The 275,502-nt window shown below is 47.1% G+C and overlaps 7 protein-coding genes across 15 annotated transcripts; 4 read left to right on the top strand and 3 right to left on the bottom strand.

Annotated features, from left to right (window-relative positions):
* The first annotated feature begins 40,389 nt into the window (after positions 1–40,389).
* On the top strand, positions 40,390–66,510 carry LOC133218808 (galactosylgalactosylxylosylprotein 3-beta-glucuronosyltransferase 1-like). 4 transcript variants are annotated; one of them, XM_061365610.1, is made up of 6 exons: positions 40,390–40,721; positions 59,382–59,526; positions 59,886–60,424; positions 61,833–62,129; positions 62,605–62,712; positions 65,798–66,510. In XM_061365610.1, the coding sequence occupies exons 2-5, from the start codon at positions 59,415–59,417 to the stop codon at positions 62,689–62,691; spliced, it is 1,035 nt and encodes a 344-aa protein (XP_061221594.1). In that variant the 5' UTR covers positions 40,390–40,721; positions 59,382–59,414; the 3' UTR covers positions 62,692–62,712; positions 65,798–66,510. The 4 variants fall into 4 exon arrangements, with proteins under 4 accessions (XP_061221594.1, XP_061221593.1, XP_061221595.1 ...); XM_061365609.1 differs by having other exon boundaries at positions 40,391–40,721; positions 59,378–59,526; XM_061365611.1 differs by lacking the exon at positions 40,390–40,721 and adding an exon at positions 44,525–44,645 and having other exon boundaries at positions 59,378–59,526.
* A 6,453-nt stretch (positions 66,511–72,963) lies between these two features.
* LOC133218807 (beta-1,4-galactosyltransferase 3-like) lies at positions 72,964–86,769 on the top strand. Its single transcript, XM_061365608.1, has 6 exons — positions 72,964–73,593; positions 80,363–80,598; positions 81,233–81,423; positions 81,985–82,107; positions 85,158–85,262; positions 86,197–86,769. Exons 1-6 carry the CDS (start codon positions 73,356–73,358, stop codon positions 86,336–86,338), a joined length of 1,035 nt encoding a protein of 344 aa, XP_061221592.1. The 5' UTR covers positions 72,964–73,355; the 3' UTR covers positions 86,339–86,769.
* Positions 86,770–87,723: 954 nt separating this feature from the next.
* B4GALT4 (beta-1,4-galactosyltransferase 4) lies at positions 87,724–112,107 on the bottom strand. 3 transcript variants are annotated; one of them, XM_061365607.1, is made up of 7 exons: positions 112,088–112,107; positions 100,053–100,533; positions 98,603–98,835; positions 95,067–95,254; positions 92,143–92,265; positions 88,551–88,655; positions 87,724–88,295 (listed from the first exon to the last, which is right to left on the bottom strand). In XM_061365607.1, the coding sequence occupies exons 2-7, from the start codon at positions 100,318–100,320 to the stop codon at positions 88,154–88,156; spliced, it is 1,059 nt and encodes a 352-aa protein (XP_061221591.1). In that variant the 5' UTR covers positions 100,321–100,533; positions 112,088–112,107; the 3' UTR covers positions 87,724–88,153. The 3 variants fall into 3 exon arrangements, with proteins under 3 accessions (XP_061221591.1, XP_061221589.1, XP_061221590.1); XM_061365605.1 differs by lacking the exon at positions 112,088–112,107 and adding an exon at positions 111,779–111,910; XM_061365606.1 differs by lacking the exon at positions 112,088–112,107 and adding an exon at positions 104,846–104,932.
* Positions 92,648–140,138, top strand: TMEM39A (transmembrane protein 39A). Of its 4 annotated transcripts, XM_061365601.1 has the most exons (9): positions 119,530–119,736; positions 131,248–131,428; positions 133,338–133,560; positions 134,922–135,005; positions 136,342–136,484; positions 136,883–137,231; positions 138,025–138,212; positions 138,657–138,777; positions 139,603–140,138. In XM_061365601.1, the coding sequence occupies exons 1-9, from the start codon at positions 119,733–119,735 to the stop codon at positions 139,834–139,836; spliced, it is 1,527 nt and encodes a 508-aa protein (XP_061221585.1). In that variant the 5' UTR covers positions 119,530–119,732; the 3' UTR covers positions 139,837–140,138. The 4 variants fall into 4 exon arrangements, with proteins under 4 accessions (XP_061221584.1, XP_061221585.1, XP_061221582.1 ...); XM_061365600.1 differs by lacking the exons at positions 119,530–119,736; positions 139,603–140,138 and adding an exon at positions 92,648–92,732 and having other exon boundaries at positions 138,657–138,906; XM_061365598.1 differs by lacking the exons at positions 119,530–119,736; positions 139,603–140,138 and adding an exon at positions 119,761–119,906 and having other exon boundaries at positions 138,657–138,906.
* A 463-nt stretch (positions 140,139–140,601) lies between these two features.
* On the bottom strand, positions 140,602–158,300 carry LOC133218794 (uncharacterized). The gene is made up of 20 exons (XM_061365575.1): positions 158,115–158,300; positions 157,976–158,032; positions 156,088–156,125; positions 153,970–154,110; positions 152,358–152,420; positions 151,127–151,247; positions 150,591–150,683; positions 149,403–149,563; positions 148,282–148,367; positions 147,981–148,064; positions 146,859–146,921; positions 146,665–146,742; positions 146,483–146,571; positions 145,961–145,997; positions 144,589–144,737; positions 144,352–144,414; positions 144,006–144,081; positions 143,305–143,389; positions 143,043–143,130; positions 140,602–142,536 (listed from the first exon to the last, which is right to left on the bottom strand). Exons 1-20 carry the CDS (start codon positions 158,268–158,270, stop codon positions 142,426–142,428), a joined length of 1,839 nt encoding a protein of 612 aa, XP_061221559.1. The 5' UTR covers positions 158,271–158,300; the 3' UTR covers positions 140,602–142,425.
* A 14,960-nt stretch (positions 158,301–173,260) lies between these two features.
* Positions 173,261–212,768, top strand: VANGL1 (VANGL planar cell polarity protein 1). The gene is made up of 8 exons (XM_061365597.1): positions 173,261–173,365; positions 181,849–182,137; positions 183,486–183,612; positions 186,277–186,884; positions 204,200–204,333; positions 207,655–207,787; positions 209,738–209,972; positions 210,831–212,768. Exons 2-8 carry the CDS (start codon positions 182,055–182,057, stop codon positions 211,089–211,091), a joined length of 1,581 nt encoding a protein of 526 aa, XP_061221581.1. The 5' UTR covers positions 173,261–173,365; positions 181,849–182,054; the 3' UTR covers positions 211,092–212,768.
* An 11,518-nt stretch (positions 212,769–224,286) lies between these two features.
* CASQ2 (calsequestrin 2) lies at positions 224,287–256,206 on the bottom strand. The gene is made up of 11 exons (XM_061365602.1): positions 255,551–256,206; positions 241,989–242,073; positions 240,780–240,880; positions 238,676–238,787; positions 237,495–237,568; positions 236,920–237,050; positions 232,998–233,043; positions 230,161–230,215; positions 229,400–229,500; positions 229,006–229,080; positions 224,287–225,937 (listed from the first exon to the last, which is right to left on the bottom strand). The coding sequence occupies exons 1-11, from the start codon at positions 255,821–255,823 to the stop codon at positions 225,728–225,730; spliced, it is 1,263 nt and encodes a 420-aa protein (XP_061221586.1). The 5' UTR covers positions 255,824–256,206; the 3' UTR covers positions 224,287–225,727.
* Between the last annotated feature and the right edge of the window lie 19,296 nt (positions 256,207–275,502).

Raw genomic sequence — 275,502 nt, 5'->3', positions numbered from 1 at the left:
CACAGGCACTATAGGACAGCAGCCTTAGGCAGAAACTGTAGATGAGTGGAGAGTACAGGGAGTGCCTCAAGTGTTATAGCAGGTAAATCAGGTAAAAGGGAGGAATTAATGCAGCAAGAGAAGGCTGCATTTCAGACTGACCCCTAGCAGGCAGGGTCTATAAGATACAGTAAGCAGGATCCTGCACTGTTGCACTTTAATGTATAACCTGAGTAACTCAAAGGTCACTAATAAAACTGAAGGAGTCAACTTGGGATGGCCCTTGTCATAGGAAATAAGACAGTTTCATGATCGTTGGGCTTTCTGGTTTGTAATACTATTGCAATACATAGCAACTGTCTGAAAGTCCCAGGTCCTGGATCAGGGGATGTTCTTGTAAGACTCTCAGCTTTCACTATAAACTAGCACCCAAAAAAGCTACAGCCTTCATTAGTGTAGAGGGAACTTTTAAAGATGCAGCCCCTAAAAGCCTGGAAAAACTGAGATGGCAGGCTGAAAAACAAAGGCCTGTCTCTACAACAGCTCCTGATTTGGTGCACGCAGGCTGGCTGAGAAATCTGGGATCCTTTTGCTTCATGCTGCGATAATATAGGGGGTTATTTCATGCTTGCTGTTTATTGCAGAACACAGATCCACTGTGCTCAGTGACTAAAGATCATTTGTAGAGCTTTAATAGTCAACAGGAAATTATATTCTCGTTTTGCCAAATCACTTTATCATGATGCCATTATGAAAAGACTGTTCATCTATTTTAGCGGTTGCTTAGGAGATGCGAGAGGGATTGGCCTGCAGCCACTTCCCTCTTCTGACTCTCCCCGAGATAGCGCTGCAGCCCCTTATCTATAAAGACACCCACTGGGAGACTGCTTGAACGGCCAAGGAGATTTCACACGTAGGTTTCTTTTGTGGCCAGGTGGAGGAAGTCCTGAGCTCCAGCTGAACAGGAAACAGGAGAGCTTACCAGCAGGGAGGAGCAGGGGAAGAAGGTGGGTGAATGACACACTGAGAAGCTCAGGGATGGCAAGGAAACGGCTGCTGAGGTGATGCTGATTCTCTGAGGAAACCTGCCTTTGATGGTCGCATGGTTGGACCCTGCTCTGGAGGAGCCAGAACCATTTAAAAAATCACGGGTTTGGCCTTTAAATGGAATGGATCTTCCTTTTAGAAAGAGAAGCTGACCAAAAACACATGAATTTTTGACACAGTGTATTAAACTCCCGATCTCACACCAGCGAATTGAGGCACGTCACCAGTGCAAAGGCTAGGAGAAGTTTGCTGAAGCCCAAAAGCTCCATTCCTTACAATTTGCAGCCTTTTCTGGCTATTCTAGGAGGTTTTGTTCCATTTATTCATTATTAGTATTTTTTGATTCGATACCTAATGTTCTGATCCGCGCTACACACTTCATAGCAAGCTGGAAAACCGAGGAAGACTTGATTTTTCTTCTTTGGTCTCACTCTAAATGAGGCTTGAAAGGCTGAGATCTATTAGCTCTAAAACCTCGTAAGACATATTGACCAAAAAGAAACAATTCAATTCACTACCTACAGATAATACGTCCTTTCCTTGCCTAATCAGTTTTGATCAACTTGCCTTGTATATCCTGCACAGCTACTGTGTGGCTTCATTATCTAATAAAAAGCAGAATTAAAACGCTGGCTTTCTGCATCTTAATTGAATTCCAATTCTCATCCCAAAATAGCTTGACACAAATCAAAGGGGAGCAAAAAATAATTATCATGTAAATAAGCAAAGCCATTCACTATTTTCTAACATAACTAAATGCAAATTATGGATCTGAATAATTGCGAGCGATTAGATTGTTCTATTTACATGTGCAGAGAACCCAGGCTAGCAAAAACTTACCAAATTTAGCGGAAGGGCTATATTTAGTTTCAAATCAGGATGCTTTAATTCCCAGCTAACAGGAAGCAACCTTTTTAGTTTTGTTTAGTTTTGTTTTCTGGTAATTTTGAGGGGGTTTTGGAAATAACTACAAATATGAAGCATAATTAAAATAGATTGCTCCAATCATCTTTTTTTTTTTTCCTTGCTATTTGTTATTTTTAAATCACTCCGTCTTGAGCAGACATTTATCACACATCAGTCTTGTGGAAACTTCAGAAATGCTTTTCTAAGATACCTCAAGTCTTGCCAACTCACATTTGTCTCCCTTTGTAAACTATCTAGGCTACCCACAAAGGCGTTTGAGCTGGATCGTCTCTTTAGGTTAACCTTTGCAGTAAGTAACACAGTTTATAATGTGTTGCTGGTTTCTTTATGGCCAGAGAAGAAGCAGGTAGTGGAGCTCCTCAACTCATAGTATGCGTATAGCAGCCTGCAAACGAAAGGGAAACAAACAATGAAACAACATTGTTTTTGTTCACCATAGCCTAACACTACCTACTGCTTATTACAGGCATGTGAAATCACAGTGACTCAATACCTGAGGGTTATAAACACGTTTTGAACTCATTGCTTTGAAGTGCCACTGCGTCTGAGCACAGCTCTTGCGTCAGGGTTACTCAGGCGCCGCATTTCCAGAGGACCTTGGAGCCTCTGTCACCCCTATCAGACCTCCTGCTCTGCCCTTTCCTGGTACACCGCTTCCCCTCTGGATTCTCCCACCATCCTTGGGCTCCCAGAACCCATTTGTAGGCTGCAGAACAACAGCAGTTGCTGCAAACATTAAATGGGAGAAAAGAAAGCATCTTGGTAAAGCACTCACACCCTGGGAGTAGGGTATAAAATATCAGAAGTGACAGCTCAGCTCGGGGGCCCCAGGATCTATGGATTGTGGATAAAATCCGCTTCATTTTCTCTTCTGGAGTCTTACCTCTTGTTCTGTTCCTGAAAAATGCCAATAAGGAGACAGATCCTCTTTGTCACCCCTCTAGGAAATACATTCCTCCTGTGCCAATACCATCATACCTTCTATTACTTGTGACATATTCTGGATCCTTCTCCCTCCTTTTATTTGGCTCCTTGAGCTCAGAGAATAATTGTTTATTCAGCAAATCTTGCTTCTTTTTCCATTTTTGGAGCATCCCGGAGCAGATTGACATTTCCTCGGGTTCTTTATAGTTATCTGGCAAGTTCTGTGCAGTTTCTTCCTCTCCTCCATGGATTTACTGTGAACTCTGAGGGAGGTACTTGGCTCGTTATGGTTGCAGGCATACAGTCCAGTTGTGATGAGTGAGACTGTACAGCTTGAGAAAAATCAAGAGCATCGCCACATGCCAATGTCTGACTGCAAGAAGATCATCATTATTAAGTTGCTATTGTTATCTTTACAGCTGTATCTTCCACTTAAGAGAATTGAACCTGAAAGAAGGACCAGAAGGGAGAATCATTTAAATATAGGACTACAAGCCATCAAATGGAAACAACTTTCTCATTACATTCAGAACAGGGTATAGCCTCCAGTCTAAAACTCAGAGAGAGAAATGATGACTGAGAAATGATATTGTCAAGCTGCCCACAGCTGCTTCATTTCATCGCTATCCTGGGGCACCCTGGTGTTTGCCATGTCCCCATCCCAGCCCCTACCAGCTCGTAGAAGGTGACTGTGAAGGCAAGCAGAGCAGGTAGTCACACAGGAAAGAAACAAAAGGGCCCTACCTTTAAACACCCTCTAAGTGTGGGTTGCCATAGCAAGGAAATCCCATGAAAGTCTGTCCTGACGTTGGTATGGTATGAAGGAGGGCCCTAAAAGGCAAGTGCTTGTCTTGGCTGACCTCCGGCGTTGTGTGCTGGCCGCACCTTGCTCTAATGAGAGGGTTGGTGGAAAGCACAGATTTGCTGCAGGTTCCCATAATCCCTGAGCTCCTTCATTTACCTTTCCAGGGAACTGAGAGGAATAGCAACAATTCCTTTGAACAGGCACTGAGAGCCAGAGTACTATGGGGAAAAAGAGGAAAACAAGGGAACTAGGGAACTCCACCCTTTTACCACAGAAACATCACAACCACATCCCAAACCCCAGCTCGCTACAGCGTCCTTCCTCGCATGGAGAAGCAAGCCAGAAAGGAAGCCAGGAGAAGTGGGATGTACAGAGACTTGGAGATATTTTTAAACATGCTGGAGGTCTGGTTGCATAGCTCTGGCCTGGTTTTGTTGGCACAAGGCCCTTTCTCCCCTGGTTTTGATAGATCACGCTTGCTGAGGAGGCCCTCCTTGTGTGTCAAGATGAAATGTTCTGGCTGATGAAGGGACGAGTAACCAGACCCAGCAGCTTTTCTAACCACGCTCATCCTGCAGCCTGCTTGGTTAAGGAAACCCTTCTCTCCGACCTGCTGCTCTGTGCACAGAAGCAGGACTGCCAGAGAGGACCTGCTGTGATCCTTCAGACAGTGTCTGAATGGGTTTGACTGAAGGACGTCAAGGCAAACATCCTTTCCTTCCCACACAACAGCCAGAGCCTCCATTCCCTGTGCAGGATACAGAAGGACACCATCCAGTATTCAACAGACCCTCTGTCCTTACAGAGCTGTGCCTCAAGGCCTCTTACCAGCTTGGAAGAGCACCACAGGAGGAGGGAACTGAGGAGGACCCATAGGATACATAAGCCATGACTAAACACTGTTTGCACACTGAGCATATGTGGAGGATGGAGATGGAAAGGATTGTGGCTGTATGCAGGGAGGAATCTTGGGTGCCTTATGCCTTTCAGAGGTGTAAAGCACCATTGCTAAATAAGAAGGTCAAAACAAGGTGATGAAATCCTCCTGATTAAGCTGTGGAGGGAGCACAGGCCTGTGCTGGCTCTGCACCCAGAGTACCTGGTCACCCTCATCAATTCATCACTGGAGATGATGATGAAGAACTACAGGGAGGAGAAGCCCAACCACTTCCCCAGCACAAGAGAGGGCTGAGATCAGCCCAGCCCATGTCATGCCGTGGTGATGTGGTATGTTGTGGTGATGTGGGACATCCTGTGACACAGCCTGTGACAAAGCCAAGATTAAAAATGCTAGTGAAGAAGAGTATTGGTGTGTTTGGTTTTGGTAGAAACAGGAAGGACGCGGGTGAGGCTAAAAAGAGCCCAAGCAGTGTCCTTTCAAAAGCCTAAAGTAACAAACTATGTATTCTCCCACATATGGTAAAGGGAAGATCCCATCCTTTACCTGATAGCTTTCATGGAAGAGGCATTTAGTTAGATGGGAATTTCTTCATTTCTGAGAGGCAGCCCTATCTGGGTGGTGACAGAGCTAGGGGGGTGGAACTGGATGATCTGAAGGTTCTTTCCAACCCAAACCATGCTGTGATTCTATGATTTAACCACAAAGGTGATGAAGAGAAGCACGCATCTGAGAAATCAAACACGTGGAAGGTAGTGAGTTCAAACCTGGCCAGAATAACAGTGACACAGACCTTTCCTGAGGAAGGAAACACAGGCCTTCCAATAAACACCCTTTGTTAGGGGCTTCAGTGTTCAGCTTACCCAAAAGTGAGCACCTTCACCACTTCCAAACTAAGCCATCCAAATGAATCAGCTGCTCTTGTGGGTTTTGTTGCATGCAGAGGGATCCTTGATCCGAATGTTGCTCATGACTTCTGTGTTTCACATCCCAAGTGCTGTTACAGCTGCAGTCCTAAAGGCTCCTCACCTTTTTGCCTTCCTGATTTTGGCTTTAAGGCAACTCAAACTGTCCAAGAGGGAACAGAGAAATTATATTGCCTCTGTTGCTCATAAGTGAACTGCTTCTCTATGGGCCTGTATTAATTGCTTCTTTCATTAATGGTGTGAGCAGGTAGATTTGGGTTTTGAACAAAATCACAGTTAGTAGCTGTTAATAACTCTCTATGGACAAAGCACCCCTTTAGAGATCCCGGCGTCAGCCATAGCTAAAGCCCTTTAAACCCAGGCCAATCGTTTTCCTGCGAGAAAAAGGTTAAGGTCTGCCCTGACGCTGTTTCTGAGATGGCTGCAGCAGCATCAGCACGTCGGGGCCTCCGCACCGGAGGCATCTGTGGGCTTTGGGACAGTTTGACATCTAGTGGTAACGTGTGGTATAATCCCAGAGCTCACATAGCGAGCGCAAGGGTCTCAGCCCCGCATCTGGCAAGCTGAGGGAGGAGGATAAGATACCTCCATCCGCAAAGGACAGACCTGTAAGCTGCACCTACAGCCGCACAGCTTGGTATGGTGCATCTCACCCTGCAGTGGCATTTGGCTAAGGGAGACAAAGAGTTAAGAGGTAAGACCAGGTCATATTTCATCCAGAGAAGTGATATATTTTAAGATTAGAGTTTTTATCTCTCTGCTTAGGGTCTCTTAGATCATTATATATGCTTTTGCCATGCTAATGAAGCAATAGCAAAAGGGTCTTAACCCAATCAAAGCAACGGAAGATGCCCAAAGGGTTAATTCTGAAGTCTGCTAGGAGCCTGAGTTCAAAGAAATTGGGGATATTTCAGCTTCAGGTTTGATTGGTGCCATTTCTGATTGCAACCAGGAGAGTCTTGTGGAGCTGATCTACTGCTAGGAACTGAATAATGAATGCACAGAGAGAGCTTTCTTTATTAAAAGAATATGTAGGGAAGAGCGAAATGATTGAGGTGACGTGAGCCCAATCTAACACAGCCCAACCTAACACTGCTGGAGGGTGACAGACTGGAATCTTTTTTCCTTTTCCACATATCTTACAATCGGAATGGGAAAGAATCATTATCCTTTCAGAAACATGATTTTAGGCCAAACTGCACTCAAAATCTCACAGGGAAATGGAATAGTCTCAAAAAGTTTGGCCAGCTTCACTTGGGCTGCAAGGGTGAGCAGCAGCTCTGAACTTGCAAGATCTGCTTCTTACCTGTGCAGATAGATAGTGGTCAGGCAATTGCCCTATCTGCCTGGAAAGATTAGATTAAGTATGTCTACAGGGATTAGTAACGATTTACCAGGGGTGAATTTGGCCAAATGTGTACATATGCCTAAACAAAAAGAATAAGTGTGAATTAGAACTTATATTAAGAGTTCTGGAGCCTTTAGGGCCATTGTTTTCTTCCTATTTAGTTTTAGAGACAGAAAATAAAAATGATGCTTAAATCAGAATAGTAGTTATGGGTCAGAGCTCACGGAATCACACCCCCTGTTCTCCAGATGTTGCAGAGTAGAGAGACTCCATTCACCCTTCCTCTCTGAGAAGCAACCCCTTTTTCGATGTGCATTAAGGCAGGGGGTAGTGCCCAGGCTCTGTAGTATCATTCTGTGAGCTTCATAGTGCAGACCACATTTGAAGTCCACTCTGTTGTGCAATAAAACGATGTTTGCTCTCTGGGGAGCAATTTCTTAGTCTCCAGAGTGTGTTGAAGTGTGCAGTTTGAACCCCCTCTTAGGATGCAGCTCAGCTGGTCAGCTCAAAATTGCCTTTTCAGGCTTTTCCTAGTGGAAAAAAGCCCATGATTTGTGAGTGTCCAATGGATACATATGGGAATGCTCAATTGAAAAGGCCAGAAGCTTTGGCCTGCTTTATCAGCCTGCCTGCTTGGAAGCATTCCTGTGTTTAGCAAATAACCCAGGCAAAGGGCTTGGCTGGCTGAAGAGGAAGGATGACTTGGTCTCCCCTGGCAGGTGGATGCGAACCAGAATTCTCCTCTAAGTCTCCAGGTTGTGGAAGTCTCCAGGCACAAAATATGGAAAGGAGCAAAAAGCATCAGTGAGCACTGCTTTGTGGGAAGGGAAATCTCCTACTTGCTCTATTCTCATTCTGTCCCTTGACCCATTCACACAGCATAAACAGCCACAGGTAAGTCTAAGTCAAAGCTTCAGACCCTGTTCACAGTCCTGTTACACACTTCACAGCTGCTTGCTTCCTCAGCCAGATGAGCTGGTGTGGTTTCCATGATGAGACCCTTCATTCTAATGAGAGATACAGAGCGTACCCTCCCAGCATGGAGCAGAGAAAACCTGCACAAGCTATTCCCTAAAAGCATTTCACTTTCTTCTCTTTATCACCAGATTTCTATCTTCTTTTTCCTCATTCTGTTTTAACCCAGCTGCAGTCAAGAACTCCTGAGGGCAGGAGCTGTGCTATATCTATCTGCCACAAACATTGGTGGCACAAGACAAAACATAATAGTGTAGCCTGTAGAAACCAGGCACTACTGCAGAAAGAGGAGGAAATCTAGCAGGAACAGGGGATCCAGGGCAAAAGGATCAGCATTTTGGCCAGTGGCAGCTCTAGTGCGTTCTAGCTGGTAGCAATCGAAAGGAAATGTTGGTAGTAGATATGCATATACAATGTGATAAGAAGAATATCAGACAAGAACAGTGAAAGGTTTTTCATAATCAAGCTATTACTATCAAGGTAAAATTATCCAGGGTTTTTTTGGGGTGGAATAGAGTGAACAAGAGGAAAAAAAAAGCCCATTAGTTCATAAAAGACATTGTAGCCTTCTCCTCCATGTCCCATCTTTGCAATTGGCCTGTGTTGCTGCATGCCCATCTCTGAGCCTGGGGACGGCCAGTAAAATCCCCACTTAGGACTACTGGACCCAAACACAAATGCAGGACTCTAGAACGTTTAAGCATTGGTTAGAAAGTGTATAGATCTATGGGAACTCATTATATATATGTTAGTATTATCTTGACATTGATAACTAGGGTTGTTCTTGCTTTATAAAATATGGTTCCCTTAAACACCCGTTGCATTGTGCTGTGACAATACACCGTGGAAAGACTCTAGGCAGATGTATAAAATACTGGTGAATGGATGCTGCAGTGCCCAGTGTGAGACCTGTGCTGGTGGTCTTGGCTTTCAGAACAGGAGGAAGAAATGGGTCTTTTAATCCTGCTTGTAGAAGTTCTCCCTTCCCCTTTCTCTGCCCATCATGTCCCCTCTAACAGCCAGACCCCCCAGTCCTTTCTAGCTGGGAAGGCATTAAATACTGAATAATCAAGTGAATGCTTCTGATATCCAGAGAGTAAGTCCTGGTCCTGCTGTTTGACGCTGCAAGTCTCTCAGCCTTAAAAGCACGCTGTATTGTCTGCACAATACCAGCTCTCTATGCTCTTGCTCCTCAGCTGACCTCTTGCATCCTAAAAAGCAGAGTAAAACAAACACAAGTGTATTTGCCGTGTATCAGCAGCTCTGCAGCTCATTGCAGGCCAACAGAGCAGGGGCTTTTGCAACCCGTTTCTGGGTGTTGTTCCTATTTATCAGTAATGCCCCTTCAGCTTATAACCATGCTGGCTTCCTTTTACTGCCTTCAGACCCCTGAGCCCATACAGACAGTGCAAAGCACAAAGCCGGGATGGGAGGGTCCACAGCAACCACTCCCTATTGCGCATCCCCTGCAGTGATGCCAGCAAGACCCCCAGCATCACCACGATTTAAACACGAACCAAACAGCCAGGTTAAACCTGCCTGCATGCTTCTGTGACACAGTTTCCTTCACAACCCAGACTTCAGACACTTAACTCTCTGCAGCAGCACAGCTCCCAGGCAGAATCCACGCTGTGGTACTGGAGGAGCAAAGCTCCCCATGCCCTTTGGCAGGTACTTCTGTTAGACAAAGCCTTCACAAGGAAGCACCATCATTGCGCTAGCTGGGACCTGTGCCCATCGTGTGCCCGCAGGTCCTTCCCCTGAATTCCCATCTTGCCTCATGTTTAAAGACCTAAACTGCAGCAGCTCCAGGGCTGGAGCCTGAAATGCTTTTCCCAACAGATCTCCAAAGGAGCTGTCAGGGGAGGATTCTTCTCCCCCAGCTGTGCGATGCCTACGTCAGAGCTTGTCATCTACAATATCTCCTTTTATGATCTACCAAAAGGAACAGGCACTTGAAGGGCATGGTTCAGTTCTTTTTGCTGACTATAAAGGGAGTCCATGGTGATGAGCCTCGCTGCAAACGTCTGCATTCAATCAAGCTGAGGGAGATTAATTCCATGCCAGTGCCCAAAATTTTGGGAGGCTCGAAACATTTAACCCCATTGCTGAACATTCCGAAATTATCCCACATTTTTTAGGTTGGAAGCATTTCTCTTTTTTGCTGGCAAACTCAGCCTCTCCCTTCTTGCATGCTGTATAAAAAAACAACACATCATCTTGGCATCATCTCAGACTAAAACAGTGGATGTTAATTGTCTAACACGATTGATGGATTCATTTCTTTATCTATCTATTCATAAAACTCTTTTAAGACTATGAAGTGCTATAGAAACACCGTGTTGTTGTCAATAATTAATGAAGTAACATCTGGTGGGCACAAAGATGGATTAGCATCCCACAAATTAAGGTACACTGTGCTAACTTGAACACTATTTTTAGGTGAGTGCAGCTCATTACAAGCCTTCACGGAACAGCTTTGCTGAAAGAACAGTCCTTGCCTCTGACAGCTTTTATTGTTGTTCTTGCTAAAATAAAATAGTAGCCCAACACTTTGTTTTCATCAGGATTATTAGAGATATTCTTTCCTCTTGCTCTATTCTACTCAATTGCTGGAGCCACCCCAGCAACTGGGATACCTGGTCTCCTGCCAGTGCTTCACTGAGCATCTGTCCTGTGTGCCTCTCCAGTACCCTCCCCAAAGGGGCAACTTCTGTGTGTGTGTGAGAGATGGTAATGAGAGGCATGTGGCTCCGTTTGGTAAGTCCAGAGAAATGGGTTGTGCATTTGGGTTCCAACTGATCCCCCCTTTTCAAGGCTGCAGGAAGTAAATCAGCCGTGTTTTAAATGATCCCACGCTCCAGCTGCTGCAGATTTGGCAATTGTTAATGAATGCTGTTCACAGCGTTATCTGCTTGTGGCCATATGGCTCTGTAGGGAGAAACTTCCATCCTGAAGTGTTCTGTGCACACTTCTGCTGTACTCGCAGCACCACTGGAAGGCAACCATCACCAGGGTGGAGGGTGACAAGCAACTCATCTTCAGAAGCCAGTGCATTGCAGCTGGGCAGGAGGGAAGATCTTCTCTTTACTTGTTTTATACAGTCTACTGGGGCAAGTTTTGCTTTCTGTACTAGTGTAGAGCAGACTTCCAAGGCCTCACCTCCTGATGATGTGCGGACAGCATTCTGCTTGGCACTTTAATGCATGAAACAAATCCTTTCTGAGCACATCCTCTGACTTGGAAATTCTCTGATGCCCTTCTCAAGGCTCAGCAACCTTTGGAATGAATACCCGTTCCTTCTCCCCATATTCCAGTGCCAAAATCCTATCCCCTGAATGTGGCTTTATCATGTTGATTGTAGACTAAGAAAAAGAAAAAAATGGGCTAAAAGGGATGTCAAACATTCATTTTACCAATCTTCTGCCCAAAAGAGAATTACCTGTATCTGGGCAGATATTCATCTAAGTTTACCATAATGGAAACTCACCCATCCCAGACAATCTACTTCAGTACATCTGTAGCCTTACCCATGAAACTTCAATGTCCAGCTTGAATTCCTCTTGTTGCAGTTCACTGCATGTCCTTTCCTCAGCATAGATATTGAAAAAGGATTATTCCCATGCTTTTTGCAGTGGCCTTCTATGTGTTGAAAGCTGTGCATCACATCGTCCTCCTCAACCAATGTCATCTTCTGTCGATGGAGCTAGCCTAGCACTTTATCTCACAGATCTTGTTTTCTCAGCCACTGACCTCTGTTGGCACGCTCCTCCTGGACTCTGCCCAGTTGATCCACAAACGCTTTGAAGTGTGATGCCAGTTGTCAAGCTGAGCTCATACCAGTACTAGTGCTGAAGAATTACTTCCCAAGCCTTAACAGGAGTCTAGCTGTGCTCCTCAGTGTGGTCTTACACGTCTTCACAACAGTGTGACATTGATAAGTCACAGTCTTATTTTGTTCTGATGGAAACCCTTCCCACTCACCCTTTTCTCAAGTCCTTCTATACAGGTCTGTTACATAGCAACAAACAGTTGCTTTTCAGTATCTAAGGGACGTCCTTCTCTTGGAATGTTACTGACTTTCCCTCGGGAGAGGTGAGAATCCCCTCTGGCTCCCAGATACACCTTAGAAGAGCAATCTCCAGTATCCTTAAAATGATTAATGCAATTTGTATAGCTGTCCAGAAATAGGTTTCTCTATGTGAGGTCCTTTAAACACATGTGAGAAGCTTTCTTGGCTGGCACAAGCTGGGTCTCGGCAGCAGAATGGAGCTCCCTGCATCAACGGGCAGGTCAGGAAGGGCTTGGCTTAAGCTGTGGCATCCCATGAGTGTGAAAGAGAGTTTTGTTGCTGGGAAGGGAGGACTCAGCATAGTTTAGAGTGAGAACACTTATGAGAGCCCTTTGTTAGAAAACCAGCGGCACAATTAGTGTATTATCTTCTCTTGTTGCTTTACCGTGCAGTGGAGAGATGCAACAGTCCCTTTAACATTTCCCCGCAGCTTCATGGAAAGGCCCCTTGGAGCATTGTTCCAAGGGCTTCAGAGCAGATCAACATAACCAGGCAGGGACGATTAAACTACAGACCAGCTGAGGTGAGCTGGACACCTGTCAACCAGTGCTTGTCTTCTGTCCCGAGGATTTTCCCTTTGGTGGAGGAGGGTCCTGCCTTTGGTTACACAGCTCAATAGGCTAAGACACAGCTCAGAGAGGAGCTCCTCAGTGTCCCAGGGGAGGGGAATAACTTCCAAAGGGGCTGCTCCACCATTCCCATGGCTGTTGGTGTCTGTATGTGGCTGGAGGTGAACACTCAGGGGAAGGTCTATCGCAAATGATGGCTGTGTGAGGAGGACACGGCAATGCTCTCCACAAGGCCCGCAAGGACAACAGGGGATTGTCACCCTCTACACTCGGTGTCAGGATCTGGCAGACAAGGAATCATTTGAGCTCAACTCTTTGGCAAGCTAAATGCTGGGATCAATCACACACGCCTGTAGATACTCATCATGCACTAGATGCATTGTTCCTAGTGGACGGTGCTTCACACAATGCGCATCCCTGTTTCAGCATCTGTAATTAAAGAGCTGAAGCTGGGGAGAAAACCAGAACTGCATGGAGAGAATTCCAGGAAAGTTAATGTCCTACTATACTTTAAAAAAAAACAACACCTTTTTTTCTCAACAGAAAATCTCCAACTCTTTTAAAACGAAGCTAGCTGCTGATCTAATTCCAAATGCTCTCTGCTTGACTTGAAAGAGACTGCAGCAACGCTTTGATCTACACCCAAAAGCCACTGGGAATAGCACAAACTGCTCAAACAGGCTAAAGCCAAGTAAGGAGAGGACCCCTACACTAAGAAAGTAAAGAAGTATCCTGGTTCCTAGACTTCCACCAGATCCACCCTGCACCCAGGCAAATCTAGAGGCTCTTGGGAATGCTTCTGTTCAAAAACCATAGCCTCTGGAAGGTCGTGTGCTGTTGGGAATGTTTCCCTTCCCTTTCTAGATCACTCTATCCAGCCTTCTAATTACAGCTGGGTAGATTATTTTTACAAATCAGTTATCTGACTAATTCAAGCCTTTATCCAGCTCATGAATCATTAACAAACAGACTTGCTTTTTGTTGCTCTTGGTAATTACTTCATGAATGGTTCATGCAAATAAACCTCAGTCTGTGGGAGGTGCTGGCTGCTCGCTCCCCTCTCCCGTTCAGGCCGTGTAAGCGGCTCTCTTGCTGATGCGCTGTGCTTTCCTGCTCTCCAACTGCATGTCAGGATGCTTTTAATGCCGAGATTTTTCCTTCCTCATGCAGGAAATACCCCTGCCGCAGCTGCATCCCAAACGGTGCACGCCAAGCAGGGCCCCATTCACACCAGTCCTCATGAATAAGAAACGAGAGGGATTGGGGAGGAGTGGAGATGAGCAGCTGTGCAGAATCTGAATGAATATTCACTGATTCCCTCTTCTGCAGCACCTGCTGTCTGTCTCCTTCTTATGAGCAAATAACACATGAAGTGTGTGCAGGAAGCACTAGGAGACAGTGGGATGCCACCTTTTTCTAAGGGCTGGCCCACAGACATTAACAAGTCCTAATAGTGTTTCCAGAGAGAAATAAGCATCCTCGTGATTATTATAATCCCTGTTGCTGCCTCATCTTCACACCTTATGTTTGAGTCTCCACCAGCCCTGTCTCCCTGGGGCATACAGCTTGGTGTATCCAAAGGAGCCAGAGGAATAGTGGAAGTTTTCAAGCTAGAGAAGCTCTATTCATCATCTATCATAGTATCCTCTTTCAAAAAACGATCAGATAGATGTGTTCTAAGATGTAGTAAAACAGCTGCTGACACATCCCATGTTTTCATGTATACTTTGGAAATAAGGGCCTTCCTGACAGCGATCCACTTAGACGTTAACACATGACAGCTGGTTTTCACCTACTGGGTAGCCCTGAAAATCCTGCCCCTCTGCATGGGTTAATCTCTTCCTGCTCTTGATTTCTGCCTCACACACTGGTGCTGTTCTGTGTTGAATCCACAGCTGTTCTGCTGAGTGATGCGTATCCTTTGCGCCCGTGCGTTGCTGTCTGTAACCCAAAGCAAAAGAAAACGCTTTCTGCCCTTTCCAAAACAAAACCAAAACTAACAAAAACAAGCCACAAAAACTTGGAATAATCACTTCACTCTTAGCCCCAAGGCAATTATTCACAACACGCTATGAGCCAGCTCCCTGTGATGCTGTGTCCTCTGCTTAAGGGTGCTCCTCTGTATTTAATTTTCATCTCCCATGTGTTGAAGGCATTAACAGACCTTAACTGCCCTGGTAGGCTTATCTGAGCCCTCCATCCATGCACCTTCTGCCCATTAGCCCAGATCTAAGCTTATTTAAGTTCCTGGCCTATGCAGCCCATGTTGCTTGTCTCTGTCCTGGCTTAATTAATTGTTGCTCCAGAGAGATGCTGGATCTACCTTATAGAAAGCTTTGGTTTGTTCCCTGGAGGGACCCTGGACTTCAGTCATCACCTCACCTTGTCTGGGGCTGTCAGCAAACCCTGTCTGTATTAGCACCCTGCCTAGTGCTGTGGGACTGCTGGCTGAGGGTACCACCAATGCTGCAATCACCCTTGCCTACCTTCTTGTCCTCCTTCATGTTATCCTTCTGGTTGCTTTATGCCATGAACAACATCCTCGAAGGGCTTTTCATTGAAACTCAGTGTTCCACCAGGAGTTCACAGAACTGAACAAATACAGAAACCTGCATACACACCAAAAAGTATGATTCCACTTCAAAGTAATACAATTACCTCAAATCTCTTCCACCCAAAAGTAACCATAAGTACCTACCAATGGTTGTCTCTCGTGGATGACCCTGTCCTGCTGCTCTTGAGGAACTGTCCAGCTCACAGAACTGTCACCACAGCTGTCCCCCTTATACCCAGTCTCACCAGCAGGGATGAAAAGCTGATGGAGCCTGTCCTACATCTGGCGTATTCAACTCTCCTGTGGAAGATGGGGGATTTCAGTGTCAGTAGCTGTCAGGCTGACATGTTTCAGCAGCAATAAACTCGACAAAGAGAGTGAAGGGCACTGTTACAGACAATTAACCTGATTTCAGACTATATATAACCCCTATATGCACTGCAGGCATTCACAGAGAGATTCCTGCCATGGTATGGGGATTTCTATTGCACAGGAGCCCTAAGCTGGAGGTGGCAGAGTGTCTTGAGAAAGCAGTGGAGGAGCTTGCTGTGCCAAGTTCATCAGTCCATAAAAAGCCATCACAAGAAGCTGTCTGTTTTAAGAGGCTATTTGGATCTTTTTGCTTCCAAAGGGGTTTCATTTATTATTGTGGTTAGAGTGAGCTGCTAATATGTGCATCAAAGGCTTTGCTTTTCCTTCTTTTTCCTGGACAAAACTGGGTTTTCAAAGGAACGGATGCTCATGAGAAATGTTTGTTCCCTCAGATATTTTTTTTCCTTCAGAATAAAAAAAAAAAAGTAAATGATTCTTTTCCAATTTTTTGTTTGTTTAGGCTGAGGAAGGGGTATTAAAAGAAACAGAATTCTATTAGGGCTGCAATAGGATGAAGCTGCTTGATGTGACTGAAGAAAGATGGTCCACACGACACAGAAATTATGATTTAGTGTTCATTCCAAAGTGAAAAAAGTTGGGGGAGGAGAAACTTTGGACCAAAATGAAAGCTGTATATTTGGGAGGGGGGCATCATGCGTGGAAAACAGCCACCATATTTTTCTAGTCCTAATGAAAGGTTTGGGTAAAGCGATGGAGTTTATCGTCATTTTTAGTGATGTTCATCAATTTTAGTCTTGGCTCTAACTGTGCATTTCACAGCTACAGACTCCCCGTTGATACCCTTTTTCTAGACCTTGGCTTCACTGAACACAGAGTGCTTCCAAAGTGTATACTGCAAGGAGTGTAACTAATAGCAAGACTGCAGTCAGCTAAGACAGCATGCCAGACTGATCTGGTCCAAGCCCCTGCTCAAAGCAGGTCAACTATTGAAATCAGATCAAGTTGCTCAGGGCTTTGTCTTGAAACTGTCCAAGAACAGAGACTGCTCATGACCCATCAAACTAATGGTTAACAACCCAAGGAATAGCATCCTGAACCATATAATCCGTTTTATGCATCTGTTTATCTACTCATCTTCCCACCACAGCAATATATCTGATCATAGCAGGAGAATGTGATGCTCAAAGAGCTGTTCAGAGAGGAACTGCCTCTAGCAGATAACTACCCTGCTGACTGACCACTAGTTCCCTGCTGTCTCACTGCAGGATTTGCATTCATTCGCTGCTAAACGTTCAGATCCTTCGGTGATAAGCATGAGCAAGGTCAAACAACAGACTGAGCAGCTCTCCATGTCACTTTAAAACACATCATGTCTAGCAAACTCTTTGAGATGCTGTGTAATCCACAGGTATTTTTGTGGAGTCCTAACCTCCTTGTACATTACTTTGTGTCTGTTAATCACCTGTGCTGCTTGTTGGTGGGTAGGCTAACATCACTTACATGCTGTCTAAAATTCAGAGGCACAAGTGTTCTTAATGCCAAAGATACACTCAATGCTAAAGATTCACATTTCATACTCGTGGGTTCATTATTGTAGCTGAGTGCCTGTTATAAGCACCCAGGGAAGATTTCTGTGTGGAGCAGACATGTCTAAAACATGTGGTGTCACAAGTGAATGGTAAAGTTCTGCAAATTCCTACTGTAGTCATGGCTATAATGGATGTTGCAGTTATTCTCTAGGACTGGATTGGTTCTACCCCAATATCAGTAACCTCAGGTGGCTTTCAACAGCAAAATAGAGTAAATCAGGTGTGTTATTCACACAGATGCCTAACTCCTCAACCAATTAGTGAGCCATGCAGTATAGCTGTACACTGAGAAACTAGTATTGAACATCGGAGAGTACAACAGATGGGAAGGTGGATGCAAACTCATGTTACTGCCTGTTTCATTACACACTCATGAGCCTGGGCCCCTGTGTGGCGAGGGTGATGCTCACTGCATTTGTGACAAGAATCACAGTTATGTTTTTCATTCAATTGGTGCTAGCAGACAGCCTCAGCACATAGCCATACACTCTTTTATCTACACTGGCACATGCCAAGATAGATAGAGCCTAAGTGCCTGTACATCTAGAAGCTTCATCCTTGAGTCCTTACAGGAGCAGAGAAATCTCAGAGTCAGCAGGAAGGCTGCCAGCACTCAGGCCAAAGCTGCCCGTGAGTGTGTCTGCACTGCTGCTTTAGGGACACAAGAACCCTGCTCCCCCTACTCTTAACATCCAACTGCGCTGTTTAGGGATCCAGGAGATGGTGCAGAAAAGCATGCCAAGAGGCGGGCATAAGGACTCAGTGACTCCTGACTTCCTAAAAGTTCTTGGGTTTTATTTTCCTCAGGATTATGTTATGGATGACCCACATATTTTATATGAAATAAGAATCCTTTGTTAAAACAGTTACAGATGCATAGTGCTAAAATCCACTTTCAGAAATGGTTACTGGCAAAGTAAAGTCCTTTAGCATCCCTTTCTTTAACATACCCTCAGCCCAATAAAAGATGCTCACATGTTCAGCTAACTGAATCCCACCTCTATAAATGAGAGACAGGTACTTGGAAAATGTGCAGTAACACAATAAATGCCAACTTTCTTGAAAGTCAGAAGTTCACCTCTCTGAAAAGCCAAGATGGATGTGCACTTTCTGCAGCACAGAGGATGTCAGGTGTGTTACTTTTCCAGGCAGAAGGAAAGAGATTGTACTTGAGATTTTCCATTTTAGTGCATTTGAGAGAAATTTTTTATCCATTTACTCTTCTAGCATCAGTAGCAAGAAAGTGTGCATGAAAGAGATTACTGGAAATATAAAGCCATTCAATAAATCAATAGTGTGCTTTCACTTGGAATATTGTGTTCAGTCCTAGTCACCAGCCATCAAGCAGTTACAGTAGTAATGGAAGAAGTTCAGAGATGGGTGACATGAATGATTATCTGCTTGGGAGGCTGCTGTTAAAGAAAGAATGAGAAGGGTGCGATCCTTTAAAGAAAAGACAAGTAAGAGTAGTTAGGTTAGGGGAATATAAAACAGCAAATGGAACAGAAAAGGTACAGCTAGCATTTCCTGGGACTCTTTCCACTGTGAAAATTCACAGCCTGGATCATTTTGCAAGCGATTTGTTATCTATTATTATCATAAATACTGTTCAATACAGAGTCATTTAAAACTGTTTGCTTTATAGACAGACTTAAAGGCAAGAAGCACCCCACAGTATTCAGACTCACTGTCTTGCAGAGTTGTAACCGCTCTGGGTCAGCACAAGCCACCACTGAATGAATGTTTCTGCAATCACAAACATAAGTTTCAATATGTATTTCTACCAACATGTATAGAAGTTCTGTATCCTTCTTCCTGCATTTGTCTGTCTTCAACTAGCACTGCAACAAAGCACAAGTAACCTGATCACTAGGGACAGCTAATATAGGTCTTGTAACATCTGGGGCTCCATGAGATGATTCCTTTGAATGCAGTGTTCAGCAGCTGAACTTTCTCTGCCTTTATGGCAGTTTTTGCCTCTCTTTGTTTAGATGCTTCAAAGTCTTTAATAGTCTTTTGTCTTACATTATGCAGGGTCCAAGGGAGGAAGCGGTCAAGTCACATAGCTACGTGGGACTTGATCTATAACAAGTATTGTGTTACACTTGCTTTTGTTAGCAGGGGCTACATTAAGTCCCTTTGGAGAGCTCTTAAGATAACTGCACATCTAGATGTAGATTTTTCCAGTTGTCTAGTTAGTAAAGTGTGTCCAACATGAAAGCCTGTAGCATTTTGCCCATTGCAGGCTAAACTTCTGTTCATCCTCCTGGATCTTCCTGCTTTAGGCTAAACACCTGACCCATAGGACAGTTTACTCCTCTTAGTTTCCGTAAGAGTTATCTGCGTTTTCTTTTATTCACAATGAATATCTTATTCCCTCTGGTGTCTTCCTGAAACAGAGCCACTAGTGATGGAGTAAAGCAGAGCTACATGCTGGGGGAAGTGAAGTGGTGGAATTTGTGTCGTATTATCTCAGGGTCTGGTAGAATAAATCCTGACACTTCAGTCCTGAAGGCATGGAGCACATTTGCACAGGGAGGCTTGCGGTGTAAATCGTGCTCTGCTCCGAGCTGAGGCAGTATGAACTGTCATGTCCTGAGGTGGCTCCCTCCAAGAGCGCTCTTTAAGCACCACCAAGGCACGTTGCAAAGCAATGCTGTGATTTCTTTTGCCTGTAGGATTCTCTGGGACATCACAACCCCACAACTCTAAGGGCCAGGAAAGAGGTAACAGCCAGCTGACACCATATCCCCATCAGCCCAGGGTTTCAATCCAGAACCCTCTGCCACCACGGGGGAACTTTTGTGACAAGTAGGTTTCTCTTCAGCCACACTACTGTTAAACCATTTTGCCTGTAGCACTGCTGACAATCCAGCCGTGATTAATACTGTTCAGATGGAGCCGAGCTCCTCTTCCATTTTATCATGCAGGCAGCAGCACGAAAGGCTGACAAAACAGCTGATGTGCCCCTTCCTCTTATGCATTCTCTTTTAAATGCTTGGCTCAGCTGAGAGGTGACCAAGCATCTCCTGAATGATTTGCATTGGAGCAGGCACCTGAGCTTTTCCTCAGCCAGAGTGACACAAGTGCTGGTACTTGGTGACTTGATGCTCACAATGCTTTGGATGTGACAGGGGAAGACATGAATCATAGGCAGGCAGAGAAAGTAGTTGCAATCTGAGGCAAAAGAGTAAGGTACCTATCCAGACCCACAAGCAATGGCAGCAGAAACTATGGCTTGCAGCAAATTGGACAACAATATCCCACATCTTTTTGCATAGAGACCATGTCGTGAACATACACTGGAACCAGATTTCAGACTAATTGCCATTTTACTCACTGCATTTCCCAGATAAACGTTCATTGCCCTCTTGGGTGTTTATTGTTTGTTTATCACATATGAGCAAATAACATCTCTGTCTGGTGTTGTGCTGAGTGGTAAAAGTGTCAGATTGTGGCTGAGAATCTAAGCTAATGATTAGCACGGACTAAAAGCAAGTTTCTGATAAAGGTATGTGTTGTGCTAGGAAGATTTGGCTTCCTTGCTTTGGTCTGTTCCCTATTAGCCACTGCTGAAGGAACACCAATGGGTCTCACCTTTACAGAGACGGTGAGGACACTGGCTGTGTAGAATCTTATACTGCTCCAGGAAGAGCCAATGCTGGTTCTTTGGCCTCAGCTGGCTCCTGGAGAACCCAACAAACCTCCTACGGGTTGGGAAACCAACTTGTCAAATTGAGTCAGCTTCGCTTTCCTGTTTATCTCTGGGATGTGAAACTGATGAGTGAGAGCACAGCATCTGTGGGATTGGCTCTTTATGGAAACAGGAACATTTTCAAGGGATTATAGTGTAATTTTAACCTATATTATGTCTCTATCTGTATGTGTATAGCTACCAACACTGCAAGATCTCCTGTCTCATATTTATTATTTGGTATCTTATGTCCTCTACTGCAAAGATTTTACTCCCATCTTTCTGTCCCCAGCAGGCTGCAGAGGAGACATCCTGTTATGATGGACAATTGCTCATCTGACTTGCCTTATGGCTACTAGCTGAAGGACTCCGTGCCCTCCAGAGCAGTTGCACAGATGCAGCTGTGTCCTGGACTCTATCTCATAATCTTTGAACCAAAGTACAAGAGGTATCTTTCCCACTAACTCCCCACAAAATCCCCTACAGCTGTATATATGAGAAGCAAAGACATTTTTGCCTTTCTTGATGTAGCATGTCTTGGCATTAAATATTGTATCATGAGCTTACTGAAGGCAGACAGACTTGAGAGATGCCAAGCTCCAATGCAGTGGGTTTTTATTTCTTGCAGGCAAAAAAGCAAGCCATCTTCAAAGCCAGCCTCTAACACTGCTATAAAACAAGGATGCTGATACAGTCCTGATACCAGATCTGTGATCCACACCCTGAGAGTCAAGCCACAGAGTGCAGGAGTGAAAAACTGACACCGAGCTCGGCTCATCACAGATAAACTGCGCTATTGTGGCAGCCTACATGGGAAGAAATGTTCCAGCTGCTGCTGTTGCAGTGCAAAGAGACGCTGTAGCAAGCAAAAGAAATCAGAAATTCTCACTGATATAACTGGCATTGCTGAAACCTGGTGGGACAATTTACATGCCTAGAATGTTAACATCCATGGGCTTAATCAGTTTAGGAATAAGTGAGTAGATAAAAGAGAAGTGGAGGTGGCAGCGTGCATTAAAGACATCATGACTTGATTTTGAGTTATTGATAATCCAGAACCAAAGGATGTTGAATGCATACGGATTAATGTATAAACCCTAATAAAACCCAGGAGGAATGCTGGTACAGGAATGTTCCAGACAGCTAAATCAAACCAGAAAATAAACTGAGCTATTCTTTAAGCACATGTCTCTTCTTCTTACCTACTGCAAGAAGGAAAAATGAAAGCACTGTCTTAAGGAGCTTTGATTGTAAGGATGGATGCTGGAGCTGATAGAGTTTGAAGGCTTCTAAAATTACAGCTAGTAATGACTGTGTGATGATTACGTGAAATGTGGGCAAACAGAGGGCAGTTAAAAAGAGCTAATTTCTCAACAGTAGAAGAAAAATACAAGTGAAATAGATGGGGGAAAATTAGGCATGAAAGATGAATCAAAATTGGCATGGTCTGAGAGAGGAGTTTGTTAGAATAAAAGTATGGCTTTGCAATCAACAAAAGGCATGCTTTGGCTGAGAGCTCATCATCCTTATTCAGCTGCAAAGTCAAAGCAGCAATCAGAAACTGGAAAGACATGAATGATAACTGGGTTATACGGTCTCAAGCCAGCAGTCAATATAAATTAGGAGTCATGAATAGAGAAAATTGATAAAGGAAAATAAAGAGAAGTTGAAAACAAGTGACTGGTAGAGCTAAGGACAATAAGAAGTTTAAGTGTGTTAGGAACTAAATAAACTCAGTTACATGGGTTCATGACTAATGGAAATAATACATTGTTATGTATTGGAAAAAGGGAGATTGACTTAAGTACTACTTCTCATCTGTATTAAAAACAATAGTCGTAAAAGGATGAAGTACTTTCTGGTCCATTAGTGTCTGAAGATATTAAACATCACCTAGGATAGATACTTAATTCTTCCAGATCTGAAGGACTTGTACCCAAGAGTCCTAAAGAGTTTGCTGTGTCAGCTATTGATTAGAAAGAGTAATCTGAAGTAAACAAGTCTTGGCATGGAGGGAAAATCTCAGAAGACCAGGAAAACACTAACACTACGTTAATGGAGCAGAATATGCAAGCAGCTTGTTCCAAGTAATGGTAGGTCAGATAGCCAGATGGCAGCTGCTGACAAAGTAATGAACAGAACTATGATTAGTGCAAACCAGCACCTTCTTCCTGAAGAGAACATGTCAAACCTGTTGTGAATTTTATGGATTCACAAGTTTAGCTGATGAAGACACACCTGCAGATTTCTGTTCACTTAGGAGTGCATGATACTCTAACTAAAACATAGACCTACAGCATCCGTAAAGCACATCATAAATGGATTAAGAACAAATAGCTCTAAGACCTCTAAAAAGAGTTGTCAGGAAGAACAACTCTTCAAATAGGGATGGTGCCTCGCACATAGCTCCACAATCAGAACTGGGCTTGATGCCTAATGATCTGGAAGTAAATACAAAATCACAGCCAGTAAAGTTTATAAAGAAATAAAGCTTGACAGAGTAGTAAATATAAGAAAAAAGGCTCCGAATTGCATTCAGTAGCAAGTGGGGGCTTACAGACAAAATGCCTTTTGACGTGGTTCAGTGCAAAGCTAAGAAGATAAAATGCAAGCCGCTCCTACCAAAACTGCTTCAGTACACATCGACTCTGAAGAGGAGGCAGTGGCTATGCCAGACAAGCAATTATCATCTTGTACCATCGTGTGATAAAGGGGGCTAATAAGAGCCTTCAATGCAGAAGAAGAAGAACTGTTTCTTACTTCTCTGGTGTAGAGAGGTTGTTTTATGCTTGTATAAGGGTATTACTGAGAGTAAATCTAGAATAGTCCATTCTGGTATGGCCTCAATGCCTTAAAGGATGCTGAAAAAAGCCACGGAGAAAAGCAAATAGCCAGGGAAATGTATTTAGAGGGCCTTACTTAAATGTATTTAGGAGAAAGTGCCTTACAGTGGGAATCTCAGTGTTTAGTGTGTTTAGCTTATCAAAAAGAAGACTGGGAAGTGACTTGATTGCAATGTACAAGTACCTTCATAGGGAGAAAATACCAGCTATTGAAAGGGTCTCTAATCTTGCAGGAAAAAAAACAGACTGGGAGTCACTGACTGGCAGCTGAAACAGGAGAAATCTGTGCTGCAGATGAAGCATGAATTTCAACAAGGAGGGTGTTAACCAGAAAACAGCCACTGGCATAAGATACGGACGTCTCATCTCCCACCATACTTAAATCAAGACTAAATACTCATCTGAAAGGAAGATGCTTTCATCAAACTCAAGTTCCTTCCTGTCATTACAGTGGCAATGGAGTTGGAATACGAAAGACCTGTGGTGCACAAAAGGTCAGGCTGCTTGATCAAACTGTGATTCCTTTTAGCCTGAAAATCGTCAGACCCAGGAATTGCATTTGTGTTCACTTGGTCAAATGAGCCATGCTGTAAAAAGCTGATCTCCAAGAAATAAAGAGGCAGTCTGTTCCTGCTGCCTGTGAACCTGTTATTCCCCTCTCCAGACCCTCTACCATGGAAGCACATGGGGAGCTCAGAGAATCAAAAATAGCACTGTGGTGCTCTTCCCTTTTGTTGCCTTTAGAAGCTTGGGTAGCAATCCCTAAAAATCAGCAAAACATAAGCACAAGGTCATCTGTGGCATAACGTTGTGGAGAGTTTTGAGCTCATTTCTGTCATCTAAAAGACTGTCTTTAACCAAAACCCTTCAGTATCACTTGGTAATATTGTGTTGTGCTGTAGTGTAGCAGGGAAAGGATTTGTCTAACTCTGGGCCAGCTAAAGGCAGCTGCAGAGCCATAAAAGATCCATAATTCCCAGGACAAACCAGCACTGCAGTCCAAAATAATTCTTCCAATGCAGTTTGGGGCTGGTTTAGTCATCAAGTCAGATTGCCTGCATAGCACAGACCATAGAAGGGTAAGAACTGCCTGGATTAAGGGGAGATCTCCAACACCGACAGACCATAGCATCATAGAATAGTTAGGGTCGGAAAGGACCTCAAGATCATCTAGCTCCACTACTAGGCAACACTGCACCACACAACCTGTTTGAGGTATGAATACATGTACACTGTGGCCCAGAGGCTGGCTCCTACAGGTCAAACTGGCCACCTTCTCCCTGCAACCTAAGCACAGGGAAAAGAATGGAAAAAGCCAAAGGGAAAAAAAACTCAGCTCCATTCTGCAGCTCATTATTAATCATATGCAGTTTCCCAGCACTTCCAGAGTAGTTCCTTGGCCCCCTCAGGACCATGCCTTAGCCTTATGAATCAGAAATAAGCTTTTCTCTTTCTCTCTCTTTTGCCACATCATTTTTCCATTGTTTTGCCTCTTTTCCTCTCTCCATCATCATACTCCTTCATTCCTGTCTCTGACCCCTCTTTCTCCATCTCCTCCTTTACAGGTTCTGTTCCCTGCATCTTCTCTTCCATCATCTCTCTTGCTCCATACAGTTTACTGTCATATTCGCTCCCTCACAGCTCCACAACAGCAGTGCCCTGACACAGAAACAGTGATCTGTTCCTATAAGAATAATACAGCTGCAGCCCCGGCCTATTTAATGAAAGCCTTGAGTATATGGCAAGAACAGCTTGTGAGTCCCTGAGGTAGAGGTAATATTTTGTATTAATATTTGATATCTTATTTAGGATGCTAAATCAGATGCATGAAATCTCCCAGGAAGAATTGAAGGCAGAGTTCTGTTTAAATGATATAGTGCTAAGCCAGGCTGCTGGACCACCCCCTCTTGTCTTCCAGCCAAACCTCTCTGAGCTGCCCTGGTTTTAGATGGAACACAACCTGCTCTCAATCTCAGAACCAGGGGAATAGTATTGATGAAGCCCCTATATTGCTTAGGTCAACATTCTCCGCAACTTTGTCATCCTCTGACCTTACTCATGAATTATGTCTTTGGTGGAGTGCCTAACCCCAAATGCTGAGTCAGATCCCTTCCCACATACCTTAGATCAAGCAACGATTGTGCATTTTCTTTCTTTCTCTCTCTCTCACAAGCACACGTTATGCAGAGGGACTTCACCTCTCACTGCATCCACATATAAGCGGCAGGGGGAATTAAAAATCCCTATCACTTACTGTCTCAAAATCCATATAGCCAAAGCAGTTTGGCCCCTGTTAAAGATGAAATGTTTGAGATAGTACTAGCAATAGCCTCTTTCCCTTCCCCAGCTTAAAAGGGAAGTAGGTCTGGGTATGCTTTGTTCCCATTTCTTTCTTTACTTGGAGGGGTCGGAGTGAAGGTTGCTGCATTCTCTATTTGTCCCTCTTCTACCCCTACCCTGAAAAACATCTCCTTCTTTCCTTACAGAAGCTGATGGGATAGGAGGGAGTAAAGAACAGAAGCAAAACTTGCATCTTGCTGGAGCTCTCATTGCCTTTTCTGCCCCAGGAGAGATTGGGGAAGATCAGTCCTTCATGCCACAGGCATGGCTTGTGTTCAGACAGGCATCAGTGCTGCAGGACTTGTAATCAGACAGAAATCACGAGGCTTTGGGTAAAAATGATTTCTCTGGCCTGGAGTTTTGGTCTTGAGAGGTCAGAGCTATCAGAAGATACGGTCTCTGTGTACTGCTTCTTGAAGCTAATGTTCCCATCTACTTTGCCCCAGTCACTCTTAGCACAACAGCTCCCCATTGTGTGTCAGCTTCCCTTCACCCTAGCAGTCTCTAAGACCTGACCGGGTTCCACTCTTGAGGATGCAGCATCTCAGCATGGACATCTCAGCAACTGGGGCAAGGGGAGGAGGGAATTACCTGCCTCACAAATACCCAGAAGGGAACTAACAGAAGTAGTGAGAAGAAAAAGCCCACTTTATTTTGCCTTTTGGGCTTGGGTAGACTGACAGGCACAATGAAACGTGTGGGTGCTGCTTGGCAGGCGTGAATCGTTCAGGCAAGCTACGGGACGCATATTTAGTTGTTTTAAATTGTCTCCACACATCAAACCTCACCACCCCTTACACAGTTTTATTGCCACAATCCTCAGATTGAAAGGATTAATGTCATCCAGACCTGGCTGTTTTGGACGTTCGCATCAAGGCTCCCAAGTCGACGTTTCCTCTATGGCCATTTCCTTTCTGATTCATCTAGAAGATCAATACAGGGAAGGGGAAATTCTGGCATCCTTCAGGTGAAGCAGTGTCCTGTCAGTGAAATGACTGGCGCTCTGCAGTCCCTCTGTGCTAATACACAGTGCGTTGACCTCTGATGAGCAGAGAAATCCCACCCATGGCCTGGAGGCAGATTTGGGGATGAGGTCTGGGCACAGGTCTGCAAAGTCAGAAGTTAAACTCTGAAGGTGACTCACTGCATGACCCTTGCAGGCAAAAGAGCCCATTGTCCTGGGTGGGAATTAAGGCTGATGGCAATGACATAGCTAGGAGAAATATGGTGGGGCTAAACTTACTCCTGTGAGCAAAACCTCATTACCGCTATTGAGTAGTTAAGCGTGTGTTTGTGTAGTGTTTGGCAGAGTCCTGTGTTAGATCTGGCTTCAGACAGAGGATTGTTTTTCTCTGAGGAATAGTGATGAGCTTTATCGCAAGAATTAAATCCCAGAGACTGGCCGGTTCTTCTAAGTTCCTCATGGAAAGAACACAAATATTTTCCCACCCCGGAGCTAACACTTTCATTCACTGCTGGGTACACAGGAGCTGGTGGACAATTAGCTTATATCAGCCTGCCTGCCAGCATGATTAACCTACCCGTTCCTCAGCAGAACCATTACCCTTTTGGGGAAGCAAAAACCCATGGACAGCCAGCTCTGCCTCCTTCACTCAGGTCCTTTTGTGCACAATTACATCCTCCCCATGATTAACTATTCTTTTCTATGTCTCCTTGTCTGTTTTTTCACCTCAGAGCTGTGAAACCGAGTGGTACCTTGTTATATGTGCATCCTTGTCTGTGTACTGAAGCAAGCCTGAGGATGCTGGCCTCTCACTACAAGCAGCACAGACCTGAAGGCTCTGCAGAACTCAGTTACTGCCAGACAGCCTCTCTCCAGTACTGTACCGTGGCTCCCAAGGGCACATTTTCTTCTTGATATAAAGTATGCTGTTCTTCATGTCCTTCTCTTGGCTACTGCTCCCAGTCCTATTTTCGTCATATACATTTGTGCTATAAATGGTCTCCTAAAATCAGAGCTAATCAACATTGGCTCTGGGCTCAGGGCTTCTTCCATTGCATCAAAGGTGCACTGACATTCTTCCATCTAATTTACTTCTCTTCTTTTTGGCTTATTTTCAGCAAACTGGTCAGAGGGACATGGTAATAAGCAAAACCTCAAAAATAGATCTTTGATATTAACCTTCTTATCCCTCAAATTTCCTTGCTTTTTAAAGCTAGGAGTTCAGCACTTCCCCTACAACAACTTTAGAAACTATTTGGGTTTGACCTTTCCATTGCCCATCAGATACTTTAAGCATTGGCTCTCTGAAGCAACCAGTTATGTTTAGCAGAAAAGGTAAAGGTGGTGAATGCTGATAGGCATCCCAGCTTTGACTATTTACTTTTCCAACTCATTTCACTGGGATTGAACATTGCTTCCATAAGAGGTTGTGTCCACTAACCAGGCTGCCATATCCTCCACTTGGAGCTATAGAAACCCAGGAGACGCTGGAATGCCACCTATGGCCCCAGAGTCCAGAAAGCAGTGTAGCATTTAAGAGGTGGCAAAGCAGATTTACTTATATCCTTCCTCCAGCCAATACATGCTGGCAAGGTCTAGTATGGTAATGTGTCTGGCTCTGGCTTGCAGACCCATCAGATCTGCTAGGTGAAGCAGAGGGTAACTGGTGCTCCTCTACTCCATCAGTGTCTCAGCCTACTCAGAAATGTTCCACCAAGCCTTGCAGAGCTCTTTCTGCTTTAGTGCTGTGTAGTGGAGCTCCCTCTGGCCATCAGGTCATATTATCACAGATAATCAGAGCGTATCAGTTTCACACAAAGCTTAGCCAGACAAGCAAGACAAGACAGTCTCCAATGCACCATGAATCTCTCGCTCACATCACACATCATTTTGCTTTTAGCAAGACCACCCTGTCACAGCATATAATGTATAGTACCCATCTTACAAGGCAGCAGTGAAAATCAGGTTGAAGCTGTAAAATGTTTTATTGCTAAGGCCTACGTATTCTTTTTATCCTTATTCGGAATCTGAACATCTTAATATGTACGTTTCTGTGTTTGGCTTATGGGGTTTTTCACTGTCATGCCTCAGAAAACACTTCCTTCTGCTCAGTAACACCAGACAGTAGAGTTTTCCAGTCTGCAGCAGGGGAGGAACCAGCATACCACAATACTGATGATCACAGGGTAAGGAAACATGACCAGAAACCAACACAAGAGGTTTATTGCCCAAAGGGAAATCATGCGGAAGAACAGAGTTAACCTGCATCCAGCTTCCTCTCTGTCTACCAGTCTGTAGTGAGCAAGGAAGGATCATGTGAGAGCAGAGACATGGTGGGATGTTGCTGGCAACTGGAGCTGTGGTCATGGATGGGTTAAAGGTTGTTTAGGAAGGACAGGCAGGGGAGAAGAGGAAAGGGAGCTCAGTCCTGTGTAAAGGAGCTCCTTTACTGCACAGAACTGCAATGAAATGGTCAGTCTCTGAATCAAGGTCAGCAGAGAAAGGTGGGAGGGCAACAGGAAACCCAGGAACTTCTTAGGAACCTCAAAATGTTACAGGGACAAAGCAGTGCTCACAAACAGAGATAAATAGTGGTGAATGTGGGCAGGAAGACTGGGTATTTCAGCATAAGGCCCTTTTGGATAAGGAAGGAACTTCTCAATGAATTAAAATGCAAACGGAGAGCATACAGGCAGTGGAGACTAGGATAGACATCAAAGGAGAACTATAGAACTATTTCGTGGATCCTTGGGGATGAAATAATGAAGACCAAAGCAAACAAGGAACAGAGAGAGAGAGATTGGAAACCTCAGCAAGAAATGTCCAGATGGGATTCATTTTAAAAAGTCAAGGCTAAACTATTGCTAGCACATACTCAGCAAATAAAAGATATGTGAAATGTTTCTGGTAACAGCATAGGTCTTAAGGAGAGCAAGCACCAACTAAACAGAAGGTTTTCATATCAAAATGTGCTGGGAATGATCCTTGTTGCTTTGGGCGCCTGACATAGATGGGGGGAAATCTGGCTCTGTCAAGAGTTTACATCAGCTGTTTACTTGTAGCACTTCTGGCAATTGCTGGAATTGGAGATCAGAGAAAAATGATGGGACCAGTCAGAGGGCTAGAAGGTCATATTTACAGCAACTATTACAGAAGTTAGATCTATATCTGAGGGATAATAGATGACCAAAAGCAAACACAGCTATTCATCAATAGCTGAAGGCCAAGGCAGGGAGACATGCCAGCATTAATAGGATCAAAAGAGAATAGTTCCAACTTGGTATCAGGAAAGTTACACAGCCAAAGTTCCACTGGATGATGGAAAAGTTTCCTGTAGGCAGGGATGGACATTCTCTCTACTGTGTTTCATTTGTATGGCAGCCTCTGTGCTGGGTAACAGACTGATCTCTGCAAGCAGTGGGTGGGAGCTTTTGCAGTCAGGACACAAGAGGGGCAAGGATAAATGATGTCAGGTCCTAAGAAGGGAACAGTGCCACTACATTTGATTGCCCTGGGTTTCTGCCTTCCATGTGGTCTTCCACCTTCTCCCAAACCAAAGCATCTACCAGGGCCTGCTGCAAGAGATTGGGGTTTGGCTCAGAAACCAAACCTGATTTCTCATAATCCTTTTTTTTTTCTGGTCTTATTGTACCAGAACTGGCTTATTTCTACTTAGAATGCCCAGCCCAGCTGGAACTACAAGCATCTCCCATTGGCCCGTTTCCTTTCTCCAGGTAAGAGTGTTAGTCAAGTCACCCAGTTCCTTTGCAATAAAGCCCCTTTCAGATGGATGAAAGGGACACAAACAGGATTTGGATTACAAAGGTATTGGAAAGGGTGCTGGATGTCTGCGAGAGGTGAATCCTTCCTCACTGGGGGCTGTTTGGAGAGAAAAAGAATCCAAGTGGGGCCATATAGACATAGACCTGTACATCAGGGGCGAACTGAGTGCTATGTAGGGTAGGGAGAGGCTGCATCATGGTTCCCCAGTCCTGCCCAATCTCATCACCACATACACCCCCTTCCCAAGAGGTTGCCTATTAACATTTTGCATCCTATCATCTGGCTCTTCCACACTGGGCCTGCAACTGCAGTTTTAACTCTTTAACACACACATCAGAGAGAAGTGGCTGCATTGGGTGACTGCAGTCTGGTCAACTGGATAGCTGCCTTGTCCATGTAGATGGCAAAAGGCAGGAGGTTCCCCCATCTCCCCCCAGGCAGCTCACACCTTGCAGTGCCCTGACTGAGCACCAAGCTGCCAAGAGAGGAATCCCTCACTCGCCCCTGACAGCTAGAGAGCCGTTAGTGAGAAGAGTACTTGGTAATGAGGTGTATGCTTCGCTCTGTCAACACGGAGATTTGTCCCCCTGCTACCCTCCCCATCCTCACCCTGCGGCTGGATCCCAGCCAGCAGAAGCCCTTTAGAAAATGGAAATGGATGCATCTTTCACAGTCATTAGTGTGGATTGTGCTAATGGGATGTCATGATAAATACTGACAGTTAGCTGAGGGCAGCAGCGTTCACTGTGAGACTCCAAATGAGAGGGCAGCAGATGCTACGACAAGCTCCAAGTGTGCCTGTGGAGGGGGAGGATGCAGTGGGAAGGCAAAGGCAAGCTGGCAGGCAGGCTGGTGATGAGATGACACAGCTTGCTGCTCCAAGGTCACCAGCCTGAGAGCAGTCCTGGGTGCTAGCAGTGCTGCAGACAGAGGGCAAAGGGGCAAGACCCTGCAATGAGAGTGGATTTTCCATATTAGAAGGCAAAGTGCTGCTGAAACCTCAGGAGGAACCCACGTTACAACAGATGTTAGCATATAATGACGTATAACGTGGGGAGCCCTGGAAGGGCAGGGCATGGGGCTGAAGGGCAGGATCACATAGGTGCTATAGAGCACCATGAGCAACGGTAGTTCCAGGGAACAGATAAGGTACTGATGTTCAGGGGAGAGGATTACTTAGTTTGCATTATCATTTGAGCTCGCACACACACAGGAAAATGAGCTTAGAGCTTTGGTACCTCAGGGAACTGACCAGCATAACTATAGTTAGATAATTATACCATTAAATCTATGCTAATACTACTAAGGCTGGTCATGAATTTTTTAACAAACCAGTGTTTCACTGGAAAATACCAACTGATTATATCAAAGAGGAAACTTTTCTCAAGGACAAGCACTTTTCAACTAAAAAAACTAAAAGAGAGAGGAAAGGAGTCAGAACATGCGCTTATAGAGGAGTGTTTTCAGGATATTTCCCTCTCTAAGCAAGACTTACAAGTAAATGTCCGTCCATGAATCAGACAGTCGAGGGACCCCATAGTGTGGATCCTCCACCCATAGCAGACACTGATCAGTGGGCTGCTAAGAAGCAATTCCTGCCCTTTCTGATTTATTTTTCCATGGAAAAATTCAGAAGAATCTGATTTTCATTCTGGTGCAGATGAGAAAATAATGTTTGCATCCTGAAATTTAGTAAGGAAAAACTGGTTCATTCTCTGTTCTTAGTATAATTCACCCTCAGGGAAATGCTATTCTAGAATAAAAGCATTTTCTTACTTTGGAGTAATTACTCTTATTCCAGAACAGATTATGCACATAAGGGAGTTAAAATAACATAGCTAGAGCAATAACTGTTACTCTATTGCCACACTACTCAACTTCCCAGTCTATTCAAGCCTTAGAGGATACAAAAGTACATGTGTAGTCTCTTTCTTATGGATAGTATTAGCTCTCCTTTGGTCAACGCTGCATGCAGATGCCCTATTGACAAAATTAGTCTTGCTTGGCAAAATTGGACCTGCAAACACAGGTGAAGGATGAAATATAACTTGTTTGAGGAGTCAACACTGACTTTACTTCTTGAGCAGCACTGGTGTGCAGTAATGGTGTGCTCACATGTCCATGTATGGACACACATGCATGGAGCCTTTGTTCATTCATACTTATTTCATGTCTCTGGCCTGGTCCATGGCTGATTCTGAGATAAGAAGCACAGAAAGAACAAGGAGGCCTTTCATCACAACTGAGACTGAAATAAGGAGGGGATATGAGGTGCATGTGATGCCAGCACATTACATCTACCCAATGTTTTCCTTCCAGCATTTCTGACCTGGATTCAGCTGGGATAGGGTTAATTTTCTTCCTAGTATCTGGTGCAATGCTGTGCTTTGGCTTCAGTCTGAGAACAACGCTGATAACACACCGATGTTTTAGTTGTTGCTAAGTAATGCCTATTTTAAATCAAGGACTTTTCAGTCTCATGCTCTGCCAGTGAGGAGGGGCACAAGAAGCCAGGAGGAAGCATGGTCAGGACAGCTGACGTGTACTAGCCAAAGGGATATTCCATACCACAGCACATCACGCCCAGTATGGAAACTGGGGGGAGTTGTGCCGGGAGCCAGTCACTGCTTGGGGATGGGCTGAGTATTGGTCAGTGGATGGAAAGCAATTGCATTGTGCGTCACTTGTCTTTCTTGGGGATTATTTCTCTCTTTCCTGTTATTATTGCTGCTATTATTATTATTAGTATTATTATTATCATTACAATCATTTATTTGATTCCACTTATTAAACTGTTCTTATCTCAACCCATCCCTTCCTGATCCTCCTCCCCATCCCACCAGGGACGGGGGCAGTGAGTGAGTGGCTGCGCGGTGCTTAGTTGCTGGCTGGGGTTAAGCCATGACAGTTTCTCACTGGAAGTAGCTCTGAAGATACCACAATAATGACTATGGACAGGATTTGTGTGGGTGAGGTGCTGAGAGCCAAACAAGCCCAAAGTCTGAATTGCCGTTCAAGCCTCCCACGCAGAGTGGCCTCTTCAGTGCTGAGATGAGGTCAACAGATTGGAGGAGGATGGAAAGGAAGGGAATTCCATATCAGTGCTCATGAGCTCATCCCATTTCTGTGCACAGAGAGTATTCCCACCTGTTTCAGGTTGGGTGGGACTGCCTCTTGTTCTTAAAGGCAGTCAGGTGCTTGCTGCTAGAGCACCACAGGTGGCCAAAGAGAAAGATGTATAAAGACCAATGTTGGTGCAGTGCCATAGTCATCTTGGCATGCTTTTTACAGCCCCAGTATCCCTGGACTTGTGGGCTTTGTGGATCTCTGAACCCTAAACCTAACACTAACCCTATGGCACTGTAATACTGAGGCTGTGAGCTCCAGCACAGTCAGTTTTCCAGATGAGAAAGGCATGCAAAGAACAATGTTAATGATGTGCTGTGCTCCCCCTGGCATGACTTTTCCAGGCCCAGTGTCCCTGGAACTTTGTGGCTCTCTGAACCCTAACCCTAACCATAACCCTAACCTCTATGATACCACAATACTGAGGCTGTGGCCTCCAATACAGTCGGTGTTCCAGATGAGAAAGATGTGTAAGGAGCGATGCTGATGCAGTGCTGTACTCATCCTGGCATGCCTTTTGCAGCCCCAATGTCTCTGGACTTGTAGGCTTTGTGGCTCTCTGAACCCTAACCCTATCTTGAATGGAACATGGAACTGAGGCTCATGTCTCCATAACCCATGAGTATAACCCATGCAGAGGATTCTCCAGGGGTCTGAGGGCTTTCTGAGCCCTCTTATGCCATTGTCGCATCACACTGTCCAAGCACTACTTTGTGATGTTCTATTTCAAGCTGGAGAGTTTCATGATGTAAAAATTACTTAGCTGGCCATGCATTACAATCACTCAAAAGTGGCAGCTCAAAGGTTGGGATGGCTTTAAGAAAAAGCCCAGCACAGTGGCCCTTCCATTTGCTAGCGTAGCACAATACAGCAATTGCCAAGAGACCTTAGTTCTTCTATGGATCCTTGTATTTGAAGCCTGCTGTCCTGTTCAAGTCCTGGTTTTGCCCATGGGCACATACTTCCTCACTGCTGACATGGAAACAGCATGCCTTGGCATTCAGCTCTTCCCTTTATTGCCATGCTGCTCAGCACAGCTGTTAATCACCTTGGCCTGAACAGTGCTCAGGAGATTTCCAGAAAGCAAGTGAGGAATGTTAAATGCACTGAATCAGTAATGTCCAAGCTATATCCCAAGCAGAAACCAAAGCACTGGGGGTGGTGGGGACCATCCATGTTGAGGGAGAGATACCAGGCTTAGAGGAAACCAAATCATCTGCACACCATGTACTTCTCTGCCTTGACAAATTTTGCTCTCCCATCAAGAGATTTGGGGCTCCCATGGGGGAAGGTGCTGCCCAGACCCAGCTACCAGCCCCACACAGTCAGAGGGACCCACACCCACAAGGAGACTGGATGAATAAACATCTAAGTGCACACCAGCAAAGACCAACGTGCATCTTTCCATGTGTCCATAGCCCACAGCAGGAGGCAAGTTCTGTTCTATCTGTGATGGAAAGCTTCTGTGAGATCTCCTTTGCATGCTTGTGTTGGAGGAGGCATGCAAGTGCATGGAGAATCCATGGGAATTCATGGCTGCCTCTCAAAGACAAAGATCACAACCCAGATCAGAACACTGCCACATCACCTGACCTCCAAATGTAGGTCTTTCATACAGGACTTCAGATATGCGATTCCCCCAGCATGCTCAGATTCACACCCAAGCACTAACCCAGCGACTGGTGGGGACCAAGCATAGAAGAGCCCTGCTCAGCCACTAGATATTGCACAGATGCAGCACTGCCCTGGCATTTGCCTCCTTCCCTGCCTGGGTGTATGGACTCTGCCCCCATGCGTCCAGTGCCAGCAGGGGAGCCAGCCTTGTGGGCATACACAACTGACAGCGATTGTGTGTCTGCAGGACAAGCCCATACTGTGTGAGGCAGGTTCCAGCCTATGCAGGCAGTGCTATTTGACCCTTACACGAACCATTCATTCCCCTCATACAAAAGAAAGTCTTGTTTAATTTGATGTCGATGAAAGATGTGGCGCGGAGAGAAGCTCGGAAACAGAAGCCACTTTCTCATAGAGCCGAGGAGCTGGGTGACAACTGCCCTCTGTTCTCCACCCCCAGCCTCTCCTCTGCCTCCCAAAGGGAACACACAAAGGATGTGTCATGATCCGATTCTGGAAGAAGGAGGATTTGACATCACGTTAGAGTGGTTGTGGAAAGCAGGGCCCTTTGCATCTTTCTGGACACTGAATTAAAACTGGCTGTTGGGAATGGCAGTGCAGAGATCTGCTGTGATCAGTGTGCTTTGAGTGGCACAGTATCTTCAGCAAGGTCATGGTCTGTACGACAGCGCTTTCAAAAGCTACTCCTGCATCACTTTGATGCAGTGGCACAGAGGATCCGGCCCGTGCTTTCCAATGATAGCTCATTTAAGATGTAGTTTCTTATAAAAGCAGATACTTAAGCTTTATGGAAAAGTCTTATCGAATTTAACAGCGCTGAGACTGACAGAATGGCACAGAAATTATTCTTAAGGCTGACATTTTAATAGAGAGCGACTTTCTTTTTTAAGCCACCCTATAGGAATCAACCACCAGGATATAACTCTCTGCTTGACATTAAAGAATGGCTCATAAATCGATGGAAGTCAAATACATATCTTCTGCCTGCAAAACTTCTCCAGAGGGGCAGGATGCTGAAGTGCCATCCCCTGGGTGCACATGGAGCCCCTGCCCAAACAGCTCAATAGTTCAAGGGGACCTTCAGATGCAGGCTCTGTATCTTCAAGCTTCTCACCTGCTACTAAGGAAAACTCAATCTGAATGCGTCACCTGAGCTTGGCTTTCCTTAAACTTCTCCATCAGCACGTCTCACCTCCCTGCTCCCATCCTGTTCTCCCACCATCACATGGGAATATCCCGTACTGCTGCAGTGAGACCAAAGCTTGAGACCTTTTCCTTCTGCCTTTAGTTGGTGGGCAGGAGCCATTTAGCTTTGTAGGATGTGGGCAAAGGGCATCAATGGAGAGACCCCCTCCCCAGGGTGCAAGACACAGTCAGAGGCAGGCAATTGCTTAACCCATGCAGAAGGTTCATGGAGGCTCTGGCACACAAGCAGCGACCTTCCTGTAAGCTGGAATCTGGGGTGGGAGGGGATGTGTGCAAGCTCAGTGTTGATGCTTCATGGCTGTCTAAGGAAGAGGCAGAGGGCCCCAGGACCACCGAACCAAAGTCCTCACAGCAGCTTCTTGCTGCACCTTTGGAGTGGTGATGCTGATAGGGCTGCTTCCCCATTGAAGAATAACAGATGTGTTTACCACACATCAATCTGTCTCTGTCTGGGGCCTTACCCGGCCTCCATCATCATCCTATTCAAAAGCCTGCAAAGTATTTAAAAATAGCATTAACACTAACAATCTCTCTTTCTTTCCTCCCCAGCTTGTAGCAGAAATAGCTTGATTAGTGTTTAGTTCTGGTGCTTCAAGGGGGAGAGAAGTGAAACTGCAGAGCTTGCAGAGCGGCTTTTCAGCTTTCTTCAGGCAGCAAACTGCTGGCTGCTTCGCTGAAGCACAGGTTCCTCAAAGGATGCCAGCTTTGAGATCAAGGACTGCTTGTTCTGCTGCACATCTTCTGAGGCAGGTTTACAATGAGGAGAGAGGCCCTGCTGCAGCTTTGGACCTTGTGAGAGATGCACCTGACCCCCCTTTCCCACTTCTAACATCATTCCTTCACCAGGTCCAGAAGGAGTGATGTTAGGAGGATGGGAGGAAAAGGAGGTGGGAAGGGGGTCAGTCCCTGGGTCTGGCTAGGCAGAAGATAGCTCACTGAGAATACAATCAGGCTGTATCGTGACCGGGGGCTCAGCAGGCAAGACCATCAGAGCATCTCTCAGATACAGATTTCAGGGGTGACACTTGTCTTCTCCAGGGCTCATCCTCACTCTCAGCAGCAAGAGGGTACAACATCCTCAGCTCATAGAGAAGGTTTCGCTCACTTGAGCGTGTGGTGTGCTTTGTATTTACATAGGTAGCATGGGCCTATTCACCCTAGCACTGCGGGCATGACTCCTGACTGACCTCTTCTGCAGGGTTCCCTCCCACATCCCCTCTCTGCCATCCTCCAGGGCTGCTGCAGGCTCTTCCTCACCTTCTGCTTGTGAAATGCACTATGCCAGCTGGGAACCAGCAACTTCTCTGCTTGCTTCTCCACTACCTTGAGTGCAACGAAGAGGCAAGTTCTCAGCACGGCATCACACACCTTGCCTACAGCAGAGGACACCGTCAAGATCCCTGCAGCCAAATCCCTTAGCAGAAGGGAGAGTGGGAAGCATGAACAACTCACTCCCTCAGTCCTGTAAGATGCCTCAGACACTCAGTGCCATGCATTGCTTGTAGGAGCAGCAGCAGGAGGGGTGAGTTGGGTGGATGGGGAGCAGCTGCATCCACTCAGTCCAGATGGAGCAAGACCTCAGGAGAATCACAGGGCTTATTAGTCTGCAGCAGGAGTCACTGGATGCTTTCCACAGCGTTTCCTCTCCTATGACTTAACTGCTGCAAGACTCAGGGATGTGCTCTGTGGGTCTGCCTCAAGACTGACACAGCATTGCAGGAATAAATCTGTGTACAGATTGTAACAGTCAACTACCCACTCCAGCAGCATCTCTTCTCTGATCTTGAAGCGTGTACCCCTTGGGAAGGAGCTTGGCTTTGTGGTGACCTCAGGATGGAGATGTCATGCAAGGAGCATATTCCTGCAGTGCTGACCCTCAGTTCCTCCAGTCCAGCCATGGGGTGTATTGAATAAAGTGTGGCTCTGTGTGTAGCAGTGAAACAGCCATGTAAAAGGTTGTGGACATAAAAAGGGGGAGCCTGGAGCATGAGTAAGCAAAGCCTGACTGGTTTGGGCTACCAGAGTTGATAACAACTTTGGATCTGACCTCTTCCTCCCACCTTTGCACTCCAGAGAGATCCCTAGGAGCCAAAGTCCTTAAGTCCTAAACCAGCCTCTCCTACAGAGGTACCAGGGTTATAGTGTCCAGCCAAGGATCATCTCCAACTCAGCCACAAAGGGGATGAAGTCTGTGTCCTGTCCCAGGGGATGCTGAGAGACTCAATGCCTTGCAAGGGTAGGCAGTCAATGTCTTTGGTGCAGCTTTGCCTATAATGAAGGCAGTGCAGAGCTGGAGCACCACAGCTCGCTAATTCTTGGAGCAGGGTAACGCTTCTGCTAGTAATGCAGGAGTAATTCAGGCTTCTGCCGAGCCATCTGCAGGGAAGCATCTTGCCATTTCCTGACACCCACATGTTGGCTTCCAGCCCTGAGCACACAGGGCTCTTCTGGGCCAACCATACAAGTGGGGACTTGATGCCTCCAGCACTCAGGATGGGTGGATGGATGGGTGGATGGATGGATGGATGGATGGGTGGATGGATGGGTGAATGGGTGGATGGATGGCTTCCACACAGTGAGAGCAGCCTGGGATGCCAGGGCTGTCACTACTCATGCTGAGAGGTGCATGAGGACACAGGTCTGTGCAGCCATGAACATGGCAGCAAGGAGAGTGGCACTGAACCTGTCCAGCTCAGAGCATCCCTTTGACAAGGGCTGGCACACACACACCTGCTGCTTTGCCTGTGTAGGGTTCACCTCTGTGTTGCACTTTGTAAATGTCATTTGGGCTGTAAAATGCCACTTGATGTCTTCCTTTCTGAGTGTTTTCAGCAATGTCTGCTCCAGAAACGTGGCCGAGACCTGCCAGCTAACCTGAGAGAACAGAATTCTCTTGTTCTCCACTTGTCAGCCAAGGACCTCAAAACATTTTGCCCTGCTTAGTGCATCCCACAGCAGGAGGTTCATTACCTGAAGCCAAACTTAAACATCAAGTCCCCACCTGAGCCTGGAATTGTGCTACCTTCAGCACCTTATGGCTTGCTGAAAGCTGTGGCAACCTCTTCAGGAGACACCATTAGAATGTCGCAGTCACAACCCTCGGGACAGTAAGTGGGGTACGGACATGTGCTGCCCAGTCCTACGGGAGGGGAAGGCTGGAAAGAAGTCTCTTGGAGCAGAGAGCCCTCGCTTCTCCTTTTGCCCTCTGCATTCAGCCACGGGTGAGAGGCTAAGGAATTGCTTCTCACTCCCCGCTTCAAGCAGCATGGTGTCTTTATGGCTGGCAGGCAGAGCTCATACGGGAGGGGAAAACCAAAGCAGGTCTGTCTTCTGTTCCCACATAACCTGCTCCTGGTTAGAGGCTGCCAGACAGTGTTGGGCTGTGGTTGCTCAAGTGGACAAGCAGCCGTTGCTGTGGGTTGCACTAACACACGCTCCTTGCCCATCTCAGAGCTAAAAGGGAAACTGAGGCACACGATGTGAGCCACCAAGCAACAAGTGGGGAGACCAAAGCCTGGCAGCATTATGGCCCCCGGCTTCGAGCTATGCCCTATAGATTGCCTTATCTCATTCAACCCTTACACCCTGTCGTGATGGCAAGTGGTTCCTCCTTGGAGCATCCCCGGCGGGGATTGAGAGATCACTCCAGCACTCGGTTAGCAGCAAAACGAGCCTCAGGGGACAGGCAACAAAAGTCCCACCCCACCGCCTTCAGCGGGCAGAGCACAGGGAAGGGAAAACCTGCCCCTTGGAGGGACAGAGCTCCACTCCCATCCCAGCTCACCTTCCCCCCCTCCACCACTCGCTTCGGATCTCCTTCTCGCCGCTCCTTCCCCTCCTCACCGGCTCCGCTCTTGCCCTTTCCCCATTTAAGGTGGCCCCGCGGGATGCGCGGCGCGCAGGAGCCTGCTGCGGGCGGCCTTTGGCGCTCTCCCACCCCCGGCACGGGGTGGCCTTAAATCGGCTCCGCGCCGCGCGTAGCCGCATCTCCGGCGCCGTCTGAAGGCGGTCGCCGCCATCCGCGCCGACGGGCCGGTCCCCGTCCCGGGAGTCCCCGTCCCCCGGCGGCAGGGAGGACCCACCTCCGCCCGGCGGCGGGCGATGCTCCCCTGGCAGCCCCCGGCCCGGTGCCGCCCCTCGCCCGGCGCTCCCGCATCTCCGCCGTGACCGGCGCGTCTCGCCAGGTAAGCGGGACCCTCCCCCGCCGTGGGGCACTGGGGTTTGGGGGTGTCGGGAGGAGCGCTGGGGATGCGGGGTTGACCTTGCGAACCCCCGGTGCTTGGCGACGGGAGCGATGCCCAGCCCCGCGACCGGCAGCCGGGTCCCCAAACTTCATCCGTGCTCGGCGCCCTAACCGGGTCCGTGCTTCACGGGGAGCCCCTATCCTTGCACACACATACACACATACACGGCCTGGGCACCTTCTAGAAGAGCAACATCCCGCTCCCAGACTGGAATGTTCCAGCTGTGGGGAGATGCCCCAGTCCTGGTGCCTGTCCACCCGTGGCTGCAGCACCCGCCGGGATCTCCGGCCGGGTTGTCCAAACGCTCCCCCCCCCGAGAGGCTTTATTGTGCCTTTTCAGTGACAAATACCGGGGAAGCCGAAGTCCAGAGCGGTGCTGGGGTTTGTGTGCAGGCATAAATCGGGAACCGACCCCGAGCGAGCATCCCGGTGAGGAGCTCTGGGGAAATGGAGTGAGAGTGGAAGAGAGCAAGAGCAGGAGGGTCTGGACTCCTTTCACCCCCACCCGGCACACGGGTGTCTGCAGAGGGATGCACTTGCTGGTTTTCTGGAGCTGAGTTTGGGGTGTCTGTACCTAGGTGAGTTGGAAAGTAGTTTCTGCTCACCCTCCTACCTCTGCCGTTTGCCCATCCAGCTTGGGGCCAGGGGAGGGAAGGGAGGATCAGCAACCAGTGCTTGAGAGAGAAACCCTGCAGGTGCTTGCAAATGCGGAGAGAAGCAGCTGGTTCCTCTGTAACCCTTTAGGGAAACCCGGCAATGGGCAGTTTCTGTGCGTGCTTGGGAGCAGGGGTGTTTGGATCTGCAGAGCAGCACCAAGCATCATTGTAGCAGGGCAATAATGACAAGCAATAAATACCCATCCAGCAGCTTGAAGTCTGCATAGCTCAGAGAGCGAGTGGATACTGAACTGTGAATGCAGGTGATAAAGGTGCTTTCAGCTCCTTTCCTGGACCTCAGAGGCTTCCTTCTGCAAAGCACATATGCAGTGAGTAGAGCAAGGTACAGCGGCTTTGCACACCGGTCTGGTCACCCACCTCTGCTCAGGTTTAAACCGTGTCTGGTGTGAAATGAGGACTAAAAATGAATGGTGAGTTGCATGCCTTGCATCTCTGGACTGCCAAACAGCCTCAGGGAGGGCTAGGAACAGGGGCCCTATAGCGAGTTGGGAGATGGGTGCATGCAGACAGCAGGACGGGATCCTCACATTGCAGAGGCCATCATTACTCCAAAATGAGATACTTTGGAAGGAGATTATGGGTACATCAGCCTCAGGTAATACAAAGAGCTACAGGGCAGGAGGGGGCCACTGGCAGAGCTGTGTGTGACAGCCTGTGTCACATCTGCTTGCAGCAGTGCATGCTGCCAATCCCCTTCTCTCCGTGCCTTGAAGCAGGATGCGAGGACCAGGGTGGTTTTCGGTCGGTGCCTGCTCCATGGTTTCCTGGAAGCTTTCTGTCAACAGGCATGCTTGGGACGCAGGCTGTACGTGAGCACCAGTGGCCGAGCACATGCTGTGCTGGCCCAGCATGAGACCAGGAGCCCCGTGGCTGTGATTCCTTCCTCCTTCCCTCCTGGGAGCAACCAGTATCACTTTCAGGGCACTTCAGTCTGCACTGAATTAAGGCTCTGCAGGGCAATTAATGTACAGAGGTAGATGTGCTGAGCAGCTAACACATAGTATCGGGTATTTCAGGAATCGATTGAAATAAAATTAAAGCTCTTGGCTTCTTTGACATCTTCTGTGTAGTAATAATAATAATAATAATAACAATAACCATAACAATAATTGATAAATCATTTAGGCAACATTGCAATCCCAAAGCAATTCAACCAGCTGACACAGAGCCCAGCTGAGATGCAGCCACGTTTACAGAGAAGGGCCTCAGCCTGATCTGCAAGACACTTGGCAGCTGTGGGGTAGGAAATAAAGCAGTTGGGATGGGGACACTTGCTCCCATGGCAAGGGTGTTTAATGAGTGAGGCTCCCACACCTTTGGGCTTTGTTATGGTGTCATTTGGGAAGTCTGTTGCCTAGGGAGCTGTACAGAGCTATGCAGCAGCTAAAATGTGTGCAGGAGAGAATATACTTCCACAATGTAAAACCCTTAAATTCATGTTCTTTCCATGGTTTGGGAATGCCTTTGCGCCTAGTGCTTGTGTCCTCTAATGGCATCTTCCCTGCAGAGCATCCGAAGTGGTACTGGACAGCTCAAGGCTGCATCTCCTGTGTATCCAGCATCCTTTCTTCTTGCCTGTGAAGCATCAGTAGAGGTGCTTTCTGGCAGGGAACTTGCCTCTGCTTCAGCAGCAGGCCAGGAGATGTCCTTAGTGCTGAGACCAAAGTCGTTCCTAGCAGGCAGGAGCCTGGAGTGGATCCGCTCCAGCCATACCCCTGCATGGCTTTCCTCCCCTCTTTGTAGTAATCACCTACCAGTGGCACTGCTCTGCGCACACCCCCTGTTTCTCAGTGCCTTCATAGCTCTAGCCCCTGCCACCCATCTCACTTGTGGTGCTGTGCAGGCACAGTCACCTTCATCTATGAGGAGCCACTCCACAACCCCATCTGCCTCCCAGAGCTTCTTCCTTCTTTTCAGCATTCTCAGTTGTCTTTCCTATTCCTGATATTTGGGAACAATAAAGAGATCTCTTGACGCATGCCGCAAGCCTTCCTGTGTATGCCTGCAAGGGATGGGATATTTGATAGGCTCCAAAGATGCCCTTTACTGAGCATGCAGAACTGCTTTGGGAAAGCTCTGCATTTATTCTGCAGGATGTACACAGGAAAGATGATATCTGTCCTCTTCCTCCTTGTACTTAATTGTTCCTAATACAAGCAGAAGCCTAAACAAGGTGGTAATACACCAGACTGGAAGTTGTGTCCCACACACCTGCAGGGCTCTGGAGAAGTCTAGCATTGCTCTGCCCTTCTTGCTTGTGGCCTTTTGGTCTAATGATAAGTATTATGTGCTGCTTCCCATCCCAGAATCTCAAAGTACTCTGCATATGTGATTAAGAGCGCTCCCTGCCCACATACAGAGCTGTTTGTCAGGATGACTACCCCCACTTTACAAGGGAGACACTGCAGCTCATCGCGTCAGAGCTGAGACAGCCCCATATCGTCTGTCTCCCAGGCAAGGCCCCTGCATCTCTGAGGCACACTTGCTGGGATGCAGCTCAGCCTAACAGGACTGTGGTTTAAATCCTACCCATACCATAAGAGACTAATACATGCAGCATGAGGATCAGATCCGTGGTTATCAGCACCCTTGTCTTGGGCATAGACTTGGCTGTGTTCAAGGCCAGGTTGGACAGAGCCTTGGGTGACATGGTCTAGTGTGAGGCATCCCTGCCCATAGCAGGGGGCTGGAACTGGATGATCTTAAGGTGCTTTCCAACCCAAACCATTCCATGGTTCTATGACTGCCTAAAGCCTCTCTTCAGAAGGGACACTGGTTAGATGCCGACAATTCCTCCATGTCTCCAAACTGCACCCCAACCCACAAAAACTTGATCCTTTACCCTTTCATGCTGTTTTAAGGCATGCAGGCTCATAATTAAGAGCTTGAAGTCTTCGCTCTCATGTGGCATCAGTACTCCCAAAGGTCTTTCCTTAAGAGCTCAAATTTATCTACTTTGCCAACGCTCCCAAGTGTTCAATCAGCTTCCGCCGCCACGCAGCGCAGGGAGCTGTCTGAGCTCCTTCTCCCCAGGATGAAAACATTGCACTCTGCTGATTCCTCACGTTTGTCAAATGTGAGCAAGGTTTCCTCAGGAGACGAGGCTTCCCAGAGCTCTGACACAGAGCTGGGATCTGCAGCTCCAGCCCAAGGGGCTCCTCACGTTCTGTTTGCCTTCTCCAAGAAGGTAATCCCACTAATGCCTGATAGACATAGAGAGATTAGTTAAGAAGGGGTTAGTTAGCTCAGGGAGACAGAGGAGGGACGCTGTGGAAAACAAAGCCATCAGCGATGTAGAAAGGGAATGAATGCTTCTCTTCATGGCTTTTCTTAGGAGAGGAACTGGATTGCATTCAGGAAAAAGTGAAAGGTAGCAATTTGATGGTAAAATTAAGTCATTTCCCATGCTGCGCATAGTGACATACGGAACTCGCTGCTACAAGGTGCTGCTGGTGCTGAGTGTCGGGTTTGGGAAAAGAGGAGACATTTTGATTGATAATAGATCATTCATCACTGGACAGAACAGTCCATTTGAAATAGATCTAAATCATTGAGCTTCAGCCTTTCACAATTGTGTGGCATAGGATTCCTTGTACCTTCTGAAACCCACAACATTGATCGATGTAAGAGACAGAGGACAAAAGGAGACAGATGTGTTCAAGAGATCACTGGGGTGTAGTTTCATTTCCACGCAGGAGCGAAAAAGAGGTGTTTGCCAGCCTGTGTGCTGACACTTAGCTCCCACAGGTTTGGGTTTTGTCAGCTGGAGCAGGTTCAGGTTAAGTTCTGATGAGATTTGAGCTGGTCCAGTGGTGCTTACGCTGCTGCTTCGCCTGCCTGCGCTGTTGATTTTAATAGACTGCCAGCATCCTGGCAACTTTGTGTGGTGCTGCTTGATGAATAATGCTGCATTACGAAGGAAAATGGTATTGTCCTGTTCTTTGGCTGTTACCCCTTGGCAATGACAGCAAGGGTATTTATTCCCAACACAGCCAGCCTCCAGCTAAGCGAAGTGCTGGGATTACTTGGAGCTGAACAGGGTAAGCACTCAGGCAATCTCAGCTCTGGATAAAAGATTTGAGAGCAGCAATGTTGTCTTGTTCTGTAAGTTCACGGTGGGTTTGTGTGTGGGAGTACAGGGCACACGGGAACCGCATTCTGCTAGCAAAGCAGGATCGCTCCTTGGCAGCCCTTGTGTGGGAGAGCTCGGAGGGAAAGCCAAGGACCAGGCAGGCAGCGGTAGCTTGCAGACCCTGCTTCCCCTGAGGTGCTGCAGGGCAGCCTGCCTCTGACGGATGCTGTGCAAGGGCAGGGGTAAAGGTGTGGTTTTATCGAGTGTGTCTGGCAGAGATCCCCCAGTACCCAGTGCTAGAAACAGCACAGCTGATCCTTGCCTGGCAGGGGGAGAGGTTGCTGGCTCCTCTCCCCCTTCATGCCCCAGTTGTTAAAGCAGGATAGTTAATATTCATCTCATCCTGGGCCTTCCCCATCCTGAAACCATGCTAGAAAGCAGCTGTAAGGGGATATTTCTCCTATGACTGGCAGATTTCATTTATTACTATGGTTATGTCCATAACTGCTGTGACCACAGCAGTTTTGCCCCACTGCCATTCATTGCCAAGCGCCACCTCGGAGAGCAGTGCTGGGTGAGCCTGGGTGGCAGGAAGGGATCTTGTCCCATCTGCAGCACCAGGAGACCTTCCTCACTGGAGCTGGTCCAGCTTAGTGCCTTCCTCAGGTCCTCCCCTTCTCTTTCTCCCGCACAGAACACCGTGGTGATCTTAGCTTTCTCCCTCCCGATACCCCATCCCCTGCATCCTTCCCTGCTGCATCCCTTCCCCCAAGCCCAGATCCACACAAAGGTGGAAAAGGAAGGAGGCCCAGATGACTTCCCTGTATCTGCCAGCTTCTCCCTCCACCTCTGATGTGAATGAGGCCCTTCATGTACTCCTCTTGAGCAAACACAGATGCTTTTGTTACATGGGCTGGTGGGACGGGATGGAATTAATAAATCAGAGCGCCAGTGCTGTGCTGCCACATTCCTGCAATTTTAAGGCAAGATCACACACCAAAAAAAAAAGGCAGGAATGAAATAGGCAATCTCTTCAGAGTGAGCTCGGATGCTTTGACGGTGCCTCCCAAGTGCTGTCTCACTTGGCCTCCTGCTCACTCACCCTTGTTCGTTCCTCCTCCTCCTTTCTCCCACTCTCTCATTCCCATTAACCTCATCTCTTCTCCTTTTCTCTTCTCCTTCCTTCAGGAACCACTTCCAGTCACACCTTACTATCTCACCTACACCCATTTTTTCTTCCCTCACACTTCCCTTACCCCCACTTCACATTAAGGTGCATTCAGGTATGAAGTTCAATGTCCTGCACACAAGACCCAAAGCCAGGAACGCCTCGGCTCATATACTGTGGACTGAAACATCTCCTTTTATACCCGCTTCAGTTTCTCCTCATATGGAGAATGGTGCTGCCTGTGAGACTGAATGAGTAACTCTGGGAATAAACCATACAAAGTATTATTGTTCTCCTATCTGACACAGTATTTAGCAGTGTTCCTGTGAGCAAAACTAGCTCCTGCCCCAGAACTGGTGGGTTCTCTCTCCTTGAAGGGTAACCAGAAATGCTTTGCCTAAAATGGATTCTTTTTGAGCCAAGATAACAAGTTTTTAACATCTCTTCTTGGCTACCATCGGGCAGTAAGGGGCTAGGAGAACATGGTTTTTCTCCCCTGTAATTAGCTGGGCATATGTCAGGCTTCAGAAAGGCACGATGCGAAGCGCGTGGTTAGTATAAGCTACTGTCAAGGGGCTGAGGCAATTTTTGTTCACTGCAAGGGTTGTTTTTTCTCTAATGAGCTTTAGGCACTTGAAAGTCATTTCCCCAGAGCGCTTCTATATTGTTGTGCTTATCTTACCTGTGGGGGAACTGAGGCACTGAAGCAGGTGAAATGATTTGCCCAGATCCACACACTTATGTGTAGTTGAAGCCAGAAAAAGAACTAAGAAATCTTGTTTCACACTTGAGTGCTTTATCCTCTGGCCTCGGAGGAGGCCAGCAAAGGCCTTTATCTTGTTTAGATGAGTGGATAGTCATTCCGAGAGGATGCTGGAGCAAGGGTATCTTTCTGTACTAACACATATCTTAATGAGTCCTGTTGCTAAGTGGCTTCAATGATAGATCGTGCAACTTCTTCACTAAGCATTGAAATAATTTTTTAATCATTAAAGCTAATACAGAAACCTCAGAACCATCCAAATCTCACAGCAGGGGCTCAAATTAGCAAGCAAACAGAAACTAAATCCTGCTTATCCCTGCGTACCTCTACAGAGCCCACAGCAGCATCTGCTGAAGTCAAACATGAGAGCTGTATCGCTGGGCAGTCAGAGGCAAGCTGTCAAAGCCTACTGCTCCAAGGTCCATGGCAAGTTGGTTTCCTCCTTCAGACATGCATGCCAGCTTGCCAGCACTGTGGAGTAACAGGAAGGGGCATTAACCACTGACTCCAGGTAGATGAGGTGTCCCCTGGCAGGTCTTTAGAAAGGATCCAGCCCTTTGCTCTGCCTTCACTCACACATCTCCCCTCCACTGTGGGATACCACTACCTGTTGCTCTGTAGCAGCCCATAGGCTTCTACATAGCTCCTCCAGTAATCCCAGTGTGTTTCCTGTTCTGGTTAGCAAATCTCGTGCTGTTTCCTGTTTTCCTCCAAGCTAGAATCATAGAATAGTTAGGGTTGGAAAGGACCTTAAGATCATCTAGTTCCAACCCTCCTGCATGCTCAGCACCATGATATCAAATGCTACGAGAAGCTTTTCTTGCAGCAGAAGTGATATTTCTAACTTCCATGTTAGAACAGGGTTCTTGGAGCATGAAGGAAAACACAGTTTTATTGTGTTACTTATCGCTTGTCTCTTATTACTCAACATGCATCAGCAGCTCCATTACAAGAGCATGCACAGGACACTGCTGAGCACTTTGCTAAGATCCAGTCATCACTGTTGACCTCGATGCTAAGAAGATGAGTGAATATGGTTTATCCCAAAGGATTCTTTGGGAATGGATAATTAAAAACTGCTCTTGCCACTTCCAAGAGGCTTCCTGCATGACTCTCCCTTTTATCACCCTCTTGAGAACATATCTAGTACTGTTTGTATATCATGAACACTTGTGCCCCTGCTCACATTAGCTTGCTAGACAAACCCTGCACATTTCATCCCACCTTGTGGAGGTGCTGCAGAAAACCGTTCTGCAGTAGATAAGCTGCCATCAGCAAGTTTTGCCCATAGTCAATCAAGCCAAGCCACGCTTGGGTTGTAGCTCCCGGGATGTCCAACCAAGTCATGTAGCTGCTAAACACTGGTGCAAAGCAGTCAAATAGTCACCAGACATGATTTCTGCTCTTTTGTATTCCCTTCTGCATCATACTTACCTAATACTAGGTATTTCCTAACCCCAAAGTGGGTCCTGGCCTCAGCAACAGGACAAGCACAAATGGCCTAGAAATCAGTTACAGAAGCAGAACCAGGAAGCCAGTTTCTTCCTTCTTCCTGCCCAAGAGGTTTTGGGATGTTTCCCCTGCTTAGGAACTGTTGCTGACCTTTCGGGGGTATGTTTTTGCAGAGCTGGTAAGGGGTGGAAGTGGTTTGCATGTGGGAAGCTGTGTCTGCCCCATTCCTAGCAGTGTTAAAGACCAGGCTGGATGGGGCTTGGAGCAACCTGCTCTAGTGGAAGGTGTCCCTGCCCGTGGCAGGGGGTTGGACCTGGATGAGCTTTAAGGTCTCTTCCAGCCCAGACCATTCTGTGATGATAATGATAATGCACACTTGCAGAGGTTTGGGGAGGAAGTATGGGAGCAACCTTAGTAACATAACCCTAAGTTCAGCCCAATTTGTGTAAAAACCAGCATCCATCTGCTGGAGAGGGTTAATAAGTCTAAGAAAGACTTCACTGCAGCAAGAGAGAAAAAGCTGTTGCCCAGTCATACAATGCACAGGGTCTGGTTAAGGACAAAGACTCTGAAAAGCAACCAGAAGTGAGCTCTGTGGGCAGCAAGGACAAAACATCCCCCTGTTTTAAAGCATTCCTGAGTTTCTAGAGATCCGGTTTCTGCCACTTTCACCAGCACTGTGGGGACACTATGCACTGACCATGATGTTCAGAAAGCTTTTTGGTAACCAGAGGGTGATTCCCTCCCCCCAGCACTAGGAGAAGCATCTGTTCCTCGATTATTCTGTCCAAGGCCAACTGGCAGCCCGTGTATGTGGAAGGATAGGAAGGACAGTGCTCCCATGATGAAGAGATGTAAGAGCTGGGGAGAGGCATCTCCCAGGGTTCTCCTGCTGGTATTTCTGCAAAGAGCACACTCAAAGCTCAAGGGACAGACAGAGCAACTCACTAGCTTGGACGGTAGCATCAACCCCTTATTGCATCCAGGTCTTGAGAAGCCTGAAGCACAACACGAGTACAATACAGCCTAGGCTGACCTTCCTCCCAAGAGAAGGCTTATAGAGACCACGTGCAAAGACCACTTTCAGCCCAGGTTACTCTTGTGTGCAGTTAAGGAGCACAGCAGAGAGCAATCCCTGTGCAAGCAAGCCCTATGCACTCTAAGAGAGCAGTTTCTTTCTCATAGTGTGAACTCGTTTGCCCTCGATTCCCTCACAGCCTACCTTGCCTTCCCAACACATAAGCCTCTTCCCTTTTAACAGTGCAAGGCATGGAAAAACAGAAACCAAAGCCTACACCTTTTCCTTAAGGTGGGACTGGATTGTTGTCAGAAAGGGGTACTTGGCTTTTGCTGCTCCTCAGTTCCATCTGTTTACCCAAATGCATCCACATTTCCCAAAGAGCAGCTTATTTCCATCATGATGTAGGTTATGTTCTGGCAGCTGCTGTGAGTGCCTAAGTTAGGTATTTCAACCGTGGCACTGACTGCTCCCCTGGTATTGCCAGAAGGTGGAAATTGCATTTGGGTCTCTTGATCTCAGATGGCATCTAATTCGGATGTGGCCTGCCTGTGGTTTGGAATCAACAGGTTCCCTGCTAAAATAGGGAAGAACAGCAGGACACTGGCCATCTCCTTCCTGCATTTCACGTGCAGAGGGCAGGAGAATAAACACTGTCATCTTCTGCCTCTTTACTTTTAATTCTGGTGTTTCATTAATGGAGCCCAAGCTCTACAGGGAGCTGTGGCAATGAAGGTACAAGTCAAGCAGAGGCCTCTCTATCTATTGCACAAGACAGTTCTCCAGGTGCCACTTTATTTCTCCATTCCATGTGTGTGTTTAAAAGTGCCTGCTTGACACCTGGATGCCACGCTGCAAGTGGCAAACCTAATGAGTGCTGATGGTTTATTTGGAGGAAGAACTCAGAATAAGCATTTTGGATCACCTCAGCGAGTGTATTTCACACAGCTCAAATGCAGCAGCAACAGCACAAATGTCCATCAAGGAGACCAAAGTGGTGTTTCTCCTCCTCACTTAACCAACACCTGCATGATGTGGTGGCAACCCATCAGTGCGGGCCACTGTGATAATCTATGGAGCAGCCACCCATAAAACACCTTGCCCAAGCCTGCTCTTTGCATGATGCTTTTATTGATCACCTAATTCAATCCCATGTGATTGGGATTGTTGTATGTGTGTTAATTGTGATCGTTCCATGTGTACGGGATTGTTGCCCATACACATCCTCTGCCCACAACCGTTTCTGTGCAATAAGGGGTCTGGAGTCTGACTCTTCAGGGTGCCAACACACGTGTCACCATTAAAATGCCACTATTTCCACAGGTTTTGGGAAGATGGGAGGCATCTTGAGCTATGTCTTTGTTTTAAATGGTGTAATTGCTGTTCTGTTCATTTGCAGTGTGATTTTTAGCCACAGCAGCTTCTCCTTCGGTTTCTTTTGCCCTCCCTAGGAGTAACTGGGGAGTCCAGCAGGGAAGAGCATTTCCACATTGCCTTTGAAAGCAGGAGGAAAACAAGCTGTCTAAATCAATCAACAGTGTGCATTAGTGATCGGATGTTCCTCTGGAGGTCTGCATTTGATGTCATATTGACACAGAGCTAAGATCAAAGCCCATCTTTGCATCCTGGCTACTACCAGAGAAACAGCATTGGCCTTTGGGCCCCGTATCTTTACAAGGAGCTTGTGATAAATGTGATTTCCCCCCCTCCGCACCCCAAACTAGCACCTGTGAAATGTAATTATCCATCAAATAATGCCTTTTTCTCTGAAGAAAGTAATTCCTCTCCCTCTTTGGAAATGTTCTGGAAGCAAACACTATAGGTTTTTCCTTTCTGCTTTTGTAAGAAACCTGCAAAACGACAGCTCCCACTCCTGCTGAACAGCATCAGCTGTTAACTCAGTAGGGAAAGCTCTGGATGAAATGTACGGATACTTTGGAACAATCCAGTGTTGGATTTGTTTCCTCAGAATTATTTTGCCTCCTTGGGAAAAAAAAAAAAAAGGAAATCTCTGTTGGTTTGGGTTTTTTTTGCTAATGCAGATACTGGGCTGATTCACACGGGTACGTTTGGAATGATTATTCTATAACAGTCATCAGCATCTAAAAAGGACCTCGGTTGTGCCAGAGCTCGGCAGCAGGGGAGGGAAGCCAACGTTTGAATAAGCTTCTGCCTTCCCTCTCGAGAGAGAATAACTCCAAGCAGAGAGGGCTCTCAGGAGAGAGCTGGCTTTCTCAGGAGACATCTGGTACCTCCTGTTTCTGCTCGGGCCCCGGCTGCCAATCTTTCTCTGGGTATTTCTGGCACCCCTGGATTGCGGCACTGCAGCACAGGGAAAGCGGGATGGTGCAGAGGGCTGCGTCCCTCTGACTCACAGCCCACCCTCGCCAAAGCCCAGGGGGACAGGGAGGTGGTGACAGGTCACACGAGTTGATCGTGAAGGACGTTGTGGGATGGTTAAAAATAGCCTGGTTTAGACCTCCTTTTGCAGGCTCTGGAAGGCTCCCTGCCTATAGCTGGGCTTTGCAGCCAAGTTCAAGGTCTAGTCTATATCCAAACTGGGTTATCTCCATTCCTGCTGATAGCCCAGATAGTGCCTGGATACCCTTGATCTACCTGGGGATGGCAGGCTGAGCCACGTGTTGTCTCAGAAGCATTGGCTCCCACAGGACCCAGACAATAGATTTAATGAGCTTCATCAACCTTTCTTTTTAGGGTTTTTCTGATGGGGTTTTTTACCCTTTTTTTTAACTTGGGAACAAAGCCCTGTATAAAGCATCACCCTCCCCCACCCTGTGCTGCTCAGACACAAGTCTGGGATAAGGATGCTGTTGGGAAAAGTGCTGTTGTGAGCTGTTTATGGACCAAGCACGGAGGAAGGTGGTTGATGTGGCAATGGAGGGATGGGGGGAGTGCACAGTGCTGTTCCCCAAGGATGTGCCTGGTTTCTGGGCTGAAGTAACTGCACTTCCATATGGCAAAGGGATCAGAGCTGGCAGGGAGAGGATGAAGCCTTTCTTTCCATCTGAGGAAGAAGCGTGGGGGCTTGGGAAGGGCGGCTGTTCCACTGGGAGTGACTCACTTCCCAGGGAAGTCATCCCTACAGGAGCCCATGCACTGAATGACAGAGCGTGGATGGGACTGAGCCTTGAAACCCCACAGCTGCTGGTAGCTCTGCTCTTCCTGCCCTGGGGAAGGACCTGCCCGTCCTTCCCCGTATTGTGTGATTATTTGCGGTTCTCTGCTGTTTGTCTCTCCAGGGGGCTCGGGGAGCTTTTGCCTTGCCCTGTGTCCCCACCAGCCATAGGGAAGTGCTCCCCTCACACAGACAGCAAGTGCTGCTTGCCCAGAGCCATTCATGAGGTCTGAGGCAGAGGGATGACTAAAACCCGCAGCAGAAGAGCACCAGGACCACAGTGGCCTGCATTGCTTGTGCTACTGAGAGGTCAAGATTCCCAGTTGTGGCTTCAGGAAAGAGCCTTTCCCTTCCTTAATTCCATCATTAAAATTTCCCTTCCTAGAAAAAAATATTCCTCCTTCTTTTCTTTTTTTAACTTTTCTTTTCAGCCACCCGTTTCCAGCAGAGTTTAGGGGAGAAATTGCTTCTTACTAAGCAGAAATCTCCCTTTTACCCTTCTGTTTCTCACCCTGATGAGCTGGATGTGAACTCCATTCTGTCCTGCATGGATGCCATTCCTGCAGACCTATCCCGGTGTCAGAGGGAGTCCCACTGCTGAAAACTGTCCTGTTGTGGCTGTGTTTGCACAGTAATTACTCCTGCTTATCCCAGAGCAATAACCCATCCACCCACCTCTCTGGTTGCTCGACTCCATCCTCCCACTTCACTGTGCACATCTCAAGCAGGCAGGAGCCTGCCCGGGGAGGGGAAGCACTGCAGCATCTTTGCTGTGTCTCAATTTTCACCAGTGTTGAAGTTTCATCTGAAGGCTCTGATGGGCCCAAGGGAATGAGGGGAGAGGGGACAGCAGCTTCCTGTGGATTTCAGCAAAGCAGAGACAGCGCCGTTGCTGATCACCGCAAATACCGGTGCTGCCATGAATTATGCATTGCTTGTTTAAAGAGAGGTCGCTCTCATCAATAATTGAAAGCTCCCTGCTCTGCCTTCAGCATCGCATCTCCCGCACCGGGAGTTAGGGGAACTCATGAAATCTGCATGGGCTTCCTCAAGGTGTCCAGGGGCTGCTGAAGAGAGGCAGCAAAATGCAGGCAGAACAAACCACAAACGCTGCTGATGGTTTCGGTGCGTGAAATTAAGTCTCATCTGCACCTTCCAACTGCTCTGCTCCGGCTCTGCCCCTCACATCCCTCTCTCCTCGCAGTGTATGCACAGAATAGGCGTACAAACATGGTACAAACCAAGATCAGGGGGTGTTCCTTGAATCCTTTGGCTCCATTCACTGAGACTATTTTTTCTTGGGGGGTGCTTGCCTAGAAAATCTCGACACTGGATACAGGGATGTTCCCAGGGGACAGGTTGAACTGTGAAATTGGTTCCTATGGGAAAATAATGATCTTTAGAGTCTGTGTCTCAGACTATAGACGTAGAGGGCTGCGTTGCTCCAGCATTCAGGGTCTCCTAAGTCTGGCTCAGGCAGGCTGATGCCCTGAACCAAACGTTGCAACATAGGAAAATCACAGGCACCTGAACTCCTATGTCATCCTTGTAAGCCCCACTCAGCTGTGCCTCTTCCTAACTTTCACCTTTCTCTGTCATTCACCCCATGTGTCCTTTCAAACTGCTTTGTGACTCAGAGAAAGTCACATATGTGACATCTTAAAGCTGTATCTGAACAGTGAGGCTGCCTGGGTTTGTCCTCCAGCTTATTCCTCTCCCAGTATCCGAGCTGCCCTGCCGGTAACAAACTGTTCCCTGTTGGTAATTAGTCAACAGCAGATGAAGGGATCTGTCACATGTGATGCTCTGAGCCTCAGCCAGATCTTGCTTCCCTTCAGCATCAGTCTTGGGCATTCAGGCTGGGTTCTTCCCCCCATGTGCTTCTCTCATTCTCTTCTCCCAGATCCTTTCAGATTAATGCTCTCTGCATCAGCACATGAGCTTAAATAGAGACTGGATGGTGTTGTGTCCCAGGAATTGAGGAGTCACACAAAGCAGAGTGAAGCAAGAGTAGTAAGAGAAACATTTTGTCCCTCTCATACTCAGCTTTGTGCTCTGTGTGTGTCTGTTTGTTTATTTTTTAATGAAGAAGAGAAGATTGATGGACGAAATTAAGAAGAGGGATGTGTAATTGGAAAACAGCTCAAGAAGGCTACGGGCAGCATATTGAAGGCATCCATCAAACATCCAGCTGATGTTATTAAGGGTGTGTAACACAAACACGGGCTGCAGAAGACACTAGGAAACAAAGGGAAGAGGAAGAGAAATAGGTAGGAGAGAGGGAATAGCAAGGGAGGAGAAAAACAAGAGAGTACAATCAATATTTGTATTGCAGTCACATCCAGCAGCTCCTGTCCGGATCAGGACTGTACGAGCACATTAAGCGACAGTCCCTGCCCTCTACAGCTTAAACCCAGGAATTACGGGATGGTCGCTGTGGATGGGTTTAGATAATCGCAGCGTTTTCTCCTGATCTTGAATCTCATTTAATAGGATCTCCCCTGAACAGGTTTAAAGGCAGAAGGCAGGTAGCTGGTTGTGCCAAGAATACACTCAGTAATGCCTGCAAGCAAGCATGCAATTAATCTGAGCCACTTAGGGGACTTTGGTTTTAATTATCAAAAGTAGGTAAAGATATGTGCAGTAAACCTCTGCAAGCCCCACTGGGGCCATCAGCAGGCTACCCAAAGGCATTGCCATGTGCCAAGGGTTTCAGAAGGGTGGGATAATGCTTTAATGGAGCACTTTGTGGGAAATACTCCATGCAGGGTGGACATAAAGAAAATGCAAAGGGTCTTCATGTGGGGAAGGAGAGAAGACAAAGGATAAAATTATTTGTAAGGCAGATGATTCCTTTAGTCCTGGAAACAGGAAAAATGGAGGCTGTCAAGGACTGGTGAGGTGAAAGATGTAAGGGAACAGAGAAGAGCACATGCATGATGGATGCAGAGGGCAGCAGTGGCGGGGAGAAGGTGATGCTTTAAAAGAGAAAATGAGGTATCCCAAGACAGACTTTCTGAAAGCAGTGTTCAAGTCAGCTCCTCTGTGAGGTTCACAAGTGGCCTGGTGCTTTACGCAGGGTTTAACTGCTTTAGCATCACATGCTTTGGGAAAGCAATAGAGAGGAGATACAGAAGAGCACCAGAGGAGCTGCACACACAGACAGCATCTCTGCTTGTTTGCAGTGTTCAAGAAGCATGAACAGGGCTGGCTGGGAGGAGGAGGAGGAAAAAGAACTAGAGAGAGAATTGGTTAAAGCTCTTCTAACTGATCCACTCTCCTCTGTGCTCTCCTGATAACAGCGCTGCCACCTCTCTGCCACCTCCTCATCTCCTTCCTTCCACAAACAACCTCTGCAGGCCTGCTGCATAGAAACTGTGCCTGTGTAATTAAGGCCTTTTATTAAAGGGAATGACTTTAATGCAGGGATATTTGTAATTGCAAGCATACTAGAGGAAGCAAGGAGCTGTGATGACTCCAAGCCAGAGCCTGGGTGGACCTAAGCTTCTGCAGCTCTTACAAAGCAGTGCAGAGCTCTCCTTGGATTTCTTTATCTGTTCTCATGGCCCTGAGTGATGAGAAGCTTTGCTCTGTGCTGGTAAAGGAAGGTGTTTCCTGGAGGGAAAGCTCTGTAGCTTACCAAAGACCTATGCCTTCAGCACTAACACTTGAAGGAAGCTCTTGTACCTGCCCTGGAGCCAGCCATCAGAAAGCAATGAGGTTATGCAGAGCCAGCATGTTTGCTGCACAAGGCTCCTGCAGCATCACCAAAGCATTCCTGTGTGCCTCTGACTACACAGGTTCCTTGGCCTACTTCTTCATCAGTTTTCCATAGCAGGAACGGCAGCATGGTGTTTCCTGAGGAGGTAGGAAGCAATAGAGATTATCACCATGAATGGTTGGTTTAAGGAGCAGTGGAGACAGGTTACAGTGAGGAATTGCTCCAGTGTGGTATTGCTGGTGTTTAACAAGGAATAAGCTCATGGTGCAGCAGTTTTCTTAATAGAGCCTATGAGTATCTACTTGCCTGCCAGAAGACATGCTGAGACATGCAAGATTGGGCTGAAATGGGTTTGTCAGTCATCGCTGGTAGGGCAGTGATGAGCCCTGTGATCACATAATCCTTGTTTCTGTCAGGACACTAAATGTCAAGTTAAAATTTAATAACAAGTACTACAAAGGTCCCAGAGGATGAATTTTGAACAGCATCCCCTGGTATCTTTCAGGAATACCGTGTGTCTCTGCAAAGCAGAGTCCTTTTGGACCGATCACCACGTTTCTTCTCACTTGTCTAAGGCTGAATCAAGGCAATCCTTCCTCTTTGGATCGATGAGGAGCTGCTGGGCTCAAATCCTGGGCAAGGAGTTTCGTTTGCACAAAATGTGCCTATGTCCCTTTGAGGACCTTGGTTTTAGGTGACTGGCCTTCAATACACCTAGGAATTCAGAGCCAACCAGTTTGAGCCTTCTTTCCATCATTTCATCAGTGTGATGCCACATGGCTCTCTTCCCTCAGACTGCCTTTAGCCTAGGAGAGCAAGAGGGCCTGGTGGGGCTGTTCATCAGCTCTTCAGTTCCCAGGGGGTGTGTTTCCCAACAGAAATCTCTCTGCAGGAGGCTAATGGAAGTTTTATGCTCCCTTTAGGCTCCTAATGAGCATAGCTGTGGTAGCAAGGAAGTCCTCTGGGAGAAGTACTTGTCGTCAGAAAGGTAATCCCAGAGGAGACAGAATACAGATGTTACTGGGAGGGAGAGTGGGATAAAATCCAGCTATCAAACACCAGGCATCCTGCTTGGAGTGGCAGCATAAAGTTCTAAGATGCTAAAGAGTAACTTTGCTCTGTACCCTTCAGTCTTTCCGTGGACAGCAGATGTGGATCCCTCTTTCTGGAGCACTGCTTTCGTTGCTGGTGTAATATTGTCATATCCAGAGAGGGACCAACGCAGAAGCTAGAAGTTGGAGGAAAATGTTCCTGACTGTGCCAGAGCCATACAAAAGGCAGCACATGCACTAGGCAAGCCCATTTGTGAAAACCAAAATTACTGCTATAGCCTGGACCATCTGTAAATAAGCCACCCCTTGTTGGTGATTATTCCTAATACTTTTGTCCTTTATCCATCTTTGTTTCCTTTTAGTTCCTCTTGCTTTATAGGAGTTTTGAAAACAAATGTTAAGTGTTGTGATTCCTCCGCTCTCATGATCATGTACATTACAGAAGTGCTAACAAAGCAATGAAAGTATTCTGAAGGCTGTGATTTATACTAAGTGCTGCAATGGCCAAACACAGCAAACCAGGATATGGAACAATTACACTTTCAGCACTGGGGAACGACAGAGGCAGGGATTTTGTGACAATCTCAGTAGGTGATAGTGTACATCCCTGATTGCCTCACTGCATGTGCATAAGGAGGATGAATTAAAGCAGCTGGAGTGAAAGAGATGATGGCTCTCTTTTGAGCCTGACATCTTCTGTTTTGTCCAGTTGCATATGCAGGAATACAACTCTTGCACAGAGTTTCCATAGAATCATAGAATAGTTAGGGTTGGAAAGGACCTTAAGATCATCAAGTTCCAACCCCCCTGCCATGGGCAGGGACACCTCGCTCTAAACCATATCACCCAAGGCCTCGTCCAACCTGGCCTTGAACACTGCCAGGGATGGAGCATTCACAACCTCCTTGGGTAACCTATTCCAGTGCCTCACCACCCTTACAGGAAAGAATTTCCTCCTTATATCCAATCTAAACTTCCCCTGTTTAAGTTTTAACCCGTTACCCCTTGTCCTATCACTACAGTCCCTAATGAAGAGTCCCTCCCCAGCATCCCTATAGGCCTCCTTCAGATACTGGAAGGCTGCTATGAGGTCTCCACGCAGCCTTCTCTTTTAAAATATTCTACAAAAGAAGCAAATTAAACAGTCACCACAGAGCTCAGGTATTAACACCAGTGCCAGAGAGGGGGCAAGTAACTCTGGTTTCCGAATCAGCAACATGAACAACCCAAAGTCAAGGAGCCAGTGGGTTCATCATGGAGCAGCGGGAGGTTCTTTGTAGCAACATAAATAGATAAAAGCTTCTATTGAATAGCACAGGAATTGGCCAGGGCAGCTGGATAACGATTTGGGCCACAACCTTAATGGGGCTCCTTGTAAACTTAGACAAATGCTTTGCTGGATTGGTGCCCAACATTTACCATGCCTCCCTCCAAGCAAGACAAGCTCAGCCTATTAGTCTGGCCTCTAGACTCACTGTCCTCATGTTTGCGGTGACTGATGTTTCAGAGGCCTTACTCTTTCTTTCTGCTCTGAAAGGTAGAGAGATGCCTGGGCATTGGAAGCTCTCTGCAGCATGCTGAGGAGACGTAACCTTCTGACCACGATCCTGATTGCCTTGCCATGGGCTCTTCTCCTAACCTTGTGGCACCAGTACCCAACCACCCACTACCTCAGCCTGCTGAGAAGTAAGTGCAAGAGTTCCACTGCCAGTGTGCTGGTGGCCGTGATGATTCCTGGTGTGAACCCTCGGTAGGAGATGCTCACTCATGGGATGGGTTCAACAAACACAAACTTGTCTGAAGGGCCCCTCGGGGTTTGCCTATAGCAGGCACTCAAACTGTTCTTAAGAGTTACACATAACCCTTAAGGTATGGGGAGAGGATGCTGATGCAGCGGGTTGGAACTAGATGATCTTTTCAACCCAAACCATTCTGTGTGCTGAGCACTGACTCCAGACAGATGTGTGCCCAGCACTCCCTGGAGAGGAGGCAGTGATTAGTTCTCTAATATCTTTCTTCTTCTTCCTTCCTTCCTTTTTCCCCAGAAGAGACAGATGAGAATGTGACCTCTAAAGCTCTCCTCAATGGTACCTCTGCACTGAGAGAAGGCAGCCTCCCATCATGCATTCGGCAGCAGCAAAGCACAGGGGCAACACCGAGAGTCATCCAGAGCTATGTGTACTCCAGGCCTCCCCCATGGTCAGACACCCTGCCAACCATCTTTGTTATCACCCCTACCTACACCCGTCCAGTGCAGAAAGCTGAGCTGACCCGTCTGGCCAACACCTTCCTACACGTGCAGAACCTGCACTGGGTGGTAGTGGAGGACTCGCCCCGCAGGACCAACCTGGTATCCAACCTGCTGGAGAAGGCAGGACTCAACTTCACCCACCTCAATGTGGAGACACCCAAGAGTCTGAAGCTGGGTCTGTCCTGGATCCCGTCCCACACCCCAAGGGGGACATTGCAGAGGAACCTGGGACTGCACTGGCTGAGGGACAGCTTCAGCAACACCGCACCGCCAGAAGGGGTAGTGTATTTCGCTGATGATGACAACACCTACAGCCTGGAGCTCTTTGAAGAGGTAAGAGCCGTAATATTACATGGGATAGAAAAGCAGGATACAGCTGCAAAGCCTCTTAAGGCCAGATGCGCTTGCAAAGACGTCTTAAGATAGGACTTACCATGTGGACTTATAGCATCAACTGGGAGACAAAGGCTCCTGCATGCTTCCTAGAGCCCTCCTCACACACGCTGCACTCAGTGGGAGCTGGGTATAGGACAGATGCAAAGCTATAGATATGCAAACTCAGTAGTCATGCTCTTAAGGGCTGAAAGAGCAAAGAGCAGATCTGCCATGGTATAGGCCTACACACATGGTATAGCCCTTTTTGCCAGGGACCAGAGGATATATAGCCCAGTAGTTATATCTCTCCCCAGGGAGAGCTGACCTGATTTAACTAAACCCAAAGATAAACTCCTGGCGAAGCATGAATGTGCCTTCTTGCAGGGGTGTGATGAGCAGGGGACATTAGAAAAGTCAATAGGCTTTCTATTTCTAGTCCATCTTTTTGCCTTGGCTACCCTTCTGTACTCTGAGATTCCTGTTAAGCTCATCCTTTCTTACTTCTTTCTAGGTCCTTTCTGATAGTTTAAATAAAACTTCACTCTTTTAGGCAATAGCCATGGATGGAAGAACAAGGATGGGGGGAATCTGTGATGAGTACAGAGATGCAACTCTCAGGGAGGGAGATTACTTGCATGCGGGTGAAGTTGGAGTGGGTGGACTTGATCATACAGAGCTAGAAGCTGTGCTTGGCATTCACAAAAATTATAACATTTTACCAAAAACTGGTAACAGTTTAGATGAGACCAGAAAACCAAAGGTTTTCCTTCAGAGGGACTGAAGATAGAATAATAGAATGGTTTGGGTTGGAAAAGAGCTTAAGATCATCCAGTTCCAACACTACCATGAGCAGGGACACCTTCCACTAGACCAGGTTGCTCCAAGCCCCGTCCAACCTGGCCTTGAACACTGCCAGGGATGGGGCAGCCACAGCTTCTCTGGGCACCCTGTGCCAGCACCTCAGCACCCTCACAGTAAAGAACTTCCTTACGTCTAACCTGAACTTCCCCTGTTTCAGTTTGAACCCATCACCCCTTGTCCTATCACTACAGCCCCTGATGAAGAGTCCCTCTCCAGCATCCTTGTAGCCCCCTTCACTGGAAGGCTGCTGATATGGGCATGGAGAAGCAGAGAGTTTGGTGTGCAGAGAAGAAAGTGCTAAAATAGCATTATGGCTTTGCAAGCTGTAGCTCTTCAAGCTGTAGCACGGGTGAACAAGAGCTTGTGCTGCCTAGAGCTGTGTGGTTGTGTGGGAAGCCAATGGAGGAGGATAGGTGCCAATGACAACAGAGGGTGGCACACTTATGGGCTGGGACAAAGGCAGCAGGGTTGAATTCTCATAGCACTGTTTCCTTCTGGCCCACAGATGCGCTACACAAGGAGGGTGTCAGTCTGGCCTGTGGCTTTCGTTGGGGGGCTGCGATATGAATCCCCCAAAGTGAGCCCAGCAGGGAAGGTAGTCGGCTGGAAAACCGTCTTTGACCCAAACAGGCCCTTTGCTATTGACATGGCTGGGTTTGCCATCAGCATCAAGCTGATCCTGGAGAAGCCTCAGGCCAGTTTCAAGCTGGAGGGAGTTAAAGGAGGCTATCAGGAAACCAGCCTGCTGAAGGATCTAGTGACTATGGATGGGCTGGAGCCCAAGGCAGCCAACTGCACAAAGGTGAGTAGGACATGAGACCTTGAAGATACATTCTCCTTGCTGGGTCCTGGCTGCTTTTACAGCCTCATGCCATGTGCCTCCACCTTCCACTGTGCTGCAGTGCTGAGTGGGGCTGAGGCAGACAGACAGGGCCTGCCTGATTATTCACAGATGCAGGGCTCTGAGGGCACTACGGAACAGTTAGTGCCGTGCACTCTGTGTTAATGAAGAGCCTTAGATGTTCAATTCATGCCCAGATTCCTTCTCCAAAATCCAGAAGGACTGGCAGAAGGTTGGTCTGGTTTTGGTCCAGAAGCATCCTTCCTCCTCGACACTGTTTCATGTGCCTGTGAAGTCTCTCCTAGGCTCAGCCCCTGTGAACGATGCTTCAAACAGCTGTGAGACCTGGGTTTCTGATGATCTCACACGATGGATGCACTGCTTTTGGCATTCCTTTGGCATCCAGAGCCCCTGAACTCTTCACGATTCCCTCTAGGTGTTGGTGTGGCACACAAGAACTGAGAGGCCCACTCTGGTTAATGAAGGCAAGCGTGGATTTACAGACCCCAGAGTAGAGGTGTAAGCAGAGAGCCAGCTCCAGGGTGTGAGTACTCTTGTCTTTACTGCTTTTGGCAAGGTAAATAATCTGTACCTGTTTCCTTATTTATGCTATTGTTTCCTCCAAGTCTATATATATGAATGTCCCAGTAACTCCTTTACCGTGCCACCCGTTGCACAAGAAGTAGATTCTCACCTTTACTCACTGAGTCAGGTTCAGCAGCAGGATGGGGGATTAAGGCAACCACAGGAATGTATCAGAGATCAGTGCTATGTTCTTAGAAGCAGAGATTGCTAAAGAACAGGTTTCAGAGAAGCTGTGACCTCCTCTGCCCTCTGATCCCAATGTCTGCCCTTGGCAGATTCCTAACCCAAAAGTCCCAAAAGAATAAAGGTATCCAGTTTGGGAGTACCCAGCTCTTTCTGGAATCACTTGTATCTGTGGCAGGATAGAGGATGCTGAATGATTTATTCATACTTTAGAAGATACTTCAGGGCTGCTTCCAGCCCTGACCCCAATATCCTGCTCCGGCAGGGGGATTGGACTAGATGATCTTTTGAGGTCCCTTCCAATCTCTAACATACTGTGATACTGTGATACATGTCAGCTGAGCTCTACCAGTGGAAGTAAAACTGACAGCTTTTATACAGGCAGTCATGAGTATTCCACTGCACTGATCTGCTGTGTGCATTACTAGTAGCTGCATACAGTATCTCCACATCACCTCATCATCTCTGAGTGACAGCCATACGAAGAGTGTAAAGCAATCCCAGGGCCCCCACATCCAGCAGTAGATGGGACAGACAGTTGCTAAACAGAGATACCTGGTGCCACTATGGGAACCCTGGGGCAGCCTACCTGTAGGGCACTAAGTCTGAACCATATCTGCCAGCTTTCCATTAGTATCTCAGATAACCCAGCAGCCCATATGTGATGCTAGGCACCCATGCATGGGCAGAAGCCCCTCTTTTAAGCTGTGCTTCTGTGAAATCCACTAGCAGTAACTGGCTCATTTTGCATCCCCACCATGCCGTAGGCTAAAGCTGTGATTGCCCAAACTCAACTCATAAGGAGTCAGATTCCAGTTAACTGGTCTGGAGGTACGCCTTTGTAAAGGATGAGCAGATTAGACCTGCCTTGCCTCCTTGTCAGAAGAGGGGTATACTGCTCCACTACAGATGCAAAGTGTGGATGTGATGCTTTCATAAACGTGCCATTTATGTATCAGCACTTTTGTCCTCATCCTCTCCCAGCCAAACTCATCCATCCTCCATGAGAAATGCCACTCACCTGCTATGGAATCTCATGGGAATAGTTTCCCATACGTCATTAGTTGTGGGAAGCAACCAGTCTGATAGATCAAGGCACTGCCACTCATTCACCAGCAGGACTTGCACCTTTATCTAGAGCCATCCAGTCAATCCAGAGTGTCAGCTGGGTCAGCTCTGTGTATTTATAAGGAGCCTTCCACTTGCATTAGCAGGGAATTTGACCACAGCCTCTTCTGCATCGCTGCCAAGTGGGAAGGTGGCATCCACTTCAGGAGATACCTGCAAGGTAATTTACTTGACTGCCCAGCCATGGAAAATCATTAGATTCCCCCCTTTAAAGTTTTAAATTGAGATCTCTGCTGATGGCTACAGTGCTTTAAAGGTCCTTACTATCAAGGCTGCTGAGCCTCAGAACCTTGACAGACAGGATGTAGATAAGCCAGCACTGAGAAAGAAAAAGAAGGTAAAATTGCTCCCCTGAGGATGTTCCGTTCTTAGACACAATAGGGAGAATATTTCTGTCTCTCCCTCCTGGCAATCAGTCCTTGCTGAGGATAAGATCAAACCAGTCAAGCCCAGACCTTCCAGAGGCCTCTTTCCCCTTTAACACTTGCAGATGCGAGCCAGGCAGACAGTGCCTGGTGTGGGATTTGGTGCTTTGTTTGATCTCTAGTTGGACCACTTGCATGGCTGCTTGGCACATATCTTGGTGGATTGTCGCCAAGGGACCTGCTCATCATGTGAAGATCAGGCTTCAACTGGCACTACATAAATAGTAGGTATTTTGTCCCAGCTGGATTGCACTGTATTCCTTGCCCCCATTCCCACCACCTGTAGTGGTGTCCAGCTAAGGCTGGGAGAGAAAACTATGCACCAAAGCAGAGGTGCAAAGGGGGAGCAATAACACACATCAGGGTTTTGCTTTTCATGAGAGACGACAAACTCATAAGTTTTAAACCCAGTGTTTTTCCTTTCTTCCCTAGAAAGTCTGAGATGTGCTGGGATTGGGTTGAGAGCCCCAGCTACTTGCCTAACCTCTTTGCTCAAAGTACAGGAGCAGGAAGGACAAAAAGGTGGTCTCTGAGCCCGAGCTGGACAAAGGCTTTCACTGTGGAGATGTGGGAAATGGCTGTAAGCCTGGTCTCTGAGAAACACTATGGGGACATGCAGAGTAGGAAGGGGAATGTGGACGATGGGAAAAATCCTTGGGATCTTCTGTATTGCAACCAAAAGCTCTCCCAGAATCCGTCCCTACCAACTGTAATGAAACCCCCTTAAAACACAGTGTTTGGCTTCTAAGAGGAAGGACAGAAAACAATTTTGCTTTATACTTTTCTTTTTAAAGCCCTGAAAACTGTCACTCAGGACTGGTGTTAAAAGAACTACCTGTTCCTATTGCTAACATCTATTTACAAGCGCCCAAAAGAGAAGAGTTTCCTTAGGTTAGCACAGAACTCCTGCTGCCTTGTGACATTTGGAAACAGGGGAAGTTGTTCATCTGCATTTCAGAGCTCGCAGACAGACTGAACAGGGATCCTCACATCTCATCCTCCTGCTCTTTCTTTTAAGATAGGCTAAAATAATTAGTTTATGGGGAGAAAAAAATACCCTTCAAAACCTGTTTCTGAGCCATAAATATCTTCCAGCTAGGACTGTAATGCGGATGTAACAAGCAGCTTTTAAGCCATATCCTAGCCCAAAGCATGGTGTGATTGAGGAACCTGGCTACTGATGCCTGCCTAGTGCCTGCCTGAGCTAGGAGACAGCTGTGTTGGAAAAGCATCTCCTGCCCTGCTGTCCTGGGTGTAGCATTGACACCTCTAGCTCCTTCTTGCCTCACCTTGTGTTTGTTTTGACAGAGGCAGCGGGCAGTGATCGCTCCCAAAGTCTGTCATCAACCCCAGTGGCCTGTTCTGCCCAGCTCTGCTTCACTGCTGGAGGATGCTAAACACCCCCAAACCTCGCCACGCCGATCAGCTCCCACTGCCTGAAAGGTGGTAACAAGCAGGGACAGAGCTGATGTGGTGCCCTGCGATCCTACAAGCTCTTCACCCTTGACGTCATGCACTGGCTCCCATTCCCCACTTCGGAGAGGAGTGTTTCCCTTCCCCTGTGGGCTCTGTGTTTTTAACTACTCATTAGGATTTATTACAAGTGATCTCCATTCTTGGCTGTGCCAGCATAGAGGCTGAAATCCAGGATGGGTGCAGGTGCCTCTGAAGGTCTCTCTGGGATATTGTAAAGCCTAAGCTTCAGTGCAGCAGCTCAGAGCTGCAGTGGTTCAAGAGTTAGCCCATAAGCACAAATGTGGACCTGCTGGCCTGAAGGTGGTACACTCTCAAAACAGCTTTAAAACAAAGCTAGCCCAAGAGAGGGTCTCCCTCCAAAGGATGGACATAGATACCGACACAGATCAGCCTTCAGTACTGGAGAAGGACCAGTGCTGAAGGGGTTTGGGAGCTCCAAAGGGACCTGGTGCCTATGCCACAGCTGAGATCTTGAACTGCCCTCACTTAAGGTTGGTTTGGAAAATGCTGCCCCACATCCCCAGGCCCAGAGCCCCCTGGATGAAGTTCCTCTCCTGCTCAGGGAGACTCAGCAGGTACCATGCCTCCTTGTCTCACTGCAGGGGCAAAGGCAGGTGGACTTGAGAGTGTTGTTCCTCGCCTTGAAGCCTCCAGTAGCCTCAGATCATGTATGCAGTCTTGCTTCCTAGGCCTCCAGAGAGGAAGACTCCTCTGCGAGATGGAGGTGGGTGAGAAATGCTCAGAGAAGAGGAACTCTCAGCCTGCACCCATCTCCTGTAAGAACACAGAGGAATGTGGAGCAGCATCAGTGGGAAACTTATCTTGAGCACACGGATGCCAACTGAAATAGCAAGTGTGACAATGTTTTCCAGTTGAACTCGGAAAGGCATGTGTGTTGCTGTGAAGAGAGAAGAGACAGTGTCATGCGGAAGGGTTTCCCTTTCCCTCAACAACACAGGAAGGCAGCCAGGTGGAAGGCAGCCCACAAAGGAGGAGGTGGCAAATGAGGACTGAAAGAAGGATGCACCGGATGAAAAGCACAAGTGTTGGTACCATGTGTGTGTGCGTGGGGAGTGGTGTCGCTGTGGCTTTTCCAGGAAGAATCCTTGAATGACCCAGAAACCCCTCTGAGCATATCCTGACATCCATCTTCACTCAGGCCATGAGAAACAAGGCTTTAGGTATCCAAAACACATCGAGGGGGAAAGCTATGAGCAATTGAGTTATCCCCCAGCCCAAGAGATTCTGGGCTGACAGGAAACTTATTTATTTGTTGATTTATTTATACCAGAATTCTTCTCTGCCTGTTCCTTGTTTAGGTTTGGGGTTTAGCTTAGATCACCTGAGGCATTCCTGAAGAAAGAACATTACCCCCCTCACCGCAGAGCAGCAGAGCTTGCTGTTCACCAGTGAATGTCCTATGTTCTGCGCTCCCTAGGGTTTCTTCACAGTGGTGTCTTAAACTGGCAAAATCATCAAAAACACAGCAAGGAAGGGAATTACAGTTCCTTTATGCAGGAGATGTGGGTGGCACTAAGCTTATTGCTCCCTAGCAATCAGAGCGAGGTAAAGAACATGTGCAAAGGAAGGCTTCGCTCAGCACACAGTCCCCATGAGATCTCAGGAAGCCTCCATGAAGGGGGCTCTTTGAAGGCTATCTGAATGAGGGGGTCAGTCCATGTTCCCTCAGATGGGGAATGAGCAGACCTGCATCCTGCTATAGGAGGCCAGCTAAAGCATAGGAAGGGGCAAAGGGATTGAGATGCCTCCTATCAGAGAAGGAGGCAGGAGAAATCAAGGTTAGAGCAGCAAATAGAGAAATGGAGACTGTGTTTAGTGAGGCTGAGGGTGGGCTCTTTCTGAATGAACACACCCAGCACTACAAGGCCCCCCTGCCAGCCACCACAGCATGAAGGAATACTGAATGGGCCATAAATAGTGTCTCTTTTGGGGCCTGGAAAGGTTCTTAGAGAGAAAGGATCTGGCATACTGCTTCTGGATAGCATGAGGGAAACCCAGCATCCACAAAACACTTCTCTTTTCCATGTGTCCGAGCTCTGTGTCCTGTCTTCTGCAGAAGGTAGCAGGCCTTGCACTCCAGTGCTTTGCCAACCCATCGTGCCAGCAGGCAGGTGGGCTCAATGCTTTCACTCAGCATTAAAGCAAGATTAAGTCCCCTTCTTTGTAATTTCAATGAATGAGCAAGAGCGAGGGAATAAAGGAGTTGGTTCATGACCTCCATTTTCTCCTCTGAGATGGGCAGGGTTTCTGCCCGTATGAACAGAGGAGGATATGGTGATTAATTCCCTGACCTCTGATCTCACACAGCTCCTACACAGGGGTTTGGCACTGACAGTGGGTGTTTGTAGCAAGGATCTATTCTCACTGCTAAGGATACCCCCACATACATGCTTTTAGAAAGTTCTTCTCTCTGCATCCCTATAAGAAAGTGAAATCATTATTCCTGGTTTTTCCAATGGGGACCTGGATTCCAGAGATAGGCACTACACCATCAGTTCAGTGCTGGTCGGAGGCTGCTCTCAAGACCAGCCCTGTTGTGCCATCTCCATCCTTGCCCCAGCCTGGCCCTGTGGAGGAGACTTTCCGTGAGTCAAGAATCAGTCACAGGACCAAGACCTCGTATGGACAGCATGGATGGACACAGCTGATACTGCAAGCTACAGACATTTGGACCTGCTCAATGGAAATACTCTTTTCCCAGTAGAGCAGCCTAAGGACTGCTGCTGGCCAGGGTGTATCAGCTAAGGGTAGGTAACAGACAGCACAGGTTAAGAGGGTTGTTCGTTAGCAGAGCTGTGTGGGAGAGCCAGAGTCAAGAGTTCCAGGCTGCAGGGGAAGTAAGGATGGAAGCTGCAGGTGAAGCCTGAAGCATTTAAAGAAGGTATCCCAGCGCCTGGTTTTTACTAGCATCTTAGTATCTGATATTCATGTTCTCTGAGATTCATCCAATTCACCAACCAGTGAATATTACTAACATTTCCTGTTGCAGAAAATACTGTTGATGAAGGAAAGAGAATGTCAAGAAAGTACTTTTTAATGGTTATTTATTTATATTGAATGGTACTAGAGCATTATTAAATATGATGTGAATAGTACGATATTGCACCGTTGTCTTGTCTTGCAGCGTAAACTCGTGGCTGTCATTTTGGTGGCATGGCGACTGTCCCCACTGAGATGGGAATGTCCACATCTTGGAAGTGAGAGGTGGTCAAAACACCCCGCAGACAGGCAGTTCTCCATCACAAGGGAGGGAGGAAAGGTGCCACAAGCTGCCTTAGTGAAATAGCAAGCTGCATTGCATGGTCACACATAAAAAAGGCTGCTGCCGGCAATCAGCAGGATGCTGATTTCTGTGGAGGTTTGCTGTGTGACAGTACTCATAGAATTAGGGAATGGCTTGTGTTGGAAGGGACCTGAACCAGTTCCAACCCCCTGCCATGGGCAGGGACACCTTCCACTACAGCAGGTTGCTCCAAGCCCCTGTGTCCAACCTGGCCTTGAACACTGCCAGGGATGGGGCAGCCACAGCTTCTCTGGGCACCCTGTGCCAGCGCCTCAGCACCCTCAGGCTTGTGGCCCTCTTCTGTACAGCCCAACGCATCTTCTGGATGAGGGGAAGACACCCAGGAGCAGCAACCACCAGGATAAGGCATTACAAGGTCTAACCTTCCTACCAACTGCATGCTGTTTCAGTCCCTACTTCTTTCAGTCCCTGCAGGCTACAACCCACAGGGGAAAACGTATGAGCTCTCACTGGAGAGATGTCAGTGCAATGGGATAAAGGTAGGGAAATGACTCTAGTCCTTCCTTCTCTCTCCAGACTGCAGGAGAATGGATGGACCTATTTGACAGCAGCCTGCTGTTGGCTAATCCACAAACCTGGGAGAAGCTAGTAGACCCAGGTTACTACTGTTTGTAATGCTCTCACTGATTTACTCTGTCATTCGGCCAAGGTATGTGACATCAGCTGTTTGGTGTTATTAATAACAAGAAGGGATCCACCTCCCAGAAACATAGAAGCACTTTTAAGGCTCTTTTGAGGAAGCATTCCTAAAAATTTAGCATACTAGAACACAAACCCCATCTGCTTCTGTGTAATAAAAGTCACAGTCATGAAGATGTTGCTTAAAGCGCTATGTGAAGTTCACAAGCAGTGATCCTGCAGAAGGCTTAGGAAGAACTTGCCATGGCAAAGGGACCTGAAACATCCACCCTACTAGAAAACACAGTCACTCCCCAAAAAGAGGGACAGCTCTGCTTGCCTGTAGTGGCTGAAAGCTCCTACAATGCCTGTACAAGGCTAAATGTTACCTTTCTCTTTCCTTGATAGAAACCCTGGGGTTTGGGAGGGTGTTGTATAAGACATGTTGACCGACACTGCATGAGCCGCTTTGCTTTGGTATCGCTGTTACACCAGCACATCCCCTCTTTGAGCACTGCATTTTCCCAGCCAAGCTTCCCAGGCACTCTGCTGTGTTTTCAATAGGGATCTAGTGCAGGCCCCAGGAGACGAGGCATGGAGAAGAAGGGGAAAGAGCAAGAGCAAGCAAGAATGAATGTTATTAAACAGAGCAAGGCACTTCTCTCAGTCTCACATCACGTTCAGGGCTGACAGGAGGGAGGGGAAGGCCCCTCCCCGAGGACAACCCAGAGGCTCTCGCACAAACTTAATTTCAAGCTCTGTTGAAGATGGTGTTTGTCTGGGTTTTTTTTTAATGCATTCAATTTAATTTCTCAGGCAGACATGTGAAAATGAGAAAGGCAGACCTTTGACTGAGGAGACAGCCCGGTGCCTGCTTCTTACACATCCGACTCTCACATTGTTCTCCTCCATCACTGCCCTCAGTAAATCTGTGTGCAGGGGTTGCTCGAATGCCTGCCATCTCCCTTCCACGCTTCACTGGAGACAGTTACATTGGTTTGTTTGCATTTAAGCACTCCAATGTATTTTTAATTCCAAACACACCACAGCTTTCCATGGCTGTGTTTGAAACAGGAGCACTCTGACCTTGAAAAGGACCTGCAGGCACCAAGAGGTTCTGATCCTTACGCTGCTGGCCAGTCCGTCTTTGCTTGCTGTGTTTCAGATCCCCCCCATTTCAGTGACAATGGTTGGAGAGGAACTGCATTTAGTTTTGGGAGGCAACTGAGGGAGACTTCCCTGGATACAGACACATGCAGTTCAGCTCCTCTGCAGGCAGTTGGTCTGGTTAGTTGTATGTTAGTTTTCCAGCCTTAAGAGCACATATACATGGTAAAAATAGAGATTGGGGAAGGATTTCCATCTGACCTGCTGCATCTGCCCTGGAACTGATAGAAGGTGACAATCTTTACAACTAGGCCCTGAATGAGAGGAAGTTAGCAGGGATGCTGGCACAGGACAGATACAGATCCTGCCTCTGAGACACATGGAGGCAGACGGACCCTGCCCAAGTCATTCCTACATTGTAATTTCCTACTGTGACCCAAGGGAGGACTGCAAGCAAAGCATAAAGCATAAAAACATAAAGCAGAACCAGGGTCTATAATAACTGCTGTCTGCAACCCTGGGTCACACCACAAAAATCTTGGTTCCTTTGTTCCATGGTTGACGCAGATATTAATTCTTTCCTGTCCACGGCATTGTACTCGCTGGAGCTTTCAGCAGAACATCAAGCACTGCTTTGTTTTGTCGAGGGGAAGCCAAGCTGGGTGGGTTTGCTGTGGTGGTGGAGGGAACGGCACAGGGAGAACGTAAATGGCAGAGCAGTGTGCAAGGAAACCAATGCAGCAGCATTGGGTGAGTGGGTTTCAGTAAAGCAAGACTTTGCCCAGGCAAAAGGAATATTAAATAGGCTTTTGATTGTTTCTTTTTTCTTTTTTAATTTTAAAAAACAAATTAAAATTAAATGTGAAATCACAATTTGCATTCATGCCTTAAGCAATCCACTTAAATTGGGTAATCAGTCGTTCTGCGCAGCAGAATGACTGAGGTCAAGTTTCCTGTGCATTGGAATCCAGCTGTGAAGCAGGAGCTCTCGCAGCTCCCCATATAAAAGCTGTCACTCCATCCACCCCTCCTTTGTGCCTTGTCACCCAGTTTGGAGGGCGAACAGCAGCACTGGCCTGGCTGGTTTGAGGCTGGGTGCACTGGCTGATGGGCACCTTGTGAGGCTGAGCTAAGGGACCTGCACTTCTCTCACAGGCACTTACTTCACTGCTCTCCTCAGTGCAAACCCAGCCAGCGACCGCTCTTTGAAGCCCTGCAGGGATTTAGTGTCTGTAAGACTTCTTTTTTCTGGGCCAAATTTAAGTGAAAACGGGCAACACGTGGAGAATCTGTCAGCAGAGCAGGTGGATGGACCATCGGTGCTATCTCCTAAGCCACATTGGCTCCAAATGAGCCAGTAAAGAGACTGGTGTAAAAGCCAAGGTTGTTTGCTACAGCCAGACCATGGCAGGAGGTCCCTTGCTGTGGAGGCTGTGCTGCTGCAGTCCCTTCAGGCACAGGTATTCGCTCCAGTTCATCTCCCTCTGCTCAGTTCATAGCACCATTCAATCCCAGACTGGTTTGGATTGGAAGGGACTTCAAAACCCATCCAGTTCGAATCGGATGCCTTCCAGTAGGCCAGGCTGCTCATGAACGCATAGCTACCAGCCCATAACTAATTAAAAGCCGGCACACTGGCCCTGTGTTAAGGGGAGAAGCGCCGCGATGCCGCTAAGCAGCCCCCCTTTTACCCCGCTCCCTTCTACCCCACAGCGCCATTACCCACTGCCGCGACCGCACTGGGCCTGACGGAGGGTTGGAACTACACCTCCCAGCATGCTCCGCGGCGGCGCAGCCCGGCCGGGGCTTACGTTTCCCCGCTTTGCATGCTGGGAGCTGTAGTCCCTCCGGAAGAGCGGGCGGGGCTGCGTTGGGTGTATATGACCGCGCCGCCGGCCGGCTGCTCCACAGCGGGGTAAGGTATGGCCTTAGAGAGGGGTGGACTGGGGTGATGTCGGGCGTCTACGGGAGGGTTCCAGGCGAGCCTGCTCTGTCACCTCCCATAGCCGCTCGGCCGTGCTTTCCGCCGCTGTTTCTGTCTCAAAGCGCTGTCCCGCCGGGGTAGGCGTAAGGCTGCGAGAGGAAGGGGGCCGCTGCGCCTGTGGCTCTTGTGCTCCGGGTGGGCTTGAGCAGCTTTTTGTCTCCTTCAGCCCGCCCCTCGGAGCCTGTGGTGGAAAGGGGAGGTGAAGCCGTGCTAGAGGAGCGGGCTGCCGCCTCCGAAAGTTGGAGGAGGAGGAAGAGGAGGAGGAGAAGATCTTCCGTGCACAGCGATGTAGCCCTGAACGTGGAACAGCACCTCAGCTCCTCACCGGTGTGACTGCAGAGCATGGGCTAAAAACGATGTCCCTCTCCCGTGCGGAAAACCCTTGTTTTCTGCTGTTTCTGTTTGTCTTCCAAGCGGTGTTTATCCTGATCCTGTACCGAGGTGGACCTTCGCATGTGTTCCGCGGGTTCTTAGACACACCGCAGGTCCTGGATTACTCCAGGACTCACGATGTGTACACAAACCTCAGCTTGTTTACCCGGGTTCCTAATGAAGAAGCTAAGCCCTACTGCTCGGCACGGTCACCGATATTTGGTAGGTATAAACCCACAGTGGTTGCAGTGACTTCTTTGCTACTGATAATGCTGAACGCTTTGTAAATACAAGTTGTGTGTTTCGCCAACTTTTTCACTTTAAAACTGTTATTCTGGGGTAATACACTGACAGTTTTTTCTTGTGGTAATTGACTCATATTGGTTATGTGAGGAAAAGTGCTTTATTGACCTAAAAACTTCCAATCTGAAGGATTTGGCTACGCAGAGATTGTGGAACAAGAGTGAAAACAGTGCATATGGGTTTAATGCCAAGTTAGTAACATTTTGGATTCTTTTCCTTTGGCAGTCCTGTATAAAATATGCCAGCGTTGTACTTTGGTAACTGCATGATTTTGACCTCTGACTCACTGTAACTACGGGGTTCTTTGCTCAGCCTTTACATCAAGCCTCTATCTCAATATAAATCCATTAAGTTGGCTTTAAGTATTGTTTGGATGAGAATGTAGATTGGCGTCTTGCTCTTCGTGGCCATCTTTTTTGGCCTATGATTGTTATGCATCCTTTAGACTTAGAAACTTCTCATTTAGACTTAAAAGTCTGGTCATAGGCTAATTTGTGTTTATACTAGGACCAAGTTACAGCTGACCCTAGAGGCAGCATTCATCCAGCTACTGCACTGCTAAAAACAGTTGAGGAACTGTAAGTAAGTACAAAGTGGAACACATAAAGCAAGATTGTTGGTGGTAAAAGTGGTGTGTCTCCAATAGTAATGAATCAGGTTAACTCAGGAATGGATGAGTTGGTGAGTATGAACTTACAGCTTGTTTGGGAGCACCTGTTTCTCTGTAGTATGTTACCCTTGTCTGATTTTCTGTACTGCACAGGTTTATGCTTAGCCAAGTCTTGAACACACTACTTGCAACTACTACTTAGTAGTTGCCCTGCTGTTCTAGGAGAGCTGGTCACCTCACATGGAGCACAGTAAGCAAATGGCTCTTACCACCTGGTTTAAGGTGGAAGTATTGTGGAAAGCCAGTGCTGTGGTTACTCTTCTGTCAAGTTGCTTACTTCAGTTAAGAGAACTCTGCTTTGGATGAGCCTTTTTAGACTGCAGTCTTTGTAATGGTGTTTGTTCTTTTGGGAAGATTTCTTCCTTCCTCTGGTGCTGAGGTTAAATGAAGTAAGTGCAGGATGTATGATGAAACTACATGATAACTTTTGGGAATATACCTCAGTATTTCCCTTGGAAACAGCTCTACTGAAATACTTATAGAACAGGGCCTTTTTGCACAGGTGCCAGCTGGAACGGGCTTTGTGCATCCTCTGTTCATCACTAGGTACAGCCCATCAGTTCTTTTGGGAAGCTACAATCCTGTGCTTCAGCCTGATCTGTTTTATTGGAAAAAGCACAGCAGAAACGTGCCTGCACTCTGCTTGTCCCTGCTGCTGAGAATCTGCTGCCCCACAGAGAGTCAGATGAGAAAGCTTTGGTCTCAGAAAAGCAACACAATTAGGTGCAGTTCTATGCAGCCTGCAAGCCATCAGAAAAGTAGTGACCTATATAAAGGAGGCAGTCACAGAGTAAAGTTACACTGATTGGTGCTCTCAGAGCTGTGAAATCTTTTGAAGACCTCTTCTTCTGCCCATCCCTGATTCAGATCAGCTGAATTAAGCTGCAGATTAACTTTTACTCAGTGATGTTTCCCTTTAAATGTGGTAAGTAAATTATTCCTTCTGCTATCACTATGTGCCAGCCTTTCTGGGTGGTTTGGTTGAGGTTTCTTTTAGCAGAGAAACGTGTGCTGCTCTGCAAGGTGGTTGCTCTTTGTTCTGTGTGTGATGGTCACGTATGAATAGATACATAAATACTGTATGAATGTCTTGATCAACTTCTCTTACGGGACTGAGAGAATGACTGAGACTTGTGGGCCTTTAATTTCATAACTCCATTAAATGAGACTTCAAAACCATTCTCTAGGACTCCAGTCTCCAGTTCAGAGCTGTGGCCACTCCAAAGTGTGTTAAAGGAATTGGAAGAATGCCAAATAGCTTAAATGGTTTCTGCATCAGGGCTTTCATGAAGTGCAGTGCTTCTCCCACTTATGTATATAGTAGATCATCTGGATAACTGAATGTAAGATCAGCTCATCTGGCTCCCACCTCGTAAATCTACAGCATCTTGGCTCTTCCAGGCCTGTGGAGTAAGAATTAAAGTATAATTGAGGAACATCTTTGCCTTGGAGGGACTGGACTTGCTGACTGATGTTACTTTTTTAATGCTTAGTAGTGTCCACTGAGCATTTTGCAACCAGCAGCTTGAAAAGCGTTGTACTAGATCCTCAGTGTCTTCATTAATGCTGTGAATAAATCACTCCAGTTCCTTTAAAGGTAAAGGTTTCTACACAAATAGCCAGTTGCCTGTTTTCCTTTGTTCTTGGCAAAAGCAAAGTGTCCTCTGACTTTCTGACATTGCATGCAGGATGTGTTGTTTCAGCTCATCTTTTCCTCTGAGCAAGAAGAACTTTGATGCTGGAAGACTTAAAGAGGTACCTTCATGTATGGTGTGTGCTGAATGAGTTGGTTTGGGCCTCAAAGGCTTAAACAGTTGAAAGTTCTGTTTGTAACTCTGCTGTTTATACTCTGCTCATGCTATAGAGGAATTTCTTTTCCTCAAAGCCCTTCTTAGACTAGTTACTCCCTGTCATAGCCTTTCCATGAGTGTAACCATTTATTATGGTAATGAGTGGTTCCTGCTGTTTTTTTAATGGAAGCTCTCCTATTAGAGTTTCTTCTCTTGGATTTAAAAAGCAGTGAAAAGGTGGGAATGCTGAGATTCATTTTCAAGCACAGTTGAAGCAGCCTTGTATTCTGGCATTAGAAACTGCTCCTTAAGTTAGGGCTGTTGTTCTGCTTTTTTTTCCTGCTTCTTTATTCAGACAGTGGTAGAAATATACAAGTATGACTCTGCTAATGTAGTGTGTGGTGCTGTACTTTTTCAGTGAGGTATTTGTTCATCTATACCGCTGTTCCCATTTGCTCAGCTTGTGTAAGTTCTACTTACTGTCTTTGAAATGTGTCATTATAGCTGCTAACTCCAAATGCGTAGCAAGGAGTTGAGAAGTCGTGTAGTTTCTTTCCAAAGATGGGATAGATAGGGTCACCATCAATAGATTCCCACTGATAGTCAAATGTGTTGCCTACAAAGTAAAGCAAGCAAGGAGTGTGCTGTCACTGGCACCAGTAACAATTCAGACAGAGATTTGTGGGGTTTAACTCTATACATAAAAGTTTCATATCAGTTAAACATTATGTGAAGATACAAGCTCAGGAAGAGCTTAGGAACCATCCTATGGAGAAGTGTCTTGGATGCTTCAGGGTGTTGATCCTGCACCTTGTCTGAATTGGGATCCTGTGCCAGCATTTCCAAGATGTCTTTTCCTTCTTTTCCAAAGCCGCACTCTAGCAGTTCTGTTTCTCTTTGGTCCAGCCTGCAACTGCTCTGTTCACAGCTGAGATTTAACTGGATTACAGTGCATTAGCCTCTTGGTAGTTGGACAGGAAAGAAACTGGAGAGCCACAAAGTAGCTTGTACCAAGCAGTGTAGGGCAGCAGATGTTTTGGGGTCTTAGGGACACAGACTAACTTCTTTTCTTCTGTGTTTCCATGGTATAGTGAGTTTCTGAGCTGAGGAGTGTGAGGTATGGAGTGAAACTATTGCATCTTACCTTACTCATTCCCTTATGTCCAAATTTAGACTGGATTGTTTGGAATTGAAGGATTATTGCTACAGAATCTTAACTCTGCAATACAAAGAGCCCTGATTGTATTATAGAACACGAAAGACTGCTGTTGTAGGAGAACAAAAGGGATTAATTCCCTCTCTTATATTTTCCTTGGAGCAATGATGTGTAGTTGAAATCCAATCTGAATATAACATTACGTTAGCAAGCTTCAGTTGTCATCAAATCAGTGGGTAATGGTGCTTCATTTAAAGATCTGATCATCAGGGAGTTCATAAATCTAAAAGCAATAAGAACTACAGGTAACAAAATGTTGGGCTCAAACGTGGTGGTCTTAAAGGCAGAAAAACAAACTGCACAGAATCAGAATCAACCAGGTTGGAAGAGACCTTTAAGCTCATCCAGTCCAACCGTTCCCCAGCACTGCCAAGGCCACCGCTAACCCATGGCACTGAGGACCTCTTCTACATGGTGTGTGAACACTTGCAGGGATGGTGACTCCAGCAGTGCCCTGGGCAGCCTGTTCCAGTGCCTGGGCATCCTCTGGGGAAGGAATTGTACCTCATCTCCATCTAAACCTCACCTGGCGCAGCTTGAGGCCATTTCCTATTGTCCCATTACTTGTTCCTTGGGAGCAGAGCCCAGCCGTCTCCTGGCTCCATCCTCCTTTCAGGCAGCTGTAGGGAGCAATAAGGTCCCCCCTGAGCCTTCTCTCCTCCAGACTAAACCCCCAGGTCCCTCAGCCGTTCCCCATCACACTTGTGCTCCAGACACTACACCAGCTCCATTGCCCTTCTCTGGCCCCGCTCCAGCACCTCAGTGTCTTATCTTGTGAGGGACCCAGAACTGAGCACCGGATTCAGGGTGCAGCCTCACCAGTGCCCAGTACAGAGGGAAGTAGTGTAGAAGTAGGTAATAACTTCATAAAACCTTAACCATAACTATGACCTAGATTCATGGGCCCACAGCATGATTCTCTGAAGTACTGCTCCTCTGTTTGAGGTATGGCAACATATTCACACTTCCTACTGAGGGCAACAGTCAGAATCATATTCCCCTGCATTTTAGATATTTAGGGAAGCACTGAAAAGTGAGTCAGCTATTGCAAGAGCTTGCTGACAAGCAAAATTCAGGTTTCCCTTTCAAAACCAAACCAAACCAATAAACCCCATGAAGTGGGATTCCCAGCAGCTATACCTTTCTGACAGCATGAGGAATGGCATTACTGGCTTTTCAGACTGACGCTCACAAAGTGCCCTTGCATGTTCCTTGAGGAGGGAAAGGGGACACTTCCCAATACAGGTTTGCCCATCAGAAATGGGAGTTACACCAACTAGTGAACTGTTTCCCAGTTCTGAATGGCCAGCTTGAAACTTACTCCTTAATGCTTGTTAGTGCTCAGAAAACCCCCAAACTTCCCCCCACAGCGGTGGAGGGGTGTTGTTGCTTCATGTCAGTTAAACAGGATGTGGGGGAACACAGGCTCTTTTTCTGTTGTGGTGAGAATTGTAACAGGAACTGGACTCTAGAATGGGCTGGAAAAAACCTTATGGACTCAACTGCTTCAGTGCTTAGACTTGACACATGCATGTACATTGCCCTGCTCAAAGGAAAGCTACTCAGCACCAGGCCTAAATAGTTGTTCTCTCAGGCTCCATTAGCAGAATGATTGATTTCAGTGGTTTAAGAGGGAGTCTTGACATACAACATCCCGAAAACTCACTTTGAGACATTAAGGATGAGCTTGGAAGGAAAAAAACCAAAACCAAACTAAACCAAACCACCAATAACTTCCCTGGCAGGCTTCTGGTGCAATCCCATACGTTGTCTTGGGGTAGCATGGCCTGCGGAGAACTGTTGGTGCTATTTCAACCTCATGTGAAATTGTCAGCTGTTACTTGTGATTTAGGTGAATCTTGCTTGTTCATTTAAGGAATAGATTTTCATTTTCTGCATTTGTGCTGTCTGTTTACCACAAGTTGACAGTGGCTGGAAGCCATGAAGAGATACGGGTTTAATATATAAACTAACAGACCTCTTCTGGTAGTTCCGGAACCTTCTCTTACTCCCCAGAACAGACACTGAAAGAATCGATTTGTTTCTCCATACTGCAGCAATAGCAGGCCTCTGACAAAATGTTAGTTCACACTTTCTATGGTTTCTTTCTTACCTGTGACTCGTCAAGCTCTTTCCATCTGATGAATGGAAGAATCCATCTAAAAATGCAGATTTTGCTCAGGTAAGAAATGAGGGACACATCCAATATGTTTTGTGTTTAATATCAGAGTGCTGAGCAGAGAAAGTACATCTCAGATGTAGTTTCTTTTGCTGCCCTGTGCTTCCTGAAGATATAACATATCTCTTCTTCCTGCTCAGTTGTTATCTGTTGCTCCCCAAATTCTAAAGCACTGCCTGCTTATCATAGTGCATATAGTTAAACGACACAGCAAGAACAGCCTTTGTGGCATGTACCTAGAATGTCAAATTGAGCTTGAACCTGTTTTAAGATAAAGCTGACACTTCCTGAAGTGTTTATATTCATCCAGGCTTTAAGCTGTTTCTTCCCCACCCTGCCAAATGTCCTTTTGGACATCCTCCATGCCCATATTAGCAGCTTTCCAGTATCTGAAGGGGGCTACAAGGATGCTGGAGAGGGACTCTTTGTCAGGGACTGTAGGAATAGGACAAGGGGTGATGGGTTCAAACTGATACAGAAGTAGTTCAGGTCAGATATAAGGCACTGGCACAGGCGGCCCAAGAAGTGGTAAATGCTCCATCCCTGGCAGTGTTCAAGGCCAGGTTGGATGGAGCCTTTGGTGACATGGTCTAATGTGAGGTGTCCCTGCCCATGGCAGGGGGGTTGGAACTGGATGATCTTAAGGTCCTTTCCAACCCAAACCATTCTATGATTCTATGTGAGTACCTCTGTTTGGTGGTGTTACCTGTTCTGCAGTAGGGCTGGTGTCTGAGGTAGTTAATATATGTAGCTGATATGATAGGTGTGAATGAAGGTTGAGAAACATCACTGGTCTTTACTTTGTTTCCCTTTTTTCTGTCTGCTCCTCACAGTTGGTCCATTAACCATCACCTTCAGAGTGCTCCCTAGTGAGAAAATGATCATCAGAAAAAACCCTTTCGTTGGGCCTGGTGGCAGCTACAGGCCACCTCACTGCCTGGCCCGCTACCGATCAGCCATTCTTGTAGCCTACAGGAACCAGAAGAAGTACCTTCACCACCTTCTCTACTATATCCATCCTTTCCTGCAGCGCCAGCAGCTGAGTTACACTATCTACTTGATTCAGCAGGTAAAGCTCAAGCAGATGTGCCCAGTGGGGTAGCTGGGCTTCCCAGTTCAGGATTAGGTTCTGAACGAGAAAGGTGACTTCTCCAATGTGGAAGTACCATTTCATGCATGGGCTGAGAGGAGGTCAGTTATATGCTGTCCCATCTCCATACCATCATTCTGCTATTGATTGGTTCTGCTTTTTCCCTTCTAGAGGGACAAAGTTGTCAGTAAGTGGTAACTTGTGTTTTCATCTCCTCAGGAGTTGCATGTGGCTTGTCTGTAGCTTGTCACTGTGGCTGTTGAGCAAAACCAGGGACACCAAATGCTAAAGTGAAATCGGGTGTTTTTTCAGCCTGTATCAGATAAAAACATCTGGTTTGACCCTCCTGAGGGGCAGCTTGGCTTATGGGTCTTTTAAAAGTGAGCCTTCTTCAGGTGCCCACGTTATATAGCCCCTGGAACAGCAAAGTGTACAACTGGGAACACTGGAGAGAATGGGTGATGTTTCTAGAGGCTGGGGCATGAAATCTGCAGCCAGGATTGATTCATCCCAACTTCATTCAGTCAAATCAGGCTACTTTTTGCTCACATAAATGTACGTGGAGTTCTCATCCTTGTTGTTTTGGTGAAGAAATGTAGGTTTGGTTTTACAGGCGGGGAATGGTACCTTTAACCGAGCAAAGCTGCTCAATGTCGGTGTCCGGGAGGCCCTGAAGGATGAAGACTGGGACTGTCTGCTCCTGCACGATGTCGACCTGGTACCCGAGAATGATTATAACCTCTATGTTTGTGATGAATACTATCCCAAGCACATGGCCAGTGCTATGGATAAGTTTCAGTACACGTAAGTACCTCCATTTCCTTTGGATGTATGCATTCTAATTGGTTCACTTTGGCATAGAAAGTAGGAATGGGAACAGTGGGAGATACACCTTTGAGAGGTTTTCTGTTTGTTAGTGTTGCAATAGTGACTTCCCCAGAAAAGGGTGTTCTTAACCTTAGGCATGCAGTGAGGAACAGGAACAGTTCCTTACCAGCACCTCCCTGTTCCACTCTCAGCTCAGCCTGGCAAGTGCCTGGCAGATTCCTGTTTGCCTTTCCTTCCAGGACAAAAGTAGAGGGTGGAAATTACTGGATCAAGTGGTAGGTGTGTGATAGAATGCAGGTATTTTGGACTGCCCAAGATGTGACTTTCAAAACCAGCTTTACGTCAGTCTGCTGGGGGAGAAGGTGGGAGGGATGGAACATGGTAGGAATTACACTGGGTTTGCTGTTTCGGGTTTTAGCACTGTTGTGACAGTGTCTGTAAGGTATGATTGATGTATGTATGATGGATGATGATGTTAGTTTATGGAGGGCTGGTATTATCCTTTAATACTGATATTTTTTCCCCTTTCTCTTTTAGTCTGCCATCTAAGTCGTTTTTTGGGGGTGTATCTGCTCTGACTCCAGAACATTACATGAAGATGAATGGGTTTCCAAACACATACTGGGGCAATGGTGGTGAAAATGATGACATTGCTACAAGGTACTAATGCTGAAACAGAACTAGGCTGGCTCATGACCATGTAGCATTACTCTGAGAAAGGAATTGAGATGATGGATGTTCCTTCATGTGGTTGCAGTTATTGTTATAATCCAAAATGCTGCTGGCATTGGGAATGGTTAATGTCAGCAGATGCTCAGAATCTCTGAATTCAGTCATTGTATGCTGGGAGGACAAAGCTTTCCTCAGACTCTGGAGGGCAGAATGTTACTTCATGTCCTTGTGCCTTCAGTGGCTCTGGAGTGTGTCCAAGGGGTTATAACCACCAGTAGCTGACAAGTGACTCCCTTGACATTAACAGTCCCAGGGGAGGGAAGGAATCTGCAGGCTTGATAAGAAAACCAAGAAGGTACTTAATAATGCTCAGCCAGTTGGGAATTTAAGTTATGTGAAGTGCACTTAGGTTGCTCCAAGTGTTATCAAATCACCAGTACTTGGAATTAAGGCAGATGAGTTCTGGCTGCAGGGCTGAGTGATGGAGAAGCCTGTGTACTCCTGTGAGCCAGTGGCAGCGAATCTGATGGGGTTTCTTGTACTTGAGTTGCCATGGCAGCAGCACACTGTACTAGTGAATACAATGAGTTTAGTTCCAACCTAATTCAGATCCTTCAAGTACAAAACCATGGCTGTAGCTGCTTTATTCAGCTTTGCTCTTGCACTGTGCACCTTTCTCTCGTGGCAAGCTCATGAGGAGTTTAGTGCACCAGCACTAAAGGCCTCGTGTGGTTTTTGTCTTGCACAGTGTGACAGGTTACACAGTGCAGTGTTCTGTTCCAGCACTGTAGGAGTTTTTAGAAAGCAATATTCTTCTCTGAATTGAAAGTCAGCTCTTCTAACATAGAATTCCTCCTTTTCCTTTCAGACAAAGCTTAACTAAAAGGGTGTAGGATTGTGTAGAGATTCAGCATTTCCTAAGGGAATCGAATGCTGGGGAAATAGATCCTTCCATCAAACATGGGTCTGTTCAGCTGTTCTTGGTACAGCTGAGGCACTTAACATGGCTTTTGGTACCGTGACGGTCATGGCTGCCTTAGGTTATGTACATCTCTAAATAGCCCTTTTGTGAAGGGGAGTAAATCCTGTGGTGTTTCTCTGAAGGTTCACACTAATGATTAGCAGTGTGGTGGCCACAGGTACACAGAGGCTGGGGCATTGCCTGTTAATGATTTATCTTGCCTCAGCCTGCTGGAGTGGGTCCAGAGAAGGGCAATAGAGCTGATGAAGGGCCTGGAGCACAAGTGTGAGGAGGGAATAGCTGAGGGACCTTGGTTTTTTTGGGGGGGGGAGTTTGGAGAAGAGAAGGCTTGGTGGGGACCTTATTGCTCTCTACAACTAGGGTTTAGGAGGATGGAGTGAGGTGGGGTCAGTCTCTTCTCCCAGGTAGCAGGTGATGGGACTTATGATCTTAAAGGTCTTTTCCAACTGAGCCAATTCTGTGATTCTGAGTTGGGAATGAGCTGCCTTGTCTTGAATGACCAACTGCTGGGATTTGCATTTTAGAGGGTGCTCACAGGCTTCTTACCCTGTGGCAACAAAATGACTGTTTGAAATTGGACACTGAAATGCAGTACTCTGCTTGTCTTAGCAAGCTCCAGGATCTGCCTGTTTTTAGAAGAAAACACTACTCAAACTGGTAGCATTTCGGGGTTAACATTATCAGCTCCAGGGAGGTCTGTTGGGTTCTTCTTAACAGTAAATGAATGTATTGACTCTTTCATGTTATTGTTTGAGTTGAATCTTGTAATGCAAAGCTAGTAGCAGCAAAGCTAGTTTAGTGTTTGTGCTTTTTCTTGTCTCTTTGATTTGATCTGCTTCTGTTCAGAAAACAAGCCTTGTCTAAAACTCAGTCTGAAATGACAGCGTGTCAAACTGTCCATGTTGTCATCATGTGATGGCTCCAGACTAACAAATCCCTTCAGTTCTGTAGCCTGTGCCAGTTCTGCAGCATTCCAGGTTCAGTGCAGCTCGCTGCTTTACCAGCTCTGGTACACGTGTTGCAAACATGCCACTGAGGTGACCACAGTTGAGCAAACATTCGTTCTTAGGATCACGGGTGTGATGACGGAGGTTTGCTGGCCCTAGCACTGCTGCAGGCACTTGGGATTGATGAAGTACCATAGGTGCCATTAGCAATGGGTTACAGCATCTGAAATGCTGGGGTTAAGAGGTCTCCTCTGGAATTCTGAGCCTTCAGCTCACTCTGTTCTTATCAGCCCTGCAGCTGAGTGGCTGTGCTTGGTTTGGCTGGTGCCTGTGGTTATCACGTACCAGAGCATCTGAATGAATGGCACTTCTCAAAGAACAGAGGGAGACTTAATCAGGGACTCTTCATCAGGGACTGTAGTGATAGGACACGGGGTGATGGGTTCAAACAGATACAGAAGTAGTTCAGGTTAGATATAAGGAAGAAGTTCTTTACTGTGAGGGTGGTGAGGCACTGGAATGGGTTTCCCAAAGAAGTGGTAAATTCTCCATCCCTGGTAGTGTTCAAGGCCAGGCTGGACAGAGCCTTGGGTGATATGGTTTAGTGTGAGGTGTCCTTGCCCCTGGCAGGGGGGTTGGAACTGGATGAGCTGAAGGTCTTTTCCAGCCCAAACCATTCTGTGATTCTATGACCTGAAACTCGGCACTGGCTTCCTTTCAGGAACTGCAAGTTTGGCTGTTGGGGTTGTTTTCATTTCGGTGATGGAAGCCTAGGCAGTGAAAGCTCTGCTCTTGCTAGGGAGTGAGAATCATGCTCAGTTGTCAGATTGAAGGGGATAGCTCTAGAATGCTCTCTGTGCTGTTGTTCTTTCCCTGCTTGCTATAATCCTCTTTGTACACTGTCAAAGCACCCTGTAGCTAGGAGCCTTCCAGCCCAAGGACTTGCTAGAGGAGATAACATGGCACTGTGGTGTTAAACCCACTCCCTTCAGCCTTTTGCTTTTCCTGCATTACACTGCTAATCACCCCTGGGTTTGCATTCCCCTATAACTAAGCCTAGAAATTGCATCTTTATGCCTAAAGCAACCATTTCTTTTGTTGTTTTAAAGGATTCAGCTGGCAGGAATGAAAATAGTCCGGACCCCACCTCACCTCGGACGCTACAAAGTGATGGACTATGACAAAAGGACAGAGACACAAGAGCCTTGGGGAAGGTAAGTGTTGGGGGTGGTGGTATGTGGAGTTTGGAGGCTGTTCTCTGCCTTGGTGCCATCACTTGCCTCAGAACAGGCAGTAAGTGTCACTTTGTCTAATGCCACTGCTTGTCTTTCTGCTTTCATGTGGCTACTTAGAGGAGTCTCCCAGGAGCAGAATGATTCTGTTGCAACTGACAGTCTGTGTGGAAGGGTTTCTCCTGGTTTCTACTTATTTTCCCTATGGTTAAGGACACATGCTAGCTAAAAAGCTCACACATCAGACTTATTCCCCGAGTCATTTGATGCTTAAAACTTGGGAAAGAAAATACTGCCTCTCTTGTAAATAGGGAGAGTTCAGTGTGAACAGACACTATGTTACACCTTCCCTATTATACAAACCTGCTCTTTAATCTGTGTGGATTTACAATGTGCTGTTAAAATGCTGGAAAACAGTAGTGTAGTGAGAAGACATGAGGAAGGGGTTGTGAGAAACCTTCACAAAGACACAGTTGTATCTAAGAGCTGGAAGAGGGCTTTGGGTCGAGTGTGGTGAAAGTTTCCCTTTATTATCTCAAACCGTAGGCTTCCATAGCAACCCTGTCTTAAACCCCACCTACAGCAGCCTGTGTACATCACTGCTCTGAGCCCTGTGGTGCACACCCTGCTCTTGCTAAGCTGCTGCCGGTTCCTGGTTGCTTTCAGACTGTAGTTGTCACCTCACTGGTCTCCCTGGCTCGTTAGGTTCCAGTCTGCATTGTCCTCCATGTTTAGAATACTCAGAGTGAACTTAATCTGATCTGTTCAAGTCTTGCAAAGTGCCTTCTCTCTGGATTATGGATTAGTATTAGCCTGTATTATACCAAGAATAATTTTCTTGGGGCTTTTCTGGTAGCAGCTTTTACCTGTTTCTTCAGCTGCAATCACATTTGTTCTTCTGTTTTTTCTTCCTCAGGTCTGCTTCCCACCACAACACCAGGAAAACATGGAAAGATGATGGAATGAATTCATTAGAGTTCAAGCTCCTCTCCAGGACAAAGCATCCTCTTTACACCAACATCACTGTGGACATTGGTTATGTTCCCCCCTTCTCTTAGGGGAATAGAAAAAGAGGTCGGTTGGGTCCAGTATGGCAGCATGCATGTGAGGCTTCAGCCTCTACCTCCTGGTGGCAGTCTCACCTGAGACTAATCCTTTTGTCTTTCATGCATTTGTCTTTCCTGCTGGGTAAAAGTTAGAAGAAAAGGCTTCAGGAATAGGGTATGACAGCAGATAACCAGGCTGGGGCTTACTGTGCACTGTAAAACTAACTCCTGAGCCAGAGCCACCTCCCAGCCCTCAGGGATCAAGCTCTCCTTACCCAAGTTATCTGGAACCTTTGTTCCAGAGCTGGATGGATGTGTCCTGCTTTGTACTTAAATGGTGATTGGGATAAAAGCTCTTTTGGCATGAGGCATGCTGTATTTTGACCAGCTTCTATACTTAAGTTCTGTAAATATCTGGTGAATTTGAGTCAAATGGAGTTGTGTTTGGGGGATTTTTCTAGGATATTTACCCAGAGTGTAATAAAGGAGAAAGCTCTTTTCTTGCCTGCTCCACCACTCGTGAAATGTGTTTCTTGTAGCTGTGAGGGTGAATGACAGCTGAGGCTGTCACTGAGCCTGACCTCCTGCTCAGAGTAGGGAAATGAATCCAGTAACTCAGCTGTGGCTCAAACATGAATTATATTTCAAGGTTGAGCTGTCTTTAACATAAAAGACTTCTGAGAAATTAAATACTTGAGGAAAAAGTCAAGCATGCCAGGAGTGGAGCTGGGACGCTGCAGGAATGTACTTACTGAGTGGCCAAGGCCTTGCCCTTTCTGCATTCTCTCCTCTACTCAGCTCCTCTTTACTGTGCAAGCATCACACTGGGTAGTTTTGCTTGTTACATGTAGATAATAAAACACCTGTTTGCTGAAAAGCTGCCTCTATCCCAACTAACACCCAAGAACTTACTTAAAGGTTCAGTCGTCTCTGCAGGTGGAGTAATGGGGCAACCAGCTGGAGCATAACTCTTCAGTATGTAAAGCAGAACTTGCTTTTTGGCATGTGTGAACTCTCCCAAGCCTGGCTTCATATCTGTCGCTAATGGGTACACATCCAACAAGCAGGGTTAAGGACAGACTGGTATATAATGCAGTAAGGAAAGGGGAAACACTCTCATCAAGACTTTAGAAGTGCTGTGGAACAGTTATCCACAGACTCACCAGTCCTCTAAAACCAGAATCACAAGTACTAACACAGCTTGGGTCTATAACAGTCTGGACCAAAGCATTAGAACCAGGGCCAGGAATTTCCCTCCCTCTGACCTAGCCACTGCATCTCCTTCCACATCTCTCCAAAGTAACACGCAATGCACAGCACCAAGACTTGTTTTGACACAGGATACTTCCACCATCCCATACCAGAGTGAACTGAGCTCATGAAACACAGGAAAAGCCTTTTGCAGTCAATGGAGTGTATTTATTGAGAGATCTTTAACATCTCCTCCCTCATGACCATTATTCCTTCCCTCACACACAGGCAGTTTTCCCTCAGGCTGGAAAAAAAAACAGCTTTCCTCAGCGAGTTTGTTATTTGGTGAAGGATTCCTGTGCCTTTAATAAGCCCACAAGAAGTTTAGGAATGGTTGCAAGAACTAGTGTTTTTTCCATGAGACTTGGTTCACGTCCTTCCACTGGCCCATCCCAAACAAGGACAGTTCTGTGAATGTCCCAGCAGAACACAAGGACTGGTCCCATGGCTCCAGCCCTCACAAAAAGGAATTCCCAATCAATCAGACTGTGAAGAAAGACTCTCCTGTGCTACTGAAGTCCTCTTTCAAGCAAACAAGATCTGTTGCCATTTTCACATCCTGTGTGTTGCTCACCCTTATGAGACCTTGGGCTGCACGCTGAAGTCCACTGTGATGTTGATGTATAAAGGGTTATGTTCCACTGAGAGCAGTTTATATGAACAGGAGTTCAGTCCATCTGTTTTCCATGTTTTAGATACTTGACTTAGAAGCTTCATCCTGAGAAGAAAGAGGAGAAAATCTTCACTGACATGCACAGGAGAGGTGTTTTGAGCGCTTTTCCCACTACTAGTAAATTTGGAAGGAGAGCTACTGCTGTTCTGTACAGCTGGCAACATAAAATCATGCTTTTCCTGTCCTCAGTATGGAAAATCAGACATGAAAATGCCCATTTGGCCTAGAACAAAGCTCTTGGCCCCAGGTGCTTGGCCACATACTAAGAAGATGGAAGGGAGAACCCTATTCCTGACTCACCTCTCTTCATTCTCCTCATTACCATGGTCTCGCTTGTGGAAGATCATTGTGTACCTGGCTACCTCCGCAGGTGGCCTCATCACTCCCATCTTCTGCAAGTGAACCCTGGAAGAAGCAATAGTGCCATGAGCAAGGCCTCACCTAGAAACAAACTCAAGGAAAAGAGAAGCAACAACATTTGGAGACTTCATCTCTTGTGGATGCCATGGAAGCAAGCACAGAGAACAGCAGGAAACTTATCTACATTTCTTCCAAAGCCCATCTTGCCAGAGAAATGGGGCTGAGGGTTGTGTTTCTGGGGAACAGACCCATCACAGTGACAGATTCCCCTTTATTTTGGTAGCAGGAAGCAACTACAGTATGTCATGAAGAGCTTAAAGCATCCACTGTACAACAGAGCACATTTAAAATAGTATGGTCTTGTCTAGTCTGTACTACCCTGTATTAGCCTGAGAGGGCTGTAGCAAGATTCCACATGCTTTGCAGCAAGTTCATCTCAACTCCTGCCATAAAATCTTTACACTTGACAGCTCTCCCCTTGAAAAGAGGAGGAAAAAAAAAATCCCAAAAAACTTCATTTCTTTGTCACTAATTGGCACAGAGCTGCAAAACTTGTATTTGTCTACATGAAGAAAAAGTCCTTTCTGAGAACAGTGCCAGAAACCCCGAGTCCCACACATGGGTTTAAGTGTTGGACATCAGGTACTCAATTGGAGCTGCTGTTGAGCTTTAATATCTTTGGATCACGGGAGTTTTGCTCTGTCAGCAGAAGGGGTTAACTTCATGACTGGAATTAAGGAATAGCCCAGGTCTTTGCAGTCATGTCAGCAGCTGGGGGAGCAAGAGGAAACCAAGAATTGAAGAATCATAAAATCAGCTTGGTTGGAAAAGACCTTTAAGCTCATCCAGTCCAACTGTTCCCCAGCACTGCCAAGGCCACCACTAACCCATGGCACTGAGGGCCTCGTTTACTCAGTGTGTGAACACTTGCAGGGATGGTGACTCCAGTGCTGACCTGGGCAGCCTGTTCCAATGCCTGAGCACCCTCTGGGGAAGGAATTGTTCCTCATCTCCAGTCTAAACCTCCCCTGGTGCAGCTTGAGGCTGGTTCCTCTTGTTCTATCACTTGTTCCTTGGGAAAAGAGACCAACCCCACTTCACTCCATCCTCCTGTCAGGCAGCTGTAGAGTGATAAGGTCCCCCCGAGACTTCTTCAGACTAAACCCCGCAGGTCCCTCAGCCGTTCCCCATCACACTTGTGCTCCAGGCCCTGCACCAGCTCTGTTGCCCTTCTCTGTCCCCCCTCCAGCACCTCGATGTCTCTCTTGTAGAGAGGGGCCCAGAACTGAACACAGGATTCGAGGTGCAGCCTCACCAGTGCCCAGCACAGGGGGACAATCACTGCCCTGGCCCTGCTGGTTATCCTACTGCTGATACAGGCCAGGATGCTGTTGGCTTCTTGGGCACAAGCTGCTCATGTTCAGCTCCATTAATCAGCACCCCCAGGTCCTTTTCCATGAGCAGCTTTCCAGCCACTCTTCCCTAGGCTGGGACCAGTGCATGGGGTTGTTGTGGCCAAAGAGCAGGACCCGAACCTTTGCCTTATTTAACCTCATACTATTAGCCACAGCCCATCTGTCCAGCCTGTAAGAAACTGAGCCCCTGAGAGGTTTCCAATGACTTGATTGTAACAGTGAATTATCAAATAAATACAAATGATCTGAAAAATCTCCTTGTGATGCACAGCTTTGGAAAGGGCCCACGAGCCCATCACACTCAGAACAGCAGGACCTGAGTGCATTCAGGCCCCAGGTTCTTCAAGATACTGAAGGGGATGGTGCCATCTGCTGCCGTTGCTGGGAAAGGCTGCAGGATCCCTGCACAGCCACCCACCGGGACAGCAGCTCCTCATTCCCTACCCACTGCACTCTGCAACCAGCCCAGTCCAAGATCCACCCACAAGGAAAGGCATGAGCCAAGTCCCACTGCAGCATGCACTGTGGGTCATGTGATGTGGTTTCCACACCAGGACCTCAGCTACTAGAGAGTTACACAAACAAGCATCACATTTGATTCCAAACCCCTTGTAAACATGGTGGAGATCCTCAGTAAATCTTGCTGCTCTGCTGCTCACAGCAACATCTGAACCACCACCACCACCATCACCTTTGTTTGCACCTTAACTGGGACACTTCCTGCAAAGATGGGGAATAAGATGGTACCAAGCCATCCCCTTCCACTATAAAAGCCAGCTCTTAAGAGAAGTTGGTGTCTCTAAATAGGAGTAGGGAGAAAAAAAAACCCAGCTGTGATTAAGAAGGGACAGAAACCCAGGCCTCCAGTAGTCCTTTTACATTTCCTGAGATAAAGCTGCCTGATACAGAGGAAAACTTCCATTTGGAAGTTCCTAACTCTTAACACACTTGATTTCACTGATGTAATCGTTGAACATCACCAGGGAGATGAATTTATGCCCCTAAAATGTTTGGTTTAAGCAAATGAAAAGGATAAACACTGAAGAACAACGTAGACTTAAGCTACAAATGGATGTTCTCTGCCAGCAGAGCTTAGGGGGTGGTTTATTCCTTTTGGGTTTGTGTTCTGTTTGCCCCCTTCCCCTTCCTTCACTAACAGCAAAGCAGGATTAGAGGTTTCCTTCTAAGCAAAGGGCAAAAGATCACCAGAAAAATTAGGTTGAGTCCTTTGTGCCCTTCAACTTCTCAAACTGACAGGTTTCTCCTACTTTGAAAGGCCCATCTGAAAAACTGGATTTCACAAGAACAAAAGGCACATGCAAATAGATGCATGTCTTTCTAGAATTCAAGCTATTCACTGTGTTAACTAGAATCAACACCACCCACATACAAACTAAGCTGTGCTTGGAGTAAATCGTGGTAGTCAATGAATGCAAAAAACCCAATCCCACCAAACCAAAGCCCTCCCACACTCTTATAAAGCATTGGAACTGAATACATTTGTGTCTCTTTGGCAAATCACCCTCCAGACTTCAATCTTCCTGCTTTCCTGCTTCTGTTATAACCAATATCCAAGTGACAATGCAAATCCCGTGGGGCTGTGACGACACCAAACCAACCCAACTAGAAAGAACCCCAACCCAAAACCTAACAAACCCTGCACCCAACCAGAAATACTTGTCAGGAAGAGGATGAGGTCTCTGGCACACCTAACCTTTGCAAAGAGGAAACTGTGCACAGAACTGCATCCTGCAGCCCAAATCCCCACTGTTTGGAACTGAAAGCTCCTGTCGTGTTCTGCCTTTGGGGGCCAAGTGGGAAGTTACGTCCATTTCTATTTTTTTAGGTGTCATTTCTCTCTAGGTTTTTATTTCACAGAATGGTTTGGGTTGGAAAGGACCTTAAGATCATTCAGTTCCAACCCCTTGCCATGGGCAGGGACACCTCACACTAGACCATGTCATCCAAGGCTCTGTCCAACCTGGCCTTAAAACACTGCCAGGAATGGAGCATTCACCACTTCTTTGGGCAGCCTGTGCCAGTGCCTCACCACCCTCACAGTAAAGAACTTCTTCCTTATATCTAACTTGAACTTGCTTACACGATTGACTTCTTACCTGATTCGAAGATCATCATCTTCTCCACCCCAGCCCCAGTAGTTGTTAGAGAATCCATTCACCTTGGCAAACTGTTCCCTTGTTAGAGCAGTTACACCTCCAAAATATCCAGTGTACCGTAACCTAGAAGTACACAAGAGGAGAGAATGAAGAATTAAAAGTCAAATTCTACCAACAACAAAAACCTCACCCTGAAACTCTGAACTGTCTTCTGAAAGTCTGGCTTTAGATGTGTCTTTCACAGAGCTGAGGGTGCACAAACCCATGAGGTTGCTCTGGTTGTCTTCCTCTTTTCACAAGAGGATGGTGATTTGCTCTAGGCCTGGAAGATTAAACTCTCCAACTGAGAGAACAGTTCCTTCTTCAACAGTTTCTCTCTTCACACAGAACCCCTTGACAGGCAAACAGCACTTCACCTCAAGGACTTCCATGAGTACAAAAGGAACAAAGCCACACGCTCACACAGCAGAAGCTCTGCAATAATGACAGAAGCCACTGACCACCTTGGAGCTGAAGCTGAGAAACCTGGAATGAAAACGGATCACAGCACAGGTACACATGCCCTGGGATACTGCAGGAACAACTCCAAGGTAAGGTACAGCGTGAGTTGCTAAGTAACCTATTCTAATGGTGCTCAGCTCTAAAAGAGATTCAGTTCTGACTCCTACCTTCTTTGTCCTGGGAACTGCAGCTGCTCTAAAAGATATTTACATACCATGTTTATCTTCTTACACCACTTTGCTACTTGCTGTTTATGATACCCTCCTCTTTCTGGGCCCTTAAGGTGAGCAGTACAACACTGCCCCTACTACATTGCCACTGCCAGAGGGGATGTGCGCATGGCTGCAGGTTGCACTTGGATTGCTAGATGGATGTGAATACAAAGAGGTGAACAAACTGCCAGGGCTAGAAAATACCCGTGATGGCAATTTATACGCCAGGCAAGGAAAGGTGTGATGCTTATTGCTATTTCTGGTTTACCAGGAATCTAATTTAAACACACACACACAAAACAACAAAGAAACCAAACCAAGACCAAACTCAGAAACCGAACTCAGACCAGTTTTGTTAGCTGATCTGTGCTCCTGTCATAGCATCACAAGAGAACTGCAGAGGTTGAGGGGGCCTCTGGATATGAAGCAGTCCAACCCCTCTGCTCAGAGCAGGGTCTCCTACAGCAAGTCACTGAAGACCAGGTCCATCCAGGTTCTGAGCATCCCCAAGGATGTAGACCCCACAACCTCTCAGGGCAGCCTGTTCTAGTATGTGACCACCTTCAAAACTTTAGTATAGAAGCCTCCCTTTCTGAAGCATCTAAACCTGTAGTTTGTGTAACTAAACATAAGGTACTGACTCTCCAAAGCTGCCAAGATTACCACACACTGCATCACCATAGATGATGCACCCACATTCCTGCCCAGGATGTTGTGTGTTAATGCAGAACATGTACAACTTCCATACATCTAAGTGACATCTCTCAGTATGCTCACCTCAACCTAAGCAAAACACACTGAGGTCACCCAACTGGGTTTTCAACCCCAGGTCTCAGTTCAGTTCAGGATCTGAATTCCTTCAGATGTATCCAGGAATTCCTTTGGAAATACAGTGCTGTTATGCCCGCTTCATGGATGTGTAAACAGAGGCAGTGACACAGAAAAGAAAGTATGAATCAAACTCAAACCAGCAGTATCTCAGTGAATACTGGCGCAGGGTATTCACAACATCATTTTGTCTGTATCCTTTAAAGACAAAGCTTAAAGCTATACACTCTTTAAAGTACTCCTTTAAGTACTCCTTAAAAACCAAGCCTATAACTAACAGTTCCTTTCCACAAGCAGCAGAGACCAGAGGAAATCTATAGTAAGAGGATCCCGCAGTAAAAGCAGGAATCCATCTGCTTAACTAAGCGGAACACTTGCAGTAAACCTGAGGAACAGGAGGTTAAGTAAAGCACCTCAAGCTTCATGCCATGTTATCAGCCTGGATTCTACATGCCTGTGCATTACCCAAAGCAGTGTTTCTATTGCTTTGGTGCACTGACCATTCCATAGCCCTCAGCATTCTGTCTGCAAGGCAGAGTGCTCCAAAAGCCTGTCACAAGCCTAGTTCATACGTGCTTGCTCCAGTTTGCACCAGATGACTGAGAAGTGAATGGTATTCTGCATAAGAATTTGCACACCCCACCTCTCTCTCATATATTTAAGAAAGGAAACCCACAAGGGAAGCAGAGCTTTGCTTCAAAGCACACAGAGATCAGCTTTTGAAAAGCCCACTTGGAGTTAATATTGAGATGACATGACATAGGAGGTAAATCTTGAAAGAAACAAGTTCAATGGAAATACTCTGGTCATTAAACTCACCAGACTCAGGAGCCTTTTATTCTCTGAGGTGGACTGAACCTGACTTTTCACATCACGCTGGCATTTAGGGGACCCATTTCAAATCCAGACTGATCCTGTATGAGATACTGCCCAGCCATGTCATTAAATACAACCCTATCCCTCATACTTGAACTCTCCGTATCAGATGCTCCCTCTTCAACAGCAAAAGGCAAGTGGCAAGTTTTTCTATATCAAGATCACACCCTCGAACCAGAGGACCAGGGAACTGCAAATGCATTTCTAGCTTTGACAGGCCTCTGCACAACCTCTGGCATGTTGCTTTCTTCTTGGAACACCCTTTACCTCACCCCAGAAACCAGAAGGATTACAATGATCACCTGTACAGGTGACCATGGAGCTGACTTAAGAGATGCCCATACAGTTCTATTTTGCCAAGGGCACTCCAGAGAGATTAAGTGTTACCACCAGAAACCTGGTGTCAGGAGAAGGGGTAGATACAGCACAGAGCTCCATCAGATGAGGAACATTAACAGTAAAATGGCATTTCCCAATTGGTATTTTTTCCATATTCTGGTTTCCTACCTGTATCCAGTATTGTTCCTGCCAACTACAAAGTGCTTTGGTCCAGGGCCACACGTGTAAATGTTAAAGTCATTTTCTGGCACCAGATCCACATCATGGAAAATGAAACAGTCCCAGTTAGCTTCTTTTAGGGCCTCTAGGTATCCTACATTCAGCAGCTTAGCACGATTAAATTTGGTGCTGCCAGCCTGTGGAAGAGAATGGAGAAAACCTCTGAAGAAGGTGTCAAGCCTTTAGAACCAGAACTGCTCCCAGATATTTGTTCTGATCACATAATTCACAGCCGCATCTTCCAGCTAGTAACCACACACAGAACTGGCCCATAGCACTGGCTACAGCACCACAGAGGCCAGTGACACAGAGAGCTTCTGCCATCTCTGCTTGTCATGAACAAACAGAGCCAGGGCCAGGAGAGTCTATGGCTGTCTGGGCACCAGGAATATGCATCCTGGATGACACAATCTCACTACTATTGCTGTTCCCATCCCAGAGTTCTGGATGCATGTAGATATACATAGCATAACATAGAGGTATCAGTAACAGCTTAGAAACGACAAAGAGGTATCAGTAAACAGCTTAGAAACTGGTGCCTATACAGTGTGTCAGCAAAGCTTATGGAAAGTGTTTAAAAAAGCCAAACCCAAAACACATTACTCTCATTCTCATGAGTTTATCCACATCAGAGCACCTGCCACAGATGATTTATGCTTGTTCTGCAGTTCAGAGGGTAGCAATGCCTGAATAATTCACTGTATTTCCTCAGCTCACACAGTAGGTGGCAGACTGGAAAATAAAAAGCAGGTCTCTTCATTTTTAACTCCTATATAACCTCATTGTTATGCTGCAAAAGAACTACCCCTACCATGGGGCTTCACTTGACTTTTACTAGCCTTGTTGTACAGGCTGAGAAAGTTGGGGTGACATGGTCTAGTGGGAGGCATCCCTGCCCATGGCAGGGGGTTGGAACTGGGTGATCCTAATGTTCTTTCCACCCCTAACCATGATTCTGTGATTTTCTAGAGCTGGGAACTCAGTGTACTCAAAAGATAAAAAGCAGTTTTCAAGAGAAAGGGGTCATTTGCTAGAAGGTGCCTGGACTGGGAGAGGCTCAGTGAAAGATGAAATAGATCTGGCCTCCCCAGGCTGAGAGAAGGTTAACTGGAGGGAAAACAGTTGTATACAAAGCATGTTTTACTGTTCTAGAAGGTAATGTTTTGCTCTGAAGCAGCAATTTGTTCACCATCACTAACATCCATCTGCTCTTTGAACAAAGAAGAGTTATGGGATTTATGGCTCCATACCTGCAATGAGGGAAATCTAGCCCAATGTCCACTCCAAGAAATTAACAGAGGGATCATCAGTTGCTGCCGTTCTGAGTCAGGGAAGGAATTTTCCAAGAAAAAATGAGATAAAATTCCCTAAAATGTATGTGGTCAAATTTCTGCATGAGGGGGGTTTTGGGTGTTTGGTTGGTTGTTTGTTTTAAAGAATCCTGTATATGAAAGCATCCACCAGAGAATCTTCTCCTGATGATGGCAACAGACTATTGAATGACTGGAACAATTCAGATGACTGGCAAAGAACAGGCAGAGAACTTCACTTGTGTTTGGTACCAAGAGCAGGTGAAGCGCAGACCATCTGCTCCAGTTGTGTCTCCCCTCCCTTTGCCCACTTCCTGTGCAAACGCAGCCAAACACCAGCTAAAATGTCCAGGAAGGGAGTTTTACATGTTAGACCTCATGCTGAGCAAATACCAAAGTTTACTCTCATCTTTTATTGAGAAAAGAATTGTCTTCCTTTGTTTCTATGGGAGGAGAACACCAACCACAAGACAAACTTAAGCTGGGCAATAAATTGCTCACCCTTCATGGATTAAAAACTGACATTTTTTCCAGCACTCCACTCACCTGTGCACACATTTATGCAAAGAAACATGATGTTCAAGATGCTACAATTAGCTCAAAAAGAGAGCTTGAGTATGCCCTTCAATTGCTCAGAGAGAAATATAGAAGACTCATTTATTAATCTTCCTCCCAAGTCAACTCTTGTGTATTTTAATAGTTAAATCCTGGTTTTAACTATTTCTTTCCTCAAAAGATATTTAAAACCGCTAATGACATCACAAATGGAGAGTGAAAATGGATTTGCCATCAAAGAGCTGTGTTAGACTCACTTTTCAGTTTTGGGCATTTGTATCTACATGGAAGGGGAAGCCAAAGTTTCCAATCTTCAAAGTAAAAACTCTGACAGAACAAGTCCGGACTTGACACTACTGCTCACATCAGACAGAACTTTCATAGCCTTCTACTTCTTTATGCTAACATGCCATCAGCTGTTCTCCACCTCACAGATTTCAGGAGATAAAGAATCAGGTTGGATGGGGCTTGGAGCAACCTGATCTAGTGAAAGGTGTCCCTGCCCATGGCAAAGGATTGGTACTGGATGAGCTTTAGGGTCCCTTCCAACACAAACTATTCTATGATTCTCCTGATAACTCAGTTGACAGCTGGAGTGAGCCATTATATGTATGGTTACACACTAAGGCTGAAAAAAGCCTCAGTTTCTCCACTCTATGGGCCGCATGACAACTTTAAACATTGGAGGACCAGTCTATTCAGACAAAGCATATAACCTGCCATGACTTCTGCTGCTGTTCTGCTGTGCCACTGAGCAGAATTGTAGGCTTTCACCTCGAATGCACTGCCTCATGCTGAATGACTGACTCTTTGAACAGGAGGGAAGAGAAACTCTATTGATTTATCACCTTTTTCTCATGATGTCTGCAAAATCTGTTTAGATTCAAGGCAGAACATATAAATAAATGAGAGCAACAGAAAGCAAACAATGAAAGATCACAAAAAAATCAACATATTACAAAAGAGAAATCTGTATCTTATATGAAAATCAACATGGCACAAATCTGTGTATGCAAATTTTAGCTGTTGACTCAGCACACTAGGAATAATGCAAAGAAATTAATAAAGCTCTCAGGAACCAACTGGTTTCTCATGAGTACTTCTGCCCACAGCCCTTACTGGGCAAGTAAAGCACCTGCAAGCAGTAGCTGTCATGTCTGGTTTGAGCTGGCAGAAATGAGTACAACACACAGCTTACTAAACATGACAGCCAGCAAGCAGATGGGAGAGTAAAGCTGGATACAAACTGAAGCCTTCGATCCAAACAACTCCAAATGAAAAGACAGAAAACATGTCAGCATAGTTACTATGTGTACGCTGCAGGAGAAGTGAGCTGCATTAGTAATGGGAAAGATGCTAACCTTGAATGCTAAAGTTAGGAATAGTAAGTTACTCAGACTGAGAAATGGACACCAGTTGAAAACACTAATTCTTTCCAGCTTTGCTAACAGCAGCTGAGATCCTGCAGTGGTACCAGCAATGGCCGCATGCACCACTGCATCCATCAGCAGGTGCTGGAAACAGACTTGGAGGACTGATATTAGCTAGCAGAAGCAGCAGCAAGCATCTCCTTGGCCTGCAGAGCATCACCCCCAAACACCAAACACATCTCAGCCTCACCTGGTGAATAACATAGATGCCATAGTCCAGCTGCTGCCTCTGCAGGAAGGGGTGGAGGTGCTCCAGGAGGTACAGCAGATGCTTCTCTCGGTTGCGGTGTGGGATGATGATGGCAACATGGTGCTGTGCTGCACACTCTGGAGGGTGGTACCGGCCCTTGGCTACCTGAGGGTTCTCCTTTTGCACTTCTTCTAGTGTGAGAGATGCTTTGAAGGTGAGTTTGCTGGCACCAACTGTAGGAGAAGCACAAAAAGCTTTCCCCAGTTATTTCTGACTGTGGCTAGTCCAGGCATCTAACTCTGTAACAGCATAAGAAACCCAGGACCAAGCCCCAGTTGGTTTCCCTCGCTTTCCAAGAGAAAAGTCGTGCCACAGGGATATTATGCAGGCAGTAGAAGGAGAGAGTATCAAGTGTTTAGTTGCTTAAATTGATTAAAAGTGATGATAAAAAAAATAATTAAAAAATCAAAAGAAGTTCCTATGGCAGGAGAATCAGCTCAAAATGGCTGCCAGGGCAAAGCAGAGGAGAAGGAAGTGGAAAGAGACATAGGAGTGTGGCGATGAGAAGCCATCTCTACTTAAAGCATGAACAAAACCATTACAGGCTTAAGGTAGAATAAAACATACCAAGGCTTCCTCTAGCCAGATTTTCATCACTTCTCTGGCACTGAGCTATCATTTCATCCCCTTTGGGCTCCGCAAACCCACTGAAGAGAACAACACAGGTCACTGTGATGGCTACAGCTGAAGTGCTTTCACTTAAGCAAACACATCTTTGGGGCAGGGAAGGGGGTTGCGCAGTGAGACAGCAGCTTTTTTGGACTACAACAGGGAAGAGTGAAGAATCCAGCTTCCCAAACAAATCCCTAATCAGGTCCACAAAAAGAAGAGGAAAGCAACAGTGACATGACAGTGCAGAGCAGAAGCCTGGTGCTGCCAGCAACACCAAGACCAAAAGAAACAGCTGTTGGGAAGATAAACACTGTAGCCATGAACACCCCGCTTCCTCCTTCCCCTAAGCTTTTACTGCTGAGCGTGGGAAATGGTATGGTCATGTTGTATGGAATATCCCTCTGGTCAGTTGAGCTCAGCTATCCTGCTGTGTCCACTCCCAACTTCTTGCCCACCAACAACCCACCACATATTAGCAGGTCAAGATAGAGACAAAGCCTCAACATCGTGCAAACACGGTTCAGCAGTAGCCAAATCACTGGTGTGTTACCAAAGCTGTTTGAGCCACAAATGAAAACACCACATCATATGGGCTGCTGTCCCAGCCAGACCCAGCACCTAAGTCACTTCCTCACCCAGAAGTGCTTACTGGGACTGGTTGCGTTGTATTTGTTTCACAGGAAAAGTGTGCAACTGTAAAACGCTAGGAAGAAAACCAATCAGGAATGGTAAAGCAGCTGTAACTGGTTAGAAAAGGCAAGAAAGCAGGATCACTTACTCAGGTACGGAGACAGAGCTGGGCACTCATCCTGAAGTGATTTTACTGTAGAAACTTCTGCAACTGATTCCATCTTCTCTTCCTTTTGACTGTCCTTCAGGCTAGTCACCTTCCTGAAATCCTCCACCATGATCTTAGCTTTAGGCGTTTCCTGTCTGGAGTCCACATAATAATTGACTGAGGCCCATAGCACCATCAAACACAAAGTGACAAGCACCAACACTTTGAATTTATAGAAGAGGTGAAAAATATACAAGCTCAAGGCCATGATTCTTCCTGATCCACTAGCTGCCTCCTCTGCTCTGATGCCAAGGCAGCCTGCTAAGCAGCCAGGGGGGGATGAAACCAAAGGTCCCAAGAAGGATGTCACAGTAGAGGAGTAAAGCTGGAGGTAGGTAGGGCTGCCACACTTGCTGCAGTTTCACAATTCATGGAGCCTTGGTGCTGTTTGGTCTTCAAATGTCAGGAAACAGGACTTAATCTGGAGAAAAAAAAGAGGCAGGAGTTAGTTTCTACCTCTCTCCACTGCTGTGCCTTAAGGAAAACAGCTTATGACCAAACATGAAAGGAATAGCAAGTATGAACTACTGATCAGATACAAAGACACTGAGCTCAGCCACAAACCAGCTGCATGATTTTAGGCAAATCACCTTCCTGCTTTGTTCTCCACTCCCAACTTTTGGTTCTTTTTCCTTCTAGAACAGAAAGTGCAGCTACTACCCCATGTTATGTCTGAGTACATTGTCTGGCAATACACAGGCTTCAGTGCTTCTGCTTCTACAGAACTTATCAACAGCTGTAAGGTAAGAGATTCTGCTGGTTATGAATTAGCTCCCCCCACCCAAAATGAAAAATACATGAATTCTCTCCAGAACTCAACTGGTTTCTTCTGAAACAGAGTGTTATTGATGCTCCATCACTCTGCACCGTGCAGTGTGCATCCTGCAATATCTGACTGGCATCAGAGGCTCTGTATCTGCTGCCTGCCAGTGGCTCTTTGCCCAGTGTTCCCCTCTCACATGCTGCTGCAGGAAGCAAATCTGCTACTGTTCAAGAGAAAGGTTCAGTTTTGCAGTGTTAGGTCTGCGAGGATCAAATCCTTTGCTCTGCTTCCTGCCCTCCTTCAAGAGCTCCATTTTCCTACAGTGCACATTACAAAGTTACCATGCAAATACTTTTGTCTGTTACTATCAGCTCATAGCAGAGAAAGAATGGTATTTTAATAGAAGAGAGCTTTGATATAGAGAACACCCAAGAAAACTGCCACGTGTAAGAAGATGAAGGACTGAGGCTAAGTGAAGCAAGGCAGTGATTAAAGCCAATGCACACAAAACAGGCTGGATCAAAGAGAAGAAACACCAAAACATGCACAGTTATTTTATAACAGCTTTCAACATATACAGGAGATACCCAGGCAGAAGGAATACAGTAACTACATTCCCACTACTTTAGTCCAGGTGTCTTCTGGAAAAGTCTGTTAATTCACAGGGATGGATGTGGGAGCCAGGCGTAGGACTGACAAGACGAACTACTCAATGTACTGCCCAGACTTCTTGGGGTTCACTGAGAATGGGCAGCTGCTGTTCCTCCTGCAGGCACTACACAGAGGGTATAACCTGCTCTCTCCATCCACATGCAAGGCACATCACTGCCCTAAGGGAGGGACAGAAGAGTTTTCAGTGACCTTAGCACCAGCAGTGGAGGGTCTCCATATCCACTTCAATCACAAGGAAGAAAGCTTGGTGCCACCTCCCCTAAATCCTTTTCTCCCAGTGCTGCTTTACAGCCTGGTGGTCCTTAGCATCTAATTGTACAGTGACATCACTCCAGTCTTTAGGCTCTGCTTCCAGTTACCATGATCAGTCAAAAGATTATCCACAGTCACCTCACAGCAACATCATGCAGTGGGAACTCACCCACAACTCATGGGTGCATTCTATCATGGTCCATGAAGCTACATATGTCCAGTTCACTCAAGTATTCCCTGACTGCTTAAGTGATCCTCTTCCATCAAGGGTACACCTTCCTTACTCCAGCCTTTCCCCCTCATCTCTGATACCTGGGATTCCTGTATCCCAGTCTCAGTAGTAAAAACTAGGCAAAAAAAGGCATTTGGTAGTTCAGCTTTCTCCATGTCCTGCACAATCAAGTCCCTTATCTCACTGAGCAATAGGCCCACATTTTTCTTTGTCTTCCTTTTGTTACCTGTATATTTAGAGAAGCCCTTCTTGCCATCTTTATCTCTAAATCATACCTGATATATTGGGGGTAAGAAAAAGATCACTCAATGAGACATTATAACACATGCAAACCATAGTTCAATCCAAACTTCAATACTAAACACATCTTGCTACACACAATAACCTCCAACATGCTGGAAATGTTCTACTGCACTTTATAACTCAGGGTGAGTAGCTCTCAAACATGGGTAGGAAAACACCTATGGTGCAACTGAATTCTTCTCATAGTTCTCTAACTTGACCCTAGCTCTATCTGACCATCATCACAGGTATCAAGAAACTTTCACAGGAACAGAAAGTGCAACTGTTCTTATGGAAGAAGTTCTCAGTGAAGCATAACCAAAGCTAGTTTAGAAAGTCACAGCTGACTAGAAGGGCACACAGTTTAAAAACACCATGGTACCCATTTCTAAATCCAGGAAATGGATTTGAACTAAAAAAAAAGAAAAGAAAAAAAAAACCAAACCAAATAACAAAACAAAACACCAAAAACACAGTTATCCAGATACAGCATTGGCCAGAACTCCAAAAATCAATGAAGGAATGAGAAAGGTCTCCATCTCTATGCAGACACTGCAAACACACTTCTACATATATCCATCAGGGACTGTAGCAGTAGGACAAGGTGTGATGGGTTCAAACTCAAATACGGGAAGTTCAAGACAGATATAAGGAAGAAGTCCTTCACTGTGACGGTGGTGAGGCACTGGAACAGGTTGCCCAGAGAAGTGGCAAATGCTCCATCCCTGACAGTGTTCAAGGCCAGGTTGGACAGAGCCTTGGGTGACCCCTAGTCTCGTGTGAGGCACTGCCCATGGCAGGGGGCTGGAACTGGATACTCTTAAGGTCCTTTCCAACCCAAACCATCTATCATTCTATGATCATACTGAGGCACATAAATACTGTAGGATCTGTGTTCCCCAGCATCACATCTATACCACTACCTTGTCTCTGAGCTCTGCAGTTTGCCTGCCAACAGAAGCCTGCTGGGTTTCTTGAAGCATATGCCAATCCCTGCTTGCTTGCTCCAAAGTTCCTAATACTGTTCAGAACAGGCTACGTGCAGGAACTGATCAGACATGCAGTGCTCCGATTCCTCCATGAACAGGGTGTTCAGCTCTGATCCTTGAGCCTGTTTCCATGAACATAAAGCCTTAACTTGCCCCAAAATAGTAAGCAAGGTTCCAGCATGGACAAGGCATCTTTCAAAGCAAAGTAGGAACATCAGAACCCCATCCATTCTCATTCAGAAATACAGAGACACTGGAGTACGACATGCTGTTCAAGCACAGAGAAGTGAGTAACATACATACAAGCTGGGTCCCCAAAAAAGGGCTTGCAGGGTCAATGCAGTCATTTACTTAGCAGTCTGATTGAAGTCACCGGCATTACCAAGCTCAGAGATACACAGAAATTGTAGCCTAAAGGTTGTTCCTTCTGATCTAAGCCAAATTCATAGGTAGGCAAAGACACTCAGCAGGAAGATCAAATACTGGTAGCCCTAAGCTAGATGGTAGTGAAGGAAAGTAACCTCATGAACAAGATTTGGTACGGAATTGGAGTAGGTGAAAAGTCATTGTTTTCCAAACACTTACTTCCCTCTGATATGTCTTTAGATATAAATTGATGACTATGCTAAAGCCTAGATTCACATGGTCACTTATGGAAAAAAGTTACTTGTAACAGTATAAGTAATCAGTGAGAACACACTGCCTACATGTTACTTTTCATGTGCTTTCATTTAGATCAATTCAGCCTCAGGAAGGCTCCAGAGAGATCCTGTCAATTTGCTGCATGGAAACTCAACTTTTAACTTACACAAACTATCTTTCTGACTCTACCTATTCCATACTGCCCAGTAAGAACAGGTTTCTTATGTAGGGTTTTCAGAAACCCTTCAACTTCCTCCTTCTCACACAGTAATTCCATAGACAGAAGAACTGGTTCACGAAGCGTGAAGGATTCATTTCAACCTAACTTTTAAAACCTTCCTAAGTTCAAGCAGGAAATGAAGCTTGAAAGATTTTCCTGGCACTGCCTTTATCAGATCTGTATTATTAGTTAGTATTTTATCTCTGCAGACTATTAGTATTTTATCTAGGCCAAAATCAAAGCAGCAATGGGTTAGCTGTGCCGTAACTTTTCATGCTGCTCCAAATCTTCCTCATTAAATCCCCCAAGAAAGGACTGAGTTCTTTATAACTGACAAGGTAGAAAGCATCAAAGGTACAGCGTCAGCTTATCAGCTTTTCTATGCAAGAGAGTTCAAGCCCGCAAGTTTCACATAAGGCAAAACTTCCTCCTTTCACATTATCTTTTCAGTAGATTGGATTTGTAAGCGTAGAGCATGAAGCTAATAGTTTTTAACACCTCTTTTATATAACACTTATAATCCTATTACCTCTTCCTATTAAACCCCCCACTAAATGCACTGAAAAATGCTGAATTCATGGGCTAAACAGAACAAACAAAAGCAACCCAACCCTCAGACAAATACCCTTTCCACTTCTCAAGATTTCAAGCCAAATAAAGCAAGCACATTAAACCACTTACTGCTGCTGCCACATTCCTCCCTCCTGCAGAGCAGTCACTCCAAGTAGTATGGAGAGCGTTATGCAAGTGCAGACACACTCCATGCAGGAAACCCCCACACCATAAAGAGATTTCTGTTAACCTCTCACATGCTGCAGAAGAGTCAGCACAAAACTGGCAAGATGACAAATAAGAAGAGCCAACACATCCTGCTTTTCCCCAGCTCCAAGAGGAGGGGGGCATGCGGGACAGCGCAAGTCCCAGCAGCCCAGGATGGCAGCCAGCTCACTCCTTTCCCCCTAGCACAGAAGGGCCAGCACGGGCACACTATGATGTATCTGGACTGCACTGTGCCAGAAGCACAGCTGCACACGAAGAATCACTGTAACAAACCACAGGTCAAAAGCCTTTGCTCCTAGAAGCAGTCAACAATTTGTATTTCAGCCCTTTTGCTATCTGTTGTTAATGTTAGAGATGCCCTTCTTACGTACATCAAGCTGCCCACCCTCTTGGCCATACTTGTGAAGAGCAGGCACTCTTCTCTGTTAGCACCCAGCCACTACCACCACAGACAGAAGTGTATACTCTAAGCCTAGCTTACTGACCAGTCTTTTCACAATAGATACGTTATTATTACAAAGTTGTCCCTTCCCTGGTGCTTCTCCCACCACTGCCCCATAACACTCCTCTAGCAAACTGGCAGGATGGAAACAACAGAGGTGCCTCTTTGCCATCTTGCCAGTCCAGAGCAATCAGGGCAGCATTAGTGCAATGTCTATTGTGCTGGCTGAGCTCTGATCTGGCACGCATCTACCAGGAAGAGCTTTGCTGCCAACCTACCTAAGCCTCCTCCCCTGTATTAACTTGACAAACACACTTCCGTGTGCATCCACGTTTGAGGAATTTCTGAGCACACCTCTAGCAGGTAAAGGGTGAGATTTTCTCATGCATTCAGTCAACATACAGGTAATCACAAACGACATAGAAATGATGAGACCTGAGTACAAACAGGGTACACAGCTAAGAATGATTGTATTAGAGGTGGGGAGAGAAAGGATAGGCACAGCCTCATGACGCACGTTGATCTCCTGTAACTCAAGCTTGTTTGAGATCTGTGTGTGATATGTACATTTTGAGCAGGTAGATATTTCAAAGCTTCCCCATTAAGCCTCCTCTATGCCACAAAGGTCTTACTTATTACTAGGATGGCACAAGAGTTTTGGGGAAAATTTCTTGTTTCAGACACCTAGTAGTGCAGAACAAACCTTTAGGACTCCTTTATGTTTCAACTGGTCAGCCACATAAAGTCAGACCACCCTGGCTCTCAACCATCACTGTCTCTTCTTCGTCTCTGCTCCAGTCCCCAAACTACCCTTTTCTCTGCACTGCAGTGGCTCCCATGCAAGCATGGGTTGGCCAGATCATGAGGCAAGCAGTGAATCTAGCAACCTTCTGTAAGCCTCCATCTAACCTTCCCAACTGAAGACCTGGTACCAGCAGCAAAGGAGTAGCTCAGCTTTCAGTTGAACAGGAACAGTTATTTTAGAAGAATGATAATATTCATTTCCAGGCAATAAATGGTAACATTCCACAAGCTGTCTCAAGCCAGACAATTTTAAAGAAGTATATGAGTTCAAAAGAAACAGACCAAGATGCATTTGTGATTAGAATAACAGCCACTGCCAATTAAAACATTCCAGCTGTGTGGAGAATACAAGCAGATGTGGTGGCTCCACACTCTTTTCTTGCTGTTTATGAATTGATAACTGCTTGGTACACAGTGTCGAGGAATAGAAGAATCAGCAGCTCCAACTCCTCAATCACAAACTGAAGAAGATAAAGAATACACAACACACCAGGAAAAAACTGTCATGGCTTAACCCCAGAGGGCAACTAAACACCACACAGCTGCTCGCTCAGCAGGATGGGGCAGAGAACTGGAAGAGCAAAAGTTAGGAAACTCCTTGGTTGAGATGATGACAGTTTAATGGGACAGAAGAGGAAGGAAATAATGATAACAGTAATGATAATAATTAGAATATACAAACCAAGCAGTGCAATTGCTCACCACTCACCAACTGATGGCTAGCATCCCAAGCAGCAGCCCTCAGCCAGCTTTCCCATCAGTTTCTGTACTTAGCATGGCATCGTATAGCTTGGAATATCCCTCTGGCCTGCTTGGGTCAGCTGTCCTGGCTGCGTCCCCTCCCAACTCTTTGTACCCCTCCAGCCTTCTCACTGGCAGGGTATGAGAAGCTGAGAAGTCCTTGACTTAGTATAAACACTAGTCGAAAACCACTAGTGTGTTATCAACATTATTCTCATACTACATCCAAAACACAGCACTGTGCCAGCCGTGTACTGGAAAAGAAAGTGACTCTATCCTAGCCCAAACAGGATAATAAGGTAGATATTTATCTTACATATTGTCTCTGAGTTTGTGGGCATCAGGGAAAAAGTGACTGGAACAGATGTAAACGAAGAAAGGTTTAGCAGGCAAACACAACAAATCCATTTCATACAAAAGGAACATCCTCGCAGAAAAGCAATGAAAGAGGACTCTGCATACAAGTGTAACTGACATGCAGGACAGGTAAGAAAACAGGAGTGTCTCAGTATCTCACCTATCCCTAACAGAGATGCCATTGTTGTTCTACCCAACATTTCCCCAAATGAGGAGTGCTATTCCCCTGTTCCAACCTGCTTTGGTTTATGATCAAAGAGCTGAACAACTTGCTCCACAGGGAACACACAGGAAAAAAGCAGCAGCCCCTGAGCACTAGTGTGTGTGAAATCCGTTGTCCTTCCAATGTGCGCTACTGGTTTTCTGGCTGCCAGAAACACCCCCCAGCCACTCTCTCAAACATTAGAGAGTGGATATATGGCTACTTTTAACATTCCCAGACAGTTTGCTGAGCAAATAGAAGACACTTTACCATAGTCATGTTTCACTTATAAAACCAGAGGCTCAACTCTTGGTAAATACTCAGCACCTAAAACTTCACATGAAGATTTCTGAGATTACCAAAGGAAAAGGTTATATTTTCTTTATTAAACACATAGAGAGCCTTTGCTGCAAATGGCCCAATATCATTACCAAGCACAGGCTAACTGAGTGGGTGCTGTTTCCACTTTCCTAAGATGTACCGAACTCTGATTTTATACTAGGAAATGCAATCTAAGGTCTCCAGGCCAAGAAACACATTTATGAATGGCCTCTCTTGTTACACAACTACAGCTGAGCCACTGACCTCACTGTAAAGGACACAACACTGTCAGACTCAGTGCAAAGAGATGGATCAAGGCATACAGCAAACAGAACTGGCACAGCCTGGAACTCCCTGACTGCTTACCATGGCAATACTTTTAAAAGAAATTAAGCACATTTTAAAAAACCTTTCCCTCCAAAGTCAGTGGAATAGCCTGAAAAAGCACATAATAAAACAGGTTTGTGTGAACACAGGAATCTCATGTAGATGGAAAGCTAGACAGGGGAAGCTCAGGTTAGACATGAAGAAAAAGCTCATTACTGTGAGGGTGGTGAGGCACTGGAACAGGTTGCCCATAGAAGTGGTAAATGCTCCATTCCTGGCAGTATTTAAGGCCAGACTGGACAGAGCCTGGTTTAGTGTGAGGTGTCCCTGCCCATGGCCAGGGCACTGGAACTGGATGACCTTAAGGTCCTTTCCAACCCAAACCATTCTGTGATTCAACTCTGTAATACCCTACCTTTTTCTGGCAGCTGTCCCCTTGCTGGAGTGGCACATATCAGTGTGGATGCCACATGTCAGAGACCTTGCCACTGCACAAAAAATCCTCAATGCGTTTCTGGCCAAATCCCTCCCTCACCTCTGTCCTGTACAAAAAAGCTAACATCTGCATTACATCAGTGTAGATTCTTACTTCAGCTTTAAGGACTTCACAATATGCTTTTTAAACCAAAGTGCTAACCACAGACAGCTAAAGCAATAAAGGAAGAAGCTGAGATAAGAAGTACTATGGCTACTTAACACATTTATGAATTTCATTTTACAAATACCTGTGAATAAAGCTGTGGAAAAAAAAAGAAAACATAAGATGTACATGTATTATGAAAGCACAACTAAGAATAGAATCCCTTTTTTTTTTTTCCATGAAGGTACTTCAGCATGAAAACTGCCAAGATATTCCTGCTGAGGCTTCCTTTGGCATGAACGGATTTTACTTTACGATTATTTCTTGGAGTCTTACCTCAGTAAGGATTGCAAACCACTGGTGTCTATTGCAAAGACAAGTATCAAGAAGCTGTGTAGATAATGTGACTTGGTTAAGCTATTAAATGCACAGGACGTTTTCCATCTTAAGAGACAATTTACATCTATGCTGATTTTCAAACAACCTGCAGATAGGTTTTTATGCAGGAGAAAGTTTTCAAACATACATTTTAAGCCCTCTAACTCACATCCTTTGGAAGCATTATGTCCTAAAACAGCACCCAAGAGAATTCAAAACTGCTCCAACACTTCAAGCTTACACCAAACAATTGTAATCAGTGTCTTGTGGAAGTAGTTCTAAAAGCATATCCCTGAGAATCAGGATACTGTTAAACTTTTTGGACAAGCAGCTCATCAAGATTTCAGACAGAGGGAGACAGCGCATCACTCATCCTCACACTCAGTTACTAACCTCTTCATGTCACCAATCTTGTCTGGAGAACTAAAAGGTGAGACATGATGTGGACTCCTCCTATCCCACACCCTCTGGGTTAAAGAGCTCCCACCCCTCTACAACCTTCCTCCTCCTCAACCCAAACAGCAGCAGGCTCACTCTCTCTCCAGGAACAAAACAGAAGATCAAGGGGATAATACTTAACTCAGAAGCAAAGTAGGGGAAAGCGGCTCCTTTCCCTTCACTTCTCATCACTGTGCAGGTATTACCTCTCCCTATCTCACCCATGAGTAAAATCAACTTTAGGAGTACAGAAGCCAACTACAGGACTGAGGGAGACACAAGATCAGTGCTGCAGATGCCCCACTAACACTGGATACAAAACTTTTACCATTATTCATAATTGTGTACATTTAGAATCATTGTGGTATCAGTTTAAAAGGTTTACCTGAAGTATAATATGTGATATCTCCACGCCACAAGTCACTGCCTGACAAAAAAGTATTACCCAGTTGTTGCTCTCAGCAGCAGTACTGCTTTAAGGACAAGAAGATGACACAATACAGGCTGTAAAGCATGTTACCTGTACGTATGCAACAGGAGGAAAAAAGAAAAACTGAGAAGAATGTTTATAAACCCCCCTAAATATGTTAAAAACTATAAAGAAAAAAGGCATGGAAGCTCCCTCCCATTGTTTTCCAGTATTTTAAAGGTCACATTTATGCACAGCGGAAACCCCACAGCCTCTCAAGCATAAAAATGTCTTTTTATGTCTTTATTTTAAGTCACTCAGCTCTGTTGCACGCCTGTGGGTTGACTTCTGGACTATGCATTTGCCTAAACAGTTTGAAACTGAACTCTTGCATCAAAACAGGCAGTCATTCCAGCAGGCTTCAGAATGTGCAAGCATACCTTCAACCTAGCAAAACCCAAATTCCCCCAGCTCATTCCTGCAAATTAGATTTAGGATCATAGAACAAAATACAGAAATCAAGCAGCCCTCAACTTCTATTTTTTCCTACATATTACTTAAAAGAATGTGGCAACTCAAACTACAAAGAAAAGAAAAAAACCCTTCCAAAGCTGAAGGAACAAGTCCTTTACTTCTAACCGAAAAGTATTTGTGAAAATGAAAAACAGCTGTTGGAGAAATGAGAAGGAAATACCCCAAAACATCAAACCCAAGATCAAACATCCTTAAAAAAAGTGCTTCTCAAAAAAACTTATTGACAGTTAACAGCATCTTGGATGAAAAGTCATCTACTTCAGTGTTAAAGAAGCATTATGCAAGTTGAACAGCAACAGACAATAATATAAAACCCTAAAGGTGTGGTTTTCAGTGCTCTAAATGTAATCAGAATGTTTGTCATTAACAGTGGAAGATTTACAGAATCATCACTCCATTTCTTAGAAAAAATAAATCTTTAGAGAGCATGTCACATAACCACCAACCTTACTGATAAAAAGTGCAAATATTTAAAGGCTATCAGCAGATAGAGTTTTGCCTTTGTTTTTTTTCACCTTAGCTGTGTCAATAACATCAAACTTTCACTTTTCTCTAATCCTCTGTTGAAAACTGAGCTCTACTAAACTGACTCAGGTGTCCCTTGGGAACTTGATTGCTCATAAACTTTAGTTATAATGAAAACAGCAGCACATTACATCCATCCTCCTGATTTATAATCTCTGAGCCCAGTACAGTAAGGCCACACCTTGAATACCAGGTTCAGTTCTAGGATCCTCACTACAAGAGAGACACTGAGGTGCTGGAGTGAGTCCAGAGAAGGGCAATGGAGCTGGTGTAGGGTCTGGAGCACAAGTGTGATGAGGAACAGCTGAGGGAACTGGGGCCTTTGGTCTGGAGAAGAGAAGGCTCAGGGGGGACCTTATCGCTCTCTACAGTTACCTGACAGGAGGATGGAGTGAGGTGGGGTTGGTCTCTTCTCCCAAGGAACAAGTGATGGGACAAGAGGAACCAGCCTCAAGCTACACCAGGGCAGGTTTAGATGGAGATGAGGAACAATTCCTTCCCCAAAGGGTGCCCAGGCATTGGAATGGGCTGCCCAGGGCACTGCTGGAGTCACTGTTCTTGGAAGCGTTCACACATGGTGTAGATGAGGTCCTCAGTGACATGGGTTAGTAGTGGCCTTAGCAATGCTGGGGAACGGTTGGACTTGATGGTCTTAGAGATCTTTTCCAACCAAGCATTATCCTACAATTCTATGATTCTACTTCCACCTAACATACAATTTTCAGATATTGAACTGCTCCTCACCATACCAGTGACACTACAACAACATTAAGCACCAGCAGACTTACCTGCAGTATCACATCCCCAGGTCCCGCCTCTGATGTTCGAAAGAGATCCCCACTGAGGAATTCCCTGTATGCTCCTTCCGATGTGCCACGGGAGCCGAGCCAATGTCTCCTCCACGTACCAGATGTTAACCCCCCCTCCGCTCTTCAGGCTTTTAAACCGGAACCCGACCGGAAACCGGTTATCCCCCCACACACATCCACCTCCTCACCCTTCCCTCCACGGCTGGCCCCGCTCCCACCGCACCCCGCCGTCAGGAGCATCTCCCCCTCACCTTATTAACAACGTCTCGTCCTCACAGGCCCCCTGCGCGACCGCCTCTCGTCTGCTCCCGGGACAGCGCTCACGGACACCTCAGCGCGACCCCGCGCAGGCGCCGAAGGCTGAGGGGAGGGGAGAAGATGAGGGCGGAATTGAAGGGAAGAATGGAGAGGAAGAATGGAGGAGTCGGGTGTTTCCTTCCTGGAGGGAGCGGGAAAGGGATAATGTGCCGCAGCCGACCCTTACTAACCAGCTCACTCCTCTAAACGACATAGCAAGGTTTTATTGAGGGACAAAGTCAGTAAAGCAAAAGCAACAGCGCTGGGCGCATGCCCGCAGCCAGAGGCGCCACTGATTAGTAGTTGTTACAGGTTTATATACTTTCACTATTGCATTAGTCTTACATGTATTCATAATTCCCGCGTATAGGCGGGGAATATTACAACTAGTTCCAGGAACTTATCTGTGTGTTTATCACACTTCGCACCGCGGCTGCACCGCTGTGACCCCCCCCTCCCCTCAACACCGCCTCCGATCACAGAGCGCGGGGATAGAGCGGCCGCCTTCCGCCACAGAGACCCCCGCTGGAGGGGCTAGAGCGGCCCTGGCGGGGTTGTGAGTAGCGGGCAGTGCGGGCCTTATCCGCTTGTTTGCTTTAGGGTTGCAGAGCAAACGCTGGAAGCACAGCGTTATCAGCACAGTTCAGATAGTGCCCGCCGCTCAGGCTCCCCGAGGTGTGTTGTGGCTGGGTGCCAGATCCCTGTTAGGTCTTGCAGGAGTGTCAGAGTTTGGAGGTTTGGGGGGGGTTGAAGCCTGAAGGGAGTTTTGAGGGCCATGGGTATCACAGCTTTTGGTGGTGCTCACCAAAGTTGGGAGGTTTGCTTCCTCTCAAGATTTATCTGTTCTATTTGACACTTCTCTGCAGTGAAATTAGAGGGAGCTCAGCAGGAGTTCTTCAGTCTCAGGAGTGAGGACTTCAGATGCCTGTTTCCAAAACCTGGTTGTTCAGGAAAGAGAAAGGCCTTCATGAAGTAGAATCATAGCAGGGCTTTTTGTGTCGAGCCCTAACAGAGTGCAGACAGACCTTCAAAGATACATGCTGGGTGTGAGGAGGAAATTCTTAACACCGCAATAAAACGCTGGCACAGATTGCCCAGAGTGGTGGTGGATGCCCCATCGCTGGAGACATTCCAGGCCGGGCTGATGTGGTTCTGGGCACCTTGATCTAGTTGGAGATAATCCCTGTTCATTGCAGGAAGTTGGACTAGATGAGCTTTGAATGTCCCTCCCAGCCTGAACATCAGTATTTTTCTTGCCATATGAAAAAAGCCTCAAAAGTATTTTCACCTGCAGTACAAATCACTGTATGGCTTAACCAAAGTTTGTATGGCTAGAATGTAATGTTTGCTGTTTCTCTATCAAGACTTCCCAGCCTGCCTGCCCCTACCAGCCAAAATTATTCTATATACCAGCCAAATAAAATTATTTGGCCAAAATATTGAAGCCATTTCAGTGACAGTGGCAAGAAAAGCAAAAGGGAAGCAGTAGGGATGATCACAAACTGTGCTGCTGAGTGTACCTGGCTCTAGGGTAAGCCTGCATGCATGCCTATCAGGGGCTGGAACAAACCAGCCCCAGACCTCTGTAAGGTTGCATCTAAGTCTGTCAAGCACTAAAAAGTCTTCAAGAAAAAGGCCAAATTCAGCAGCTTTTGTGGTGAGAAATTCTGCTTAGAAGCATCAGAGAGGAGAAAATCTCTGTTTAAAAGTGTAAGAAATTAAATGAAGCAAACTGGCAAATATTTTTTGCAAGAAAAAATAAAAAACTCTCCACTGAAACTGTCAGAAAGGGTTCACTGGGAGGGTGCTCAGGCATTGGAACAGGCTGCCCTGGGCAGTGCTGGAGTCACCATCCCTGGAAGTGTTCACGCACCGTGTGGATGAGGCCCTCAGTGCCATGGGTTAGTGGTGGCTTTGGCAGTGCTGGCGAGCAGTTGGACTTGATGATCTTAAAAGGTCTGTTCCAACAGTTTATTCTATGATTCTATGAAATTGGATCTGAGAGAGAAGGAACGACAGTGTTAATCTCGCTTGTAAATAGCAAAGGAAGTTGATAATCCAAAATTAAATATACATGAGTAGTTGTCCATTAAAAACTGCACAAGTGACCCCATTTCTAATGGCATCATATACACCTATTGATAGTTTTAGTTGGCTTTTAGAATCCAGATGCTAGTTGCTGATTGTAATCAAGTCTGCCAAAGCATCATCACTCTCAAAGGTAGTAAGTGTCTGCTAGTGCTGTGAGAATCAGAGCTGTAGATGCAGAAAACACTGCTGAGAGGGTGACAGAGAGCATTAGTCATTATGTGACCCAGTGAGAGTGTATCAGCATTCTCCAGCTTGTCAGGCCACACGCATGCTGCAGATTTAATCAGTGTGTATTTTGTGTCCCAACACACACAGCAGATCACATTGTTCCTCATCTCACAGGCCAGCAGTGAGAGGTAAGTGAATGATGGGACCTGGAGCTACTGTGGTGGGGGTCTCACAGGATAGGGAAGGGCAGAGAGGAGATGGCCAATGATACATGTGAAGATGCTGGAAATGAATTGGGATCTGCAAGTGTGGACTCAGAGCATCAGGAATACTGTTACATGGGTATGAAGGATGTGCAGGAAATGGGCTACTGCAGTCAAAGCATCATGGGGGATGTGGGAAACAAATAGGGAAACAGACAACAACTAATTCTGTTTATGGGCCACAGAACGTTGTGTTGAATGATATCAGTTCTTCTGTGGCTTCACTATTACAAAAGTTCCTCTGTGTGTTTCCCCTACAAGTGTCCTTATCTATCAGTTTCAACATTTGTCAGGTTTCTTTAATCAGGTTTCTTTCTGCTGGACTAAATCCTATGCTTGTTCCAAAAAAATAAAACCCTCAGTGTGGATCTCATGGGAGCAGAATCTGTACTGAGAAGGATCCTGAGTCTGAGGTGTCCTTTAGCAATCTATCGTTGATCTTTTATTAAGCAAAACCTTACATTTTCGCCTACCTCAGAAATGCAGGCTGTCCTAGGTGACATCTTTAGCTGTTGATTTTAATCTCATTTGTAGAATCCCAGAGTGGCTTGGGCTGGAAAGGACCTTAAAGCATTTCCAACCCCCTGCCACAGGCAGGGACACCTTCCACTAGAGCAGGTTGCTCCAAGCCCTGTCCAACCTGGCCTTAAACACTGTCAGGGCTGTGGCAGCCACAGCTTCTCTGGGCAGACTGTGCTGGGGCCTCAACCCTCACAGGGAGGAGAAGAACCAAACTTAAGCTGCCCAGAATATTTGCCAAATGCAAATGTAGTACAAGCTATTTTCACCACACACACCCCCCAAAAAATAACCCAGTGACTCAAAGTTTTCAAAGTATAAATAATGTTTTTGAAATCTTTGGAAAAAAAAATCTTTATTGTGGAAGTAATGCCAATAAATAATTAGCTGTAAATTTAGCAGCAGGTATGTCAGTGGAATGCCACATCTCCGGTTTGGGGAGGGACACAGAGTACATGGCATGTTGATTAACATTGTTGTGCTTTTTGTCTTGTCTGGGAAGAGACAGTGATACCAGCCAGAAAACCCAGTGCCTCTTTGGTTTCCTCAGCACAGCATTAAGAGGTTTCCTCAGAAGTCAAATCCATAGCAGCAGGGTCTTAGTGCTACTAAAAGCAATCCTCAGTGTACTTTATCTCAGTACAGCGTTACAGAAACAGTGGAATTTCTGAGCAGAGTCAGAAGATGGGTCACTAGGGTCTGTTTCTGTTAGTGTTGCTGTTTGTGGAGCAGAAGTAGGTTTTAAAAGGTTTTAAAGTCCTGCAGGTTAGTTTCCTATTCACAGAGACATCAGTGATCTGAAGAAAGATTGTAGATGTCTAGAAACAATGTTTTCTTAGATACAGATCCGAAGTCCACATTGGATGCTCTTCCTGCCAGCAAGTATGAAAGCAGCCTTTCTTCATCTTTGCTCTTCAATCTCACAGTTTAAATGCAGGCCTCTTACCTAATAAAACTCTCAGATAAAAGCTGTTTGCCTAATGCAATGCGGCCTTGAAAGGTGAACAAGAGCAGTGTCCCCGTCTTGCATGCAGAGGTGATGCAGAGGAACCTTTGGAAGGGGTATTGGACTTCCCAGGCAGTATTTTGTGCACAAAGACCAACTGGTGTTTGTGTGGCCACAAGAGGAAGTTCTACCTTAAACGGAGAAGACATGAGTGACTCACAATCCCCGTGACCCTAGTGTATATTCTGTAGAAGTGTTAGTATTGCTGTGTTAAATCCAGAGTTCTGTGCTCCTGGTTTTGTCGTGTCTTTCTCACCTACATTCTATTTAAACGTTGGAACCCAATCCTTGGACACACTAACTAACCACTCTGCAGCATAGAATAACTTCCATGGCAGTATAGTCTGGTGGTGATGGCTTGCTGCCACAGTTGCACAAGTCAGCAAAACAGAGCTTACTTTAACATGAGGCAGGTGTGACGTCAGTAGAAAGGAGCTTAAAGTGGACTTCAGAAGTAGTCCTAGCAACTGGTGGATGTTCAAGCAATTGGTTTATGCTGAATTTTGTGTCACTGCAGCTACACTGTGGTGGTACCCCAGCTTGTATAGATATGCTGTACACAAGACCAAAGTTACATATTTGTGTTGTAGAATTAAGGCTTTGACTCTGAATTAAGCATCAGCTGTATCCCAGGGTAGATTTACAGGGCTGGTCAGGATCACAGCCATCCATGTCCCACAGGCTGTGGGGCAATAGCCCTGGAGTAAAAGGATAGAGGAGATGTTTGATAAAAAGAGAAAGGAAGGAATTAAACTGATAAGAATGGAAAGGGATTTGAAGCAGGAAGGAGAGTGAGCATCAAGGAAAAAGGGTTAGGTCTTCTAAGGGACAGTGGGAAACAGACACGAAGCATGGCAGAAGTGAGAACCAGATGAAAAGGGTGTTAACCTGAAGTACCAGAAAGGAAATGAAAGCTAGAAGAAAACAGGAACAGAGACAAACACCAAATCAAGTATGTTTCTGGCTGAGAGTGCAACAAGTTTTATAGCATTAGTGTTTGCCATGTGCTGTCTGGTGGCATAGTAACTCAGTATGTATGCTTTATCAAAGTCCCCATAGCAGTTACATGCACTGAATGAGAGAGGAGGGGTCTTTTTGAACATGGATCTGTAATCCAGTGTTTCACATGGTGAATTCCTATGCTAATTTCCCAAAATGCGAAAGGGATGGTCTCATCTTTTACATTCTGCCTGATCTGCTCCTTGTTCCTCAGTCCGAGTTTCGTTAGCTTAGTCTGGATTACAGTTTCCATGCAGCTATGAGGAGACCAAGGACCCAAATGTTTACAGAGCTCTGTAAGGAATTCTGTGATAAAAATACTATGTATCATGGATTGGACACAAGGGCCTTGGCAGATAAATGTAAGGTGTCAGTAATTATTCATCTAAAAAGTCTACATAGCAAGATTTTTAAATCATCTTGCATAGTCGTTAACAGTAGTGATATGGCAGGGGGGTTGGAACTAGATGAGCTTAAGGTCCTTTCCAACCCTAACTATTCTATGATTCTATTTCTGAAATAGCATTATCAAAGATAGAGAGATTAAATTGTCACATTCTGTTTCCATGTGAGAATGAGAAAGGAAAAGATGAGGCACCCATCTCCATATAATTTCATTGAATTCTACTGGTGTTCAGATTTACAGCTGAAAAGGAATCTCACCCCTGTTGAATTAGAACAAACCTGTCTCCTGCCTTACTGTGCTCTGTTGCACGGCTCCATCAGCTAAGATATCCTGGGCGTGTTTTACACAAAGAGCAGCTTTCTCTTGGGGCAGGGGCCTCAGGCCTTGGAGATACCTGGTCTGAGGTTAAGAACAATATCTTTTTTCCAAGATTTCACAGTTTAGTTTGGGGTTTTTTTTTTCCAGCTGCTCTGGGATAGTGGAATGCTTTGGCAGGTTTCCTGGTAGAAGGTGTGTATTACTGAAATGCAGACGCAGGTCTGTGGCCATAGTTGGCTGGTCCAGCTGGGATGTGCCTGGTCATTTCTGTGGCTGTAGGGAGAAGGGTGAGCAAAGCTGAGGTGTGAGGGCAGTGAGGCAGGCACATGGGTCTGTTTGGAGTGTGGCAGCTGTTTTCACATTCATAGATGTGACAATGATCAGAAGATGCTGCTGCGGCTGAAGGAAGTGAATGCATGAGGCACATGTATTCCCTGCAGGCAAGAAATGAGGAGGCAGAATTCTGTATCAGAAACAAGTCCAACCGCACTGATAAGACAATGAGACTGTGCCAGAGCCCCTTCCAGACCATTTTAAAAGTTAGAACGGTGGAAAGGATTGGTTAAGCCAACTCTACCCCATTTATTATAGTCTATTGCTCACACATACGACCCGTGCAGCTCCCCAGCTCTGGGCTGGCACCTGCTGAAAGCCCCTCAGGAAAGCCTTGGGTCGGTTTCGTATCACCTTTGGCTATCTGCTGCCGCTTGCTGGCTCTTACAGGTACTGCCCCGTGTCCCTTCCCTTCCCCGCTGCCGGCTCTGCACTGGCTCTTTCGGTTCCCTGAGCGCCCGTGTGTGGCTTCTCAGACAGCTGCGTGGCCCAGGCCTTCTCCGGTGAGGCGCCTGCCTCGCACCCCAGCTGAGGGTAGCAATGGCAGCGGGACTTTTCAGCTGCTGATGTTCAGTCACAGAGTCGATGACTGCAATGAAGCAGTTAATTATGATTTAGTGTTCAAGGCCAGGTTGGACCAGGCTTTGAGCAGCCTGGTCTAGTGTGAGGTGTCCCTGCCCATAGCAGAAGGGTTGGAACGGGATGAGCTTTAAGGCCCCTTCCAACCAAAACCAGTCTGTGATTTCATAATGCAAAGCACAGAGCTTTCTGGGTTGATTAGTCTTGTGCAGCCCAGAGAAGGCTCTGGAGAGACGTTATAGGAGCTCTCAGTACTTAAATGGGCCTACATGAAATCTGGAGAGGGACTTTTTACAAGGGCATGTAATGATAGGACAAAGGGGAATGGCTTTAACCTGACAGAGGGAGGATGGAGATGAGATCTGAGGCAGAAGCTCTTCCCTGTGAGGGTGCTGAGACCCTGGCATAGGGTGCCCAGAGAAGCTTTGGCTGCCCCATCCCTGGCAGTGGTCAAGGCCAAGTTGAACAGGGCTTGGAGCAACCGGGTCTAGTGGTAGGTGGCCCTGCCCGTGGCAGGGGTTGGAACTGGATGAGCTTTGAAGTCCCTTCCAACCCAAACCGGTCTGTAATTCTATTATTATTACTTGCAATTCTAAAGCACCAAAATGTACTGGTGCAGCATTAAGAACATAAAGAGAAGGAGCGCATCCAAGGCGGCAGCCCTGCTGCCACCACCAAGATGGCGGCTCGGCGCGGCCGCCCCGCCCCTCAGCGCTCTTCCCTCCCTGGGCCGTCCTCAGCCGCCGATCGCCGCGGTGTGTGCTGCAGCCGCCGCCTGTCGCCCTGTGATGAGAGCATCAGCTCTCACTGCCACGTCTCCCGGGCAGCTGCGGTGGCGGCGGGCTGCGGGGCTCGGGGCTCGCCGGCGGGACGGGACGGGACGGGACGGGACCGGACCCCGCTGCCGGCTGATGTCCGGGCCGCGCCGCCGCCCGCGCTTGGATGTGTGAGTACCGGCGGGACGGAACCCTGCCCCGGCCGTGAGGTGCGGGACGGTGCGGTGCGGTGCGGGGCCGGGCGGCCGAGCCCGCGGGTTGCCGCCTGCCTGAAAACTGGGGTGTATGTGAGTGAGTGCCCGTGTGGTGGGGAGGCTCTTGGCTCTGTTTCGTCCTGCTGGTGAGTTGCGGCACTCGGTGACGGGCTGCTTGTTTTAGACGTTTCCTGCTGGGTTAAACCAAGAGGTCCGGGCACGTTGTGAGGGGCGGTCGAGGATTAGAGGCGAGGAAGTTGGTCTGCGGTCATGGGGAGGTTTGCTTTGGGCTGTTAAAACGCTGTCGCTGTGTAATCGGTCCTACAGAGGTAAGAGAGGGCACCGTCCTGTGGAGCATGGAGAAGTGAGCCAGTCCTCTCTAAGTCCAGGCAAATCTAACTCGCCATAAGGTACCGTTTCCAGAATGGGTGTGGGTAGACATCTCTGTCGCTGTTCCTTTTTGTGCCACTAAGAAAACAGTGTCGGTCGTCCTCCCTTATGTAGGACAGCAGTTAGGAGGGTGATTTTCCTTATTCCATGAGGTAGCTCCTTTGCTACTCCAGCATAACTTTAACGTGTGAGCATGTAGCAGGAACAGAGGCAGCCTTGTCTGCGATTTATGATCGCTCTCATCCATGCTTCTTCATCGTGAATAACGGGCCCCTCGTATCACTAGCAGCTGTTGCTGCTGTAAGTGAAGGAATGAGAGGTCTGTATCACAAAGTGGTGAGTCCTAAAGGTTTTGGAGACAAGGCATACGTTCCGTAACCAGCTGAGGTCTGTTAACTCGCTGTGATCACAAGAGAGTTATTTGGAAGAGGGGTATGGTAATACAGGGATGGGAGTGGGATGGCTCAGCTCCAGTTCCACAGGATGCTGGGAGCAGAGAAGACACCAGCCCTTTAACCTGCAGCCTTCTCCTTTGCTCACCTCCTGGCACTCCTGCTATTGGAGTAGCTTTGTTTCCCATGCTCTTTTTCCTTCCAGCCTCCTCTGGAGCATCAGCTCCTTCAGCTGAGGCACTCGGTAGTGTAATGGGATGATGCTCTGCTGATAAATCCTGAGCCCGCTGGCACCAAAGCATTAGCCAGGCAATGATGAGCTCTCTGGGAGTTGTGCAGAAGCTTCACCCGCTCCTTGTTGTCTCTTACTGACTGGAAGTTCTTCAGTTCTCCTTGCTGCTGTGTCTGCAACCTTCTTTGGCTCAGGTTTTGCAGTGTAAACCATCATGTAGGGTAGGAATACTGTGCAGTCTGGTATATTTGGACAACAGAGGAGCATAGGTAATATCACTGACACAGTTAACTGTGTCGTGTGATGCATGCTCCTAATCTCCAGACCACGGAACATCAGCATGCCTCATGTACAGCTCGTTCCTGGCTCTCTCTTTGCAGACCTAGTGGCTTGCAGTATTTGAGACCTGATTTTCAGAAGGTCTGGGTATCCACACTCCTACTGCCTCAACCTGGGCATTCAAATTTACTGATAATAGAGAAAAGACAGCCTTTTATTTTTTACATTTTTACTTCCATTTTTACAGTCTTTCTGGCTGTAAAATAGGGATAAACCATTCTGCTTCCTACTTTGGGAGAGTTTGTTTCTGTTCTGCTTGCAAGGAGATAAATTCTTTTCAAAACTTCTTTCAGTGTGCAGGTTAGCACCTTACTGAGTTACTGTCATCCTGTAGTAGCTAAGGAAATAAAGCTATTGTTATCTTAGTGACCTGCCTATGTTAGCTGATGTAACATAGCCACTATAGTTATACTGTTATGTATTAGTCAAAAGCAGACAGGTCTAATCGCTCTTTCGTCTATGCTTTCTTCAGGCACTGCTTTTTGATCTGCAATTTTAGAGAGAGAATTGATTTGTGTGTGTATTATTTGAGGGGGGAAAACCCCCACACCTTTCTACTGGTTTTGGAATTAGGCAGCACTGAATACAAGTCTTTCTCTGAAAGTGTCTGTAAACTCATGTCTGGATATTGTAAACCAACTAACCTTGTTTTTCTTCTGCAGGCATCAAACCTGGATGTTTGAGAATACAGCAAGAGCATATATGCTAGAAATGTTTGTTAAGGTGGCTTCCACTTTTCTGTGAGCGTTCAGTTCAGAAGTGAGTCTGGCCCCTCTGTACAACTCCAGAGTTACAGCCCCTAAAGATGAATATGGTGCACAGCAACTAGATAGTACTGATTCGGAGACCGTGCTACTCCTCACTCTTGGTGCTTTTCCCTGTGCCTCAGTATCATGAAATGCAGGAAAAAAGGTTTTCTTCTGGCAGTAAGAAGCATGTGGTTCAGTTCTAGTTCACAGATGTGAAACTCTTAAGTTGCAGGGGTTGAATTCATACTCTAGATTTAAAGTAGAGATATTTTGTCAGTACAGAGATGTGTGTGGTTTTTAGCACTGGTGAAGATCGGTTGGAGATTTGTCTTAATTTTTTATTATTTAGAACATTTGATCTTTAAAATATTACCAATTTCCAACCAGTCTTTTCCATTGTGAAGTTTTGTGTTCTGACGTGTATGGACTGAAAAATCCAGAGGAGGGTTGAATTTGGCTTGCAAAACCTACTTAAATGCTTGGCATCTTTAGACTTCAGTATTCCTTGATCTGTCAGTTGTGCAGTATGACATTCTCTTAGACATACTGTCCTTTTTTTGAGGCCCAGTTTCTTTATCTCCTTGTACTGCTGTTCAGTTTGAGAACACATACAGTTTGACAGTACTGTGCTACACAGGAAACCATAAGGAAGATCTGAAATTATGACAGTCAACCTTCCTCTTCTTTCAGTGATCCCTCCGCTCTCCTTAAATCCACTCTTTGGCTGCGGAATTTGGCCTGTCCCAGTAATCAATGGTGCCATGAAGTTTGCTTTCCTCTTCTTTGTCCACCTAACAGCAGCAGTTCTCTTGTGCTGATGGGAACTCCACTTCTAACTGTACCACAACTGTACTACAGCTTTTAGGCGGTGGATTTTTAAAACAGGAGGTAAAGCTCTAGTAGCTGTGACTTGGGCAAGTCACTCATGAGCTACCAAACTCTCCTGAAAGATTTCCTGCCATTCTTTGTGGCAAGTAGTCACTGGAGAGTCATTTCCAACCTTTTTTCTTTCAGCTTTTTGGACAGCTGAACGTGTTGCAAGCGGAAAACGAGACTTTTGGTGGGAAGTGAGTGTTATTATGCAAGCTGGTCAGAAAAGCCATGGCAGTGGCATCAGCATAACGTATGCTGAGGCTGCTTGGTTTAAAGGTAAATTGACAGTAGACATCTATAGCCCAGAATACTTACAGGGGAGCATGTGTGCAGATTCAGACAGCTAAACCAGTCTTGGTGTAATTAATTATACCAGGGATTAATGTAACCTATTGCATTTCCCCAGTCTGATCGATCAGTTGCTCTATAAATGCTCACATGAAGTTCTGAGCAATGGAAGCAGGAAACTTGTGTATTACCTGTACCTGTTACTTAGGAGGCAAGTAGAGGGGACTTGATGTATTCTCTTATGCAATTTTACATTTTAAATCAAATGCATATTTTATGCAAAATATTATTTATTTAGAATCCCTTGTGATAATTCTGCCTTTCTACAGTGTCAAGGGTATGCAAATCGTTGTCACACTGATACTTTCTGATATGAATCCCAGTGCAATGACTTGGGGAAGGCCTCAAGGAAGTGTTTCTTCCTTGTGTTCTACTCCATTCCTTCAAACTCGTTGCTACAGATGGCAGATGCCTGCCTTATTTTTAGCTATGTGAGGACAAAACAGAGAACTCCTAGTGACTCCCCATGGTTTGTCATCATGGCTGATCTCCATTACATTAAACATTGGGATTGGCAGAGGAACAAAACCAGCAGGAAAGCTGCTTCTGTTTGTTTTGAAAAAAAGCTTGTCTAAAGCACTAAAATAATGCTGTAAAAACTATTCAGTGCTACCTGCAGAGACCCCTGGGAGGAGAAATCCTTGCTGAACAGTTTATCCTCTTTGGAATAAGGAAACTGAGCTCTGACATGGTAAAATAAGTTCCCTGGAAGTGAGTTGAAGAGGAGAGATAAAAAAAGCAAAACAGTTCCTGGTCTGCAGTTCTATACTCAGTCCATTAGACCATGTGTATGTGTTCGGCCTCGGGAAGGGAATGAATGTTTTGGTGGCTTGCTTGGCTGAAAAGATGAGCCCTTAAGGCAAGAGCATCTTTTATCTGTTCCCCTACCCCTCCTCCCCAGTAGTGATCTGTTTTGCTGCACGTTTGCTCTGATCAATTGGAAAAGCAAATTTCCGTGGCTGTAGCCAAAATTCCCTTCCTTTCCCAGTCACTGTGTGGGGCATGGTGCAATGGAGGGGTTTGATAGCTGTGATGTATCTGTACCTGTGCAGTGTTTAGTGAAGAGCTTTAGCACAAGATGTACTTAGGAGTGTGTGTTGATAAACTGTATTACCAGCCAGCTCTGATAGCTTTGCCTGTGTTGTGTCTGCTAAAACATCCTCCTTGGGATGGAGCATTACTTCCCAGCCAATGCCCCCTTCTAAACTGAACTTTTGCTTCTGGAAGTAACAGGCACATGGAGCTGGAGCTTAAAACTTTTGTGTTGCTGCATACTCAACCCTGTTTTGGAGCTGAACCTGAAACTCTTCCAAGTTTTCAGGTGACAGTGCAGGTTGTCTTTGAGAACCATATGTCTCACTCTAATTCCTGCCAGCATTTTAATTTGAGCCTCTTGCTTTGGATGAGGATAACTTGCTGTCCCTTTCCCCACACCATTTAGAAGCATGAGAACTGTAGGACCAAAATAGACCATGACCCAACTGGTCAGGCCTGCATTTGGAAAAGCTCAGCTTTGCAACTCTGTCATTTTCTCACACACAAGCAAGCGAATGCTCTCTTTATTCCCAGATCCAGCATTTGGCTGTAAGTGTTGCTGAATACATCAGAAGAAGCCAAAGAAAATGTTCATGTCTTGTGATACTGTTGTCTTGGTGAGGAGTGTGTTATTGGCCACTTGTAGCTGCTGAGCCCTTCAGGATGTATCTTATGTTGTGGGGTTTGGGTTTGTTGGGTTTTATTTCCTTCACTTGTTTTTTGAACATAATTTCATTTGTCTTCATTCATAAAATTATGATAGTCTTTCATTAAAGCCTTAGTAAGCTGTTTGCTTTGACCTCCTGCACCAGTTAGTTGCACAAGGTAATTACATGCTTAAGAGGTATCATTTTATTACTTCAGGGATCGTTGCTTTGTTCTTCTACTTGCCAGAAGTTCGGTAAGAGCACTTACTGTGTGTATCTTCTTTCCCCCAATTCACAAAGACTTGAACTCATCTGCATTCTGAAGAGGACCTCTGGAAATCTTTCCCTCACATCCCCTGAAGTAAGATCTTTGAGGGGATTTTTAAGGAATGTGTAGGATTTGGGTTGGAGATCTCTCTGGTTTTAAAAATGGCTTTTTCAACCTCTTGGATAGATTTCTTGCTCTGGAGTATTAAGAACTTTAATCTACATCCCCTCCTTAAAGAGCACATCAGCAAAATGAGCTGTGCACTTTAACCTGGAGAGGTTTTTCCTGTAAACTTTCCTTTTCTGTTCCCATTTTTGTCTGTGGGTATTTGAAGCACAAATGGTAAGTGCTGTCTTCAGCTTGTCTTTAGCTATAACTTCTCTATTTTCCCCCTCTAACCTGGCTACTTAGCTCTGGCCTTCCTTGCTGAAGATGCCTGGAATGAGTCATAAAATATACATGTAAATTCTTGCCTTTTTCTTGCTACTTTCACCCTTCTGTTTTGACACGTGTGTAGAGGACTGATAGATGGAGCTGTGCTGCATTAGAAAAGCTGTGCTGACTTGGCCTTGCTGGGTTAGTTTTGTTACTACAGAAATACCCCTTGGTTCTTAGTCACTGAGCAAAGCTTAGCCTTGCTGGTGCATCACCTCATGATGGGGATTCACCACACAGCTCCGTCTTTCTCACCCACCCCTGGGATGTGCTTTATGGGGGCTTCTGCCTCTCTCCACACCAGATCTCTTTCTTAATCCATCGCTCCATGTGGCATGAGGACTTGGAAAATGTGCTGACTTGGGAGACCTCCTCCTAACCGGTTGTGCTTCCCAGCCCAGGGCCGGGCCTTTGGAGCCAGCCTGAGTTGAAAGGTTGTGTTGACTTAGTGCTGCACAAGCCAAATATTTAGCTTTCCATCTGATAACCTGTCAGTTGTTTCCTCCCTCATAACAACCTAATGCTTTTTTATTCCCAAACCAAGTTAGGGCTTCATCCATGGAAGTTCTGCAGCTTCTTGGCTTTCGGAGTAGCAGATGTGAGGGTGCTGACAAGGTGGCCTCATGGCATGGGTGCAGCCATTGCTGCTCCTCAGCTCTCTTCTCAACCATTTCAGTGTGATGGTGGGTGAATGGGTTACCAGCTTTATGTCTCAAAATGGTTTTATTTAACATAAATAAATAGAGGCTCACACTAAAAGGAACTAAATCAAGCCATAGTAACCAGGACTCACAGGAGTTCAAAAGAAAATTTCACTATAAAGTAGATTTGCTGATAATTTGCTAAGACATTTGGATTGATGGACAAATGCATGTTTGGGATGAGGTTGCCCAGCTACAGTGACTTGAAGTGAGGACATGAGTAAACGAGAGACCTTTTTACATTGCTTGTTTCAATTTCACAGACTGATGGGGGTAGAGGGGAGGAAGAGGAGAAAGAGCTGTTTGTCTGCCAGCTGAAAGTCACCATTGTTACACTACATACTTAATCCCAAAGGTTAGAGAATCCCACCTTATTTTTCCCCTCCCATCCTTCCAGAAATGGCTTCACCAGGGGATGGGAACTCTTTTTCCAGCGGTGCTAACAAGGTTTTGTAAATAAGCCACTGTTGGGGACGCAGTGAGTTGTCACCTGTGGGGTGAGAACAGAGGCTGTGCTGGGGACAGAGCTTTTTGCTCAGCTCAGGGTGAACCGTTCAGCTCTTAAATGGTCCCTTTCCTCTGTGGTTCAGGAGCTTGTGCCTCAGGGCTTGTCCACACACTCCAGTTCCAGGATATGCGTTCCTTTTGGAAGGAAAATAACCTAGAAGCCAGTGCTCCTGACAGCAGGGGACAGGCAGTGGCAGCAGCAAGGAGGAATTGAGAGATACTGGGACACAGGAGTGCTCTGGAGATGGGCAGCACTGAATAGCTGCTTCTGGCACTAAACAGCACTAGGAGCTTACATGTTGCTGAGGAGAAGGTAAGCAGAGCTCCCTTGCTAACAGCAACAGAGGCAGCTTGTTGCTTCACCCCAAGATGTCACATGTTTATTGACAGGAAAAAGGCTGCTTTGGTCAAGACATTGCAGTGAGATACTTGTGGTCTCAAGTGAGGGTGGGCACGTTTCCCTTGCTGCTCTCGATTGTAGCTGGTTGTAGGACTTGTGGAGGCAAGGAGAGCCTCTTGAGTGTTTTCCAAGCTCCGCAGCTAGCTTCCCAAGAGGATTGAAGGCTTTCTCATTTTCTCATATTAAAAAACATCCACGCCATCAACATAACTGGCTGAGCACTGTACCATTTCCAGCAAAGAGATGGGGAACCAGGCAGACTTTTCATTCTGATGACTCACTGGCTCTCTCCTGATTTGCCTCTTGCAAGAGCTGTTTGGGCAGCTGCTGATGTAGGAACATGATGCATTGGTCCCTGGGGAGCAGCATGGAGCTGTGTGCTGCTTCACCTCTGAACTGGTGGATAGTTCGTATGCCTTGCTCGCAGCTGTGGTTCTTGCCTGGGGAGCTGATGGGGAGGAGTGTTGGTGCAGACAAACAAAATGCCCAAGTGCTTTCTGTAGTCTTAAAAGCAAGAATTTGAAGTCAGAGGGGCTGATGCATTATGTTCCTGGATCTTCTTATAACCATGTCACAGCTGAAGGTTTTGTGTGTGGTCCCTCTCTAGGACCCAAGAGTTGCCCAAACACATATCCATTCTCTGTGAGGACAGGACCACTGTTCTATACTTGCTCCACAGATCCTTCTTGTGTGATGTTATGATGCCCACGTGTGCCTGAGAGAGATCTTGTGAGCTCGGCAGCTTCTCTTCTGGGGGTGTTGGAGATGGAGGGACTACAAGTATGCAACTTATTTTGAGTGAAATTACAGGTGAACTGGGAAGACCTCAGAGCAGCTTCCAGTATCTGAAGGGGGCTACAAGGATGCTGGAGAGAGACTCATCATTAGGGGCTGTAGTAATAGGACAAGGGGTGATGGGTTCAAACTGAAACAGGGGAAGTTCAGGTTAGATATAAGGAAGAAGTTCTTTCACTGTGAGGGTGTCAATGCACTGGCACAAGTTGCTCAGAGAAGCTGTGGCTGCCCCATCCCTGACAGTGTTCAAGGCCAGGAGCAACCTGCTCTAGTGGAAGGTGTCTGTGCCCATGGCAGGGGTTTGGAACTGAACGATCTTAAGGTCCTTTCCAACCCAAACCATTCCATGATTCTAGAAACAATGTGGAATCACATTAATGGACTGAAGAGTCTTGTCAGGAAGCTTTTCTTTTCTATTACTCAGTTTTTGTGCCTGTGACTCTATAAAATAAGCTTCCTGATGGGGTGGGGACTCTGCAAACAGAGAAGGGAGCATGGTAGACTCCCAGTATGCTCTGAGGCTCTTTATTAACACTGTGTGACTTGGATGCACACAGGAACATTATCTGTTGGACTAAAGGGTCATGGACACTTATTTTCCCCCCATGTTAGGACGTTTTTTACAGTAGAATCATGCCTTTGTTTGTTAATTGAAAACTATTAAGAGGGTTTTCCCATGTCTGTCTCTTCCAAAAGGATAGTTACTCATTGGTTCAAGGCCAAAACAAGCAGACTTGGAGTCAAACTGATCTGTAATCTCCCTGCTTTGTTTCACTTTATCTGTGGAGCTTCAGTGTGGCTGGGTTTACAAAACAAAAGCAAACAACCCAGGGATGGTTCTGAGGCACATTTTGCTCTAAGATTTAGCTGATTTCATTCAACTCCAGTGAAGTAAAGTTATTTAAAACTTGAGGAGCAGCCCAGTCTGTACGTTCACAGATCACTGTGAAAGGGCTTATTCAAGTGCAGTTAAAATATGGTGCACTGATGTTCAGGAGGGCTCCTTTCCTTTCCACAGGCATTCTTTTTGGGTGGTAGAAGCCTACATTTTACTGGTTTGCAAAGCCAGAGGGTGGGAGTACAATTGCACAGTGTCCAAGTGACTATATGGGTGAGCATGTGGAGCATACTAATGGGATAACACTAATATTAATGGGACACTACTAATGAGAGCTGTTAAATTATTGACATGTATTACTGAATGTGGCATCAAACACCTTCCACTGTTAATAGCACTAATCAGACCACCAGCACATTGCATCTGTAATCAGAAACATCCTGGAGGTTGAATCACACTGTTTTAGCTTCCACGTGCCCTATAATAGCTTAATCCATCTTAAAATGCTTTCAAAAGTTGCTTCTTTTAGAGGTTTTCCTAATTTTTTTCTTCATCTTAGCAGTTGATGTGAAGTGTTTGGATGCTCTAATGAATCCTGCAGTGTCTGTTACTGCCCCTGCTCATCTGCTGTACACAGGAGACTTTTCTTCTGTTTATATTTAATTCATGAAATACAAATATTCCCAACTAATATTCTAGAACATCCTAGAGAAACTTCTCTGAAAGCTTTAGTCTTCACTGCAAAGAGAAGGTAAAGGAAAAGAGAGGTAAGGAAGGCTTCAATTCTCTCTTGTGTCCTCATTGGAATTAGAAGGAGAGTTTTGAAGTCTGCCAAAACACATTCTTTGCTTCCAACCCCAAATTATCCAATGTTTGCTCTCTCCTTTCATGTCATTTCACAACTCTTTTTGCTTCGGGTATGCATGACCTTCATGTGGGTAGGTGGAAAGCATTCAGCTTTTGAAACATCTTGATTTTTGTGCAAATGCTGAGAATTGGTTATTTGGAGCAGGGATGAAGGATGGGAAATGTTAACCCCAAGGATGATTCTTTGAGGGAGTCCAGTTCTCCTGCACACTGCTCATGGGCACAGTGTGTGACTCACTAAGCACACACTCAGCTGTGATTCCTCGGGGGTTTCAAGGAGGTGATAACTGAGTTCTGAATAGATGGGTTCCATCTGTAAATTCAGCAGTTCCAGAGTTCCCTGGAAGGCGAGAGGTGCTTTCTTGGATGCTGGGTTAGTTCTGACTATGCTGCTTTGCTAAAAGGATAGCTGATGAGTCTCCAGACACACCAGAAGCCTTGCAGTGAGATGCTCACTCAGTGCCTTGATTCTGTACAGCACAGGCAGTTAGAATGACTTCCAGATTCACACTCTCTTCTGCCTGCTGGCCATCATCAACTTCCCCAACTGCAGAAATCCTTCAGTGGCATGTGGAAACCAGGGAAATAAAAGCAAAGTCATATGGGAAGTTATAAAGTCTGTGCCAGAGAATCCACCTTTGTTACTGGTATTGGGAGCTGCCCAGCCTCTCAATTCAGTTTAAGGACCTCACTGACTTAAATGTGTCAGTTGAAATAAATATTTAAAGGCTTACTTTTAACCTTTTTATTTCTGTTTTTTTGAGCCTGGGGTATGTGACTGCCTATATGTGCATTGAAGTACATGCATACCTGAGTGTTCTGCTGCACTAATCTGCTAACTAGAACCACTTTTAAGTGGACCTCCTACCGTTGTGTCAATCAGGCTTTCTTAGCACAGCAGGGGTCTCCTAGAAGCCTAGAATGGTTTGAGTTGGAAGGGACCTTAAAGCTCATCCAGTTCCAACCCCCTGCCACAGGCAAGGACACCTTCCACTAGAGCAGGTTGCTCCAAGCCCCATCCAACCTGGCCTTGAACACTGCCAGGGTTTGGGCTGCCACAGCTTCTCTGAGCACCCTGTGCCAGTCTCTCATCACCCTTGCAGGGAAGAACTCCTTTGTTATATCCAATCTAAATCTACCCTCTTTCAGTTTGAAGCCATTACCTCGTGTCTGGGCTTCTTGATCAGAACCATGCAGTTAACTTCATGGAGATCAGTGTGTTCAGAGCTCTGGCAGAGGGGGTCCAAATCACCCACCAGCACCAGAGCCTGTCAGTGTGTTGGGTCATTAAAAGACCTGTGAAGCTGTAGGAGCCCCATGCACCAGAACAGGGAGAGGGTTCTTCCCAGGCTTGCTTTTGACATGAGGCACAGAGTAGTGTGTTCTCCAGCACTGGCCATGCTCCTTGTGCTTTCCAGCCCACAGGAAGTGCAAACAGGCACTGATGGCTAATTTAAGCAGCTGCTTTTAAAGACACAGTGTCAGTGGTGTCCATTCAGTGTATGCAAGCAGACTCTGATCTGGTGCCGCTGAAATGCCACAGTGCTTTAGGGTGGTGATGGATGCCCTACAGTGCTCTGAGTGTGTGGGTAGATTCCTTTTGCGTGAACTCATTTGGCCGGGCTGTGAACTAAGTTTGCAGCTTCAATGATGTTTCTGCCTCCTTTGCAGACGTGGGAAAGCTTCAGGATCGTGGAGTGGGTCTCAGGGAGGCACTGGAAGTGGCTTGGTTCCTGGTCATGCCCGGTGGAAGGAGGGGACCCAGCCGGCAGCAGCTAAGCCGTTCAGCTTTGCCTTCTCTCCAGACGCTGGTTGGTGGGAGCTGCGGAAACGGTGCTGGGTTGAGAAACAGGTGAGGACAAAGGGAGGGTTCTGGAGGTATCTGTAGTGGCACCAGAAGCTGAGGAGCCTTGATCCACTCTGTGTATGAGTGTGGCTTCATGGTTAAAGTGAGAAACTGGGGCACGGGAACCTCGAGCCCTTTGCTGTGGCATTAGGAAGCGGCCCATCCAAGAGGGAACATGCCCTTCATGACAAACCTCTTCCAGCTTCTCCCCTGAGCTCTGCTGCCGTCATTCCCTTTATAGCCCCTCTCATGACTTCATGCATTAAAATCAGCCCTGTGGGGAGGATTGTGGAAGTGGTCACAGCCACCCTTCACTGTTCACCATGGTCGCAATGGCCAGGGGTGGAATGGCACAGTGCTCAGATTGTCCTTCCCTGCAGCAGTCGCCAGAGCAGTGAATCCTGGCAGATTATGAGTTCTTGCCTCTCTTACTCACTTGTCTGCAGTGCTGCAGGGAGTCAGTGTGACCTGTCAGAGCTCAGCTCTAAGTCCCCCTCCTATGTGATAGAAAGGCATCTTCCTGCCATGACTGTCTTCTGTTTTAGTCCTGCTGGCTGCAGATGAGACTAATTCAGTTGGCAAAGCTCCTCTCAATTTTCTGAGGAAGTTGGAGGCTGAAAAAAGAACACACAGTGACATTTAGATCTCCACATTTGGCACAAAGACTAAAAAGGCCCAGTGTTACTTCCTTCTGTACAGAAGTTAGCAAACTAGAGAAGCTCTTCTCTATGCTGAGGCTCTGACCAACCTGGTATAAGTTCATCCTTACAGAGTAAAGAGATCCAAGCCATTTAGCTTTGGCCTTTAAAGACTTCTCTGGCTGGAACAGATGGACAGATGTCACACTCATAGCTTCTTGAGCAACAAGTGACTGGTCAGACCATGAAGTCAGTGCCTCAGGGTCCTGGGTAAGCGCTGTTTATCCTGCTTGCAGTCAGACACAGCAGAGTTCATGTCTGAGCTTCCTCTGTCAGTTCAGTCTGCTGGAGCTTTTAGTTGTCCTGTCCTTCTCTGAAGGCTAGGAAAAAAGGAAGTGTGAGAAAACTTGAGAAGTCAGCCTCTAGGAAGTGGCTGAACTCCTCTGTTCCATTTTTAGTTACCCCTCACAGAGGAACTATGAGCAGAGGAACGATGAACACTTTGCAGTGCTGGAGAAAGAGGCTGGGTGCTACTGTGGTGTCTCAGTGATGGGCGGGAGAAGTGAATATTCATAGGATCATAAAATGGGTTTGGGTTGGAAGGAACCTTCAGAGATCACCTAGCCCAACCCCCCTGCAATGAGCAGGGACATCTTCATCTAGATCACTGTGCCCAGAACCAGCCTGGCCTTAAACGTCTCCAGGGATGGGGCATCCACCACCTCTCTTGGGCAACCTGTGCCAGTGTTTTACCACCCTCAGTGTAAAGAATCTCCCCTCTTTTAGTTTAAAAGCACCACCCTCATCCTGTTGCAACAGGCCCTGCTAAAAAGTCCCCATCTTTCTTACAGGCCCCTTTTAAGAACTGAAAGTCTGCAATAAAGTCTTCCTGGAGCCTTCTCCAGGTTGAACAACCCCAACTTTCTCAGTCTTTCCTGATATGGAGAGGTAACATTAAGTGCTCAGTCTGACAGAGTCCTCAGTGCTTGTTGCTTGGAGTTGTTTCCTCACTCTGTGTACTTGACTTCCTCCATCTTCAAGTTTGGTCTGTCACAACAGCTCAATCTCCTACCTGGAGAAAACGCTGAATGCTGGTTTTGGGTGAACTAAGATAAAGCTCACCATCAGTCTCATGCCAGAAATACAAATGTGAGACTGCTGCCACCTCTCCTCTAGCAATGCTCAGTCCCAAATTCACAACCTCAAGCACTCCCTGTCCTGCAGAATGGTAGAGATGATGTAGGATGTTACCAAGTGAGTGCTGTGTGTCTCCTCAGGAATGGTAGTGCCATCAGCCTCTCGGCGCCTCCCATCACAGCGCTGATCACTCCAGAGCCTGTCCGTCACTGCCGCATCCCTGAGCTGCCGCTGGATGGGAGCCTTCTCTTTGAATTCCTGTTCTTCATCTACCTGCTGGTAGCCCTCTTCATTCAGTATATCAACATCTACAAGACTGTCTGGTGGTACCCATACAATCACCCTGCTTCCTGCACCTCATTGGTGAGTGCCCCAGCAAATGGCATCACTCGTGCTTTCTCATTACATAGCTTCTTTTCATGCTTCCTCAGGGCAGGAATCACCAAACATTTGATATTAGTGGAGTCAAGGAGAGTTCACATGCACCCCCATCAGCCAGGACCACGTCATCCCCCATTTTACGGGGGAGAAAATACATAGAAGGTGAGAGAGAAGTGCCAGCAGGACTCCTTCAGTGGAAATCCCTTGCATGGCCTAGCTAGATCCTAGGGTTTGAAATGGAGTTGAGACTTCAGGAGCCTGCTGTCTCCTGCTGTGGGTGCCCCTTCGCAGTGGAAATAACAGAGCCTGAGAGAAGGAAGATGGAGCAAGTTTTCATTAGGATCTCACAGCATAGCAGCAGCAGAGGAGTTGGGGAAGAGATCCTCAGCTTATGTCAAGCTTCCAGTCTCCTCAGTTTCAGTCTTCTTCCTGGCCTAATAAGCTGCACAGTGTGGCAGTGACCTGTACCTGAGTCAGCAAACCTCATGTGAGTGATGAAGTGGTCCTTCAGTTTTTACTGTGTCCTTGCTGCTTGGAAGCATGAGGTGGTTCCTTAGTTAACTATACCAGCAGGTGGTGCTGGTAGTGCAGTTACCAGTTTCGAGTTCAGCTCTGCCGTGCTGGACACAGCTTGCTTTAAACAGAAAGTAGTTTGAGGCTCCCTACCCGAAAGGATTTAATGGTCATTTGTTTGTTCCCATCAGAAATCAAGCATTCTTTTTCACCCAAAATGGCCATGAAGTCCCAAACAGCAGTATTCACACTCTGCTAACTGTTCTAGCCACAACACATTTGATAGCTTCCTTCAAAAATCAGAAGGGGTCCAAAAACTGTATCTGATTTGAAGAAGCCAGAGCCAACATTAAACTTCTGATACAGATCTATGGCTCATGAAGATGACATTTCTTAGATCAACCTGATTATCAGGGAACATTGGTCACCACAGACCATTTCTGAGACCAAGAGCTAAAGTGAACTGGTGTGCTCACTCTGGGCTCTATTTCATCTGCCCTTGCCCTGGTTGCTCATTGGCTTTTCCAGGGATGACTTGCAATCCTGGTCCAAGAAGTCCCTTTGACCACAAAAACACCTGCCTGAAGGGTGGGTTTGTTTTCAGTGGAAATCTCTCCATGGGAAGGAACTTCCATGTGGGGAAGATCTTACATCTGGAGACATCCCTGTGTTACTGATGCTTATCTGTTCTCCCTCATCCCTAACAGACTTGGGGAACGCTTACCCGAGGTCCTGATGCACTCGAGCAGGCAGCTTTCCTGTCCCACCCCAGCTGGGTGGTTCCAGAGCCCCTTCCCCTGGTGAAGACCCTTTTTTCTTTCCTCCTTCAGAACTTTCACCTCATTGACTATCACCTGGCGGCGTTCATCACAGTGATGCTGGCGCGGAGGCTGGTGTGGGCCCTCATCTCTGAGGTAACATAACCATCTTGGAGGCTTCCTCTCCTGCCCCTGGTACTGGTTGCAGAGCATGACCATCTGTGGCCTCAGAAAGTTCTGCAAGTTGGAGAGCTGGAGGGTTTCTTCCCCCCAAAACAAGTCGGGATGTGAAGGACTAAGATTTTGGGGATACCTTCTCCTTGAGCCCATTCACGTCCTGCAGTATTGGGTAACTCAGTTGCCTCTGCAGATAGAAGGAGGTGAAGGAGATGCTCCCGCTTGCTTCTTTATCCCTGCAGGCCAATATTGTACCTCACAAGCTTCAGGCAGAGAAGTGGCTGAGGGAATTGCAAGTCAGTTAGCAGAAAGGCAAATAGGGAGTTAGCCAAGAATGAACAGGAGATGAGAGGGGAAAGGTCAGGAGGAGGATGTCTGAGTACACTGAAGTGAAATAGGAATAGGTGATAGAACTGCTTTTCCAGTCCTGGTTACGCAGTAACTCTAGGACTCTTGTCATGCCACCTCAGATTTAGAAGACCCTCTGTTTGTGAGAGCAGAACCAGGCCAAATGTACGTTTGACAAAGGTCTTTTTGAGGAAGATGGAAGTTCTGTCCTCTGAAATGGTTAATACAACACAAGGCTAAGCAATACATTTAAAAACAGATAAAGGAACCTTTGTGTCCTGTGGAATGAGTGAATGGAGAAGATGGGATCTCTGAAGTTCTCCTTTCATCTCTGGTTCCTCTCATTTTCACTTATGCTCCCATTCTCCATAAAACTTCTTGCACATCCCATCTAAGAGCTGTAGCCCCTGAGAACCATTCCATAGTTCAGTTACCTTCTCCCTTCTGGAGATAGGAACAAGCTTTCTCCCTTTCCTTTCCAAGGTGATACCTCCTCAATGAACTGCAGCCTGTACACCCAGTAGATGAGGGGTGGAAATTTAGCTTTGGGATTGCCAGGGTGCACCACCTTCTTATCCCTCAGTTGAGAGCTGTGACATGCCAGTTCTTTAGGGAAATGAATGATGAGGCATGATCCTTCTGAAGGAAAGAGGAAATGTTTCAGACTTTCCTGGACTATCATCAGATAAGGGACTGGAACAAAAGTATTTTCTACTTTGCATACCTTATTTTAGCCATGCCCCACAACTTGTGCTTATTTGAATCTTGGATTCTGTTAATGCTGAATAAAGTCAAAGATGTTCACCTTTGTAAGAGGGTCAGCCTCCTTCTTCAGGGAGGGAAAGGGCAGCCATTCATCCCTCTCACAGTGCCTCCTGGCACCATTCTCCTGCTCCACAGGCACCCATTATGCTCATGTTCTAACACTTGTGTTCCAAGCTGCTGAATGGTTCTTCTCCATTTGCAGGCCTCTCAGGTGGGTGCAACATCAGTGATTCACTACATGGTGCGCCTGGTGCTGCTCACCCTCTGTGGATGGGTGCTCTGCTGGACTTTGGTCAACCTCTTCCGCAGCCATTCTGTGCTCAACCTGCTCTTCCTGGGCTACCCGTGAGTGACACTGCCTGGTACCTTCAGGGTGAGGGGAGCAGAGCTGCTGGGGGTAGATGAGCCCCTATGGGCAGCAGAGCTGGTGGCTGTAATCGAGCTCCTCACCTTGTTGAAGTGGCTGAGGAGGTGGCAGCACTGAGCTGATGAAGGAATTGCCTCAGCATGCTGTTTGAATGGGAGGGGCCTTTACTGTGACCAAAGACTGAGCCATTGGGATTGCTGGTTTCACAAACAGGATTTAAGAAAGCTTCTCTGTTGAAGCCTCTAGACTTTTATGGGGGAGAAGAGATGGCCACTAGCTTATGGAGTAAGGGTCCCCCTCATCTGCTGAGAAGGTGCCCCTGCTTTATGTTGGGTTGTCTGTCATTCCAGCCCTTCATTTCTTTCTCTCCCTGCAGATTTGGTGTCTACGTTCCTTTGTGCTGCTTCCACCAGGACAGCAGAGCACAGCCCCTACCTGCAGACTGTGATTACTTGGTACAGGACCAGATGGTGGACGATGGGGCTTCAGCTGTCAGCAGCCTGGTCAAACCCAAAGATTTCCTCTCTCTTCTGTGGGAATCCCTGAGGGAACAGTTCAATAACCCCACGTCCATCCCCACCCACAGCTGCCCCCTTTCCCCAGATCTCATCCGCAATGAGGTGGAGTGCCTAAAAGCAGACTTCAACCGCAGGATCAAGGAAGTTCTCTTCAACTCTCTCTTCAGTGCCTACTACGTGGCATTCCTGCCACTGTGTTTTGTGAAGGTAGCTCTCGCCTGGCTCTCTCTGTGCCCCTGAATGTTGTGTGAACTGCTGCCAGGCCAGATTCCTGGTTAATTCCCCTTTTCTCTGTCTCCCCTTTGGCAGCCCGGATAGCGGAGCATGGCTGCATCCGGAGTGCACTAGTACTGCTCCTGGATGGAGGATAGGTATTGCTGTAAATGTGATGCACCTCTAGTCCCATCACCCCACTTACTAACTCCCCTCCTCCCACCCCTGTCTTAGGCAGATGGATAGCTGTGTTCTTAGAGAAGGCAACCTCTTGTTACCCATCTCAGATCCACCATCCTGGCTTTCGAGTGCTTGGATTAGAGGCTTTGGTGATCAGCCCGTTAGAAAACAGAGCCAACTAGGATGCTTGGCAAGCTAAATCCAGCAACCTCTTGTCACTGTGGGGGTTGTATTTTGCAGTCTGCTGTCTTTCTAACTTGAACGAGCTTCAGTTGGTGTAGTGAAATGGGCAGAGTCCCACAATCCATGTAGCAGTCTTGGTGCAATTGGTGCTCCTGGGGCATTTTCTGTGGCAAGCAAACCCCGTTGTTACCTGCTGCTGGAGGAAGAGATATACCAGCTGCAGCATCAGCTCCTGCCCTTTCTCCTTCAGGTCAAGGAGAAGGGAGTCTTGAGTGTTTCCTAAACTGTAACCTTCTGAAGCCACCGGTCCAAAAGCGCATGCCTGTAACGTGTGGTGTGGGTCTGCTGGATGCACTATGTCCATTGTCGTTCCTCCCTTCACTTTGTGACAGTGGTGCCAAGTTCTTGTCTGGTCTTTTTGCAGAGCACCCAGTACTATGACATGCGCTGGTCCTGCGAGCACCTCATCATGGTGTGGATCAATGCCTTCGTCATGCTCACCACCCAGCTGCTGCCTCCCAAGTACTGTGATCTGCTCCACAGATCAGCTGCCCACCTTGGCAAGTGGCAGAAACTAGAACATGGTTCCTACAGCAATGCTCCACAGCATATGTGAGTGTGGGGATGGGGAGAGCTTAGTACATCCTAGTAGATAAGCCACTACCAGCAGTAGTTATCTACTGAGGACACCTCCACTCCATGTGAAACTCTGCTGGTCTTTCTGTTCCCTAGAAACAGAAACATCTGCTCTGGAGAGCTCTCTGAGCTCCTTCAATCACTGCTGGTTCCTTCCCAGAACCAAATGTTGAGGTTCTCCTTAGCCAGCGGAGAAGCAGCTTGGGCAAGGGGTGACCCTCTCCAGTGCAGTGGGCTGGGTTGTTGCACTGGGAGCCATTTGTTCACATTAAGTGCATGTGATGCGCTTGTGATGACCACTCTGTGCTGTTCCAGTGGGACGTGTCCTTGTGGCAGAGGCTTTGGTGTTCTTCAAGCAACAGTCCATGTCTGTGAACCAATGGTCACAGATGCTAATGCTCTGGCATTCTTTCCCCACAGCTGGTCAGAGAACACAATATGGCCACAAGGAGTTCTGGTGCGACGAAGCCGGTGCCTGTATAAAGCAGTTGGGCCTTACAACGTAGCAGTGCCTTCAGATGTGTCCCATGCCCGTTTCTATGCAAGTATCTCTTCTCCTGCTTCACATGTCCAGAAAGGGACTCTTCATCAGTGACTGCAGCAATAGGACAAGGGGTGATGGGTTCAAACTGAAACAGGGGAAGTTCAGGTTAGATCTTAGGCAGAAGCTCTTCCCTGTGAGGGTGCTGAGGCACTGGCAGAGGGTGCCCAGAGAAGCTGTGGCTGCCCCATCCCTAGCAGTGTTCAAGGCCAGGTTGGACAGGGCTTGGAGCAACCTGGTTTCAGTGTGAGGAATTCCTACCCATGGCAGGGGTTTGGAAGTGGATGATCTTAAGGTCCTTTCCAGCCCCAACTATTCTGCGATTCCATTCTTTGTTACTATTGTGGGAGGAAGAAGAGGCCCAAACCTGGCTGCAGGAGAGCAGAACATGTGGAACAGAGTTTAGTGCTGCACAACAGCCTATTGCTGCTGAACAGAACACTGGTTTGCAGCAGAGAGGCTTTCCTGATGAAGTGTTACAGTGGTGTCTGGGCAAGGTGAAAGCCACAGCTGCCCTATCACTGCTGTCTCATTGTGGTGATCAGGCATATTCTTAGGGGAATTCTAGTTAATGTCTTCCACAGATACAGGAAAGTGTGTCAGCTGGCCAATAGCTTATCTCACCCATTAAGCAAAATGACACTTCTATATGCCTTGTTTCTTACACTCTTTTTCCTAAGTAGTAGCTGGTGGTGGTTGCAGTACAACCATTCCTCCTGCCCAGCAGGGTGGTCACTAGCGCTGACAGCATTATGTACATACCTCTCCCCATTTGACCACTGCAATGAATGACAGAGATTTTCCCTTCCTCACTGTCTCCTGCAGTTCCTTTTCCACCGTCCATTACGGCTGCTCAACCTGCTCATTCTCATCGAAGGCAGCGTTGTCTGCTACCAGCTTTACTCACTGCTGCGCTCAGAGAAGTGGAACCATACCCTCTCCATGGCCCTCATCCTCTTCTGCAATTACTATGTCTTATTTAAGCTCCTCCGGGACCGGATAGTATTAGGCAGGGCTTACTCCTACCCACTGAACACCTATGGACTGAAGGCACACTAGGCTGGCCACACGTGTACCCTTTTTCTCTTTCTCTCCCCCCAGGGCAGGGAGGGAACCTCAGAAAAAAAAAGAAAAGATATTTTCATACAGTTCTATTTTTTTTTCTTGCAGCATTTCTAAATATTTAAGATATTTTATATTTTGTATACTATTGGTTTTGGGGGGAGGGAAGGGGGGAGGGAACTAGTGGCAATTAAATGTCGCTTTATAAACAAGGTGTTATTTTATATATATATAAAAAACCAAATCAATGTGTATATACAGTATATCTCTACCCATACATATATCTATGTGAAGCAACAGGATTGTGCGTGTGGTCACTGTGTCTGCTTTGCTCACACAACTGCTTTTACTATTGCATACTGGGGATAGAACTGTTAACTGGTCTGCTATGGAACATGAGTAAGCAGCCAGCCAGGAGCAGAAAGGAAATACAGGGGCCTTCCCCCAGGGGGAGTGTAGTTTATCTTTTACCTCAGTACCAGAGAAGTCTTGCAGTGGAAATGTGCACTGCTGTGACACCAGTGTAGGGAAAGGGAGGAGGCAGTGTGTGGAAAGACAGGCTTGGGTTCCTGTCAGTTAGTAAAAGCTCTCACGTTCTTTCTCTCCACTGTTAGCAGGATCTAAGTATGATCTAAAAGGAACTTTTGCTCCTGTCTCTCTCTCCAGCAGCTTCAGCTCCCTCACTTCACCCACGAAATGAACTAAATACTGAAGCTGTAATTTTAGGGTAGTATATAATTTAGGAAGGGATTAGCAAATAAATAGCTTCATCTGTAATTTATTCTTGTCAAACACTTCAATTCCCTTATTGCTATACAATCAATGTCAACAGTCTTTCACTCTTAAGATATATTGACTGGTACCATTTAATAACTTACCATTAATAAGAAAGGAAATACTTTGCTTATAAAGTATTCTTCATAAAGCTGAACTATACCAGAACCTAGTGAAAAATCTCTGTGGCAGTATCACTGAGAGGAACTGAAGACAACAGACAGTATTAACCATAGAATTAATTTAACTGGGGATGCTGGTGACAGGCTGATGGTAGGAGCTGATGCAGTAATTCAGGTATTTAAAGAGGAGACAGCAATGCAATGTTCTTCCTTTCAAATGCCACCTGATGTAACTGACCATTAGTAAAGTGCTAGCTCTGGTTAAAGAGTGGCTGTGTATGGGGAATAAACCCGAACTGTGCTGAGTTTGGAAGAAACTGCAACTACTTTCTGTTCCTTCTTTCCTTCCAAGGCAAGTAAGAATACAGTGATCTCTGCTCCTGCTGCAGGACAGCTTCTCCAGCAGCCTGATCACAGGCCCAGGATACCTGCTGAGGTAGGCAACAGGAGATACCTCTGAGCTTTAACCCCCAGCTACTCCAAAATGAACACAAACATTTAGCTTTGGTTAGTCCCAGGCTTTGTCTTGTCTTTCAGGTGGTCCTAGTGCTGCTGACAAGGACATAGGTGCTTCAGAATTTAGAGTCTGGCGCCTTTAATTGAGACACAGGCTTTTGAGCCATGCCATGCTTCCTGTAGTACAGCCTCATCTCTAATCCATGTCTTAATTCTACCTCCATTACTTTGGGAAGCACATTCGAGTAAGAAGGGGTTTGCTTCTTACCTAGAGCACTCTCTTTGCTGCATGTGGCTTTGTGCAACACCTTTCTTGAAACTGGGTGCAATTCTTGCAATAGCTCAGTACCACTTCATATAGATTTTACCTGTTTGGAATAGGCTCAGCACTCCTTACACAGTATTACCAAGTAGCTTCTTCCATTTGAGGACCTAAGTGATAGGCTTATACTTAAGCAACCACTCAGAATAAAGAGGCTCCCCCAAGGCCTAGTTTGGAAAATAGAGCTGTGCAATAGAAAGCCAGAACCCTGAGCCAGGGCTTCAGGTCATGGAGTTGATAGGAGTTTATGCTCTGCTTTTAACACCTCTTGCATGTAAGGCTGAAGGTACGTGAGCACACCCATACCTTGTGCAGCAGTTAGATTGACTTTACACTGTTCATAGCATAAGGGACAGCAGAGCAGTGATGCTTCCACAGCTACAGGCTTTCTATTTTGCTCTGAGGGACTAAAGGGCCAAAACACACACTCCTTAGCAGGTATGCTAAGATGCTTCTCATTCCAAGGGAGCTAGGCATTACTTGCTGCCTCTCCCCCTCAGAACAGTACCTTGGTTACATTCTGGAGCAGGAGAAGGTTTAAGGTCTAGAGACTGTATCTGTCCATGCACAGTACATGAACTGCCCACATGCAGTCCTGTAGATCCAAGTGTCTTCCATCTTTACACCTACATAGAAAGAAGTTGCAGAACATAGCTGCAGCTTCCCCTGTGGGTAAAAACACAGTGAGGAACTAGGCAGCACAGTTGGTCTCCCCAGTATATACTGGATCATCCAATAACAAGGAGGGAGTAGAAATCATGTCTGCTCAGCCTCAGTGCCTGCTGGGCTCAATGTTCCTCCCCACTCCTTTGGCTCTGCTGCTAAGCCTTACTTAGGTGAACACTGAAAACAAATCCACTCTGATACTTGGTCAGGTCAGATGGGGAAGAACCAGACTCTTGGTCACTGCCATCATGCGAGGATGTCGTAGTAAATAGATGGTTTTTTGGTCTGGCAACGGAACTGCTCCAGCTTCAGGCCAATCCTCAGAAGAACAGCTTCATCCCACCATTTTGCCATTACCTGGGAGAAGATGGGGGAGTGGCTGTAAAATAGCATTATCACATACAGATGCTCTTGAAAACCCTGGAAAATATATCTTTCCCCCCAACAGCACCTAAAGGACATGTGTTTTTCCCTGTCACCCTGTTAAGGATGGCATCATTGCACTGGGATAAAGGCAGCTGTCTAATTTTTAACTAGAAGACATGGAGCTTTCATTTACATGAGACCCATTTCAAGAGAGAAGGGCCCCAAAAAGTTACAGAAATAAGAAAAAGAGTAGCCACAAGTATTAGATACTGCTGCAAGTACAGACAGAAGTCTAACTCCCAGGTACCTGAAGAGTCCCTCTGCCATTCAGGAGCAAGTTACTCTGAGACAAATCTCTTCTTCCACAAGTTAAAACGTTTATTACCAGTACCTGTCAAATCCTTAAGTGTGGAACAGCGGGAACCTGGTCATAGGGGTTCAGGACAAAGCTAACTGGGGATTTTGTGACCCAACATCCACAAAGAGCAAATACTCACCTGGAAACCAATGGGAAGCCCAGCCATAGAATATCCAATGGGAACCACAATGCCTGGAATGCCAGTGAAGTTCGCAAGCTGCATGAACCTGGGGGAAAAATCTGTCATCAGCATTCCTGCCTTGGGACAGCAGCAAAGTCTTTCTTTTTTGGGAGTTAGGATCTCTCTCCTGCACTACAGCCTGAGCTGCATCAGTTTGTGCAGCTAATCTCCAGCTGTTCCCAACCTCTTGTTTCCATAGTGCAAGCAGCACTCTTCTTACCTCATGGACCGCACCGTGAAGGCTGAATCGCTGCTCCCAGTCAAGAGGTCAGATTCATAGATCCTTGGGGCAGTGGAAGGAACAGCTGTGGAGGGATCACAAAGTGACTGAGATTGAAAGGGACTTCACGTGGGCATCGTGTCTAACCTTCTGTCTCTAACATTGCCAGCTAGAGCAGGTTCCTCAGAACCATGTCCTTCTGAACATCCACAGAAATGGAGAGTTCACAGCCTCTCTGGGCAACCTGATCCAGTGCTTAAAGAGCAATGAGAGAGTTAGGCAATGGACAATCTCCAAGGAACAGCTCAGTGCATTAAAGCCCCATGTTTGATGCACATTGGTGATACAAGCTCACACTCCTAGGATGCAATCAAGTCACTGGGATTTATGAATGAAGCAGTTAGAGTCTACTTAGAGCAGTAACATTTGCACACATTAGTAATGCCCAGTCCCTCTTGTATAAATATGCAGGCTCTGCAAGTATCAAGGAGTTTCTCACTACCATGGATATAGAAATATGCCAGAAATACACAGCAGCCTTTGCAACCAGGCTGCATTTTCTTCTAAAGGCTTGAGGCACAACAAAGCATCTGCACAAAAGTCACGCTTAAAAATAGGGAGGGAAGGTTAATGGAGTGATTGCTCTTAACATGCACCACAGAGCTGGTGGGGACCAGCTCTTTGGCCAGGACTGCCCATACCTGGTGTAAGGATACAGTGCACGGTGGTGAAGATGTCCTGCAGGAATTTCATGCTCCGAGTTCTCTGTCGATTTGCCTGCAAGCAGAGAGACGTGTGAGCAAGCCTCTTGGTTCACAGGTCTGATGTTGACAGGCTCTGCCCACCAAAGCCTATGCCTTTGCAAAAGAAGACCTCATTCCTGCAGTCTGGAATCAAGATGCAGGACATGTCCTCTGTGGTGCTTCACAATTCAGCATGCAGAGCAGTACCTCTGGTGCCACCTTTCCACGTGTATAGGGAGGTTAAAAGAAGCCTCGACCCCACTTTACAGTCTCACTAGGTGCCTCGTCACAGCATGTTCCTTACCGTAATATAATCCAGAGCTGTGAACTGGGAAGCCAAGGCCAGGTTAGCCCGAGTGTCCAAATTCTGAAAGAGAAAACCTGGATCATGGCTCTGCTTGCAAGAAACTGGATGCGACAGCCAATGAGTTCTCTGCTTGAATCAGCAGTCATCCAGCAGGTGGTTTCTCATAGAAGCCTCAGTGACACCGACGTGCCACCTGCTCAGCTCCTGCCCCTGCTCCCAACTGCTGCTGCTTACCATTTCCTGGAAGTGCTTATTGAAGTCGGGTTGCAGGAAGTCCCTCATCTCACTGAGAATGCAGATTACGTGTGCTACCCGCACCTCCTCCATCTCTGGGAGAGACACCTCAACCACACTGGCTCCCAGGCTCTGCAGGTGCTCCACAGCTGTGTACAGAGCGGGTAAAGCACAGAGAGCATCTCTGAGTTCACAGAGCTTCACAGAAGGGCTGCAAATCCCCACCCCTTAGGCCACCACAAGCATCTTCAGTGCATCATGTGGTATGCAGGCTGCTGCTGTTTCTCATAGGTGAAAGCCTTCAGCCTAACTAGATCTCAGTTTTCCAGCAGGGCAGGGTTTGTAGGCTGGTTCCCAGCTTACCCCACTGTACTTCAGCCAAGTTCATCTCTTCCCTCTAGCCTCTCAGTTAACTCAGAGTAAAGGTGGACTGACTACGGTTCCCTGGGCACTTAACATACCCTGTATTCTATGAGCATGAGGTGATCATTTAGCATCATGAGATTCCCATTCAAAGCCTCTTCAAATCACAAATGTAGAGGAACCCAGAGGATACTCAAGAGACCAGGTCATCACTACAGACTGAGTCCTGATGGATTTTAGCAAGGCTGAACACCAAGACTTTGGGAAAAGTGAATCGTTTGCAGTGTAAAAAGCCCCCTTCTTTCTTCAACCCCAACTTCTTCATGAATACCAAAGGTTGCCTATTTTCCTGGCTCATGGTGCATCTCTCCAGAAGATTCTACACATCTAGAAGCATGAGTTGTCTGTGGAAATAAGGAGGCTGAAGAAAATCCAGGCAAACAAAGCCTGAACACTGTGAACTCTTTCAGCTCCAACACATAAGAGCCCAACTACTGTACCAGGCATTGTACAGTCTTTCTTCCCCACCCACCCCCAAGTACTCACCCAGGGTCAATTCTGCTTTGTTTGGAAGCTGACAAAGCCACCCTAAAGGCACCATTTAGCTCATTTTAAGGGCATACCAGAAGACTGGATACATCACAAAGCCCCAGCCCTGTCTTTCCTACTGAATTGTGTTGTGAAACAAGTGCCTCCCTTAAAAGTCTCTTACTATTAAAGCCTGCAGAGTAAGTATTCCTGAGCACAGCTCTGTCTTTATACAGAGGTTTAGCACACTGGACTGCATTCTTGCATTGTAATCTGACAAGCCCACAACTGCTGAGCTTTTTACCCCTCAGCAGTTAGGAGGGCTTCCCTGTAACAAAGCTCCTGCTGTTTGTTCAGCCAGACTTCTCAACAGCTGCCTTTAAGGACTTCAGGCTACAGCTTTGTAATGTATGCAAGAGAAGCACCAAGCGATCTCATGATATCAGGCAGAGTAAGAGACTTACAGACTTCTCATCTTTACCTTTCTCACAGATGGACAGCACTTCTTCATCACATTCCTAAAGAGTAAGAGGAAAGAACTAAGTAAACTGCAGTAACTGCCCTCCTCTCCTTGGGGAGCACACTGGGGCTCATGGAGCCCTCCTTGTTCCTGTCTCTACTGGTAGTGAAGCACAGCCCTCCAGGACTGCCCTAGGCCACCTGCTCCAAGAGAACTGCTTGCAGGTCATACCCTTAAGGAGAAGGTAAAGTCCTCTTTTCCAGAGGCAGGGATAGTTCTCTGCACTGGGGCACAGCCAGAAAGAGTCCTTGTTTTCTCTCCAGAGAAGAAATATTGAGCACCTTTGTGAGGGTGCATTACAATTGCCAAGCTGTACTAGCGTGCAAGTCCAATTTCTACATGGGAAGGGTGAAATACTACTCAGCACCATCACCAAATGGATACCCTCGTTACTTCAGTGCTAACAGGCAAGAGAACAGTGAATGAACTGAATTCCTTTTAAACCTCATTTTGCAAAGCAGCAGAAAGAGAGAGAACAGACACCTTAAAAAATGTCCAGTCCACTCCCAGTTTTAAGCCTTTCAGGTCAGGAGCACACATCCCAGATAGGGTTGCTTTAGGTTGTTTGAGTCCTGCAGGGAATAAATAAAGAGTTCCTCTTTTTACCTAGGGTGCCTCTAGGAAGACAGAGGACCTGGACTCAGGGAGGGAAAGTTCTCACCTACCATACGGATAGAGCGGATCTGGCTCAGCAAGGATGCTGTAAGCAATGGCTGCATCTACCACTGAGGTACACATAGGGCCTGTAAAAGAGAGAGAAAACTATGACAGGGGGTAAATAGTGCCTTCCTCTCAAGGTCTTTTGTAGGCACAGATGCCCTCCTCTGTGAGAGCACCACAAGAGCGTAAGTCCCCTTACCTACGCTGACTGTGGAGTAGGAGAGTGGCAAGCTGCCATGAGAACTGATGCGCCCAAATGTACCTGCAGACAAGGAAATGGGCAGTTAGGGAGATGTCAGCAGTCACTGGGGAGATCTGACCCACATGGCTCTGGTACATCGAGCTGTCTGGCTGGGTTTGGATCATGACAACCCAGTAAGCAACATACCCACGCCAGCCACTTTACTGTCTGTCATTTCAGAGCCCAGTCACTCATCTTTCAGCACCCTGTTCTGCTGGCCATGACCTGCCTCATCAGTCAAACAGCAAGAGTGAAACTGGTTTCCCCACAACGAGAAATTATTCAGTTGAGGGGAAATATGTGCAGGGACATTTCAAAATACATGCATTTAAATATGCAGAAGCAGCATCTATGATATGGAGGATGGAAAGGTAGGAACAAGATTATCACCCACTGGGAGACCTCACCCACTTCACCAGTGAAGCTTCATGCTTGGGTCACCTTTCTGACCAGTTACACTTTTGTCATGGTCATCAGTAACTTCATCAGATGAATCAAGATTAATCAAGTTTACCACATGTGAAGGATGTGAAAACAGAGTAATGGCTGAGTATCTGCTCTCAGATGAAGCAGCAGAGATCCTCTGGAATGCTAAACTACTCCCAAAAGCTGGCATCTCTTCCCAATGACAATCCTGTTTTGCTGTAGACACCGCCATGCGCATTTCTTGTGTCCTCTGCACATTACATTAATTCTGACTGCAAAAACTGCATTGCTACTCTTTGTAACACTGAGGTAAGAGGAATGGCTGTGTTCTGGTTTCACACACCTATTACCAGCTTTAACTTACCAGTTACAACTCTGAGCAGCATCAGCTTCTCCATACAACAGGGTTGATGCAAAGCAACGTGGGTAGAGATGCTTTTCACCAGCTCACTACAGGTACCCAACTATGTTGGGAACACCTCCCAGCAAAGAAGAAAGACCAAAGAGGGACGAGTGGGTAGAAAGAAAAGCAGCACACTGTGTTTTGTTCAGCATTTGACTCAAGCAAGTTAGGTTTCTTGGAACACCTCTTCAATAGCCTGCACTGAGAATACAAACAAGACACACACCCCCTCCATGATTCAAGTACTCTACCTTTCAGCCCCACCACACCACAGAATGAAGAAGGGATCCTCACAGAGCCACCTCCATCTGTGCCAATAGCCACTGGGCAGAGACCTACAAATAAAACACACATTGGCCTGTGACCAGCAAGACATTGCATTGCCTTGACCATTCTACCAGCAGCTGTAGCCATGACAGCACCCTGAGCTTTCTGTTCACCAAGGAGTTCCCTCCAGCTTCTAACCACCCCCCCAGAGAAACTAAATGCCTTAGGTACTTTAGCTCAGGACCTTCCTCCCACTACACCTGAACTCCATTGAGAACCACCTACCTGCTGCTACAGATGCTGCTGACCCACTGGAGCTCCCCCCTGTGAAGTGGTTCGGCTTGTAGGGATTCCTTGGGACCTTGTGGTACCTGAAGCAGACAAGAGAGGATTGAACCTTTTCCTAGGAAGGACTGGATGCACCACAAGGTATGAAAAGATTCAGAAACACAGCTCAGAGATTCTGATCTCTTAGTAAAGACAGATACCATTTAATCCCAGGTAGTGCAGTGTCCCTAGAAAATACGACACAAAAAACCACTTCTGCCTCTGAATACCATCTCTTGTTGCCATAAGCAGCCTATTCAAGAGACTCAAAGCAAGAGGAAGGATGCTGCTTCAGCCCTTCTGTCTGTGACAGCACTGTGCCATTACTGCATGCCACAGGGCACTACACAGCTCTAAAAGGTGGAGTACTTGTTAGCCAGCAATTCTTACAGACAAGCATGTCAGGGTCCCCAGCTCTGCCCTGCATCCCAGTTCCCAAAGTCCCCAGTCTGACCAAAGTCCCTGGACACCAGAAACCTACCAAGGTACCCAGCCAAACCTCACACAGTGAGGAAATGCCCTGGCATGTTCTTACAGCTGAGGGCAAGCCCCAGTTCCATCCAGCTACACATGCAGGAAGGATTGCTGTGCACATGGCTTAGCAAGGCTGTGAGGACCACTGCTCTGGAGCAGCAGTTCTCAGCTTGGCTATTGCTGGAGAATTCACAACAAATTCCAGTGAACCTCTTTTAGCTAGGAAATAAACCCATTATGTTCTCCTGAGATAACTGTACCTATTCTCACTGTTCTGGGCCACTCCTGTGACTGAGCATTAGGCTACTATTTGTGTTCTGTCCCTGCTTCTGTCTACCACTCATCCTGTAAGCATTTACACCTCCAGGCCTGTAAGGCCTGGCAAATCAAGCTCCTTACTCAGCACCTGGATCCTCTCCTTCCTCTGACTTCAGGAGCCTTCAGGCTTTCATGGCTACTCTGACCTTTAATTCTACAATGCACAGGGTTCTCCCTGCGTGGGGTGCTTCTGTTATTCTCACATGCTTGCCCTACACTTGTACCCTTCCCTGTCAGTTCTGGACAGACTTTCAGGTCTTTCTAAATCAGGGGAAAGGGATTTTTACCTATTAGGGTTGCATCCAGTTGTTCCAGTCCCTAGTTCGTGCATGTTTGAGACCCCAATAATGATAGCTCCAGCCTCTCGCAGCTTCTTGGCCACAGTAGCATCTTCTGTTTCAGGCTCCGTCCCAAGATACACTGTTCCCGCTCGGTGATGATAAGGTACCTCAGCAAGAAGACACACTATTCATCCTAAACCCCTGGCAAGGTAGGCTAGCACATGCACACTTCAACCCCACAACAGATCCCAGGCATCAGAAACCACAGAGCTAAGTTAAGAGCTAGGAAGCTTCACTTATCAACTTATGTTTGTTTCTGTTAGGAGAGACACTTAATCCTTTAGTATTTGGTCCTTCTCCCATGAAGAGAGGTCCTTTTAATACCATGATACAGAAAAGCAGGTACATGTAAATGTTCATAAAGTCTGCCTGCCTGCAGCAATGCAACTGCTAGTCCCAGGGCTGTAGAACAGTCACTTTGGGCCCCACAGCACGCAGGAACTCCATTTCCCATTCTTCTATGGACAGAGCTGCAGTTTAAGATCTGCAGTGCTTGGAAGCAAGGCCCAAGGCCCCATCTAAATGAATGCCAAAATACCATATGGCCCCATTTCCAGGGTATGCTAAGTACTGTTCCCTTTGAGGCAGCAATGGAAGAATCTGTAAACAAACAGGACTGCCACACTATGGATAGGTCTCTGCAGAGCCTACAACAGCTTGATGGCACTGCCAGGGGTATTTAATGGTAGCTGCTGTTAGGCCACCCACAGCCAAAACTCCTTGTGAGTGGTGATTTTCAAAGTAACTTCCATACTTCTGACATATCCTTTGAGTTGTCCCTAAGGAGAAAGGGATGCTTTGCCAGTGGAGCAGTGTCAGTGCTGGAGAAGTATAGATAGTTACACCCACTGCTACAGATGCCTTTATACCTCCTCACTTCATCATAAGAGAGGCTGTTCCCACCCTCTACTCCCTGTGAATTAAAGAGATCAGAACAAAGCAGGCAACATATCTGCTGTACCCAAGAGCTGTCTTCACTTGACAAAACTTGTTAATCCTACTCATTGCAAACCCACACACTACCCCTTACTACAGACATATATATTCTCAGGCTTCTGATGAGGAGTTGGCCTTGAAACCTTGTCCAGGTTGAGCTCCTGCAGCACGAGCTGAGAGATGGACAAGGCAACTCACCACTTTGAATTCCTCTTTCAGACACACTGGGATGCCATCCAGATAAGACAAGGTACATTTATTCCTGTAGCGAGCAGTGGAGGCCTCAGCCATCTGCAGAGAAAAAGTGTGTGGCTTATATATACATACATATATATATATATATATATGTAAGTATGTATTTAATTGAGCTGAAGGTCATCACCAGTACTGGAATCCATACTGAAAATGGCTCTCTCTGGCTGCTACTAAGCCAAACTATGAAAGTTTCTTTCTTCTTCCACCATATGCTGATGGGAAATTACTGCTTGGAAGTATCTAAGCTAACAGATGCCACATAAGCACACACAAGTCCAATTTTAAACATAGTTGTCCAGCAAGAACCAGAGTGCTTTAATGCTACCTCCCTCTGCAGGAAGGAAAGACTTGTGGGTCACCCTCTACATAAGGAGGGAGGAAAGATGTACGTATTTTCCTGTACAATCTATCAGCAGAAGAGCCTCTGCCCCTTCTAATGGCGTGGCAGAGGCCCCTTTCCTACCAGAGGCAGACATTACCAGCATTATTTGCTCCGGGTCCCACTGCACTATGGCTCTGAGTGGGGGTGTGGATTTGTCGCAGTCCTCCAGCACAGCAATGATGTTCTTTGCTACCTGGGATGGCGTCAGCTTCCCACTCCTGCAGGACAGGAGAAGGTGGGACCATGTTACAAGACCCCCACACCATACCCAAACACAGGGTTTGCCTCTCATGGGGCTGTCAAACTGTAAGCAAGAACAAGAGTCTGTGTGTGGCGATGGTTTCAATACAGTTGACACCATCAAGACAGGAGACTCCCTTTCCTTAAGGGGAGGATTTGCTTACACAACATGACTCCAAGCCTTAGAGTAGGGGCAGGAGCTAGGACAGCTGCCCAGATATTCCTGATCCACCATATAAACAGGAAAGGACAGCTGAGAGCCTTACAGAGAGCCCTCAAGCTCCTGGAAGCCTGAGGCTATGAAGCTCCCATAAGCTAGGACCAAGAGGCCTGTCCACCCCCTTTACAGAGAAAGGTCTCCCAGCAGTACCACCATAACCCACCTCTAATAAACAGAGCATTCCCTCCTGCCTAAAAGCTGTTACACCACAAATACATCTCTCTTTGGCCAACATGAAAGCTTCACAGTCAGGATGCACCTCTAACACCAGACTGCAGCGTCAGGCTTTTGCTCCATGGCTGCAGCCCGCTAGCAAAGGTGGCCCTTGAAGAACAAGTTCCAAGAGGATTTATCTGAGCACCCCACTCCTGGCTCATGTCCCAGAGGCAACCAGGGGTTATTGTGCAGCCAACAGCTCACAGAACCTCAGAGGCAGGGATGTGCTTCCAGCTCTTTCCGAGCTGGACACGTTTACTGAGTAAAACCAGGTAACAAGCAGCTGGGGAACCAAGGGATTCTTCAGAGCCCCACAGTATGCGGAATTCACACTATCCAGCTTCTCCTCCTCACTGATGTTTTTGGGCAAACAAGATATGTCGAAAACTCCCCCAAAGCAGAATGACAATCATCCAAGGAAAACAGCATTTAAATATCCTTGCAGGGCTTGTAAGAGTTGTGCCAGCTCTCTCAGCTGGCTTTTCTTCTGTTATTCTGTTAGAGGGAAAGGACTGCAGACAGAGGTGATGCTAAACACTGGTACCTCAAGGACAATCCTAACAAAGAGATGCCGGAAAGCTCATGGAATATGAGCAGCCCACACCAGGGGAACATGCAAGACAAGTTGTTTCCGGACCATGATTTCACTTACTGGTAGCACTCCAGGTAGTCTTTGATCCCTTTGAAGCTAAACCCATTGCTAGGAGAATCGGACCTGCAAAGAAAGGATTGAAGGGGCAACTGTGACCCACGAAATCCACCTCTGTTTAGGTATGTAGACTTCAGCATCAGTCCAATGCACGTCTGGGCATCACTCACTGACCTGCTGGCCACCTTTTGGACCACCAGCCTATGTATTTCAGCTCACATTCTGTCAGCCTCCTTGCACTCATGACAGACACCAGGTCCACTAAGGGTGCCACACAACTAAGGCATCAGTCTTACTGACACGTTCTGATTGCTTCACAGTTCTGCTGCAATACAGCTGTCATTAAACTGTTTGACATGAGGTTTACATCTGCTACTCATCACTGCAACACTGCAGGACAGCTAGGATATAGCGGTAAACCTGCTTCCAGGATCCCTGTCACTAGGCTGATCCCGAGATAGCCAGCAGCACATACAGTGTGTGGTGCAGGAAGAGGAAAAGTCACTACGCAGCACACAAAGATACACATCAGCAAACTGCTTAAAACCAAAGTTGATGGCTCTAGCACATAAGAAATAGACCATTTCTCATCACAACGGGGTAAATATAAGAGCTAGCTGCAATTACTACTCCTGTGATGGCTCCATGTCATCATGCAGACCAGAAGCCATGTCCTGGTACAGGACAGTGTCTAGCACCGTAATGTGCTATGCAGGGAGAGATAAGACTCCCTGTAATACTCAATATATCACTGGTGGAGCTGGGGACACAAGAACCAGAAGGCTGCACTCACCTTAACTAAAGCCTGTAGGAAATACATGCCTCCTTCTAAGGCAAAGGAGCTGAAAGCTTTTCCTTGCTCTAGCTTAAGAACTCAATTAGGGAGCAACATTAGTCCTGCTAAAAGCTGAGATCCATACAGAGAACCCATCCTCTGACCTGCTGCTGAAGTGGAGCTCAGACATTTTCAGTAACTACTGGATAGGCTCACAGCTAAGACCCAAACCCAAAAGGGGAGAGCATTCGTAGCAGCCCAGCTGCTCCAATCTCACCATCAGACCTCAGCAAGACATGCAAGCCTGAGTGATGGCTGGAATCTAGTGGGATTCATTCAAGGCCAGGCTGCAATCAAGAAGCTGAACAGGCTTTTACCCAAGCAACCTAAATCTGAAAACAAACCTTATGTGGATTGTTTTCTTTCTTGTTCCTTCCCTCTTCCAAGCAAACCCTGTGTTCTCTTTGGGATTCCTTGCAGACAAGAAATAGCACACCTGCAAATCCATGTAAAGCCAGCCACTAAGTATATCTGCTCTGATAGTGCAACCAGAGCCCTTGCAAGGGTGGAATTCAGTCTCTCTCCAACAAGGAGACTCCCTGAAGCTTGTAGAAACTTCACATTTCTTGTAAGAACCAGTGATGTGCAAGTTACACAAGGAAAGATGACTGACAGCACTATCAGTCTGTAGTGCTGATAGCAGACTGACAGCACTGTCTGCTTTGTCAAGTAGCTGGGTGTGTAAGATCTGAATCCAGATTACTGCCTACAACAGCTTCCCACTTAAACCATGCCAACACGTGTGCTCTCCCACTCTACTTTCACACATCACACACTGACCTTGCATCTAGCAGCTGCTTGATAATATCTGCAGTGCTTTTAGCCTCAGGCTTGTCTTCTGTGATGTCCGTAGCAACCTCTGGGATAAACGTAGGATCTTCATGGATGTCAAGGGAACGCATGAGCAAGAAGTTTTCCAGCCTGGAAGAGAGTTAATGATAGTCTGCAAGCTCTCCCATGAGTAATTTCCCAGCCTGTTCAAAGGGAACCTTACCCAAGAACATTGTGTCTTAGCAGTCTGCTCTCCCAGCAGGGAGTTGCAACAGATAACGTCTTGCACCTTTCTTTCCCAAAGGCAGCACTACATTTGTTTTGCTTGCTTAATAAAACCTCCTACCACTTGACATAAAGCCAGCAGCCTCCATAAACTCCAGTTGGGAAAGAAATAGTGAAAGTTTTCAATTTGCTTTCACCAGATGCTTCACCCACAGACCAATGAAGACAGGGTTGGAGAGCAAAAGCAAAGGAGAAAGGAATACAAGTCTTACATTCAAGCACTAACCCTGTTAAAATCAGCACCTCCTCAGGCTTTTTCATTACCTGCTTTATAATAGTTTATTTGCAGACAAATACAACAGGAACCAGAGCACAAGGCCAGTGCTTGGAATATGCAAAGACCCTGTCTGTTGGTTGATACAGGGTGAGTGGTTGGTACTACCTACATGGATTTCCCTTCCAAGGCTTTTATACAGTTTCTCACAGTCTAGACAAGTGGCCTGTGTAAGGGATGAGGAACAGGCTGGCAGGCTGAACCCAGAGGTTGGTGATAAATATCTCCTTCTCAAACTGGGGATCTGTCATCAGTAGGGTCCCCCAGGAAGCAACATTGGGCCCAATTCTGTTCTGCATCTTCCTAAATGACCTGGAAGATGGGATCAAGTGTACCCTGATGATACCAAACCGAGTGGGGAAGTGGATATTCTGGAAAGGAGAGCCACCCTGCAGGAAGACCTGGGTAGGCTGGAAGAGTGGGATAACAAGAACCTTGTGGAGTTCAACAAGGACAAGTGTAAGGTCTTGCACCTGGGTAAGCACAACCCAAGAATACAGCACAGGCTGGGATCTGACCATGCCGGGATCAGCTCCGTGCAAAGGTACCTGGGGGTCCTGGAGGACACAAACTCAATAGGAGTGAGCAGTGTGCTGCTGTGGCAGAAAAAGCCAACAGGATGCTGGGTTACATCAACAGGGGCACCACCAGCAGGCATAAAGAAGCCATTATCCCACTCTGCTCTGGGCTTGTCAGGCCATACATGGAATACTGTGCTCAGCTTTAGTTCCCATTATACAGAAAACGTGAACAGGCTGGAGAGGGTCCAGAGAAGGGCCCAAAGATCCTCAAAGGACTGGGAAGCCACGTGAGGAAAGGCTGAGAGAACTGGGTTTGTTCAGCCCAGAGAAAAGAGAGTTCAGGGGTGACCTCATCACCATGTTCCAGTATTTAAAGGGTGGCTACAAAGGAGATGGAGACTTTATTTTTACAAAAAGTCACATGGAAAGACAAGGGGTAATGGGTACAAGTTACTCCTTGGGAGATTCCAGTAGGACACCAGAGGAAAATATTTCCCAATGAAAACCACTGGGAAAATTGGGATAATTGAGCCATTGAGATAATCTCCCCAGGGAAGTGGTGGGATACTCAACTTTGGACACTTAAGACTCGGCTGGGACATCTTGTGCAGGTCATGCTTTGCCTAGAAAACTTGGACCAGGTGATCCCTAAGGTCCTTCCAACTGGTATTCTAGGATTCTATGTCAAGGAATGACCTGCTGCATAACAGGTGTCTGACTGACTCAAAGGCCCATGTTCCACATAAGAATTCAGGGGTACCAACTGTCTGCAATACATTCCTCAGATGGCCCATTAAATGACAGGCAAACTACCTGAGCCAACTAAGAGGCTCCTGATGCCTCTTACCTGAGTGGCTCTTAGCACAACATACACTTGAAATCACAGCTTCTGAACAAAAACTGTAGTAAAAAACATCTATGAAATAACCTCTCTCACTCTCCAATCAATTTCTGCAGCTTCCCTCTTAGATCTTTTCAGATAACCCATAAGTGGTGTGCAATGCAGGAAAAAGAAGCTTGGAAGGGGAGAAACCACCCCACTCTTACCTTAGTATAAGTGGCAGTAAGCAGATCTGTCCAAAAGCCTAGAAGAAAGTAAGCAAAAACATCAGTGTGCAGTAACCAAGACCTGAACACATTCCTCACTAGCCAAAGAATGTGCAATAGCTGCAGTCTTGGAGCACCACAGAGAACATGCAATGCTATGTAGTAAAAAACCAGCACAAATACTTGTGTTTGAGGCCACAAAATAGGCCCAAAATGCGTTCCCTCTCTCACATTTATATAATTACAAAGACTGCATTCTTCTTGCTCTCCTGCCTTTATCTTTCCCTTACTCAGTCTGCAGCTGCAGGCTGCAACAGTGTTAAGAGGCATATACATAGCTCCTTTCCATTACCATCTTCATGTTCCACAGATACTGCAAACATTGAATAAGACAGATTATTATCATCATCTTCATCAACCCACTGTTAAGATCTTCCCTGTCACTCAACTACCTCCTGCAGCAAACTGAGCCAGCTTGGAATAGCATGGGAAATGTAGAGACTCCATAGCAGCAGACAGGGAAAACGCCTTGGATAACTTGGTTCCCAGTGTAGCAATACTATCAGTCCCAAATAAAGCAGCCTTGTTCTAGCCTGTCTTAACAGCTCAACAATGGACTTCCATAACATGTTAAGGGATGTACAAATACAGTACAAGTCTGAAGCAAGGCTCATACCTCTAGATCCACGAAAAGGTATGTTGCCTCACACACATGAAACAATTAAGAGTCTCTTTTCTAATCTATATCCAATCTAATGCAGCACAATCCTGCAGATTGAGAAACAAATGCCTCCCCTTCAAAGTGGGTGTCAGGAAAGGAAACAAGCAACAGAAGTGGCCACAAAGCAAAGGATAAAAAGGTGTTCTGGTTGTTATACCCTGGGGGAAAGCCACTTGCAAGGTATTCTCATGAATAAACACAGACCATCACTAGCATTTACTCCAGACCCAACCAGCTGCCGAGGTCTGTAAACAGATCACACTAACACTGACACCAGCTCAAGAGGAAAGGCCAAGCAGCAGCAACAAAATCCACCTGCTTTCAGGCAAATGATGCTGCCACAGGCTCATTACCAAGGGGATGCAGGCTTTTCTCCCACCAGCACCCTGCCATACAGCGGTCACATCTCAGCACCAGCCACAGAAGGAACCTACCCACAGGCTCACAAATCCAACCCAAGGGGAGCACTAGATACAGCTGCCTTCAGCACCAAATCCCCCCCCGAGGGGAGCAATGGGAACAGCTGCCTTCAGCACCAAATCCAACCCAAGGGGAGCACTAGATACAGCTGCCTTCAGCACCAAATCCCCACCGAGGGGATCAATGGGTACAGCTGCCTTCAGCACCAAATCCAACCCAAGGGGAGCACTAGATACACCCCACACCAAACCCCACCAACAATACAGCTGCCTTCAGCACCAAATCCCCACCGAGGGGATCAATGGGTACAGCTGCCTTCAGCACCAAATCCAACCCAAGGGGAGCATTAGATACAGCTGCCTTCAGCACCAAATCCAACCCAAAGGGAGCACTAGATACAGCTGCCTTCAGCACCTGCCTGAAAACCCCACTCCAAGGGCTGAAGCACCTGAACCCCTTCAGGTCCGAGTACCGCTCGCGGCGGCTGTATGATGATGTTGGATTTGGGCTCTCAGTGCCCTAGTACATCCATGACACCCTCACCCTGAGAGTACCCCTCCCCACCCCGGGGACAGGGCAAGCCCCAAAGCACTCAGAGCGCCACAACCTCCCTCACCAAACGCGGGTTTCACCTCCCCATCGAGCCCCGCTCCCTCCGCAACCGCGGCGGCCCCGTCCCCGTCCCGTTCCACCCGAGCAAACCCGGGTTTCACGGCCTAGCCAGCCGGCCCCTCGGCCCGCACTCACCGTGTTGGCCACATGGACGAAGAGGCGCAGGCCGGCGCCGCACAGCCGCGGGGCCCACTGAGGAGAGGAGGCGAGAGGTGAACACCGGGCCCCGCTCCCCGCCACCCGCTACCCCCCTCCCTCCTTCCCCGGCGCTCACGGAGCTCCGCGGGGGGCTGCGGCCCCGCGCCTCGGCCCGGCCCAGCTCCCGGCGCTGCACGGCGGCCGCTGCGCTGCCCGTGTGCCGCCGCACGCAGCACAGGTACACGGCGGCGGCCGGCACCACCGCCGCAACCAACAGCAGCAGCAGCGCCATGACCGCCCTTCCACCAACCCCGGCGGCGGCAGCGAGGCGGTGCCGGGCCTGGCCCCGCCTTGCGGCCCGCCCGGAGCTGAGGGGAGGAGGCGGCAGCTGTGGTAAGAGCTCAGGGGCCTGTAATTAATGAGTGTGAGCACAAGTGGCTCCAATGAGCCACAGCTACTGCACAGAACGGTGCTGCCCGCCTCAAGGTGCAGAGCTTCCCTGGCGGCTTCAGGCAGGCTCGCCTCGGCTTGGTGGGGGGGTGGATGGTTGGCTCCCCCAGCACTGCTATTACCCCTTCATCGTCAGACAGCTCTGTGCTTCAGGACACCATCTATAGAGCAATGTTCAGTGGCCTCCAAGAGGGTTGATGTTGAGCGTGAATCATAGATGTAGAAGCAACTTGGCTGGAAAAGAGCTTTAAGATGGTCACGTCCAACTGTTCCCAGCACTGCCAAGGCCACCACTAACCCCTGGCATTGAGGGCCTCATCTACATGATGTGTGAACACTTCCAGGGATGGTGACTCCAGCAGTGCCCTGGGCAGCCTGTTCCAATGCCTGAGCACCCTTTGGGGAAGGAATTGTTCCTCAGCTCCATCTAAACCTGCCCTGGTGCAGCTTTGAGGCCGTTTCCTCTTGTCCCATCACTTGTTCCTTGAGAGAAGAGACCGACCCCACCTCACTCCATCCTCCTGCCAGGTAACTGTAGAGAGCGATAAGGTCCCCCCTGAGCCTTCTCCAGACTAAACCCCGCAGGTCCCCCAGCCATTTCTCATCACACTCGTGCTCCAGGCCTTGCACCAGCTCTGTTGCCCTCATGTTCTAAAGTACTTTCCATCACCTAACGTGTGTTCCCATGGGTGGGGAGCACCCAGGCTGTCTGTCCTGCTTCCACGTTTCAACCTTTATTCCACGTTTCAAGCCCTTATTTCAACCCCTGTGCTAGCTGGGGTTTGTGTTCCCTGCAGGCTGGTGAGTTACTTCCCATGCTCAGCGTGCACATTTGCCCTGGGGAAGAGAGGCGGCAGTGGCACAGTGTTATTAACAACACACAGCACTGGAGTCCAGGTACAAGGAAACATCTTGAGAACTTGTTTTGTGGCAGGTTTTTGACATATTGGGCCCCATAATAAGGATTGCAACGGTGGTAGTAACCACAGTGACCTGCAGTTGAGGTCTGTCCTAGCTAAAGTGAAGGAAAGCTGGAAGACATCTTGTTGAGAAATGATTATTATATGATACTAGATTGGAACACGCATTTCCAGTAGCTTGAAGAGTGTCCTTGGCTCTAATACTTACATGTATTAAATACTGGCTGGAGGTGAAAATCAAGATGTCCTTTAGGAATGCAAAGTAGCTGTTTAATGAGCAGATTCGGTTTCTTATACAGACCTTTGTAAAGGCTCAGGGCATTTTTGTGTCTACAAGTTGCTGAATATGGTTTAATTTAATGGCTTTGCTGTAACACCGCTGCCTGCTCTCCAGGAAGGTAAACTACCTTTCCTTCCAGGAAAACTGGTGTGCTTTTCCTGGAAGGCAGATGCTTGGGAAGGCCAAGATGCTTGAAAGGTGGCTTCAAGGGGTAGCTGTGCATAGAGTGTATTGGTTGGACAAAGCCTTAGGTGACATGGTCTAGGATGAGGTCTCCCTGGCCATGGCAGGAGGTTGGAACTGGATGATCTTAAGGTCCTTTCCAACCCAAACCAGTCTGTGATTATATGATGACTGTGTAAATGTAACAGATTTCTTTTATTCCCAGGCACTAAGCTTCATCCCTGTCAAAGAAGTGTAAACCGGCTGGTGCAACCCTGTGAAGTCCATAGGGTTTTGTATCAGGATATACTGATGTATATACTGATATAGCCATAGTGGACTTCATAGGGTTCAGCTGGTTTTATTCAAGGGGTCTTAAATAATAAACTGGTAGTTTTAGAAAGTGATGTATGGTAGATCTTCTCTCTGTGGCTGTGGAAGGAAAGGGAAAGGGCTCCAGATATCACGATCATGTTTTGGGATCTAGGCTTTTTTTTGTCACTGATGGTGGATCTTATTTGATATTCTATTGACTGATTTGTGCTCAGGAATCTATGGGAACTGGATACAAAGCTCAGTAAAGGGACAGTTTCTGTAGGTTCAGGCTATTGAGTGGAATCCTTTCCTCAATATCAAAAAAATCTTTTCCTTGCCTTCCAGATGATTTCTCTACTTTTATATTTGACAGAAAAAAATAATGAACAAGGAGAGAGGTGTCAGGTCCCATGCTTGTTTCACCAGAGCCAAGGACGTTCTTTGCTCGCGATCAGAGCTTTGCCTTTACCAGCTTTCAGTGAAGAATCTTTAATGTCAGCTAAGATGTATGTGAATTCCCTCTCCAAGGACAATTGTCAAGCCAGTATGCTACATACTGACTTACAGCAGTACAGTGAATACCAGTCCAGAAGACTTGATATTTAGAACAGAGGAGTCTTTCAAGAGGTTCACTTAGTACTTAAAAAGGTATTAGGTGTAAAATTTGCTACAACTGACTTGCATTACACTACAGTGATCATATGCTGTTACCATGGCCTCAAGTTTATTGCCTCTTGCCACCAGTCAGAACTACGGGGGGCTTCTGGAGCATCATGCTTTCAAGCAAGACTAGTTATAGAGCTGACATTCAGCTTGTAGGAAGTACTGTCATGGGTAGACAGCATTTTACAGAACCCTACACTTGAAATAGGGAGGATTTTTCCTGTTTTTTACTAATAGTGCCAGTGCCCTGCAATAGTGATGAGTGCTCTGGCAAATGCTGGGGGCAGGCAGATACGAATGACTCAGGATTTGTGTAGGAGCAGAAACCCCACTGACACAAGTTTGGGTCTCCTAGAACTAGTGAGGCCTGCTGTGGGCACCTTGTTGTCTTCCAGCAAAGCTCCTGTCCTTGGCCACTGCTGGAAATAGCAGGTTGTGCTGGTTGAACACATCATGGGAAGAGCCAGGCCTAATGGAAGGTGGCCATGGCCATATTGTCCTTACAGGCGTGTCATGTCCTGCACTCCTGCATGTGATTCTTCTTATTTTTCAGTTTAACCCTGGTACATAGTACCCAGCGAGAGCAAGTAACTAGCCCTAGTAGCCCTAGTATCACAGAAATGGCAGCTCTGGTGTAATTTCCTACTTGTAAGGCTGCACATAACCTCAGAGCTGTGTCAGTTATGTTTGGGCTTTTTTGCCCTCTAACCTTTATTCTTGAAAAAGCAGTTGCTAATCAGTTGTACCTTGTCCTGTCAGAGCACTAGGAGCACTTTGTAGAGGTGGGTCAAAGTTATCAGGTGTCACACCACCACTCCTTACCAGCAGTGTAACAACACAAATGGGTTGAGCAAGAGCCCTGCTCTACTATTTGACATTGACAGATCAGACTCTGCTCTGCACATGAGCTTCTGCAATGCTTCACACTGCAGTGTCCCCTCTGCAATCCAGCTGCTGAGCCTGTAGAATAAGAATAATGACATTTGATTGCCCTGGCAATGGAGAGCCACTCTTCAATAGCAAAGAGGAGAATCAAGGCAAACAGGCTGTGGGGAGAACTTAGGTTGCTGTGATTCCAGCCCTTGTGTTCCACTGGGAAGTGTGTGGTAAGAAAAGGTGGAGGGCCAGGCTTTCCCTCCCCTGCCCTATTTATTGTATGTTACTGACTACTTGAAAGAAGTCATTTCAGTATGAGGAGCTGTACCAGAGATGGTTTGCATTGTTGTGCAGTCTCTGAAGCAGTGCCTCCTGGGGCTGTGATTTCCCTTTGACAACTTCCAAAGGACAGAGCTTCAACAAACCTTGGGAAGTTCTGATGTGGTTGTGGAGGTCTTTGTCCTTACGCTGTATAGCACCTTGTCAGTGGATGCCTCTCCCTTGAATTCTTTGCCACAGGACCAGCCCTGGGCAAATTCTGGACTTGAAAACATCTGTATTCCTGCTCTACAGTAAAGTCTGGTTTAAATATGGCACTGTCTAAGTTCTAGAGCTGGGAGGAGGGAGAGCTGATTTCTCACTTATACATGGTTTTAAGCAGAGTTCAATCTTTGAGGGCCATTTGCTGGAGGAGGAAATGCTCTGCTGTCACCAAAGTGCTGACCCTACATTCTCCGAGTGCTTAAGATGCCTTTTAGTGTGTGATTTGAGAGCAGTCTGGTGTGGCAGGCCATGTGGTGAGGTAGACCTCATGATGCTAGCTTGAAGCTGAGGATCCTTTTAGGGAGGCTGCTTCGGATCCTCACCAGGCTGCATCCAGCCAGCAGCAGAGCTGTGCCAGAGCCTTAACCTCCCTGTGACTCCGCACTCCAGACATGGCAACTGGTGGTGCAGATGAAGCTAACTAATTGCATTTGAATATGGGGCTGAAAATGTGGTGAGGGAATAGACTATGACTCTCTGAGGCTCAGTATACAGAGTGGTGAGGCCCTGCTGTATAACAGTGACCCACAGTGACTGGTTCAGCTGCTGTAGCCCCTCTACCACTCTGTGAAATGCTGTCACAGTATGTTGAGGCTCATGGTGTCTCATGTTCTTCTTCCAGTGGCCACTGTGTCTTGCTCTTTCCTCAGATGACTCAACTGCTTGATACCCTGCAAGCCCACATGGACTACAGAGGTATGTTCTGCACACTTTGGCAGCAGGGGTTTGTCCTAATGATTACTCCCATAGATTGTTCCTTTGATTTTGTTTGATCTGCCAGGGATGGATAAGGGGCTGTGATGAAGATATATTGCTGCTTAGTAGATAAAACCCATATTCTTGCAGTGGCGCTGTGAGTTGGAGGGCCTTGAGTTCAGCTCTTTGCTGTGTTACCACTTGCCTGAAATGAGCTGGCACTTAAATGCTGTTCTTCAAAGTAGTGTCAGCTTTGGTTCCTCAGCAGAACTGAGCTAACAGATGGCAAGGTAGCAATATTTTGTTACATATCCCGGTTCAATCATGTACCTGAGTCCTCAACTAATTGCACTGAAGGCAATAAGCTCACTCTAGATTCAGTTTGTCCATCACAAAGTGCAATTGGGCCACATTCATACCAGGAAATTAATTCTTGATTAAAACAGTTGTTGGCAGTGGGGCCCCAACATATCTGCTTCGGCAGGTTGGAGCAGACCATTTCTGGCAAGGTCAGCAAAGTGGTCTGGGGACATTTTCTTTTGTTTCAGTCTATATGGCTCCATGCCTACTTAGGATTTCCTGTGAAAGAGGCTTTTGTTTGGTGTTTATAGTTTTGGATAACAAATAATGCAGGATAAAGCCAAATGTAGGGCTATATCCCACACTGCTCACAGGAAAACACACACTGAAGGCCATTGGAGTTTGCATAAGGAGGATCCAATGGCTGTTGGCTTTTTTCTTGGGGCCAGCAGCCAGCACAGCATAGTCTGAAATGGGATTGTGTGCTAATGTTCTTTTACTTAGGCTGTGAATGTTCCTATTGTGTTTCCAAATAGTAAATTAAATGCTAAGAGTCTCTGCTTCAGACTCAGCTAAATTCTCCTTTGCCAGCAGGTAATCTGGAAGTCAGGGTCACTCCTTCAGTTTATACGAGGTTTAAATGGGAAAGGATGAAGGAGTTGAAGGCAGTAAAATGAGAATGAAGGCAGGAGGGTTTTGCCTTGGTTCAGGCCAGCAGTGAGACAATGATGAATGAAGTAAGAGGGGAAGAGCAGAGATGGGATTTCAGAAACATACATGTTGCATGTTTGAAAAGGCTACAGTTATGAGTGTCTGGATGGTTCAGTTGGAGAGAAGAGAGACACCTCACCACTAACAACTTCAGTCAACAGCCCATCTTCATCTTCCTGCTGAACAACAAAGTGGGCAAGTAAGGAGAGGAGAGACAACTAACCTATCTTGCTTCTACACTCTTCTTGTGCTCTCTCTGGCAAGATTTCAGGGAGTTCTGAATCCTGCAGAGCCTGTTCATGTGGGGATTTTTGAGGGAGACAAGACACATTCTGAACTGGGGTCTCTCAGCTGGGACATCTGGTTTCTGTGCTTTCTTTTCGGTAGCTGATGCCAAGATAATTTTCATATTGCAGGCACTTGAGTTACTTGCTTTATTCCAAGATCCATAATGCCTGTCCCTGTGCCAGGCTGAGCTTAAAGAATCTAGCTAGCATTTTATTCCTGCAAGCATCAGACTTTAGATGAGAACAGCCTTCCTTTAAGTAAGCTGGTGGGATTGCTTCAATTTACTGAGCATGGACGTCCTCTATAGCTGGCAGACAGATTCAAATTAGAGCCTCTTACCTTCCTGAGACTATAAAGAACACCGTGGGACTGCCATCTGTGCTTCCTCCCCTCTTAGCTCCTCAGGCAGATCTGTGACTTGTACAGAGATTCAAACCTCCCTGTATCTGTTCAAGCACAGAGGCAGGCTCCTGCTAGTCTCCAGAGGAGGAATCCGTACTGCTTCATCTCAAGCATTGAACTAGGGCTTCCTTTGGCCTTCTGGTTCGACTTTCCTGGGCAAGCCTGGCTCCAAGGATATTGCAGTGCCTTGAGGGGCCGATGTGGAGAGACTGAAGAGAAGCACCTGCTACTAGATTGTAACAGTAAGTGTGTCTTTCACCACAGTGCCTGAGTTCTCCTAGCCTATGTCAGCCAGCCTTAAGAGTTGTTTTTTACTGCACATTGCTATGTCTGGCCAAAGCAGCTTGTATTCAACTGGGAACAGGACTGCTAACAGTATTTCCATCACTGTTATGGACAGATTTTTCAGGTGCTCTGCTTGCAGGGATGTTGTGATTCCAGTGAAGAGGTGCTTGGCATGAGCTGGAAGAAATGTAAGGCAGCAGCTCCCCTCTCTTTAACTGCAGTATGTAGTCACAATAGTGGGTATAAAAAACCCAACAAACCACAAGTAACTTCTGGTTTGTTTTGTTTTCCCCCCATGAGAACCCAAACTCTAACCTTAAAAATTTAAAGTCATAGAAATACCTAGGATCTGGTTCTTGCAAAGTTGGGCCTGATGTTTTCCACTGTTTCAACAGTGTATTTACCAGCTGCTTCTTTGCTGCAGCCAAGTGATGACTTGGGCAGTCCCTTGTAGCCTCGATGAAGTCAGTTCTCACTGCCAGCAGAAGGATATGGCTTGTTCACCCGTCTGATGTCCAGTCAGCTTTGCATTAGTTTACTTGCACCCTATCATTCTTTACTACGTTGCACAGCACAGCTTGGGTTTGGGCTGTTTCAGGAAGCTGAAAACAGAAGCTTACCCATCTTTTCAGATCCTTATCAGACTTAGATTTGGGACTGGGAGATGAATTGGAGTTGATCAGATCTGACAGACGCTTGCATAGCATAAGTTCACGAGCTTCTTCTTCATTTTCTGATGGTGACGTTTGTTGTGACCTTCTTTGTAGGTGGAGTTGGCATGAATCTGGGAGCAGCAGATACAGATATTTTTACTGATGGTGATTTTAACCCACAAAATGACTTGCAAGCAATAGCAAGAGCTCACCAGATTGAGCAGCACAAGTGAGAAATGCTGCTACTTCTGATTTGGTTGCTGACTCTCTTGGTCTCTCAGTATTGCTTTTCCTCTTCATAGGCAATGGAAGGTTAAAGCACCGTAAGATCAAAGAAGGAGGGCGTAGGGAATTTTATGTCTTTATTTTTCTGTTGCAGCCTCATGCAGTCTTGGTTTCCCTGACTGCTGTCATTCAGGTACTCATTCCACAGTGAGGACCATTTTGGGTGATGCTCAGGGGCTGGAGCACCTCCGGTATGAAGACAGGCTGAGAATATTGGGGCTGTTCAGGCTTGAGAAGAGAAGCTGCGTGGAGACCTCAGAGCAGCTTCCTGTATCTGACGGGGGGCTGCAAGGATGCTGGAGAGGGATTCTCCAGCAGGGACTGTAGCAATAGGACAAGGGGTAATGGGTTCAAACTGAAAAAGGGGAAGTTCAGCTTAGATATGAGGAAGAGGGTCTTTACTGTGAGGGTGGTGAGGCACTGAAATGGGTTGCCCAAAGAAGTGGTGAATGCTCCATCCCTGGCAGTGTTCAAGGCCTGGTTGTACAGGAATTAGAGCAACCTGGTCTAGTGGAAGGTGTCCCTGCCCCTGGCAGGTGGTTGGAACTGGATGAGCTTTAAGGTCCTTTCCAACCCAAACCATTCTGTGATTAATGTGATGCCTGTCAGATGTTTTTTTTAGAGCTAAGTGTTAGTCTTCTGTTGAGAGCCACCAACTGACCTGTTTATACCATGCCTGGGGGAGGAGATAAGTGGGAGTTCAGAATGATGGAAGTGACTCAGAAAGCAGCAAAAGTGAGAACGTGAAAACCTCATCCCAGAGTTCCAAGTGATAACCTGGCTCCTTGGCTGAACACGGTAGACATTTCACCTTCCAGGAAAGGAAACAAAAGGTCTATGAGGAAGCTCTGGTTTTGTCACTTCTTTAGCAGACTCAAATTTGCTCTACTGCCACTGTCAGCAATCCTGGGAAACTGAAAACCTGAAACAAAGACAATGGTGTTCAGAGCACTCTGCCTCCTTCCCTGGTGAATCTCTTAATGGACGTGTCTGGCATTCTTTTCCTTGACAATTTTTATTAGAAACTACTTCCATAGGAATAAAGGCTCTTCCTCTGCTTCACAACCACCTTCATCTTCAATGACAGTCTCAAAGCCATAAAGATGCAGTAGTTTCATTGAGAAACATGCACAAAAAGCCTAGGTTCCTTTCAACATCACAGCTCATCTGTATGCATCCACCTCAGGAGCATGGCTTATGCAGCCATTATTCACCTCTCTATCTTTACTGGCCAGAACACTGACATACTGTCAGTGGCTCTGGAGAGGAATGAGACTGCTTCAGAGCTCAAAGACTCTTTGGATAAGGATGTTGGCTCTATCCTACATCTGTTTTGGAGATGGAAAATTAAACCTTCACTGATGGTCAATAGTTATTCTTTCCATTAAAGTTATTCAAATTTCATCCCTTAATCAGTTTTTTTAGTGGTTACCTGGGAATCTGAGTACGTGCCCATATAGGCCTCTCAGTGGAAAGGAAGCCATCCACCACATGACAAACATAATATAAACTGTTTATACTGTTCCAGTTCCCCAGAAGTCCATTTGACTTCCATCTGTTCATATTTAGCCACATAATGCTTAAAATCTAGCAAAATCCTGACCATTACTCTGGGCGAAAGTGTGCACGGCTGCCAAAATTTGAGCCTGGCTTTAGGAATGACACATTTCCTTCTCCCACAACTGCTCTTCCATTACACAGCAGGTGTTGGGCAAAACCGGTTCCTTACTGCTGCCCAAAAAGCTGTGTGAAAGGTTCCATGTCACTTTGATTCACTTCAAGGCTTCGCTCTCCATGCAGAGTTTTTGATAGCTTTACTCTATTGCATGAGAACTAGCCTGGGGTTTGCATTGTTGGCACTGTTGGCTTTAGTGTATTTTATAGGGTGCTTTTTTAGTACAACCAGGCAATAGTAGCTCTCCTAATCAGTGTTTTGACCAAAGAAACTGTGAGATGCCAAACTTAATTCAATTTAGAGTTCAGCTTCAAATGGGAAAGCACCCCACAAGCAGTGGAAAGTTTGTCTTCCATACCTAATTGCCAACGCACATCTCACTGGCTCCATTCACACTGCCTCTGTGGCACCATCTGGTTACAGGCCTGATTCTGACATGGATCATCACTCCGACTGGTGTGCTCCACACTCAAAGAAGCCTCCCTGGGTTGGATACCCTGTCATTAGTTCTTAGCTGTAACCAGTCAAGCCCAAGTGATGTATTATCTCCTTTGGCCCTGCTGAAGCTTAGCTAAGCTAGTGCTGTGTATCTTACCCACGCTGTGGGTTAACACCTTCCTTGCAGCTGCTCACAGGATATATCTGGAGAAGGATGGAGCGAAAGGCGGTCAGGGGATTGTACATTCCCTTGTTTCCCTGCCGTGTGAACTGGCACTCTTCCCGCAGGCCGGCTGGTGGCACTGTTCATCAGTGCAGCAATGCATGTTGCTCTTTCCTCTCGGAGAGGAGGGCAGTGATCTCCAACCTGGAAAAACGCACCCCCTTTGCCAGAATTAAACCACCAATTATGCTTTTCTCTTTGCCAGCTTGACAGAACACGGAATTTCACTCTGCAGACACAAGGCTCTGTTCCTCTACTTATTCTTTTCCTGTATATTTATTGCCCTTCTTTAAAAGGGTTTCATTCCCAAGTGCTCCAGTGTGTTCTTGTTCCTCAGCTATGGCCAAATCCCAGCCCACCTACGGCTTCTCTGGCCACCATGCAATTACACATGGCCAGGATTTCTTTTGTGGTTGAGTCCCCCAGAACAGATTGAAACAGTCTGCCACGACTATTGCCAGGTATTCCTATTTGAGGCCTCATCCTTTCCTTTGTTTCTAGAAGATGGGGCTCTGCCTCTGTGCTGTGACCCCCACTCTGTGAATAGAGTTATAAAGGAGAGGAGGATATGACAAACCTCTAAGATCCGCAGGTGGCTGCAGGGTTTCTGGTATGCACAAAGGAAAGTTCATGGTATGCAATAGGTTGTAGCCCTCTGACTTAGGGGCAAGTCAGACACAAGATGTTCTTTTCCCCCTCTCTAGTCCTCTTCACCTGCACAGACGAAATCTACCTTATTTTTCCCCTTTCAATCTGCCTAGGACATACTTCTGGTCTGTGGAGCTTTTGTTGCTTTGGGGTTTTTAAGCAATATTCTTTATATCTGCTGAATCCAAAGAAAAGCTTTCCAGTATCTGAAGGGAGATACAAGCATGCTGGAGAGGGACTCTTCATCAGGGACTGTAATGATAGGACAAGGGGTAATAGGTTCAAACTGAAATAGGGGAAGTTCAGGTTGGCTATAAGGAAGAAGTTCTTCCCTGTGAGGGTGCTGAGGCGCTGGCACAGGGTGCCCAGAGAAGCTGTGGCTGCCCCATTCCTGGCAGTGTTCAAGGCCAGGTTGGACAGGGATTGGAGCAACCTGGTCTCAGAGTGAGGCATCCCTGCCCATGGCAGGGGGTTGGAACTGGATGATAGTAAGGTCCTTTTCAACCCAAACCATTCTATGATTCTACCTGCTTTGAAATGGAAGTGAGATTTCAAGTGAATCCTGAACTAGGTTTTGCAGCATCTCAGCCAAGTGAAGTTTTTCTAGTGTTTGCTACCCACCGCCATTTATCTTTATTTGGGCAGAAATCACGTATTTTGGATAAGTGATTCCATAAAGGGCTTAGTAGCTTTTATGCAAGCTGCTATGCAAAATAAATGTCATGCTGTTTCTTCAGCTGTGCAGTACTACGCATTTTCCCTTTCTAAATAGCAACCACCCCAAAAGGGAAGGAAGGTGTTCTTTTGTACTCGTGTCCCTCTGGCCTTTCTCTTCCTCTAAACAAAGATTTCTGCAGCAGAAGAGCTGAAACGTGGCTCCTTGTGCATATCTGTCACTGCCTGTTTACTTAAGCTCAAGATGTGTGATGCTAGATTGAGGTCAGTGGCACAGAGCAAGATCACAGAGAGTTCACATTGGATGTACAAGCAATTTCCTCAGGTAGCACCTATGAAGTGGCATCCAGTCTCAGTGGAAAACTTTACACCCTGCACTGGAGGCTCCAGCTGATGCCATCTAACAGTGGGCAGTAATTGAGAATGATGTTTTACTTGTGCTGGCTCTTACTCGACAAAGCACTGCCTCTGATTCTCAAAGCATTGTACAGACAAACTGTGTTTGGTGAGGAATCTCTGTGGCCTGTAACTTAAGGAGGATCTTTTCATGCTACTCAGGAAAGAGAAATCCTGGGGAAATCAGGGTTTATGTACATGTCACAGACAAAAATTATCAGGATATGTCACTGGGTGTTGGGAAAGGTGGAGTCTACGTGTTGGGGGAAGAAAGTAGACTGGTTTCCTAGGTGATGGAGAAAATCTACAGCAAATTCAACTTTATATCTTAACAAAAGTATGTGTGTATGTATGTGTCTCCAAACAAGGCAGAATCTGGCCCACAGAAATGATCTTTAGAAAAATATAAGGATAAGTAAATGGATTTATTTAAGAATAAGTGAATGTATAAAGCTTTTAAGCAAAGAAATAACTTCAAAGGGTAACTTATACATCAAATTGTGTGATAACTTACATCACTTTACCCTATAGGATCCTAGAAAAGAGAACATAGGCCTTTCTTTAGCTCATTTGACTGGATAGTACATTGATCATGCACTGTGATCAGCAAATCAAAATGTAAGACACAAATCCTAGAGGACTTGTTATAAGAAGGGATAATGCCCACATTCCAGAAGTACCTCTTCTAAGTAGATCCAAGATAACTTCTGTTCCATACAACTGTGACCACAAAGTCCATCTCTCCCTGGTTTTCTGTCCAACTCTTGCTTTTCAGCATGAAAAACACAAACCTGAGGAATGCAGTAGCAGGATTAGTAGAATCATGTTTGAGTATTTCCTCTAGAAAGCAGGGCTCTATATCATTTTGAATTCCCTGCATGAATGAGTCAGTTTGTGCTTTCCATGCTGGACTTGACCATCCACCCGTCTTGGCTCTGTTCAGATGGTATTGCGTTTGTGAGAAGCCATGCCAAATTCATGGCAAATGTTTCCTCATATCTCAATGGTTTAAACAAATGATGAGAGATAAGCATGTAACAGCCCATCTTCAGTGTATTCCTCCTTTGCTGATACTCTATGTAACAGCTTGACCTAGTTGGGTGCAAGTGGGCCTCACTGCTGCGGCTGGCAGGTATCTATACCGGCTAGGTCTGGACAGGGCGTAGGTGCTGGTCCTGTCTGAGGTTTGTGTAAGTCCTTAGCTTAGATCTCAGCAATCTCCTTTACGTGGGGTGTTGAAACAAGTCCTGCTGCTCTAGACCATGAAACTAGTATTTAGAAATCCTCTAAATCTTCTTGAGCAGCAGTTGGGGTAGCATAGTAGGAGAAGAAATACAGACTGAACAGAGTTTTTTGGATGCCTTCAAGGAAGTCCAGTTTTCCCTTTTCCCTTGTTAACTCCAAGTTTCCATAGCCTTTCAGGCAGGGCAGGATCTCCCCTTGTCCTCTTCCCCATGTGGCACAGGTAAAACCTTGCTCCATGCACTCAATCTCTCCCCTGCACCAGATGCATGGACTGCATAAACTCTACCCTGTTGCCTCTAGTTGCATTTTCCCACATCTGAGCAGGGAAGAAGCAAACCCTGTTGTGATAGCTGAGCCATGGGAGGCACCAGCAGCCAGCGAGGCTGAGAGGGAGGCTTTCAGCAGGCTGTCAGATGCTTTCCAGGGCAGGGCCAGTGCCTGGAATGCAGCAGAGTACCCAGGCCTTGGGCAAGTTTAGACACATGTTGATGCATAAAACAAAATGGAGCCTATCACTTGATATCAGCCTCTTCCAGGGTTGGGTAAGCATGTACGTGTGAAACAGGAGGTAGTGTAACTACCAAACTGGACTGATAGGGAAATGCTTCTTTGAGTTCCTGGATAACTGTTCCATTGGAAAGTCATTCCATGTTGTGTGGATGCTGAGTAGGGAGCAAGCACCACAAATAAAACCCTGGCATTAGTCTGGAAAAAGGGAATGAGGACAAACTGAAGGGCAAAAATAAAAGATCCAATCTACAGAAGCCACAATAATGCAACACAGAATAGGATAGGAATAACTTCAGCATCTTCTGCATTTATTCTTTGTTGGATGGTTCTTCAGGAGCTCAAAGCACAGGAGTGGAATCTAGGAGGTCTAGATTTTCTTCATGCATTCCCAGGTGCTGGTTCATTGAAATCTTAACTATTTTTAAAGGGTAAGACAACCTAAAGGTGAAGTGAAAAAGGAGCAACATTTGAATAGAGGAAAGGTGACTTGCATGGCATGCAGAACTCTGCCTGTTCCCTTCCTAGCTACCCAGAGCATGGGTGTAATGAACTAGGTGCCCAGGGCAGGCTTTGCAAGCTGAGATGTGAAGAAGGCAGAACTTCAGTGAGAGGTTCAAAGGGTTAAATCGGGCCTCAAAGGGGTGAGCAACAGGCCCAGATGTGAGTCCCCACTAGGTATGGCTGCAGAAAGGGCCGGCTGGGAGATGCCAGCATTGTAGCTGGAAGTGATGTAGCATTGCTGGCTACAACGCTCCACATCTGGGGAAGAGTGGCTGGAAAGCTGTTCATGGGAAAGGACCTGAGGGTGCTGATTAATGGAGCTGAACATGGGCAGCTTGTGCCCAGGCAGCCAAGAAGCCACCAGCATCCTGGCCTGTATCAGCAGTAGCATAACCAGCAGGGTCAGGGCAGTGATGGTCCCCCTGTGCTGAGCACCAGTGAGGCTGCACCTCGAATCCTGTGTTCAGTTCTGGGCCTGTAACTACAAGAGAGGCATTGAGGTGCTGGAGCAGGGCCAGAGAAGGGCAACAGAGCTGGTGAAGGGTTTAGAGAGCATGTGTGATGGGGAACGGCTGAGGGCCTTTGGTCTGGAGAAGAGAAAGCTCCAGGGGGACCTTATCGCTCTCTACAGCTGCCTGACAGGAGGATGGAGTGAGGTGGGGTCGGTCTCTTCTCTCAAGGAACAAGTGATGGGACAAGAGGGAACGGCCTCAAGCTGCGCCAGGGGAGGGTTAGACTGGAAATGAGGCGCAATTCCTTCCCCAACGGGTGCTCAGGCACTGGAACAGGCTGCCCAGGGCAGTGCTGGAGTCACCATCCCTGCAAGTGTTCACACCCCGTGTAGACGAGGCCCTCAGTGCCAGGCGTTAGCGGTGACCTTGGCAGTGCTGAAGAACGGTTGGACTGGATGATCTTAAAGGTCCAACCGAACCGAGCTGACTCCGTGCTTCCCTTCCGGGGCCCGGGGGCGGACGGGCAGCAGCGGCACCGCCAGACGCGGCAGCGCGGGGCTGGGGATCCCCGCGGGAGGGCGGTCGCTGCTGGAGCAGAGAAGCCTCGCCGGGAGGCGGTGGCTGCGGCGGGGGAGGGCCGGGCCGGGGCGGGGAGGGGCGGTACCGGGCACAGGAAGCGGAAAGCGGCGGCAGGAGCAGTAGCGACGGCGGCTGCCGCCGGGGGAAGGTGGTGGGGAGCGGTGCGGCATCGGCGGGGCGGCGCCGGGAGCGGCATGGGGCGGCCGCGGGAGGGAGGTGAGTCCGTCCGTCCGTCCGTATGTATGTATGTATGTATGTATGTATGTATGTATGTGCGGGGCCGTTGCCTGCCACCGCCCGCCGCCGCTGTGCCCCGGGGTGCCCGGTTTGGCGGTGGAGCAGCAGGTTCGGCTCCCGCGGCCGGCGGAGCCCCGTGGTCCCTGAGGGCTCCGGTGATGCCGGCTGCGGGGGGAGCCCGTTGGGTGGAGGGGGAAGGCGGCCACCTCCGGGCCTCCCTGCTGCCGGCCAGGGCTCCGCGGGGTGGCTGCTGGGACGGCGGGTCCCGGCTCCGGTGGGAGATCTCGGCTGGCTTCAGTGCCGTAGGTGTAGTCCCTCAGGAAGGGCAGCGCTTGCTCCGCCAAGCCTCGGCTTTGGAGGAACCGCTGTGCTCTTAATGTGCCAGCATGGATGTAATTCAGGCTGATGTGAAGGCTCTGCTGATGGCTCGTGTGCCCAGGCCATATAAACCAAGCTGCTTTATGCCTGGGTTCACCCCCCTGGTCAGCAAAAGGGTACAGAAGCGACCAGGCGGAGGGAAGAGATTCTTCTCTGTTTAGAAGGTGGTTGGGTCGCTGAAGTGATGCCCAAGTCCCCGGCTCACAGTACAGAGTGAGTAAGTTAGGCTCTGGGAAGCTGACATGGATAAATCTGACCGAGAGTCTCTGCACCTTGGCAGTGCTGGCCTGGATTGTGTACCTGAACGCTTCTGAGTGCGCCCAACAGAGGGCAAAGCTATTGCTTTAGCTGTTCTGTTCCATTAGCGGCATGCTTTGGACAGCCGCTGTGAAACGGTGTTTGCTGGTTTAGAAGACTCAGGGTTGTAAAATAACTTTCATGCCAGGGCTGAACTCTTTCACAGAGTCGCATGGTCTGTGGAAGCGTAAGTGACTTGATGGCAGGGGTTTTGGTCTGGGGAGGGCAGACTTAGCGATTACTCTGATCGTTTGAAGCAGTGGGTTTTTTTGCCCCAGGTTTGTCATTAACAAACTGCCCACAAGGTCTTTGTAGCTATAAAGAGTTCAGAACTCGAGCTGCACTGGCTGGAAGAGCAGGTTAGGATGTTGTGGGGTGTATTTTGTGATATCGTTGCCTGTGAGCCCATCACTGGGCATCCTGACTTTGAGGTGAAGAGCTGCAGAGGAGAGAGCTTCAGCAGTGCTTTGCCGTCTCTGAACGGCTTCATTTTGACCATGCTCGGTTCTTTTCCCCTGCTGGGGTTTGGCTACATGTGGCACCAGTGTTGGCTCTGTGATCCTTTCACTTGCTCAGAAATAAATGTGAATATCAGCCTTGCAAAAAGCCTCCCTTAAGAATGAGCTGAAACTTTGGAACGACCCCAACCTGTGTCAGAACCACCCAGGCAAGTGTCTAACTGCCCGTAGTCACTGGTTGTGGTTAGTAGTGGCAGTGTTCTTGGGGGCCCTTATGGATTTGTGCATGTAGGGAGGGTTTGCTGCCATTGGGAGGCTGGGATGCTGGGATGCTGTACCGGGAAGTGCTACCCAGATAACAGCAGTTGTCCCTGCAAAACTGCCTTTATCTCAGAATGACTTATTTGGGACAAATTAAAACCAGTGGTTACTTTCTCAGGGGTCAGCACCCTTGCCCTGGCCCCTCGCAAGGTCAGCCTGGCATTGGCTTTATGCAGGGTTCCACAGGGTGAGGGAGATAGGGAGACTCCCCCTGTGTTGTACTGGGGGTTTGGACAGGTTCTGTAAACTTTCTTCCTTTTATATTCAAATGGAAAATGCAGGAGAAAGGGAAGTATCTTAAAGGAGGGGCTGCACTGCCAGTAGAGAAACCTTCTGCAGTTTATAGCCTTTAATGCTATCTCAGTGCTACGGCTAAAAGTAAACTTTGACAGTAAGGTACAGGTACTACCGGCTTGGATAGGCAGAGTCTGAAGAGACTTGCGAGAGTCTTTCCCCTGTTTGTTTCAGAAAGGCTGTAGGGCTTTGAATGTCAGTATGGAAAACTGTTCCTGTGCACAGTCCCAGATGATCTAGTGTCATGAGGATGAAGCCCTTCTGCCATGTTGCATGGCTCTGGGGTTAAGAAGGTCTAGCAACACAGGAGAGAGAGAATCAGAATCAGCCAGGTTGGAAAACACCTCTAAGACCATCAAGTCCAACTGTTCCCCAGCACTGCCAAGGCCACCACTAACCCATGGCACTGAGGGCCTCCTTTATATGGTGTGTGAACCATAGTGACAGTGACTCCAGCACTGCCCTGGGCAGCCTGTTCCAATGCCCGAATACCCTTTGGGGAAGGAATTGTTCCTGATCTCCAGTCTGAACCTCCCCTGGCGCAGCTTGAGATGCGCAACGGAGGAAGCACAGGCTTTCATCAGTCAGACAGAATGGCAGCTGAGGTGTGATTTACATGATAGGCTTGAGTGCTGGTTGTGCTTCAGAAACTTGGGTGGTGCAGATGTGGTTCTTGGAGCGGGCAGGGCCATCCTCCAGAGAGGTGCTTCACCTATGGGTGCCACACAAAGAACTTCCCAACTTCTAGCTGTGTGACAGGGAGAAAAGGGGCTGGGGCTTGCTGCTTAGAAACACCATTTGCTTGGGTGGTGGTTTTGGCTGGGCATTTATTTCTGCTGTCAACTGAAACAGCCCTGCAGTTGTCAGATCTGTGTTGTTGCATGTTCTGATTAAACAGATTGCTTCAAAAACCAAGTGACTTTTCCTTTTGAAATATCCAAATCATGGACTAATAGTTTTCAACCTAGAGGCTGGAAATCCTGAGGACCTACAAAGCTAAGAAGCCTCTGAGAAGCAAAAGGGAAGGGAACCTCATGCTAGAGGCTTGAATTTACAGACTACTGAGCATTCTTTCAGGATGAGGGGTTTGCAAATCAATATCCACTGCTGTAAAGTGAAAGACCTGGCTGATAGAGATAGATTGAAGGCCAAAACTAGCCTATTTAGTGACATGCAAATAGAAATAGAAAGCTTTAGGAAAAACCTTGTTTCCTAAAGCTCGTTGGCTGTTAAAACTGAAAGCCTTGGCTCTGTGAATAGAGGGTGATCTTAGGTGCTTACAGATCAAATTGCTGGACTGGATCCTGCTCAGGAAATTCAAAAGCAAGAGGTTCCTGTGGCATTGCTCATAGGTTTTACTATACCCGCAGTTGAACATGGCAAGTTGTGTAATTCATTGTTTTTCTGAAGTGAATAATAGGAATACACTGCAGGCAAGTTAATGCCAGAGTTGGAAGGTTTCCTCACTGCTTAGGGATTCTTTAGTTAGTTTTACTCTTGGACCCTAATGCTATTTAATAATATGAGGTTCAACAAGGCAAAGTGCTGGGTTCTGTTCTTGGGCCACAACAGCCTCATGCCATGCTCCAGGCTTGAGTGACTGGAAAGCTGCTCATGGAATAGGAGCTGGGGGTGCTGATTAATGGAGCTGAACATGGGCAGCTTGCTCCCTGGAAGCCAAGAAGCCACCAGCATCCTGGCCTGTATCAGAAATAGTATAGCCAGCAGAGCCAGAGCAGTGATGGTCCCCCTGTGCTGAGCACTGGTGAGGCTGCACCTTGAGACTTGTGTTTAGTTCTGGGCCTGGCACTACAAGAGAGGCATTGAGTGCTGGAGCAGGGCCAGAGAAGGGCAACAGAGCTGGTGAAGGGTTTAGAGAACATTTGTGATGGGGAACAGCTGAGGGACCTGGGGGTTTAGTCTGGAGAAAAGAAGGCTGCAGGGGGACCTTATCGCTCTCTACAGTTACCTGACAGGAGGATGGAGTGAGGTTGGGTTGGTCTCTTCTCCCAGGGAACAAGTGATAGAACAAGAGGAAATGGCCTCACAGTGTGCCAGGAGAGGTTTAGATGGAGATGAGGAACAATTCCTTCCCCAAAGGGTGCTCAGGTATTGGAACAGGCTGCCCAGGGCAGTGCTGGAGTCACCATCCTGGAAGCGTTAATACACTGTGTAGACAAGGCTCCCAGCGCCAGGGGTTAGTGGTGACCTTGGCAGTGCTGGGGAACGGTTGGACTTGATGGTCTTAACTGTCTTTTCCAACCAAGCTGATCCTATGATTCTATCCCATAGCTTGGCCCTTGGGGTTCTGCATGTTTAATTTGTAAAGCTCTTCTTTTTGCTAAAGAAAGAAACGAGGCTGATGGCATATGGAGCTGAGGACATCCTTGCAGAAACTTGTGGCTGCTTGTGCTCCAGATGGCACTTCCAATATAACTTCATGAGCCAACTGGTAAATGGACTTTAAATCAGAGCAAGTTTTAAACAAAGTAAGACTGAAGCTGTAGAGATTTCAAAGCTGAGCTGCTTTGCAGTTATTTGCCTCAACTTCACAGGGGAAAAGCCATTAAGAAAGCATGGGATGTAAAAGAGTGCTCGTTTGTGTTTGCCCTCTTTCATTTAAAGATGTAACTTGGTCTTTTAAATTTCCCTTGGGCTGGGAGCCAAAGTGTGCTCTCTTGAAGACGATCACAAAGCGAACTTCATTGGAAATGGGATTGGGCTCCCAGCATGGAAAATAGCGATTCAAAAGAAGTCTTTTTGGAGATTTATGAGCATATGAAAAGGGGGAGTTACAATGAGCTGTGGAGAAACTAATTACAGTGATCTGTGTGTTATTGAGGGGCATTTCCCCACTGCTTTGCAGGATGCAGCCATTCCCTCTTCCAGAGTAAGGTCCCAGAAATTTCCTTTGGGGCATCCTTAGCATTGTTTTCCATCTAGCATCCTTCCATCACTGGTGAGTAAGGGAAAGGCAGAGTGAGAGTGCCAGCCTACTGGGAGCAGTGTGCTGGGTGTGCAGTTACACAATGGTGGTGGTTGGAGTGGAGGAGGCATTCCCATCTCCCCTCTGGCTGTTAGTTGCACTGCTCTTCACCCTGGGGTTGGATTTGCTGTTTGGGTCTGTGCTGTGAACTAGGTCACAGAAAGGCTGCAAGACAAAAGCGTGGCGAGGGGGAGCCAAGGGATGTTTTGTTGTGTTCTGTTTTCCAGCAGTGCTGTTTGCTTGCTTTTGAATTGTGTTGACACAACCGAGGGTGGTGAACCGTGCTGTGGAGGTGGAAGCTACTTACTCCAGTGCTGCAATATGGTGCAACTGTACCCTCGGGCTTAAGCAGCTTCCTTTCACACAGGGCCAGAAGCTCTGCAACAGACCGTGCCTTCAGGTGGTGTCCTGAGAGATGTAATGATCTTTTGTGAAGCTGTTTCAACTGGCTAACTTGAGCTGTCTAGTCACACTTGTTTGTGGAGGGATGAGGTCCCAAATGATGGGGCTTTTTCTTTACCCAGCACAGTTGCCCTTGCTTTAGAGGAAAGAGTAAGAATTATCACTAGAAGTGATGTAGTACTGGAGATATTTAAAGACTGTGCTTAGTCTGTGTATCCTTCATAACACCATATCTGTACAGCTTGTTTTCTCTAGCTTTGCTCAGGCTCCAGTGATGGGCACTGTTGGGGTGGTGGCCAATCCAGCATTGACTTCTGCCTATGCCATTGAAAGAACTGCAAGTCAGAGGTGTAGCCTAGCATGTTAGTTGTCTCTTGGTCTCCTCCCTACCTTTTCCCCAGCAGTTCCAGAAGCTTTTCTGGGGTAAAGCTAGTCTCCTTCCTGTTGTAAAATAGACCTGGAGGTAGGTAATCTGCTTGGCTTGGCTATGAGGAGTGTGTGTTTGGACTGTGCTCCTCCCTCCTTGGTCTCATCATCTCATTCTATTCATACTGGGAGTGGTGTCTAGCCCATGCTATCCTTTGCTGGCCAGTTCTAGGAAGCTTTGTTGACAATCAGCCTCAGTTAGGCACCAATGAGTGGTTTTCTGCTGTTTCCACTTGAAGCTGGACAGAAGTATTGTATTGCAAGCAGCCCTGGAACTGTCTTGGCAGGAATATCTGTGTTATCTTGCAGCTGGGGCAAGGCAGTGGTGCAACAACACAGGATACTCAATGTTTTTTAGGGCTGCCTTGTTGACTTTTCACAGAGCTGTGTCAAAGCCGCTGCTCTTTTTTACACGGAAAATGAAAGTTGGCGTGATCCAGCCTGCCCTGACATTCCAGTGCTGGAGTTTGCTTTCTCCGCCTGGTGTCCAGCACTGCCTGGCTTCATCCACCTTCAAATGGGTACTGCTTGTCCATGGTTCCTGTCTAGGCTGTTTCCACAGGAGCCTCTACCTGCTGGAATGTGCTCTAACCCTATGCTGGTTAGAGGGGTCAGGAAGAGGAGCTCTGTACCCAGCCCCTGATTCTTCTATCTGAGAGCTGGGGAGAAATTCTTTCATGTGGTTACAGGAGAAGGCTGAGAGTTGGTACTTTCCTAGAAGCCCAGTAAAAATACATAACCCTTCCTGATATATGTATGCTGGCAGCAATCCTTGCTTTTCCTGTTCCTGTAATGTGGTGGTACGTACTTGTGAAGACAGTGGCTTGTTCTCAAAGGGACTCCAGTAACATCACAGTCACTGATTTAAGCCTTTAATACTTGTTACCACCTTTTGTTCAACAGGGTGTTTCTGGTTTATAAATGCCTAATGATTGCAAGGTTGTGTAGCCATCTTCTCTGGTGGTATCAGTGGTTTTTGAATGGGGAGTGATGGTGTGGCCTTACCTCCATTTATTGGAGAAGGACAGACGCAGAGGAAGGGTTTTCCTGTGGTCGCATAGCAGGACAGAAGTAAAAGGCAGCTTTAGTGAGTCCCAGCCTATTGCTGGAGCCATAAGTTCCAGGCTGTGTGCAAGTCTGGAGAGTTTAACAAGTGTTAACATCATGTGTCCCAGGCTGGGGAAGGTTTATTCCTGTTACAGGAATGATGCCATTTTCCAAGCTGTGCTGTACCTTGGCTTTATGTCTTGCTTTGTTTAAATCCACCCTCATTCTCCCCCTCCCTGTTCCTGTCCTTATTTGTCCTGTATTCTCTGCTGCCTTTAAAGAGCTTTCTTGAGGCAAGATACGTGTTTAGAGCTTGGGTATCCCTGTATGCGGAAGGTCCCTCCTGCCTTCTCCTTTCCAAAAGCCCTGGCAAGCCCAAGTGTTGTGTAAATACCTGCAGCTCCCAATACAGCATGAACACTTCTTGGTTTGCAGGTTGCACTGCCAGCCAAGGAACCCTGTGGGGAAAAGGCTTCGTTCCTTGGCACAGCTTGCTCAGTTACAGGCTTTTCTGGAGGTGTTAGTGGAGGAATCTATGGCTGGAAAGAATAGTCAGCCAAGTATAAAGCCTGATTTCTGTTGCTGTCCCTCTGCGCTTGGGGAGGGAGAGGGCTGAAAGCAGTGTTTGACTGTTCTGTTGCTAACAGCTTTTAAAACTGCTGTGTACAGAAGACAATGCAGGGAATCTAGTTCGGTTTTTCAGGCAGTCTTTTGCCTGCTCTGAGTGTATGGCATGGCTGTAGTCCTGTGTGGGCTGGGCAGGAGGCATGTGAGAGGGCTCCTGCATGCCAAACACTGGGCTGTGCCAAGGTACCTGGTCCATAGCTGCTACCCCTCCCTCTTCACCATTTGCATGTGTTTCCCCAAAGCAGTAACTAACTCCCTTCCTTTCCATTTCTCTTCTCACCTAACTTAGGATGTGGGTTTGGAAAGTGGAATGATGTCTCCCTTTCTTCCCCACAGGGGTCAGAGATTTTTGACATGTTACTATTAGGAATTGTTCTGGTGTTGCACTGCTTCTGTTCCAAAAAACATGACCCTATTCTGCCCTTTATCAATGGGACATAAGCTTCTGTTCCAAATGGAACTACAATGTAAGAAGTGTTGGCCCATATAAGCTAGATGTGATCTCTAATCAGCTCTCCCCAGTGTTCTTAGTATGTGTATATATAGATACAATTCCTAATAAAATTCAATTCTCCAGGGCCCAGATTAGCTTCTGGAGGCAAAGGTTGCAAAGAAAGGGAGGTGCTCATGGTACCATCGATTGTATGCTTGCAAAAAATGGGCACACCTTGCAGTTGTGAAAACAAAGCAGGTTCAGGCACGGTGGTCTGATCCTCTCGTGCATTTTTCCTAGGAAAGTCACCCTCACCCCCATGCCTTCCTGCTGTATATAGGCTGGAATGCTGCTGTTCTGAATCTGGGGGTATTTGGGTTGTGTGTTACACGGGTGAAGAGATGGGAGTGTGGAAGTCTAGCCCTGTGCATTTCCTGGGGGTGAATTTCCGTATGTAGGATGCTAGGTCTTCTCCAAGTCACTTTTTCAGATGGTTATGATATTTCTAATGGGTTTTTAGATGAATAGGCTAGACTTTGCAAAGCAGTCAGTTTATTTAAAGCTCTACAAATCCATATATTTCACTTGGCTGGAAAGAGAGATAGCAGGGGGGCTGGAACTAGATGATCTTAAGATCCTTTCCAACCCTCACTATTCTATGATAAACCAGGACAAGCTTGTGAACTGGGCACAGTGTGATGAGTGGTGGCTTGTGGCAGGTTGAGGGAATTGATGCAGCAGGAATGATGTCTTGCTTTGCTTAGAGTGCACTTCCATGTTTCCCTTTCCTTAGGTCAATCATGAGGAGCTGAGCACCCTCCTCCCATGCCTTCTGATTGGTTTCCTTGTAAGTGAAGCTCACTCACTCTGAGGACCAGACCTCACTGATGACTGGGAAGCCAAGAGTACCCAGGAAAGCACTTTTACCACGGACTCTGCCTCAGGAGCACCAGGAATTCATCTTCTAAGGAAAAATCTGTGCCCCTTTGTGTAGACCCCATGTCTGCTGCAATGGATACAGAATCGACATATTCGGGATACTCCCACTACTCAGGTCACTCCAAAAAAGCCCACAGACAAGGGTAAGAAAATGTTCATTTATAATTACTGCTTTAAGCTAGGACATTTCCCATGGAAAAAAATTGTAAGCCAGGATGAAATCAGTGAGGCCACAGCTCTGGAGGAGATACATATGGAGAGTTCTCATAAGGAAACCAGTATGGAGACTGGAAGCAATAATGCTGCTGATTTAATGATCATCAATTGGTTGGATGCATGTTGGAGCCATGAATGGCCATAAAAGTTGGGATAGCACCAGCAAAAGGAAAAGATCATTTAAGTCCACTCCTGAAGCATGAGGGATGAGGAGTCTCTGGAGAGAAGACATGTCAGACTCCTAAACTGTAACTGCCAGTTGTTTTCTCTCCCAATGCCATTTCTTTCCTGTGTAATAATAAGGTTTCCTATCTCTCTTCACAGTCTTTCTGGCTGATCTGTGTGGATGTGTTGGGGTGTTTTAATAGAATTTGAGTGGTACTTGAGTCCGCAACAAGTGCTTTATCAGCACTGATTGGATTAGAAGTTGGGCTTTTGTGAACTTGCATAACAGGTCCTCTCTGTGGTAGGTCAGCAGCCTCAAAAGCATTTTGCTCTGAAACTTCTGGTTACTTGGAAACATTATTCCTTCTTTTTTTCTTGCATCATCATTAGTTTTATGTGCAAAATGTGTGCCACTTTGCAACTTAGAACTTCATCCAAAGGCGAACTTTGCATTTCAGAGGCAATTACTTTGTGTGGTTGGAAGAAGACTTCTTCCATGAGATGAAGTCTCCGCTTGCAGTCCAGCTGTTGAGTAAAACATCTCTTGTTCGCCTTTTTCCCTTCTTTAACACCCCTACCCCCATGGATTGCCCTTTGAAGCTTAGCATGCCATGTGTAGAGATACAACATAAAAATCAGAGGAAAATGTTAGTGGGCAGGTTGTGTCAAGATGAGTTAAATCCCACCAATCTCAAAGGAGAAGCCATGAGGTCTACAGGTGTACTCTGGTACCCTTGAATGTTCTTGCTTTGTATAATGTTAACTGAAGGTTATTAACCAGTGGAGATAAACCTCACCGGTTGTCCTCCAATGTTAAGATCCTAATTGACGAGACTGTGTTGCAGGAATGAAAGCTGTTGCTATTAGTTCCTTGTATTAATTGTGTACAGCCCTCTGAGATGACACTTTATTGGTGATGGAGAGCTGTGTAGAGCAGTTAATCTGGAGTTGCTTGGAGGATGCAAGCTTCCCTTTCAAGCACAGCAATAGTGGAAGCTGTTTTAAGAGGAGATGAGGTGATGGGGATGTATCCTGCCGCCTCTGCTTCCCTCTCCAGTCACAGAGAGGGTATGTGGTAACTTTGTTCTCCTCTTGCTGTGTTTGGAAAAGGAGCCGGGACAGGCACAAATCGCCACGGAGCAAAGATGGGAGCCGCTCTGAGAAGTCCGTCACCATCCAGACACCTCCTGCAGAGCCACTGCTTGGGAACGACGCCTCTCGGGCAGAGGAGGGCCAGGTAAGGAGGGAGTAAACTCAAATGTAGAGTGTGGCTTCTGGAACAGAGCATGTGACTTACTGGCACATGAGTAGGAAAAGAGTTGCTTGCATGCTGTTACTAAATCACTACTTGTGGATGCCGTTGATTCATGCATAAAGCCATGATCTCTTTTTTCTGAGAGCATTATTTTTGACAGCACTAGAGCTGATACGGCTATTCCTGTGGCACCAATTTGCCTCTGTCTCCAGCGTGTCATCTGCCAAGCTCTGTAGAAATACCTCTTTCCATCATCTCACTGTGCATTATTCAGATCAACCCTTTTACCTGTATATGGGGGGTTTTAAGCAGGATTTGCTGTAGGTAATCATGTAAAGCATGTTATGATCACGATCCCAGTAGGGAAAGAAAGCAAGAAATGTAAAACTAATACAAAATAGCTGTGAAGGAGGGTGAAGTCAGTCTAAAATGGTTAAATAAAGAATGGAATAATGCTAGGTTTGGATTGCACCTGGGATAGATCTGGTATTCTTTCTGCTGTAGCAATTGATGTGAAGGTGCATGTTCGTTTTCAAAAGATCACATAGGATGAAAGATGTTTCAGTGCCTCCTGGGCTGGATTTGGGTTGTGTAATACTTGGCTGTGGAGCTCCACTTCTGCCCTTTCAAATACACCCAGAGTAACTGATGCCCAGTTTCCAAACTGTGTATGGTAGTACTTGTAACACTATTTGTGTAGCTCAGGTGGGCTCACTTCATGTACTGCCATTTATCTGTAATCAAATGGTTGTTTTAATGAGTCCTGGCTATTGCTTCAAATAGATCTAAAGGCACTGGTGAATTCTTAAGCCCTTGTTTTCATGCAGACCTCCTCAATGTGAATTAAAGCCAAAGCAAAATAAGTTGATGCATGAGCAAGACTTTTCTACTGAGGAGCAAGGTGTCCTGGACTGGGTCCAACAACTTTGTCCCCCTGCAGATTTAGACTCTTATTTCCATACAACTGCATATTTGTTTTGCTTTTGGCACTTCAAGTAGGAAGAGCTGAGGGTGAAAGTTGCCTGTTGTCTTCTGAGCTATAGCCTTAAGCTGCTGTGGTGTTTCTGTCCCTTCTCTCTTCTGCACAGTTTCTCAGCTCATCAAATGGAGGAAACTATGCAGAGCTATTTCATGCATAAACATGAAACAGTTGAAATGCTTAGGTTGCTTTACTGGAGACACTGGTGAAGAGGGAAATGTGATAGGAATATGCTGCCTTTCAGGACATACTACAATGCACATCTCTCTTCTGGGGCCTCTGTTTTGGTGAGAAGGGACTCAGAAAAACCCCTCATTAATTCAAGATGTGGACTGCTTGTGGTTGGTCTGTCTGAAAACCCTACTGCTCTAGGCATGGGAGGTATTCATGTCTTGGAGTGCATTAGAAGTTAAATCCCTGGAGTTGTTCAGAGTAGTTGTGCTGCCTCTGTCAACTCCTTTCCCAAAGATACTTGAAGACTCTTTCCTCTAATGCTTTTAAAGAAGTGAATAAAAGTTTAAAATAATGCCTCTTTCTTTATAACAAGTTCCATCAGTACGTTTAGCTGCAGAAGTCTGGGGAAGGTGTAAATCCTATTAATGATACACTGCAGTAAGATGGACACAGAAGGGTAGGAGAAGGAGTAAAACACCTGCTTCTGAATGAGTATTTGCAGCTGCAAAGGTGCCAAGCAACAAAGTGCATGTATTGCTGCTGTTTGGTGTGTATTTGTGGGAACCATCAGGAGACTTCACGTTCATGAGTCACTCCAGCAGCAGCTCTGAGTCAAATCCATACATGTCAGTGTAACTCTTTGGCCATGCCAGCACCAGGAAGAAGCAATTGGAGGTATTGTGGGATGGGAGAACTGGCTCTGGTACTAGCTAGGAAAGAAATGAGGCTTTTGAAAAACATAATGTAATCTGAAGCTTGACTATATGGTGATTGCATTTCAAGTAAGCTGCTTTGTGGCAGAGTGGCTTCTGACAGTGTAATGGACACTAATATCATTGGTAGTCTAGGATCTTCTACATTTAAAGCCCCATACCTGAAAATATCCTCTGTGACCACTATTTGTTGTTTTAATTCAACTTCTATTAGAATGGCAGCAATTATTGAGGGCAGCACAACCATAGAGGATAGTAAAAGAAAACAAAGTGGAGGAACTTGCTTCTGTTACGGATGAGAAAATAATGTGTGGACATGTTTTTGATTGTGCAACAACAACTAAAATGATGATTTCCCTTCCAGGTGCTTCTGTGGTGTACTTGCACCATGGAATTTGTGGGCTGGAACAGTGCTAGTCCTTGCCCTGCACATGGGAACTGATGATTACTCCAGTTTCCAAGAGTTACGTGGTTATTACTGGTTAAATGTGCTGGAAGAGGTACCTCTGGGGTACAGTGAGTGGCATAGCAAGCTGAGCTACCTGCTCTACACTTACAGGCTTTTAAACACCTAATGCGTATAGTCACTGGTTTGGACAAGTTGCTGTTGTTTCCAAAGCTTTGTTCATTTTCATGGTTGATTATTGAGTATATTGAAGGTGTTGCTTTTGCTGTGTTTGTCTGGGACTCGAGTCTGTTTCCAGGCAAGAGAAATGGAAGACCTGGAAGGAATAACCTAATTGTTTCAGTACGATTTTTCTTTATCTCTTCGTCCCTCAGGATGACAACTGGGGTGAGACCACAACAGCAATCACAGGCACCTCTGAGCACAGTATTTCCCAGGAGGACATTGCCCGGATCAGTAAGGATCTGGAGGACAGCGTTGGGTTGGACTGCAAACGTTACCTGGGCTTAACAGTGGCAGCTGTTCTCGGACTCCTTGTCTTCCTTACCCCCATCGCCTTCATTCTGTTACCCCAGATCCTGTGGCGGGATGATCTGGAGCCGTGTGGTACTGTCTGTGAGGGACTGTTCATCTCTGTGGCGTTTAAACTCCTCATTCTCCTGATTGGGACCTGGGCTCTGTTTTTCCGCCAGCCTAAGGCAGATATCCCCAGGGTGTTTGTGTTTCGGGCCCTTCTGTTGGTCCTCATCTTCCTTTTTGTGTTTTCCTACTGGCTCTTTTACGGCGTTCGCATCTTGGACTCGAAAGACACCAACTACCAGGGCATAGTGCAGTACGCCGTGTCGCTGGTGGATGCTCTGCTCTTCATTCATTACCTGGCCATTGTGCTGCTGGAGCTACGGCAGCTGCAGCCCATGTTCGCTGTCAAGGTGGTCCGGTCAACGGATGGGGAGTCACGATACTACAGCTTGGGGCACTTGAGGTAGGTACAAGCCCTTGAAGTGCAGTGGTGTGTATAAGTGTGGCTGTGCTGTAGCGTGAAGCATCAAGTGCTTTTGAACACGTGATATTGCTGGTTTCTGAATCTTCCCCAGAGCAGTCCTAGAGCCTCTCCAAAGTTACCAAACTGAGCCTCTCTTCCCCTCTGTGAGTAGGGAGGGGATGTTCTTGCTTCAGGAGTCCTGTGCATGTCTGTAAAAGAACAGTCGACATAACTTTAGGCTGGTCAATGGGCTAAGCCTGATGAGATCTTTCAGATCTTTCTCTGGGCTTCTTATCTCCCTGTTGGAGGGGAGAGGTCTCCTTGTGTAGCTCTTTGACTCTACAGGCCTGGCACTGCTTTGAAAGCAGCCCTTCGGGCCATGCAGAGCATCAGTCCTCTAGCAGCCTGACAGCAGGCCAGCCTATGTGGCAGGGGCTGAAGGAAGAAGTGGTCCTGAGTGAGAAAGCATTCAGTAACCGTGATGCTGGTGAAAACATCCATTTGTCCTCACTGCCCTGTGCATCCAAGAGGAGCTTATAGAATGGTTTAGGTTGGAAGGGACCTTAAAGCTCATCTAGTTCCAAACCCCTGCCACGGGCAGGGACACTTTCCACTAGACCTGACTAGGATAAACATCCTTTGGGTTGGATCAAGCACTGTTGTTTGGATCTTGTGTGTGCCTTTTGCAGCTGGTTGAAATGCTTGCGTTCAGATGTTCGTGCTCTGAAGCCTGTTGCTGTGACAGGCTGCCCTCAAGGGCTTAGCCACACTGGGGGATTTGAAAGCTGCTTCCAGTCACTGGGGACTCTTATTTTTCCTAAGCTCTTCAGTTTTGTGTTGGCTTGAGGGAAATAGCATTTAGCCCCGCTGAAGCAGTTGCCTTGATACAACCAAAATCTCCCAACACTTCAGGCATTTAGGAATAATACTTTTAATGAGTACTGAGGCATACATAGGTGCTTTTTTTTTTTTTGGCAGCTCTCTTTCTGGTTTGGTTTTGTAGTGTGATGCCCTTTTTGCTGTAGGTATGGATTGGTTTGCTGGGTCAGCTGTATCTGGGAATCTTTGTGCAATGTCTGTAGGTATGATGCATGCTTGCTTCCACCTTCCTGCTGGGGTTAATGCTTCCCTCAGCAAAGCTACAAGAAAGGACAAATGTCTCAATCTGCTTAGTTCCTGTGTCTAGAAATCTCTTGGTTCCTGTGCCACTGAGCACTGAAGACGATTCCCCAGACTGTATGTGCACTTAAACGGCTGTTCTGTTTATCCTGTCCAGACCCCTATGGCATGTGTATCTGTTGCAGATGGAGAGATTAGTGTCTGCTGGTTTAATTGGATGTAGGAATGGTCTCCTGCAGCCACTAGCTTAGTAATGGAATTGCTTTGAAGCAGATTTAGTGGTTGAAGCTCAAGGCTGGGAGTTGATTCCTGAATGTTGTTTGTGGCTTAATGGAAGAACTCAAAGCTTTTTGGGTGAATTAGGTGTGGACCCTGCTGTATTTTCCTTCTCTGTAAAATATGAAGAGTCCCTCTTCTGTAACGGGAGTGTTCCCATTGACTTAATGAAAGGTCACCTTCAGGGTTTAAAATAATGGACTGATCTCTGTTGGTTTTCTTGTGAAACCTTTGATTTATTAAACATTAAGTTAAAAATTCCTCTGTGATAAGTGACGGTTCCAGCATAACCTTTAAAACTATGGACATGGAGAGATAACTACCAGAGTTCCTCTGTGCCACAGCTTTGTGCCTTGAGGTGTGCCAGGGCAGTTCTTATAAGTGAATGCTGCACAGGAAGTTCAGTACATGTATGCATATATGTATGTATATACACACGCACACATATATATATGTGTATGTATATATATCTATATATATACAACACTGCAGGTTTGGTTTGAGAGAATTTGCTGGTTGTTTGGTGGTAGATTGTGGTTTGTGTTTAGAGGAATGAAGATGCTCTGCATCTGCATGCCTGGCTTGCCATCGAAAGCAAAGAATTTGCTCGAGAACCAGGGCCTAAATATGTAATAGCATATGTGTTAGAGTGTTCTCTCCACTTCTCTTTGCAGCAAGGTCTGCACATGGCTTGGGTGATGTGAGGGCAGTGAAAAGTTGTAAGATCCAGGGTGAAATCAGACATGTGGAAATTAATAGCCTCTCATTTGTTGGCAAGCTGACTGAAATTTCATTTGGCATATTGAATCCACACCATGCAGCAAACAGATGCTTCAGTGTCTTGTGCTGCAGGAGGGTCTCATCAAGTGGGTGTAGTAATGGTAAACTGGTGTTGCTTTTTCCTTTAGCTTCTCACAGGCGAGGATTAAGTAAATTGATGCGTGTTTTGAAGCCTGTGCATCTTTCCATCTTTACTAATGTAAAGGTAAAACTGTAGGTCTGATCAGTAGCCAGGTGCCTCCCCTCAAAGGGACAGTTCATTCTCTCTCTGTCTTGATATAAGCAAAGGAGTTACTTGGGGAATTAGGGAACTTTGGAACATCTTTGAGTATAATATTGCCAAGTTTCCATACAGATATTGACCTGCTTGTTAGTGACTTGTCAGTGCAGGTCACAAGGGGCTGCATTTAGCCTCTGGTTGACTCTGGCTGAGGGATGGGGCTGGAATGGGAGGTCTGCTGATGAGAGGCATGCAAGGACAGTTTGGATTAGTTGGAAAGACTGGAGAAGCAGGGATAGTTATGATGGACTATGTATATACTACTTGTTGCTGCCTCTGGCCTCTCCATTCACCACCATGCATGCTAGCCTCACCCCTACCCTTTTAAAGGGGTCTTAAAAAGGGTTTGTGGGCTGACACCTGGCAGGAGGAAGCATGCTTTAACAGGTATAGCAAACTGACTGCCTCCTGAAATCACAACCTCAGTCCAGCCTTTTGTCCTCTTTATGCTCTCAGATATCTCAAAGTTTTCCTCCCTGGCTATTCATGGAGTTCATCTTCCTCAACAGTCCAGTGTGCTCCAGAGAAGCTGGTGGGGAGAAGGCTCTTGTGGCATCTTATCAGTGTTGCTGCTTGGAGTACCTCTGGATTTTCCACAGGAAAATTGCTGATATTGACCCTTTTAGTCCAAGGTAGAAGCTTTCAAATTCTAGGTCTTTTCTGATGAGGCAGAGGGGACTATGGAAGCATGAGCACAACAGGCTTTCTAGAGGAAAAAGGAAGAAGACAATAGCTCTGCCACTCTTCTGGAAACCCATGGTTATGCCAGGCAGGGTGCAGACAGGATTTTCCACCCACCCTGGCTCCAAACCCAGTAAAGAAGCTGAAAATGCTGAGTTAGGGATTCCACTCCACCCCCGAGGGCCCTAGGTCCGGGAGGGTAAGCATATTTGGAAGTAGCTCCCCAAATTCTTATTATAATCAACTTTTTAATAGGCTGCCTTGGTCCCACCCCCAGCACTTTGGCTGTAACTCTTCATCTGGGAGACTTGGACTGCCAAAACGAGTGTTCCCTTTGGCATCCATTCAGGAGCTGGAAGGGGGAGGTAAAAATTATGTTGGAGTCCCAGTGAATGGGGTGCCAAGTCTCAGCTCACTGCTGTGCCTGATAGGAAGGTTTACCATGCAGAGGGAATGCTGTATGGTGGTACATGGGTGAAGAGCAGGGAATAGAAGAGACACCAGAAAGCTCAAGCCTGGGAAAAAGCACGTGGTTGGGTGGGAGTTCCAGTGAGGCTTTTGAAAGCACCAGCAAAGGGGAACAAAGGTGGTGGAGAGCAACAGTAGATGACCTTTCAATTGAAAGGCTGCTAGTTTTGTGAGCTGAGGCTTGGTTTTGCACCTGAGGCTTTGGTTTGTCCCTATGGATAGGACACTGGTGGCACCTGTTATCTACAGTTCAGTACCTTCTGGATGGCTCAGAAACTATGTAGGAAGGATCTTGATGGAGAAACCCCTCTTTTCCTGTAGTACTCCCTTCCTCTCCAGTGAATACTTTCCTTCCCCTACAGCTTTGCTAATCTAGACAACTCAAGATGAATGGTTTCAAACACATGCAGTGATTACTGATCTTGCACATAGGCTGAATGTTGGGCTCCAATATAGGCTTGTTTTTCTGATGTTAGAAATGACTGAGAGTGGGTCTTTCTTCCTTTAGCTCATCCTTGCAGTAGGGATATGAGGAGCAGAGTCACAGTAGTTCATCATGTGTTGGGCTCTATGAAGTACTAAGAGCTTCAGTCTGCTTTTCTGTCCTTCCTGGCATGGGCTTGCCTTTATGAACCAGATGGCTGTGGAGCAAGTGGGGAGGCCTCTGTATGCCTTTGGAATCAGGGTACAGATTCTGCAGATGGGGGGTGAACTGGTTGATGCTCTCTGAAAGGGAATGGCATAGTGGAAGCTGATGCTACTTTTGGCCTGTCTGCCTTGGATTGATAGTCTTTTATTTACTGAATCTGTGGCTTATAAAACATAGCATATATAAATCTGCTTATGAAACTAGGCTGTCAGTATTTACTGATCTAGTCTGATGAGCTCCCTTGTCTGTGTCCCTGTGTTCCCTAGTGAGGGAGTGTGTGGAGGACTAAAGAGCAGGAATAAGCTGCTCCATACTACAGTCTGCAGTTGCAGGTCCTGAGCATCTGACCTTGCAACAACAAGGTATTGCTCAAGTCTGTTTTCCCTTTTCAAGGGTGAAATGTTTATAATGAACATCACCTAGTCAGCATTTCAACTGCACAGAGCACTCTTGCTTGGAGTTGTATCAACACTTCTCTTCAGGTTATGCTGGCCTAAAATCTCCCTACCCCTCAAGAGGAAAGCTTCCATGACATACAAACATCTTTGGTTTGATTTCTAGCATAGCTTAACCATGAGTTTAGGAAGCTGGATCTCTTGAGGCAAGAGCTGCTGAAATCTTGTGGTTTGTGGAACTTCATAATGTGTGTCCAACTGGTTGTTCATAGTGTGACTGATCCCATGCGCTCATAGGCTGTTTCTCTGTCCATTCAGGCTGGAGAGCAAGCATTGGTGCACACTGGTGCAGTGGTGAACCTGCCCAGCTACCTCCTGCTGGAGGCACTCTGGGCTTGTGTGCTCTTCTTCTACCCCGTGTGCAGTTTGCTTGGTCTGTGTTCCCAGGGATTAGAAGGGTTATGCTGATCCTCCTTTCTCCTTGGGGGTTTCTTCAACCCTCGCCATCTTCCATAGTGACAAACACTGTGATGAAGGAGATTGAGCTGATGAGTTTTTACCTTGTTTTGTAGCAAAACATCTTATTAACTCTCCTGCTGCCTTGATTACAGGAGCTTCTAGAATAACATGTTTCACAGGCTCCCGACTTTTCAGACTGTGTGAAATCAGCCTTGCTTCTGAATGCATTTTCTCAGTGCAAGGCACCCTGATGAGCATTTGTGTGAGCGTCCCCCATCCTTGCCCATCACAAAACCTGATGAGCACTAGTATGGAGTAATCTCTCCTCCCAAGAAGTTCTGGGATTGGCAGCTAAATGGGTGCTAATTGCATCTGCATGTGTAAAGCTCCTGAAGAAACTGAGTGCTCTGCTCCAGAGCAGCTTCTTTAGCACTGAAAGGTGTCAGACCAGTGTCTTTCCAGCAGCACTTTACGTAACTGAGTGTTTCTAACTCCCTTTTTGCAACTCATCATTTCCCTGTTGCTTCTTCATGCTCCCATTCCTGAGTGTGCAGAACTCTGTCCACAGCTGTGTGCCAAAGGTAGTTGAGTATTAACACCCTGCAGATGTCCCATGCCATGGAGTAAGGAAGGAAGGTCTGGCCTGGGGCCAAACTGATAATGGCTTGATGGGAAAAGACTTCCAACCACATTCCTACTCACAGGCCGTTCCTTTCCCCCTCCTGTCTGTACCTGCTGCCTCTCCTCCAGGAGGATGGTGCTGCAGAGAGCTGTTCACCTGATTGCTCTTGCCATGAGGGTACCCATGGAATTGCAGAAGGGAATTTTCCAGTAGCCTCTGAAAACCACACGTGTGCTGTTCCCTGCTGAGTAGAGGGCATTCTCCTTTGATACTCCAGATGAGTTATGGGAATGGGGTCTTGTTCTGGTTTATGAGGGTCTGTTTGGTGGTACATGGTGCAGTGTTGCCAGCAAAGTTCAGCTTAGGGCTTCTTAACCTCAGAAGAGTTTCTCTATGGTTTCACACACAGAGCTGCTCATCCTTTTGATAAAGGTGACAGAACTCAGGGAACTAAAGTGCTTGTGGTCATCTTTCTTACCCCTCTCCCCTTCCTTGTTTGATCTTCATCTTTGATCACCCAATGCCCTTTGTGCATACACCACCTCTCCATTGCTTTCCACTGTGGAGTTGCGTGTCCTGGAGCACAGCCCAGATGCTGGTTGTATTGTGCTCCTGCAGATGCACCAGGCAGCAGTGGTGAGTGGCACAAAGTGATTGTTATACCCTGGAGCAGGCTCACATTTTTGGCATACTTAATACTTACAAGTTTACGAGCCTTTATGTAAGGGAAGGGCCTGCTGTCAATTATTAATCCTTCTTGCTAATACGGTATTACTTGCTCCCTGATGGGGAGCTCTGCTAGGCTCCATCCTTCCAAAAGAGATGGTGTAGAGGAAATGCCATTGGTTTCATCTGCAGGGATTTCCCTTCTTGTTGGTTTGCCTTTAGAAATTACTGCTGCCCAGAAGTCCAAGAGCAGCATGTGCTCCAGCATACCCTGCACTTAAGGGGTTTGTCATGTAATTCCTTTCCCCCTGCTGTCAGTGCCCTCCAAAGCGCCTGTGTGTACCACCCACAGACACAGATGGTCTTTCTACAGCTGCTGAGCAAATTCTGTGGCGATGAAGATACTTTTATCTTCAAATGCTGGGGGGGAAAAGTAAAAATCCACCCCCTCAACCTTTGACATCTGTTTCTTGTGGTGAATGATGAAATACAAGTATTCTGCAAAGGAGCGAAGTGAGCTCTGTGCCCCTTGGGGGAGAGCAGGAGGCTCACTTCATGGTAGAAGTGCAAGGAATTGTGGATTTATAGTTCTTGTACAGCACAACTGAGTCATGGCCAAGAAAACTGGAAGCTAATTCCTGACCCTGCCCTGAAGGAGTAAGGAAGAGTTAATAGGGAGATGGGTAGTCATAAAAGAGGGGGTTTTGGTTAGGTGTTCCCCCAAAAACTGAGGGCATTCTTGTCCCTTATAACTTGACTCACCTTGAATGAACCTCTGTGCTTAAATTCCCCTTGTGCAGTTTAGGTCAAGTGGAGACCTCAGCTGACAGTTTGGGGAGAGCTGTTTCCCATCGGATAGCAGAACAGGCTCTTGGCACAGCAGGAAGGACCTTAGCTGAGGTTGGTGGGCTGCTAACTGCAGCTTGTGCTCCTAAAGTCCTGGTGGAGGATCAGCTGCATCCTTGTTGGGGCTGGAATTTTGATGTTCAGCTTGGAACCATGGACCATGCCACTGCGTTGTTAGTAGGGTCGCTGGGTGAGAGTGCTCTTGTGCAAAGCTTGCTGGAGTGGTGGATGCTTTGTGGAGGGATGCTGGACTGTTGAGACGGATGCTCCTTTGTGTGCAAAGGTCTGCTAGTGTGGAGCATTGATTCTGCCTCTTCAGGCCTAACCATGTAGGCTCACAGGGAAATAATGCTCTGAGATGTTGTGAGAGAGATCCTAGGAGAGGCTAAAGCTGCTGTTGGAGCAAGAGCTGGCTACTGACATTTCATGGCAGCAGCAGCAAAGTGGAAAATCCTATTATAGCACTGAAGTTCTGCTGCCAGGAGAAGCTTTTAACTTTGTTTCTGTTGTTTCTTTGGAATTGAAGTTGCATTCCTTTAGCTTTCACCTAAAAAACCCCCACAACACTCAACAAAAAACCACCACCCCACCCTTAGTTACTTCATAACTATTCATGTAACTTGAAGAATTCCCTGTCTAAAGACTCTGGCCTTATTTGATGCATGGTCAGGTTATAAATTATCTTGTGAAAAAGCAGGCTTCTCACAGACTTCTTGTCATACCTGCCAGCTCCTGCATTTTGATTTCTTTTTCCTTTTAATGCTCACACTAATCAGAGGCATATCATGCATGTGTGCTGGGAGAGGAAATGCACTGCTGTCATGGACTGCCAACTCCCAGGGCCTGGAAGTGGTAATCCAGCTGTATACTGCTGGCTGCTGCAAGGTTTCTAAGTGCTGCAGAAGGGGTAGAAGCTTGAGTTGGAGACTAATGGGTGCCCTGCAGCTTAGGGCTTGGGGAAGCCTGGTATTTCATCCCCTATGTGTCTGTACGAAGGGCCTGTTTCACTCTTGCATGCACTCTTTCTTGCTCCTCCCTCCTGTGTTCAGAAGGTAAAGCACACCCTGGTGGTGTCCTGTCCCCTCTGACTTGTTTGAGACTCCTTAAATGCTAAATGTAACCTCAACTTTTTAATCCTTCCTCATAAATGCTCAGTATACCCTCAATGATGTACATGTATGATATTTATGTCACTTCTTAAACTAATGCTGCTGAAAAATATCCATCCTGTCAATAGTCTGATCCTTCCTTATCCTCCCTCACCCCTCTCAGAGAAGTTGTGTCTGGTTGCACAGGGATCTTAATGGCAGAACTGGCAATTTATATCTCCCTATTATTTATGTAGCTTTATAGTTTGTGTATCTTCCTTCCTGGATTATTTAGCCCAGCTCATTTTCCACAGTCATTTTAACTGTCCTTCCTTTGCTTAAGGGTTACAGAGGCTTCTGGTGGCAGAAGAAGGGTGAGATGAGGCAGAACAGCATCCTCTCATGGCAGTGATGGTTTCACTGAAAGCAGTCATGCTGCTGTCTGCATGAGGAGATAGATTGTACATTGCAGTGCAGGAGCACTCCTTGATGGTGCATGTTTGTTTGCTAAAGTGTGCTCCTCTGCTGGCCTTGAGGATAGCAAAGACTCAAGTCCTTGGTTCTCCTGTCCCCAGCAGGCCTAAAGGGAACCAGCGGTGGCCCAAGATGTGGCACAGCATTATCATTGTGAGTGGCAGCTTATTGCTGGGGCCTTGATGTAGAGTCGTATCTCCAGCTGTGGGAGTTCTGGTGTCCCCGACATGAGAAGGACATGGAACTGTTGGAGCAAGTCCAGAGGAGGCCACGAGAACAATCAGGGGCTGGAGCACCTCCTGTATGAAGCCAGGCTGAGAACACTGGGGCTGTTCAGCCTGGAGAAGGGAAGCTGCTTGGTGACCTCAGAGCAGCTTCCATTGTCTGAAGGGGGGCTACAAGGATGCTGGAGAGAGACTCTTCATTAGGGACTGTAGTAATAGGACAAGAGGTGATGGGTTGAAACTGAAACAGGAGAAGTTCAGCTTAGGTATGGGGAAGAAGTTTCTTCATTGTGAGAGTAATGAGACACTGGAACAGGCTGCCCAAGGAAGTTGTGAATGCTTCATCCCTGGCAGTGTTCATACAGGTCTCCTTCCACAGGGCTCTTCGGCCTTAGTCTGCTCAGCTATGGAGATGTTAACTGTAAGATCTACTGCAGCAGCATCCCTGACTCTCAAATGGGTCCCTGGTCTGTGTTGAGTTGGTACAGACAAATGGAGTCTACTTGGGCTGTTGGTAACTGGATGCAACACTTGTGCCCCAGGAAGCTGTCTTGCCCCTGCTCTGTCTGCACCCATGTGTGTCTGGTGTGCCTGTATCTACCATGCTGTCCAGGTTTGTGGGGGCATCTCAACATCAGCATCTTACCATCGTCTTTGCACTAAAGCTGCAGCCTTTGTGCTCTTCTCTCACTGCCTTTCTTCCCAACCTGCCAATTTGCTCAATAAATGAAGGAAGCCTTTCACAGCTTTGGTTTTGCTTCAGTGTGAGCAGATGGTAGTTGTTTAGTTGTGTTTTTTTTTTTTTATTTTCTCCTAAATAAACAAGTTAGTATATTCACTAGGCCCAATTTCTGAGCTCTAGGTTATGGATCCAGTAGCTGCTGCTTTCCAGATCCATTTCAACTGCTTCTGGCTCCTTGAGGGTGCTGGGTTGGGCTTGTGGTGTTGGATGTCTGGCCAGACGTTGGTTTGGTTCACTGTGGGTGTCTGGGACATAGCAGATACATGGCTCCTTTGCTCTCATCTTTCTTTTCTGCATTGCAGCAGACCCTGGGGCAGGGAGGTGCTGGTAGCAAGGACTGGCTTTCTGCTTGATCAGAAGGTTTGAATGTGTGATATATGATCAAAGTGAAGTTGATGTCTTTAGTTTGAGAGCTGTTGGGACATCTGCATGTGGTTATTGGTGTCTGAGGAGCTGGTTGAAATCCAGCCCAGGCTGTTAGTGCCTGAAAGCCGCTGTTGTCCACTGGCTAATCCATGAGCTGTACTGTTTGGATTTAGTGGTTCTTCTGGGTATCTGCATGGTAAGTGCTTGAAAACAGCTCCCACACACACAGTATTCCTCTTGGAGAGGTGGTCTTGGTGTAGGAGGATACTAGTGGTTTGCTTTGGAGCCTGCTCTCTGGCAGCTGGTATCCTCAGCCTTCTGGGGAGAGGTTTGGCATGCCTCATGTCCAGGCTTTCACAAGCTGCTCTTTCAGATGCAGCCCCTGAAGCTGCTCTTGTTGTGTGCTCCTGTACCCATCCCAGTGGCTGGGCTGAGGCAATCAGTGCAGCATTACCTTTGCCACATACTAGCAAACTCCCCTTTGCTGTTCCATGAGGGGGTAAAGACAGCCTTCCTGGTTACCTAGGCTGACCCACTGCAGTAAGGCATCCTAGAATTGAATACAGTGAACCTGGAAAGAAGCTTTGGCTCAGCATGAGCTTAAGTCTTTCCTTATGAAAAGAGTCCCCTGCCCTCCATGGAAAGCTCTTCTAGTGTTCTGGTATCTCCGTTGCTTCTAAAACTCACGTTAGGGTTTTGCAGCTGATTTCTTACTTCATTTTCTCTCTGTTGAGTATGATGTCAGGGATAGTAACAAGTGTCCTTGTGCTGTTTGCTTCCCTTGGCAATGTGTAGTGTGAAATGAGATGTTCACTGTGTTGCTGAGGAAGTGTGGTGCTGGGTGCTCTCCTCCTCTTCCTCCTCACTGTATATTGCCATTAGTAGCTTAGGTTTTTGTCCTAGTTGATGATACTAACCTCCACCTTCAGTTGTGGGAAGTGGAGGCAAGGGCAGTGCAGCTGCTGGGAAAGCATTCATCAGCATCTGAAGTTCTACTGATAAAGGTGCTGGGACCTTAAAGCCCAGTTAACTTACTGAACTGTCAGGCTGTGAAGCTTCCTAGAAAGGGATTTTCAGTGGGAGCATGCCTGTGGGTTTACTGGGGTTTTATAGCTGCTTGCTAAAACTGAGCTTTCTGCACTTCTGTAGCAGCATCTTCTGAGTACTGGCCTGGGAATACTTTTATAGGGTTCTTCAGGGAGGCTTAAATAAGCAGCTTGTTTGGGTTGTTTGAAATAAAGGAGTGGATTTCTCCCCTCCTCGCACTGAAGCTTGGTTATACCCTCCTTTTCAAAGCTCCCATTTCCTTACTCTGAGCTTATCTTCCCTATAGAATGGAGAATACAGGGGTAGACTTGCGGGGTCTGTTTTCCTTTTGCCTATATTGGATGGTTTTGGCTAGGCTGCTGTTATGAAAGACAAACCCCAACCTGAAAATGAATCCTAGACTCGGCCTTTCAGTCAGAAAACCTGTATGTTGAAATCCCTCCTGCATCAGTGATTAACTACTCTATTGCTTAGTTGGTATGTCGGTTCTGGTTTTTGTCTCACAAACCAGGAGACTTGGCATAGAGTGTGTGTGTTGGTGAGCACAGTGCCTTGGACCATGCAGGGCAGAAAAGGGGAGCTCTGTACCTAGAAACTGGGCTGGTGTTCTCCTTAAACTTAAAACATTCATGTGATAGCTGTTCAGATGGATGGGGGCACACTTAAATTCCTCTTCTTTCATTTTACTGCACTGAGGTTTCCTTCCCTTCTCCAGTAAAGGTTTGACCTTGCAAGCTCTCTTCCCAGGCTGACCAAATGCCAGAAGTTGGGTATCTAAAACAAACTCTCTGCACCTTGGTCACTCCGTGCCTGTTGCAGGGAGGGTGAGGATTGTGCTTCCCTGGCTTAGCTGAGCAGAGACTTCAGTTGTGGTTGCCTGACAAGAAAGTGTGGTTTTCCTGTTCCTAGGGGCTGTGGCCTTGTTCTCTTCCCCCTACCTACTTGAAATGCTGTTGTAGTTACGACAGTCAAAAGGCATTTTTCTCCTCTGCTTGTTTGGCCACAGCTGCTGAAGGAGTTCCTTGTCTTGGCATCTGTACTGAGATCTGACTCCAGCTCTGTTTACTGGGGAAGACAAAACTGTAGCTAAGGCATTGGTGCTACTGCTGGCACTGCAAAGCTCTTCTCTGTGACCTCTGTTCTCTTGGGAGCTTTTCTCCAAGGTGCTGCTTGGAAAGGACAGTGAGTACCAAATCACTTGTGCTCTGTCAGCTTACAGGAGATCGACCCTGATGTGCCCATGCTGCATGGGGAGCATCTGAGCATCATACCTCACTATGGTAGCCAGACCAGGTAACAAGGCTGTTAGAAGGATGTTAGAAATCCCTTTGGCAACTGTTCCCAGCAGGGGTGTTGGTGTGGGAAGCATTTTTGTTTCAGTTATTTCCAGTTCTGGTTTTGAGGTTTCAGTCCTGGTGACTTTGCATTGGAACAGCAGTCAAGTGTGATGAAGGACCAGGAGCTCGAGTCCCAGCTCTGTGTCTAGCAAAAGAGTATGTGAAGTAAAGGGGTTTTCATGGGAGGAGGTGCTTCTGGGGAGGCACAGGTGTGAGCTGACAACAGTGCTAGGGGAGTACAGAGTGCTGTGGGTGAGCAGCTCAGCACTCCGGGAGACCTTAGCATCTCTTACAGTGATTAAGCATGATACAGCTGTAGGCTGGAGAGAGCCATGAAGGCAGAGCTGACTCTCCATGGAAGGTTCTTGCATGCAGTCCTTGCTCAGCTTCTCTTTGAGGTGCCAATGCTTCCTGACTGGCTGTGATATGTATTTTGTGTGCCCAGAGAGTTTGGCTTGTTCGGATGCTATGTCTGTTTTGAAGAACATTAATAAGAAGTGTTGTTGGAGGAGTGGCATCTGTGTTGGAATCACTGGATTAAATAACCCCAGGCTTCCTCAGCCTTTAGTTAACACAGCACTGATCAGGCCTCTCTGACTATCCCTGTGGATTTTAGGTATGCTGATGCAGGATTTGCATCTATAGCCAAGTAAGTGCTTTGGCAGCAAACAGCTCTTTCTATATGTGTACTTTTATCTGTTACAAAACCATGAAGCCTTGGACAATCAGCAGTGTCTACATCATGGTTGGTATGACACTGTGACAGGCTACATTTATAGCTTAGCAGGAAGGCACAAAGCTGCTAAAACCATGTGAATGATGGTCTCTAGTATGTCCAATGGCAATTTTGGGTGTCGAGAAGTGGCTTCAATCTCTTTCTTTTATTTTTTTTTTCCTCATTATTTTCTTTCTCACTAACCCTTCCTCATCATTCAAAAGACTCAAATCCCTTTTCCTAGAAACCAGCAGGGCCCAAAGCCAGTGTTTTTTGATTATATAAGCAAGCTTCTTTCTTTGTGCTTTCCTTCAGTATGGCATTGGCTTGTTTTCCTGGAAATCCCCTAAAAAAGCCAAAGTATTGGTGTAGCCATGTCACAAAAGGCAAATACAGAGCCAGAATGAGCTAGAGAGTACAGCAAGACCTGAGGTATCAAAATCCCATGTAGGAGCAAGCATTCAGGCAAAACTGTTCCTGATTTACCTTCCGAGAGAAAAGAATTGGCAACAGTTGCTGCCTTTGTGTCCTGTATTCCCCTCCTCCACTTCCTTGGATGCCCTGTACAAGTTAATTCATTACTGTTTGTAAAGGACTCTGCTGCCAAATGCCACTGAGGTACCCCATGGGGTCTGCTTGTTTGCTTTCCCTCTTGGCAGCATGCTGTGACACGGCCTTCTCCAGGGTAGTGGTGATGATCATTTAGAACAAAACAAAACTGATCCTCTAACTGCAAAAAATGCAAAGCAACCAACTCGGAGGACCTGACTGGTACAACTTACAAGGAAAACTGGGTTTCCAATAGGCTACTGGCCAGTATGAGAGGGGTTTTTCCCCTCCGGTTCAAGGTTTTGAGTCTGAACTGTTGCATGCAAATGCCTTTTTTTGTCTCGATATGATCTTCTTCCTAAGACATGGGGAAGGTCCTCACTCTCTGTTCACTTTCTTTCTGTTCCTCCCCATTTCTTTAAAGTCATAAAGGTAAGGGAAGCCTCCGTTTGCTGAAGTGTGGGGGGAATGAATGCAGTGACTGACGTGGTGCTGAACTCTTTCTGAGACACTGCTGCAAGGGAAGAGCTTCCAAACACAGGATCCGGGAAGGCAGCCAGTTCCCGTTCCCATTGGAGCTGGGGTGTGTGTGAAGAGGAGGCCTGCTACAGTCACTTCACCTTGCTTGCCAAGCCAGGGTCTGCCCTGCAGTGAAAAGTCCCAAAACCCCTGAATTTCTGTGAGGAGACAGCAGCCTTCCATAGCATTTTGCTTTGGTCACAAACCGTGAGACCGTTGCTCCGCAGGGCTGCTCTGGATGGCTATTGGCTTGTGGTTGCCTTCCTCCTTGCACACTGTATTGCACAATTTAGGTCCTTTTCTGCTGTGCTTGGGGTGGCTGTGCCTGGTTTGAGGGGGAGACAGTTCTTGTTGCTTTGCAGCTCCTTACAGGGCAGGGCTGGCTGTCCTGAGCTCTGCAGGGTGAGGCTTCCCCTTGATGTGGCTGAAGAGGTTGAGCAACACAGCTCAGAAGGCTCTGATTCAGCCTTCTCCTCTCTTGCTAATTATTGTGACCCTTCTAATTTTCTTGTCTGCAGCATCTTTTCATTTTTTTTTCCCTTTTTCTTCAAAAGAGAATTTGCAGAGTCACAGTATAGCTGTCTCCCTAACCTGCGGCGCTTAGGGTGACTCCATACTTAGGGAGACACAAATAGGCTGCTACAAGTTTAGGAAACTAACGTCTACTTACAATTCTCTCCCTAGAAAGCAGACCCTCTCTGTCATTTGGGGTATCTCGTATGTGGGCCTGAGCCTGTACTGGATTTGCATTGTCAATGAATAGCTAGGCTTTCAATTTTCAGGGCAGTTATTGCAATGTAAAAGCTTTGTTGTGTTTAGATTTTGGGTGGATGTGACAATGAATTAGTGGAGTCGGTTATTTAGGAGATGGAAGGGGTAATAGTAGGTGGGGAGAGCTGGCATCCTGATGATAACAGACTCTGTGGTGTCCAGGGAAAAAGTGTGTGTATTAAAGTAAGTTATTCTCTCTGGTGATGCATTTTGCTTTATCCTGATAGAGCAATGGAGAACATTCATTTCCCACTGCTAGGATGGAAGTCCCAGTGCTGTCTGGAATGAGGGCAGTGTATTAGCAGAGTATAACTATTTCATTTTTATCTTGTTGGTTTTAGTTGGTCCTGGTTTTTCAAGCATTGCATTTTGGGATGAAACTCAGCGGAGCTTTGCCTTCCTGGGAAGTGGACATGGAAAAAGTTGGTCATGTTTGAATGCAGTCAGAAAGGGGAATATGTGCTGTTGCCACATGACTTCTTTTATGACACTTTGTTTTTAAGCTGCTGCAAACTCACAGTAGAAATCACAAGTTTGGAAGGGAGGAATAAACTGCCTTTCATTTGTTCTGTTAGCACCTACGTGTGTGTGGCAGTCGATCAGTTTGTACTTCTTCATGAAAGGGAAGTTATTTCCTTGGTTAAATAGTGCCTTTTTATTTCATATCAATAGCTGAATGCTTAAATGGAGCTGCTTTTGATGAACCTGATATGAGGAAATAAGAAGGTAAAGGTAAAGCTTCTTCAAGATGCTTTAGCTGGATACAGAAGAAATCCACATCCAAACAGTCCTGAAGAAAGAATTTGCTGTAAAAGCTAAGTTAGTCATCTTAAGGTTATAGAGCTAATGAAATATATGGTGCTGTACCTTAATACTGGCTGCTGAAGGTAAACTGAACAAGTCTGGGTTTGTTCTCCTTTCTCAGGATCTGGTGAAAGGGCTGGAATCTACACTTAATTCACTGATCAGTGGCAGAGGGTGTATGTGTGTGTGTGTGGTGTTTAAATCACTGGGGTGTGATGCAAAGGTTTAATATTAGCACCAGGCACAGGAAAATTGAAATCGCTCCTCTGGGAGCGTGCCTTGAATCAGTCGTAGTGCTGAGAATTGAATTTAGGTCTTAATTTGCTGATGTCTTCTTTTCCCACGTTCCCATCCTTGTAATGTTTTCTTCCTATGTTGTAACATGTGTGAGAATACTCGGTTGCTTTGTTGCTAAGTGTGAACTTTACAATTAACTGGCAACAAACACGTTGGCAGTTCCCTTTATAATATTTGTGGGTTCAAAATGAAATGTGGGTTCTTGGCAAACTCCAGCTGACTGAATGGGTGATCTTATTGACTTGTTCAGGACACTACTGCCAGCCAGACCACACTGGGGCCCGGAGCCAGAGCAACATGGAGAGAGCCATGTCCTGGATCCCGTCTGTGTGTGTTGGCATTTCTAAACACCATAGCTGTGCCTTGTTTTGCAATACTGTCCTGTTTGTTGGTAGCAGTGCCTACAGACACCTCTGTTATTGGAATGATTGCAAAGGAAGATACCTCTGGGTTGAGCCTTTCCTGCTGCTGGCGTGTGTGCTGTTTTGCTCCCGTGTGTCGTCATGTTATGTAGAGGCATCCCTTCAAAGGGAGGGAGGGAGTGTCACTGCTGCCCATTCTCTCCTTCCTGGGATTTAACAAGCAAAACTGAGGTAATCCCTTCTCCAGGAGCCGCACTCCTCAGGCAGTGATCTTATCTTGCTGTGAAAGCTGAAGAGATTTGGACTCTCGTCAATGCTCTGATGGAGGAGCTCTGAGGTGCGGCTGGAAATGACTCAAAGGGAAAAGCATCCATCCTGAGCTGGTCCCTCTATCTAGGCTGGCCAGCTACAACAAAACCTATGTGGTGGTGCTCTGAGCTTCAGCCTCGCAGCCAAGGCAGGCTGAGCTCTTGCTCTGTATTTCCCACACTGCAGGCAGCCTAGTGCTTCTATCTGTGCTGCCCTTGCTTAGGGGTTTCCTGTCATTCTCCTCATGAGTTGAGGGCACATTTATTGTGCATTTCAAGTTAAATTTCAGGTCCCGGGGGGTAACTAATATTCTGTTTATTGCACAGTTCTGTGGGTGTGACAATCCTGACCCAAATAATGTGGCTATTTCTTTTTATTATTATCTTTTTTATTTATTTTAACAGAACAAAAGAACTGACTGTATTTTGGGGGGCTCTGTCTTGTATTTTGTTTGTTCTCTCTGTTCCTAGCATCCAGCGAGCTGCACTGGTGGTCCTGGAAAACTACTACAGAGATTTCACAGTCTACAACCCGGCCTTACTAACAGCCTCCAAATCCCGTGCAGCCAAGCACATGGCTGGCCTGAAAGTCTACAATGTTGATGGTAGGTGAGGTAAAATGCAGTCTCTGAGGCTGGGTGGGATGGGGAAGGGCTGGGTTGGCTTTATGCTTTGTTATGCACACATTCTCACCTTTTTGCTTTGCCAAATCCTTGTCTCTTGCTGGAAATCTTCCTAACAGTGCCGAGTTTGCCAGTTCCCCATGACTTTACAGATGTGTTTAGCCCTCAATAAGGTTTTTGTCTTTGCCGGGCAAAGTGGCCAAGTTTTGGGTCAGGCTTTATAATTATGTGGCTTGACAAGCATTTTTTGGCACCACTGCTTGTTTTAGGCAGCCTCTGCTTTTTTGTCGCTCTTGGGTCATCTCCTTGGTTGTGATAGTACAATAAACACAACTTTTAACCTAAATGAGTTCCCCAGTGGTTTATTGTGGTGCTTCCACAGGCAGCCTTCAGGAAAGCGAAGAAGGTTGATACCAATGCGGGAAGAAAAGCAACTGTGTAAGCAGCAGTTGCCACTGAAAGCAATGCTTGTCAGCCTGCAGCCTTAGCACTACATTAGCTATGCCTGGCTTATGCATGGCTGTGCTCCTAAGTCATCCTGACACTAAGCAGTTCATGGAAATTCAGACACAGATAACTATCCGCTTTGAGCTTTGCCATTCAACAAACCTGTTTCAAGCTTCTGGGCTTTAAAGAGGCCTGTGGATGGATGGATGGGTGGGTGGATCCCTGCGGACACTCAAAAGCAGTAAAAACTGGACTTAAATCATTTGGCACTCTTAAAACCCTGTCAGTGAAAGCTAGGCTTGATAAGCAGGGTATGCTCAGCCATCACAGCCTTTATAAAAGTACATATTCCTTTGATAGAAAAGCTGAAGCTGTAGAGAGAAGCTTTTATGGTGAAGGGTGAGTGAAGTCTTGGGGCAAAATGTGGTAAGGTTCATCCTGCCCATTAATTTGTTAGTATTGAAAGGCTTTTAGAGCTGGCAAGGGGGTTAGCTAGAAAGGTGGCTCTGCGTGCAGGGTATGAAGACTGAAACATGAAGGATGTCCTATGGACAAACATGGGATGTGATTGTTTTGCCTTCAACTAAGTTTCAGTGCCTTATGGGTGTGGGTTGTTGTTTTTTTGTGTGTGTAAATTGGGTTTCAAATGTATTTATTTCATTTTGGTGACTTCAGAAGTTCCCAATACCTTATTCTAAATGTTTCCCCAAACCTGGTGCAGCACTCCTGATCCAGAAAATTAATTGGAGGTTTATTTAGATCCGTACAGTAAGGTGTCCCCATCCTGACAGAGGAAGGGTGAAGCAGGGGGGAGGGAGAGGGCAGTCTTGCCCATAGTGTGTCCCCTGCTGCCTGGAATGAGGAAGCTCAAAGATGAGAGAGAGCAAGTTGGGTTGGAGAGGGGAAGCAAGCAGACTTGCTCTGCACTCTTTTATTCCAGCTGACTCTCAGTGAGGCTGCTGTGTGGAAGGTGAGGGCTTGTGGATCCCAAAGGTGCATACCTTTCACACCCAATGGCCCATCAGGCTGGCTGCAGGATGTGCCATTCTGGCTGGTTGCTGGCTTGTCTTCTCTGATGCAGCACATCTCTTTGGGATGTGGCAGGGTCTCTGTTCTGCAGCACCTGCTGGGATGTTGGGATGCCCAAGCTCGAAAGTAAAACTGTCGCTCTGATAGCATAGTAGCTTAGGAGCTGATAGCTCACAGGCTTTGTTGGAAGAGAAAGAACCAGAAGGAAGCTCTACAAGTGGCAGGCAGGCCTTTCCAAGTGGCAAGCTCCTGACCCTGCCAGGACCTGAAAGCCTGTGCCTTTCCCTTGTGGAGCAGTAGCATTCCTTGTGCAATGCCACTGCCTTTGCGGATGTGGAAATCTCAGGCTTAGGGGCATGTCTTTAAGAAGATTCCCATCCATTTGATGAAGCAGACTGTAGTTCTGGCTGCAGCTTACTCTGGCATCCTGACAGTCTCTTATACCCTGCACGTGAAAAGACAGTAATGCTATTAAGGCAGCCTAATTTGTTGGCAGCTTTTGTCTTTGATACTGGAGCAGCCAGGAAGGAAAAAATCTTGCTGTAATCTCTCTTATACAGAGTGGGGAGGCTCACCTTCAAAACCAGGATTTTCATCACTGGGCATAGTCAACAAAGCAAATTACAGTTCTAATCCCAGTTTGGGAGCTAGTCTCTCCCTTGAGTCACATCCTCCATTTCAGGGCTGTCAGTCTGAAGTGTTTAGCCTCTTCAGAAGCTGTCTGTGTGAATGCTTGTCCTTCCCGCTGCTGAGTGAACTTCAGGCTTCTGGCCTGGAATGTGCTTTGTGCTTTTTAGGAAAGAAACCAAAGAGTTGCCCTTGCATGAGCACAACAGTTTTAAGCATGTCCGTGCAATTGATTGGTCTTAACCACTGCCTGTTGAGAGTGGGGGCTTTCAGAGCACTTAGTCAGAAAAGCAGCTTTTGGTGGTTTGAATGCAGTCTGAGACTTGTCCATTTCCCCCTCTGGGCAGAGCCATCTTTATCTAGATAGAAGGGTTGGTAGGCTTATGGGGCAACATGTTTTTGCCTCTCTTCTCTGCCTGAATAGCCAGAGCTGTGAGCTTCATGGGGGAGCTGAAGAACCTACTACTGTATTTTAAGGTCACTGGTTAAGGTAATGTAGTAGACAGCTCTGTCACTTAAGTGGGTGTTACAGAGCAAATTGCAGCTTCCCTGTTGCTGTGCCTGTGAAGGATCTGTTAACAGCAACAGAAGCTGTAAGGCAGGTGTGCTCTGAGTGCCATGAGAAGCTGCTACACACATAGACCCCAGCCTACCCTACTGCAGGAATGCTGCTGCTCTGACAGCATCTGCCCTTCTGGGAAAGCCTATGCTTTATCTAAAGGTGACCCTGCATCCTGGTTTTCCTCACTGCGTGCAACTGTCTGGAGTTTGGCTTTTGTTCATTCATCTCCACGTCTCATGATGCTGTTGTGTTTGTCTTTCTCCTCTTTCCAACTCCTCAATTCTTGTGCGCTCGCACTGTCTTGTTGCTGAAATGTGGTATGTTCCAGCTGCTCTTGCCTTCAAACTGAAAACATATATAATGGGTGGTAAGTTGCATCCTTGGCATGTGCACCTCACCTCTGCCTTTGTGTATGTGTCATCCCAACTAACTTCCCTTATCCACGTGTCAAAGCTCCCTTTCTAAGCCCATGCTGCCTAGCAGGGTTTCTGCCAGAGCTCCTGAGGACTGGGGAGGGATTTATAGCTGGGAAGGCTGGAGCCACAGAGCACTTAACAGATGCTGTGGGGCACTGGTCTGTCCCAGCCCCAGTCCTGTGGCAGTAACACCACCTTTTGGTCTGTCCTTGCCTCTCCAAGGCCCAGGGAACAATGCATCGGGGCAGTCCCGTGCCATGATCGCGGCTGCGGCTCGTCGCAGGGACTCCAGTCACAACGAGCTCTACTACGAAGAGGCTGACCATGAGCGGCGAGTGAGAAAGCGCCGTGCAAGGTAAAGCCATCCCCTCCTGTGAGGCTCAGCCATGTGGGGATTGCCAAGCCTCACAGGAGCCTCTGATTTAAGGGGCCGGGGGTTGGCTGTAAATCTGTCACAGCAAAGAAGTGTATGAAATCCAGATGCATAAGGGGTGGTGACGGCTTGTAACTGGGATTGTCTGAGAGCTCATGTATATTGTGCAGGTAAGCTAATGCTGTGTCATGGATTAGGGAACAGTCCAGTGCTAAAGAAATCTGTGGTTACTTGCTGTAGGAAATCCCATTGTTTTCCCCCATGCCCAGGCTTGTTGTCTCAGCTCTAGTAATCCAGGGACAGGCTCCATAGAGCGCTTAGTGTTGCCTGTTCATAGGTGAGGAGAATATTTGTGTTGGCACACTACTAGAAGGGGCAGTTTGCCCCCTTCAGTGAGTTGCAGAGGAAAGATATGACCAGAAGTAGTTAGATGTTATTTTGGGCCATAGGTTTTTTTTCCTCTCAGTCATACTTAGGCTGCAGAGTTGATGCATTGTTGAGGTGACCTGAGATAGTGCCTCTATTTGCTCTGGAGCCTAATTACAGTTTGTAGTTAACATACCTAACAGTTTGAGGCAAGTTGCTTACGGACAGGCACCCCTGAACTGAGCTGTGTTTGGAAGGAATGCGCCGTAACTGGAAGGAGCTGGCTTGGTTTGTGATTTCTTTTGGCAGTTTATATTTCAATGGGAAAGTGCTGGCATAGTGTGTATCCTCTAGCCTGCTTTGGGCTCACCTGTGCTCTATAGCCACTATGTTTTAGGCTCTCTTGCAGCCTCAGAGCAAGGGGAACTAAAACTTTCCTTTCTGTGCTGTGTAACATCCCAAGTGAGCCACATCTCCCTTGCTTGCTGAGTTTGGTTAGAACACATGCTTAGTCCGACAAAACCCATCAGTCACTAGAAGATCAGGCCAGATGTTTCAAAGGTGAAGGTCAGAGCTGCAACAAATATATGGGAAGAGATTAGAAACTGATTCCCAGTCCCTTCTTCCCCACAAAATGGGAAGGGGTCACAGTTTCTTGTGCTGTTCCTCAAATACACTCTGAATGTGGTACTCTGTACTGGTTGTGAGGCAGCTTCCCCTGGCTTTAAGATGCTTTGAGTATTAAGGGCAGTGTGGAGAGTAGTTGGTGACTTGAATGGAAATCTAGTGTGAAGCCAGTCCTGTCAGGAGGGGCAAAAGAGTTTAGTTGGGTGATTCTTCTACTATCACTGCTTTTTCCTCACTAACTGCAGCGTAGCCCCTCACTTGTTCCTCAGTTCTGGGCTAACTTGCAAGCGTTATATGGCATCTGTTTGCCTTTTTGTGCAGTGGTCCTGGTGTTTGCTCACCTGTGCCAACACAGGAGTGGTTTGCAGAGGGTGCCTCTAGCTGCAATGTTAGGTGTTGAGGGCGAAGCCCTGTCACTGTTGAGTGGAGGGTGCAGAGCCATCAGTCAGCAGCACAGTCTCTGTACCTGGCTGGTGTATGCCAGAGCACACTGCAGCTTGGGAGCATGGATTCTCTGAGCAGCCTGTGTCCTGTGTCCTGCTGGTTTATAGCCAGCCTCTTCCTGACTGCTTGCCCATCCTTATGCTTCACCCTGCAGTCCTGTATGCTGGAACCGTTGTTTTCAAAGACATGCATTAAATGCAAGGGCAGCTGTGTCTTGTTTGAATCATGTAACTGATGTTTATGCTGTGCTGGCAGAACCAAGTACAACACTCGGGCTTTAAAGCCTTAATCCTGGTTTATGGCCCTCAATTGCTGGTCAAGGAAAGAAAGCTGCTGTCTACCGCTCAGATGGGAGGCAGTGACTCAGAAGCAAAGATGGGAATAGGAGCTTGCATGTCCTGACTCCCAGGCTCTGGCTTAACCACAGCCCCATCCTACTTCTCTCATTACGACTCTTGCTATCCTGATTTTCCTATCCTGATTTTCCTTCTGCAGGCTCGTGGTTGCAGTAGAGGAGGCTTTCACTCACATCAAACGCCTCCAGGCAGAGGAACAGCAGAAAGCTCCAGGAGAGATGATGGACCCCCGAGAAGCAGCCCAGGCAATCTTCCCCTCCATGGCAAGAGCTCTGCAGAAGTACCTTCGCACCACCCGCCAGCAACAGTACCACAGCATGGAGAGCATCTTGCAACACTTGTCCTTCTGCATCACCAATAACATGACACCAAAGGTAACGCTTTCTTTAGCAGTGCAGGAAGGAGAGAGAAAGGGATAGCACATTTATGTGTGCACAGAGGACAGGAAATTGCAGACAAGGTCAGTGGAGGTTTTCACAGTTGCTGTCTGTATATGATCAGTGCATAGGTTGCATCAGGTCTTAAAGGGTCATGTTATCCACCTCCTACTCTCCACCTTCCCCTCTAAGAACATCCCACAATCCTAGCAAAGGATTAGGAATGCAAGAATTTACTCTTAAGCATTTACCCAGAGCTTAACTACCCTAAGAGCAGAAATGCTATCAGGAGATGAGCCTTAGCACCCTCTCACTAGGATCCACCTGGTACCTTGCCCAGGTATACAGGGGGGAGTTCTGCTGCTGTTAAGATTGCAAAGGAGGCATTAAAGCAACGAACATCAAACAGCATTCCCTGTTCTGCTTTCAGTTTTGCAGCCTCAGTCAGGCTGCAGCCGTGGAAACTGTCTTCCACCTTAGCTTGGCCTGAAGAAGGGAGGGCCAGCTATTTCATCTACCTGTCTGGGACTGCTATTTTGGGATGGCTTATGGAGCTGGGAGGGGAGAAATGACCTCTGCTGTACTGAACTGATGCGAGATGGCACTGCTGACAGCAGGAGTCAGGGCTATAACTTTGGTGGGATGGACTGAAAGAGAATCTCCTGGTGCTTGTGCCTGCTTCTGGGGTCTGAAAAGCTGGGAGGCACTGGGGAGAGGATATCTCTTGAAGCGTGGAAGCTGAAAGTCACAGCATGGCAAGCCCATGCTCGTGGAGCTGAACTTAGGGCTGGGAAGAGAGCATCGATGCAGAACAAGTGGTAGGACTGGTGCTAACACGTGTCCCTCTCCCGGCAGGCATTCCTGGAGCGTTACCTCAGCCCGGGCCCAACCCTCCAGTACGACAGGGATCGCTGGTTCTCCAAGCACTGGACGCTCGTCAGCGAGGAAGCGGTCACGAGCGGGTTACAGGACGGCAGCGTCTTTGTGCTCAAGTGCTTGGACTTCAGCCTTGTTGTTAATGTGAAAAAAATCCCCTTCATCAAACTCTCCGAGGAGTTCATAGACCCCAAATCTCATAAATTCGTCCTCCGCTTACAGTCTGAGACTTCAGTCTAAGGGATTCTGAGGGGGGGTTCCTCGGGGATTGGATTTTTGTCTTTCAATATCGTGCTTTTTGGGTTTAAGTTCCCCAATGCTGACTGAAACTGGCAGATGATGGACCAGTAATATTTGACCATCTGCACTTTATTTGGAAAGGGGAGGGAGGGGGGGGAGTTGGAATATCTTATCTAGAAAGAAATATCTTAAGAGGCGACAGGGTGACTTGGCTCGGTTAGCTCAGCCTTGGAGACAGAACAGAGTTTTCCCCTTTTTCCCCCCCTTTCCAGGCACACTGTAAGTCTCACGCTCGCTCTTTCTCCTCACGATTGCAACATGGGTTATTTTTGTTGGAGCGCTGCCTTTATGCCATACACACGCCTGTGCTTTTGCTTCTCTGCTTTTCCTACCCGTAGCTGTTTCTGAAGAGTATATTGCTCACCTCTGCTGTAGAAACCTGCTTGCACGGGGATGTAGCAGTCCCTGTTCGCTTGGGAAGGAGGAGGTATCAAAGGGAGGGTGTGAGGGGGCTGCTTCTGGGAGCCACCTCATCTGAAGACTGAAGACTTCTTTTCCCTCTCTCCATATACCCTCTTCTATCAGAGCTGGACCTACATGAGCACAGTGGGATGGTTTTGCCTTCTGTGTCTCTGAAGTTGCTTGTCTTGAACTGGAACAGCCCATTTGCAGCTCTTCAGATTGATTTTGCTTTATGATTTTATCCCAGTGCTTGTTAGTGAAACTGTTCTGTTTGACAGAGCTCCCTGTTATCTCTCACCTGCTTCCTCTCTCCTGTTTGCCTGCATCTCTGTTGGGCACTCCCAAGGCTCCCTGTTTCTGTCTTCTCTGTCTGGCTTTCCCAGTGTGTTTCTCCAGCCGCAGTCCCCTCGGGCACTGCCTTACTGCCACTTCCTTTTGCACCTGCAAGGGCTGCTTATTTGCACTGGGACAGGGGAGGTGAATAGCTGGCCCCTCCTCAGATAAATCACAGACCCTCCCTGTGCCTGACAGCCTCTTTGATGGGAAGGGGGTGCAGGCAGGAATGTGCCCCTCCCTCTCTACCCAGCTTCAAGTATGTCTGGAGGAGAGGAGCCAGGGAAAGGGCTGACCTCTGCCACGTGCACTTGCTTTGGAGAACTGCTCTATGTCCTTCCCCACCATACGCCTTCAGCTCTAGCTAAGAAATACCAAACACTGTCTGAATGTTGAATACCTACCTGCCTCCTGCCTTTCTTGGCCTTTCTGTACTGGGGAGCTTCTGCTCAGTGCTGGGATCTGCTCCTGAGGTGTGCAGTTGTGTTTTGCTTTTGTCCATCAGAGCGGCTTTGGCGTCACCTGGGTTTTGTGGGGTTTTGGGAGGTTTGCTTTTTATGATGCAGCCTAAAGCAGTGTCTGATTGCTGGCACAGGGCACGGTGTGACTCCAGAGCCAGCTCTGAGGCTGGCAGTGAGCTGCCTTCTGTCAGGTCCCAGCTCTGTGGCGGTGCATTTATGTGTGAATGCAAAAATGATTCATTTTGCCCAGTCTTTTGCCGTGCAAATGTCTGTTATCAGGACAGGATCTGACCTGCCCTCCATATGGATGTCTTAACACAGAGGGCCCACTTCTACCTAAGCCAGTGCCTTTTGTTGCCGGGGTGAGTGATCTTCTGAGATGGGCTGTGGCAGCTCTCCTGTTCCCTTTGGCCTTCCCTGGGCTGCTTCCATGCTTCCACCAGCATGAGGTGGCCCAGCTAAGAGTGGGGCTCTGCTGGTCCTCCATGGCATGGCTGGTGTGGGCTGGCTGGTGCCCACCACAAGCTGGGGGACAGGGCAGGCTGTCAGCAGCAATGGAGCTGCAGCTAGTCCTCTTGGGATCGAGGGAGCACAAGGGTCCAAAGTGGTGATTCCTCATCCAAGTGATGCCTGCACGTTTCTTACAAGTGTGTGGAAGTCACCTGGATCCTATCTTCTCCATGTAATATGCCAGATGTGCTTGTGAAGGAACTAGATGGTGCGGTACATGATGGGAGCAGGCCCATGTCCCTTAAAGGATGGGAAGTAGGTAGGGTTTTTCCTTCTCTAAACTTAGTGTTTGGGTTTCTTTCTAGGTCAGGCTTTCTCGTAGTCTGTATAGGGACTCCTTTATTCACTGTGGCGTTTGCAGTGTTTTAATTAGAAAATATACATTGGTTTATTCCTTTAAACAAAAAGGGTGGGGGGAACTATGTGGCATGTCCTCACATTTTGCTCTCCTGGAGATGCATGTATGTGTCTTTCATGATGTGCATCACTAGCAATGTGGGAGAGTCTGGGAGACTGGTGAGCACTTCTGCCTGTGTGGAGGCTGCCCCCTCTTCCTGGGGGCTTGGGTGTGCTGTGTGTATGAGAGCACCTTCTCACAGGCACCTCTGCTGGGGTTTTTCTCTTCGCCAGGTTTTCCTTCCCCTTTCCTTTCCCTGCCCCACCAGGGGGGCTGTCTGACAGGATCTGCTCAGGAAACTCGTGTCTTAATCCCATTAACTCCTTAAACACATGGAGAAGCAGACGGAAGCGGTGCTTACTCGCTCTGGGTCTACTTCCTCATCAGTGCTGCCTTTTCTGCCCACCCATGGAAAGGACGCTGTCAGTGGGGGCCAGCTCCTAAATTGAACACTCTGCCCTGTGTCAGCAGCATGAATGCATTGCTTGATTAAATCTGAAGGAGAGGACTTGGACTCTCAAATGGTCTCTTTAGAATACAACCTGCTTAGGGTTGAGGACAGACTCAAAGAGGAATCGGGGCTCATGAGTATTCCCTGTTCTTGTTTTTAAAGACATCCTGTTCTCAGGGTCTCTCGTTTCCCCTCCCTACAGAATCAGAGGACCATTTCATACCTACTTCACTTGGGTGTCGTGAGGCTAAACTCGTCATGTGCTTTGAGGTCCACAGATGGATCTGTGGCATCTATAGGAATTCAGACTCCTCATAGGAACCCTGAGCGGCAAGAGCAGCCTGGTTTGTTTAACTCTGTTTATAGCCAGCTAATGAGTAAGAATCAAATCACAAGGAACACGGCTCCCGTCCAAATCCTGCACTCCTTCCTTCTGTAGAGCTTGCCAAGAGCTCAGCATAAAAATAAGGCTTGAAGGGTTTTGCCAGCCAAGAGCAGGCTGTTTTCCTCCAAATGCCTTTCCTATCCAGCACTGTCTTCATGCACATATTCTCCCTCCTCTCTCCCAGTCTGGATTCTTGTACCTGGCTGGGAATTGTGTTTCTTTGGAGTTCAAATGGTTTATGAGACAACCCTGTTTTGAATTGAACAATGTCCCCTCAGGAGATCCTTGCACTGGACATCCCTCACTAAAGACTGCACCATGTGATAGTGTTGCCCCACTCCTCTGTTCCATGTTGGTGTTTTCCTTGTGACTATCAAGTACGCTCCTTGGATACTTGAAAGGCTTTGGGGTTTTTTTGGTCTCAGATTTGTAACACTCTAAATCCAAAGCCATGCTGAGATCTTCCAAACCCAGCTGCAGCTATTTGAACTGTTCTGGAACAGATGGAGATGGCGGTGGGTTTCCATGAAGCCTGGCTTTCTGTTTCATGACTAAAGAGGGAAAGAGACAAGATTTCTCCCAGCTTCTAGGAGCTGTGGATATTATGCTTGCAGGGGGGCTATAGGAGAGGAGGGCAGAACTGATTTTAGCCTCTGCCAGCTATTCCTCCAACTTCTGCCTCTAAAACTGTTCCTGCCAGCAACTTCAGTGGTTCCAGCTCCCATCCTCTCTTCTGTGTGGGATTTTCTCTTTGACATTCCCTAGCGAGGCAGGACAAGTATCCACGGGGATGGGAGGCACTGGGGCTGCAGTTTGGGAGCAGCTCACAATAAGGCACAAGGTTGGAGGAGGTCTGAACAAATCCCACCCCTTGTGGAGCCTCTTAACTTTTTCCTTTGGGATGGGGATCTCCATACAAAGCCTCAGGAGTCTGCTGTTGCCAAGTATGCCAGAAGCTGTGAGAGAGCTGATTCTGAAGCTGGCCCTGCCCTGCATAAGTAGCTTTTGAAGTCGTGTTTGAGATGTGCTGGTTTCCAATGCTTGCTGCTGGAGAACTGGAAAGATCCATTCTGTGCTGAACGTGGAATCCTGTTCAAGCCAATTCCATCATCTTTCTTACCAAAACTTGTAAATCTACCCTTTTCCAAAGGGAAAACACAAGTCTTGGACAAAACACTGTAATCTGGTCCCAGGCTCTGCTCTTCTTGTGCTTAGTTCTGCCCTCCCCTATGAGAGCTGTTGATGAGAAGTGTGCAGATGTCTGTTTCCTCATTCAGCTGGTGTGTGTCTGTGCTTTTCCCTCATAGGTGTGTGCATTATACATGTCTAAAGCCTCAAGCCAGGCTCGGTGGTTCAGTGTTCAAACTGTGTGAAGAAGGAAGCTCTTGGGATTGAACTGTTTGGGTTTTGTTAAAAGCAGAAGTAAACCCACCCAAAACCCCCTAATTTCTGTCTTCTGTAAGACATGGCTTTGGGCCACGAAGTCTCCCATGGGAATACACATCCTCCTGCTTTCAGGCTGCTGCCTCCAATAGATGATGACCAAAAGTTGCCGTTCCCAACCGCTGCTCTATGATCGCTTTGGAATACTCCTGAGCCAGGTCCCCCCATTACACCAGTGGTACAACTGGTGTTACCCTCCCTCTGCATCCCTCCAAGAGACTGTGTTTCTAATCCCCATAATGTACTGAAGCCCTGTGGGCAGCCAGCCCTGCCCTGTGTGTGCTCTTCCTGCCCAGAGAGAGCATCCTTCCCTCTGGCTGCACCTCTCACCAGCACTGGTGATGCTTGGGGTATCTCCTGCACTGGGGGGTGCTGTGTCTGCCTGCACAGACAGTAACTGTGAAGGAATCTTAACACTCTTCTGTGCCTGTTTCTTGGATTCAGCATTACTGTGTCTTGGGGAAGGCGGTCCTTCCCTTGCCCTCTTTTTGATCACTGTGTAATACTCTTTTCTACACACACTGTATAGTAAGATGGGGTTTGACAAGGTTTTCTAATCAATAGACACTAACCAGCATTTCTTTCTTTCTTTTTTTTCCTCTTTGCACATGTGACTTTAACTGCAATGGTACATGGTCTTTTATGTTCTTTTTTCTAATTGTGAACTTAAGTAAGCAAATTCCTGGTGTCTGTGACATTAATGCACTGTGGGTCTTAGCTTAGTGAGTTGTTCTGTTCCAAGCTGGGTTCTCTTAAGTTATAGCTGGATGGGGGTTGTGTTGGTTTTTTTTTTTTGTTTTGTTTTGTTTTTTTAACTGAAACATAAAAAAAAAAAAAGAAAAATGTTTTACACTTTGCATATTTTGTACAGTAAAATTCTGGAAATAAACTGAAACCAGATTGGATTGCCCCACTCTTTCCTCTTTCCTTCCTGACAGCATCGCTGGCCTTCAGGCATTCCTTAGCTGTGGCTGGGAGGGGGGCCTTGCAAACATGTGGTTTAACCTTTCTGGGGTTGTCTTTGTCACCCTTGTTCTATCCCTTTCTGCCACAGTAGAATGCAAACTCGTTTATCACTCCAGAAGAAAGACTGGTGGGTGAGTGCTTTGAACACCTGAGATCTCAGATGATGGGGAGCAAATGCAGCTGGGGGGAGCCACAACTGGAGAGGGAACAGGTTTTTCTGCCTCCTGTCTTGTAGTTTGCACACAAGTCATGAAGCGCAGGATTCATTGCCGAGTTCCTTTCTTGGAGGAGTGGCAAGAGGAGGAAAAGCCAGTGCTCCTTGTTTGTGTGGATGCAGAGCCTGTGAGGTTGGTGTCTCGCCTCAGTAGCACCTCTGGGTGCAGCTTTCCCACCTTCAGTTTCTACCACCGGCATCCTGAGAGCTTGAAGAGGTTGAGCACAAGGAAAAGGGGGGAGCAGCACCTTAACCTTCACGGCCTTTGTTACCCGCTCCACAATGGGGAGTACCTGGCCTTGTGGCACTGCCCTGTGGATCTCTCAGTGGATTTGACAGCTGGAAAAATCCACAGGATGCTGTTGTGGAGATAAGCAGCACACAGAAATGCTGATGGAGAGCACCAGCTAAATGTGTAGTTCTCTGCTTCGGGGGAGATGGATGTATTTAGGACTGCAGAGCATTGAACTAAGGCAGGAAGCAGGAAGGGTGGGATGGGGGTGTGCTCGGACCTGCCTCCTGCCCTCCCATGATCTCTCTGCTTTTGATGTGTTCCCCCTCATCCTGCTGGTGCTTTGGCAGTGCCCAGCCCTGTGCTGTTTGCAGAGCAGCTCCTGGAGATGGGCAGGGAAGGGAAATGGGGTGCAGCCACAGGTATGTCACAAGAAGATGTGAGAAGCAGGGATTTGGCACAAACGAGGTAATGGGCTTGTCAGCCTGGTCCTAGGCTCTTAGCTTTGAGATCTGTGTCTTTACATACGAGTTCAGCACATTCTGTTTCATGTATGGCTTAGTGCTGATACTGAATCAACACTCAGTTGCTGCTGTTTGTGGCACTTTCTCTTCTGCTGCGGTTTGTGGAAGCTGATGGAAGGAACAGGCTTTGCCAGAGGGACCTGTTCCCTTGGCCTTCACCCAGAGCTCAGCCATCTGAATCATAAGGGGCTGTGGTGTATAGCTCAGCAGGAATTGGAGCTGAGGGTGCTGTTGTGGTTTGGCCAAGGCTTTCACTGACTTTCCAAGGGTCTTTGAGGTGTGATGCAGCCTCAGGTTGCAGCAGTGGGTTAAGTTTTACCAACCCAAACCTCTTGACAGAAAGGGGATGGAGGCTTTTGCTGGCAAACAACACTTGGAGGGACCCAGCAAGCTGAGCAAGAGGCAAGCACCTCTGCCTGAGGGACATAGGGTCATTGGAGAAGATGCTTCTATACTGCCCTTCCTGACCATAATGGCATAAGGTTGTGGCTACCCTGAGACAGCACAACAGCCGCAGGGGGAGAGGACTTGATTGCTAAAGTGTGGCTTAATCCACAAGAAGATCAATTGTCCCCAGAAGGGACCAGGCCTCACAGTTACGGATGATCAGAAAACACCAGCTTTGGGGAATTCAGTAGGGAGACACAAAACAAAGCGGCTGCGTGCAGCTGGGGTGTGACAAATGGGTTAAGAAAGGGATTTGTCACCTTGGGCAACTGGTTCCAGAGGCTCCATGAAGCTCTAGCAGCACCTCACCGTGCAATGTTGTTAGCTAAGTCAATAATGCAGTGAAAGATCTGTTTGTGGAGGTGGGCAGGGGCTCAAACCCCAGAACAGCTTCTCCCAGTGCTTTGTACTGGCTCTGCTGTCTCACCCCAGGTCTGAACTGGAAGGAACAGGGCAGGATTGAACTTGTGGCCCTGGAGCTTGTGGCAGGTGGGGAAAGGGGATCTCTGAGCCGGACATGGTATCTCACAACAGCGTGCAGGAAGGGAAGGTGTGCTGGGAATTGGCCAAGCAGAATGCTTTGATTTGTCTTTCAGCACCGCTCCTGAGTTTATGTTGGATGGGGAAGTGATGGGTTTAGGTTACAGACCTTTCCGGTACTGGCAGAACGTTCACTGGGACAGGGGTAACCATTCCTTCCCTTTTCATGTGTGAATCCATGCACTGCCAGGGCTGAGAGAACAGAGAGCACTGGGCATGGCATGCCTGCAGATGCAGGGAGGGATGGTGTAGTGGGGTGATTGCATATGCATAAACCACTATCTGTGAGCAAGGTCACCCAGGTTGCTTTGGAATGCAGTAACAAGCCCTGCAGAGCATGTGTGCTGGTAAAATATAGTGTACCTCGAATGGGAGCAAAGCTGTTTTCCTGTTTCTCCCCCTTTCCCTGTTCTCCTCCATAATAAACTCGGAAAAGATTGTGGGTTGTATTTTCCCCCCACCATCTACCACTTATATAGGGGTCTGTGATCAGGTTGGGGCCCGGTGTCTATTCCAAAGCCCTGATTGACCCCTATCTCCAAAATATAGGGAGCTGAATTGAATGAAGAAGGGCACTCTGTACCTGGCTTGGGACTTGCTCCAGTTCAGCTCATGCAAATAACATGAGGACACCAGGAGCCTTCACACAGTGGTAGCTCAGTGCATCCCCCTTGCTTATAGATCAAACTACAGAGGAAGTGGCAAAACCTCGAGAGAGACAAGGAGGAGGCAATGTGAAGGCAGTGGAAGAGACCTTAGAGCACAGGGTGTGGGTTTTCCCTCCAGCATCCTTCAGAAACATGAAGGTACAAAGATCTTCAAAGCGGAGACACCACAAATTGCTCAAGGCGTGAAGCTGCTCTGTAAATGGAAACTCTTCCAAAGACAAAAATCAGGCTTCCAAATGCTTTGACATCTCCAGTCTTGGCTGCCTCTTCTCTTTCTTTCTTCTTTCTTTTCCCTGACTACTTGAAAAGGGAGCATGAATAAAAATGGATGCACAGAGAGAAGGGAGTTCTTGATAAAGCACTTTAGAGTCAGCCTCTCTAGAAGTCTTAAAGGACACTCACAACTTCTTCACCCTTTGGACCTCTCTTCAGCACGAATCAGTACTGGGGCCATCATTTGAAAGAGGGGAATGAGGTGGAGCTGATTGCAGATGTGAAACAGATCTGCAAACCTCTTAGCTTCTCCTTTGTAAAAGCTCATTCATTGGGACTCATAATCCCAGATCCTACAGTTGATTATGATTTTGCTTTGTAAGCGGTTGGGAGAAACTGGTTTAGTAATTCAGTAACTAGACTGTGGGAAGCTGTGCACATTCCTTCTGCCATTCCATTTGGTGGGGACTAAAATGTCCTTCAAGCATTTCATTGCTTCTGTTGTTCTCAGTGACCTCTGTCGCTAGCAGGAGCAGGGTTTTGACATGTTGCATTGGATCTTAAAGCCAAAATCAAGCACCAGGCATATTTCAGGGTCGAGCATCACTTTATCTTTAGATGTGTTACTGAGGGAGGAACCAGATTGTGCTTCCTCCACATCCAAAAGCAGAGGATTAGATTGCTCATGGATATTGAAGTCATTTGCCACCCACAACCAAAGGAGGGCTCACTCAGGACAACTACTTGTGTCCTTGGGCAGGTACTTGCCTTTCTGGCTGCTGCTGAAGTATGGGATAACCCCTCCAGCAAACTCGGTTCCTTTAACCCTCGAGGCTTATTGTGCTGAAGTCATGTCCCTTGTCTTCTGCTCAGGTGGTGTGGTTGTTGGTGGCACTGGGGGTTACTGATCTCATCCTGCAGTGCCAGTAGTCAGGCCTTGGTTGCAGAGTGATAGCTCCTGATCTGGATCTTGGGACAACAGGAAGAGATGCTCACAAGAAACAATCCTCGTATTCCCTCAGTGCCCAGGCTCCTGAAACAGCTTCATCTTGAGCATGTCCCACCTATTCCTGACAAAAGGAAAGCCAGTCTCAGCCTGTCAGCTTTCTCCTTAGGAAGAGAACGTTGTCACTCCCCATGTTCACAGCCACAGCTCATGGCAAGAGGTCCCACCATGGCTGGCTCCTGGCAGTGGTGTCAGGGCTGCTGCTGCCTCCCTGTGCTGGGGATGAGCTTAAGCAGAAGGGGCAGGGGAGGTCCTTGTCCTTGAGCAACCCTCAATGCTATAGGTGAATGGAGAAGAGGGAGGCAGGCTAGGTAGAAATGGAGAGAGGAAATCAAGGCAGTGAAGACCAGAAGAGTAAAGTCTATAGGGATGAAAAGAAGGTGAAAAAGCCCTGTGTTCTTCTTGTTTTGCATAGCATTAAGGACAATAACAGAAGCCCTTTGAGAGCTTTGCTGATCTCCTTCAGCACAGGGACTTGGCAGAAGGCTCAAGGAGGGAGCGTAAGGGGGGAGTGAGGCATGGGAAGGCTATTTGCTTCCATTCCAAACGCTGCTTGCAATCTAACTCCAGAAATGGGTCTTCAAGCTGCACGGAAGCTCAGTAGCATTGCTTACATTGTGTATTTCCTCCTTTAAATAGCTTAGCACCTTTGAAACCTGGCAGGGAGCGTTCTGGGAGCTGGCCCAGGAGGGATGGCTCTGCCCTGGGTCCTGCCTCATCCTCTGTGTCATCATTAGACATCATCTCCTACCAAACAGGTGTGAGAGCCATCCCATGGCTGGCCCCAAGGCATATTTACCATTGAAGGGCTGCTTTGCACTCATGTCAGTGGTACAAGGGAGCAGGGAAAAGGCAGGGATGCAGAGCAGTGGGTTGACACGCAGAGTCTTGGGTCTCATGTAAGACACAGTCCTGCTGGTGCAGCCTCATTACTGAGGTTAATTATCCTCCCTGCTGTGCTCTGGTGCTTCCAGTTTCTACGCTGCATGGCACAGATGTATGTGGGGTGTAAAAGTATCCAGGAGGCAGCTTGCTTTGCCTTGGAGGGCCTTGGTGCTTATTGCCTGTTTACCCCGCTTTAACCCCCAAGTACGAGTATCAGTGAGAAACTGAGATTTACCAGGCAGAGAGGAATCCAGATGCAACCTGGCCTATTTTCAAGTCAGCAGCAGCTGGGAAGAGGTGTCCCTGTCTAATTATTTCCCTGGGAATCAAAGGCAATGGAGTTTGTTTGGTCTTGGTAACAAATCAATCACTTCTGAGGTATGATGTGCAGACAGACAGAGGGAAGCAGCCGGTGTCCTCAGCTGTGCATGTGTGCTGCAGTCTGGCTTCGTTCTGGAATGGGAAGCTGCTGGGATCCCTGGTTTCATGTCAGGGCCATTCCTCTCCCAAAGGCATCACAGGAGGCTCCTCGGAAGCATCATGAGAACTGCTGCCCCTGCAGATATGGAATAACCTGTGATTTCCAGAGAGCTTCACTTGTCCTCTCCTGGGGCTGTTGCCCACATGGTTGACGTAAGTTCAGAGTAGTTTTGGGTTCACAAAGCCTCCCCGTCAGTGTCCTTGAGTCTGCTGCAAAGGCAGAAGCTTTCTCTGTGCTCCTGTATGAGAGCTGCAGTACGTGGCTCTTGATGGGGTTCTGTCTCCTGATCATTGCCCATGAGTAGCACAGGGTGGCTTGTGGTCCAGCACACCAACCCAACTCCTCTTCTGGCCCTGTCACTGGGGGGAGCAGGTGGTGTATGACTGTTCTGGCCACATATGGTTTCTGGGGCGGTCAGGGGGGGGCTTCGCTGTTGTTGGGTACTGATAAGATTAGGTTTTGGGGTACTTTGATTGATCATCTTGAAGCACTTGCAGCTGGATGAGGGCAAAATACAATTCCTTGTCTTTATGTGTATTAAGACCCATTTAATGTGAATGTCTAATTAACACCCAGGAGAAAAAGAACTATTTGCTAAGAGAGAAAAAGTCTTCACACAATTCCCTGCAGGAACACTCAGTGCTGCCCACAACAACTTTGTTTTAAATAAAGAAGGGTTTTATGGCTGGCTCCTCATCCAAACCTACTGACATTTTGCCTTTCAGAGTGTACTCAGCAGCCTTCAAATGCCGATTGTGCCTGTTTCTAACCTAGGAGTGCCCATGCTTGGGTCCTGTATGTGCTACCTCCATATACCACTATCATCCCTGTCCCTGCAGGAAGACACTCAAGTTCAAGTTGCCACCTCCTTCACAAGGGGTATTGCCTCATTCAATGGTTCAGCCACGACAAACACAGGGCAGAGGAGGTGTTAGGGGTGAATGGGAGAGGCTGTGTTGAGCACTCATCTTTATTGCTGCAATCCTTCCTCTGCTGCAATGGTTCTTTAACTTTTTATGTGTTCATCCCAAAAGCAAGTAATAAAAAAATTCCATTATTGGGCAAAGACAAGGAAGAAAACGATACTGGGGTAATAAGGGAGCAGAGAAAGTGTGGCCCCATCAAAGGCTGTGCTGGCACCATGAAGACTGGCAGCTGTAGGATTAACCCTTTCTCATATAACTCAGGAGAAACCATAAACCACTGACACCAGCTCAGCCTCAGTGGCCTCTGTATAAGCCTAAGCACCACATTATTCTTCCCCCCCAGAGCACTCTTGCTTGATGCATTGAAATGCATACGTGCCTGTGAAACAGCTGTGTGCTTGAGCACATCTGTAATGCCCTTTGCAGGGTCTGCTTATCTAAGCTGTGCCTCTCAGAGCATTTAGAAAGGGAAACATCAGAATAGAGAGGCTTCCACAGTGGGAGCTATAGAGAAAGTATTCAGGCAATCAGGGTGTCTGGAGACAGTGCCAGTTAGGAAAGGCAGCAGAGCACCTCTTGTGCTTATAGACATTCGTGGCACTTTGTAGTGCCTAGTCTGGTGCTGCAGGGATTGTGCAAACTGTTACTTTATGCAGGGTAAAACTGAATGTTTTACTCCTCAGAATAGCCCCAAGGTAAAGATAAACAAGTACTTTTCCCAGCTGAGTCCCTTAACCACAGCCTGGGAGACTCCTAAATGGCTAGTTTTGCTTGCTCTTGCTCCATGCCAATGTGCATCCATGAGACAGTGAGTCCCTCCCTCTGAGCCAGGGTCCTCCAGCAAACCTTTGGAGGAAGCAGCTGAAAGGAAAGAGCAGGAGGAGGATGCTGGGCACCCCTCTGGCCAGGAGAGAGGAGGATGTGATTGGAGGAGAGGAGGGCACATCCAGACTGAGAGCACTCTGCATTTCCAGGCTTCTGAAAGTCCCCACCAGGTCCTCTGGCATGGGGCTGGGTTGTTCATGCATGGATGGTCTCCTCAGGCACACTTTGTTGGAGTCTTCCACACATCATAAAGAACCAAGAAAACGCAAACAGTTGACCTGGGAGTGCTTTGCTGTCCTGTTTCTTCTTCTAATAGGCTGTGTCTTAAAAGCAGGGTTGAATGGTGTTCAGTGAGGAGCTAACGTGGCCTACGGTCATATACCATATAAGCACAGTATTCATTCATATACATAGAGGTAAATAGTTGTGTGTTGTTCATAGTGGCACTTTCCACCAAGGGGCTAAGTACACGTAGAAATACATCAGTACTTCAGCTTTGTTATACCAGTAGTTTAAAATATCTATTTCAGCTAATGTAGAGACAGAGTCAAAGAGACTGATCAACAGGCAGGGGAAAACAGATCTGTCAAATATTGCTTTGCAGTTCATCTGATAAAGGAAATACATAATGTGTAAACCCTGTGTCTCATCAGGCTGAGTCACATTTGTACAAGGAGCTCTGCTTCTCCCGTCCCTCACACTGTTATTTCCCCTATAACATCACTTACCTCTGACGTAAGCCAGTATAAGAAAGGTCAGGACAATGGTTTTTGCCTGTAGCAAGAGAGGACGTGTTAACCTACTCTAACAAGTCTGGACAACTGGAGAACATATTTATAAATGTATTTATAAAGATAAAGCTATCTCCAAACTTTCCATTCATTGCACTATTGTCAAATCTAAGAAGCTAAGACGACTGAAACCTACCAGCCTGGAAAAGCAGGGAGACCTAACACTGTTGCAGTGACCTGCACATGGATGGTGCTGCACTCACCAGGATGGAGTTGCTGACGCTCTGCTTTGAGAGTGACCCCCTTGACTATGAGCTCCTTCTCAGTCTGTAGTCAAAAGAGCCTTCTCATGAACTGAGTCTCTAAGCAGGGAGTAACTATGCAACTGGATAAGTAAAAGCCAAACAGCTTTCACTGCTCATTGCCCAACGCATGTTCTCCAGCATCTAATAGGGTTGGATGGATGCGTTCCCTCCCAACATCTTGGTCATGGGAGAAGATGCTCTGTAGGCTATGGGTTGAAAGTCAGCCAAAGCTGGAAGGTCTTGGGCAATAGGAGGGCTTCAGGGTGGGCCCGCAAGAATGTTTCCACTGGCACTATCTCATGTGCACCACCTTCAATCTGTCTGAGGTTCACCTGAAAGGGAAGGTATACCCAGCCCAGACCTGGTTGCAGATGTTTGCAACTGGCCTGGAGTCTGCTTTGGTGTTTTTTCTGGGTTAAGGCCAGTGATTTGGCTCATGACCTTCAGCCTCAAGAGGTTGGGCTCAGACCTGGGTCAGCTTTTCCAGCCATTCAGGAACTCACAAAAGTTGATGTCCCATATCAGACTACCTGCACTTACCCTAGCTTTGGCCTGAGCTTTCAAGAAGAGGTTTGGATAGGGACTGTGGTGTTTGGTTTGCATCGCGCTGCCAAAGAATATCCTGTCATTATATGGAATCACTGAAAACTTAAATAGAATTCCTAAACCCCTTCTCCTTTCCCAAAGCTTTTTGCTGCTCTTAAGGTGTTAGTGAGCAGCTCCAGACTCCTGCAGCAGAACCTGCAGGATTGAGTGGTCTTGGCAGAGTAAGCTGCAAAGGGCATTGTGTTTAATAAAAGGACTGAACTTCACAGTGGCCTTCCCTGTGTCTTGAAGTGAGATTTGGTCTTTGGATGTTAAGTGCTGGGCCGATGAGCATGGAAAACACAACTTCGCTTCCTGTGTCCCTCTGGCAGTGAGCAGGCAGGCACTTTTTTCCCACCCTGGGACGCTCAGGGCAGATTCCCTGTGGATTCCTATTGTCCTTTCTAAGGAGGCATGATTTGCAGCGGTGCTGGGTGCCTGCAGGGGCCGTCCTGGTGGCTCAGCACCACTGAGAATCAGGCTGGGGGGTCCCGGCAAGGGCAGAGGCAGGGGCAGGGGGAGCAGGGCAGGGGGCAAAGAAGAGCATCGGTGCTCGCTGATGCTCAAGCACAGGCCTTCCAATGGAGGGACCTGCCGAAGGGGGAGGGCTCTGGGCCCCCACAGGTGAAACTGCACAGAGTCACAGTTAATCATCATCATCATCGTCGTCGTCATCATCATCGTCATCATCGTCATCATCATCATCGTCATCATCATCATCGTCATCGTCGTCGTCATCATCATCATCATCTTCGGTATTTATCTTCCCCGAAAGCACATCTTCTATCCAGTCCTCCAGCTCCTCTGCTGTGGGCAGGTCATCATCATCTCTGATGTCCATCCAGATGCTGTCAGCCTGCAGGGACAGGTCATGGGGAGTTAGTCACCCTCAGAGACACAGGCAAGAGATTCACTGCTGCTGTGGATGCAGGGGTGGCGTTGACATTAGCTCCCTCTCTGCCACAGCCTGCAGGCAGGCTCAGCCATAGTCTCTCTGCCTACACCCTGGGATTACCACTTCCCCCTGAGGTGCTGTTGCTTCTGACTAGGGGCAGTGGGACGGGTCAATGGGTTCACATGAGTGTGTGGTGCTGTTTGACCTGCGTTGGGTATGTGCCTGCTGCCTGTTCCTCTCCTGCAGCAAGAGCATTGTCCACCTGATGCACTGTCTTCACCCTGTCTGGCCAGATGTGTGGACTCCAAGTCTACATAAAGAGAGCATAAAGAGAACTATGCCAGCTCCTCCTGCATCACCCCAGCTCACAGGACATCACAGCATTCCCCTTCATCCTTCCTTCCTTCCAGAGCCCTTCTGGCACCTCTTGCTTTGAGCCTTTACACCCTGCTGTCAGCAGCAACCCTTCTCCCCAGCCTCTGTTACTATCCTCTTTGCCTCAGGATGTTGCTCTGGACTCTCCACATGTGATGGTGGTTCCTTCTCTTTGAAGAGCCTTTCATCACATATCTCAACCATGCTCTAGCTGAAGAATGGTGAAAAACACGGATGCCCTGGAATGCAGGTCCCCCCTGATCTTTCTCTCCAGCTGTCTGCATTACTTCTATAACTGGGTAGAACAGATGAGGCAGAATTCAGTAAGAAGATGCTGTTTAAATTGTGGCTGCTACTCAGGGACAGGAAGCATAGCTTAGATGGTCCCTGAGGCCTGGAAATGCAAGGTTTTCTCTCTGCTTTGCTATAGGTTTCTTAGGTAAATGCCTGGGTAAGCCTCTTTTCCTTCGCTGTCTCCCCTCCATAAAACAGGATCAGCATCCTGTTTTGCAGAGGTGCTGTGAGGTTATCTCAGTCAGTGTTTAATGTTGCAGAAGCAAGTGCTTTTCATATCTCATAAGACAAATACCTGCTTTTGGAAATGCATCTAGCGCAAATACAGCCCCAATTTGCACTGGGTGCAAATGCATCCCTGTCTGTGGTACTCAGTTCTCTTCGGTTTATGGCTTGCTAAAAGGCTGGACCAATTTGTGCTCAAGAAAAGTTGTTTCTCCCTTATAATATTTGTTTTCCTTCTAAACCACTAAAACTGCAATAAAAAAGAGCCACAAAGAGGCATGCAGCTCTTGCTTCATACAAATGATCTCGTCCTCAACCTCAGGACTGTTCTTGAGGCAAAACCTGACACCTTTAACTCATGGGAGCTGGAGTGGGCCCATTGCACCTCGAGAAGATGCTGTGCACATACATAAAGCAGCATGGTGCAGAGCACCATGGCCCTAATCCTGAGCCAGTCCGACGTGACAGAGCAGTGGAGACTGCTGGGAGCTGTGGTGTTTGTATTGGCAGGCTCTTAGAGGAGTGATGGGGTCACAGGGGTTATGTCCACCGAAGCCAAGCACAGTGTTTGTTTTTACTCCGTTGTGTAAGCTCCACTTTGTACCTGTGTAACTTGGCTCAATGCGGTGATGTAACACTGGAATCACGAAGTGAGCTCAGTGTTTGGTTTAGATAGCACCCTCCAACCCAGAACTTTCTTCAATCTCTCTCTTGAGGAATAGAAAACAGGCTTAAGAGGAATTAAAGAAAAAATGCAAATAATATAATCAGCCACCTGAAACACTGACTGTATCAAAGGTAATGCATGAGTTGTGACAGGTTTCTGAGTGACTGCTGGATAATATGGCATATGTTCCTGCCTAATACCGCTTTCTATAGAGTTCTCTTGCCACTGACAATCCTACTTTCATGAATTCCTTCAATGGTGCTGTGACATGACTTAAATGTGGAGCACTGCAGTAAACATAACGCAGGGAGATACAGTGGACTAGTAATAAAAGGAAAAGACTGGAATACATGAGCTCTCTTTCTATCTTGTCTGTTCATTTCTCCCATGATCTTAGGTTTCAGATGTTACCTGGGCCTTTTTTGCCTTTTGCCTCTCCCTTCATAAATTTCTAACAAGCCTTCACCCACTGGGTACTTACTCTCTAGGGGTACATCCGCTTTCTGCATCACACCAGTGCTTTGCTTTCCCTACCATGCCCCCCATCTCGCAGCATTTGCTGGGACAGGAGGCACAATCGTGCAGTACACCCTTGCTGCCCCTCTTTCCCTGGGAAACTACAGGAGAGAGTGCAGAGGAGCCAGGAACAAGGTCACTGGTGAGGTCATGACCAGCTCTCAGCCCCAACCCTGGGTCCTTCCCTGCTCTCTCCTAATGAAACATCAGTTTCCCATGCGGTTGAAACGTCAGACACGAAGTCAAGCACCAAATTACAACCACTTCAGCAGTGATTTATGCTTCCAGAGACACTCACACCCACACGGGTCCATTTTAAAGAGATTAAAACACGCAGCACTTCACCATCAAATATAAGCCTAGGGAATAAGCCAGCCAGGCCGCTGGATGGTATGGAAACCCTTCACTGCCATGGGGTGTGGGGCAGACACATACCCGCTTCCCACCCAAATCCCTGCATGGCAGTGGCTGAGGAGGATGAATCCCAGTATAGCCCCTTTGCCACAGCAGGATCCCTCTGTTACCAGTTTATGTCATAGTCTTATTAAAGCTGTGTATTTGTTTAGGGTTTTTTCCAAGCTATGTGGTTTCTCCCTATCATCTGTTTGGGACCAGCTTTCCCTCCTACATTCAAGCTGTGCTGTTCTGCTGCTGCTGCAAAAACACCCTCCTTCTGCCCTGATCACGACTTGCTTTCCCCCCTACATGCACACTTTTCCTCCACAAACCCACCCAGGTTCAGTCAGACTGAAGCCCTGGAGCTCGACGTCGGAGGTGTTATGAACGCTGCACATGGGAATGGTGAGCTCTTTACACTCTTTCCTTGGGGAAAAAGCGTGTTCTGCTTGCATTTAACAGCAAAAATCCCACAGATTCCAGCAGTCCTCAGATCCTGTCCTTTCTAACACCCTCATTTTGGGATCGCTGGATTTCCTGGGCACATGCTACTCACATCTGTGACGTTCACCACCCCGATCTGTGGCTTGAACAGGTCGATCTTGAAGGTCTTCTCCCAGTAGGTGATGAGCTGCAGGAGTGAGAAACAAAGCTCAGGAAGGGGTGTCTGGATTAACAAATGCCTGTTGCATTAATGCACCTGGGAGAGGCTGAAGACAAGCTTGACCTGCCTCATATGGCAAAGGAAAGTGCCGGTTCTGGAGATGTTCCCAGGACACCTCCTTCACTGGGGGCAGACCTGAGCAAGCAGCTCTCAAGGATCACCCATTGCCCAGTTCTTCCCTATTCCAAATTCCCTGGGGAAATCCCTGTGCTCATGCACACACCACCACACCAACCCCCCCATCCATGAGTTAAACCAGGAAAGGCAAGGAGCCCCTGCCACTCACCAGAGGGAAGTCATCGGGGTCAATCCAGACAATGCTCAGGTCGGGATTATCGGTGTTGTCCCTGGCAACCTGCTTCAGGACTTCCAGGAACTCAAACCCATCTGAAAGGATACATGAAGTGCTGCAGCTCTCTCCTGCAAACACCCAGGCACTTCTTGCTTTGAGGGGGGTTCAACTTCCCTCTCCCCTCTGTGCACAGAGGGTTGGTCATAGAGCTCATTAAAACGCTGTCTCCCAGCCCTTTCTTCTGATAATAAGGCTTTTAATGTTGAGCATCCTCCCCGGGTATTGAAATTAGTTACACATGAATTAAGTCTCATAAGCCTTCTGCAGAGTGGAACAATGATACTGTTGTGGCGAGGGAGCAAACTTAGCCCCTAAGAGGCCAAAGCTTTTTGGCACACTGATGCATGAGAAGCACCGATGCTATGACTTTCCAGGAGCTGATGCCCATGGGTTTCCCACATGCCCATCACAAACCCAGCCACTAGCACTTTCCTGGAGCCACACAGCAAGATGGGAACAGAGTTAGGGACAAATCCTGGTGCTAAGGTGAAGGGGATGACATTTCTTTTGCAGCCAGCCATTCATTTATACTCAGAACTTGGATCCTGGCTAGCACACCCACTAGTGTAGAAACCCAGAAGCACCCCAGCTCCCTATCCCAGCCTGGGCACTGGGCTCCACAGTGCAAACAAAGCACAGGAAACTGCACTTCTTGAGTGATGGAGAGTGACACAAGGAGGAAAAAAGCCTCCTACCTGGGTCATCTTCTTCTGCGAAGGCCACGATGTGAATTCCCTCCATGTCATCCTCCTGGAAACAACAGAACTATTACTGATGGGCCAGGGAGGGAGGACAGAGTCCGACAGGGAAGTTGTGGGCTGCCTTCAAGAGAACAGGATGATGGCAAGACACTGAGGTCAGGCTGAGCTGTGGAGGTATTAGGTTCTAAAGCAGGTAGTTTGGGTAGTGTTGCTGAAATCCTTCAGCTAAAAATGAGATGGGTACCATGATGGCAAACGCAAAGGAGCAGTGTGGGGTGGTGTGGGGAAAAGCTTGCCTGCAGAGAAGTTCGAGAGCTCTCTAGCATGGGAATATGGGCTCACCCTCCATGCCTGAGGTCAACTACCCTCATAAGTTTGCAGCTTTCAGGGAATGGTTTGCAGGGAAACAAATCTTAGAATCACAGAATCCCAGAATGGTTTGGGTTGGAAAGGACCTTAAGATCATCCAGTTCCAACCCCCTGCCATGGGCAGGGATGCCTCACTCTAGACCATGACACCCAAAGCTGTGTCCAACCTGGCCTTGAACTCTGCCAGGGATGGAGCATTCACCACTTCTTTGGGCAACCTGTGCCAGCGCCTCACCATGCTCACAGTAAAGAACTTCTTCCTTATATCCAACCTGAAGCATCTGTCACCACTCTCAACTCCCGAATGTGCTCCTTCAGGGCCAGGAAAGGAGGTTTCTTCACAATGGAAGAGCTAAGGTGGCTTAGTTTGGCCCCTTTTGGGAGGTGAAGGGTCTCTGCTTTAGGTGAGGGTTTCCACAACCAGCAAGGGGAATTCAGGGCTCCAGTGTGTGCAGGTTCAGAAATAATGGGCTGGTGGACTGCTTTTCTCCATGAGACATGTAAGTAGTGAGTAATGATATTGGCAAAGGCCAATGGATCTACTGCCTGGTTCATCATCTGCCTGCTATGAATGTCATCTCTGAATTATCCCACAGATCAGCTTCGCCTTCCTCACCCGCTGCCAGTCACAGTTTCCATTTCAATTGGTTTTAATGCAAGAAAAAATTCCCATCTAAATGCTAATTCCTTTTCCCTTCTGAGCCCAGAGGTGACAAAGCCACCATCAAAACCTGAAAGGAACTCCCCCCACAAAAAAACCCTGAAAGATTAAGTGGAAAACATTATCTTTAAAAACAATAGCGGATGCTGGGCCTTTGTTGGTGTCTCCAGGGAATACATTTTCACTGGGGCATTCTGGGCAGATCTACTTGGGATTCAGACCACTTGCAGCTGGAAAAATCAACACTGTTGTTTTTTTCTCCGTTGTCAGAGAGAAAAGTAGAATATACATATATGTGTGATATATTTATATATATAGCTATATAACGTAGCTGTATTCTGACCTCCAAGGCAGTAAACAAAATGAGGGTAACCCCAGTGAAGGCATTGATGTTTTGAACTTGCAGCGAGATCAAAATCCGTCCCATTGTCTCCTGTAGGTACAAGTCCCCCGCTCATAGTAGAGACAAGCTCTGTATTCCCAGGCTGCTAGTAAAGCAAACATCCCACCACCGACAATTCCCACTTTCCCTAAGGTTCAGTATGAAAGCAAAACCACTCCTTGTGAAAGCTGGTCCCACTGCAGCCCCATGAGGAAACTTGGAGGGACCTCAGTGGATGTGGGAAGCCATCATCTACACATAATCTGTATTTCCAAGCCAAATGAAAAGCTCTTATGCCCAAGTGACTCATAACTCCTGCTTCAGTGTTATTACCTCTCGTCTTGTTGCGTTAAAGACTCCCAAGGTTTTTGTTGCTTTGGAATCCCTCAGCATTTCCTGTTCCACAACCAAGGAACGAGGCAACTGAATGCTGTTATAAATGTGATGAGCTTTTTGAAGGAATGATTGCATCTTCCTTAGCATCTGTGAAGCACCGCTCCAGCTTTGCTTTTCAGCATTTAGCTGCCATTCGAAGGGCCCTGACTGGCTATTGACCTTGTGCTCATCCACACCAAAGGGATCATTTGTTATATATGATTTTTCTTTCATTTTCACCCATCCACTGTTTCCCACCCTTGCAGACCAGGAGAGTCCTCTGTGTGTGATTGGTGCCAAACTGCTGCTTAGTTCTTCACAGTCTCTCACTTACAGCTTGCTCACACTGTGAGAAGCACAATCAATACACGGTTTGCTCTGTAATCTCTATAATTAACTGAACTGCCTGCCCTCGCTTGCATTTTGAGTTGTACAATTGCTCTGGTACAATTTCCATGAATCATCTGTTCAATGCAATCATAGAATCATAGCATCAACTCACTTGGAAAAGACCTTTAAGGCCATCAAGTCCAACCTTTACTCCAGCACTGCCAAGGCCACCAATAACCCATGGCACTGAGGGCCTCGTCTGCACAGTGTGTGAACACTTGCAGGAACGGTGACTCCAGCACTGCCCTGGGCAGCTTGTTCCAATGGCTGGTAACAGTGAGGAGACCACTGAAACCATGCCACCAGCAGCAGTGATGCCCATAAAATGAGATGGATCATCCTTGGGAAGGATGCTCTCCATACCTATGTCACAGCCACTAAAGCAGCAAAACTTGGCACACTTGGTTAGCTTTCCCTGTCCCACCTGTGGAGCAAACAGCACCCAGCTCAGCTGTCCACTGCTGCTAAGCAAAGCAGCAGTGAGACCTGGGCTTCACAGCCAATGCTTTCCCTTCTTCCCAAAGCAAGCAAAGAGGCTTTGCTCACAAGGAAAGAAAGATAATGTTGTTCCCAGCCAGAGACTGGAGCTCTGGAGCAGCGGTTTCTTGTTGGAAGCTATCAGAGGATGCAAGACTTCCCGCTGTGCGTGCTTACCCATGTCTCGAACATGTCCTCTGGGCGCAGCTTCCTCAAGGTGGCCCTGAAAGGAAGACAGAAACGCTCTTTGAGGACACGTCCAGCACCATCACACATGATGCTGATGGTGCCATGGAGAAGGTCACTGAGGCATGTCTGGCTGATGGCTGGAGTCAGTGTTGGCAGCCACTGCATCTTGAATGAAAGCAAAGGGGGCACGGTGGGTCAACTTATGCTTTTATTTATGGTGATAAAACCCTGCCCTTGCCCCTGCTGGAGTCACTGCAGCCGCTGTCTGTGCTCGGGAAGATGAGACCCTTCTCTGTGCTGGTATGTGCTGGTGAATTAGTACCACACATGGCAGATTGTTCTGTCCATGCTGAGAGCATGAGGGGAACCATTCACTTTTGTCTTGCAGTCCCCGGGACATTCCTAATGAGCTTTGTTCCCCTTTTCTTCTGGTTTTAGCCAGCATAATTCCACAAGAATCTTTCCAAACCCTTCTGAAGCAAAGAAGACAGAATAACCTCTGGGAAGAGAAGTTGGATCCTGATTGAATAGTAAACCTTTTCATACACATACATAGCAGGAAGCCTGTCAGAGAGCCTGGCAGCCTGAGGGGTGACTGGGGTGTTAAAGAGGCACCCAAGGAGCACAAGGAGACAAGCACAAGCAGTCCCCCACACCTCTGCTCACTGTAGCATGACGTGTTCAGGCAGGTTCTCCAGCAGAGCAGGCCTCTCTAGTTGGCCAGCCCCAGAAGCTGTTGCAAAGAGAAGTATTGATGAATGTGGTCCTAGAACAGATTGGTAAAGGGAGTAGCAGCACATTGGCATCGGTGAGATGTGTAAAAGCTTCAGTCTGCTTCACCACAAGGGCAATGGAAACAAGGAGCATTGTTTTAGAGGTTCCTGAAGGATCTGAGGGGCCACAGGTCTGGAAGAGCAATGCCCTCATGGGCACAATGCCACCAGCAAAAGTAAAGCTAACAGACATTTGAAGGAATATGACACAGTAGCACTAGAGATGCGTGTAGCCTTTAAGTCATGGCCATGGGTCTGCTAGAGTTGCCAATGAGTGGGTGAAGGTCAATGCAGTGAGTTGCCTTAAGAGGACCACTGGCCAAGGTCACTTACTGAAGGCTCTCAGAAACCGAGCTGCAGTTAGATCAGAGGAGGGGTCCTCCTGTGGGTTAATGACATTGGAAGATAAAGGCTGAGATGAACAGTCAGTTTTCAAGACAAAGGGAATTAAGATTCATAGCAAAGCATATGATTTGACATGATCATATACATAACATCTTCTCACATAACCTGAACTTTTTCACATCTTTATGTGAAATAGGAATATAGCAGTGGTTGCTTATCAGATCCAATTCTTTGACAATCAACACAGGTCTAACTATGAGGAGATACAGAGGGATCTCCTGTGAGTTGAGAGGCTGCATGACAAATTAACATATAGCAAGCAATGCACTTGTAGAATACCCAACCCTGATTATACAGGTGCAAGAATGGGTTCTAAATGAGTTCTAATTAGTTATTGTCTTCAGGAGAAGGGCCCAAGTGTCACAAATTGAGAAATCATCTGCTCCAAAGGTAAAAAGAGGGTTACAAGCAGTTGGGAAATGATTGAGGAGTAAAACACATCATACCGTTAAGCAGCTCTATTATGCATCTCCACAGTGAGTGCGTGGGTGATTCTGGGCATCCCATCAGAGAAATGATATGGAACAACTAAAAAAGGGACATAGGAACACAGCAGTGGTGAAGGCAGGTATGGAATGACCTCTGTGTGTGTGAGATTAAGTTGATAAGAACCCTTTATCTTATGAAAGAGGTGACTGAGGATGGGTTTGGGGGTGGTGGTGGTGTGTGTGCTAAAAGTATTGGGATGGTAAAAACTGCATATGCAAACCAGAGAATGGTCATTGGTCCTCACAACACAAGAGCTTGGAGGTGCCCAGTGAAGTCTTTAAGTAGCAGGTATAAACTGAACAAATAGAAGTGTTTTGATGCAATGCACAGTTCAATTGCCCAACTGGCTGCTTTCAGCATCAAAATAGAAAGGAGGTAAAAAACCCTATAGAAATGGAAGAATAGTTACTAAGCAGAAGATCACTGATACAATTTTTGACCCAGCAAGTCTCCTCATTGCTGATGGTCTGAAACTAGAGATTCTATCAGGTGAATGTATATTATGTACCTCTGCATGTACCTGGCTTTCAGGACGCTTTCCCTATCCGTCCTCTGGGGCCGGCTCTTGGAGAAAGGAAACTGTCAGGAAGATTTGATCACACCCAAATGTACTGGTTGCTATAGAGATGCTCCAGATTTACTCTGGTTACTTCCCTGTGCTGTAGGAAGTGGGGTTTAGGTGAGTCAAGAGGGAGCAGAATTCAGCCCCCATGTTGCTATTTCACAATTACAGAAAACATGGTCGAGGGTGGGATGGATGTCTAACCCCAGCATCACTGCTTGTGGAACAAACGTTAACCCGGAGACCTCTTGCTGCAGGCAGAGGAACTACCATGTAGTTGGTATTGGTGCAGCCTATCTTACCCTAGTCTGTTCTGCCCTATCCCATTCTAGTCTAGTCTAGTCTAGTGTATTCTAGTCTATTGTATTATATTCTCTGTGAGACTCAGCATTAGGTGCTGTGAGCATACCACTGTCAGCTCAGGGTTTTTCCCCTGCCGTGTCACCACCTTGGTCCAAAGTTTGGGATTTCAGGCATCTGATTTCATGAGACACCTTTTAATTCCCTTCTGAGCCTTGACACTCGCAAAGTACATGGCCCATCCTCTCACTCCTACAGGCACCCCATAGCATCTTGAAAGATGTAAGACCAGGGAGGGGGTTCCACTGCAGTTTTGTGCTGGTGGAGAGCTTGTGTTGTTTGACATTTAGCTGTGTTTGACTCCTCCTGAAGCTGCTGCTTGACAGAAAGAGCTTGAGAGAAAAAGATGGGAAGGACTGAGGTCAATAAAGTGACCTGCAAGTACATGGGATATAGAGGACCCCTTCATATGTCAGAAAAAGCAGAGATCTCTTTCCAAGTCTGGTAACTTGGGAATTCCGGAGATGATCTTTGTGTCTCTAAACCCTTGGTGCGTGATCACAAACCTCAAGCTCAGCCTGATTTTAGGGTCCCCCAAAAGTATTGATGGTCCTGCTTTTCTTTTCTTGTCTCTTAAAGGTCTGAAATGCAGATGCAGGAGCAGCAAATTGCTCTGTGACTACCTTGTGCTGCATTTCTAATGGTCTAAAAATACGGCACCTCATGGGTAATTGTGCCCTTGTATTCAACCCTGTGCTTTTACAAAGGATCAGCCTTTCCAGTCACTTGTAGACTGAGACCCTAAACAACTTTGCAGTAAATCTGGTTGCAGAAAGCACAGAGCATCCACAGCTCTTGCTGAGCTGATCAAACACTGTAGGTGCTCGGCACTGTTGCTACATGAGGCCCAACACTGCCATAACAGCAGTGGCTTCCTATCCATGCCTGAGGTCAGCAGGAACCTGGCTCCTCCAAGCTTGACCTGAGCTTGGAGCCTGCCTATGGATGTAACTGGCATGAGGAGATGGATATATGATATACCCATTAGTGATGCTGTTTTGGGGAAGGAGGGAACAGACCTAAATTAAAAACATGGGCAAGTAGGGCAAGGTTTTCACTCTGCGGTGCCTGCAAGCTTCCCTGCTCTTTGAGGGAGCAGGAGGGAAGCTCTGTCACAGCCCCACGGTAGTGGGCTCTGATTGCAGCACCAATACTTGCACCTCAGAGAGTGGGAAAAGATCAGCCAAAAATCTCAAACCTGAGTCAGCAGGTGCTTGTCATCCCAATTGTTAATGAGAGGGATGCTCTACAGGGGCAAGCCTGTGATGCCAGACACCTTTACCTGCTTCCCATGGCCAGGAGTGTCCTGCATGCTACATACCTTTTGTGCTCCTTCACAAATTCCACCAGCTCCTCTTCTGAGTAAGGCTTATCAGGGATGTGAACAGGCTCATCCATAAACGGTTCATAGAAGTCCACCTCGTTCATCTTCAGACCCAGCTTCTTGGCAACCTGTTGCAGTGCAGATGGTCAGAAGTGAGTGAGCCTCATGTGCCTCTTTGCCTACCCAGAGTCTCTCCTGGTCAAAGTGCTTGCTCTGTCTCAGAGCATCCACTCTCAGTGATGGTCAGCAGAATATGAATGGATCTTTCCTTGGTTCTAAACTACAGAAGCTCTCTATACTACTGGCCTCAAGCACTGAGGCAGAGCAAAGCCAGAGTCAAGCTCTCACAAACTTAGAGGGACTGGTTTCCAAACCCAGGTCAGGACCTGCCTTCATGCTGCAGAAATGGCCTTTTATCTTGCCACAGGGACAAATCCAAATGTGGACACCACAAACCACAGCAACACTGAAAACGAGAATCTGATATTGATATTAAACCTGGGAGCAACCTGAGCTGCTGGAAATCAGGTGGTGGGGTCTGTGAGCTCCCATGGAGGTCCATGGATGCTTACCCCTTTGTCAAAGGTGGCAAAGAACTTGACGTACGGCTGGAAGTGTTCAGCAGCTTCTTCAAATGCTTTGTAATCTGGAAGGAGAAAAGGGGAATGAAGAAAAGATTTCATCGGCAGCTGAGCAGCACAGAAGGCACCAGGGAAGAACAAATATAAACTATGGCAAAATACATCAGATGATGGCACTGCTTCTCCCACCCTTCCAGGGTTTACATGGTGACTGTCACCAGGGCATGCTTTGCCTGCTGCAGGAGGAGGGAGCAGGAAAGAGGCATGTTTTTACTGTTACTGGTATCAGGTCCTCAGTTTGGGTCAGGAAGGATGCTCTCAGCCCAGCAGGAGCTCTTTACAACAGGTATTTCCTACCTTTCTCCAAAATACTTATTACTGCCCTGCAGCCCATCCTAAGTGCAGAAGAAAGCTGAAGGGAGAGATGGAAGGGCTGCTGTGGTGCAGCAGACCTGGTGATATGTTGCTTGTTCAGGTAGGAATACCTACCTGTCTTCTTGCTAAATGCAAGCCTTGCAGGCAAGGCTTGTCAGCACTGCCTGGAGAGCAAGGGGAGCACTCGGGGCTGGCAGAGGAGACCACTGGGGCTTGTCAGTGAGAGTCTCTGGTGAGGATTTCTCTAGACTGGGGACAGATGGTGGTTTGAGTTGCATGTCTCTTGGTACATGGGACCAGTCTCTTCTCAGCCTTGGGGTTCAGTGAGGAGAAACAGGTCAGTGCCACAGCTGGGCAAGCCTAAGATGTCCTGCTTACTGCTGCTGTATGTTTGCCAAATGAGTATTTAGTGTGTGTCCCTCTCTTTCTCTTTTCCTCCTTCCCTCTTTCTTTGACCTTTTGGGCTCACTGCTCCTAAGAGAGGGAGCTTTGCTTCTTTTAGGCTTTCAACCAGTGTAATTGTAACCTCATCTGACTCTGAGTAAGATAGGCTTACTTTACTTCAGGAGCCTGTGGATTATCACCTCCTTCTTTTACCAACAGATACCTTGCAGGAGGGTCATCAATGTTGGTGTAGGCATAGGCTTATGCACAGCAAGAGCAGAGATTTGCCTGAAGCTCCATCTCATCTTGCCGTATACCCCCACCACCCTTAGCGTTCATGCAGAAGAACCAATGCCCAGGCCCCAGAGCCCCCAGTCAGGCTCCAAGCCCCACAACAAATGTATTCATCTTACGTTCAGAGTCTTCTCCTTTGAAGTAGCCAATGAGTTTGATTTCCTCATCGATTCGGTCAAAGGCCTGAAGCTCCAGCTTGCTGTTTATGACCTCCACAGGGTCTTCTAGCACCTGCCATGACAAATGCATTTGATAGCATAATGATTCGCAACACCAACCTATGCCTGGCAGGGTACATCACTAGCAGGGAGAAGGAGGTCACCCAGTTTCTCAACTGCTGGAAACACTACTTAGTGTTCTCTGCCTTCATGTGAGAAGAGAGGTGCAGGTCACCTTCAGAGGGAGCCATTAATAGGTTCACTGCATACGTTGAAGCATCAAGAGGGAATCTGGGAGAGGTCTCAGTAACCCAAATTGGTGCTGAGGGACCTGCTGTGATGAAAGACAAAGGATAGCAATTGCAGCTGGCTTTAGTGAGGCTAAGAAGAAGGGAGAGAGGTGAATGAGACTGATATGGAAGCTGTGAGCTTGCATATATGTGTTTTCAAGTGTCATTTGCTGGAACAGGTCATTGCAAAGAGCTTGCTTTTGGAAGACGTTAAATCCAGCCCACCAGAGGGTGGCCAAACAGTGTTTTGGAGCAGTGGAAAGTCTGGATGTGAATTTTCCTGGCTGATCTTCCTATGCAGAATGGCTTAAACGCATGCCTTGGCCCTGGACATATCACAGCTGATGAGGAAGCTGGAAGACCTGTTTGCCACTTCAGCATGTGGTTGATCCAGACTTTGTTTCTGTTTTCTCTATGAGCCGCTGCTGGTGAAAGGATTCAGTGTGGTTATTTTGCCCAGCAACACTGGTGTAAATCAAGTGTGGTTTCACTAGGAAAACAAAAGTGCAGGCAGGAGACTCACTATACAGCCTGCAGCAGAGCAGAGAATCTCTGGGTTTGTTTTCCTTTGAGATCAGGCTGTCCCAGCACCGCAGACGTGTTTGTTTTTACTTCCCTGCTTTGCTGGGTATTTTCCCTCTTGAGTGGAAAACACACAACCAGAAATCCTTGCTCTCTTCCTTTGTTCACAGAGCATGGCTCTTCAGTGGCACACCACAAATCACAGCAAGCAAAACCTCACTAAGTGCCTTACACCAAGCTCCTTGTGATGGTCATAGAATCATAGAGTGGTTTGGGTTGGAAGGGACCTTAGAGCTCATCCAGATCCAATCCCCTGCCACAGGCACTTCCACTAGACCAGGTTGCTCATAGAGGGAGCTTCAACCCAAAGGAAAGCCAAGCCACCGCAAAATGTTTTCATAACAAATCAAACACCATGTTTTGGGGCTGTTGCCTTTCCTAGGAATAAAATTTTAATAGAATTGCAACACGCTGATGAGGGACTGAGCATCTCTTTTGCACTTGGGCATAAAGGTGAATAAATGCGTCCATGCACAAAACAACCCAAGAGCCAATTCCATCCCTGGCAGCGTTTAAGGCCAGGTTGAATGGAGTCTTGGGTGACGTGGTTTGATGTGTGGTGTCCCTGCCCATTGCAGGGGGGTTGGAACTAGATGATCTTCAAGTCCATCCCAACCCTAACTATTCTATGATTCTATAAAGAAGTGCTAAGACCTTGATCTTCTCTAACTCATGGCAGTGCAGTTCGGGAAGTTCACTGAAAAGGCAGTAGTACACTGCTCTGCTTGAGTTATCGTGTCTAGAAAGGGGCAAATAGTTTGCAGCATATGCAGTTTCAATGAATTAAACTCTTTTTAGATGCTCTGAGAATGCAACTTCCTGGGTATGTTTTTTATCAACTTTAAAAAGAAAGAAGTGTGAGATTTCGCCAATGGCAAAGGGTTTACTGGCCAGCTTGTTGAGGTGAGTGACTACCAGTCAGTTATGCGGGATTGTTGCTTGATTCTAATCAAATACACCATAAACAGAAAAGAGAGCAGAGCATCTTTAAGGTATAAGTGGTTGGTAGCACATAAAGTTCCCAGCTTTCCTGGGAACTCGTGGTCAGACAAGTGTTTGGGAAGCTGGCAAGTGTCATCTCTACCAAACAAACAGGGATGGAATTTCAAATAAAGATAAAGCCCTGGTTTTTAGCAAAGTAAGTATTTGTAAGGGCTTCTCAGAGAGGCTTTATCTATCTTATCTGTGCTTACATCCAAGAGGAATTCCACCAAGACATCTGTGGCCAGTTCCCCATCAAATTCAATCAACCGCTCTTCCTTAAAGACATAGAGACTTCCTTCTTCAACCAAGCCTGAAAAAAAGACACAGGAAACATAATGTGGTTAACTCACCCCTAAAAGCATTTCTATTACAGGGCATCTTGCTTGCTATGCCAGCAACGCCTCCTGGGAACATCCAATTGCTGATTCGCAGTGTTGGTCCAGTTAGAACCAATTTGAGCAGTCTGTTTCATGGCACAAGGGACAGACCTCAGCCAGAACTCGCCATGGCTCCTTCCCAAATGTGGAACTTGTTGTTCAGGTCACAGTTTGGCCTTGCAGTAAATATTACTGGGCTTTGACATCCCAAATCTTAACAACTCCTCACTCAGTGAAAAATGGATTGTGATGCAGGTTGTGCTCTCTGCCTGGAGAAGGCTATGTGAACATGAACAATGACCTGAAAGCCAAAGTGAATTCCAAACTCTCTGAGGCTTAGCTAGCCTTGGCAAAAGGGTTAGAAACCTATGACAGAGATGCCATAGATGGCAGGCTGGCAGATTTGAATAGTATATAACCGGACTGAGGGCTGGATGCCGCAGCATCTCGATGGAGGCTTCAAAATCAACAGCACCGAGCCCTTGCAGTGCATGATGGCAGGGTACCATGGGCCAAGGGAGGTGATAGTTTGTTTCTTCTTAGAGAGAGAGAAGCTCTCCCCTTTAGCTGAGTTTCCACCAGCACACAGAGCCTTTAATTTAGGAAAGAAAATTACTTTGCCATTGGGTGGTGACATTTGGTCATATCTGATTTCCCCAGTGGTCTTGGTTCTGCACTGCTGTGTCAGACCTGTCTCTCTATAGGAAGAGCATGGAGTTACTCCATGGCACCTATTTAAAGTATATGCTCAGCACAGCAAGTGGTGAGCTTCCACCTTGTCACCAGTATGGCATGAACTGGCATTCCTTTTCACTTGGTTTGGTTTGGTTTTGGCACTCTCGGACAGAAAGTTTTTGCTCATCCCTCCCATCCTCTCCCCGTCTGATCCTGCCCATGATGAGCTGATCAGTGTGTAACTGCCACCATCTCCTTCCCCATCCTGGTGACAAGGACTTGGCTGTCCTTTATTGGGCTGGCTGCTGGGCATCACTCACGCATCTCTCTCCAAGCTATTCCAGAGATACCAGACATGGGACTCACCTAACTTCTTGGCAAGTTTGGCATCCTTCTTGGAGTCAACCATCCCAAAGCCAATGCTCTTGGGCTCCAGGACCTGAGCCGCCAGCTGTGGGAGGAACCAGAGATCCCCACCTTAGCACCATTAACACCACAGGGTAGCTAAAGGGCATTGTGTACTGCTAGCATGGTACAACAGGCACAAGTGACCCATAATTTGCTTGCAGACAGCATTAATGGGTGGGATGCATCGCATGCTGCCTCCCTGGTATGATAACACTGCCCAGAGGTCAAAAAGGTCGGGTTTCTTCCCACTGCGTTGCAGCGCTGAGTTTGCTGGCCATAGCACATGCTGGTAACTGCTGTTTGGCACCAGGAGAGGGCTCCCCACCAAGTCAGGGGCACCAAAGCAGTGGACATGGCTGGAGAAAGACTTGTGCCATTGACACAAAGCAAAAGCTGTCTCCTCCGTTGTGCCTTTGTGGCCTCCTGAAGTGGAATGTAACATGTGGGCACCATGGACATTTTAACTCCGGAAGTGCTCGGTGCCAGGCTTCAAACTGGATGGGATGCAGGGCACAGCAGCATCCTTTTTGCTTCATACGTGTGATGGGGTGGCCAAAGCAGGAACCCACCAAAATAAAGCAGAGGGGCTTATGGCTTTGCAAAAGTAGTCCTTTCCCTTATGAAATGCATTAAATCATGTCTCCTGTCCAGGCTTCAGTCACCCCCCAGTTCCTGGTCCCCTCTTTTTCCTAAAGAAATGAGTAATCCCATCCATGCTTGCATTTGCCTTCTTGCAGCTCTGGGAAACGACTGCCCCCTGTTCCCACCATTTTTGCTGAAGGGGCCTCTAGAACATATCAAGTTCCTGCCTGTTTTGTGAAAATAGATATGTGAGGAAAGGAGAGACGCTCTGCAAATGCCCTGCGGTGGGAGTGGCCATCGCTGAGACCCTGTAAATTCCAGATGGACTCCATAAAGAGGAAGTGACCTTGGGAAATGAGACCCTTACTCATCAGATGACTGACTTAGCCCCACTGCAAGCACACCAGAGACCCAACAAGGCTGTAATGATGCTCTGAGACCACCAAGCAGCTGTAAGATCCCCCTCTGTCTCCCTCTTCCTCCCTCCTCCATGAATACCTCTGATGCTGATGGTCTTGCTATCCTCCCTCCCAACCCTGATGGATGTGAGGGGGACAATAGGGATGAGGGGTTGGGGGCTTCCAGGACAGGAATGTCCCTATTAGGGCACAGCTGCCTGTGCTCAGTGGTGGGAGGCTGAAGGGGGGGCATAAGAGAAGCCATGGCCAGGGAGATGGCAGGCTGATTTATGAGGAACACCCTCCCCCAGGACCCATTTTGGCATCCTCCCCCAGCCTCAAAGCCGGTTTGAATGTCACCCAGCAGCGCTACCCCCGTGGCCACATGGCCCCTTGGCTCCCCTGCTATAAATAGCTTCCTCCTGTGCCTGGGCTCTGTGAGAGTGAGCAGTGATTAAAGGCATCAGGGAGCAAAAGTGATGGGGCAGCCCCATTGCCTGCACACTGGGGTTTCATGGAGCTGGCATCACATAGTCATCGTTTCAGTGTCCCTGAAATCCTGAGGATCAGGGCTTAGGGTCTTTGCTTGGGTGAAGAAGAGTGATGGAGGATGTGGTTGTCTTCTCCCTTCCATCAAATACATGTCTCCAGGTCTGTCCTGAAGCCCTCCAGGAGGACACACTCTCTGCCAAGCTCCACAGCATCACTGCAGCCTTGATCCCTGTGTGGCTGCCTGGCCAGTCCTGAGGGGAACATGCCACCATGTGTGTACACCACGCTCAATGTTATGCAGGCAGTATCTTGCTGCTTTTTCCTTGCTCTCGGCCAGTGTTTTGGAATAAAGGCTAGGCTGCACATTCAGGGCTTGTGTTTAAAATGGATACAGCCTGAACTGCTCCATGATTGTGCATCCATTGATAAGGCATCTAAGCACTGCCCTGACTGTTCTAGCATCCCACCTCCTAGCTCAGGCCACAGCCATCAACCTAATGAGCACCTGGTACCCTATAATACAGGGAGAGATTAGCACTTCTTGTGAGCATCCTAGACATTAGAAAGCAACAAAAGCTGTTTTCTGTTCCCCATTATGGGGCTCTGCCTTTACTGGACAAGACGATGAAGCCTGTAGGATCATCATCTTTTGGGGGCACTATCAGCATGTCTCTGCATGCTGCCAGTTGTGTAAACCATCAAGAGCTTCCTCAGAGTCAACACTTGAGCCTCTGGCTGTGGTGTGAGCAGAGGTAACACACAAGAAAGCCCAAGGGAAGAAGACTGTTAATTCATATCCAGCCCACACTTGATCTAGCTACTTCCTTACAGGTATGTTAGCCTTGTGCCAGAAAGCATCAGGGCTGTTCAAGCCCGACAGTTCTTGACTCCTTCACACAGGAGGTGGTTGGGGTTTCTCGGGGCTGTTTGAAGCAGCTCAGAAACATGCAGAAAAGCTGAAGCACCTGCTACAGACAAGAGCCTGGGCGTGCATGTTTGCAGGAGAGGAGGCATCGATCAGCAGTGATGTGTGTCAGCATGCAGCTCTTGGGAAGGGAGTGGGTGCAGCCAGGAGCTGCGAGCATGGGAGCTTGCTGGGAAAGAGTAAACATGTCAAGAGAGCTTGTCTGATGGGGTGAAAGCCTCTTTGTGTGAGACTGGGTGTGTGCACTTCACTGGGGCTCAGGAAAGGTCACGGTGATGCTGGAGGTGTGTGTACCGTGGGTATGAGTGCTTAGAGATGTTCCCCTGAAGAGGCTTACCCTGAGCGAAGGTGTGCAGCAGTGTGTGTGTATCTAGGAGAGAGCATGTACATCACTCTCCTGTATACACAGTGTGTACACTGTGGGGATGGAGCCAAGTGCACAGCCTGCCTCCTTCCCTGGGACTTTGGTGCTATGTGTGTTAGTGAGGTGAGCGGTACAGCCTGTGCCCATCCACAAAGCACCGGGGGCTTGCACCAGGGAAATCATGCAACATTAGACCCTGAGGAGCTCTTTCCACTGTGGCAGCAGAGACCTTTGCAAGTGTGGCAGTGCCCATGGGGGCTTTTTCAAGTGCAAGTTATGCGGGGGTTGGATCTTGCATCTTTGCTTTCCACTGCATAGGTGAGGATGTATTCCCACACCTAAACTTGAACCCCATAAGGCAGCGAAATAGAAAGTATGCCAAAGGCATGTCAGCTTGGCTGGTTGTCTCCTGCTCATTACAGTATCAAGCATTTCTATATCCCCTTACAGTATTTTCTGATTCCATAAAGCTAGTGGGATTTAAATGCAGATAATGTTTCTAATCTTGACAATCCTCTTGGCTCAGGACCTTGGGACAGAGGCGGCTGTAATGCAAGAACACATCCCCTCCCCCTTCTCCTTCTCCCTTTAAATTCATATCACCAGGGCCAGCCAGATCCCTTTCCTTTGTGTAAGCCTCTATAGCAAGTCATTTAGTTTCAACAGCTGTTTGGGGAGATGGAGGGCAGAAACTGCCTTGGAAGAACAGCACCTAACTGCTCTTGCAGTCCCTGGGATATCTCAGGAGCTTTGGGCAAGCAGAGTGGGCTGAGAGTGTGAGCAAAGATCCCAGCAGCACTCCTCCTTTCTCCCTCTTCCCTCAGATAGCATCCATACTTGAATCTGGTCCCTGGGATGTGTGAGAGGTGCCAACCCAAAATGAAGCTTGAGTAGCACCGAGGAAGCACGCACCACCTCATCTTGGATGGTGCCAATGGTTAGAGGCAATCTGAATAATGGGGATGGAAAGAAACAACTTCCTGCCAGAACATCTCAGCTTCACACCTCCTGTACCAGTCTGAACCTAGATGTGGTGCTGGGTAGCTTTCAGGAGACTTAAGTCCCACAGGATCATTCTGAAATGCTGGGTTACAGAGCAGCAGGGCTCCCTGACCACAGTCCTGTTCCAGCTTCAGGCAACATGGATTGCACCAAACCTTGCATTTGGTGTCAGTTCTGCTGCTAAACGGCAGACAAAATCCAGCAGAGAGGGTTGCAAATGGGGGTGGGAGAGGTGGGGGTCTCAGTAGGGTCAGTTTTCATTGTGGAGTGAGTCTATGGGTTTCTGGCCTGGATTTTCTTCTCACTTCCCACTAGAAGCACCTGGTTGCAGCTGCCACTGACAGGAAAGCTCATCACTGGGTGGCAGGGACATGGGAACATTAAGGTATCTATGAGAGCCACCATGAGTAAAATACTCTTAAGCATTGGAGCATTCTGTTTCCCTAACTGGCAGCAGTGGAAGAACAGAAGTCAAGCAATACAATGGAGAGCAAAAAGGGATGATGAGGGAATGCCCCTGAGGCAACCCTCACGTCTCTGTTGTTTCTCTCTTGCTTTCTTTAAAGCTGCAGTCTACGTTGATGGTCAGAACCTGGTTAATGCAATGATGATGACTTTATATCCCAAAATGTTAAGGGTTTATTTTCAGAAACAGCAGGGGACAATGGCAAAAATCTAGGGTATTTCCCCTAAAGATTTGAATCCATATGCAGGATTCATGCGTTTATGCTGTGGTTGGCTTCTCTGTTGTTCAAACTGATGGGCAGTTTGTTGGAGAGCAGGAGGGGTTATCTCTCCTTTCTGGTTCTGTGCTGTCTCCTCTAGCATCCCCTTGTATATTCCACTAATAACATTTCATGTTCTTGCTGGTGAATTATGGGTCATGAAGCATCATGGTGATCAAAGCAGGCAGAAGCCTGCTGAGCCACTAGAGAAGCCACCCTGCTGGCAGCAGGGACCAGAGCAGAGCTCATTGCTTCCACCTTCCTGCCCTTTTCCACCACCTGAGCTGCCCTGAGAGGCTGTTTACTCCTCAACCTGCCCTCCCAGGACTAAAAGGCAAGTCCCCAAATATGGAACACCTAAAGGTCACTCTAAAGGTGGTCACTAAAGGTGGCTTTCACAGGTAATGCTCCAAGAACGCCACCCGGGAGCTTTAATTGCTGCGCAGCCTCTCAGCCCGGTCAGATGCACCATGTGCTTTTTGGCTGCCTCCCTAAAGGGTTTGCATAGTTAGGGCTGTATTTTTATCTGCACAGGGCATCCCTAATTTTAGCAAGCCGTAAGCTAACGCGCAGCCTCCCCTTCCATGAGCTAACCTGCGCCACTGAGCACCCATGGGTGCTGGGGCCACCTGCCACTGCTCCTGGCCAGTCCTCGCTGGCGCTGCATCAGAGATGCTTTGCCAGGTCTGCTGGGCAGGTTGTGCACTGAAGACAGCCTGCAGTATACGTGTGTGCATGTGCTGGGGGGTTTGTGCCTGGGGGCCACCCCTTGCTAAGCTGCCCCAAAAGGGAGCCTGCAGGTCTGTCCTTGACAAAGTTGAGGCCATCTCTGTCTTGTTACTTCTCAAGCCTCAGAGAGGTTGGTTTGAAACTGAAGGCTGGATGCTGCCATGGGTGCAGGGCACTGCTCGTTCCTTTCAGTAGATGGTGGAGGAGGGAAGCATGCTTGCTATTCAGCCTGTTCACCTCCGCAGATCTTTGCAATTCCTACACCTCCAGCTCCCAGGAACAAGCAGGATTCCTTGAGTTTCTGACCTAGTGGGTGTGAGCCAGTGCCTTTGAAACCCTGGGGAGTCCAGGATGCTGAGAGCCAGGACCCCCCATCCTGCATCCTCAAAGGATCAGTGAGGAGATTCCCTGGGGTAATAGAGCGGGTCCTTAAGACAAGAAAGGACTTTTACCCAAGGAGTGAGCAGAGAGAAATCAGAACTGAGGGAAGCTTTAAAAAGACACAGTGCTTTTTGTGCAGGGTCCAAGGTGTCAGAGGCACATCTCCTGCCAGGGCCAGACAGGGTTCCCAGAAAGAGGACACATCATGTACGGCAGCTGGCCTTCACCAGAGCTGTGTCAGAGAACACACAGGAATGAGCACCATCAGCACTGCTTAGAAGGGAGCACTGGCCGTGCTGGGCCACTGCCTGCTCTGTGGCCACCCTGGGAATTGAGTTATTCCCTGTTGCTGCTCGCTCTATTTCCTCAGGCAAGGTTTTGTCTCATGTATGTAGGTAAATCCCAATGTGCAAAGGATAAAAAATCCCACAAACATGGACCTTCTTCTCTAGGCCATGGATTCCTTGCCTGAGTGCCTGTTATTTAGGGACAGAAGTTGAAAAAGAACATCTGGTCATCAAACACAGGACCGTGTCATTCAATCTCTGTCACAAACTGGTCAATGTCCATTTTTAATTCATTGGACTGTTCTCCCCTTGTTGTCTTCCTCCTCTGGTCATTAGGGACTTCCTAGCTCCCAGACCTGTTTTATTCATAGCCCGTTTGTCCTTAGGCTTTGCGCTTAAATAGCTCTTCTCCCTCTTGGGTGTTTAAAGAGAATTATACTCTCCCCTTTCCATTCTCCCCACAAATGAAGCTCGGTAAGGAAGGAAAGGCAGCCACAGGCTTTGTTTAGTGTGGTTTTAGATAAAGGGCACTGGCAGACTGAGCTCTGGAGCAAGGCCATGGGCCACTGTACCCATCTGCCTCCTAGAGAAGCAGCTGCCCCATGCTCCTGGGAAATGTCAGGGTCCAGGGTGGAGAAGATGAAATGGCAACTACAATCACCACATGTGTCCACTGAACAGGCAAGCGTGAGCTCCAGCTTGGCCTTTTGAGATCCCTCACTCAGTTATACAAGAGTTAGACCCTGCATCCTGAGAGCCAGCACAGCAGGAACCCACTCTAGCACTTGTTTGGGAAGCTGGTGAGCGTTAGGATACCTGGATCCCAACTAAGTGGATGGGCTTCCTCAATGCACTTCTGAAGGGAGGAGTGACGCAGGAGTCTCCATGCGGCTTAAGGTCTTGCATGGCACCTACAGAGGTTGTCTGCAACAGCTGGGCAGTGCGAAGAGCTCCTCATATCAGGGCCAAGACTACAAAGCCTAAGCACACTTGGCCTTGCACTGTGTCAGCAAGTGAAACCAAGCTCACAGGGGTCTGCCATGTCTCCAGGTGACATTTGGGTCTCTGGAGGAATCCACCTTGATTTTCTTTAGGTCTTGGGATTACAGCTAGTCTCTGCTGTAAGAACTGCTGCCAGTGCATACATCTCTGATCATATCTTAGCAGCTCAGAAAGGTGCCTTTCAACATGCATTATGACATTGAAGTGGGGTCTTATGCTAGATGCTGCTCCTGCAGCCAGTCCAAACTCACTGCTGGGAACTGATGGAGGGACTTCAAAGAAAGAAACTGGGCAGCACCAGGTAAAGCAGCCTTGGAAATAGTTTCTGACACTGTTATACAGAAAAACCAAATCACACACTTGTCTCTTGATGTCAGTGTGCCCATCTGCACTTTGGGAAGCTCTCTGTAACTCGTTTGTGTGACTGTCATGTCAGTGAGTGAAATCCTCCTGCATGCTACTGCTGAAAATCAGTGCTCTGCTGGCTGTTGATGAGCTGAGACCTACTTACATGGTCTCAGAGGGCAAAGTAACCAGTGCACCTTTTTCCTTTCCTTTCCTTTCCTTTCCTTTCCTTTCCTTTCCTTTCCTTTCCTTTCCTTTCCTTTCCTTTCCTTTCCTTTCCTTTCCTTTCCTTTCCTTTCCTTTCCTTTCCTCTCCTCTCCTCTCCTCTCCTCTCCTCTCCTCTCCTCTCCTCTCCTCTCCTCTCCTCTCCTCTCCTCTCCTCTCCTCTCCTCTCCTCTCCTCTCCTCTCCTCTCCTCTCCTCTCCTCTCCTCTCCTCTCCTCTCCTCTCCTCTCCTCTCCTCTCCTCTCCTCTCCTCTCCTCTCCTCTCCTCTCCTCTCCTCTCCTCTCCTCACCTCTCCTCACCTCACCTCACCCCTTTCCTTACCCCTTTCCTTACCCCTTTCCTTACCCCTTTCCTTACCTTTCCTTTCCTTTCCTTTTTCCTTTCCCCTTTCCTTTTTCCTTTCCTTTTTCCTTTCCCTTTTCCTTTCCTTTCCTTTCCTTTCCTTTCCTTTCCTTTCCTTTCCTTTCCTTTCCTTTCCTTTCCTTTCCTTTCCTTTCCTTTCCTTTCCTTTCCTTTCCTTTCCTTTCCTTTCCTTTCCTTTCTCCTTTCCTTTCTCCTTTCCTTTCTCCTTTCCTTTCTCCTTTCCTTTCCTTTCCTTTCCTTTCCTTTCCTTTCCTTTCCTTTCCTTTCCTTTCCTTTCCTTTCCTTTCCTTTCCTTTCCTTTCCTTTCCTTTCTCCTTTCCTTTCCTTTCTCCTTTCCTTTCCTTTCTCCTTTCCTTTCCTTTCTCCTTTCCTCTCCTTTCTCCTTTCCTTTCTCCTTTCCTTTCTCCTTTCCTTTCCTTTCCTTTCCTTTCCTTTCCTTTCCTTTCCCTTTCCCTTTCCCTTTCCCTTTCCCTTTCCCTTTCCCTTTCCCTTTCCCTTTCCCTTTCCCTTTCCCTTTCCCTTTCCTTCCTTACTTTTGCATTAACTTATCCGTAGTGGAAGCCACTAAACTCCTCTTTCATTCCAGGTACGAGGCACTTGCACTGCAGGCTTCTGCACATACCTATCCAGCCAGGTGTGCCTCTCACGTTGAGCATTTGTTCTGTAGGGACCCAGAGATGTGCCAGTTTCAGTGATACTCAGTGGGCATGTCTTGTACAACATGTACGCAGCCCTGGGAATTGTTTTGAGGCTCTGTCTTGTGAATATTGCCCATTTTCAAAGAAAAAGACTGGAATCTGGGTCTGTGAAACAGAGAAGGGTGTTTAAAGAAAGGGCTTGGATTTATTGTGTTATGGTTACACGCTGCCTAAACCAGACCCATCTGCTGGTTCTCAGGAATTCCTGGGATAAACCACACAGACCTAAATCTGAAACCATTTTCCTGGGTTTCACCTACTCTCAAGAGATTTCAAGACCACGTGGCTGAGGCTACCCCAAAACCACCTGGTTCTTGCACCAGGTTTTCCATCCTGAGCTGGAAGCTGCAGTAGTTTCAATACTTGGTAGTGAATCCTGGCTCTCAAGTGAACTGGGAGGTAGCCCTTACACCCAGTTTAACCCCCATCTTTTACTGGATTCCAAATCTGTCTTTCCCTCTCACACCAGAGGTAGCTCCTGGTTGTGGTTGAACACTGGGGGGATCTCATGGGTTTATATTTCCAGGTTCATAGGAGACATTTCCCTTCTGCTCCAGAATCTGATCCTAGACTCCATTTGGAAAGGTGACGACCACATCCAAACTTAACCCTAATCAGACTGGCTTGTGCTAGAGCAGTTCTACAGGAGTTTTCAGCCCAGGGGCACTATTGCATTAAAGTGCCCAAAATATCCAGGCCCTCTGTTTTTAAGGATGTTATACATGCATGCAGATGACGAGGAAAGAATGGCAGGGCTGAGTGTTTCAGCAGGATATGTTATGGTAGTGAGACAACCTCAGCTGCCGGAGAGAGCTTCTCAAGCGCAAAAGGAAAGCCTCTAACTCCACTGTTGATTGTTCTTGCTATATGATTCCTAGAGATAGGAGCTGCCCCTCTGGAAGCAAAACTATGCTGATATTTTAGGACATTCAGAGTTGAAAGAGAGATGGGATAAAGTCTAAGAAGTAGTATGATACCGGACAAAATGAAATAGGGGAACTACAGAGGAGAAGAAAGGCAGAAAAGGTATTTATCGACTTCACTGCTTCGGTCTTTTCCTCTATTGCCCTTCTTCATTAAAGCTGAGACTTTTCAGGACAAGCAGCTTTTTTTTCTTACTTGTCTGCTAAATAATTGATGTGAACCCTTGTACCTGGCTGTTTCCTCTGCTTCTTCACCTCATGGGCACACAAGGCACCTGTAAACATCACCACAGAGCAGGAATAACTACTGTTAGCTCTGGCACTGCCTGATTCAACCTCTGCATTGCCCTGTACAGAGGCTTTTCCCTGCTCAGGCTGCAGGTGCTTTTCAGTAGTCAACAGTGCAGAATGGAGTCATAGCAGAAAGGCAAGCAAAGGAGGAGAGCCCTTTAACCTGCGCTGTGAAACAGCCTGTGCTCATGCTGTCTCTGCCCTGGGTTGTATCTATGGATACATAGCAATCCTTCCCCAACACTTTTCTGCCCTGGCCATAAAGCAGTAGGCAGCTGCATCTTCAGGCACTGCTTTGTTTTCCCAGCAGACTAACACAGCAGCCCCAGCTTTCCCACCCCAACCTGATGGGCTGATACTTGGAGCCATTGTCATGTACAAAGGATGCTTCAGAGAAGCTGCTTTTGCTGCTAGAGGGGGTTGGCTGTCCCTGGACCATGTCCTAACCAGGTAGTACACAACAATGTAGGTGGCAGGACCTGTCAGGACTGCTTCATGGTGGTCTTCACCTTCATTCCCTTTCTAAACTGGAAAGGGACCCTGGGCTGCATGGGAACGTGGTCACAGTTCCCATTGTGCCTGGGTGCGGGGAGTCAAAGACTCCATGTGCTGTCCCACTGTAATATTAGCTTAATGATGGCATCCCTTTTCTGCTGATAGCTGAGCTTTTGACAGTGTCAGTCAGTCCTACATGTGGGACTTCTGTCCTGGGAAGGTAATTTTTCCTATCATATCATTTTCTTCTCAGCCTGCTGCTCATAGATGTGGTTTGGGAAAGTCCTTCAACATGTGCTTAACTTTACAGATGTGCTGTCAGGTTTTCAGCTTGGCTTCCTAAGGGTATGAGACCCCTGTGACTCTCTTCTCTTTCCCACCAGGTCTGTCTCTATGCTGCCCCTCCTAGTAAGTTTTCTGGCTATTGGCCTTTCTCAGCCAAATCTTCTGGAGTCAAGGAGCTCAAGCAGGAGACTTTGGTTTCCTTTCATGAGAGGAGACTGAAGTCAGCTGAAAGAAGGAAATGGTGCCACGTGAGCTCAACCCCTGTTAGACACTAAAGGACACACTTAAGAGTGCTCCTCACTCATGGGAGAAGCCGCTGTCAGAGCTTGTTACTGACCATGAGCTACATGCTTCAAGGAAACCATGATGGGTCTCTTCTGCTCTTTGCTTGGTGTCTGAAGATATTTCTTTAGGTTTTTGGTCTTTGGAATTATACATTTCTTTTAAGGTACATGTGGGAGAAACAGGAAGGATGGACTTTCGGAGGTTATTAAGCCCATTCCCCCCCCATGTTCATCGGGCAATTTGACATACCAATTCCTAACCCCTCAGCTCAGATATTTGCTTCGTTCCACACCTGCCTATGTTTTTGGATGAAGGCTCCCTTTTTTTTCCTAATGATGGAGACCAGTGCCATTGTATGGGGGGGAGGGAGGGGGTAGGGGTAGGGACGAAAGGGGGTAAGAACATAATGTTTTCTAGGCTGTAGAAGCAGAACATTTCATTGTGGATCAGTAGGTACATTGTCAGTACAGTCAGATGGAAACAGAAAAGCTGCTCCAGAAGGGAGCATCTTACCACAGGCACCACCCTACTCTAGGAACATCCCAAGCTGGCTGGCAGGGAATAGCAAAGGCTGGAGTCTTTGCCTTTTAGATACCTCATTTCAGGCATAAAGGACCTTCAGCACTCAGAGTCCTGAACCCTCTGCTCCGAAGAGATACGTAAAGCCTTCCTGTGCATCTCTCAGGTGTATGGCTCCGCATCTCAGCCTTTGCAGCCGCTGCAGCCATTTCTTTCCCTCTCCCTGTCCTGGGAGAACATGAAATCTTGCAGCTGCATGGGCTCTGGCAGGGAAGATTGAGAGTGACACCCTGGCACAACACAGTGTGGTCTGAGGTGAGGGAGGTGGATGCTGTCTCAAGAGGGACCAGATTACAACCTGCCTTGCCCACTCCTTTGACGAGTGCTCCCATGGTTGAGTTAGCACAGAAACTGGGAGCACTAGCACCTTGCTGGCCTGTGTCCTATGTAGGATAGCACACATCATATCTTCTCTGCTGCCTCCTGAGGCCCTCTCCCCTCTGATTCCCTTGGGTGACAGAGGCAAATGAGTGCTCAGCCTGCAGGTTGCTCTTGTGCTTAGGCTGTTGGATTGCTGCTGCTGCAGTTCACAGACCAGGGGATGGGGGGAGAGACTGTGGAACTTTGAGACATGCACTGAATCAGCATTGCAAGTGCTTGGGAAATGCTGAGTTTGAAGCCACAAGTGCCAGTTGGTATGTGTGAGTGGCACAGTTAGCTGGTAGCTGAGCATTAGTGAACTAGAACACCTCCAATTATGTAAAGTCTGCTGCAGATCTAATCCTCAGTCTCTCGGCCAAGGTCACGTAAGAAGTCTGTGATAGAGAGGCAATTGGAAACCAAATCACCCGAGCCCTAAGCTAATGTACTTGCTGCTGAATCAAACCCTGCAAAATGAAAGCTTTAAACCAGGTTGTATTGTAGCCATCGCACCCTTGATATATGGTTGATAACTTGAGTATAGGTGCCATGGGGACTAAAACTGATAGTACACGACAGATACCTGCTTCTGTCAGGTTTCTATAAATATGTATCTAGTAACTGCTTGCCATCTATCGGGCATGAAATAGCTATGCTATTAAACAACAATGCAATTATACTACCAACCATAAACATTTCAACTGGAGTTTCCTTTTCTTTGCCAAATGTTATTTGATCGCTCACTGGAGCAAGTAACTGTTCCCTGAGAGCTGGGTAAAATCTGGTGAAGGTTTTGAATCTTTCTTGTCTTCAGGCTTGCTAAAGAGGTCAGTAGACTTGGAACTTGGCATTGGATGTTTTCAGGTCCTAGCCCTCAGCAACACGCTTTGTAGTTCACGTTTGCTATACTCCTAAGGGTGCAATGCATTTTTGCTCTGGATCAGATAAAGAAAGCCTATGTGTTTCTTCTGCAATGTTCACTTTCTTCCCAAATCTGTCTTTTAGTTAAGAGGGGATATTTGTAAGCCCCTGATAGGAAACAAGCACCAAACAATCCAGGCTTGCTGCTGTATGATTCCCTAGATTACAGCTGCACTGCAAGAAGGAATGCTACGAATCTACTCTGCAATTGTCACTGTGATTTGTTTTACTGAGGATTTAATTAATCATTCTTTCACCAAAGAATGAACACCGCTCTTTTTCCTGCACAGAAGTGAATGGCTGCATTAAGAAGCAGCTCCAGACTGACCCCAAGCAGGCAACCAAGTGTCGGAAAAACAAAAAGGGGTTTAGTGCTGCACTAATGGGGAGGTTTTGAGATGGGGAGCTACGACACCCCTTTGCAGCACAGTTTTGTAAGGCCTCTTGGCTGATTGCTCCTAGAAGGATAGAAAATGGGACTGAAAACAGAATGCAAGGAGGATACATAATGAAAAACGTTCTAAAAACTTTAAGCTACAAGCTCAGGTCTGTGCTGGCATTTGGGAAAGCTCAGCTGAGCTGAGCTCACGTTGCTGAGGTTTGCAAGGTTACTCGTTACTCGCTGTTGCCTGGGTTTCGGACGCACCATCCAGAAAGACTGTTTCCCATCAAACAACTCAGAAGAGCACAAAAAAGGCTTTTCCTAGGCTTCAGAACTCAGGTGCTAACTCAGATCCAAGCAAGCAAGCCCAAACCTTTGGGTGCTCAACTCCCCCCCTGCACAAGAGCCTTTGACTGTCCTCTCCTTGGCTCCAAACAGTGCTGTGCTATTGACCCCAGCTGAAATGTGCAGCAATGCTTACCTCCAGGACCATCTCTGTCATCTGGAACTGCTTCTGGGAGACCTTGTCCGAGCTCACGGGCTCGTGGAAGAGCAGGCAGAGCATGTCATACTTCTTCAGGGCCTGCTTGTAGTTCTTCTCGTTCAGGTCGATCACTCGGTCTTTCCCATCGTAAGTGGGGAAGTTCAGTCCCTCTTCTGCCTCGCAGCAGGAAAGCAGGTAAAGACCTGCCAGGATCCAGCAAGTCGCCTTCATAGAGGAGACCTTGGAGTGCAGCAGAGGGCAGGTAAACATCCCCCTCCTTCTTAATCTGGGGAGAAAGGGAGACCAAAGGCTCCAGGTGAAGTTCAAACCGAGTTTCTTTTTCTGTTGCCCTGTTAACGATGAGCCCAAATGCTGAAAGGCTGGTGGGGAGCAGCAAACTTTGCTGTCCTGGACTCACAACAAAGAGACAGACAGGAGAAGCTGTCAGGCCAAGCCCTGGATACCTTACATAGCTGTGTCCAGCTCCCGTGTCATTAGGAACTCCATTTTTAGGAAGCAGTTGTTTCAGGCTAAAAATAAACCCTGCAATGAATAAAAAGGACAGATATGACACCATTGAGGGACTTGCTGGCACTCTGCATCATCTGAGAGGGAGTGAGCAAGAGGGAGGGAGCGGAAGACAGCAGTGCTGGGAGTACACAGGCAGGGTTTATGAAGGGACAGACTTCTCTTGCACAGGGAACCAAGGAGCTGCCTGTCTTATTAGGGCTTAACAAAAATAGAAGGTATTTACTGCAATTTAGAATAAAGGTTTCTCTCTTTACATATCCCCTTGGGCATAATAGTGATTAGGCTTTGGATAACAGATCTCAGGTGAAGCAGTTTCAGAGCCTCATCTGCACTGCTGGAGGAAAAGTCCCTGTTTCTCAGCAGCAAAGGAGGTGAGCACTCATGGGATTCCCTCCTCCTCCTGCCTGGAGCACTGGCCGGGGCTCCAGGCTGACATTCAGCATCTTTTCTGAAGCACCTTCTTCTCTGCTTTTGGAGTACCAGAACTGCTGTCCCTTGGACCATTAATCCTGAAGCAGAAGGAAGCTTACACTGCAACCTCCCAATCCCATAGTAGTTACCAAGCTTCATACATTGCTGGCAAGTGGTTAGAACCTTATTGTACTAAGGAGGGGGCAAAGGATAGGAGATGTGCCCAGACCAGGGCTCTCCTTAAGATGATGGAGAGATAGCCATCAGTGCTGGCTTCCCTTTCTGGGACGTGCCTGTTGGCTTGGAAGTGTTTTTTCACACGATCCCATTGCATTTCCCAGCAAGCAGTCCTTGCTCTTCATTTCCCAGGAATGGTGACTGGTTCTGCCTTCTCCAGGAGCTCAGTGCTGCCTGCTGCTCTGCTGCATTGCCTGCACCACTGCACCACGCTGCTGGAGGAGAACGGTTTGGTGGCACAGTCTTTCACCTCTTCCCCTCCTGTGACCGGGCTGCCACCACTGCCCCATGACTGACAGCGACAGGCAGGTTGAGGCAGGCCAGCTGGCCACAGACCAACACTGGGGCTGGCATGGATCCACTGGAGAAGGCATGCTGAGGGGCTGGAAGAGAAGAGCTTGACAAGGAGGATGGGTCTGCTCCCCGCCAAAGTGATGTGCATACATGTGGCCTTATCAGCCTCCTTGTTGTTGCTCCATCACAGCCTTGTTCCATCCCTACCAGGGAAGGGATGATGTCCCTTCTTGGTGCATGCAACTCACACCCCAGTAATCTATTCCCATTTATCTGTATGTGTGGGATTGTTTCAGTATCTGGGGTGAAAGGTGAGCAATCAATTATAGGACTGCTGAACCATTTAGGTTGGAAAAAACCCTTTAAGATCATCGAATCTAACTGTAAACCTAACCAAGTCCCCTACTAAACCATGTTGTTAAGTGCCACGTCTACATGTCTCTTAAATACCTCCAGGGATGGTGGTTCAACCGATTCCCTTAACAGATTATACCCATCTCCTGGTGTCTTAGAAGAACATGTCCCCCTCAGCTTTCAATTCTAACCTAAACAGTCCCCATAGAATGACTGAAACTGTGGGCAATGGTTTCCAAACCTGTTGTATTTCCAAAGCCTCGTAGTTTCTGCTTTTAGGGAAATTCAATGTTTGCCTTCAACTTGAAGTCTTCATGATGAAGCCAGAGGGAATCTGGGTAAAAGCCAGGGCAAGGCAGCCTCTGAAATACTGGTCGCTACTGAAACACCCTTCAGGAGTGATCATTTTAAAGAGATGTGACAAGCCTGGGTAAATCTGATTGCTTTTAGTGGGAGACACAAGACTTGTGTCACAGTGGGTGGCAATGGCTGGGTAGGCTGAATGTTTAGGCTATAAAACACAGAACTGAGTTGGTGGGGTGACCAGGTCTACATCAGGCTGGTTGGTTGCCTTTGAAGGGCCCTGTGGATTTGGGGTGCAGGAGCAGAATTCTGCTCACATCACAGTGTTTTAAAACAGGCACACATAGGGCTGTAAAAGCTATCATGCACAGCTACTTCAAAACTGGCTTCTCAGGCTCTTGCCCTCCTTTTATTCTTGCAGATCTTCAGCAGTTGCTCCACTTTCCTATCGCTCAAGCTATTTATGAGGTGCTTTCTCTCCAGGCTGAATAACTTTTTAATCTGCCTAAAAATAGATACAATCCAATTTTCATCTTCTCCTTTGCTTGCTGTCAAAAAAATGAACAAAAATGATTTTTATTAACAAAAAAGTTGGGTTTTTTTCCCTGGGGTGGGGGGCTGTAAGATGCCGGTAGCAGAGCTGGGCCTGAAGTGAATGCGCTCACACCTTAACAAAGACCCTAAGTATTGCGCCTTTTTCTTTATCATCTTTGCGGGTCCTGATAGCAGCACACTGAAATGTGCCCATCTTGGACTCAGAAGCAATTTTCCTTGGGAATTCAAAGCTGTCCATACACCCAGATGATGTTTCAGACTGGGTGTAGGACAGTGTGTAGACCTTATGGATTTGGGGAACCTGGGTTTGTTGAAGGCCCATTTCTACACAACACTAACGTAAGGTTTCCCTGTGTGTCGAATCCACCCCCATAGGGCAGGAGCAACAGCAGTTCCCCATAGGAGGGAAGGATGAGGGGAACAAAGATCTCTGTGAAATCTTGCATTTTGCACTCATGAGTTCACTACAAATACTTTGTGCTATCTTTCTGCATAGTCCTGATCCCATTTAGCTGTCTGTGGTTGCAACACATCTGTTTCTGTGGTCAGTGCCGTGCAAGGAAATGGTATGGTCAGCACTGTATACTGGGATACTTGCCTCTTAGCTCAGATAGTTCCTTGGCAAAGCTGGCATCTGTTAGTCTCTGATATAAGCTGATTACAAGGCTCAACCTCCCAGCTCTAACTAAACATTGGCTCCATCAGCCCTTCTGCTGCTGCATCTCTTAGCCCTGCCTTGAGATACCAGTACAATGCTTTTCCTTAACTATCCATCCTGGAGCCATCCAGCTGAAAGCTCTCTGAGAAGTGACCTGAAAGGGCTCAATGCTTGTTCACCTGGGCAGGTGCCTACTTTGATCAAATGACCTTCAGAATTGGCCCCAAAATTTCAGGCAATGAAAGAGAGAATTAAGGGAAAAGCTTGTTGTTGGTTTATCCTCTGTTCTCTACGGTGTTTGAGGGACATTCATTGAGCAAAATCCTGGATCCAGGGAATTAGGCTGCAAAACCACCCCTGACGTTCATTTAAGTAGGATTTTACTTGGCTGCTTTGAAGTTTGTGAGGATAGGTAGCCAGTGGCAGCAATACAACAGAGGTGCTCAAAGCAGTACGATCTCAGGCCTTCACTTTGGGCTTGCAGATGGGTGGGGATGTAGGATAAATAAAACTATCCTTCTTGTTGATTTTTCCCCTATTTGTGTTATAAATTAGGTATACACACTTGCTGTTTCTCCCTCCTGGCTGCTGCTGTTACACTCCACTCTGCCATTCTCACCTTCATTGTCCTTTCTATTTTACATAGTACAAGAGGTCCCCAGCCACCTCTGATCCAAATGCCTCAGTGAGCCTTTTTTCAGGGCTTCAGGATTTAAGGTTCTGCTTTAGCTAATCCTTTCCAAGCTTCTAAGACCTCGTATGTTTTGTAAGATAGGAGTATTCAGAAAATATGCCTCTCGCCATCAGCTATCCAAGCAAGGTCGCAGCTCATAATAACTTGGGACATGCTGCAGTCATCAGGGTGGGAGTCTTGGAAATGCATTGAACCTTTCTATGGAGACCAAGAGGATCACTATCATGCCAAGGAAAACTGTGCAGTGTGAGGAAACCTTGTTCTTTCTCCCTTCTCTTCAAGCCTGAAAGGTGGCAAGTACTTCATGGTGCTTTACATTGCCTGTACTCTGATGCAGTCATGTCACTGAAGTACAAGACAGAGAAGTTGTACCATTGCACTCCCTCCCTTTTCCCCCTGTTTTAAACTTCCAATGACCTTTGCAGCACCTGGTGATGCTTTGTATATTTTGAATGAGGTGCTGTGATATGCTGTGTGATAAGAAAGTGCTATGAACCCCCTGGTGTTTTCTGACACTCAGATACTGGTGTTTATGATGAAATCAACATAGCACAGACAAAAGCATTTATATGAAATTATATAGAAGTTTTAAAGAGACGGTCAATAAGATGCCTCGGGGGTCTGACTCCTCTCAAAAATAGACTTTGCTTTCTTAGACACTGTATCCCCTAGAGCAAAGTTGGTCTGTGCCACCTTACAGGGATCACTGCACCCCTGTCTCTGGGAGCTGGTCTGGCATTTGTGTCTTACACAGGTCAGAAGGTACTTTAAAAGGTCAAAACTGGAACTGTCCTGGAAGGATTTGGATAGTTACATTTTAATGAGCTTAGAAACCCTGCACACTAAGAAAGGATTTAACTATTGTGGCCAAAAAGAAATGGGCTCATTGGCACGGATGGAAATGGATGGAAAGGAGAGCAATAAAGTGAAAATGAATAAGGAGAAATACTGGAAGTAGACAAGGAGGTCTGACAAGGGTAATTGTAATGCAACCTGCAGCAGTGGACTGGAAAAGGCTGGAGTTATCCTGCCGCAGGACTCAGTGGACAACCTGCCTACCCTTCCTGGCTGGGCTGGAAGCTCTGCTTTTGGAGACTTCTCCACAAGCAACCCACCCTGGTAAGGGTGTAGGGGCTCCCTGAGGGCTTCCTGCAGGTAGCACTGAAATGGCAGGATTTTCTGCATTGTGCCTGTTACTTATACACAAAACACATGCTACCTCTCATACACCAAGAAGAAGAAGAGCTTAATAATGGTATATGAACTGTGGAGACAGCTTTATGCTTGGCCATACCTGAATTGTACTAGGCATACTAGAAGCAGCCTCAATCCTACTAATGAGTGGGCAGAGAGATGGTAAAAATACCCCCAAAACTGAGCTGAAAACATTCAAAGAGAGACCATTTCATGAGCTGCAGGCCCCAATCATGTTGGGTACGTGTAACATTCAGGTGTCCTATTGCTCCCTCTGCTTTTGACTGCAAAAACTCCCCTCTCCTAGGATGGAGTAATTGGCACCTGCCTAGAGAAGCCAGACCCAGATTTATTCACTGAGCCTCTAATGGGAGGTTTTGGCATGCTGCAGAGCTGGAGAAGAGGATGCAAATGCAGCTGGCCACATTCTCAGTTCAGTTGGTTCAGAGACCAGGCCAGGCTTATTCCTATGAGAGATGCTGAGAGCTGAGCTCTGTGAAACCTGGAGATCCAGAGCCAAGTCCTGAGCCCATGTGAAAGTATGGCCAAAGCTGGTCCCCCGAGAGCTGGGTTGTGAATGGATGTATGCTGAGCTCCGTCCCAGGGACCTCAGTAATTATTAATGATATAATAATAATAATATAATTGCTAATAGGAAAGTAAAACAAATGAAGCACGTGGCTTGGCACAGTATATTCCCTTCTGGAAAATTTTAGGACATATACAGCCTGGTCATTTCCATTGGTCCCCTGCCTTTTTCTTGGAGGAGGAGGGATCACTGGCCCCCTGCCTAGCTGTGGTCATGATCGGTATGTCCAAATTTATGTCCGTGTCCCTGCCTGCACGTACCCTGCCTGCATTCATCACCAGCACTGCTTCCACGCAGCCCTTTGGGGCCAGGGTCTAATGCAGGGCTCGTGCAGCAGGTCTGGGGTGTCACTTGCACCTCGGGTTTTTCCTATGGAGGAGAGCATCAGCACATTCAATAACATCGTGATGATTGGAGGGGTGTTTAATTTAGCGACGTGGCGCCGGCCACTGCTGACAGAGCTGGACCCAGCAGCTTTACACCTGCTATACTGGAGCAGTATCTCAGCTCTCCTTCCCTCCTGTCCTCCTGCGCTGTCCCTCAAATCCTTCCCCATCCCCTGCCCGTGATGCCTGCTGGGGTGCAGCTGGGAGGGCTGGGAAGCACTGGGGTGAGCTCACTCTGCCACCAGGAACCTCATTCCTTTTGGATGATGAGCTAGACAAGCTTAGCACGCTTCTTAACTCTGTAAGTTAAGACAGAAAGGATTTGGGGCTCTTAGGTTTCTGCCTTGCTTTGACATCCCTCTTCTCTAACTGGACTTTGTACAGTCTAGGACGGCCCTGAACCTCTTTACAGAGTCTGCTGACCCCCTTGCATTTGCACTTGCATTTCCAGGGTGAATAGCTCTCCTGGCAGTACTGGTGTCTCACAGGCAGCCCTTTATGCATGCTCTGGGCATGCTTTTGTTTGTTTTCTTCAATGCCAGGCAATTTTTAAATGCAAATTCTTCTATGTGAATAAGCCCTGTTGGCATCAAACCTGCTCTGGACGTTGGTATGTAGCTGGGGTACAGTTACACAGCGCTCCCAAGCATTCAGAAGTAATGAGTAATGACTCAGGTATCCCCTTCCCTCAGGTCATGAAGCCTAGAAACAAGGAGATCTGAGAAGTGTCTTGCTTGGGATATTTTTCCCTTGGCATGGAAGCTTCTGGGTCCCTGTGCTCAAGCCTTTACCTGCAACCACAAAAGGGGTTATTAAAGCTTCTCTAGTTGAAAATGGAAGCTGAAATGCATGAGCCACAGGACCTGAAAATCAGAGACTGTGTGATGATAGGGTGAAAGTTAGCAAAAAGGTGGTGACTTTGCCTTGCTCCTTAGGGATGGCTGAAAACTGCTGCTGGAGCTGATAGTGGAGAGAAACAGGTCTCTGCCTTACTGACAATGAGCTGGTACCCACAATTCAGGGTGGGTAACAGCTTTTGGGCCAGAGAAAACATTTCACAGCTCCTTTTCACTCTTTTTGCACCTTTCCATAGAAATTGTCACCCACAATTGTCACATTGTAGTGGCTTGTGTTGCTGAAGCGACTGCTCATCCTGGGACAGAGCACTCTGAGCCTCAGCTTTGTGCGTGCTCCTGCCTGGCCTTTTAGCTGTGGCTGCTGTGGGGGACAGAATCTGAGGCTTCATCTGGTGAGGATGAAAGCTCAGAGGAGCCCTGCTAGAAGGAAGAAACCCAAAACCCAACAGATCCAGAACCATGAAGCCAGCACTTTCCTGTGGAACAGGCAGTAGCTGTCTCTCCAAGCCAGGGGCCAGCCAGAGCTTTTCCTTCTACCCTGATGTTCCTAGCTAAGCTTCCCTGAGCTGCAGCCTGGGCTTCCATAAAGGGCTGCTGGGTTCACTCGTATTTATAACACTCGCTCTGCTGCAACGTGCCAGCTTGCAGAGGTCAGTCCTCCCCTGGAGCAGGGAGTCATTCCACAGGGCATGCTCCTGTTTCCATCCCTGCATGCCAAAGGGCCTCGACCCGCTGGCAAATGGGGCCTGAGGGAGTCTGCATGGGGGGCACAGCAGAATGGTCCAGGGAGGGGAAGGGGGATGGGGTAAAGAGGGTGAGCAGGAGATGTGGTGCCTGGTTTCTAGTGTAAACTCGGGGGGGGGGTGGTTTAGTGGGGCAGGGAAAGTGGGAGCTACCACATCCCCAAGGGAGACTGCTGTCTCCATGTAGATGAATAGTTCTATTCTCCAGGTGTATTTTGTTTGGCACTGCAGGTAAGGAGGGTCTCAAAAGCTAGACTATCACTCTTGCATGGATACGGCTTGGAGCCTTCTCTGCTGAGTTCATCAAAGATGACTTTGGACTTACTTGTGCAGCTGCCACCTGTATAACGTAGTAGAGATGAGACCACTAGATGCCAGCCTGTGGCCAACATTCAGATATTCCTCACGGTTTGATAGGCAAACTATGACATTGCTCTCAACAGATCCCTTAGTGAGTGCAGTGGCCCTAGTGAAGGCTGGAGACCATTGAATGACGGGGGATTTGGTGGCCAGCAGATACAGGTCAGCTTGGAGGATGTGACGGGCTGTAGGTAAGGAGGGAGGCTGTATGCTGAGGGTGTTCTTTGTGCTCTCCTATCTCAGAGCATGTGCACAGTGTCAGGAACCAGCACTGCAAACGTCGCTGCCGTGTGTAGCATCGGCACGCTGACGGCTGCAAATAAGCTCCTACAAAGCTCCCCAGATTAGCAGGTGTGGATGTACAGGGCAGGGATGGAGTAACTTGAGCTGCAGTAACTGTTAGGCAGTGCAGTTAGGCAAATGTCAGATGTGAAGAGAGGATCTAAAATGATCTAGCACAGCAGTTTGTGCTCAGTTCTTACCAGCCAGTAGCTGGAAACAAAGGTAGCTTTATTTTAATTCCTTTTCCTTTTTTTCTTTTTCCTTTTCCTTTTTCCATTTTATTTTCCTTTTTCTTTTTCCTTTTCCTTTCCCAGGTTTACAGAGCTTTCCTTATGCTATCTGGCACATTTTAACAAAGACACAAATGCCTGCCTTGCCATAAAGTGGACTACTTACATTACTATTCTGACTGAGTTAAAGCCTGCAGATTTATGAACCCAATGCCCTTTCAAACACCAGTTTCAGGCTGCAGTCATTTCTCGATCACTGTTTCATATGCAAGTATCAGGTTTTGGGGCCTTAAACATGCAATTAGGTGTGTAAGGCTTGTCTTGTGAAGATGTGCTGCTCCTACAGGGCATTCCGATTACTGTTTTTTCCAGGTTAAACCCACAGAGCAGAGATTTAGGCAGCTAAATGAATCAGGACAGGGCCTGATTCAGTGATGCATTTTGTGTTTTTCAGATCTGCTGAAGATCCCAAGTACTTAACACTGAAGTAAGCCCTTTTGACTTGTGTTTGACATGTGTTGTGACCGTACACAGAACTACATGGCTGACAAGCATCATTTATGCTGACGGTGTGAACCTGCATAACTGCACATGTGAAACAAGGCAAGGCTACCCAAGAACCAGCTCAGGCGCGCCCTCAGTGACATTAATTGAAGTGCTAATGGAAAACTACCCAGCTGAAACTCTCCAGTGGCAGAAAGCAGAGATCCTGCAGCATCAAGGGCATTTCAATTGTGTTTTCATGACAGAACTGTTCCAATAAAACAGTGAGAGTATTTCTTTTGTCATTTTTCATTGCAATGTATTCATCTTTAGCCAAAATTCACTTCCTGTACTTAACCTGTGTCTCAGATGAGAGCTGGGAAACCAGTGTTTGAGTGTCAGGCCCTAAACCCCACCATTCACTGAAGCATTGTGAAGGAAGCCTGGTGAGCCTGGTACCCAGGGAGAGGATGCAGGAGCAGCCAAGCCTGCCCGCAGTCCTAAGGCCCTGAGACACTTATTGAAGTCTAGTGAACCAAACACTACAACCAGTTGCTATCTCTGGCTACCCAGCGACAGCAGGTTGGCTTTTTTTGCCTGTAAATTAATGGACACAGGTAGGGAATTTGTTAGTGTAAATAAAATTAGGAAGCAGCACTCTATCCTACTATGGGATATTGATCACTGAAGCATTAGCCTCAACAGCCCTGAACCCAGAGAAAACCCAGCTTAATCTTGTATCCCATTAGGTCTGCCTTTGTGCTGGAAGTTAAGCATGTGGGTCACTGCTTTCCTCGATCAGATCATAGCTCCTGAAGGTCCTTCAAGATTTAGCTAGGTGGGGATTCTTAAATGGTGCAATGTAATGACTGTAATGGGATTCTACTCTCTTTCCTGTTAGTGGCTGGTTTGTGATAGGTAGGCTGGGTTAGTCAGAAGTATACATCCAACCATCAACAGTTTCTCACAGCCTATCAGCTATACAGACATCAATAACTTCTAATTAACAAAGTCTCTCATGTGCTGCCTTTTTGCAGCTGATCAAGGCTGTTCCTTCTTGCAAGACCCAGTGTCTGCTTGCAGAGGTATAAATTAGGATGAAGGTGGCTTCAGCTTGGTTTTGTCAGCAGATTGAGAGCAGCAGCTGCAGGGTAAGTAGCTCATCAGAGTGAGCTGCTGGTGGGATATACAGCCCTGTATCACTTGCATGGTGGTGTGCCTTTTTCTGCAGGAGACAGGGACTCATCTCTCCATCTCCTCTGGCACAGGCGAAGTAGGTGATGGGATGGCCACAGCCTCCATATGAGGTTGCTCTGTTGCTCCCCACAGCCTGCTGTTCTTGTCTCCTCTGCCCTTGTCCTGTTCCTAAAGTCCTGCAGGGTTTGCTTCCTTAAACAGGAGAACAGAAACAAGTGTCTCACACTTTTATAGGCAAAGCGTGCAGAGGGGCCTGGATATGAGAGCAGACATCCATGGTGCTGTGTGCTGCACAAAAGCAGGGGAGGGATTAAGGCAGCAGCTTAACCGGTTGCCACAGTCAATGACGAGGGGCACACAGGGGCAGATGCAGATGTGGTGTTGCTGGTCAGTGTACACATGGGTTTCCCATGGGCTAATGTAGTCAAACCTTCATGAAGATGCCCAGTTTCTCATTTCTGAGCAGACTACATCACCTCAAATAAGGGCTGAGCTCAATAACATAGGCAATACCCGGCTTCTGCCACCACCTGCCCACCTTTCCTCACGAAGCCTGTCGGCATTATTCCACATTTTTGAGACCCCCATTTTTTCCCTCACCTCCAGGTAACTGTCCAGTTCAGAAGCTACGGGGACACCCCCACAAGGAGCAGTACGAATACACGTTCTCTTCCGAAGTCATCGCTAAACCCTCGGTTTCTGTGTCCCTCCGTTCATGCGGTGTCAGGGTCCTGCCGAGCCCCATCCTGACTCCGGGTTCCGCAGCCCGCATCCTAGGGAATCCTGCCCGGGCACCAGAGGCGCTGTTGCCGCTATTGGCCGCCAGGTGGCGCCGCAGCCCTGCGCCTGCAGCCGCCGGTCCTCCCTCTCGACAGCAGCGGGAGGCGCCGAGGGACAACAGGTAAACCGCGTCCGGACGAGGCGGCGGTGGGGATGTGTTAATGTGGGATGCTCTTTCCTTCCTCACCTGCCCTTGCCAGCTCGGAGAGTCCTGACCTGTTGGTAACGCTGTTTGCCTGACAAGCGTTCATGGGGCTACAACATGGTCCAGTTCAGAGAGCAGGGCCAGTTTAAGGAGGACCTTCTCTTTGTTTTGCTGGATGGTGTTAGGAGCTTTTCAGAGATCTGGGCTTCAGCGTGGTCCCCACAAATGGTGTTTGCACAGCCAGCAGAGTGGCTTCAATGTGAGGATCATTGAACCATAGAATGGTTTGGATTGGAAGGGACCTTAAAGCTCGTCCAGTTCCAAGCCCCTGTCACGGACAGGGACACCTTCCACTAGAGCAGGTTGCTCCAAGCCCCATTCAACCTGGCCTTGAACACTGCCAGGGATGGGGCAGCCACAGCTTCCCTGGGCACCCTGTGCCAGCGCCTCAGCACCCTCATAGTAAATAATGTCTTTCTAATATCTAATCTAAATCATCGAATCACAGAATGGTTTGGATTGGAAGGGACATTATGTACCCTTTTTCAGCTTAAAGCCATTCCCCCTTGTCCTATTCTTACCTACCCTTGTAAAACATCCTCTGGATTTCCTGTAGGACCCCTTTAGGTACTGGAAAGAGTGGCTGTGAGACAGAGGACCTTGGAGTTGTCTGCTACTGTGAAATTAAGGACTTGGCTTTCCATTTGCAAAACCAAGGGTTCCCCCCAGCCTGAGCAGTAGCAGAGAGCAGCTTGAAGTCGTGATCCATGGCAGGGTTTAAAGGCTCAGAAGCTGGAGAATAAAATGTTAGCCCCCTACCAACCAAAACCACTCACAAAAGCCTGCTTGTTTATATTAAATCTTGTGATTTAAAGATGATCATGTAACTTTGATGGCTATGAGTTTCCAAGATGTGGGGATGGGTCTACTGGGTTTTAAAGGTGTGATAAACCCCTCTCCCAGGGCTGAATCCAGCGCTCAAGCAGACTCCTACCTTTGTCAGTGTGGAATCATAGAGTCATAGAAACGTTTGGGTTGGAAAGGACCTTAAGATCATCCAGTTCAAACCACTGCCCTCGGCAGGGACAGCTCACACTAGACCAAGGCTCTGTCCAAACTGGCCTTGAATGCTGCTACTTCTTAGCCACATGTTTTTCAGCCCTGATATAAAGAGGGTTACTCATCCAGTTGGGCTCAGGTTTAACCTCACCATGTTTCATGCTAAGCCTGGCATCACTCCCTTCTTTGTAGACCTGGAAGAGGAGGAAGCCGGGGTGAAGCGCAGGACTCGTCGCAGGCACAGATGGTGTTCTTCCCCCCCCAGGGCCGCAGGGTGCCCGCAGCTATGCTGGTGTGTGCCTGAACGGGGCGTTTGGGATTTGCAGGCGCCCTTTGCACGACAGGAGCCGGCGATTTGAATTACAATGGAGCTAGGGGCAGGTTAGGTGGAAAGATGCTTCTCCGTCTGCATGGGCTGATGCCGGCAGCTGCAGTCCAGCAGCCATCCTCGCCTCCCCTATCAATATCCTTTCCCCTGAGCTGGAAGAACTAAGGGATAATTTAGTCTTTATGCTGCTTTGGACTTCGCCTGATTACCAGCTGAGCCTGATTACACAGCCCTTGCTGTCCCTTCTGGGAAATAGGCCAGACAGCACGGAGGGACTGATGCTCCTCCTGCCAGTGCTGCCGCTGCTGAGCCATCCTGTTCCATTTCGAATTGCAAGACGGGCTGCTTGTTCCCTCCTCTGTCCTCCCTGTGCAGTCACCAGCTGAGACCAAAGGACCAAGTTTTACTTGGGGACACTAAACCACATTGACACACGAGGCTTGAATGCAAATGGTGCTGGGAAGCTGAGCTCTTGTGACTATGGATGACATGGAGCTGGGCTCTGGAGCGAGTGGAGCCCAACTTTAGGACCCCCTTACCCACCTCAGTTTCCCTTTCCTTGGCACCCAAGCCACAGTCTGTGTCAGTCTGTGCCATAGCGACACTGGATGCTTTGGGTTTCTGTGTAACTGGGAGAAAGAGTGAGCTGTCAGGTAGAAACTGGTTCAAGCAGCAAAGCTGGAAGACCCATTCAGGCTGAACACCCCAGTTTCAGCTATTCCAGTGACAACAGTGAGTGAGTGGCAGGCCAGGCAGAGTTGAAGCACTAGGAACTGGCAGCAGCTAGCAGTTGCAGTGCAGCAGTCAGCCCATCCTCCCCCATCAATGGGGATTGCCACTGAGGAGCACTTGGACCAACCAGACACAAGATTCAGCTCTCCATCCGTAGCAGCAGTTCTGCAGAGTTCAGATGAATGGAAGCTTTGGCTTTGGACTTGAGTAGTTTTCAAAGCTCATTAACATATGGCGGTTTACTTGCTGTCTCCAGCCCTTCTGTATTAGCTGTGATCCAAGTTTAAACACTGTAGATGTATTAGGCTGATTATGGTCCCACATTAATTTGGAAGGGAATTTTGCAGGAAGATGGAGAGAAATAATGTAAAACCAGATCCAGGACCAATTTAAAACCATCTCTGCAGAGCTGAGCTATTACTGGAGCAGCCTCTTGTTGCATAGAGAAGTTATCACAACTTCTGAAGCTCAATGAAAACACTTGACCCTTGACTTGAACTGAGACCTCTGGCTATTGATCCCCATCCAAACTTCGGAGAGAGGCAGTCACACACTGCCTGCAGCAGCTCTGCCTCCTGAATGGCTCCTCCTGCTTTTAGGAGCTGTCACACCAAACTCTCCCTCCAGCCCCTGCATCATCTCCACAGCCTGTGACTAAGACTCTGTGAGAGTTTGGCTCCATCAGCTTTGGAGCTCCCTTTGAAATAAGTATAGGCTGCTCTAATACTGCCAAATAGCATCTCTTCACCAAGGTAGAAGCCCAGCTCCTATAGCTTTTTCTCACAAGTCCAGGCCTCTCACTACCTTTGTTGATGCTTCCAAGCTTTTTGACATATCTCTGGAACTGGGGGGGCATCTAAACAGGGCACAATATCTGGGTGCATCCTCACCAATGCTGAGCAGATCTGGATAATAATTTCTCTCCATCTGCTAGCTACCTTCCTCCTAATGTAGTCCAGAATGTGAATGGCATTATTTGCAACGAGGGCTTAGCCTCCACTAGTAATTCCTCAGTCTTCTTCAGCTGCTATGTCTACACTGACATATAGGCCCATGGAGTGCTCCTGGTGACACTGGTGGCCCCCACTATTAGCTGGCATTTGGGATTTGCCCCCCTGAGTCCCATTGGTGGTGGTACCCTGGGTGTTTTCTGTTCTGGGCATCTGAAATCATGTGAGAGCTGGGGTATGGCAGGATGCATCCAGCTGCTGACCCAAGCAAGTGTGGAAGGATGGAGATTAAGCAGTGGTTGTCTGGTGGCACCAGGACACAGCCTGGCACAGCTCATCTCTCCCATGCAGTGCAGGCTCAGGTAGCACAGTGCTATCCTGAGCTTTGAGGCACAGATGGCCTGAAAGAGATTCCCTTGTACAAGACAGAGCAAAACATCACATGAACTTCTGTGACAACTGTACTGGACCAAAGAGCTGTCTTTGAACACGCTGTTTCCAAGCTTGGCTAGTAGCAGCTGCGTAGTGAAAAGGTACAGCTACTGGGAGGTGGATCACTTTGTACCTATCGGGCTTACCTCTATAGCTTTGGGACAGTTCAGAAACACAGAGAGAGAGAGAAGTTCAAGCAATCTTCCTATGACACAGCATAACTGAAGAAGGATGTGGGGTAGCCCAAGCCGTTTGGTGCCTTTGATGATGCACTGTAAGCTCCTTTTGATTGTACAGGCATTTCCCCCATGAGGTAAATGAAAGGTGGAACAACTCCAATTTATTGAAATGCTCTGTTTCAATATTTCATTTTCAAGCAGCTTCTCACTTGAGCAGTGTTTTATTTATTTATTTATTTATTACTAAGGTGAAGCAAAATCTTTTCATTGGTCTGAAACTCGTTTCTTTGCAAAGTTTTTGCAATGGTCTGGCTGTGAAAGCACTGCCATTCCTTGTTGGGAAAAGAGAAAGCTGCTGAGCTGTATCATGTTTGCTAAGCCCAAACTTCGAGTGTTGTACTTCGAAAAGCTTGGGGGTTTGTGTTCCTTGGTTGACTGGGTTTTTAAGAGCAGCATCTATTTTCTATTCCCAGTGCCTGCAGATGTGATAATGGGCAAAGTGTCAGCCTAGAGATAACAGTATTGTTCTTACAGGCTACTGAAAACTGTGTCTGGTGGTTTGGTCTGTCCTGCTAACCCTTACCTGCCTTAAGTGCTGTGCAATTAAAGCTGATGTTCATTGTGGGGTGTGAGCACACCTTAGGGGAATGCTGCTGACTGCAGGTATTGGTGCCCTGCAGCCCCAGTCCTGGGCTGGGAGCACTGGGAGGTGTGCTGCAGAGACATTAAGAGCAGTGGGCCTGACATGGCTTGCCATGGAGCTAGTGTGGGACCCTCCACCTTCATGGTATAACTCATGTGCAACCTGGACCCACCATACAGAGCCACCTATAAGCCTTCAGCTGGCTCTGTGCCACTCCATGGTAACGTAGCAGGGGGCTGCCTTTGGGCTCTGCTCCTGCTGCTCATATCTGTTGAAACTGGGCAACTCTGCATGGAAAACAGTTGGCAGAGGGTTCTTGCCAGCCACTTGTCTGCTGGCAATAACCTGAAGCACATGGGTTAGTGCAGTGATGTTCAGGAGGTGTGCAGCTATGGAAACCTGCCTCTGCACGCCTGGGGAGCACGTGAGATCTTGTGAGCAGAGGTACTAATTCTTCTCTGCCTTGGCCCCACCGTGATCTTCCTGCAAACAGCCCCACAGGGAGAATCACTTCATTTTCTGCTCTGTGTTCCCTATGCTCACAGTACCTGGGTTAAAAATGACAGCTCTTTTCCTGAGACTACGTGTCAAATGCCCAAGGCTGTAATGAAACATAGATCTGCCTGCTGCTGAACATAATATGCGGGTGTTTCTTTATACACTTGAGGAAAGAGCCTGCCGTATCTCCATCTCATAGCAGCTCACTGCAGCAGGAGGAGAGCTACTCTCGAGCTTTGCTCACCTTGTTACCCAACAGGTAAAGACAGACATGATGTTTGATCAGGCATAGCAAGGCTTCTGAGGAAATAGGATCAAATACTAAGGTCAGTCAGGAGCTTTAACAAAGGACACTATTTGGGGTGTAGTGTGAGGTGTCCCTGCCCATGGCAGGGGGGTTGGAACTGGATGATCTTGATGTCCTTTCCAACCCAAACCGTTCTGTGATTCTATGATTCTATAATTGGTTCCTGACTCTACTTGTTTTCACCAGTGCTTGTTTCAGAACCACCAACTGCCCATAGTGCTTCTGATCTTGGGGCTCCTTCTTAAGCAACTGCAGATGTCTGGCACATCTTTCCTTCAGGCCTGACAGAGTTAGAGGTGGGGAGCCCAGTGAGCACAAATGGAGGCCTGAGGAGAAAGGATAAAGCAGCGAGACCTGAGTTCCCCAAAACCCCTTTCCTTGCTGCAGTGAGTGCCACCACTGGGGAAGGGGAGGAGGAGAAGCTCTTTGTCTGGAGCAGCTTGCCATGCTCAGGCAGAGACCTGCTCTGCCATGCCTCCAACCACAGTCTAGCTGGTGTGCGGCTGCAGTACAGCATCTGGATAAACTGCCATGTGCCACTCACCCTGCAGTAGCCATCTGTGTGTGCCCCGCACCTGTGATGGATGTATGGCATGCAGGGATGCTGAGGAACTCACCTCAACTCCCCACCTTTGCAAGCCAAGCTAGTTCAAGTGGCTAGACTTTGTCAAGCAGGCTGTGGCCAGTCACCTCTGAACCACCAGGCTGCAGAGCTTAGAGCTGCTTGTCCTTCTCCAAAGTGGGGAGTCAAGCTTTGCTGGAAGGACATGCTTCCCACATGCTGCTGCCACAGGAGATACTGAGGCCAGCAACTACTCATGGTTCAAAAGAAGCATCAAATACTTGTTTAAATGGGGTTCCTGAGATTTCTGTCAGTAGAGGCAACATGATCTAGTGTGAGGTGTCCTTGCCCGTGACAGGGGTGGTGGAACTGGATGATCTTAAGGTCCTTTCCAACACAAACCAGTCTGTGATTCTATATGGAAAAATATGCAAGAGCCATAATGCAAAGAAGAACTTGGTTTTGAAGTTTTACAGCAAACCCTAGCCACAGAGCTTGTGAGGAGATGTTCTCAAAGGACAGGGAGTCTAGCATGGCTGAAAGCCAGTTTTTGAACACCTTTTCCAGAAGAAGCAGCTATGGCCCTTTCCATAAAGCCGGGCTGGATGAACCTCACCCTGGTCTGTCAGGCTCAGCCTGAAGCCTCTTCACATAGCTCACATCAGCCCAAGACACAACAAATGCTCCCCGCTCAGGTTTTAGGCTGATTTGATGACAATCTTTCTTTTAGAACAGCCTCAACGCCACATCAGTTGAAGGTTACATTTTTAAATTGTGCAGCTGAATAAAAAGGAAATTACCTATGAGGAGGGCTTTTAAAAAAAGGTATATATATATATATATTTAATTAGTTGGTGAGGAGGCATCCTTGGTAAATGCCTCGTAGCTGGCTCAATGTGGGTCTTCTGTCTGCCTTTGTGTGCGGGTACATATGGTCTCAGTGGATGTGTATGGAGTGGAAGCAGTCCTGTTCTGTAGGTCCCCTGTGCTCAGGTTTGTGTTTGTGTACTGGGAGCGTTAATGAGAACAGACTGCCTTTCTTTCCCTTCGTTCCCCAATCCCATCTGTTCAAACAAAAGGCTGAAAGGGAGAGAGAGCCGAGACCCTGCTGGTCAAGAGGGGATGGATAATAACACATATCCTTGGGCTACATTTCAGCACATGCAACCCTTTCAAGCTGTGCTTAAGCTTTTATTCAGGCAAGAGAAAGAACAACCAATATAAAATAAGTTGTGGTTTTTTTCCTTCTTCCTTTTAAAAAAGCTGCATCAGGCCTGAAGGATGCTACATTCCGTTCTATCCCTCTAACATTGTATAAAGCTGAATTATCAAATGGGTCTAAAACAGCACTGATGATGTATTTGTGTATGTACAGACAGGTTTCGGGCTAGAGCAAGCGACATATGCAGAGGGGCCAGGGCTGGCTTAGAAAGTCAATTTTCACTGTGTTTGCACATGGTAACAGTTCCAGATCTGTGTAATTAACTATACATCAAAAGGGTGTGAAGGAAGATATATTCCTCTCCACCTTGGGGATTTGATGGGTACTTTGCAATTCATGGTGAACCCCCTATCCACATATTTGTCATTATGGTCGTGCCAAACAACTCATCTGAAGATCAAAACAGCTTTCTTGGGGGCTGTTACAGCAAGAGCAGCACAAGAGATGGCACCTTGAATCCCAAAGCGGGTACTGATGGCAGAGAGGGATGGTGATGCTGGTGCTCAGCCCTCTGCCAGCCATTCCAGGGACGTCATAATGGTTTACAGGAGAAAAATGGTCTCAAATGCCATTAGTTTAATGCTTCATAATGTCGTTGTGTCTGTTTTAAATGCAATCACGGAGCTCAGGGGACCACCAGGACTCAAATAAAAAGGAGGAAAAGAGCTTCCAGAAATGTAACAATGGAAAGGGAGGCAGGGGAATCTTTGGTGAGTGAAGAAATGAGATTCACCAGTTCTTTTCCATTGAACAGGTAGCGCATGGGTAAGCAGTGTTGGACTGTTAAAGGGATATTCACCTGGGATATGCATCCAGGTTGCAATAAACACAGCAAAGTAATAGAATCAGTCTTGAGGAGGAGAAGAGAGAGTTTTACAAAGCACAGGATCTGGTCCTGGCCAAGATTTTCAGAAGCAGAATATGTGATCATTTCAGAAAGAGATCATAGAATGGTTAGGATTGGAAAGGGACATCCTCTAGTAGACCATGCCACCAAAGGTCCCACCAAATATGTCCATCATCCCCTACCAATCCAGCAAGTTTATTGACGTGCATGTGGGGGTTCCTGTCTCCCTCTGGCTTAAAGGGAGGGACCCAGAAAAAATGAAACAGATCAAAACTAGTTATCAAGCTGAAGCTGACCTCTCCATGTCAATGGAAGATGCAAATAAACACAGCTAAAAAGCAATGAGAACAGGCAGTGGTTATGCTTGTGTAAGCTTTAGAAACATTTCTAAGCATCTCACATCTCATTTCAGTCGCACAGGTGGAGCTGTTTCCTTAGGGATGAAATCCTCTCTTGGTTGGCATTCCCACTCCAAGCGAGGCAGGTACATGCTCCTTTCAGACAGGAGCTGTGCAACTGCAGTGGTGATCACTAATTATTCTTCAGGACAGAATGAAACAAGGTGTGGGGATTGTACAACAGGCCAGCACTGCTCCTTTGTGACCCTTGCCTTTTGAATCCTAGCAATCAGGAGCAACCTGCTTTTGCGGGTTGATGTTTGGGGCTAATCTAACGTAGAAAATCTGCATGAGCAGCTCATCCTCTCTCCTCTCTACACCTCTTCTCACCGGGGATCCATCTCACATGTAGAATGATCTTGTCTATCATTCAAAAGCAGACCCCTTAATCCTGGCCTAACTGCTCACTACTAGCAGGAGATGCTTCTGCTGAGTTCATCCATCACACAACCACAAGAGGTGATTTGTAGAGTTGAATGCACTGGTAGGTGTACACGGCGGTTAAAAGG

This window comes from Neopsephotus bourkii, unplaced genomic scaffold (assembly GCF_033783945.1).
Source record: "Neopsephotus bourkii isolate Nb327-2 ecotype Australia unplaced genomic scaffold, CSIRO-AGI_Nbou_v1 NB_1287, whole genome shotgun sequence".
Classification (NCBI taxonomy): Eukaryota; Metazoa; Chordata; class Aves; order Psittaciformes; family Psittacidae; genus Neopsephotus; species Neopsephotus bourkii.
The sequence above is the reverse complement of the archived record's forward strand: the minus strand, read 5'-3'. Positions and strand labels throughout refer to the sequence as shown.

Bases quoted from the DNA above. Each gene is read 5' to 3' on its own strand.
- LOC133218808 (XM_061365610.1), top strand. From the start codon at position 59,415: ATGCTGAGGAGACGTAACCTTCTGACCACGATCCTGATTGCCTTGCCA. The intron at 60,425-61,832 runs GTAAGAGCCGTA...TCTGGCCCACAG, and splicing joins GCCTGGAGCTCTTTGAAGAG to ATGCGCTACACAAGGAGGGT. The intron at 62,130-62,604 runs GTGAGTAGGACA...GATTCCCTCTAG, and splicing joins AGGCAGCCAACTGCACAAAG to GTGTTGGTGTGGCACACAAG.
- LOC133218807 (XM_061365608.1), top strand. From the start codon at position 73,356: ATGTCCCTCTCCCGTGCGGAAAACCCTTGTTTTCTGCTGTTTCTGTTT. The intron at 82,108-85,157 runs GTACTAATGCTG...GTTGTTTTAAAG, and splicing joins AATGATGACATTGCTACAAG to GATTCAGCTGGCAGGAATGA. The intron at 85,263-86,196 runs GTAAGTGTTGGG...TTTCTTCCTCAG, and splicing joins ACACAAGAGCCTTGGGGAAG to GTCTGCTTCCCACCACAACA.
- B4GALT4 (XM_061365607.1), bottom strand. From the start codon at position 100,320: ATGGCCTTGAGCTTGTATATTTTTCACCTCTTCTATAAATTCAAAGTG. The intron at 95,255-98,602 runs GTGAGGCTGAGA...TCTCTTCCACAG, and splicing joins GCATCTATGTTATTCACCAG to GCTGGCAGCACCAAATTTAA. The intron at 88,296-88,550 runs GTGAGTCAGGAA...CTTTCTTCTCAG, and splicing joins AATGAGGAGAATGAAGAGAG to GATGAAGCTTCTAAGTCAAG.
- TMEM39A (XM_061365601.1), top strand. The intron at 136,485-136,882 runs GTGAGTGACACT...CTCTCCCTGCAG, and splicing joins CTGCTCTTCCTGGGCTACCC to ATTTGGTGTCTACGTTCCTT. The intron at 138,778-139,602 runs GCAAGTATCTCT...TGTCTCCTGCAG, and splicing joins TGTCCCATGCCCGTTTCTAT to TTCCTTTTCCACCGTCCATT.
- LOC133218794 (XM_061365575.1), bottom strand. From the start codon at position 158,270: ATGGCGCTGCTGCTGCTGTTGGTTGCGGCGGTGGTGCCGGCCGCCGCC. The intron at 152,421-153,969 runs GTCAGTGTGTGA...CTTTCTTTGCAG, and splicing joins AAGCAGCTGCTAGATGCAAG to GTCCGATTCTCCTAGCAATG. The intron at 144,082-144,351 runs GTAAGGAACATG...CTCTGCTTGCAG, and splicing joins CAGCTCTGGATTATATTACG to GCAAATCGACAGAGAACTCG.
- VANGL1 (XM_061365597.1), top strand. From the start codon at position 182,055: ATGTCTGCTGCAATGGATACAGAATCGACATATTCGGGATACTCCCAC. The intron at 182,138-183,485 runs GTAAGAAAATGT...TGTTTGGAAAAG, and splicing joins AAAAAAGCCCACAGACAAGG to GAGCCGGGACAGGCACAAAT. The intron at 209,973-210,830 runs GTAACGCTTTCT...CTCTCCCGGCAG, and splicing joins CCAATAACATGACACCAAAG to GCATTCCTGGAGCGTTACCT.
- CASQ2 (XM_061365602.1), bottom strand. From the start codon at position 255,823: ATGTTTACCTGCCCTCTGCTGCACTCCAAGGTCTCCTCTATGAAGGCG. The intron at 238,788-240,779 runs GTAAGCACAGAT...TTGTCATGGCAG, and splicing joins TGGTGGAATTCCTCTTGGAT to GTGCTAGAAGACCCTGTGGA. The intron at 225,938-229,005 runs GTGAGTAGCATG...CTGTCCCTGCAG, and splicing joins GGGTGGTGAACGTCACAGAT to GCTGACAGCATCTGGATGGA.